At 40.0% G+C, this 235,708-nt stretch overlaps 12 protein-coding genes across 21 annotated transcripts in view; 4 read left to right on the top strand and 8 right to left on the bottom strand.

Annotated features, from left to right (window-relative positions):
* Positions 1-4,375: 4,375 nt before the first annotated feature.
* Positions 4,376-5,314, bottom strand: LOC145466315 (trace amine-associated receptor 7e-like). Its single transcript, XM_081450018.1, has one exon. The coding sequence runs from the start codon at positions 5,312-5,314 to the stop codon at positions 4,376-4,378; it is 939 nt and encodes a 312-aa protein (XP_081306144.1).
* A 5,158-nt stretch (positions 5,315-10,472) lies between these two features.
* Positions 10,473-58,621, top strand: LOC145466696 (uncharacterized). The gene is made up of 76 exons (XM_081450407.1): positions 10,473-10,793; positions 11,930-12,079; positions 12,892-12,975; positions 13,245-13,376; positions 14,624-14,697; positions 15,595-15,706; positions 16,287-16,625; positions 17,120-17,365; positions 17,634-17,696; positions 17,859-17,921; positions 18,878-19,036; positions 19,573-19,656; positions 21,013-21,075; positions 21,454-21,516; positions 21,949-22,023; positions 22,107-22,190; positions 22,415-22,477; positions 22,937-23,020; positions 23,289-23,372; positions 23,502-23,576; positions 23,670-23,753; positions 24,253-24,315; positions 24,408-24,491; positions 24,810-24,893; positions 24,996-25,079; positions 25,582-25,665; positions 26,206-26,301; positions 28,862-28,945; positions 30,743-30,826; positions 31,051-31,134; positions 31,370-31,558; positions 31,844-31,906; positions 32,347-32,421; positions 32,766-32,849; positions 33,281-33,364; positions 33,667-33,729; positions 34,082-34,186; positions 34,581-34,643; positions 35,036-35,119; positions 36,536-36,619; positions 37,097-37,159; positions 38,029-38,112; positions 38,208-38,291; positions 38,768-38,851; positions 39,331-39,405; positions 40,095-40,178; positions 40,280-40,363; positions 40,557-40,640; positions 40,725-40,808; positions 41,034-41,117; positions 41,432-41,515; positions 43,876-43,959; positions 44,657-44,740; positions 44,853-44,936; positions 45,023-45,106; positions 45,720-45,803; positions 45,897-45,980; positions 46,558-46,641; positions 46,724-46,807; positions 46,967-47,050; positions 47,332-47,415; positions 47,632-47,799; positions 48,297-48,359; positions 48,464-48,573; positions 48,664-48,696; positions 48,936-48,977; positions 49,071-49,132; positions 49,619-49,650; positions 51,521-51,591; positions 52,447-52,549; positions 53,282-53,350; positions 53,608-53,715; positions 53,857-53,918; positions 56,469-56,493; positions 57,211-57,303; positions 57,897-58,621. Exons 1-76 carry the CDS (start codon positions 10,623-10,625, stop codon positions 57,981-57,983), a joined length of 6,855 nt encoding a protein of 2,284 aa, XP_081306533.1. The 5' UTR covers positions 10,473-10,622; the 3' UTR covers positions 57,984-58,621.
* LOC145466697 (proline-rich transmembrane protein 4-like) lies at positions 41,524-43,868 on the bottom strand. Its single transcript, XM_081450408.1, has one exon. The coding sequence runs from the start codon at positions 42,884-42,886 to the stop codon at positions 41,918-41,920; it is 969 nt and encodes a 322-aa protein (XP_081306534.1). The 5' UTR covers positions 42,887-43,868; the 3' UTR covers positions 41,524-41,917.
* Positions 58,622-60,335: 1,714 nt separating the features above from the next.
* LOC145465392 (ranBP-type and C3HC4-type zinc finger-containing protein 1-like) lies at positions 60,336-81,471 on the top strand. Its single transcript, XM_081449173.1, has 11 exons — positions 60,336-60,635; positions 65,541-65,709; positions 66,676-66,843; positions 67,981-68,137; positions 70,086-70,179; positions 70,978-71,715; positions 76,079-76,260; positions 76,781-76,892; positions 78,328-78,606; positions 79,446-79,589; positions 81,046-81,471. The coding sequence occupies exons 1-11, from the start codon at positions 60,432-60,434 to the stop codon at positions 81,124-81,126; spliced, it is 2,328 nt and encodes a 775-aa protein (XP_081305299.1). The 5' UTR covers positions 60,336-60,431; the 3' UTR covers positions 81,127-81,471.
* Positions 81,472-83,625: 2,154 nt separating this feature from the next.
* On the bottom strand, positions 83,626-96,103 carry LOC145465393 (translin-associated factor X-interacting protein 1-like). Its single transcript, XM_081449174.1, has 19 exons — positions 95,922-96,103; positions 95,156-95,288; positions 93,702-93,923; positions 93,242-93,376; positions 92,620-92,689; positions 92,256-92,313; positions 91,704-91,740; positions 91,168-91,223; positions 90,807-90,926; positions 90,174-90,285; positions 89,771-89,832; positions 89,519-89,608; positions 88,919-89,096; positions 88,244-88,372; positions 87,946-88,116; positions 86,816-86,905; positions 86,273-86,416; positions 85,024-85,130; positions 83,626-84,171 (listed from the first exon to the last, which is right to left on the bottom strand). The coding sequence occupies exons 1-19, from the start codon at positions 95,951-95,953 to the stop codon at positions 83,970-83,972; spliced, it is 2,148 nt and encodes a 715-aa protein (XP_081305300.1). The 5' UTR covers positions 95,954-96,103; the 3' UTR covers positions 83,626-83,969.
* A 445-nt stretch (positions 96,104-96,548) lies between these two features.
* Positions 96,549-102,228, top strand: LOC145465396 (glutathione S-transferase theta-2B-like). Its single transcript, XM_081449177.1, has 4 exons — positions 96,549-96,936; positions 97,817-97,947; positions 98,989-99,108; positions 99,585-102,228. The coding sequence occupies exons 1-4, from the start codon at positions 96,844-96,846 to the stop codon at positions 99,952-99,954; spliced, it is 714 nt and encodes a 237-aa protein (XP_081305303.1). The 5' UTR covers positions 96,549-96,843; the 3' UTR covers positions 99,955-102,228.
* A 2,865-nt stretch (positions 102,229-105,093) lies between these two features.
* LOC145465389 (CD109 antigen-like) lies at positions 105,094-134,474 on the bottom strand. Of its 2 annotated transcripts, none has more exons than XM_081449168.1 (38): positions 134,356-134,474; positions 134,005-134,123; positions 131,973-132,136; positions 131,813-131,838; positions 131,543-131,708; positions 131,287-131,339; positions 130,941-130,958; positions 130,707-130,758; positions 130,490-130,566; positions 129,768-129,807; positions 129,167-129,251; positions 127,491-127,590; positions 125,423-125,686; positions 124,890-125,084; positions 123,531-123,641; positions 122,796-122,858; positions 121,823-122,017; positions 120,877-121,035; positions 120,314-120,445; positions 119,128-119,227; positions 117,912-118,026; positions 116,527-116,644; positions 115,868-115,981; positions 115,031-115,291; positions 114,585-114,639; positions 113,680-113,763; positions 112,772-112,948; positions 112,197-112,278; positions 111,877-112,039; positions 111,413-111,487; positions 110,797-110,974; positions 110,103-110,317; positions 109,353-109,511; positions 108,461-108,523; positions 107,400-107,600; positions 107,179-107,253; positions 106,675-106,780; positions 105,094-106,103 (listed from the first exon to the last, which is right to left on the bottom strand). In XM_081449168.1, exons 2-38 carry the CDS (start codon positions 134,064-134,066, stop codon positions 105,901-105,903), a joined length of 4,506 nt encoding a protein of 1,501 aa, XP_081305294.1. In that variant the 5' UTR covers positions 134,067-134,123; positions 134,356-134,474; the 3' UTR covers positions 105,094-105,900. The 2 variants fall into 2 exon arrangements, with proteins under 2 accessions (XP_081305294.1, XP_081305295.1); XM_081449169.1 differs by lacking the exon at positions 134,356-134,474 and adding an exon at positions 134,215-134,303.
* Positions 134,475-140,879: 6,405 nt separating this feature from the next.
* LOC145466062 (uncharacterized) lies at positions 140,880-159,869 on the top strand. Of its 3 annotated transcripts, XM_081449841.1 has the most exons (20): positions 140,880-143,011; positions 143,180-143,270; positions 144,766-144,811; positions 145,600-145,749; positions 149,235-149,417; positions 149,865-149,988; positions 150,708-150,883; positions 152,030-152,272; positions 153,062-153,166; positions 154,427-154,681; positions 154,878-155,087; positions 155,423-155,527; positions 155,857-155,964; positions 156,072-156,196; positions 156,436-157,003; positions 157,541-157,684; positions 158,254-158,337; positions 158,427-158,585; positions 158,966-159,063; positions 159,525-159,869. In XM_081449841.1, the coding sequence occupies exons 4-20, from the start codon at positions 145,602-145,604 to the stop codon at positions 159,663-159,665; spliced, it is 2,976 nt and encodes a 991-aa protein (XP_081305967.1). In that variant the 5' UTR covers positions 140,880-143,011; positions 143,180-143,270; positions 144,766-144,811; positions 145,600-145,601; the 3' UTR covers positions 159,666-159,869. The 3 variants fall into 3 exon arrangements, with proteins under 3 accessions (XP_081305967.1, XP_081305968.1, XP_081305966.1); XM_081449842.1 differs by lacking the exon at positions 143,180-143,270 and having other exon boundaries at positions 144,769-144,811; XM_081449840.1 differs by having other exon boundaries at positions 140,880-143,270.
* LOC145466396 (uncharacterized) lies at positions 146,462-148,403 on the bottom strand. The gene has a single exon (XM_081450111.1). It carries the CDS (start codon positions 148,361-148,363, stop codon positions 147,791-147,793), a length of 573 nt encoding a protein of 190 aa, XP_081306237.1. The 5' UTR covers positions 148,364-148,403; the 3' UTR covers positions 146,462-147,790.
* LOC145466065 (homocysteine-responsive endoplasmic reticulum-resident ubiquitin-like domain member 2 protein) lies at positions 156,602-172,454 on the bottom strand. 2 transcript variants are annotated; one of them, XR_014041805.1, is made up of 9 exons: positions 172,136-172,454; positions 171,966-172,043; positions 169,464-169,547; positions 168,990-169,135; positions 168,325-168,483; positions 164,204-164,589; positions 163,435-163,511; positions 161,608-162,159; positions 156,602-156,688 (listed from the first exon to the last, which is right to left on the bottom strand). XR_014041805.1 is itself a non-coding variant. In XM_081449847.1 (8 exons), the coding sequence occupies exons 1-8, from the start codon at positions 172,280-172,282 to the stop codon at positions 161,956-161,958; spliced, it is 1,281 nt and encodes a 426-aa protein (XP_081305973.1). In that variant the 5' UTR covers positions 172,283-172,454; the 3' UTR covers positions 160,584-161,955. The 2 variants fall into 2 exon arrangements, 1 of the variants encoding a protein (XP_081305973.1); XM_081449847.1 differs by lacking the exon at positions 156,602-156,688 and having other exon boundaries at positions 160,584-162,159.
* Positions 172,455-175,646: 3,192 nt separating this feature from the next.
* On the bottom strand, positions 175,647-207,641 carry LOC145466064 (uncharacterized). 4 transcript variants are annotated; one of them, XM_081449843.1, is made up of 23 exons: positions 202,897-207,641; positions 192,319-192,409; positions 190,713-190,913; positions 190,069-190,192; positions 188,824-189,002; positions 188,400-188,615; positions 187,747-187,872; positions 187,512-187,652; positions 186,632-186,769; positions 186,045-186,173; positions 184,407-184,538; positions 183,781-183,957; positions 183,070-183,201; positions 182,352-182,495; positions 181,832-181,966; positions 181,204-181,347; positions 181,024-181,056; positions 180,292-180,417; positions 179,257-179,340; positions 178,445-178,603; positions 178,029-178,126; positions 177,765-177,909; positions 175,647-176,666 (listed from the first exon to the last, which is right to left on the bottom strand). In XM_081449843.1, exons 1-23 carry the CDS (start codon positions 202,900-202,902, stop codon positions 176,620-176,622), a joined length of 2,907 nt encoding a protein of 968 aa, XP_081305969.1. In that variant the 5' UTR covers positions 202,903-207,641; the 3' UTR covers positions 175,647-176,619. The 4 variants fall into 4 exon arrangements, with proteins under 4 accessions (XP_081305969.1, XP_081305971.1, XP_081305970.1 ...); XM_081449845.1 differs by having other exon boundaries at positions 207,195-207,641; XM_081449844.1 differs by lacking the exon at positions 202,897-207,641 and adding an exon at positions 194,125-195,805.
* A 12,959-nt stretch (positions 207,642-220,600) lies between these two features.
* Positions 220,601-235,708, bottom strand: part of LOC145465388 (uncharacterized) — a 31,325-nt gene continuing 16,217 nt past the window's right edge. For 2 of the 3 annotated variants that reach the window (XM_081449166.1, XM_081449165.1), the window contains 8 exons: positions 235,317-235,634; positions 232,361-232,696; positions 228,556-228,876; positions 226,329-226,643; positions 225,478-225,792; positions 224,444-224,767; positions 223,901-224,221; positions 220,601-223,052 (listed from right to left, as the gene is read on the bottom strand). In XM_081449166.1, coding sequence (XP_081305292.1) covers positions 222,673-223,052; positions 223,901-224,221; positions 224,444-224,767; positions 225,478-225,792; positions 226,329-226,643; positions 228,556-228,876; positions 232,361-232,696; positions 235,317-235,634 — 2,630 coding nt within the window. In that variant the 3' untranslated portion in view covers positions 220,601-222,672. The remainder of the gene's footprint in view (positions 223,053-223,900; positions 224,222-224,443; positions 224,768-225,477; positions 225,793-226,328; positions 226,644-228,555; positions 228,877-232,360; positions 232,697-235,316; positions 235,635-235,708) is intronic. The other variant, XM_081449167.1, reaches the window with a different exon arrangement.

Genomic DNA, 235,708 nt, shown 5'->3' with positions numbered 1-235,708 from the left:
GAAAGTGAATGTCCCGTGACGTTTTTGGAGGTGGCTGTGTCTTACCATTTTCACTCTTGATAGCAGTTGCCATTACAAGTGCACAGTGCAGTGCAGGGCAAGTTTGCCTTAGTACATTTGCAGAGTCCCCGGCATGCAGTCTTGCAACCACATTTGATGAGCGCGTTACAAGCTTTTGATGCTTCAGGTAGGGTAGACTAGGTCGGTATCCAACCATCCGAAGGTAGATGCCATCCCCAGTCTGCTGCACTTGGAAGTTCTTGGATAGGATCTAGTGTTCGCCCCCAGACATGACCGGCTTGAAATGTTGCCCTCTTGACATGTTGTTCCAGGGCCGCTTGGGTTGGCGGAATACTTTCTATGCTTTTGGTGCCTTTAGAAAACATGGACTGCCGTGTATGGTTGACATCCTGATGAAGACTTGTTCGGCTATACATTAAAACCACGAAGCGTTCCAGCACTAGGAATTGCTGCTCGGAGAGCATTGTCTGTGGCAATGATAGAGCACAAAAAACTTCATTTGCCTCAGGATAGCACTTCCATGCTTAAAATGCGGTCTTCTTACCCTTTCCAAAAAATTATGACACCGTATCGCATCCGGTAAGTGCATGGAAGAACGTGTGCCTTGCTTGGGGCTGTTCTCCAGGTAACGATCCCACACCAAATCGATTCTCTTTACGTTCTGTGCGCGATAGTTGACGATGTATGGGAGAAAGACAGTTTCTGCGTACTCCGTAAAGGTCTTGCACTTACCAGGTGGAAGCATGTTCAAAATAGCTGCACCGTCTAAGACAACTGCATCAACCGAAGGACGCTCAAACGTTGTGCTGACTTCAGCACACGTGATAAGCTCCGATTTCTGCTCTGTACTCATCTTTCCATGACATGAAAGTGCAGGCGCACTTGAACTATTTTCGTGTTTGAAAATTCTTCAAGGTTTCCCTCTCTTGCTTGGCAAGCAATATACAAACTGGAAAAGAGTGGGCAGTCACTCTTGAGAGTACGTATACGTGATTGGCGTTTCTCAGGGGTGCCAAGCAAAGGTAGGGTGCATCGTTGTGTAGCATCTGTAATGGGTTTGGACCGCTTATTAAGCCGTTCCTCTACATATTTGTCATACATTGACTGTCCTTTCATCTTGGCTAGTGATGAAACAGCTTCCACGACACATTTAGCCACGATTTCCTTAGTGTCCAATGCAAGAAGATCGGCACTGTCTTCACAGAATGGGTTCCCCATTTGCTCAATTACACTGATCAGGCTTTTAACGTCTTTAGCAAAAGCTTTCTGAACAGATGGGACTTGTTCATAGTGATGAGTGCCACCACCCTCAAATTCTCTCACTGCCCTTGCTATTTCGGGTCCTGCTACCATCCATTGTCGAAGGGCCGCGGGACTTTCTGCTAGCCCTACTGCTCCACCGTCCCCTTTAATCATCTCGTTCTCCTGTTCGTGGTTGCGGTCTAGAGAAATCTTCGAGAGGAGATGCTTGGATTTCTGCACAACGAACTTCCCTCGTTCGAATTTAGCGTATACTGATGGGTGCCTCTCCTTCAGGTTGACAAGATCTCTGATGTGGATTGGAAGCCGTCTTGAATAGTTTACTAATTCGAGAGCAAACATCCGGGGAACAAGCTTTCCGAGAATCTGTACATACAAGGAAAAGTTGCCTTCTCCAATAGACCTGACAAATTCTAGCGCCAATAGTTCCAATTCAAGCGCGGTTGACCAGAAAAGGAACTGGGGATGTGCTTCACATTGCTTCCGCACCCAAGTACTAAGATCATCAGGTTCCCAGTGATTGTCACCGATGCTGGCCTTGTAAGTTCGTAGCTGTAAGATAAACAGTGTGCATGCACTCACTTAATGTACATAGCCAGACCTGGTTGGACCATTGCTTTACTGTGTGCATTTTCTTCGAAGATGGGTAACAGTGACGTTATAGCAGTAGGTGAGAGAGCTTCGCTTTGCAAGGAGGCAAAGTGAGCCGACCACGACAGACATTCTTTCTCTTCCAGCTTTTCCTTGTCTAGTGGCTCGTTGACCTTGTTGAGCCACTGGTACTCGCATTTCATGTTTTCAGTGACGACATCTGACTGCGGTTTGTTAGCAGTACACCCCCCTGGAACAAAATAATCTTTCCTCGGTTCTGTCTCCATATAAGGCTGAATACCAGTTTAGGCCTCTGTTAGGTTTGACACGGTCTTCCTTTTTGGTAGGTCAGCATTTATTGTCCTGTCCTGTCCTGTCCTGTCCTGTCCTGTCCTGTCCTGTCCTGTCCTGTCCTGTCCTGTCCTGTCCTGTCCTGTCCTGTCATGTCCTGTCCTGTCCTGTCCTGTCATGTCCTGTCCTGTCCTGTCATGTCATGTCCTGTCCTGTCCTGTCCTGTCCTGTCCTGTCCTGTCCTGTCCTGTCTTGTCTTGTCTTGTCTTGTCTTGTCTTGTCTTGTCTTGTCATATACTGCGCAGTTCCTTGCAAACTAATTAAAGATTAGCAAAAGTTTACCTCGCTCGCAGCTACCAAAACCTAAAATTTCGGTCGAAGTCAAATGGAAAGATCCGTTTCTGTTCCTTCCAACCGGAATATTTGGGATCACCTCTGGAGGTGATCCACTTATTTCGGTGGGATTATTCCGACCGAAATCCGCTGTTCCATTTTTTCACCTCTGTAGGGAATTCGGAAAGGGGATAAAAATATGGCAAGAGCCATTCCTCTTGGTTGGCCCGGTTTGATCGGAAAATGTCGTTCCATTTTCCTCGGGTATTCCCACTGGTCTCTGGCCGGTCGGTTTGGCATCCCGCATGTAATAAACACCATATTCGGACATTATGCCCTTTTTCGGATTTTTTGGCGGGAATCTTTCGGGGCTCGTAAAACGAGCCTCGCGGCTCGCGGCTCGCGGCTCGAGGCTTATTTCGGTGCAGGAGCCACGGAAGAAGTCAGCTGGGCTTGACTGATCAATTTGGGTTGTCAAAAAAGCAGGGAAAAAAAGCAGCAGCTTTTCTGTTACTAACCTTTATTCCATTCATAAAACTTTGGAAAGTTGTCGCTAAACACTGCGTTGAATCACTTCGCCAAGCACATGAAGTTTGGACTACTTGCACAGTCGTACAGCCTTTTACTTTCGTGATGACCGATTCCACCTACGAATCCCTGCATTTCCCCGTTAGAATACCTTTGAGTTAATTAATATGCTTTTTGCCTTTCACCGATAACCTTTTCCTTTCCTTTCTTAAAACGTTCTTAGCGTGAAATTTTTTCGTCGCTTTGCTGTGATTTCGTCGTCCGGCGCGGAGTCTGTGCTTTCATTCTTGAGTCGTGGTGATTGGTTTGTCGCGTCATCTCATGAATTTGATGAGAATAAGTAACTTGACCACGAAAGTACAATAAATTTTCCTCTCATTGACAGACTTTTCCATAGTTATTTCATAAAAGCGATAGACCACTCTTTCTATGGGTTTACCGGCGCAATAAACCACTTGGGATGTTGGGAGAACACTCGAAAAGCTTGTAAATTACAAACTTTTCTCGTGTTCTCCCAACATTCCGCGTGGTTTATTGCGCCAGTAAACCCGTAGAAAGAGTGGTCTATTGCTTAAATAAAACATAGAAAAAGCTTGTTTTATTGTTTTTGGCACAAAGCAAATGAAGAAGCCTAAGCCGTGTATTACACTGTGACAAAACACTCCGAACGTTTGAGAACACTCGAGAAATACAGAAAACACGAACCGTAGGCGAGTGTTTTCTACATTTCCCTCGTATTCTCAAATGCCCGTCGTAATTTATCACAGTGTAATACACGGCTAAGGCTTCTTTATTTGTTAAACAATGATAGGACAAAGTACAAGTTCATTATAAAAACAGCGACCGAGAAAATAAAACCGGCAGCAAATATATCAAGATATGTTTTCATTCTATCGCATGCCAATGCAAGTAACAAGGCGAATTACAGTGCGGCTTATGGGAAAGAGCTGGTTTCTTTAAAAGAAAACACTACGAATTAAACTGCTTAGGTCAAGGCTTTATTCAGAAGAAAGGGTTTGAATACGTATGTCGTAAATTGTCAGGTTATAAGAAGATTTATGTAATAGCTGAATATAACGTACAAAAAGCAAATCACAGACAGCCTTTTCGGCCTTCAAATTAATTTGTCTTTTCTCAGCAATCCTAATGGAATCATTTTTTCAGTCATAAATGTAATAAAAAACAAAACTTTATCAGTAATGTTTCTTCTCTTATATTGCCACTATATATTTCTGTTTAGCCCAAAACTTTACATTTCCTTTCTGTGGATAAACTTAGAACCTTGACTGACAAGTGTGAGAGATTGAAGAAGATGAAACTCGTCGGAGTAAAACACGACCGCACAGGACCATCAATTTATGCATTTTACTACTTTCCAGACGCAGCGGCGGATTTTTCTGCTTCGCGCGTAGTACACCAAAGGATTTATGCTTGAGTTGAGGAAAGCGAGGGTTGCCAAAAACGGTTTCACAGCTTCCAGAAACGCAAGATCCTTGCTGGCGTACAAACAAAGCACGACAATGACCGCTGGGACATAACTCAGGAAAATAACGCCAACCATTAGCAGGGCTGTCTTGGTGCTTTGGAAATCTTGTTGAGTCGGATGGTCGTTGCTGACATTCATCTGTGCTCGTATTTGCCTTTGATGTCGCCTTGCGATCTTCGTCATCTTGGAATAGCAAAGAATTGTTATGATTACTAACAGCACGGGAGGAATGGCGGAGAACGCTCTGGCGGAGGTTTTCAGGATGGTGACTCCAGGAAGAAAAGGGAGAGCTTGGACTGTAGCAAAAGCCAGCGAAAGCACCCAGGAAGCGCTAATGGCTAGAACGACTCTTTCTTTAGTAACGATGTCTTGATATCGCAGAGAATACGCGATGCAAATGTACCTGTCCATGGTTATCAAGCAGATGTTCAAACAGGAAGAAAATAGCAAGCCGTAGACCGAGTAGCTTGCGAAGAATTTGAGAGAGTTGTTTGTTGATAGTAAACAATCTCCAAGTAACAAGCCGATATGTCTGGCGGTTAAAAACGGTTGTACCATAAGCCCGATAAGCAGGTCGGAAACTGCTTGCGATGCAAGGAGAAGGTTGCCTGGTATCTTACGGAGCTGGGGAAATTTGATAACGGCCACGAGAAGTAAAGCGCTTCCTCCAACAGATGTTACGGGCAAGAAACCATCAACAACGCAATTAAGGACTGCCAGAGGAAAAAAGAACCTCCTCAAATGCGGTGTCGTGTAGAATTTGTTTATGATGTCAAATTGACAGGTTAAATCAGTCTTGTTCATGATGATTAACTGGGATAAACACTTCAGGCCTTTTTTGGATAAATCTGGACGAAATTATTGCCATGTAGGCTTTTTGTTGTTGAATATATTAACACGGTTTCCGCTCCAACCACTTCACAAGATCTTGATTTGAAATGGTTTGGACATAAGATAATAAGCCGAGTTGGACTGATTGGTCGATAACTCACCAATGAAGTCAACATTTGGAAATAACTCGATTAAAATTGAATAACGGTGAACTCAAAATTGACTGATGAACAAAAATGATCAAAAAGGCTAATTGGTCGGTTTTCTAGCATGTGTGAATCAATTGCCACTTCACACGGCAGGTGAAGATTTATCGGAAGCCGTGAACTGTAAAAGTAACGAGGAACACAGTTTAGCGCAAATGCCAAACAAGTCAAACAACACGTGCAACACAATACACAAAAGCGATATTAAATCTTCTTACGTTAAGGCTTGATCAAAGAAGGCTTTTTGCATTGTATTTCGTAAATTTTCAAGCTTTAAGACTGAAAACAGTGTCATCGTGCCGAATGTCCTAAAATGCTATTCCCTTATTTGAAACTGATGTCGTTTACATGTTTCGGGAAGCATTTTCGTTACGTAAAGGGTTACTAACAAACTCATCTATAATGAACAGCAGAAAATTTAGCACAAAAACTATTTAGCAGTTAATGTTTCCGCTCATTCTTGTATCTTGGCTGTGCTGCTATATAAAAGATGAAATAAAAGGAGATTAATTTGTCAACACTTAGGAAAATCGCGCTTGGCCACAGGTGGTCTTGCGTTGACTTTGTCATGAGTTGCTCATGTCAGAAACTAATTCAAGAAAAAGCTTGGGCCATCGATTTGCGGAGATATGATCAGACATTTATTCTGAAAATCGGCCTTCGTCACTGGATATTGTTTAAATGTCTGTTAATCTAAAATATTGGAAAAAAATCCCTAAAATGCTACTTTCTCTCGCACACAATCAGATCAATGTGCATCAAAGGAACAAGTGAATCCACTGTAGGTAAGGATTCATCGGTTTCTTTGATGCGCCTTTATCCGAGTTACCTTGGATCGTTGATGCTGATCCAGATCATCGCAAATGAACACATACTTATTATCAGCATTGTGCTGTCAAGCAGACTGACTGACTGACTGACTGACGGACTGACTGATTGCCTGACTAACTGATATTTGATCTTGTAATCACATTCTCAAAATCGCGCACGCAGTTTCAGTCGATAAATTTATGGCAAAAAAGCCACATTTAATCAATATTATTGCTTCTTGTGGATTGCATGTCATGTGTTCAGGTACGAGTTTCACTTGCACTTATTCCTAGGCTATGCTTTCAATCCCCAGATAAGCATATAAGATTGAGTATTTCTCAACTAAGTGATGAAAAGAAATCCGTGGCTTTGCATTGTTGAGCTTAGTTCTGCGGCTGACCTGTAAATGTAGACCTGTAAATGTAGACCAACCTCGTTCCCACGCTTTCTTCTGCCTCCACTTGTCAAACGACAAGTGTAGACAGAGGAGAGATAGCCTGGGAAGGAGGCTGTCTTTTTCCCTGTACTGGGAGGCGCCGGAACACTCTTGCAAAAATAATGAGAGTTTTGGAATTGCAAGAAGACCCTAAACGGTGTTTAAAGTTGGTTTTGTTGTGGTTACCCGATTTCATTTTTACCTCCAAAAGGGGTATTAAATTGGCTTTTAAGTTTCGAGTAATTCCAGGACGTTCGTGTTAATTGTTTGTGCGCTTTCTTACTGCGCGCGAAAATTCACACGCCACGTCATGCATCGATCGCACGCCAAGTAATAAAATGAACAATAATAGGACAGATTTCCATTGTTATAGTTATGCCTGGATTTAACGATCTTGGACGGCCTTTCTTTTGATGGATCATTTTCTCTACCGATTTTCTACCGTAAGCGAAAAAATGAAGAAAATGTATCGATTAGAAGTTTGAATTTTTTGCAAAATACACCATCGAATTCCTTTCCGTGTTTTAGCTCTCCGTTTATGTGTGAGGCGGTTTGAAATGCCTCTTGAAGGGTTAAGTTTTTTGAAAACGTTGGCAATATTTGGAATAATTTACGCAACAGACCACTTCTACAAAATATGAGTAAGATCGTTTGCCTCCGTTGAGTCACCTTCGATATTTTTAAGAGTGTGTCCATGAGAAAACCAGACAGGAGGTGATACATCTAAAATCACCGATTTCGCTCAAACTTGGTACACATGTTGGGTTTGGTGAGTAAATGACTACGGCAAAAACTTAGCTCAAAATATTTTATTCTCTTCAAGTTAGGGGGACCCCCTTCAAAAATGGCCGTTTGTCACTAATTTATGCATATTTAATTAGCTGTCTTTCATTTAGTATTTCTACAACACGAAAGGCCATGTGAGAATGAAATCCACTGGATGGTGTTCTATTGTTATGGATATTCATTTGAACGAGGCAATTTGATTTCTCTCCGTGGCTCCATCTTAAGTAAGGTACATATTTCGTAGAGTTGTGGATATAGCCTTTAATTGATGGCAAATATCTGCACTAGGCAACAGTAAATACACATTATTCCAGCATGAATTGTGAGAGCAATCACTAAAGTTCTCAAAAAAGCTATAAGATGTTTGGGGGTTTCAACACGATTTCTGTGCTGGCATACTGTATACATAGGACTTTACGAGTTTTTGCCATTTCATAACCATCCACTTAAACACAAAAGCCATTTTTTCTGTCTTAAATCGAAATCAACAAGAAATATCTACCCAATTATTTTCCTAGCAATTTCCAGTATAAATTCGGCGAAAAGAAGCACTTGAGACATTTCTTTCAAATATTTTCAGAACTACATTTTGTGGCATCCTCACGGATATCGATAAACCGATTCGCCGGTACCCATTTATACACCTGGGTGGAGAGAGGCACTATGAGAGTAAAGTGTCTTGCCCAACAGCAAAACACAAATGTCCCCGGCTAGGGCTCGAACATAGACCGCTCGATCCGGAGACGAACGCACTAACCATGAGGCCACAGCGCCTCCAGGTGAGATGAACATATAACCCTACGCCATATATGTAAGCTTTACGCCCCGTCTACTCTATACGCCGGAGAACTTTGAAAACGGCGTTTTCACTCTGGAAACGTAGCAATTATTTTCCTTCCACTGCACTACACCGGAGAATTTAAAAACGCAACAATCACCGGTCATTTTGGATTTGTGTTTGCGGAAAACCTGGGCAGGGAAATCCCATCAGTGATTCTCGTGTCTTCATCGTTTTCGAACAGCTCTGTTTTCGAAATGTTTTCCTTCCACACTAAAACGCAAAGCCGCCGTTTTCAAATACCTCCGATCTGAAGAGCGTTTTTGAAAAGTTCCGTTTTCGTGACGGATTAGTGTGGGCGGTAGGCCTAACCATAGAAATAAAGCTGAGTTTTCAAATTTCTCCGGCGCAATGTGGACGGGGTAGGGCTTTCTGCAAGTTGCTCGAGATTCACAAAAAGTTACCCGAAATTCCTGAAAAAGTTGCTCAAACGTTGCTCAAAAAAAGTCAAAGGTTGCTTTTTGTAACGAAAGTTGCTCAAACGTTTCTCCAAAAAAAAGAAAAAACAAGAAAAAAATTGTTACTCTCTTCCTTTCTTTGGTCTGATACAAAAGTACAACAAAAGTAAGATTTCTAAGCATTTTTGGGCAATTTTGCGGCTTAACCAGCGTTGCTAAATAACTTTGTCCTCAAAAACAGCAAAATTAAAAATGTATGAGTAAAGACTATGTATCAAAATTAATATTATTCTTGTAAAAGCTCTTCACCTGAGACACTCGAGTCAGTCGCGAGTGAATCTTCGTCCGCCATTTTGAATTTTAAAAAAAAAAAAAGCGCTGACCTAGCAGGCCGGCTGCACGCATCTTGCACCCATGATCAGCCCCAGGGGGAGGGGTATCTGGCTTCTTTTTCAGAGGAAATTAATAAATTGTCAACTGAAATATTGTGAAATATGGAAGCAAGGCCACGTTAAGAACTAAAAGCTGCTCCGATTTCTCAGAATTGATAGAAAACTAGAAATTGCTTAGAATGCAAAAAAGTTGCTCGAAACTAACAAAGTTGCTAGACTGTCTAACATTAGCAGAAAACCTGAGAGAATGACATTTTCAATCAATCGATCAAGTTTATTTCCATTTCGGTTAATACATGTTACATTAAGTCGGTAAGACAAATACAATGGAATCCCGATTTTTCGAACCTCCAAGGGAAACGAAAATTGGTTCGAAAAATCGGATAGTTCGAGAAATCGGGGGTAAAATTACAGCGTTGACTGAACAGGGGTAACACGTTTGGTTCGAGTTATCGGGAGGTTCGAAAAACCGAGGGCTCGAGGAATCGGGATTCTACTGTATGAATGAATGGCGGAAGACAAAGAGAAACCTTTACAGGCTTTAACAATGTAGTCCCCCTATAAATGACCTTAACAACAAAATATCAAATTAATTTGGCGAAAATTACTCTGATAGTTAAAACTGTTTAATCTTTGACTAAGTACTTATAGATATATATCCTCTAGAGTTCACAACCCCTGTGGCCGAGTCGAGAATTCGAGAAATCCCTTAATAGCTATGTAGCTACCTGGGGTATCTTTCATCCAGTTGCCATGGTGACTCCATCTTGTCCTCCATGCAGGCTGCCACTGGCAAACAAATTTCAGAAAAAAAAAGCATATTTAAAAAAGCTGACCTTTCAGCGCAGAAACAATGCATTCGCTCTTCTCTTGACCTCTTAAACCGCTAGATAAATTGGATTTTCCACTGTTGTTTAAAATGGGTCTTAAAATATTATACAGATTGACTTTGTTTTGTGCGATGATATATGCGCCCATTTTTAAGACTTGTCTAATTCACAGCTAATTACGGAGTACGAAACAAGATAATCCTGAACACAAAATATCCTATTCTGTTCTGGAAAATGATTATGATCACTTTTCCATCGGCATGAAAAGGAACAATTATTGCACAGCGTTGCCTTTTGTTCGCGCCATTTTGGCTTCTAATTGACTTTAACAATGAGGCATCCTTATTTGGAGAAGCCAATAACAATAGTTGTAACAATTCCACCAATCAGTGCACCAGCACGCGCGCGTCGTTTTCCCAAGCGTTCGGTTGTTGTGTTACAGCTTTGTATTGGCGTTTTAGGGTGATTTTTGACATGGAAAGAAAGGAATAAGAGCAAGCAATTTTAAAAGATCACTCGGCCTAGCTCACAGCTGGGAGTCGATCGACTTGATCACCAGAAAGCAGAGGTTAAAAATCACGTCTGATGAGTACCAAGAAGAAAGATCTGGGAGAGAGTTTTCTGCACGGTGGAGAACTACTCGGAGACGAGGACGAGGATAGCGACAGTTTGCTGGCGGACGAGTTAAGAGGGATGTACCGGAATAGACTCAAAGACATGGAAGAAGTGGAAGAGAAAAGAGAAGAAGCTCACCGGGTAAGATCTATGGGATTTTTTTCCCACCGACCTCGTCAGATTGTAAACAGTGACTTACTAAATATTCGATCTCTCACCGTAAAATTTAAAATGTTCGAACACGAAAATCGAAATTGTTTCACGCCAGCTGATAAGCAGTGTTCGATCGGAAGATAAAAAAATCTAAATTTTTCAGAACTGATAGCTAATTAAGATATGTAGTGCTGTTGAAGAGCTTTTTTTAAAGAATCAAATCGCGCTTAGGCCGTTAGCCATATTTCAGAAGCCACATGAAATGCAAGAGGCCAGCGGTCAGAAATATTAGACCCGCGAGGCTGGCACCGGGCGAAAACGGGCCGGCAGAACGCGGGGATATATTTCTACGCTCCCTGGACGACGTCTACCATCGTAAAAGTTCTTTAAAATTTCAAGAAACGGAATCAATTTTGTCGTTGGTGGTAAAACAGTTGAACGTGTTGAAAACTACAGTTTTGTTTACATTGGACGGCGTTTTAGTCACCGAGGCATGTTATAGCCGTGGTGCATTGACATAAATGAAGCTTATCAGATACACTTTAAAATTTTAGAGTTATGGATTCGGACGTGAGTAGTATTTGATACTGATCTCCAAAGCATATGGTCATCTTTTGTCTCTTGAAATTACTTTTTATTCTTTCCCTGTTCTATTTTCGTGAAAGGAAATTGTTTGCTCAAGTGAAGTTTTTACCTGCAAATCTGCAAATGCTTAGTTTGTTTGCAAAGAAGCATTGTGTGAGCTTAAAGCTTGATTGTGATCCTTGTAAAAATTATAAGCTACATGTACAATGTATTAATACTGTGTACAGATTTTTAATTCCAAATCAAAACATAACACTCATGTCTAGGACTTAGTCTATTGCAGAGTTAGCAGCAGATGGTGAACTTTAATGTATTCAAGGCTAGCCGACAACTTCTTGCCATCAAGGAAGTTTGCTATTGATTTCAGTCAATGATTAATTAGTGATTGAGCCTGTTAAAACTGTCTGTTTCCAATCCCCCTACCAGAAAAAAAAGGCATTTGGTTTAACAGAGTTGATAGTTAAGATTTCTTAAAGGAATAATAATTATTGAAAAAAATTTAAAGTGAAGATTGAAATTTTTTGTTGTTTGTCTTGCAGCATCAGCTCCAATCCTTGCAGTCCTTTGTGAATGAACTGAGTGATCAAAATGAGATCCTGGTTCAAACTGTTGAGGAGCTGGAGCGAGAAGCTAACGACAGAGTTGCCCTTGTGGAGAGCAAACTTCAAAAAACGACGCTGACTCTCAAGGTAAATAAAAAGTGTTTCATCCTTCCAAGATATATAGATGCATTAAATTTGACCTGTTAATTTCTGTTAGTACCAGCTGATGATGGACCTCTGCAGAAATCCATGTACAGTCTGTAGTGGCTTGATCCAGTTGGTTGTTGTTTGTGAGAAACAGAAACTTGTAATGAGCAACAAACTGACGGTTCTCTATACTGCAGCCTGATTTTTGACCTACCAATGAGGAACCAAAATTTATTCGAAAAATCAGGAAGTCCAAACAGTCGACGGTAAAATTCTCCTAATTTTTTGAATTTTGAATTTCGGCTGATAATTAAGAGGGGTGCTTAATCGAAGGGGGCGCTTATTTGAAGGGAGGTGCTAATTCAAGGATTTACGGTATGGTGTTAATCAAGAAAATTGGCCCATTAACTTTGTATGGTTGAGCCTCTATTGAAGTGGCTAACTTCTGTATAAAGGCCAGGGTCTGTATGTTTTTGTTGCAACTGGACACCAATCCAAAATACTCAAAACCTTGCTACAATGGCCACATCTAGATCAGGGGCGGATCTAGGGGGAGGGTGCAGGGGGTACATGTATGCACCTACCCCCTCTGAGATGAAGCCTTATTCTTTGTATATGCTTTAAAAATTTGTTTACCTCACCAGTCAATTACATGTACACTGTACGCCATTCCTTAGTGGTACACCCCTTGCCAAGAAAAATCCTGGATCTGCCCCTGTAGATCTCTCCAACATCTACTCGATTCTGTCCTAAGGGTGGCCCTTGTGGAGAGGTTCAAGTTGTCACTGAACTTTTTACTATAAATTTTCCAGGACTACTCAGCAAGGGCAACTGATCTGGATCTTCAAGTTGAAAAGCTGAGCAAAGAAAAGAAAGATTATGTGGAAGAGATTAAGGTGAGCTTCTATTTTATCTTGTAAAGGTCACTGAAAGTTGGGGCATGTTAATTAATACATCAATTACTTTGAATTGGTGGTGTCCTCTGATAGAGTCAGGCCTGAGAAGATTCCAGTTATGTATTGTACGACAGCAGTACCAAATGTTAAACTGTCATAGTTTTTCAGTGCTCATGACTTGCTGTTCTTTACATGTAGAGCGTTGTTTAATAAACATCAAATGAACTAGTACATACCATACATAAATGTTTTCTTCTGTGTTATTATAGGCTTTGAAAGAAGAGCTTAACATAACAACCCAACAACTGGCACAATTTGAGGCTCGTCAAGGAGACTTAGACTATGACATTGACAACTTGGTTAACTTGATTGGCACTGCTAGAGCAACAGGAAAATGGGAGGTGAGAATTGGGTTTTGTCTGATTCAATTTTATTAGGTGTGCTTTCCCTGCATGAGTTTGAAATCCAAGCTTTGATCACCTTGTAAATGATTGTCATGTTTCTGCTTTTATCAGCCATGTTTACTTAGTAACATACAGCTGTACCGTAAATCCTCAAATTAGTGCCTGGGCGCTTATTTCAAATTTAGGAGAAGACGGGGGGGGGGGGGGGGGGCTTATTTCATTTTTTCCCAAATTGTGGCCTGACATCATCTGTGCATAAACACCAACATAAGCTGTTTATTGACATAAAAAGCTGATCCTAAAATTTAAATTGCTGCACCGTTAGTACTTAATGTGTTCACTTAACGTGTTCACTAAATGAGTTCACTAACTGAAACGATGTACAAATCTAATACTACATGACAAAAACTATACATCCTTTGTTGTCTCATCACTCATTCACAAAATGGGGGGAGGGAAGGGGGTGCTTATTCGAGGGGGGCACTTATTTTAAATTTCAACCGATAGGAGGGGCGCTTATCCTAAGGGGGCACTTATTTGAGGGGGGGGGGTGTGCTAATTCAAGGATTTATGGTATGTGTCTTATGGTGTTTAAGAATTCCTAATGACAATCTTCAAGGATCTTTGAAAAAATTTGCCAAAATCTTGAAGGACTTTTCAAAGATCTTTGCAAGAATCATGGATGAAATTGATGTCTCATTCACAATAATTCATCATCTTTTGTGATATTTGGCTCGTCTTTTGAGATTTTTTAATGCCCCCAAGAATCCTACGACGCATCACCTTTTTCAATCCACCCAAAAGCTCTGAAATGAGCTATTGTACTATTAATGGAACCCCTTTCACTTGACCACCTGTAGCTGAGGGGGGACATATTTTTAGTGGTCATTCTGATCAGCTACAGTATGCACTTCTCAATAACACCAAAATTGGCTGTACACTGAGTCCAATTTGGCTCCCCAAGGAATGTTTTTCATCCTGTTATTTCCAAATTGGACAAGCATCAGTAGGCCTCTTACTTATTATAAAATTAATTATGTTGTGTACATTGTACAGAACTGTCCAAATTGCGTGAATCTTAATTTGGACAGTTTGCAAAATTAACAAATTTTTGACTGTTTGTGCACTTTGTTTGGAATCTTGGGCTGGTGAATAATATAGTTAAATAAAAGAAGTTCATTATGAATATTTCAATAGTAAATGCTAACTAAATTAACGTTGATTTCTGGCTGGTTTCAATTTAGTTGGCTGGGTTAGGTTTGAGGACCGTGTCACTTGACGCCATTTTGGGAGCACATGCTGCAGCGTCAAAGGAATTGTGAGTATATTTAAAAAGAAACCTTATAGCTCACAGATAAAATTATTCAAAATCTATTTTATAAGCTCTTTGAACATTTGTATATTTTTTTCCCAGACCTATAATTCTCTTTTAATTAAGATATTAAACAAATCTGTCTGATTGGTTTTAATAGTTTGATCCAGTTGCATGGCAATAGATCTCTTAGAAGACTATAAGGTGGTTAGAAAAAGTCATCATCATCATTCCTTAATTACCCCTGGGGGCCCTGGGGAGCATATATGTAGGACATGACAACCAGAGCCCCCCTAGAATGTTCACAGCCTCTCTATTTTTTCAACGCATGCGGAATAAAAAGCAAGGGAAGGGTGTGCAAAGCACACAGGAGAGGGGGCTGGGCAGTGAGCGAAGCAAGCCTAATTCTTCTCAGTCCCCACCCCGTACCCCGTCAAGTCTTCCGTTTTGCAGTGACATTGAGTTCTCTCACAATTCTACCTACGCATTTAACATTCAATAAAAAATACCAGAAAAGAAAGAACTGTGAACAGTGTAGTATCCCCTCCCCCCCACCACGCATGGTTCTAATTGCTAAATTAAATGCCTTTGGTCTCCGCACCTCCCCTCAGGAGAAGCCCACTTGTTCAAATTCCTGTAGCATGGACAACTTCAACTTGTTCTTGGGCTTCTCTACTTTCCTCCTAGCTTCCATGTGGGTGGTAGTCCAAGGCTTGTCTTTTCCAAGTTGTTGCTTTGTTTTCTAAGAGTATGGCTAATCAAGTGCCATTCCTTCTTCTTACTGGTGTTATTATAATAGCTTCTTTTTCAGAACAAGGTAGGATTGTTTATGAAATATTACACATTAATTAATTTGTTGAACAGGATTAGTCACTCATTAGTCATATTTTTTTGTCCTTACAGGAGAGAAGGAGAGAAAAGACTCACAGATCACATTGGCGAGCTTAAAAAGCAATTGGCTGCCAGAGATCAAATGATTCAAAGATTGCAAAAAGATCTGAAGGGAAAGGACCAGGTACATCATCCCCACTCCATTTTCTTTGTTCGTCACCGAATGAAAAATACCAAATGAAAAAAATTCTGGGCTGTTCGCAGTGTAGAAGAGAATAACGTGAATCACTAGTTGCATGTAGTCCCACAATTGCCATTAACTGGTCTCTCTCTCTCTCGTTAGCCTTCTCAATTCAAGGCTTTTTAAATTCTAGATATGTGCAGTGATGCACACGGGTCCTTAGAAGTCACGTGATAACAACTAGAGCGCTTATTGGTATTTAACCGGTTGAAGTTGATGAAAGTTAACTTGCCGCCGTAGCGAGCTGATGAAGCTGACGTTTTGAGCGTAGGCTAGCGTGCAAGTACATGTAGGCTCTTCACGTTGCAGCTGAAAGAAGAAGAGTCTTCTCACAGCCTAAGCATAGGTTAGAATCACTTGCCTACCGATGCAGACCATCAATTTCTTTAAAAACTAACACCTTTGTTCATTAGTAACAAACAGGTTGTATCGAAGTCCTGATCTGCAGTGATTTATAATCACATACCTGAGCAAAAATTTAATAATAGGATAAGACTGTATGTACTTTAACTCCTTGTCTCAGAGCAATCACCAACTTGTGGACACCAATGCTCATGGCAACGAGAAGATCGGTTCATTTGCTGGCGATGCCAAATCATTTGATACTTATACAGAGGAGTGCTCGGGCAGCATGACCCACAAGGATGTTCTTATCAGAAAACTGAAGAACGACTTAGAGCACTCGCGAAAACAGCAGCAAGACACGGCCAGGGAATTACGAGAGTGTGAGCTTTCTATTGTGCGGCTTCAGGGACAGATGGGCAAGTTACAGGACGAACAGTCGCTGAAGCGGTCAGACGTGGCAGCTAAAGATCACACTATGAGAGTCATGGAGCAACAGCACTTGGACAGCAAAGTACAGGTCAGTATTTGGGAAAATGTCGCGGGAACGAATTGTGCCTAGCTTAGTATAGGTAATCGTATGAATGCAAGTGCATTAAGGATCGGATTTACATTACGACTGATATTTGAAAATTCTCTCAAAAATGCGCGAGCCTTTAGGCGAGTGAAATTTTGAGAGAGTTTTTAAATATCACGAGTAGTGCAAAATCCTTTATTGCCCGAGCTTTCAGACGATAACTCATGTATTATACGACCGCAGTGCAGTGCTCTCAGCCAATCATAATGAAGTTATTTTCTCAGTCATATAATAACTACTATAGTCGCTCCCTGAACGCAGTAAAATGCGAAAAAAAAAACCCATTGCTTTCGAGACGGTTTGAAATTTCCTTTAGGTGTGGATTCGCATACTTTTTTGTTTCTCAAGAATCAGAAGTAATCAGCGGAAAAAAAACGTCTGGGGACTATTTCCAAAGCGATAAAAAGTAAAGCCATTTTCTCTCATGGTTTATGCAGGTTGCAAGACTTCAAGAGGAAAATCGCGAGCTGAAGACCAAAGTCCGGTCGTTAAAAGACTCCGAGGGAGGTATCCCACTGGATCTGTCACGAGAATTCGAACAGAGAGTAAAGCGGTTGGAAGCTGAACTGGAAGTAGCTGAAGATCAAAGACGTAAAGCCGCTCAGGAAGTGGTGAAACTACAGAGTCAACTGAGCGAGAGTCAACACGCTGCCAGAGGACACAAAGAAGTACTAGTTAGCGAGGTTAGTTTCAGGGTGCCTTTTTGGTGGCGGTGAAGTAAAAGTGACGAACGTTGTATTTACCGTGGACACGGCCGCAAATAATAATCAATATTTAAAATCGGAAAGTCTGGGACTAATCACATGTTCGGGTAACTGTCGTTATTCCGAACGCATCACGAAAGTCTTGGCGATGCTTTCCGAAGCCTGTTGGCACATTGCAAGGCTTTCAAATTTCTAATTGTTTGCGGGGTGCAAATATCTTAGATTCAACTTTGTTTCTTTGTTTCAGCTGAGTTCCAGGGATTCTGAGCTTGACAGTGTAAAGGACCGATATAATGCTGCGCTAAAGGATGTAGGTGCCTCTTTTGGTCTTGGGTTTGGATTTGCTTGTTGGTGTTGTTTTTTATCAATACCTGCATGCGCCAAGCGAAGAGCATTACATTTGATTTGCTTTTTTCCCCGTAAAACGCGTGAGCATTTTCATCGCTAACAAAATGATATACTTTGATTTCAGATCCATCAATATGAAAAGGAGATTCGCGACCTTAAATCAGAACAAAATAACTGCACTTACGAGGTAACGTTACTGACCTTACACGTAGTCACTTCTTCGCGTCTGCTGTATATAACACACTGTGTATGCGTCCAGTTTTAGAGAACTTAACATTTTCTAAGCTGGATATAGTAATTTTCGTCTATTGGTTTCTTGGTTCTGCTATCATGAAACTGAAAAACGAGTTCTATGAGAGCCAATTTGTAACCGAACGAGCAGCGGGATTTAGTCCCCATCCGCACTTCGCCGGAGAAATTTGAAAACGCAGCTTTATTTCTCCGATTACGCCTACCATCCACACTAATCCGTCACGAAAACGGAGCTTTTCGAAAACGCTCTTCAAACCGGAGGAATTTGAAATTGCTGCTTGGCGTTTTAGCGCGGAGGAAAACATTTTTGAAAACGGAGCTTTTCGAAAACGATGGCGTCACGATTTCCCTGCCCGAGTTTTGCTCAAACGCAAATCCAAAATGGCCGGTGATTGTTACGTTTTCAAATTTCTCCGGCGTAGTGAGGACGGGGCCTCATAAGTACCAATCAGAGCATGGTACAAGCAGGGTACCAGCTCCAAGCGCGGGGAAACATGAACAGTAATCTGTGCGAAGCCTGGTGCCAAGCGCTGGAAGCGTAGTATCATTTAACCGGTGTTAGCGCGGGAAAAGTCGCGATTTTATAATTCGCGATTCAGTTTGGTTTTCAGTTCATTGGCCAATAGTACTCATTCTAATTGGTCGAGAGCCACTGAACTGAGCAAATAAATTTGTTCAGGACGCATTGAAATAGTGCATAGTTTTTCGAAGACTAGCCGACTTGTCATTCCCTTAGTGTGTAAATAATTGAAAAAAATAAATAGATAAATAACAGCCTGGCATTGTAAATTTGCACCGGTCACAACATCAAGACCTCTTGAAGTAACTATACTGTAGTGGTGAAAGCAACGCTTTTTAAAATGACGCACTTGTTCTTTTTTTCCCCTCAAGCTGGAGAAAAATAAAATTCACATTCAGCAACTCGAAGGAGATGTTGTGAAGTGTCGTGAGCAGGTGTCCCGTTCGGAAGAGGAATGTCGAGCGGCGCAGAGAGAGTTAAAACGACTACAGATGGCTTCTAATGACCAGCGAGATGCATTAGCAAACGAGGTAAGTTTGTGTCAAAAAATAAAACGCGACTGCAAAAAGTGAATCCTTGAAGAGTTTAGTTCAAAATTCTTTTGAAGTTAAAGAAATTTTACTGTGACTTCTCGTTTGGATTCCCTAAAGACTTCCTAATGATCTAACTTCACCCGCGGAAACATTTTTAATTTCTTCTAATAGCACTGCAGTACTTGTCATCCCTCTGGGGTCCCAATTGTTAATACCCACTTCACGTCTCCCTGCAACGAGTTTTTGCCCTTTTCCAGAATGATAGAATCTTCCGCCATTAAAGTAGGGGCAAATTGTACATATGAACGACGAAAATAATGACGAAGAGAGAAAAAAAAACGTCATGTTCTATGAGGTTTGAATACAACTAAAAACGTCCGTCTTCGGTATTACTTTCCCTTATTTTAACGGAAGTTACATATAGTTTAACATTTTTTTTTTTTCTGGCGGCTTCCGGCAATCATGCAGATTTGAAATAAAAGCGCGACAATGTAACACTGACCAACACTCATTCAGTGTCTTTTTTCCTTTAGGTTGCTGAGCGCCATGATGTCATTTTAATGTTGAAGACGGAACTGTCGACTCTGGACGATAAACACAGAGAAGCAGTCGCCCAGGTATCAAACTGTCTTCGGCTTCTTGTTCAGCGAACCCTTAGAAGACTCATTCCGCACTGTTGTTTACTCTGTGGTCGCGCCGACTTCTTTGGTACTTTTTTGAAGCACTTTCCCCAGTTTGTAGCGTCTTGGTTGTTACTTTTCTTCAAACAAACAAACAAACAAACAAACAAACTATCAAACAAGCAAAAAAATGAAGTGTTTGCTGTTTGCACAGCATTCGGGTAAGGAGCCCGCGCTTGTCGGGCCCCGAACTCTTTTCGGGGAGGAACACGACCGGACCCGAGAGAGCGACGGAAATCGAGCTTAGCCTTTAAGGGGAAGGAAACTCTTCGGACTCGGCGCAATCTTTTCCATGAAAGCATGTTTAGCAGGCATATCGATTTAAACTCAAGTGGTTTATAATTCCAAATTTTATTCAACAACGGTAGCTTTATCAATTAAATAGTCTCCTGTTTCTTTTTCCCATTTAATAAGCCATTTTCTTTTTCCTATGAAATTTCCGTGATCCGTAAATCAATATCCTCGAAATGGGACAGATAATCAAAACAAAGTGCTTCTGATGAAGACAGTACAGTGAGATTGTATACTCGACTTATCGCAGTTATAAATCCTCCTGTTTTGTTTTTGCACGCAAAATAACCGCAACTCGTTTTCAAAGTCTGCATGGGCGTGTAATCTTAAACAATAGCGCTATTGTTCAGCAAGCAATTCATTGTATTAAAGAGTCCTGACACGCTTGAGGGCCATCTGTGAAGTCTGCATAATTTTATTGCGGTTATGCACAAAGTTAGCGTCCCTTGCCTACGGAGCATAGTTAGTCGAAGGCTTGCTGGATTTTGGCTTCCTTTTCTCCAGCACTTAGCTACACCCTGTTTCAAAGTTGTGAAAGACTTAGGTTAACTTCATATTTAAGGATCCAAGAATAGTAATCGAGGTAATGTAGTTTGAAACTTAACGTATGTTTATTTGGACAATAGTTTTCTCTGACCTCGCGACTCTGTGAAGTCCCAATATAATTGTAAACAAACTTTTCTTTCGAGAGATATTTCGATAAAGAATCCTTTATTCTATTTCTACAGTTATCGTTGATAAGTTTTGCCGTTAATCCTGGGGTTGATGTATTTACTTTTCGTCTGCTAAGCTGTCTGGTGTCTTTATTATATTCCAAACTTGTATCGCGAAGTATGAGTTGTGAAGAAGCCATTGCGAAACAGATGGTGTTTGAAGTATGTCTTAGTTTGTATTGGTGATGTGGTTTTACTGTTTTCGATTCTGTTTTCATCCCTAGATGTAAAAAATAGGACCTACAAGTAATAGACGATTCTTAACTAAGGTTGAATTTGTTCTCTGCAGCTTTCTCATCGGAATAATGTGATTCAGAAACTTCGGAACCAGAACAAAGAGATGACCGACACGGTAAGATTTCATAGCGTGATTTTTATGAGGCTTTCATTCTTAGTGAAAACGCTGTGCTTGACTAGATATCCCGAAATACCAACATAACATTGGATGAAATCAATCGTTCGTTTTATCCAGTGTTTTTGCTGTCATTTATTTCGTGTCAAAAGGATTATATTTATATCAACATGGTTTGACGCTCTCTCATTCTTATTTCTTTGTGTCAATGGTATTGCTTCTGCTGTTTGCTGGTCATTTTCGATATTGCGATGTCTATTTGAAAATCACTATAGCAATAAAATGTAAAATTTGCTATTACCGCGGCGTTATGTCGTAATTTAGTTGCCGCACGCATGTTCTAAGCTTTGTTTCATTTTCACGAATGTGTATTTGCAGATCGAAGAGTACAGCCGCAAGCAAGCGGAGCTCGAAAGCAAACTGAACGTCGCTAACAAGAGGGTATGTGATTTGAAACTTAAATGAGGGTCGTTCAGGTATATCTAAACAAAACACTGCGCCAGGCGTATGGAATTACAGAAGCGGAACTAAACAGGGCTAGGGTGAATGAGTGCACATTTCGAGTGAAGTAGGGTGGGGTGGGTGGGGTATTCGTGGAGTTTGTACTTTTTTAAACGTTTTGCGCCTATATAGAGAAGGGCAACGGTTGATGAAAGAGTTTTTGCAAAAACGCGTCTACCATAGCTTGATGTTGATTAGAATGAGAGGCCCGAGGAGATGCCCATCTGAAGGAGTCCATAATTTGAACTGAGTCGAATTTAGATGGTATGGTTAGGTGAAGCAATTCCCTGTTATACTATAGCTGGTAGGTTGGTATAGGGCTTTTAATGGTTTTGATGCTTAATGGCGTCATTCGTACTTTTTTTTTTATAGCTTTCGGACTTGGAAGGCCGCTTGGAGAGGAACCAGTTAAGCAGCTTGGAAAAGTCTGACCATCTCGGCAAAATGGTAAATGATTGTTTTAAACAGTGAAGTTTTCTTTGTGGTATGATTACCGCAGTGCATCACAATTGGTTATTTTTTTATCACAGGTTGAAGATAAAGATGTAGAGTTGCGGGAACTAAAGTCGGCCCTTGCAAACCTTAAAGATCATCACGATCAAGCCCAATCTAAGGTTTGAATTACAAATATTTTCATCCATGTTTGTTCCATAGTGAGCGCGCCATGTGCCGCGCAATGTTGAATCTCACGGTGAGAAAAGGTCCTGTGCTCTTCCCGGGTCTCGCTCGTTTTAATATTCAAGATGGCGGCCGGACCATCTATGAGAATGTCGACTGTGTTGATTGACGCTGTGATTCATTCCCGCATTCTGAATTGTTTCTTGTTGTCTATTCAAAGGTCTCCCACCGAGAGGAAGCTTTACAGAGACTTCAAGCTCAACAGAAGGATTTCGTAGAAGAGGTATTACAGTTTACTTTTGTTAACACACTTAAATACGAGAAGCCATACATCATAGGACACGCAACAGTCATGGTTTGATTTTGTAGACTGAACGATACCCGGCAAATGTTTAGAATCATTAGTAAGTGAGGACAAAAACGAGGACTGGAATGGTTGTAATATGACCACACTTCCATCACAAAGCTAGGTACAGTTGCAAGAAATTGGTTCAATATGGATGATTAGTTTTCAGTTCCAAACTTTTCGTGTCTTTTATCACAAAATCGAATTGAAGTAAAATTGGCCATGGATTCTTTTGAAAACTTGCGTTAAACATCTTTTAGTGTTAGGGATTTCTCTTACGAAATGCACGGTCTGAAATTAAGTAGTTTCATAAATGGAGGAAAGATGAACATTCCAGACAAGTCCAGTTCTCATGTAAAATAATATTGATTGCATTGCTTGTCTTCTTCATGTCAGGTGTCTCGACGGGAGAAAGCCATTCAAAAGCTTGAATTGGAGCTTCTCACAGCGCAAGAAAACCATCGAAGAGCACTTGATGATGTAAGAACGTTTGAACATAAAACATTGCCGTATATTGTTATTCTGACTAAAAATATAGCGGACCCGAAAAGCGTTTTGTTTCGAAAGAGTTAATCAGTTATGCGGGGCTCAAGAAGACAAACCAACAAACAAACTAACAAGAAAAGGCGATAATTCGTTTTTATTTCTGTACTTGTGTTTATTAGAAGTATCAGAATAAAAATGTTGTGTCTGAAAACTCAGACTTTTCTCTCGTAGTGCTCGATTTTATTTCCTTTAATTTGTTCAGATTACTAGACGTGACGAGACCATTCAGCAGCTGGAGGGAGACCTGGACACCAGCAGAAAGCAGCTCAAGGATGCGATCGAAGAGGTGAATAGAATTTTTCTGACTCCATGTTTGTATTGACGAAGGGACCTGGGCCCGTTTAATGTTTGGGAAATGTTTATCACTTGACAAACGTAGTAATCTTTAAACTCCTTGTCCAATTTTCTCTTGCAGAAAGGAAGACTCGAAGCTAAAATTCAAGCATACAAGATCTCTACACAGAGCGAACAAGACGTACTGGCAGAAGAGGTATTGTTATTGGTTTAGCACGCTGTTTTCATGGCTCAAATTTCATTTCAGGCTTGGCTTGTTAATTGACAATATTATTTGTTATACTTGCAGGTCGGCAAACGAGAAGAAGCCATTCACAAGCTTAAGATCGAGAAGTTAGCTCTGCAGGAACAACAACAAAAGGCTGAAGATAATGTAAGTGTGCCATTCTTGCTTGCCTCGTTTTGATCGGCAGCTAACCTCTCTTTAATGCTAATTTATTGCCAAGAAGACAGATGAGGAAAACGAAGAAATTCATCACCAGATAGAGGGTTTTTCATCTGCCACTTTGGGGTCCGCTTTGGGATCCACTTTGGGGTGTAAAGCCTGGCCAAAAGTCCTTGGGACACCTGACAAAATGGCAACTGGTGACGCATTGATTTAAAATGGGAAGCCATTAGTCAATTTTTCGAGCCCCCCTTCCCCAAAGCAATGTTGAAATAGTGGGCCGGTCTACTTAACATGAATCAACATCAACACTGTGTTGGGGGTGGGAAGGGGGAGGTGGACAGAAAAACCATATGTTGGCAAGTGTATTACCAGGTCTGCGGCAGTTATTCCCTTTTGTAAAGGAGCCAATTTTCATGCACACCAACTAATTTAATTGTAGTTTTGATAAGTTGTAACTGAAGAAAGTCTTTTTTGTTTGTTTTAGGTCCGAGAGCACGAGCGAGCGGTAGAGAGACTTCGGCAACAGTATGAAGACTGTCTACAAGATGTAAGAATGACATGTTGATCATTTGACGCCTGGGATTGTGAGAACAACTTGCTGGTCGTCATATTTTCTAAACATTTTCACTTTATCTGCAGATGCAGCAAAGGAATACTGCTGTGGTTGACATGGAAGCAAAACTAAACGATATGAAATCCAAGTCCGATGAATACACTGATAAGGTGTACTCTTGCTTTTGACTTTTTTCCTGTTATTCCAGTTTGTTTACGTCTTTGTTTTGACTCCTGTAAGATAGCTTGTATACATCCACCACTCCCCTAAGAAATCAGTTTTTTGAGGGGTTGGAGCGGATGTGTACAGGCTAACGTAAGACGTCACAAAATGTAACATTTCGCAACTACTTACATGAAGTAAATTCAAAAATGTATGTCAACCGCCATTATGGATGCGAAGCTTTATGCTTCTTTCTTCTGTCATAAACTGTATCAGTAAAAGTAGGTACGATGCAAAGAAGTAACTTGCGCACTACTATTTTACAGCTAGAGCATTACGAAGACACCATACGGGAACTTAACTTCAAAATGACGTCACTTCAAGGTGATCGGGATCAGAAGGAACACGAGGTAAGTCTCTTTCCCAGGCCTTTTGAACGCAGTCGTCATATTTAATCCAGACCTTTAGCTCCAACACAAAGTTCAAATGTGTGTCCATTACTTTCTGTGTAGGCTGAAATGAAAGAGGATACCATTCAGCATCTGGCGTCGGAAATGGATGAGTTACAGGAGCAACACAGAGATGTGTTGGCCAAGGTACGATTTTCCATGGATTTGCGAGTGTTTTCTTTTGTTTTCCTTTTGTTTTGTGAAAATATTCTTAGCAAGGCGCAGTCCAAAACCAATTTGATATCTTCTATTCAAATTATACATACATACTTACATGCAAACAACTTTATTTGAGTGTTCTGCCAAATATGGGCACTGAAAAACTTTCAGAAATACTACGATTATCAGTTGAGTAAGGCGCGACGAAAGTTAGATGACCAGGTTTTAACGTTCAACTTGTGTTGTTGTCCCGTGCAACTGGCTCCGTTTCCAGTGGCAACTTTTCGGCCTTTGACGTCATTGGCAGCAAAGCGCGCGAAATTGCAGGCGACGATATTGTTACTATTGGAAACGAACAAAGTTGCCCGTGGCAACGCCGTAGATTTAAGTCCAAAACTCATCACCAAAGCACTGCTGCGCCTTACTCAACTGATAATCGTGGCAGCTGAGCTTACTAACTAACACAAATCTGATACAACTTTCTATTCAGATGTCCAAGAGGGACGAAATGATCGACCGCTTGAAAGCTGAAACATCTTATTTAAAAGATCAACAAAGAGACAAAGAACGAGAGGTAATAACTTTGTTATTTTGGTACTCAGCGGGATATTGAACTGTTGAATATAATACATAATTCTACTGCGAATATTTATGGGCAGGTAGAAGGCGATGGTTGAAGCCTCGAGAAGCCCTATCTTAATCAATGAATCAATCTCAATGTCGTGCAATTTCCTGGCCTAATGTAAACAACTAAATAAATAAAATAGTAAATTGCAATATTTAGAGAGAAGCCACATCAGCCTTAACTGGTTTTCATGCGGGCTCTATCCTGGTCGAATTGGAATTTGGAGATGTTGGTTTTTGTTGAGGGAGGAAAACCAAAGCGCCCGGAGAAAACCCCCCGGGGCAAGGCGAGAGCCAACAACAAGCTCAACCCACATACAGCACCGGGCCGAAATCGAACTCCGGGCAGCGTCAGTGGGAGGCGAGCGCTCTCACCACTGCGCCATCCATGCTCCCCGAAAAACTACTTATAGCCAGTAAGTCAGTGGATAAGATAGTCCGTCAATCCAGCATTCAACTGATCAAGGGATTTTGTTCTTCGCTTTCTTAGATCTCTCAGCAGCTGGACGTGATTGGCCGCCTAGAACGAGACCTGAACGAAAGTAGCCGAGATCTGGAGAACTTGAGACAAAAAGCAGCTGAGGATGTGAGTGCTGACGGGGAAACCTTGCTAAACAACAACAACAATGATGATAATAACGATACCAACAACAATGTTAATAACACTGACGCTTATTTATTTCAGGACTAGAACCTTTTAACTCGCCTACGCACAAACGTCTTTGAGTATCTAAGTCTAAGAACAAATGTCGTTCAAATTTGTATCTTATTTCGCTTGTCATTATTTGTTTCAAATCTTTTAACATGCAATTCGCGCGTACAGCGTTCATTTTTGTTTATATCGCGGTCGTTTATAGCTTTAGCTAAAACATATTTCCTGCCAAAGTTTGGTATTTCATTTTGTAGTTTTTAAAGCTAGACGCTCCCAGCCTTAACCAAGGCTCCATTTTTATACATTTATATTTCAAATGGCTCGGCGATATCATAGAAATATGAACTATTTGTACTTGTACGAGCTTTGGCTTATTTTTCAAAGAAATCTTGACGCATTTTTTAGAAGGAAAAGCTGCCGTTTTTGCTCATTCAAGACCATCTTTCAACTTAAGCTTTAGGCTTAATTCATATTTCTCCTTGATTAAAAAAAAAAAAAAAAAGAAAAAAAGAACTTTGAAAACAATTAAAGCCAATTTAGTTTATCGATGAGGTTACTACGCAGGACCAAATATTGATTGTATTTGATATAATTGACAGAATTCCAAATTATTATTAGTGGTGATTTAAAAGAGAGAAATAAATTATATAATTAATATATGGTGATTACGGTTTATATTGTCAGTCTGACAGTTCGAGAAAATCAATGTCGAAATGTGAGATTATAAGATATTTTTCTATCGATTTCTTACATGTAATAAATATATATTTAGCAGAAGGTCTCTAGATTGGTTGTTGTTTTCAGAATGACAACATTGTTAGACCATTTTTTCTGCTTTAGTCGAAAACTGATTATCGAAAGTCTACTTTCGCTTTTGCTGAAAGATATGGTCTTGAATGTTGCCATGGTAACTAACTGCTTTAAGTTTGTACGGCCAATTTAGCGGCAGAACGACACGACAACGTTTTCTCACCGAAAAAAAGAAAAACCTCTAATGATCAAAGAAGAAAAATTAATTAAATCCTTTAATTTTGGAATCCCCTTAATGCAATGCATTGAGCTAAAAAGGCGGAAGAGGAGAATTGTACAGAATGATGGATTTTCAGCCAACTCTTTCTCTTTGTTGCGCCACATATGGGTTGAAAACTTCATCTCATTAACAGTTCGATGAGACCGAGAGCTGCAGTCAAGAAGTTCGAGCGTAACTTATTCATTTGATTGGCTGCCCTTTGTTGTATCCTCGGTGACTGCTCAAAAACTTGTCTCTTCGACTGCGAGACACGGACTTTATAGCCTGCAATGCAGGCGTATTTTGGCGAGCGAGTGCATTTTGATCAAGCGAGTGCGCCATCTACTCGATAACGGTCTAATTCCGCTAATTCGTGAACACGCGGAAAACGCCTGTACTGCAGGCTACGGACTTTAGCGATCGATCGATAATACACTCCTGTTTATCTAATCACATCGCGAGTTTACCAAATATTAGCCCACGAGTTTTCATCTTATCCACGGATCTGTGCACACTACGTGCATATTAATCCGTCGCGCAAAAAAAGAGCTTTTCGTAAACGCCCTTCAGACCGGAGGAATTTGAAAGCGCCAGCCGTGCCTTGTAGTGTGGACGAAAAACAATTTTAAAACGGAGCTTTTCGAAAACGGTGACATCATGATAATCTCAGTGTGATTTCCCTGCGAGAGGTTTCCTAAATCCAAAATGACCGGTGATTACTGCGTTTTCAAACTTCTCCGGCGTAGTGTGAACGGAGACATTTGATGAGTTTTCAGAGTGAAAACGCCGTTTTCAAATTACTCCGGCTTAGTGTGGACGGGCCCTGAATCGACCCTTTCGTTCGTATACAAATTCTGCATGTGAACATGAAGCAAGTCGTTCACAAACAAATCTGGAGACAACGAGTGGCTTTTGCAAAAAAATGCCGTATACTGGGTAATTAGGGAGCTTAAGAAAACCACGACGGCAACGGCAACGGCAACGTCGCTAAACAAAAGGTTTAATGAGCAGAACAATGGCTGTGCACGTGCGTTATAATTCTTGGTACATTTCTTTGCCGTCCTCTGTAAAACAACAACGTGAAATGACCGAATTCTGCGTTGTCTGGAGGACGTGAACCACGACGGCTAATTTTTAAATTTTTATTTCAAATTAATCGATGTGTCGTAGATTCAGTTTCGTGATAGCTTTGACAGTGATAAACAAATTAAATGACTTTAGAGTACCACGAGATTCGTAGGTAACATATAAAGGAATTTTTTAATCGACGTTGTCCTCGACGTCGCCGTCGTGGTTTCTTAAGCTCCCTGATGTCGCGCTGCTATCGTATGCCGATTTTCTCTGATTCATTATTCGTGTTAAGTTTCTTAGCAGACTGTTGGAAAACTGCCATGATTTGTATCCTGCCCATTTTTCATCCCATTATCATGCGAAGAAACACAGAAAATGTTCCTTCCTCTATAACCGGGATTGTTATGTTTGTAGGTGGCGATTAGAGATAAAAGAATTGAACAACTGGAAGCAGAATTCACCGACACTCAACAACAATACACAGAGTGCTACGACGAGGTAATATCTATCAAGCTGTTATTTATAGCCAAGTAAACTTCATTGCTTACTTATGTAACTTGCATGCCTGTCTGCTTAAGTTGTATTCCTTGTGTAGGTTTACTAATTGTTCAAAGTTCACCTGCGCGTGCCTAGTTTCGCGCGCGCAACGCTTACAAACCGTGACGTCTAATGGCTTTCTGGGTGACGTTTCAATGACTTTAGAATCAAACACAAGTATGGATTTATTGTCAGTAAGCCAAGTGGAAGAAAAAAAGCTACACATGGCGGCAGTTAGCAATCTTGCGAGACATCACCGTGCTTTGGTATAGTTACAGATTCGTTTCTTTTCATGTCAACTCCATCGATTAGTTTTTGATGGATTTTAATTAACATTATGTGAAATAGCTTGAACTTCGGTTTCCAGCGATTTTGTTTTGGTAGTTTTCTTGATCTGAAGGCGATAAACATTTTGTTTCGGCTACCGAAGTAAAATCTATCCTGACAACTATTTCTTTCGTTTTTTTTTAGTACAAAAACATCTCGAGTATAGGGAAAATTCGTCTTTCAGTGAAACAATATTGCAACAGTTTGTTTGATTGCGCTATGTCAGCGCCTTAGCTTTCAACTGTCTAACTCCTTCAATTCATTTTTAAGGGGAAAATCATTACTTGTGTTTTTTGTCAACAGTTTGTAAGTTTTTTTTTCGTAAGTTTTCGAGGACAGATGGCTGAAAATAAAACTGATAGCGGTTAATGCAGCCAGCTATATGTATATTTTGCTCAATGTAAATTAACAATTTTTTTCCATAATATTGGCAGAAACTGACAAATTTCTAAATTAGGTATAGCGTCGACAATTTTATCGCACCTGTATAGAAAAAAATGAATCTTTATCGACTAAACAGTTTATTTACTTATAAGAAATGTAACACAAGCGAAAGAAGCGCCAGGGCAGATATTAAAATGAATTTTAAATAGATTCATTTTGACAATGTTGAGTAAATGCTTTTTGCAATTGTTCGTTAGCTATTGACTCCCAACCAGTAATGAATATTCAGCATTATTTAATATTCATCCGTCAAAACATATGGAAGAGCACTTTGAGCTTGGAGTGTGGGATATCTATTTTTGCACGATAAGTCGTGATATCGCAAATATTTGGAGTTCGGTTGCCACGGCGTGTGTGACAAGCAGCTGGCGAAAGCGCTGTCTTCCACTTTTTCAATTGGTATGATAAAAGAGATAGTAGTTTCCTACTTTCGTCGTTTGTTTTCTGACAGGGTCGCACTGATCAATTACTTCCTCATTTTCGATTAATTTTGGATTTAGATCATAGAAAAATCGATTCATGTATTGTTTTAATTTAAAATAATAATGAATTGTAACAAAAACTAAGAATTACTAAACACTGTTTCTTACGACGTAATCTTGAAACACAGTTTAAATTGAAAAGCTTCCACGGCGTGACGTTTTACGTAGTTTTCACATGCAAATTCAGCTTTGTTTCATCGTGGTTCCGAAAACAGAACGAGAAAACTTGAACAGTGATTCTTGTTAATAAGGAAAGAACATTGAATTGAAAGTGAAAAGCTCCCAAAATTCAGTTGAATTATATTCAGATTCAGTTTTTGAATTTATATATAAACAATCATCCTTCGACCACAAAGATTTCTTTGTACATCCACAAAAATATGGCTGCATTTGCTTTTGCAGGCACAAATGGTGTTATAAATTCGCTTAATTAAACCAGCCAATGGTACGTTAGTATAAAGCTTATACCTGACATGACAACTTTATGCCTGTTATTTCATCTCAGCTTGTTCGCCAGGAGGGGCTTATGGCAAAGTTACGCGATGAAATAACTTCATTGCAAGATGACGTTTCCAAGTCAACCGATCAGGTATTACAGAAAAATCTGCGAAGTTTCTTGCCTTGTTTAAGTGTTATTTAATCAAGTAATAATTTGCTTTAGATTCCTGTTTGTGGGACGCACAATAGGTCATTATACATAATTGTTAGCCCGCGTGCTAGATTTCAAATTGATTTGTGTTCGATCGAGTCCGGCTGGGTCCTTCTTCAAGGTATGCCTGGCTGAAATGATTATTATTCGATTATTTTTTGTAGGTGGCGGATTCTGAAGAAGCTATTCGCAACCTGGAAATGGAGCTAGCCATGTCACAGGAAAAACATCGCACGTGTACACAAGAGGTACAACATGCTCAACAGCGTTTTATTTTAACCCGCCAGAAACAAGTTCGCATCAAATTCCGACATTTTGAAGAAAGTGCAACGTGGCGCAAAATAAAGAGGAAATCTGAATCCAAATCTTATTCCTAAAATGTTCGCTGTCTGTGATATAGACTTCAGATGCCTGGAGAAAAGCTGTTTGTTAGTGCTACTAGAAGTTACTTAGGATGGGACCTGTTTTCTCGTCTACACCTAGGTTGCCAAACGAGACGAGACGATTCTGAGCCTGCAGTCTGAACTGGACGCCACTCAACAGGAGTACGAGACATGTAGCAGTGAACTGTCAGAGCGAGAGCAAGAAGTGTCAGAGCTGAAAGGAAAACTCAGCAAAGTAGAAGTAGAACTAAAAGGGGTCAAAGCACAAAGCGAAAGTGACGAAAATAAGGTACGCTTACCCAAGGGGACACAGTCATTGTTATTTATTATGGTTGAAAAAAGCTTATAACTGTATTGCGATCACAGTAGACCCACAGGACATCCAACAATAATGGCCGGATTTGATTTTGTACAATAATATTCGACAGATGACAGAAGCCCATTAGGAGTGGCGACGGCCAACGATGGCCAGAGTGGAAACGGACTACTATATCAAAAAGCCCTTCAAAATACGTGCCAATTACAACGAAACTTTGTTTACGAATATAATAACTTCGGAATTTTTCTTTTACAGATCGCAAGTGATGATAAAGAAATACAACAGCTGAAGACCGACAAAGCTCGGCTAATGCACGAGGTAGGTTTTGTGCTGGTTACTTGTCGTTGTTTTTAGTCCGTCATGTTGACTTGCTGAAGATACTTTGCGATTTTAAAGTTTGCTTCAGTTTTTCGTTTAATAGTTGCTGTTTTCAATGACCACAGAATCGTTTTTAATTTTTTTTATCGCATCCTTTCAGAAGCAAAACCAGAAATACTCGTTATCGAAATTTGACTTATCACCAGTCACGTATCTTTTTTGCGAGTTTTGATTGCTTACTGTGTTTTATGTTTGCCTTTGAAGCCGTCGCTTCTTGGTTTGCTTTCATTGTTCTTTTATGGCGGTCATTCAGTGCCTCTTGTTATATTTCGAGCTTTAGCCGTGCTATGCTTTGTGCGAATAATGATAAGTGGAATGGCGATCTCGTCTTCACATTATTAGAACCTCTGTTTATAGCTTCTGTTTTCATGTTTGTTTAGGTTCAAAGGCTGATGCAGACTGTGGAACATTTAGAAGGCACCATGACAGATTCAGAAGAGGGACATTCATCAGAGGTAAATCTGTTTTCACCTTGCATTAAACTGGGGACGGACTGGGAGACAAGTGCCGTTTTTGCCATATTTCTGAATGGTATTACCCGATCAGAAACACGAAAGAACCCCGAATGTTGTGCCGTCATAATGAAGGGTACCCAGGCTTGTGTAACCATCGGACAGTCGATCGTAGATCCGATTTCGACCGAGAAACATTCATTCGGTTCGACTGAAACCGATACTATTGCTGCTTTTAAAAACCCTTAGAGATACCAAGATTTTCCTCGCTAGCCTGACATTGTTTCGTTTCGTCAATTTTGTAAACACTGACGATTTAGCTTTGTCCTGTCGTTATTTGCTCGCAGCTTAAACGGCTAAATGCAGAGATCGAGACGCTGGGAGCCAACCTCACTGAAGTCATGCAGAAGGAAAACGACACCGCTAACCAAGTAAGTTCTTATTTTATCTCTGTACATGAGTCAGAAGTGAAAACTAAATAAAAAAAAACTCAAATTAATGAAAAGCAATATCGGCCTTCTCCCTGGAAGAGATGACAACACTGTTTAAAGCTCATACGTTAGGTCTCTGTAGTGTGAGAGTAGGCTCTCTGCCACTGATCGGATGGTCGGATTCTCTTTTTAATCGATTGTGCAAAACAAGCCCCTAAGCCGGAGTGGCTCGTTTCGCGGCTTTGCCCCTCGCTTCTCATCACAAATAAAACGTCGCTTGCACACTGCCTAAAGGCAAAATTTGTTAGAGAACGAAACCACTTTCGTTGAAAAGCTGCACTAACCGAGCAATGTAAGCGTGAAGGTGACCTCTCTACATATCAACTGTTTTTATGCTCTCAGATGCTTATGTGAGAATTTTTCAATTTTAGCTTCAAGATGAACGCGAGAAAAATAATAAGTTGTCCCGTGAGCTACAACAACATCAAAAACTGAACGAGGAATCACTTCAAGAGGTAAGACTATAAAATAATTCTGCGTTCTTGGGCCAGACACTTTGTTCTCACAGTCGCCTTCTGCCCAGTAATATAATAAATGCTAGCGAAGTTTTGAGAAAGCAGAACAACTGTCGGTTGTTAACGTCCGAAGGATTGAGTTTACCGTAGAGAACAGTTTTCACTCTCGTCCATGGCTTTGTCCTTTTGCAATCTTCTTGTCCCGTCGTATTGCTTGTCTTGCAGCCTTTTATTTGTTTACGTGCGTACACACTAATTCAAGGAACTTGCCCTAACAAATTAAGCACCCTTTCATTTCACAGATTGAGCGTTGTGAGCAAACTATCCGACGGCAAGAACAAGATTTGACAGAGACAAGAAATCAGGCAAGTTATCGACAGATATTATTATTTTGAATAAACATCTTTTCCTTACACAGCACCACACCCCACAAGAGCAATATTGATAGAGAAATATTGATTTTCAGCCTAACATTTGAATGATCGTGTTCTATTGGGATCAACTGTTGCAACCGCAACCGGTTTAGGCTGATATCTAAATAGAACACTTTTTCAACCGTTTCATCCTGGTTTGAGGCCGGTTGAAAGAGTTGATCAATCAAACTAACTGAAAACGGTTTATCCCCAATAGAACACGAAAAACCCCAACCAACCCAGCTAACCAGAAGCGGTTAATCCCAATAGAACACGACCTAACTGTCTTACGTTAACATCTTAGGCGTCAAGTTTGAAAGACAAGCTTAAAGAATTGGAGTCACACAGTCACCAACTCCAGAAAAGCATCAGCTACTATAAAAGCCAGTTTAATCAAAGTGTTACACAGGTAAGACGTTTGTCACATCTCGTGTTACTTTCCACGTCATCGCTGAATGTTGGTCGTTTATCGCATACTCAATCTACTCAATCTGGGGTTTGAGTTGTCAATTCTCTTGACTTTCATTATCATCTGCTACTCGATATAAGCTTTCCTAAAAGTTTTATTATGTCACCAGGGAGAGCAATGGGCGGTTACAATGTATGTCTTTTCAAACACTTGATAGGATGGGAGGAGGGGGAGGGGGGAGGGAGGGGGCTTGCTTCTAAATACATAAAAAAGAAATGGAGTGGACTCTTACACTGTAATTTTAAGGGTGATTGACTTTCCAGAAAGGTGAAAGAAAAAGAAAGGAGTGGGGCTTGAACGAGTTTTTACAGAACGTTGTTGCATTTGTTGTTAGGTCAATCGATGCGAAGCGACGATCAAGAATCTTGACAGAACTTTGAAAGAGGCTCTAGAACAGGTGAGACAAATAGGTTCAGTCTGTTAACGTGTGGCTACTTTTGTTCAGTTTCAAGCTCAGTATCAGGATTTACGTTCTCTCAACTGTTTGCGTTACATCTTTATAATGTGGTTCTGAGAATTTCTTGATCAACCAATTCTAAAATTCATTACCTGACGATTTTGTTTGTTTTCATTAACTTTTGGTCTGACAGTGTGTTGATTTTGTATGAAGATAATATATAGGTCTATCATTTTTGTGAAAAACGAAAAACAGGTCATTTTTTGCCACTGCTATTCCCAAAGACATCGTTCTTGCTGTTCAATCGTTCACCGTTTCGCGAACTGAGTTAAAAAGAGTTTTGTGGATTTCTCCGTTAATCTTCCACTGTTTAATGGGTCTTTTATTGGTAGGCGGTAAAACGAGAAGAAGAAATCAACCAACAGTCTCAAGAACTCGCTAACTTGAGGCAAAGCTTCGCCAGTGAAAGTGAAAAGGTGAGCAAAGAGATGATTTCAAACTTTTCGAGGTGATCGTTGCTGCCCAGTAATTTGACTTTTAATACATCGATTTTCACTTGAGTATCGGAAGCAGTTCACATTTGTTTATAGCTACTACGCTTAGCGATTGGTTTAAAAATCTCGGGCCACTTTGTCGACCAATCAGATGTAAAACCAAAATTAATCGTGACGCGCTCGCACAGGTCTTCCCGCGCTTTGCATCGGCTACATAATTTCTTCGTGTTATGATCGGCTTTCTGCTTTGTCTGTCTCCTTTGTGACTGGCTCGAGTGACAGCTTTGGTTTTGGTTTAACGACACTCAATCAAAACCGTTCTTCCTATTAGTCATGCGTGGTAAACTATAAACTTCCTCATCCTCCAACTTTAAGGAGGTGAGTGATTCAAGTGATAACCGAAACAGGAGTTAAAAAAATCTATGAACAGAAATACAGGATTTCGGTTCTCCTTTTCTTTCTTTCTTTTCTTTTCTTTTTTTTTTTTTTTTTGTTCTTTCAAGGGATCCTGGGTCCCTGATTTCTTTTTCTGAAATCGAATTGAAGTTTTTCACATTTCTGTAAAATCTTTGTAAACCGTACTAGACAAATATCTTTGTATTTCTCACCTTTGTTTACCACTGGGCACTTTTATCGTTTTTCCTCGAACACTTTTACAATGTAATTTGTTGTTAAAATTCGCAAACTTTAATTTCAAATTTTCTGTTTTTCCATGTTTTCGCGGAAACGCGGCTTTGTGAAAGGAACAAAAAAGAAACCGAAAAAATATACACTGTAACTATAGGTCACGTGTTCACAATGAAAACACTTTTTTAAAATCTTGCTGATGCCTTGAGCTATAAAGAAATTTAATATCTGTTTCGCGTAATGGCCTAAAATCAACGTTTTTGTTTAGATTCGAATTTCCTTTGTCAACAAAAGCCATTCAAGGGACTGTCTTGTGTCCTGTTTTAGTAATTACGTGTCGATATTTTCGTTTGATTTGATTTCACCTGTTGCTTGCCGGCAGATTTAATTAACATGTACACATTCGGTGTTGCTTCTGGTATAAATTTATCATACGTACTTGGGCTATTTGACTGTCGTGTTGGTTAAATCTCGAGCCTCCGTAACATTTGGTGTATTTTGCAAGGAAAAAAAAATCTTCTTCTGAATTTTGACAAACTAAGAGGGAAATTTAGAGGTAGTTATTGACGATATATATGCATAAAGCTCAGTGAGAATGATTTACATTATATATTATTTTATTTATTCTGTAGCGTTTTGTATGGTGCGGTTTTCAGTCCCTAATAATGTGAACGTTCTGTTCAGGACCATATTAAAGTTCTCTTGCTTACTTGTCCTAAATATCTGTGATAGAATCTGTTATATATATATTTTATTTTTTGCCTTTTCTAGGCTCAAAAACAAAGCAACGCAATGGAAGAACTTGACAGAGAACTTCGTCTAGCACAAGATGCCTGCCAAAGATTGAAAAGCCAGGTATCTGTATCTTTGTGTTGTCAAAAGAATTTCTAACTAAGAACAACTTTAGTTATGGTCGTTTTATGTTACGCGCAGCGATCACATCTGCAAAGTCCGCACGAGCTATTGTTAAAGTTTCTCAAAGCGTTCTTATTCATGTTTTATTATTTCATTCTGATTTTCTTTGTTCCCTTCTCTTTCCATGAAACCAAAACACTTTTAACAGTCTTGCTTTTGCTGTTCAAATAAATCGCGAAATTGGTTGAAATTTTGAGAGATGTACGAATTTTGTTTTATGCGTGAAAAAAAAAAAGAAAATAAAATGAAAATAATAGATAAACCCTAGAAGCGAAAGAATGTGGAATAAAATGGCTTGCTTATTAGAGAGCCCTTACAATCAGCTGCTGAACCATAGATTGAAAGAAATCGATTATTATTATTATTATTATTGTTTCAAGGTTTTGTTTGAGTCTCACTTGATATTTTGAATTTCAGGTTTCCCATTGCGAAGACAATATTCACAATTTGAAGCAGAAACTCTCGGACAAACAGAAAGAGGTGAGAACGGTTTTTCGTTATCAAGTTGTTAGTGATCGAATTTAAGTCATTATTTACTGTAAAGCATCGCAGTTCAAACTAACAAAGGCCAAAATTCCAGACGTGAATTGAGGCAGTGCACTGTTAATTGGAATGTTCACAATATGAATATTCTTCTAATGATTCCAGGAGTTAAGGCTAACAATCTTGTGCCCAGTAAATCCGAGCCTTTAATTTTGAACTGCTGTTGTTTCTTTAAGCACCTCCTTTTCATCTCACCTCTATGTCACTATAAATATAACGACTAAGGAGAAATATGTATACATTTAAGTATACACATTCCTCCTTAGTCGTATTATTTATAGTGACATAGAGGTGAGATGAAAAGGAGGTGCTTAAACCTTTTATCAAAGCGATATTTTAAGCTTTATTTATCCGGTTAGGCCTACCGTCCACACTAAACCGTCACGAAAACGGAGCTTTTCGAAAACGCTCTTCAAACCGGAGGAATTTCAGAACGCTGGCTTTGCGTTTTCGTGTGAACGGAAAACATTTTGAAGTCGGGGCTTTTCGAAAACGATGACGTCACGATAATCACGTGATTTCCATGACCGAGTTTTCCTCAAACACAAATCCATAATCACCGGTGATTGTTCCGTTTTCAAATTCCTCCAGTGTAGTGTGGACGGAAAACATTTGACGCGTTTTCAGAGTAAAGCCTCCGTTTTAAAATTCCTCCGGCGTATTGTGGAAGAAGCCTAAGTGCTCATAATTTACATGAAGAAGCCTCTCTAGTTATACAACTAGAAGTGTTGATAAAGGAAGCAACAATATGTTAATGTGATTTAAGATGTCAATTTACGGCTGTATACATTGATTTTATTTTCCAGGGGTCTATTCAAGAAGAGAGAGCCCGGCATCTTCAGGAAGATTTGAACGCTTCGCGAGAGAAGTACGAAAAATCTCAGGAAGAGGTACAGTCGGTCATGAAGGTTATTTTTGCCTTTCCTTCATTGCGATCCTTATTATTTATTGGCTGTAATATTAATTCTAATTTCAACCTTTATAGATTGCAGAGAAAGAAGAGAAAATCCGAAGTTTACAAAACGCGATTCTGGCCGAGAAGGAACAACACGCTCAAAGAGTTCAACAGGTGTGAATCCTTTAATCGTAATGCAATTATCATGTCATAGAACTATTTCACTCACGTGGCCAGCAGTCATGCAAATGTATTGGAGCAAAAGAAAGTGTTTACATAAGAAAAGAGTTCAACTCCCTCGGGATTGGTGTGGTAAACCAACATGGCCGTCGTTTCATTGTTTTGGAACACCAATATGGCTGCCATGACGTTATGCGAAAACGCTCTGTTCATTTTCGCCCATCCACACGTAAGGGCAAATCGCTACGAAAATGCCGCGACTGCTGACCATAACTTCATCCTCACGGATGCAAAAAAAAAAAATTTCTCCATTGCGCTAAAACGTTGTCTCTAGAAAACACTGCGCTTTTTAATGCTTTTTCGAGGACCTTCCCTTTTGGAGTTTCTAATTTTTCAGTGGTCACACCTTTCATCTTTTCAGTGAGGACTGAATGAAGTCTTTCGCTTTAACTTTTGCCTCACATTTCAAGGTTACATATTATGAAGAGCGAATGCTGGAAGTGGAAGACGAGTTGGGTAGAGTGAAAGAAGACAGACGACAGGCATCCATACAGGTGAAAATTTCTTTTACCACTACGGTATTCCTTCTCGTCTAGCTCGCTCTTTTTCTTTCGCTACAGTGTGTAAGTTATTCAGTTTTCCCTTTAATCTTTCTTCATGCGGTTTCCCGCTCATTCAAGACATGCGCTCTAGGGCACTTCTATGATCGATCTTTCTAAAGACATTTTGTGTTTACTTTGCGCAGTTTTCCGTTATCTGCGTCAGGATTGACTCATAGACTACTCTAATATAGTTTGGCCAATCAGAGCGATAGTGTGATCTTTATAGCCAATCATATTCACTGCCAAAACCAGCCGTGACATGGTTTACGTGATTTTTTCCGCGCTTACTATCGGTAACATCTTGAGTTATGCTACTTGCGAATGTAGTGATTATTTGGATGGTTGCTTTTATAGTAATCGCCATAATACTCATTATGATCGCAAATTGAACTCAATAAGACAAAAAATGGGGCCGTTTCATTGAATCCCAGGTTACCCGTAGTGAACAACTCAGCCAGCAGCTACAGAAAGAACTGACCAACGTGAAACAGAAGAACAAGAATGAGGTATGACCAACAAATGCCCCCATTTTGTGTGACGGTTCTACTAAGAGGAAAGAAATTAATTTTAAGAATTCCGATTCTTTTCTTAGGTCGTGCTCTGTTGAGATCAACCGTTTCAACAGCAACCGGTGTGGGTTGATAAGGTTAAGAAACACACTTCCAACCGTTTTCGGTTAAAATGCGGTGACTCCTGGGAATAGCCCTTACGCGAGCTACGATCACACAACATAATCACGCAAATGCTTTTTCAACCGTTTCAACCTGGTTTGAGGCCGGCTAAAAAAGTTCACCAACCAAACCAACCCGAAAACGGTTTTTCCCCGATAGAACACGAAAAATCCTACCCAACCAGAAACGGTTGATCCCACTGGGACAGGAGTCTCCAATCACAAAAATAATGGGGACGCCTTATAAGCACGCACTCTGTTGCTTAGCAACTTCTGTTAGGAGAATTCCCCGCTCAATCACTTATTGAAGAATTTCAAGATATTAATGATGGTCTTTATTAATAATGCAGTTCAAAACATCCGTTTGAATTATTAAATTAAGTTACAAAGAAAAAGGAAGTTTTGACCTCTCTGCAGCTGCACTTTGCAGTCTTAGGATCAGTTTTGTAAGGACTAAAATTATAGATGGTTTTGTAACTTGAATGATACTAGAAATAAATTATTTTTGAAATATATTTTTTTAAGATGGCGAAAAAGGAAGAAATAGTTCGGCGACTGGAAGGCGATTTATCAAGCCTGCAAGAAACAGTCAAAAGCTACGCTGAGGAGGTTAGAGAGTTTAGTTTACATTAACTCCCGAAGTGAAGCAAACATATCAGTGTTTTCTATTGTTTTCCGAAAGTAATTGACATTGCTCTATTTGTTTCCAGGTCGCTCAGTTGAATGGCAAGCTCACGGCCACGCAGACAACCCTTACAACACGTGATCAGGAACTCAGAGAAAAAGACAACGAGGTAGACATTTAAATCAAGACCTCAAACATTAACTGATATTTACATTAACTGATTTCCTTTCCATTTTTTTCCTGGATGTTAAAAAACGCGGAATGATACGCTCGATTCGGGGAGGAGCGCGGGCTGGTTTCCCGAACAGCGGCTGGAAATCGAGCCTAGCGGAATGACTGATGCCATTTTACTTGTTTTTTAGATCTACACTTACGAACAGACAACAGCTGAAATGAACGAGCAACTTACTACCATCCAGACGAACTGTAACCACTTGGAAGAAGAGGTACATGACAAATGAAAAACGTGCAGTTAAATGCCTGATGCCCAATTTTATTTTTATTTTCATAATTTTTTTCTTTAATTTCAGGGCTCTAAGCTGCGCGCTAGAGTTATTCAATTAGAAGAAGAATTGTCAAATACCCGACAACAGCACAGAGACGCCGCGCAAGAGGTAAATAACAAATTTATTTCCCTTGTGTTCCCATCTCCTAGATTTCGGATACGTCGATTTAAGAAATGACCTGTTCGTATGATTCATGCACTACACGCAATAGTTTTTTTCACAAGGAAAATCAAATGAGCAATTGTTGCGAAGTTAAGAAATACCTTTTTTGTACTCATTGCTGCGGAATCCTAAGATGTTGTTTCCTCATAAACTCCCAATTTGCTTCTTCAGCTCGCACGCTGTGAGGAGAGACTGGGTCTAGTGGAGCAGAGTTTGTCTTCAACTCAAGACCAGCTGAGTGCCAGAGTGTCAGAGGTGAGGAGAAATTTGATTGGTTCTTTCATTGACAAGCGTTTATGAAAGGCTTTTTGACAGGCTTACAGTCAGTGTCAAAACCAAACTGGCAAGAAATTTTTTATGCTTTCTGGGTTCTTTATAATTATCATTTTTGTATCGGAAAAAAGGCCAGAAACATTTTCTGAAATAAGTTTTAATTCTCTCCGAAAGGAATTTTTGTGTTTCAAGGGTGACTGGAAAATGAAAGATTTGTTAAGATTAGTAAATATTATTTAGTCTTTTCAGAGCAGATTATCATAGCTTTGATTGTATATATATTTCCTGTAATTCAGGTTGTGAGATTGGAGAAAGCTAATCGCAGATTGCAGCTGGAACTGAAGAGCACTAATGAACAACAAGAAGTGCAAAATCGACAGGTATAAGCATTTTAACTTCCACTCTTGGTAGTTGCAATTATCTTCTTTTTATTTTGTGCACGGAGTTCCAGGCACCAATGAAACCACTAAAGTAACTTTTTGAAATATACAGTGAGGCAGAAAGACATGCTTACGTCAAGTATAGGCCGGCTTAATCACTCTTTCCCCCCGTCTCTGGAGGTCTCAAAAATGATCCAATGTGTGACAAAAGCTGAAAAACCTGTGACCCGTTTAGCCTATGGAATTTAAAATTAGGCATCGCCATAACTGAGCTTTTTTATTTGTAGCTGCCAAACCTTGTCCATAATTTACGGTGTTTCGCGACCGTTTCTGCCCGGTTGCTTTGCCAATGCAGCACATCAGTTTCTGAAAAACACTTCTTCTGTGATTTGGCTCAGCTGCCTATTGAACTCTTGCCACTTGTTCAGCCAAACAAATGTCCGGAGCAGTGTTATTACTGCTTTTTCGATTATTCAAACCGATGAAGAAGATAAACGCGCACATTAGTGATTCTAGAGTTCTCAATGAAGACTGTATCGCAAACCAGGGCCAGCTTTTGACGTAACCAATGTCAGCGAAAACGCCGTATTCTCCGATAGCCGTGTACAGCGACAGGGAAAACTTGATCACTCCAAACCAAGATGCTGAGCACATCAGAACAAATAACCTCCTGAGTCGTGTGGCGTCCCGGTCTAACGCTCGGTTGAAGAACATTTCACCAAGCGAGGATTTCAAATTACGCCACATCCTAATTCCAGCAACTAAATATCCAATTGAAACTGTTAACCCCCAAATCGCGAATGAAACGTGACAAATGAAGATCATTACTTTTGCTTGAGGATGGAACCACACCACTAAATCAGACATTATTAAGTAGAAGATATTTGCTAGAGTTATTGACATCAAGCACGGTAAGTTTTTGAGGCGGGCAGGGCCCAGTGAGATCTTGGTAGTTTCCAAGAAAATTAGAAGCATGATACTGAAGCTTGATGTGATGCAAGCTGTGGATGTTCCCCAAGAAATAATGCAGACGAGAAGCTGTAAATCTGTGGTGTCCTTACTGGAGGCATAAGGGTCCCAGAAAAGGATCAGTGCTCGAAAAAATCCTGCGGTAAGCAAAGCGATGTTCATTACAGCTAAATGAACTCTATGCTTGGAAAAGGTGGTTTTGCGGGAGTAGATGAGGTAAAACAGTGCGAACAATGCGATTAGGACAAAGATGGTTCCGAAACCATAGATGTGAACTTCCCACAGCCAGTTCCATTCTTTGATGGCTTCTAGCCAGTTTGGCGAAGGTTCGGCCCAGCTACGAAGCGACGAATCGCCAGTGTAATTAGGTGAAAGTGTTTCTTTCTTAACGCTTGTGTTCATCTTTTAGGGCGCACGGAATTGCGTTGCTGTTTGCTCTCGTTCGTCTCAAAATCACACTACCCTTAGAAGCTCTTAATTAAAAGGTTTTCAAAGTTTTTCCAGCTGCGCCTCAAGTAAACACTTTTTTGGGGGTTTTAAACCAACAGATGAATTAATGTCAAATTATGCGTCTGACTGTTTTCTAAACATCTATAGCAATTAACATTTTATAAGTTCTGCTTTGATGTACGTGACGCTATTGGCTAAGATCCATGCCATGTGAAATTTGTCAGGTGTCGTGCCGCAATTAAAGCAATCAATTCAAAAAGTAATTTTCACTCGTAGCAGGCTTTCTTATTCTATTATTATTATTAAGATTTAAGCTAACTGGTGTTCCTGGGCCGGCTGTTGTTTGGCCAATCTGGTCACAGGTGAAAAAAAAATCGCCCCTTTCGTTTTTCGTATCCAAAATGTTGCTTGAGTAATAAAATGTATTTTCATTGTATACAGTTATTTTCCATGATAAAAAAGCGACAATAAAAATATATAGAAGATTAACTCCGTCAAGGTTGTCAGAACTGGCATTTCCGTTCCGATTTCGAAAAGAGATAAATAGCAAGTTCTCATTAGAATATAAAAAAGCAGAAAAAAAATAAACATTGTCTGGTTAAAACGATTTAACTTTCCGGCGAGGTTCCGACACAAGGACCCAAAACTGTCAAATTTTCGACGGATATTAATGTAATCTTTGAAAAATGCATGCAGCCAGGCAGTCAAAAGCTCAGGTAAATGTTAAGCAACGTTTTGTATTCATGCTCCTTTGTCGTGATCAGAGGAGGCAAGAATAAAATCACATGACGCATCATGACTCACGGTGACTTCATTTCTTTCTCGAGGGAGGATGAGAGAGGACCTGGGAACGAGGTTGATCACTCCTCTGGTACATGATATAACTTGTGCTAAATACGTGACTGTGATTGGTTGACACCTTGTCTCTCAATTTGTATTAGATTGGAGAGCTGGACGGATATCTGGAGCAGCTTAAGGCTGACTTACGAGTGGCCCAGCAAAGACACCAGGCAGCTGTAGAGGAGGTGAGTCAAACTACACTATGAACATTAGCAAATGGCCCAGCTTTCCACGTGTCTCTCCGTAGCTCATCGGTTAGAGCATGTAACTGGTGTCTGGGTGGATTTTCTTTGTCAAACTCTTTCGACACGCCGGACATTTCATGTATCATATGTAGATATTTTATTATTAAAACTCCAACGTTTGGTGCATGAGCGTCAGGAAGCAGTCGCTTCAAACTGGGTCATCGGCTAGGGCCAGTGCCTGATGTCTGGGAGGATTTTCTTTGTCAAACCCGTTCGACATGCCGGACATTTCATCTATCATATGTAAATATTGTATTCTTAAAACGCCAAAGTTGCGTGCATGAACGCCAGGAAACAGTTGCTTCAAACTGTCGTAAATGAAAAATAAAAAATGTCCCATCAAAGAATGACAAACGTTTTTCAATTTCGTATCCTCCACCGTGAGTCATCCTAACTTCTTGGTGGTTCTTGTCATTTGTTGAATACTGTTCCACTAGATTGCGCTCTTACGATATAGGTTTATTTCTGAGCTTCTAGAACGGTATTTCATTTATGTTATGCTCTTGTTCAACTGCAGCATCAGTAGAAGTGATTATGAGCTGTTTTGTTACCAACCGCTTTCGATTGTATCTCTTCTTAACAAACTCGTACTTGCATTCTATTACCTTTGTTATTTTCTTTTGCTTTGTAATTTTAGGCGGCCGCGTACGAGGATAAAGCGAGGAGACTGGAAATAGATTTGGAGACTGCACAGAAGGAAAACCAAGTTATTAGCGAACAGGTAAGCGAAGTCTGGCTCTGAGATAATCTATGAATGAAATTGTAAAGCGGTTTTTTAACAATGACCATCTTTAGTAATTTGATCTTATCATGAGCTTTTTTCTTTGCTTTAGTTTAACGAGCAACTGGAAAGCGCACGGGAACTGGAAACGCAACAAGCGCAGCTCAGAGGACAAATACAAGAAGCACAAAAACACGTGAGAAACACGCGATTTGCTTAGTATTTTATGTTTGTCTAAGCACAAAAACAGTTTGTTAAACCAATTTGTTGTTGTTTTTTTAGATCCGTCATTGTCAAAATGTGATGGAAGAGCAAGAACACAAGATCTCCTCCTACATCGAACAACAAGAGGAATTTAAATCCACGGTCAGTAGCTTTGTGTGTTGTAGACTGTTTAGTGCGCCGAAATTGTCTTTGTTGTATAAACGAGTGCGGGTTTCTTCAAGCTCGCTTAATTAATTACAACCACCCTCAATCTATTAGTGCGTCTAACATGGCATACTACAAGACAAGACACAAAAAATGCCTTGACGAGGGATTTTGAGACTTGATTTTCTTCTTTTAAATGTTTTTTGCTGTGAAAATTTTTTACGCGTTACTTTTCCGGTTTTTACGCCTATCGGCTAAATGTTTGGTCCGTTTTACAACTAACGATTCACCCCATTAAGATCCTCCATTTAGTTAGATATTTCAACAGCTGCGGAAAGCCCGTGTTTTTCTTTTAAGACGCTTATTTTCATCGAGGGGCACACTGAAATACCATCGTCTGGGAAAAGCTCAGCTAGTTTCGTATCATAGCTTTCTTCCCTGTATAATTCGGTGTATATATTTACCGTTTACGTGCCAGATATTCTTCAGGGTTGTGTGGGAAGTAGTGATACTCTTGGTAGAATTCTGCTATGGAATCGGGGTTAATTTATGTTGACTAAGCAATAGCTTGTTTTTATTCGTGTGTGATTTTTTTTTTTTTTTTTTTCAGATTCGGGATAAAGAAAAGTCAAATGGTCAGCTGCGAGAGGAGCTTGGCGGAGTATTGGAAAAGAACAAGAATATCATGGAGGAGGTAGACAACAGAAAACACTTACCATATTCCGTATGCTTCTCATCTAGTTTTAGTCTGGTTATGTACCTTAATCGCGCATGTTTTATTTTTCAGATCGCAGCACGAGATGCCGACATCCGGGTCCTGAGAACTGACCTGAGCTCGGCACAGAAGAAAATTAAGAACCATACAAACGAGGTATTGGCGTGTTCTGTGCTAACATTCAGCAGATTACACTGCATATTGGACAAGTTTTGTTTTTCCGTCTGAGAGTGGAAGTCTCGTCTATGCCTGCAGTTTTCAGCAATGTAGTCGTTAAGGAACATGGCCTATATCGACAGGGAAATTCTGACTTGGCTGCTGTCGCCTCGTGCAAAAAAGCAAAAACGCTTTGGGTTCTTGTCCTTACCACTGAATTTGCTAGAATAGCAAATGACAGACCGAACTGTAATGGAAATTGACACAAACACCCCTTAAGTTAATAACGCTGTAAGACAAAGGACCATTTCACAGCTTTTCGTTTTGAAAAAAGATTTATGAAGAAGATAATCTAGTCTTATACGATGTGGTAAAATTTTAATTTATTACCAGCAACCAAACTTTTCTCCGCTGTTGGAGCAAGTCGTTGTTTTTGTGTAAAGGTGGCCCCAGCGACTAATTCAGTATAAGATGAGTTTGTTCAAAGGAAAAAAACGCTTTTCCCCGGCTTAACACCGACACGTGGTCTCTCTACAGTTCTAAGTACAAACATATTTTCCGCTTTTGTATCGTTTAGGTGAAACGCTACGAGGAAACCCTTCATCAGTTTCAGAAAGACTTCGAACGAGCACAAGATAATCACAGAAATTCAACTCTACAGGTAAATGATTTTTCTTGCCATTGCTCTTGAGCTGTGTCCCGTACTATAGCTGATCATTCCAATGCTTTCCGTTCCCTTGCAGATTGGAAACCTCGATAAAAATGTGCAGAACCTAAAAGTACAGTTAGCTGGTGCCCATGGCAACCACAAAGAAGCAATGGATCAGGTAAATTGTTAGATACAAAAGAGCGGTTCACCAGACACCCGTTTAATAGTTGCAAATCGCTGTGTAGTCTGGCGTCCTGGTTTCATCGTGTACTCTCTCGTTCGTTCATAGTTTGTATGGCGTTTTCTGGGTTACAATTTCACTATTTGTCATTTTTAGCTGGCGCAACGTTCCAAGAGCTTAGCAAATACCAAAATGGAGTTAGCGACAACAAAACAACAGAACCATGCCATGGAAGAGCAGGTACGTGTGCTTTACTACTTGAAGTTAGAAAAAAAAAACTATTCTGTAACATACACTTGTGTTTTGTTTCCAGTTCTAGTCAGTAAAATAACAATCATGTCGAAGAGACCTATAGCTAGAGACTCGTCAAATATAGCATTACACGGACAATTTACAATGATATCATGATTGAACACTAAACAGTGTAATAAGGATCCCATGTGCTTAGTTACTCATTTTCACTAAGCTATTCGCAACTTGTATCATGTGTACAACTTTCTTGTAAACTTTTGTTTCCAAAGATCTTAGGATTGGAGGAGAAAGTCAGAAAGTTAAAGACCGACTTGAAAAGAGCTCAGGACAAAAATAAATATTCTGATGGAGAGGTACGTTTGTGTATTGTTTAAGGCTGCCTGGGTGCCTGCAGACCTGACTGGCTGTCCGACTGTCTGACTCTCTGATTGTCCGACTGCCCGACTGTGTGACTGTCCGATTGTCTGTCTAACTGACTGCCTGACTGACTAGATGACCAACTGCTTGCGTGTTTGCTTGTTTGATTGATTGCTTTATTTATTTGTCCTCAACTTTATTTTAATTTGCAGATCCAACAATATTCCAGAAGTATCGAAGAACTAAAAAGTCAACTAGGCGTGTCTCAAGAAAAGCTTCAAAAACAAAGTCAAGAAGCCGCAAGAAGAGACGAACAACTAGTCGTGCTTAAAGTTGAGCTTGCGACATTACAGGAAAAACATCGGCTTATACAAGATGAGGTAACACAACGGTTTCTGGTCAGTATGCATGGCCACAACTAGGGCGACAACCAATTGGAGACGTTGAAAAGCGCGGGAAACGTCACGCAGGCTACAGATGAATTTTGTTTGGTTTTGAACCTGATTGGCTGTGCGGATGTAGTCATTTTCTGATTGGTTAGAGATTAATGATAAGGGTGCAAAAAATCATTGTATGCCAAATGCTTCATCTGAAAACTGCCTTGTTGATAATCTAAGTTGCAATAGATGAGAATTGTTGTTTTCAACGTCGGCAGTGCTAAACACGATTCACTTGGTGACTTTTTTTTCACAGCATTTTTACCTCGTAATGTAATCCCTAATTTTCAGGGTAAGCCTTAATATGCCAAAAAAAATTTCCTTCCCAAAGTCTACAGGCATCATTTGTAAACTATGCTTCGCAGGTTATCTATGTATTTTCCTTCCTTTACAGAGAAATCAGTCGCTGATATATAAACGACCATTCTTTTGTTTTTCAGAATGAAAAACTGAAGCAAGAATTTATCATTTCACGGCAACAACATCAAAGTTGCTTGGAAGAGGTACGTTCAAAAAAGTTGAGAAATATGTTAATCAGCTTGTGACAAAACCTACTTAAACCTGTCGTAGTTGCTTGTTTTATCTCATTATCGCCAATGATTTTTAGGTCCAGACCCTTCGCGTATCTCTTGAGGACGCGCGGGCAAATGGCGATCGACTGCATAGAGAGAGCGAACTTGTGGTTGAAAATGTGAACAGCTGGGTGAAAGAACAGAAGTGAGTTTTACAGCATGATTATACACTTTGACTGAATCGTAATCAAACTGTAGTCTATTTGCTAATTATTTCTTCTCTCATTTCCCCCAGGCAAGGAAACGAAAGGCTTGCAGGAAGATTACGGTAAGTCAATTAAGACAAGTGTTAAACATCATGTATTTTCCAAAAATAATTAGCGAGGTTGTACTGTCATTGCAAAACGATGCACCAGCTCGTGACTATGTAAGAGAGTGACCGAACGACTCAATGATTGATAGATAGATCGAACGATTGACTGATTAAATGAGTGAGTGACTGACTGACTGACTGACTGACAGATTGATTGATTGATTTAATTGTTTGATTGACTGATTTTTTTGCAGAGAGCAAGAGGGACGAATTTCATCTCTTCAGTCTGAAAAAGAGTACGTCCTTCTTCCACTATATCCACTAATGTCATTATGACAATGTGTTTTCGTCATTTGCCAGATGAAAAGATGTCTCCTTTTCTTTTTTAGACGCCTCACTGAGTCAACAGACACACTGAAGAAGGAGAATGCTATTATTAAAAGCGAGTTAGGTGAGTGGAAATGGCAGCTCCTGTAACGTACAAAGTAATTTTACGGTTGTCTAGCACGTCAATTTTTCTTTAGGAGATACGATCCAATGTTGGACTTCAGAACGAGAAGTCTGGGTTCTAGCGCTCGTCGGGACATTGTGTAGTGTTCTTGATCAAGACCTGACTTTAATTTCACAGCACCTCTCTTCACCCTGAAGTGGAGTATAAATGGTTACCTACTAATTGTTACGTGGAACGTGAGAAAATGCTGGGAGGAAATAACATTTCTTCCGGGGGGAGCAGCAATTCTCCCAGTCATTTACAATACGGAAATCGCAGAGTTAAAATCAAATACCCCGGGTATTCGCCTTCAATTTGAAGACACCCAGCGAAAACGTAAGATCATCAACTAACAGCGAAGAGGTTAAAAACATTTATCAGACCTGAAGGAACAGCAATTTATTAGATGCATTAGATGATGTTTTATTTTACTGCATTATGTTACAGAGGAGAGAAGAATGGAAAGTGAACGACTAAAGGTTAGTTTTTCATTCGCTTCTTGACCTATATTTTGTGTATTTCGGTTAATTTGCGAGAGAGGTTTTCTCCTTTTATTCGACACTATAACAACAACAACAACAAACAAACAAACAAACAAACAAACAAACAAACAAAACTCAACCAAAAAACTGACTGGTTACACAAGTTTGTCTTAAGCGTTTTTTGTTTTTTTGTTTTTTTGTTTTTTTGTTTTTTTCATTACATAATTATGTACTGATAGACCGCAAGCTAGGTTTCTCATTTTCCTCTCAAACTGTCGGCGTAAAATATTGATAAAGATACTATCTAATTTTAATTTGTGGTTCAAAGTTTTTTCCTAACTAATTGCAGTATGCTACAATCGATTTTATCAAATGCTAGTTTGGTCTTGTGTTCGAATAGGTTGTCGCTCTTTAAAACGTCGTTTGCAAATTAAACTTTAAGTTATTGATGCTCTCAGTTATTCAGGTTTGCTTACTTGTTGACCGCTTTTTTCGTGTATCTATTCCCGAAAACGGAAAATTATCGCTAGGTTAGGAAATGTTTTAAAATTTTCATTGTCAAGGAAACTGCCATAGAAAAAGCTCAAGAAACAGGAGGCGTTCTTCGGCAAGTTCGGATTGCAAAAAGGCGGCTCGTAATCACGGATGGAGATAAGAGCAAAAAAGCCCCAATTAAATGAGTTTGTCGGCTGTAATTATCTACAAATAAATGACTTCTTCATCGTGTAATGGAAATCTAGTGGTGGATTTCCGTTTGATACAGAAGAGATGTTATAAGCTAAATTCCACCTGCACTTTTTAGGGGGGATTCATTAATGCGGCCTAAATCATGTCATAAATCAAACAAAGATACCATTAATAATGAATCGATTTAGAACAACTGAAATATCAATTCTTTTTGTGTAGTTATCTTTGCTTTTGTTGATCCGTGACAAAGAGGATCTTTTAATGATCATAAATAACAAAATACACGGAAACTTCTCATATTAGACTCATTTGGACGCACAAAGAAACAGGTCGAAAGAGACTCTGCGACAACAAAGACGCTAAACTATGGTTTCTCCCAAAATCGATCTTTGTCACGGCCTTTGAAAGTAATTTCGTAAATAAGCGAAGAAAATTTTAGTAGTTTTGACCGCTTTTTTCGTGTATCTATTCCAGAAAACTGAAAATTATCGCTAGTTTAGGAAATTTCAAGTTTTAACTATTTCTCTACCAAGAAAACTGCTCGAGAAACAGAAGGCGTTCTTCGGCAAGTTTGGATTGCAAAATGGCGGCTTCACGTGACGTCGACTCGGTTTACAGTGGAGACAGTTCAGTTCTTCTTTGCATTGGTGAACCATTTCTCGGTTCTTTGACAAACTTGGACGGCTTTGGAAAGATCCGCGGTGGATGTACAAACCCTCTTCACAATTGCTCTTGCTATGTTCGCTTCGAGCATCAACTCAGCTTTGCTTGTCTGAATTGTCAAGGGCTATGCCCTGCATTTTCTCACGTGAGCTAAATAATTGCGTTTAAGTCACCTCTCTTTCGGAAAACAACAACGACAACAACAAGAACAACTTAGAAACTTTCCTTAAGGTTTGTTCAAACAACTCTGATAAGTTTTACAACAGAGAATCAGAAATGTTAAAGTATACCGCTCCTTTTAAACTATTTAGTTTTCCTTTCCTTGCTACGTGCAAGTCGAAGCACTTGTCCTGTTTTTTTCCCTTGCGATAGAATGAAAATTTACATTACGTCCGCAATTCCAATACCCTAAGAAGTGCGGTGTTGTTTTAGTTGCAGAGACAGCAAAGGCAGAAAGACAGTCGAGGTGAAAAAATGAAGCATTTAATATGATATCTTTGTCATCTTAACCCAACAGGCCTTGCAGTCACATTCGGCTCAGCAACAAGTGCTTCTTCATCAACTTCGCAACCGTCTTCAAGAATACGAGTGAGTATCAACTAGCAACCAGTCAATACTCTGATTATATACTGATCCGTCGCTTATAGCATACCGTGATAAATGTGTTTACCGCATCACGTCTTAGATGCGCCCTGCTTTAAAGAACATTCCTTTCACCAATATGGTCATTAGAGTTAGAAGATTGCTTGCCTTAGAAATTTCAGGTGTTTAAAGGATCTTTCGTAGTGTGGCTTACATTAATTTTGTTTTTATCGGTCATTCTTCCTCACAGACTAAGAAATTGTTTTTTAGGATCACGGTAGATGTTTTCGTATGAGCAATAAGCTTACATGTAACCACTCAAATGTTGCGGAACAAAAACGTCTTTTTCGACCGTCGTGATTATTTTGGAATAAAAAGGAAATTACTACCATATGACAAACGAATTTGTTCGCAGCTCTAAGATGTGTCATTCTCGAGCCCTCTGAATGATTTTAACAGCTGTAGTGCTGAATCCTCCGTAGAAAAAAAGATGGCGGCTGTTACCGCAATACGTTGCGAACCAAACACAGTCGATTCTGCAACATTTGTCCCTGCGCCAGTGACTTTGTGTGAGCTAGGTTTGAAGATTTTAGAATTTCTTTTGTACGTTTTTATCAGCGTTGTTAGGGTTTTTGCGCTGCAAATTATGATTAAATGTACCAGTCGCCATCTTTTTCCCCTTGAAGATTGAATCATTGGACTTAGTAGGTCAGTAATATCGCGAGCTATCGCGTTTGTATACTGAACAAACAAATCACAACTGATTTGGCCCTTTGATAAAGTTTTACTCTAGGGTTTCATGAGTTAGTTCTTCTGATTTCTCATCAACTTTCTCTCGGTTATCTTTTTTTTTCTTTATAGGAACGACCAAAATACAGAAGCCATGAGTAAAGCTCACGCCATAGAAGATCTTCATGGTCGATTAAAGGCTAACGTAGAAAGTATTCAACAACTTAACCAGCAGGTGAGTAATAGAAACCCGGCGCTTGTAGCAATGTTCTGAGCCTTTCATATCCAGCCCAGACGTCTCCCTTGTCAGGGCCGGGCGAGGCGGGGGGGCGGGGGGGGGGGGGGGGGAGTGGGGCCGTAGTGGGATACCAATATACCCGTTTTCCCACGTGAGTTACCAATATATATACCTACAAATTGTAAAACGTGTGGTATTAAATATGTAATAGTATCTTATACTTCTAATTCATGTTTATGTACCGAATACGGTTACAAAAATATTCAGGAATAACTCCATACATTCCTGAATTCTAAGAAAGAGTACCACCTAAATTAAAACGGCTCCGGTTATCATACACCCAAAACCCCTGGCCGGGCTTGTCTTGTCTTTGGTTATGATTTGCAATTAAGCGTTTCGTGTAATCGCTTGTATCGCATATGAACTTTTTTGAACAACGCCATTGCTTTTAGGCTGATTCTTCAACGAATTTCGTTGGTAAATAGTTGTTCGCTTTGGTTTTGCTTTCCAATAAATTAATTGATTGGTTGTCAGTGAACTTACGCAACTTTTCCCGCGCTTGCCACCGGCAATATGTTTTCCCGCGCTTGCCACCGATTACTTGTTTTCCCGCGCTTACTTGTTTACTTGTTTCGCTGCCCTGCGGCTGGTTGCAGGTTTTGCTTTTAGTTTAATTCTATTTATCTTTTACAGTCTTTGACGTTTACGTTTACTTTTCCATATTTACAGCTAAACTCGTTAAACAAAGAAAATCTACGACAAAGACATATCATTGATAGAGAAGCAGCAGCTAGAAAGGTTATTGCATTGCTTATTGATTTTTCCAGTGAACGAGAAAAATATTTTTGTGGAAGGACATTATTTGTTTATTATTTTAATCGAGAAAAAATCCATTAATTTTCGTTTTTACGTCGCTATTGTTGACGCATTCCTGTTGGATAGGTGCCGATGGCCACAGTTTTTAACGTTTTTAATTGACTGTCCTGCTAGTTTGTAGTTTTCTTCCATCTGAGTAATGAATGCCTTCAGCAAAACAATTTCTTTTTTCTCTCCAGAGTCTGCAACTTCAACTAGAATCACGTGATCAAACCATCATGGCGTTGAAGGCTCAAGTCGAGTCTTATAAATTCGCCGAGGTACCACACAGAGATACCGACAACATAGTAAGTGGCTAGTCACATGACCTGACTTCCACGTGCTATCCACGTGATCAGTAGCAAAAGGTGTACAAACTCAACACATTTTGCAGGCTCTTAATTATAGTGTAACGCGTTTTAATTTCATTTATAAATTTTTTTTTTCAGATGGATGCTTATGGTTTGAACGGGTTGAATGATTCTGCGTACTCTTCGCTGGACAAAGGACTGTAGGTGTAAAATCTCTGTGTTACTCATTCTCTGTTTCTTTTCTGTGATTCAAACCTTTTGAACTTAAAGGGCCCTAGTCAGCCACACCTTTGTTTTTGTTTACATGTGCGAGTTTGGCTTTCATATTTTATTCGGAGCATGTCGAAACGAAAGAAATCACTGTGAAAGTACTAAGGGACCGTTCATTTTTTATGAGGGAGGGGGGGCTGGTGGGATTTGGGAAGCACCATTTAAAAATCGCATGACCCCCCCTCAGCTTACCAATTTTTTCACATGGCCCCCCCTTATAGCGGTCATTTTTTGGGATGACCCTCCCCCCAAAAAGAAATTGAACAAACAATATTTAGATTTCAACTTTTTTAATATTTCTCTATTATCCCCCTACTTCACGTTATTGTGCTCACTATGAAGACAACATTTACAATCTCTATACGACAGAGAGCTGTTGTTTAAAAAACAAATCAAAAGAAAGAGAAGTCAATTTCGGATCTCCTAGTTATGGCTCGCCCTGAGCGTGTGGCATTTGGTCTCTCATTGGCATCTTCCTCATCTGAATTGATGAATGCAAGAATGACGTCACTTGAATCGTCTTCTCCCCCAGAGTCAATGGCATCACTGTCATACTCATCATTGTCACTTTCATCCGTTTCACTGCTGTCAGCACTTGCCCTGTTGTCATTTTGTGTCAATGTCCTGGTATTTCTCAGTGTTGGTTGGCCAGCTCTGAGAGGACTCTTCTGCTGCAAGCATGAATGTCTTACAATTGCCTTTACTTTCTCACTCTTGCTGCTTTTCAGATGCTGCTTCAGCCCGTGGTGGTTTGAGTACTTGTTTAGTTCTGGAACACGTAGTTTTTTAAGCTTGGTTAGATCTTCGCACAACTCAGTCCAAGGATAATCCTCCTCCCTACTTAACTTTGCCTTTTCTTCTGCTCTCTTTTTCCTTTTAAATTCCAGCACTTCAAGATGCTGAAGATAATCCACCACAAACTTCGATTTGACAATAAACTTATCTGCAAATAGAGCAACGCTCTCTGGGTCAGATAAAACCAGCCTGCCACTTCCATGCTCTTTCTTCTTTATATTGTTAATCCAATCGGGGAAAGAGCGCATTACTACATGAACATCATGAAAGAGGCTCATTCCAAAATGCGCAATAATGGCGAAAGCGACGAGTCGTTTAAGAAAAGGTTTACAGCTGAACGATCCAGGCAGTTTGACATCTTACATGCAAAAGAAGCAATTTTTCTAGGTGCGGATGGCTGTTCAGAAAGGGCGAGTGAGTTTTCCATGCAAGGGTACCAGTTGAAGCCCAGTGATGGAAGAAAACTGAACTTCTCCATCAAAGAGCACAGAGCAATGGTGGAAAAGTTGAATGCCATATTGAAAGATGTAAAGGAACACGATTCCACACTCTTTCAGTCCAATGGGCTTGCTTTAAAGCAGGGCGAAGAATTTGCCCACAGTTTTAATGTAAAACAGATCAAATGTACAGAAGCTAAGTTGACGAAGGTAACGCAGGACATGGAAGCACTAGAAAATAAGAAGAGCAATTATAACAGCATATTCAAAGGCATACTCAAACAGCACATCAACTAAAGGAGAAGGAAAAAAGAAAACCGCAGAAAGTCAAATGAAAGAAAGAGGAAGCGGACTGAAAACAACGTCCAACGAGTTTATGGAATCTGTGTTGGAAACCCGCTAGGATATGATCTTCCACAATGCCTTGTGTACCCTCCTAGAACGGCCGTCCCGGAAGAGTGTCTTAAAGTTGAGGATGTTGCCGCGTCGATATTTAGAAGAGATGGGCCATACATCGCACAGCTCTTGGAAGGGAATTATTTCACCAATGCTGCAAGAAGCAGAATCACCACCAACCTTGAGCGGGAAGTCAGAGATTATGTTTACACCTTCATGTACCCTGAAGAGTACACTCTGACGGAAAGCATTCCTGCTTCTTGCAGCATTGGTGAAAGAGACTCCCATAGCAGCACAAACGGCGACGAAGAACTCGACGACAGCGAAGATGAAGATGAGTGCCAGTGAAAGTTGCATTCGAAAATAACAGTGTTAAATACTTCTTTTCAGTAGCTACAAATGCTTTTTGTCGCCAAACGCTTTTTTAAAGCAGAAGGAAAGTTTGTAATAAATTTATATCCTGCCTTCTATGTTTATTCTATAGCAATTTTTTTGATATTCAAACATTATGCCATTTTAAAGTTTTACTAAAATATTTCACGTGACCCCCCCTTTTCCCCTTATTTTTTTGGGATGGCCCACCCTCGAAAGCCATTTTTTTTCGCATGCCCCCCCCCCCAAATCCCACCAGCCCCCCCTACATTATAAAAAATGAACGGTCCCTAAGGATAATTAAACATACTTTCAGATACGACTTACAGTAAAGCAATAAGATTTCGCTTCACCATGCAACATCAATAATTTCGACGGTATCGAAAATGGCTGAGGCTGACTAGGGTCCTTTAAATGTTTGAACGATTTCCAATTTTCGCTGGGTAGGTAAGCTCATGTTTAAATTTTTCTTTCTTTCAGCCAAAAGTCCGGTCAGAAAGATAAAGTAAGTGTTATGATAGTTATTACGATAAGTTCAAGTAATCTTTGCTGAAGCTTCTGCCATAGTTAATAGAGGGGAATGATTATGAAACCCGACAAACTTCTTTGTTGTATGTTTTTAGCCATGACCGTGCAAAAAACACAATAGCTGTTTGCTTCTGACCGAGAAACTAACCGATAGAAACGTTTTGGTTACGTAATTCATGCATAGCAAAGCAATAGATTGTGCACAGTTGTGGACCTTCCAGCAGAAATCTTGGCATCTTTGTTTGCTCCTTTGATGTTTGCTGATGTTTGCTGGGCTTCATAACCATTCCCCTCTACTAACTGTGCTTCTACAGAGTGAATAATACAGCAGGCTAATAAGATCTAGAGCGCTTGTCATTTGTATGAGGAAAAAGTTTCCGTTTTTTGTAAATTAAAAGATATAGAAAAGCGGCAGCTAGAAAGATGATTGCAATAAAACAGTTCCTACCGTGAGAAAGTCTTTGGAAAAGCAGGCATTTATACTTCCTGAATATCGTCTTTCTTTCCGCTTCACCGGGGCCGCCAAAACAGTGATCGCCATTTGTTTTGACTATTTTAAATCTGATAATGAATCACTGCTTCACGCAGGGTAGAAATAGTCACATGAAGTATTGTCTCGGTCTAATATCACTCTTATTCAATCTCCTGCTTGTTACAAAGTGTTGTTATAAGAAGCGCGTTCTTTTCTTTTTAGGTCAGGTCCATCATGAGGAAGGAAATAGATAAAGCAGGTGTAAAGGATCCTCAAGTTCTGGACAAGTCTTATTGGATCAAAAGAGTTGGTGAGGTATGCTAGTGAGAATTTACTATCATCTATCTCGCTGCCCACTTCTTCATTTGACTTCTTACTTTTCATTGTCTACTTACCACTTTTCCCAACCTGGTTTGACGTCTCTGTTCCAACGGTTTACATACCAATTGTTGGAATGAGTTCTCATTTCCTACTCCTTGCTATGACTTCTCACATCGTACTTGTCACCTCCTACTATTGCTATCATTTTCGTCGCTTTCCATTCCCCGCTTTCTTCTTGCAACGAGTCAGCTCTTCCTACCTCCCACTTCACGCTATTGGTTCTTACATCGCTCTCCTCGCTTGCAACTTTTCAAGATTTCCCATTTCGTACTTTCCACTTCCTAACTTCCTTGAGTTTCCTCTTCCCACTTCTCACCTTCCACTTTTCACTTCCTGTTTATAACTATGACTTCTCGTTTCCCACTAGTTGATTAGACTTGCACTTTCTACTTCGCACTTCGCATTTCCCTCCGGGCTTAAACGTATACCACGCGAGTCGCGCGAAGGCGCCGAATGATTGGGACCTTTTCAATAAAATAACAGTGTGCCATTTTAATATGTCTTTCTTGCTTTCTTTCTTTTTTTAGCTGTCAATTCAACTACAGCAAAGCAGCGAGTACTGGGCCCAAAAAGTACGAGATTTAACAGCACAGATTAATAATGAAGAAGCATAACTTGAACAGCTTCAAAGGCCTTGGGAAAAGATTAATTAGACTGGATTGTTTCAATTTCTTCTGACATAAACTGTATTATGGCTTTCGCTTTCTGGGTATGATAACATATTACGAATTAGGGACAAAAAATTATATCTCTAGTTAGGAATTGCGAACAATTATGTAGGGATAAGATATTGATTTTAGAATTACCTTCATTGAAAAGCTGACCTGGAAGTACTTTAACATTAATTCGCCAGAGCAAAAATTAGCTACCTCTCACCTTAATTACGCTAAGCTTATACGTTCAGTCTTTGAAATATCAAGATCAATTCTTTTTTGGAAACGTTAAGTCAGACAGTGTTTATTTTTATGAAGACAATTTTTCAGTTGGTTTTCCACAGCCATATTTTTAACATATACAAAATAATATATTTCATTGTTAACTGCTAGGTGAATATGAAAGTCTCTCTTGTGAAGAGAACGTAAAGCTGTATAAGCTCTGATATACATGACATGAGAAATATTATATATTATTGTTTTTTTCCGTAATTTTAAAGAATTATGTTTTATTTATTGACAAATAAGTTTTTATTTCATTCGTATAAAGAAATGTAGAAATTGTCAATAAATGTTCTACATGCCGCCAGACATCGTAATATTTTATGTTGTTTTTCTGCTACCAGACTTCTATATCATCCCTCTTCCTAATTTTAAATGGTTTACTTGTAAATGATGTTGTGAATATTTCGGTGAACAATGCGGGGCTTTGGAGAAGGAAGAAGGAAGACAGTGCTAACGAAGAAGGAAGTCATACTATATGCGTGTTCATTGCTTTTTTTTTTACATTTATTTCCAAACAATTACGACACAATGAAGTCAGTTTGTCCGCTTCTAAGGGAAAAGTTGCAAGACGACGGCGCTATAAGGCCAATGCTGAGGGTCGAGAAGGGGAAATCCCTTTGTTTTCCGTCGGGTTAGGTTTTAATTACACAGCGTAACAGTGCCGGTCTTAGCAAATGACTTTTTGTCTGAAAGGAAAAAGAAAGCATAGAAATCCAAAATTCTCACTAGCATGAAGTAGGATACGGGGAAACATTGGGAATTTTTTTTTTTACGGGAAATGGGCATGTCCTTATAATGAAGTCAGTCTATATTTCATAAGACAACATTTGAATGTAAGTTGATATACAAGTTTCAGTAAAAATATAGAAAAAAAAATGTTTGAAACGGATACTCTATATTCTGACTTGTTAACTTCGTACGCAATCGGCCAATTTATTTTTTAAGAAATCGTCAAAAGCACTCGTATACTGTATACTCTTATACCGTGGGAAGTTCTGCAGAATAAGTGCCTGATGGAAAACGTTTCCGATTTGTTTTTAATTAAAAGTTGTTTCCACCCACAAAATAAGCTGTGTTCTTCCTCTACACCTGGTAAATAAAAACAGACGGAAATTTTGTTAAGATCGATTAATCGCACTCATGTATAAAGCTCTATAAGCTCGTGCTATTTAAAGTAGGGTATCAGTAAACTGTGAATCCGTTTTCTGTTGTTTTGTTGTTGGTGTTGTTGTTGTTGTTGTTGTTTTCTTTTTCTTTTTCTTTTTTAGAGCCTGAGAAAGTTTGTTAATCATCGCACACTATCGCACACTATTTACAGTCAAAAAACAACTTGACGAAAGATGGTTTACAATGATATAGGAAAAATAAATACAGATAGAAATTAACTAGCGGGTCAGCTTGAATCTTGATCTTCCCACGTGGTCTTAGAATACAGGAAAGGGAGGAAGCAAATTACAAAAGTGTTAATTTAGACCAAATTCGTCAAATTCGTCCAAAAGATAACACTTAGCTACCTTAGCTTCATCCCGGCTGTCATATAACGATACTGCTAACTGATTCATTCTCTTCGGGAAAGAGGCCTCCTAGTACGGCAAGTGTTCTCTCTATTGTGGGCAAAAGTTGATAAATGATGGCCACTGTAACATGACAATGATAATCATTCTTCCCGCCTATCGATAGATCATCGACGGTAGAGACGAGCTGCCGGCTTCAGTCGAGCGTGACGCAAGAGACGGAACGTTTATTGCTTGGGATTGATTCCACGCTCGATGGACTAGGAATAAAGAGGTCATCGCTTGTCCTGTTTGGTAGATAGTTGGTTGATTGCCTTTAGCCAATCATCTCCGTCTGTTTATATCTCCTGTCAAGTCACCTGTCTGTGACCAGTTGCCTTTTTGCTGACGAAGGGAACGCTGTTACTGGTAACGAGGCCAAGGTTTATTTGTGTACTCAACCGCTACTTAACTAGTTTTAGACCCAGTTTTATTGAGTGACTCACAGTCACGTGACGTTTGCTTTATGATGATGCATGCTTTCAGTTTCGATTTCGATTTTCGATAGACTTCCGCTCAGCTCCGAGTACTGTTTTTCAACTTGTACTTAATTCAATGTCTTCTCAGTCAGATGGCTCAGTCACTGATAGCTTTGCATTCTGAAACGGTGTTCGCAGAATGCCGGGCGTTTGTGTTTTTTTACGACATTCAGCTAAACCGATGGTCCGAAGTTGCGGAACCGAACATCTACTCCCGAATCCAGTTGCTTTGTAGTCGACCATCAGGAAGTACAGGAGTGTACAGACTATTAGGAAGGCTAGAAACTACAGGAATGGTAAGATCTATGGTGAACTGATTAATTGGGCACATAGTGTCTAGCTTAATCAGTCTGAATTTATTCCACATTGAATGAAGAGAATCGACCAACTGCCAAAAATATCAGAGCCTATGAATGGACTCTGTTATTCATGGTGTAGCTGCAACGTGCTCCTTCATGAGTTGTGTTGTTGGTTTACTCTTTTCGGAGCAACTACACAATACAGGGCCACTTTTAATTTGAAGGTGCATTTATTTAATGGCTCGTTTGGCTCGGCAGTGGATGAAAATCTAAAAATACGTTAAGTCCTAGGTCTATATATTTAGTGGCTCGTTTGGCTCTTGGTTGTTGAGCAACAACATAATACAGGGCCACTTTTGAGGGTACATTTATTTAGTGGCTCGTTTGGCTCTGCAGTGAATGAAAGAACGAGGAACAATCTATACACGCGTTAAATCCCAGGTCCATATATGTAGCGGCTCGTTTGGATTGGCAGTGAATGAGTACGTGTAGCCAGTTTTGTTCTGTTAACAAAGGAGCAATTGAGCCAAACGAGCTGGCTCGTTTGGTGGATGGTTAAAAGTGGCCCTGTAGTCTGTAGTTTGGCCCTTTTGGTTCATTGCTGTTGAGGGTAACTTTTTGATGAAACAAGCCTAAACTTGATAACGTCTTTCTCGTGAATTAGTACTTAGTAAGCATTTTAAGTAAGCATTTTTATCACACCCAATTCTCCTTGGTTTTCCTTGGAGGTTTTAAAAAGTGAGATTTCACTTTATGAAACAGTTTCTTTAACTCTTGGGATCCACTGTGCCTGGTTTTCCTAGGGGGTGGGGGATTTTAAGGTGGATGCAACCCATGGATAGCATTATCCAACCTTTGAACAAGGAGAGCAAGAATTTCACTGCATAGAACCAAATCACATACTGGGCTCCAAGTTGAACTGGTATGGGTAGTGTAGTGTAATAGTTGTTTTAAATGATAGCTATAGTGGTGACATTATTGGCCATTTTATACTTGAGACACACTATCCATCTGGATCTCTAGTACAAAGATGGGCACCAGAAATATTATGCATCAAGACGAATTGCGGTCGTTTTGCCAACGAGTCGTTTCGCCAACGACTCGTTCGCCAACGTCTTAGGTCGATTCACCAATGTCCTAAGTCGTTTCGCCAACGTCCTACCGGTCAATTCGCCAACGTCATATATCCAGTACTAATGAAAAAAAAAAGCTGCTTATTGATGTTTGGAATGCAATCCTGATCCTTGGGTGATCCTTGGGTCAAGAAATTTTAAGTCACTGCCAGTTTTGCTTGACTGTCTGCAGATCAATTTGCATGTTTCTGATAGTTTCACAAGCCGGCTCATGGGTGCTACATCGCGGTAATTTTCACGGTGAAAATTGACTGTTGAATACCAAAGTCCGATGGCTTCCAAAAGTTTGATGGCTTCCAATTCGCGGATAATGCATTACGATGTAAATTAACATTATATCTTTTCCTTCTTCAAAAGCAAACAGAGTTTGTTTTCATTTTCCAGCCTTATAATCGAGTTAGAAATGAGATGGAATGTCAAGTAAATAACAACAGCAATTTTATTACAGTATATAGTATCAAATATTTACAAGCACAAAAATCCTATGAAACCTATTTACAAAACCTGACTGAAACCTATATTTATCTGAAACCAATTAATTTATCCTATTTACAGAGAAGTTCTAGTTTGCACGAGCTGGTCCGTTAAGTCGAGAACAAGTCTTGAGTAGTTGGGCGGCAGTCTTTTCGTTGTTCACGTACTTTTCCCTGCAGCTTGCAAATAGCTTAGCCTGGATATTCCTAGTGACACTACGCTGAATTTGTTTAAGTTTATTGTCTGATACAAGTCTGATTGTCACGGCTGTAAGTTTTGCCTCCCTATCAAGCAACTCGATTAATAAATACAACGGCAAACTGCATTGTTCCCCCGCTCGGCGATTGAGTGCGTTATGCCAACCTTCAAGATCATTATTGGTCCGGATCGGCTTGGTTTTGTCAATACTGTCGTCGTAAATAATGAGGTGCTCTTGCATGGAAAATAACTCTAGGTAAGGGAATGAAATAAATGACAACACACAAGTGAAGGTAAACTTTTATTTAGACGTTGGCGAATTGACCGGTAGGACGTTGGAGAAGCCACTTAGGACGTTGGCGAATCGACCTAAGATGTTGGCGAACAAGACGTTGGCGAAACGACTCGTTGGCAAAACGACTGGATACCATCAAGACAACCATCTTAAACAATGTACTACGAAGGGTAGTTTGTCTGGAGGTTTTTAATGCTTCTTGTGCCTGTCTTTGAACTAGGGACCCGTAACCAGATAAACTCCAATTGTTTGCCCACGTTCGTCTAGACGAATAATGCGTCTCAAGTATAAAAACTGCCATTTTGTTATTGTATTACTATTTTAATTCATGTTAGCTCAAAGTAGGTAAGTTCTTTTAAGTTCAGGCATGGTAGATCTTGACTAACAATCTACATCTTGATTAACAGTCCTCAATCCATTTTGTTTTTATTACCTCTGAAGTGCTTTTTTGCCTGAGTAAACTATTATCTTGAGTTTTGCCTCAATTTGAACCATGTCGTACTTAATATACAGTACTGTGATCATCCTCAGTCATCATCATCATCATCATCATCATCAAACTTTTCAAATGTGTCAGTAACAGCTAGTCAAGGAGAAACACCCATATTCTAATTGGGGACACTTAAAATATATATAATTAAAAGCCTACTAAGAAGCTTCATGATATCTATCAATATTTAACTATTGTTCAGTTCCAGAAAATATCCATAGTCCCCCCACAGAAGGATTGGAAATATTTCCTGGGGGATGGGGGGTTCTGTAACACCAAAAAATTTAAAGAAATGTATGAAGCTCAATCAGAATTTCCAGAGGGGTGGGGGGACTTAGAAAAATTCCCTTCCGTGGGGGAGGTATGGAAATTTTCTTGAACTACACATTACAACTACTATTAAAATCTAGTTTTAAAAAACCTTAAAAACTAGTCAGAAAGATTTATCCGCATGTTATGAGGGGCAGAAAGAATGCAATTTGAGCAATTGCCATCATGTACCAACACATTTAAATCAAAAATTCATTTAGTTTGTGACATAATTCCTTTTGTTTGTCATTTGATTATTCTCTCAAACTTTGTTCAATCCTACTCGTCAGGTAGACCTGTATAGGCAAGTATAAGTATGTTAAATAATGTCTGTTTCATTTGAAATGGTTGGAGAAGTTAGAAATGGCTTTAACTTGTAGCATGAAACAACTATGGGTATTGCTACTCCATACAGGTGTTATGTTTGTCTATTGCAGGTTACGTTGTAGAATATTGTAAAGTTACATTTAACACTGTGCTGGCACCGTGTGACCCATTTATGCTGTGTACTGGTTAGACAAGGGTACTGTGAGAGTAAAGTGTCTAACTGAAGTCTGTATGTGCAAATGCACAAAATAAGCCAGACTTACCACAAGTTGACCTCATGAGTTTCTGGATAAAATAGTTAAGTTAGTAAAGTGAGCTGTGAGGTTTTAGGCCACGAAGCAGCGTTGTGAAGATTGTGAAACAGCCGAGCGAGCAACGAAGTCGTTTTGTCTGGCAGGTAATGAATAAACAAGATGAAGGACTTTTCTGAAAGTCTATAAATTCGTAAGACTGAGTTTCTGAGTTTCTTGATAGGGCATTAATTTAGGCATTGAGTTAAATCACGATGAAGTAATTGGCATGATGGTGCTAGCCCGGCTGCTCAAATAGTGCAAAGTTTTTTCTGGATTGTTTTATCTGCCCAACAAAAACAGTCTTGTGTAAAATAATCTTTTTTAGAGCAGCAGAAGCCAGCTGTTTCAATCAGATCTGTCGCAAACGTTTTTTGTGCATTGGCATGATATGCATGTTCAGATCTTGTATCTTCTCAATGTTTCTCACTCACAAAATGACTGATGTAACTTGTGAACATCTGTCCTTGATGATGAAACATAGTTTACAATAATTATAGTGTTGAGTTAACATTTGTGCTAAATTAATGTTGATTTAAGTGTTGGTCTGTTTATAAAGGGACAGTAACTCTAATTAATCCAGTAGTTTTGATGCTTTGGTCCAATTTTGACTTTTCATAATAATAATAACTGTATAATTCATTTGCATGGGCAGCCATAACATTCAGTTAAGGAACACTAAATACTGTATGCAAATCAAGATATTGTAGTTAAGTTGACTGTAAATGCAGTTCAGACATTTCTCCATTTCTTGGCCAAGTCCAAAGCTTCTTGGAGATGGCAATGGAAATGAGAGTCTGAAATAAAGTGAGATTGAACAATCTTGTTCAGTAGGTGATTTGATTTACAGAGTAGCTTTATTTCGTAAAGAAATATTTTGATATCGGAAGGGAGGTTATGGTTGAATGAGTTTTGAACATTAAATTAACATTTGAAATTTGAAACAAAGCAGTCTGTAATGATGCATAGCAAAGGCTTCTTGAGGGACTCGGGAATGCCAACAAACCAAATGTGTGGCAGCGATGCATGGATGTTGTACATAATGATTGCATTGCATTCAATAACATTTACAGAAAGTGCTTATTAATGTGTGGTGTTTTTGAGAAACGTTTCGGGAAAACCCCCCTCATCAGTCGCAAATGTTAAGCTTTAGATCAAAATAAACATTTTTTTGCACAGTTGTCTTCATCTAACGCTTAACATTTACAACTGATAAAGGGTTTTTTCCAAAACATCTCTTTAAAACACAGCACATAAGCACTTTTTGTAAATTCTTATCAAATGCAATTCAATTCAAAGTGCTGTGCACAGCAAAAATTTATTTCTATTCTTAATAAAGATTGCATGTTTGTTGTCAATGGAATTTTGCCTATGTTTCACTTTCAGGTAACGATAAGCATACAGTTATCTGACAGTATAGCATACTTGGTGACTAATGCCACCTGGCACCAAATCCGTGTGCAAGGTGGATTGATCTATGGCCTGCGTGTTAGCCCTGAATCTGATGGCATGAAATTCTCTGTCATTATCCAGAACACTGTGCGGTCTCTTCAAGGTAATCATCACTATTAAGAGTATTATTATTCCAAAGGTCAGTACACTGTGTTAAAGATGTTGTGACATTCCAGTACAGGTTTTTGATTGTTGGGTTACATTGACTGACAAATATTCAAGTGTCTATATGGCCAACAGGGTTTTATAGTTTTGATATGTCTATAATGTGTTAAAAGATATTCTAAAAAAAAAAATTGGATTCTGATGCTTTTTCACCTTTAAAATAAATAGTCAAGAGCTTTAAAGTTCCTGCTTCAGCTGTGCCCAATGAAGTTGACCACTAGTCAGTGCACAAAAATGTTTTCTTTCCTGAATGGGTCATGACGCCATGTCAGGAAGTGCCAAATCCTGCTAGTTTATGTCACTGTTGTTTTAGTAATGGTGAAGTTTTGAACAGCTTTTAGCAAAAACAAACAGAAGTTGGTGAAGTACTGATGTCATCAAGCAAGCCAAATAAAAACACAAAGCTTTGACGCATTCCTGAAGTGATGTCATGCATCACCGATCTTTCATTATGCCGTCAACTTTAGAAGCTTGGTTTTAGGTCAAAGCTCGGTTTAATTAAGGTCAAAAATTTAAGCATGAGAATCAATTGAAAATGTTTCTTTAAGAGAACTTTTTAACATGTTATAGAGATACCAAAAGCTCAAAAATACCCTGTTGGCCATTTAGGCACTTGAAGCAGTATGGCTAACTGTTTAGAGCACTCTGACAGTGTACTACCAAATGTTTGTACCTAATGGCATTTCTTTGGTACATGCTCTGACAGCACATCAGGTGAGTTTGGTTGAGCCATGGTTAATATTTAGGCAAGATACATTGAGCCAAACCACAGAAAGTTAATGTTTTGAAGTTTGAAGGCTTTTTCTGTTGTTTTGATTCAGCAAACAGCTATCTTCTGCAAATATTGCTATGATTTAGTATTTAGTTAATCGCCCATAGACTAACCTGTTCTGTCCTTCTTTAGGTACCAGGAACCTACCGCAAAACCATGTGGGAAATTGGGGTGCGGCCCCAGAGGCCCCACCAACAGGTCAAGCATCTGCATCTCCCGTTGGAACACCAAGAACCTCTGATCCTCCATCTCAAGATGGAGGAAGTGCACAGAGAAGGAGAGAGTATGATTCAAAGATTGGTAAGTGCATGTACCCAGTAGGGGTGGACTGATGGCCACCAGAGCGCTCTGGTGGCCAGAAGGGCTACCAAGTGGAGCACCATACTCATAGGAACCCCTGAATTGCTTTTCTCACATAGTCATCATGGCAAGTGGTTTAAACTACTCTTGGGCTCATACGCATGATGACGATGATGCCGCTGCTGTCGCACAACATGGCAGCCTTACTCCAGCTGCAGTGTACATGTAATAGATTGGCTGAGACATGCAAGTTTGGTTTACAATGTACAACTTTGATATTGGAAATCAATGTTATTGTCAATTTACATCTGTCAAAACGTCTTATCTGCTGACCAGTAGCACATGGCAATATCACAGGCTCAAGTTTAGAGCTCATCGAGATCACTTTTTTTTTTAAGTTGACTACTGCCCAGGTACTGGTTTAGGTCAGATTGCAGGCTCAAGCCACGTTAACTTATTGTTATCAGGGTTGGATTGTTTGGAAGCTGATTAACACTAAACTGGGATTAAAAGTTTACTGAAATAAAAATTCTTGTATAAAAATGTTTTTTCTGATCACTACTTATGTTTTGTGTTGTTTGAGATTCTTCAAACTCAAAACAGAAGGGCAAACAATATTATAAACAGAAAACCTCACCGCAAAGTTACCAAACTCAAATCAAAATTCTCACTTATCCTGGGTTAGCTTAATCAGACTTTGAACAACCCAGCCCAGAAGCTCCACTCTTAGGCTTGGCTGAACTATATGTTATGTATAAAGTGTGTGTGGTGGGTGGGTAGAGGAGGGGGGGGCGTTAAAAATTGGCTAGACTGCAGGTTTGCTGGTTGTCTTTGAAGAGTGGATAGTGCTGTTGGTGTGGTGTGGTACTTTCTTCAGCTAATGAAAGGAGAGCAATTGTATTTATCATTCTCTTCAAGTGGGCAGAGTTGGGTTGATGAGATGTACTTTCAACTGCCTTTTTCATGGTCCTAAATGGAAGGAGAGGGAGAAGAAGGGGTAGTTTTGGAACTCATGTTTAGAAGAGATGAAGGGATACACTGGAGAGGCAAAATACGTGTATGTGTACCGTTAAATCTGTACTGCTAACGCCAGGATTTTAACCTTGATTGACTGATATTTGTACGAACCTGTTTTAGATGCTATTTGCTTAACTCTGAGTGAAGCCATAAGGACCGGGAATCAAGAAGGAGCCGCTGAACTTGTAAAGCAAGTGACAGTTCAGAAGCTTTCTCTCAGTATTAAACTCAAGAACCCAGTCTTTGTGACAATGGACTCTGGACTTGACTCAATTAAGTAAGAAAGCATCTGGTTATTGTTGTTATTATGAACGGGGAAGTTCATCATCATTTTGACCTTTGTTCCATCCTAGATAATTTATTTCATCTGAATTGTTTTCTCTGTAATTCCAGAGATTAAGACGAAATCTGGTAGGAAATCAAGCAGTTTTAGTTTTAAGTGGATAAAAATCTTGTACCAGAACAATCCATTTTACAGTTTCTAAAAGCTTAAGATATAAATGATTGCCTGAAATAACACCAAATACAATTTCCCGTGGAAACATGAAAAAATATATTTCAAAGTTCAGAGAAATTGTGCAAACACAGGTAAAATTTCATCATCAGTGTCATTTCACCAGTACTTTCAAGTGTTTTACATGAAATTCAAAATTTATGTTCGACATTTAGTGTCGCTAGAAATGATTTCTTTTCAGAAGATATTTGAAACAGTCGCACAGAAGTTTGCAATATGATACAAATGATCTTGGTATAAAGTTTTTGTCCACTTGTTAGTCGAACTTCTGGTGGATTCCTTCTTAAATCAATATGACCACATAAAATTTAGTGGTCTAGCTTGCCACTGTTCTCCTTATTCCTCTGTAGTTAGAGCGTATGCCTGGTGTGGATTAGATCATGTGATTGTTTCCTGAAGTTTTTTCATTTTTTTTTTTCATTGTCCCATGTGCATGGCAAGTGAATTTATATGTTCACCTTTTTCTTAAGTGAGAAGATCATGAACTACATGCATGTAACGAGAAATTGTTATGAATTTTGTTTCTACTTACACTTATCCACTGGCTTCTGAGTTTCTTGTCAGTTCTCGCCTTGCTCAGAGGATATTTCCCAGGTTATCCGGTTTTCTCCCTCCACTAAAACCAACGCTTCTAAATTCCTTAGAGGCCTTAGAGACTCCAGGGGGAAAATGTAGCATCGAACTGGCCTCTAGGGAGTCGCGAAACGTGTCTCGCGAGACGAGAGTCGCGTCTCTCGAACAAGACGAGAAACGTGTCTCATTGGGTGTCAACCGGTGTTTCACGGTTTTGAGTAACTTTTACAAGAGAGCTTAAGCAGTGACAACGGCGACGGCTGAAAAAAAAAAAGAATTTATATTTTACCTATGAATTTCGCAATTATCTAGAACTGTTCTGTACACCAAGCTTTCTAAAACCTTGCTCAAGCTAAAGATGTAACGCCAGCGATCAATTCCAGATGAAACGACGAAACATTAGCCGTCGTACGTTCTTCAAAATACGCAAAACTTGGCCATTTCACGTTGTTATTTTGCAGAGGACGTCACGAAATGTACATAGAGGATGTTACACGGTGGCGAGAAGATATGAATTTTATGTTCGAGTGGCAAGAACAATATCTTACGAGTGAGCGCAGCGAAAGAGTGAGATAATGTTCTTGCCAAGAGAGCATAAAATTCATATCTTCGAGCTAACGTGTAATGTTCTTTTAATTATATAGACATACTGATGACGGCGTTTTTGACGATTTTTCGAAGATTTCCTACCACTTTCCGAAGATTTCCGAAGATTTTCCAAAACTTGTTCGAAGGTCACACGAACGTTGGCGAACATTTTCCGAAGATTTCCGAAGATTACCGTAGATTGCCGAAGACTTCCGAGGAAGACCCGAAGATGTTTCGATGACACACCAACGAATTTAAGTACAGTTTAAGAGACAAACTTGATATCAGTGAAATCATCGATATCTTCACTAGTGAGGATGTGGAAAATACGCCGCTCGAGTCCCGGATGTGGTTTCGTATGAAATTTACGAGTGGTGTATTTTCCAGTAAAACACTCGCGTCTATATAATAAAAAGACTTATAACCCACGTGCATAGCAATTGTTTTTCTCATTAAACCTTTTGTTTGGCGACATTTTCGTTGCCGTTGCCGTTGCTCGTGTAGATAAAAGTATTAAAAACGGACCCTCACGGTGCTCTTTGTTTTGTAGTATACGAGTAGTGGTTGAAGATAAAGAATCTTCTGGAGGTGCATTCAGTATGAAAGTCTCACCAACAGCTACAATAGAGAGACTGCAACAGGAGGTAATATGTCAGGAAATCCCTATTCTCTCACAATGGACCTTTTTGACATCTTGCGTTATCAACAATTTTTCGTATTTTTCTTTCAAACAAAAACACACCTCCATGGATAAATAATCATGCCGATTTCTGTAAATATGCGTAGTTTACTGAAAATTTCTTACAAACTCATGAAAATATGGGACCCCAAACGTGCCAGTCTTTAGACAGAAATGTATGCCTTGGGGCAAGCGTTTTCCCTGATAATAATTGGAAAATGTAAGTCCCGTATTTCCATGACTTTGCAACGGATTCTTTTAAAACTTAGCATAGTTACTAAATTCGGCATGATAACTCGAGTGTTGAGGGAATTTTTTGTTTGAATGAAGAAGATTGGAAAAGTGTCAAAAAAGGTCAAAAAGGTCCATTAATGCTCAACAGCAAAATGTAATCGATAGTAAAATACTCTTTTTGGAATTCATCAGACGGAGCTTCTAGGCGAGAAAAAGATTTTTTTGAAAAAAAAAAAAGTTTTCTAATCTTTTGAAAGCCAATTATTCGTTAACATGCTTTGATTTCTCGCCCAATCAAGTTATGTCCAAAATTTCATAACGAAATGAAAGCATCGCATTGTAACAGTTTTATAAGTCATCCTCGGGGTGACGAATCTTGAAATATGAATCTGCCTTCATTCGTTCAAGGAATTACCCCTTCAAGTACCAAGCGTTACAGCGCAGTAGGCGATATCTTGACCATTGTTAATTCTGGACGGTACAACCGATCACTGACCTCCTAACCAAGCTAATTGCATGCCTTCTTTAGGTGTTTGACAGATATGGCTTCCCAGTCCAAGTGCAGAAGTGGATTGTGGGCAAAAAAATACCCAGGTCCCAGGATACCTTGCAAGATTTAAATGTGAGACAGTCTGGGCACACTGTGTTCTTGTATCTCTTATCTGGTAAAACGGTTGGATTGCGAAAGTCCGATGCGGAACGACTTGGACGCGGGAATTCCGCATCCTCGTCCGTGCCCACAAGCTTACCAGTGAGCGCTGCAAGTAGCGCCGCGGCTTCGACCCAGATGAGACGCGCCACGAGTACTCCCTCCCTGCCAGTCCAAGGAGAGCGTTCCACACTGTCCGGTAGCAGGACGGAGCCATTACCAACGGTGCGCCACAGTCCACCCATTCCACTCCAAAACCCGGAACCTGCCACCATGCCTGTCACCGTGCCTGCCGCCATGACTATAGACCAGGTACGCAACATGTTAAGTCAACATTATGGCAGTCAGGGGGATGCGGCCAATCATTCCGACCGTCCTCAAGAGGAGGCGTTTGTGAACAATTTAGAAATCGCTCAACAGCCGACTGAGGAGGACGGGCATCCTTTGGGATGGACTTGTCCCACGTGCACGTTCATTAATCAGCCAACAAGACCCGGCTGTGAAATGTGTAGTTCGGACAGGCCGTCTGATTATGTTGTACCTGATGGAACAAGGTTGGACGAGAGAGAAAGGAGTAGGATTGCTGCCGAGGAGAGATCAGAGGCGCTTTTTCAGCAGGTATGTACTCTTCGCACGAAACCTTCGCTGAGTTCATCCATTGCTTCGCATTTCTCTTTGCTTTAGTACATGTACTTACGTTTGTAGATTTGGCTTATTCCACTAAAGAAACTAACGCCTGCCTTCGTGATTAAGCTTTGAGCTTTGAAGGTTTTAAAAATTAGTTTTTAAAAATAATGTTAATAAATGTAGCGCTTTTACGTAGCAGATGTGGATAGAGTAAAAGAACAGTAAGGCATTTAGTATTTCTTTCAGTTTGACCTTTTAGTTTAAACCACTCTGAATCCCACAGAGGCGAAAGCTCTGTTCCTCGTACTCATTCATCTACTCGTGCCACGATGTGAAGACACCTTATTTCAAAACATTCAGCGATGTATATTTTACAAATGGCATAAGCCCCGTTCACTGGCGTATTATCTGCTCTATGTCATCAGTTCGGGCTCATTTTTTTTCCTTTTATTTTATTTATTTAAATATTTATTTGTTTGTTTATTTATTTATTTATTTATTTGTTTGTTTATTTATTTATTTATTTATTTGGCCTTTAGACTTAAAATACACACTGTAAATCGATATATTCATTGTCATCGATATACCATATTGTACGAAGTGAACGCGATTTGAAGGGAAATTACTTCCCGAATGATAAACAAAATTGACGCGAAAGAGGTGCTAAAATTTTAAAATAATGGAAATAAACGCCACGTATTACTCAAAGGAACATTTTTTTTAAGAGAAGAGGAAAAAGTAATGTTAAGTGTGAAAATCCGGAATTCAAACAATGTTCGTAGACTATAAATTACCCGTAAACGAAGGGGTTAAGCGAAGTCATCTGGCCTCGTCGAACGTTCTTCACAGTGTCCATGATGGGGGCGGAATTGCACCCTGATAAAATAAAATAAAACAAAATAGAGTAAAAATTAGTTAATTAAATAAATAAATAAATGAATAAATAAATAAATAAATAAATAAATAAATAAATAAATAAATAAATAAATAAAGCGGCGGAATTGCACCCTAACAAAATAAACATAAATAAATGAAGTGGCGGAATTGCATCCTGATGAAATAAATGAATCAATCAATAAATCAATAAATGTTTTTTCCTTTTTCCCCTCCAACCCATTTATGCAATTCTTTCATGAGCTTAGCATGGCACACGTCGAGAACTTGGGGCGAAAATGGAGGAAATTAAGGGCGCAGAAAGTAACGCTCCGCTGAATCACTGACGCTGAAATTAACGTCAACAAAAATTATTACAACTTATTATAAGGCTTGTGTTTGTAGCCGATAGAACGCGCGCTCTGATTTGCCCATTGCAGGGCATTATTCTCCCGTACTGCCCACGGGCCGATTACGGGCCCCCAAAACCAAACCAAAAAGCCATACAATAAACAACTTATTAACCTCGAACGTTCAGTCTTGACGGGAAAGTCTCAAACCTCGGCCTTGCCGTTTTGACCTCGCTATCGCTCGGTCAATAAGGCCTCGGTTTGAGATTTTCCCGTAAAGACCTCACTCTCGGTTAATAAGTAGTTATTAATGTACGGCTAATCTTTACAATTCGCGTTAATTTCATGAAGCGTTAAGATAATCCATTTCAAATCTTTACTGTCACGTAATGACTACCACCTCCCTGTGTTTGAATGTTTTATCACACTCTACGTATGCAGGTTGTTGAGTGTCTTCCAGTTCCATCGATATAGTAGGAGTAGTGACTGAGACAGTAGTTTTACCTTCAGTTGATATTTTTGTACGTCAGTAGGTCGGAGAGGTTTAGGGTGTGGGTTAGGCAAGAAGGATTGATCAGTGTGAATTGTGACTTTGTGCTATGGATCTGATCGGCGATCTAAAGCCATCGGCCCCTCATAATTATCGCAAATAAACTGTGGAAATAAAATAGTCAAAAAGGCAAGAACTGGAATCGTTTGCTGTTTGCAAGGTCTATAAAAGCGCCCGTCAAGCTAAACCAAAAAAACAAACGTTGTACTCAAAAGTATCTTGACTTGCATTACACTACACGATCTTGGCCCGAATTTCCACAAAATCTGGAACTGTGCCTCTAGAAATGTAAAAAACTGACCTTTTGATTGGCACATGAATGGAATGCTACTGAAGTTTGCCTAAAACACAGAATATGTTTGCGCAAAAGTTTCAGGGAGTGAGCTTTTCAAGGATCTTCGTACGTGGTCACTTTGATTCCGTAACCTTGCCATTGCGTCTTGTTCTCTTAGCTACGAATGTTGTGTCCCTCTGCACGTGTCGCTTGCCCTCTTTTAATGCTGTTCTTTTTTTTTTTTCGCCTCAGATGTTTTGTTTGGCAATGTTTCTAATCTTGTTTTCCGCCTTTTCCTTAGGGTGAGGAAAGGCTACTGAGCACCGAATTGCAACGATTTCTCCTGGCCGAAAATGACGATTGAAGGCGAAACACCTAACCAACGTTTAAACTACCATACGCTCCAGTTCTTGCCTTGATGAAACCAATAAGGGGTTCAGAAAGGACTTCGGCTGTGCCTTGACGTAGTTGCATAATTAAATTAAGCTTCGTTTAACCCAGACTTGAAGTAGGTTTCCCAAGTAGAGTCTAAGCTTTGATGTACTCTCTGCGAGTATTTTAAGGGTACTTCATTTAAGCTCTTTACCGATTGTTCGTCGTAGCTTGCAGTTCGTTTCCTTCTGTTAGGTTGGTCTCGTTATCTGCCTTTTTCACAGTGGCCCGTGGGTTAAATGTCCACGAAGCACAGGGTTATTTCTAGACAGATAGTTTGTGATTAAGGAGGTTTTTGTCGCAAATGAACTCTTCATTTGGCCCATTGCAAATGTAAATATCAAATATATATCATTTTAATTTCTTTTTATTGAGATATGTGAAATAATATACGAACAACTTAGCTGAAGCAATTAACTTTTATTGTCGCTCTTTATGGTAGCAGTAGCTGACGACCGGGAGAAACTGGGAATAAGCATAAGAGCACTATTATGACTGTTTGTAGGGGAATCTTAGTTGTGGCGTAAACCTTAGCACTTCAGTCCGAACGTGCTTCATGTACAGAGATTTAAACTGTAGTTTAATAAAGGAATGGCACGATTAGCTGTCCATAGAAATTTGGGTCCAATGTCTTAAATGCTCTTTGTGTGAAGCGAGTTGAAAAAGCGAAACGTTTGACCGATTTCTAAGTTTCACCAGCTCTTCAAATGTTTCGAATTTACATGTGGCGTAGTGGATTTTCTGCTTATGAGGCAAAAGGTAAACAGTGACGCTAGTAAATACTCGCACTAAATTAGTTCTTATGTTTTAAAAGAAAAAGATGCCTGGCAACTCAGTCCACTGAGTGAATTCTGTACCAAGTCCCACAAGAGACTTGCACTGAAGAAAGAGCCTAGTTACTGTACATCACGAGGACGTGGTCCATAAGCAATTGCAACAAACGTCCGTCCCAGTGATGGGATTTAGATCTTCATTAATAGCTAAGCTGTATGCTGCGAGGTCAAGGAGTAGCTGAACACTACAATAAGTAGAGCTTCCACAGGATCTGCGATAACGGCGCAATAGCCACGTTCCCACTGCCGAGTGTCTCTTCCTCTCGTCCTCAACAGCGAGAAAGAGCGGGAAAAAGAGAGGCCCTGGGAACGAGGTTACAGGCACATGCAATTTTTTTTCACTAAAAGCTGCTTTCGAAATTGATCTTAACGATGGCTGGAGAAAAGTCCAACGGTCGTAGCAATCATATGGAAACTTACTATCCAGCGGTTGTAGCCATCTTTGCTACAACGGTTGATGGGATAGGATCTAGTTGTATCTTAACGATGGTAGCGGTCATATGGCGGAAACCGCTGATCGAAAGGATCGCTCAACTTTTTCTGTAGTGATCGTAACGATCATATAGAACCAGCAGCCTTGAAGCGGTGCTTAGAGAAGGTTAACACCGTACTTGAGCTGGTTCGGAAAGTAAATAGAGGCTGAATGTAGCGACTTTAAGTGTAACTTTCCCCTCATTTGACTGTTGATTTCCCAACCGTTAGTTATTTCTTCGTTTGTCATTTAATATTTTCAATGCTCTAATTTTTACTTTGATAATGCCGCGTTCTCCAAAACGCGCAGAACTTAGTCATTTCACGGTGCTGTTGTTCAGAGGACGGCGAAGAAATGTACAAAGATTTTAAACCCACGTGCATAGCTATTCTACTTATTTAACCTTTTATTTAGTGGCGTTCGCGTTGCCGTCGTGGTTTGCTTAAGTTTTTGAGTACATTAAGAACAAACGAGAGAGAAACCTGGTGTATGATCTGGAAGTTGTAATTTAACGAGAATCTCTTACAATTATACGTTATCACAATTGGAGTTTTGTTGTCTTTGATGAAGGCTGAGCGGATGAGACAACAGGAAGAGGAGGTTGCTAGGGAACGAAACTTTGTCACTCTTCTCCAGACCGCCCAACAAAGCCTCATTCCCAACCAGGAAGAGTTTGACTGTGGCATTTGCTTTGTTCCAGTGGAGCCTGGAGATGGAGTGATACTCAGGGAATGTCTACACAGGTTCTGCAGGTCAGCGATCAAGAGTTTTTTTAATGTAACGCTTGTTAATACACCTTTACAAGGCAGTCAGAGTTTGTCACTCTATGACCTACAGGAAATGATTGGGTAGAATGGAGTGTATGTAATACTGTGTATCACAAAAGAGGAAGCTTGCTGGCCTTAAGACAGTGAAGAAACAACGAGCGCAAAAACCGTTCCGTTGATGTTGTTTTGTTTCCCTTGCTTTGTTTCCACCATTTGCGTATTTTGTTGCTCTCCCAAGAGCCACACACACAATTCTCTGATTTCCTGTAAGGATTTGACTGACGTTCAAAACGCTAGCGCCTTCAATCTAATGGAGCATTCAATTGCCTTTTTCCAGTTCAAAGTTTAGCTGGGAGTTTACAGACCAGCAGTGTGGACTGGTTGCTGTTTTTGTTATGGTTTTTAATTGTTGTTGTTGCAGTTGTTAATTGTCGTTGTCTTTGTTGCTGTTGCTGTAGAGGCAAGCAATGAACCCTGTCTATTTTCCTCTTGTATTCTCCTGTAGGGATTGTCTTACTGAGCACATTCGCCTGGCAACAGATCCTGAAGTCCAGTGTCCTCATCAGGAAGATGATTACGCCTGTCACGCAACTATCACCGGCCAAGAAATTCAAGCGGTGAGTACACTGTAACTTGAAATTTCGAACAAAAGGCTATTTACAGCTGTAAGCGGGCGATGTGGTTACGCAACTTTTCACCCCTAAAAACTTCTTAGAGCTTTTCAAGTTGATCAAGCATCCTTTATTATTCTGAGGAATTGCTTCTTTCAAAACAGTTACAGTTTGACAGATGCCATCTAAACTGAGCTTGTTGCTTTTGAGTAAATTTGGTAGTTTTTAGTTTTGGTAGTATCGAATGTGCATAATTAAGGGTGTGAAAACTACAAATTTGAAAGTAACCCACTCTGGAAGCAAAATATCGTATTTAACTCACATTTTCCCAGACAGGATGTTATAAAGTGTATTTACCTATCGAAGTCTTAAATAGCCCCCAGCTTGAATCTCCCTGACTGTAGCGCTGCAGGCGCAGATCTAGGATAAATGGTGACTGATTTTCGAAAGAACGAGTGCCTTCTAGAGGGATCCAGGGTCATGCTCCCTTAAGAAATGTTCTGAATTTTTTTTTCTCCCTAAAGTAACCTTTTTTGGTTTCTAAGTAATTCTGAATTCGTGGAAACCGGTGTGGACCCGCGCCTGCGCTGCATATACGATTTTCCTTTGTTGATTAGGCTATCCCCTTTCTTTTCTCTGTTTAGCGTCGTCCGACCGACCTAGATTTTAACGTTTTCCAAAAATAATAAAAAAAAAAAGGTTACGCAGAAGGCAATGAAGGCAATGAAGGCAATGACACATTATTTTAAATAATTGTCACTTTAATCTGAAACATAAGCAATTTTCTGCCTTACAGATTTTTAGTTTTTTTCCCTGTTCTCGTTTGATTTTAACAACGACGTCGATTTTTCCTTCCTCCATTGCCGCCATGTTGGCTTTGTAACCACACCTTGTTGTTTCCAGGCTCCACGGATAATATGCTGAGGTACCGGGCATCCTAGCTCCAGACTCCTTTTCCAATTTTATTTTTCCCCTTTCCGACCGACCGACCGACCGACCCAAAATCAGAAAACGCGTTCGACAATAAACGAAGAAAAGGGGGGGATGGCCTTACTGCAATAAATGTACACATATGATGTTACAATTCCATGGGGGGAGGTCATCTGTCAATGAGAATCTTGTCATAATTGAAAAGACAAGGTTCTCTTCTTAAGGACCATATATAGTGTTCCGTACTTCTCTTTCTCTTTACTTGTTTAACTGCAAAAGCTGTCAGGGTAACTGAACTCCTCAAAACAGCAGCTAAAAAAAAAAAAATTTAAAGGGTTGAATGTCAGAATGTATTAGAAAATGTCGCTATTTCCGCGCGGAAAAAAAAAAACAAAACGTTTCTTGACGCCGACCTGAAACCTTTTCAGTGATGTCAAAAAGTTAGTGAATTGTAGTACAGTAGAGAAAGATACTTCTTCAAAAAGTTTCAAACTCTTTTTTTTTTTTTCAGCTATTGTCTCCTCAAGATTTCGACAAGTTCTTGAACCGAAGCCTCGCCACGGCGGAAAGTCAAGCTGCGAACAGCTTTCATTGTAAAACTCCAAACTGTCAGGGGTGGTGTGTGTACGAGGACAATGTCAACACTTTCTACTGTCCTGTGTGTAAACAACCGAACTGTTTGACATGTAAAGCTATCCATGCCGACATGAACTGCAAAGAGTATCAAGATGATCTCAAAAGAAGAGCACAAAATGACGAGGCAGCGAGGCAAACACAACAGTTTCTTGAGGTAAACAACAAACAGAAAGGGATTGTAGAGTGGCGTGGAGGCGTGGTGGCCTCATAGTGTGTGCGTTAGTCTGCGGATCGAGCGGTCCGGTTTCGAGCCCTGGCCGGGGACATTGTGTTGGGTTCTTGGGCAAGACACTTTACTCTTACAGTGCCTCTCTCTACCCAGGTGTACAAATGGGTACCGGCGAATTTAATGCTGGGGGTAAGCCTGCGATGGACTAGCATCTCATTCAGGGGGAAGTAGAAATGCTCCTAGTCGTTTCATGCTACAGAAACCGGAGATAAGTGCCGGCCTGATGCGCCATTTGGTTCGTATGCAGACTTTGCCTTTACTGTAGAGTGGCGGGAGATTTGCTTTAACGAATCGTGCTTGCAACGGTTAATAAACGTCAAATGATAGAAAAAACAATATCACAAACTTTCCAACCTCGGGTAATTTCCTTTTTTGACAATGTCACGTCATAGAGGAGCTAGGTATAAGGGGGGATCATTGTACTTTTTAGGGGTGTTGAGCAATTTTTCTGAGGGATGATTTTTTCAGGATTAGGTCGTACAACAATATAGTTTTCGATTTGCACGTCTTTTGCGTGGCTCGCTTACGCGAATGTTTTTCGTCTCTTCGTCTCGACCAGGATTTTTTTTTGTTAATTACCCAATCGCCCTCCCAGTCGAAAATTGTCTATCCCTAAACAAAGTGAGATGGTCGAAAAGAAAAAAGTCACGTTGCCTCTTTTGACTCCCTGACAAGAATTTATTCCCGACTGTGGATACGTGAACTGACCAGTAACAACGATTGTCAGCAGAAATCTTCTGACAATTTGCGACATTGTTTTCCAGGGCATGGTGAGAGGAGGAGAGGCAATGCACTGTCCACAGTGTGAGATCATTCTACTCAAGAAAGACGGCTGTGATTGGATGAAGTGTAGCATGTGTAGAACAGAGATTTGTTGGGCCACCAGAGGTCCCAGATGGGGACCTGCAGTAAGTCACCTGTCCACTTCTTCCCTATAAATATTTAAGTAATAAATAAAACACGAAAAACAAGAGAGACCGTGTGTTATCACATCTCCAAACACCTAGTTAAGAGTTCGAAATATGACGCGCAGCGGAGTGTATTAATTTGACGCACTTCGAGGTGCTTGGAAATGCGATAAACCCCGTCTTAAGTGTTTGATATATCCTCTCGATCCAAACTAAAAGTAAGGAAAAACGGAGAAATAAAGTCGTAAAAATGTCTGCTGATTAGGGTCAGATTTCCAAACACCTTCACGGTCATGATATCCTTTGTTTAAACGTGATGAACTATTAAATTAATGAGTTCTAAGAATAAGATAGGACGGCGTACGAAAAGTACTAGGGACCTTAAGCACCGACGACGACGAGCCCAGAGGACGACGACCGGAAGTAAAATTTCCCCTTACCGCGCTACTGCGCATGCTAGACTCGTCGTCCACGTAAAGCTTAGGACGTCAAAACGTCAGGTTTGCCGTCCTGAGCGAACGTGAGTAAGTATTAATCTATTAACGCTGTGTTTCAGGCAGAGAATGTATATCAAACTATTGAAATGAAAGTTGGTTATTTATTTAATCTCTTAGCTTTGTATCAACTAGATTTTACGGCGAGTTTGGTATAAAAATCGTTGGTAATAACCTTATTTTGTCGGCGATTTGTCCGTTGTTGAATTTGCTTGTCAGCGAAACTACGAAGTTAAATGAATTCAGAAATTGAAAAATGACTCTGTATTTCGTTTCTTCTGGTTCCTATCTACATGTAGGCTTTCGCTTATGTTTTTAGGATAGAATTTTATACCGTGAAGGTCGTTTTAGATTATATCGGGCGAAAATTCGGCATCATTCATCTCTTCAAGTGAAAACCTGTTATGTTCTTCGTATGAGAAATCGGGATTTTTCGACATCAATTCCTCACGTAGGACTGAAAATGTGTTGTCATCGATACTACCGTTTTCGTAGCTCAAGAGAAACAGGTCTTGGAGCTCGCGAAAGGAAGACATGACAAAATTTTTCGATGGTTTTAGGTCCATGTTTACAAGAACTCAGCTCTGTTTACATGTACTCGCACTTGGTTTTCACGCCGTGAACGACGTCCTCGACCCAGTCTTACAACAATTTTACTCGTCGTCGTCGTCCCATTCGTCGTCGGTGCTTAAGGTCCCTACTATTAACTCGATTGACCAACGTCGCTAACACACATGCTGTTGTTGGACGAGGAATTTGAGTAAAATAGCGAGATATTAAAGCCTATCGAAGTTAATTATTTACACCGTTCCTCAGTTAATCCGTCGTTGTGTACCTCTCGCTTGATGCTCTTTCATTGTAGATTAACCACTATAAATTATTTTTCTGTTGAAAGAAAGTGTCCATCTTGAGGGTTTACGTGCATTTAGACAGGGATTTGATAGTTTTCTTGTTATTTTCAGGGTACTGGAGACATCTCAGGGGGGTGCAGGTGCCGCGTTGGAGGCAAAAGGTGCCATCCAAGATGTAAAAACTGTCACTAGTAAGGAGAGCTCCATACAACGAGAAATTAGGGATAATGGCCGGACCCGGCACTTGAGACAGAGGAAGGCACGGTTTTTAAACCAGTGATAAACAGAAGTTATAATCACTTGAAACTAGAGATGAATGTATGATGTAATGAGGGTATTTACTTTAAGTGTTCAGAGGACTTATTGTGTGACGAAAAAAAAATGTGCCCATTTGCAAGTTATATCATATTTTTCAGGTTAACTATTTCATTTGATCAATACTCGTTTGTTACTTTTTGCAGTGCTTAGTTTTCAGCAGGGAATACCATTAGGGTTTTAAAGAGAAGTTGCCTTTACAATAAAAACTCTTTCTCGGCTTGGCTTTGCAAAGATTTCAGAAGCTGCAGACACGCTCGTTAATGATAGCCTTTGAGGGAAAGTCATACCCTGCCAGAGCACATGCGGTGCAAGGTCTGATCCGTAGACTGGATCAAAAAAGACGTTCTTATCGTTACACTAACAAAAAGATAAATTTATTCCATATTTAGCAAGGCTGGACTTAGCCGAGTAATCATCCTTAGCTTCTTGCACCGCAGCTCCCCAAGGCCAAAGGGGCACAAGAGTGGAGCACCAGACCTCTGGTAAGCCCACCGAGCTCCGAAAACCTAATTGGTTTCTCCGTGCATAAGACCGTACGGGTGGGCGGTTTGAGTACATTATAACATCCCGGACTCGAGGCGACTTTCGAGACTTGAGAAATTTTTGTCTCCCGGTGTAGGAATAATTTGATTTCTTCGTTTGAAATAGTTCTACGTTTGCATTTTGCTTCTACTTTCCAATTTTTTTTTTTTAATGTTTTGGGCTCTAATTAACCAGAATAGAAACGCTTCGAGTCTGGTTAAAAATAATAAATAATCCCAACAAATTATAGACAATAAAATTGATAAAAGAGCAGTGACACTCCGCTTCTCTGCCTTAGTAGCAGCAGAGGAAACCTCTGGGACCAAGGTAGAGCTCCGCGTCTATACAGGTCTCTTTTCCCTTTTATTATCCCTGTAGGTCTAGCAGGGTCCAATCCGTTAGATAACATATCAGTTATAACAGGAACACATATTTTTACGAGGATCTAACTTAATTGGTTGGACAGAAATTGTATCTACTCATTAATTAAAGTTGTCTAATTGATGACGTTCCCAGTATGTTATTCTATTTACACCCGGGGAATGTACACGTGATAAGAATACAGTTTAAGTGGCAATAAATAATTTGTCATAAAGTAACACCCCACTGCTAAATAAACCTAAATTATTATATGGCTTTGGCTTGTGGCCGATATAACGCGCGCTCTGATTGGTTAATTGTCACTGAATTGTAGGCATTATTCTCCCGTAATGCCCACGGGCCGATTACGGATTATGCAAATTAGAAGAGCCCGGTTCTGAAAATTCAAGCGCATTGAAGCGATGAAAGCCGATTAAAATCAGTACGAGAATATCAGTAGCTAAAAGTTTAGAGATATTTCTTTAATAAAATTTATATAGATGACTTACCAGTCGGTAACCTTGGCGGGCACTAGTGAAAAACAATCAAAGTTTGCCTAGTCTTAAGTAAAGCTAAAATCGCTAAGTAAAAAACACCATCGGCAGATCTGCCATGCATCCTGAGCAGAACACCATAAAGAAACTTATAAGTTATCATCTTAGTCACAGCAATTACCGAAGTATTGAACTCCGTCAAAGTTCTCGTCAAATAGATTCCCTCGCTTTGACACAAGCAAGTGTAAATCAGCTTCCAGGATCATCAGATGTAAACAATCGGGCGGTTTCTGTCAGTAGCAGTGTTTCTGATAACTGCAGACGTTCACAAGGCTTGAAATGTTCATCCATAAATCCCAGAATGAAGAAGGCGAAGATATGTTGTCGAAAGCGAATGCGAAGATCGAGTTAAGCTTATTTTGAGAAGTGCATTCTGAAGCATTAGTATTTTCTTTCACCGAAAGACGGTTGGTTTGGACAATTTTGAAGCACTTGCTGTCTTTTCTATATGCGTTGACGTTTCGCCCCAAAAGTCGGAAAAACTTCCCCATCAACTTGTGGTACCACGATAGTAAAATACGTTTTTGAGACTGTGACAGTGACTTTTCCGTAAAGAAATGAGTGTTTTTAACGGAATACGTAATACAGTGGTGAAATTCACTGACTGTGTAGTTTTGCCCTAGGTTTGAGACGATGAATGAATCAGTAAACGCGCGCATCGCCGGATGTAAATTGCGACTTCCACTCGAATGATTTTTCTCTTTATTGATGAGCCATATAATAAACAACTTAATAACCTCGACCGTTCGGTCGTTACGGGAAAATCTCAAACCTCGGCCTACCGTATTGACCTCGCTATCGCTCGGTCAATACGGCAAGACCTCAGTTTGAGAATTTCCCGTAACGACCTCACTCTCGGTTATTAAGTAGTTATTAATCCTTTTTTCCTGGCGTGAAAAATACAGATGATGATGATGATAACGATGTCAGATGACGATAACGATGTTGAATCTTTTATTCAGTTAATAACATAGTTATTAATTTTTACCAATATATACACATTTAATATTTCAACAGTGACATTGTAAAAGTAACACCTCCATAAAAGGAAAGGCTATTTGTCTTGAAAAAAAAAAAACTTTTCTTCGCTCCTCGCGCCACTCGAGTTCTAGTTGCAAACTCTAATCTATTTAGTTATTACGTTCCGGCGATAAATTAACTGCGCTGCTTTGTGGTTTACCATCTAGGGATATTTCCCAGTTGTGAGAAAATGAAAGGAATGGACAATTAAATTGTTGTAACAAAATAAATTCTCTTTAAAATCAACCAATCAGTGCCACTTTATTTCGGTTTGGCGCCCAGTCTTCTAACACTTCCACTCTGCAATCTCTTGATTAAAAGCGTTGTCTCAATTTTGGTCCCAGTCTCTGGCTGATCACCTGCAGGGTTAAACGCTCGCCCCAGGTATTTCTCAACCACCTCGGCCGGAGCTTCTGGATCAACAGACTGAATGGCTTGCCGGACATCATCCACCGACACTTCACTAGAAATAACGGGGAAAAAAAAGAGAAACAGACGTAAACGCGTCTGGAATAATTTTGAAAAAAATATAACTTGACGACAACTTTCTTAGGCGCCGTCCACATTACAACAAGGGACCTTACGAATATACGACAGCGACGCCTGTTTAAAAGTGTGTTTATATTTACTATGGAATTTCGCATTAACTAAGATCTTTTCAGTGTGTTTGTCGGTATTACAACTCTGCTCCCCCCCGCCCCGACCCCGACCTGAATATGCTACGAATGCGTTCAGTTCCAAATAGAAATACAAAAAATCAGCCGTAGTGGGTCCCGTTGTCAAAAAAAACTTGGAAATTGGTCATTTCACGTTGTTGATTTGCAGAGGACGGCAAAGAAATGCACCAAGAATTATATCGCGCGTGCACAGCCATTGTTCTGCTCATTAAACCTTCTGATTGGTGACGTTCTCGTTACCGTTGCCGTCCTGTTTTGCGCAAGATATACATTGAAATTTGAAAACGCAGCTTGATTTCTACTGTTAGGCCCATCGTCCACACTAATCCGTCACGAAAACGGAGCTTTTCGAAAACGCTCTTCAAACCGGAGAAATTTGAAAACGCCGGCTTTTCGTTTTTGTCTGGACAGAAAACATTTTGAAAACGGAGCTTTTCGAAACCGATGACATCACGACAATCACGTGATTTTCCTGACCGAGTTTTCCTCAGACACAAATCCAAAATGACCGGTGATTGTTGCGCTTTCAAATTTCTCCGGCGTAGTGCGGGGAGGTCTTACATGTAATGACATTTTAGCGACGAATCGCATTAAAATTTAAGAAAAAGAGCCAATTTGTAGCTCTTGTCGCGTCTTACCTGCTGCCTCCCAGGGCATTCTCTATATCTTTTATGTACATCGCCTTCTCTAACTTTTCTTGCTCTCGAATCTTGTCCACGAAAGGACCAGATCGTCCCTCTTCGTCCTTATACAGCAAAGAGAAACAACAAGAATTAGATGCGTGCATGGCGTTTCCACAAAGGTAATCAATGAATGCACGCGAGAATACTTAAAAACAGATGTACATCTGGGTTGAGCGTTAATTTTATCCATTTGGAGCGGAAAAATGAATAATGAATAATTCAATCAATCAATCGACCGACCGATCCGCCAATTAATCAATCTATCAATCAATCAAAGGCTCAAGCCAATCAAAGGCTCAAGCCAATTAGTAGACAAGACCAGACTGCTTTGAAGATGATTTCCAGTCCGTACTGCGCACTCTCGAGAGTTTGTTTACGCTTTGTTTCACGAAAGACATCACAAAATGTAAACATTTCGCAACTGCTTACATGAAGTAAATTCAAGGTTTCATGTCATTACCGGTACCACCGTTATGGATACAAAGCTTTGTGCTTCGTTCTTTCTCATATCACATGATGAAACAACTTCGCAGCTGTAAAAATCAATGAAGCTGTCAGAAGAAGAATTTGAAAGGCCTCAAAGATAAGGTATGTGGTTCGTAATGAATAACATTGATTCGCATTCCATCGAGTGAGACTTATATTATGTTTGTAAACATTAGGGTGCTGAGATTGCGCAGTACTGACTGGAAATCATCTTTGTCATCTTTAAAGTAGAAAAACCCGTTCCCTGTGACGTTTTCTGACTTTCCAAACAAAGCTAACGGAATTTTGGAGTATATCTTTAAATAGAAATCAGCGTGTTTACTGAAGAAAATAAGTAATTAACAGTATGTAACAAAAGCTAATGTTCACACTTCACACTACAGCAAGAACAATTAGTAGAAGGAAGGCATTAGACACTCCTCTGGCCCAGTCCCCCACCTGGGGGCAAGGAACTGAAGAAGGCAAATTTAAAGCCAGTCAAAGTCCTACAAATGCAGCACAGCAAAGTAGCGTAACCTTAAGCGCCTCATCTGTCAAGATATGACGGTGATCCAGTTGAGGTTAACATCACCTGAAACACGTTCATATCATACCGTTCATACCGACACTGAAGCACTGGTTCGAGAAAGCTCTGGTGTTTTAATCGCTCAAATTCACACAACGAATGAACTAGCCCACAAAACGTGAAAGAGACGGGTCTGTATGTTTTTTTCCTTACCTCAGTAAACAAGTTTTTGTATTGAACGCTTTCTCCTGGAGCTTCCTGTTCACAAGCTTTCATTAAAGCCTCTATTGTCTCGTCGTCTTTCAACGGGAAGAACGACCGTAAACACTGCTCTAAGTCTGCTCGGGACAGCGTACCCTGAAAGAAGACGGCATTGATCAGTTTGAATTTTCTCTTTACCATCCCATACCTGATTCAAGTAAGTTGGTGATAAGAATAAAGGACTCGATCATTCAAGAAGAAATTCTCTCATTTGAGGGCAAAGGCTTAATGTAACGCCGAATTCTCCTAAGCAAAGTATACACAAAATGCATGGAAGGGGTACGGAGAATCTTGATGCTGAACGCAATATAATATAATCGCGAAGTTATGGGTCTGATTTCCTACGCAGGTGAAGAGAATTCTCTTTTCCTCATGTGGTCCCCATTTCCGTGTAACAAGGGATAAAGCCAAAGCCAAGAAGAAAACAAGAAAGCTTCCCAACTTTATCCTCTACAAGCTACACGTAACACACGACAAATGCACAGCATTGATTACCTGATTTCCCGCTGCCAGATCGACTTTAGTAAAAGCGTTGTAAAGTTTCTCCAGCATTACTAATTGATCATGATGAACGGCTTCATCTACCTGCAGAACGAATAAGAAACTGCAATTAGCTCAATGTTGAGCTTCTCAAAGTCAGTCGCATTGCAATGAGGGCTCTAAATGCACAGTATTTATCAAAGTCATGTCTGAGGTCTGTCTGTAATCGAGTCTGGTGGCCCATAAGGCCGGCACTTATCTCTAAGGGTATTTCTATTCCCCATTCTTTGACTGCTTTGATGCCAGTCCACCCCACCCCCCCCCCCCCACCTTTCAACCACCCTAAGATAAAATTCCCTGCGACATATTTATACACCTGAGTTGAGAGAGGCAATTTCAGAGCGTCTTTTTTTTTCCCACATTTTTATTTCCATTATTAAATACAAGGTGTAGTGCTATTATTAAGTGTCAATAACATAATAACAAGCGATAATAATATAATTATTTGATCTATAGTGTAACAGATCATAATTTAGTATCAATAAATAATTTCCATCTGGCCTGAAATTTCCTCTGCGTGTTGTTTTTTTAAGGCTATGTACTTTTCAGTCTTATATTTCATATTAATCATGTCTTTAAAAGTAGTAATATTTGGGCTGAGACTTCAGCAATTTCAGAGTTAAGGGTGTCGAGTTTCCGCTTTGATTCCAGCCAGGGATCCAATCCAGACACTATGATCCTATGCAGAGTCCAGCCCAAACTGCGACTCAGCTCCCATTTGTCTTACCAGTCGTCGTCGTCGTCTTCGGCAGTCGTTCGTCTCGGGAGACGATGGTGTAGCGCTATGTCGATGCGGAGCATCGTCTCGAGTGGCTATAGAGTCCCACTCTGGAGTGGCAGTCTCTGTTGCAAATAACGCAGACGAAGGAGGATGGTGCTGCAATTGAGGCTGCCCTGGTCTTCCTTCTGGTTCTCTTCAAGGCCTGCTGGTCATTTCTGGTATTCTCAGCCCTCCCGACTCCTCAAGATACTGCATGTCGCCAGGCCACTCTGATGTCAGCTACTTCTTCATTGTCTTACCAGTAAGATCAGCATAAAATGGCGAACTTACAAGGGAACGTCAAAATTAAAATGTCCACACCTACCTCTTTCTGTAGTATGCCATAGAAGAGCCCTATCCTTGGATCGTGTGAGTATCGTCCGCATGCATCGTACAGGTTGTATCCCCACTCTATGATCATGTTCTCGACACCAAACCGCCGCTGAAGATACTGGTACAGGAACTCGCCCAAGTCATCACGCTCGCCGTCAGGTTTCTGCAGCACCAAGAAGCATCAATTGGAAATATGTCAGACATACATTAAGATAAACATCAAGTGTAAAGCGTGGCATGTACAGATACAATTTGTCAGCAAACGAATGGGCTTGTATAATCTCGCGTACCTCGGCATCATGAGCAGCTTTCTCTTGCCAGATATCTTTAATAAGCAGGGAAGTGTCTCTTTTTCCAAGCCGTCTGTTACGAACTTGTCCTTCGTATCGTAAGAACTTAGGCACTTCTGGACCCGTACCCTGTTGGAGGAAAAAACAATCGAAAAGATTAAGTTTAAAAACGTAAACAATCTCGACACTAACTGAAAAAATATTTCAAACAAATTCATCGACAACAACATTTACTTTCAGGTCCGAAATTTAAAATAAAAAAACCCAGCGTTTCTCTATAACTTTCGAAAGTTATCTGACTGAATGTAGCCCGCAACTGACGCAATAACGCCGCGCAAAATGGGCGCTCAGACAATTAAGCAATCTTATTGGCTAAAACATACATGGCACGAAAGTGGTCAAAACACCAGGTCCCAGTTGTTCAAAGGGTGGATAACGCTATCCACCAGATAAATCACCATCCAGTGAATAGGGCAGTTTGTTTCGTCAACACTTAACCAATGGACAGAGATTTCTCAATTGGATAGCGTTACCCAATGAAACTTGGAACAACTGGGGCCTGGAGGTCACTTACTCAGCCTGGATTTGAAGAGGCCTGTAAAAAAAACACGTCCTATAACACTAGTTTCCCCTTCATCACTATTATATTCGCAGTATTTTCAATATACAAATTACCTGTCCCGTGAAGTACTCGGCGCCAGTATTCACTCCAGCCTGTATGATAGCTATGTCTTGTCCTGTCATCTCCGCTAATAAAATATCAACAAGCTCATCACTGCTTCTGTCCTGTGACAACTCGTTCCAGCGATCTGTTCCACCTTCAACATACTGGCCACACTTCTCCCAGTGAGGTCTGAAAACATCAACAAGGACAGAATAATGAACACGAGAGACAGTCGCTGGGCATTGTTACTTATGAGCGAAACTGTGACCTGATTACATTTATGGTAATACAGTTATATATTATGTCGAATTATTCTCGCATTTTTACTGGTTCTTGCTTATGATCTATTGTATAGATGACGTCATTAACATTTTTTTGTTTCTCCATTACATGTGGTAAGAATATCAGTGACACACTCGGCTGTCGCCTCGTGTGGCACTTATGTTCTTATCACAAAATGATAACGTGCAAACGTGTCCCCAATTAATTTCTCAAGCTAAATACCATTTTAAATAACGTCTTTCATTCATTCATTATCACATTTGACGTCATTGAAGAAGATTAACAACGCTGCACATAGAAATCAAGAACACAAGCACAGTTTGTCTGACCTTGGCGTGGCGCTTCTTCTCATCTGTTCACAGTCTTGTGCGTATTGGTCTCTTTGATCCACAACTTTCTTGTGTACTTCGAGAATGGCACTATAAAGAAGAAAAATAAGTTGGCACAGTTCTCTTCTACGGCCCCTCAGAAGTGGGGGAAGGCGGAGGGGGCGGTAGGGGGCATTCCTACACGGTATGTATGTAACGTCCGGATTCTCTCCCCAACAAAGATTCAAAGGTAAGCGCTTTTTAAGTACTTACTTGTGTTCTTGCATGAGTTTTTGATTATCCACAGTGAAAGTCTCCATATCTTTTTGTAATTTCTGTCAAATAAAGAGCAGAATTCTTTAGTGTTTCAAATAAATTGGTAGTCAGCTAATCAGTATGTCGGCGACACTACTACACTTCAATACGGGAGCGAGATTTCCTTGAAGGATTTTCACGTAAGAGCAGTAAACCATGGCACTATCCTCCTTGATAACCGTCTTTTTTGAAAAGCTTGCATGACAGATTTTGAACAAGGATCTGATCAATTTAAATGAAATATCATTCACTTCATGTAATTATACATACATGTGGAAACTTGTCAAGGAAAATATATTTAAGACATGAAAAACTGCTCATGTAAATAGTCTTTACAGATAAGAAATGGAGGACTGCTTACATTAAACTGAGCTTCGAGTCTTTCAAAGTCTCTTCTTGGTACAACATCACCATAATCAGCTTCCATTTCAGCCAGCTTTTGATTCTTAGCGTCCAGGTCTTCACGCGCTTTCCTGAAACAAGGAAACAATTACAATGTCAATACAACAAAAAGGCAAGTCTGCATTACAGTACTTCTCCACCTCCCAAAGTAACCGTGAAATTTGATTGGTCAACCCGTGGGAAACCAGTGAAATGATATCAAAAATCAGTCTCAAGCTCGTTCATAATTCATCAAGTTAAAACAAAGAAAATCACTGCCGTGAAGGAGGTTTGGATACCCGGTCTTAATTAGCATAGATTTTGACGATTTTACTTCTCCGTTAACTCCTTAGTTTTTATTTCGATTGAGAAGAAATATCAAACAATCGAGACAGTGTTTCATCGGCTATCCAAACACCTCGAATTTCGTCAAAAATACTCCGCTGCGCGTCGTATTTTCAACTCTTTTCTCGGTGTTTGGATATCCCGATGAAACATTGTCTCTCGTGTTTGATATAATTATTACGTCAAAACCTCATCGAGCACACAAGCTCACGCTTGCTGTATGGAGCAGTCGGTGCTGCTGACTTGTAATGAAATGTTTATCACTCACTTTAGCGCCAGTTTCAGGAACGTAACATCTTCTTTTCCTTCTCCTTCTTCTTCTGCGTTCGGTTTTTTCGCGTCCTCCTGCTGGTACTTCAATTCATTTATGTCCGCTATCAACATCTTCCTACAAAAAAAGGTCTTACACTGTATATTTGTATCTGTATTGTGTGATTCATTTAAAAGTATCTTGTAACATTACGTTGAACATTACATTTTACTGCAAAGTAAGCGTTTTTGATGTGTTAAATAGATTTACACAAGTTTTTACAAAAAACGTTGACCGTAAATAAAGTTCCATTTGGACTTCAGATATTGAATTTTAAAAACAATGTCTATTAATCCAGACTCAGAATCGCATTACTTACCTCGCATCACACTCGTTTCTGTATCTCAGGTACTCGGCAGCTAGTTCTTCTTGGAGCTGCAAGGTGAACATTAAAACTATAAGTTAAGTTACTTCTCTGATATACACACGCCGAGTAATACTCTGCTACAAACTTTCATTCACTCTCATTTGGCCTAAAATTTCCATGTGCTTTTGTCTTCCCCATAAGTCCTCGTCGAATTTAAACCTGCTCTTTTCTTTTCTAAAGAATCATCGAAAATTTTCTCTCATGTGGCTTTCCCCACTAAGAGAACACTCTCATCCAACACTCACCCGTCAACTCTGAGTGACTGTTGGTTTTGTTTAACTACACACTGTAGCACGTAACTTATTTTACCACCAATACTGTTTACAGTAGTGATCCCGGCAAAGGCTGTATTCTTACTCTCCGCAGAATTAATTATTTTTCACACCGACCTAGTGTTCAACGTATTTTACTGTGTTCCAGCCACTCCTTGGTAAGACAATGAGGACACAGGTTGACCTGAATGACCTTATTAGTTACAGCTATTGTACCTTTTCTACTTGAACTTGAAGGGACACTTGCTCCTCTCTAAAACAAAAATTAATTCAAAGGATTTGATAAATGTATTCTACTTGTATCTCCAATACTGATCAGATCTGGACTTGACTAACACCGTGCATCATATTCTAAGGTCCTAGGAATTCAACCAACAAATGGCTACACATTGAAAAATATTTCCCATTACACACGTTGTGTACAATTCTAAGCCAAGTACCTAAACTACATGTACCCTAAAAATTAATGCCCTCCACCCCCCCAGATTTAATGCTTTTGTTGAGGGCTTTGAAGCCATCAAGAAAATCAATAAATTTGGGGTGTTAAGACATGTCAAGACATTCAATAGCATTCACATTGGGACTTAAGCAACACCGATTACAGGACAGGAGAGGGTAAGGGAAGAATACACTTTAATTAATGTGAATTGATGACAGTTTTGTTCAAGATTGTACCAGCAGTAATCTGTGGCATGTAATTTTACATGTTTTATAACTTACACATGTAGGCACTCAGCACATTTAAAAAATTCCATGGTACATTTTTACCTTAGTTTTGAGATTATGTTTTGCAGTCTTTGATTTTCTTTCTTCATATCTAGCATATCTGAAGGTTAAAAAGGGACAATTAGTTAATTCTGGGAGGAAAGGCCACATTAACTAATTTATTAACTAAAGGTAAATTTATGTTTATCAGTAGCTTCAAGGAAACAACAATTATTGCACATGGAAAATTGTGTAAAATATAACCTACTACTAAACTGTGCCATGCGTTACATGTAGACATGTGGGCCAAGCTGGCTAAAATAAGGTGATATGCTTCAAGATTGGTTTTGTTATTTAACAAATTATGTCAATGAATCATATATTTTTTTTCATTCTCTTACTAGACAGCCCTATTTATATGTTGTACCTGATTTTTCTTCTTGTTTAACGGCTAACAGCTTCTTCTCACATTGTTCAGATACTGTGACTAACATGCTCTAAAAAGAAAAAACATTATAATAATACATTTACCTTTTTATTTGCTAACTGTTCCACAATTTACTAATTCTGAGATGATTCTTGTGATCAGATGTGTAGATCTCCAAATTATATGTAATACTACTTTCCCCAGGATACAGTATTGTAGACAATTTTTCTTCTAGATTTTCTAGATAGGCTTTAAAAAGCATTCACACAAAACGAATGCCACTACTTTATGTCTGGTAAGAGATTGCAATGTAGTTGTTTATCAATAAATAGCAGACATATACACATATACTTATCTTTCCAGTTTCATCAAGGGCCGGGCACTCGCCAAATTGCCCAGCTGTGACAGCAATTTTACCAGGCTGGTTTGACCATCTAGCAGAAAGTTTTTCTTATAAAGAAGTTCAGTTCTAATAGTATTGGCCGCCTGTGAAAACCAGTTGCCCTCCTTCTGAAAACAGTAATGAAACCCCTGATCTTCTGAAGACTAATCTGGCTAAGATTACTTAATAACAGCTGTAAATGACTCTAAGGGACATTTCACAAAATAATTTCATAAATACCTTTAAAGGCTCCAGTTCTCTGATCTTTTCTCGTTGATGAACCAGCATCATCTCATACTCATGTTTTATTGCTGACAGCAGAGGCTTGTAAGTTTTAAAGTCCTCTATCAAGTATTCAAATACTTCCCTAAAGGCCTGAGAAGGAAGAAAGAGAAATAAGAATAAATTTTAAATAACACACAAATTTTGAGTAGAACCTCCCATATTTTTACAACTTGTTCATTGAGCTATCGTCAATGTACATGTACACGTGGTATCTGAAAAGTGCGAATGCTGGGGGGGGGGAGCTTATCGCTAAAATAGAATAATGATTGTAAAAAGGAAGAACTGTGTTGGCTAAAACACTATAGTTTAAGCACCTTCTCAGTATTCTCTCTCTCCCAACAGAGGTTGAACTTTTCAGTTTCCCAGTACTTTTAAAAAATTATGCCAACCCTACAAATCTCAGAGTAAATCGCACCTGCAATCTTTTTTCACTTGGAACCATCTCAGCACAATCCAAGGAGCGTAGTTCTTTTTGCAAGAAAGCCTCCAGTTGTTCCAGAAACTTGGGCTTATGGACTCCCTTTGGCATGAACTCATTTGACTGTTTGGCAGCACCTGGGTTGAGATCTGGGGCACTGGGCCCAAGGGCATGTGCTGGCCATGTGTCCAAGGTACCTGCCCTTGTGTCAATGTAAGGCTACAGACACGGATAAAAGAAAAATGAATGAGAAACTTCAATCACTATTTTGAGATTTTGTTAAGATCACAGGACATGTTGATTAGATTTAAACAAATGTGGTGCATTTGCCTAATGATTTGTACATGTATGAGCTCTGCATAGTCTGTACATGCATCCTGGCATTCACAAAAAAACCACTTTACTCCTACATCTAGCAACAAGCACAAGACTACATGTAGTATCCTACATAGGATAGACCGCAAACAGTCTCTCTTTTCTCAAAAATCATCAAGCAAGCGATCTAGCGTGACTGTGACCGCAAATGTGCGTGTGGCAATGTTGCAGACCACTAGTGATGCAGGCATCGGAAGATGAGTGAAAAGAGACACTGCAATGGTTTCATACAACATTTTGGATGCCCAGCACTCTGGTGACGGAGTAATTCTATTGGTCGGTCTACAAAGTTATGATGCACATCTGTTAGTAACCTTTATAAGTGAAATGCAGCGTACAACAAATTCTGGTATAATGTTTGTCTCCTACGGTGCGACTCCTGTAGTTAACAATAATTATTCAACGAAGTGGAGGTAAATATCCATCACTTTCACCGACACTGAGGTGAATAATTGTTTTAGTATTATACCACACAAGCTGAATAATTAGCGGACCAAAACGTTATTTTATGTGTGACAAGCGGTCAGAAATTTTAAATTCTCTCATGCCGGCTGCTCGGGGGTGAATAGTACTTGTTGATCACCTCCAAGTTAACCAATCAGAGTGCGTTAAAAGCACTATTCACCTGTGTGGTATATACTAATTCATGATATTGCAGTCTCTCTTTTCACTCGTCTTTCCGACACCTGCACTACTAGCGGCTCATGTCATGCTCATGATCACGCCAAGATGCTTACTTGATGATTTTTGAGAAAAATAGAGACTGCTCGCAGTCTATACCTAAGAAGACTGTAGCTACGGGTAGCAACAACATCTCTCACTTCAAACTCCCTAATCAAACATGAGTGAAGCACAAACAATGTTGAACCATCTGACTAATCTCTGATTTCTTAAACTAGAACAGACCTGAACCTTTCTTTCTTTCTTCTGAAGAGATTCATTCCTCAATTAGCACAAAAATTCAAGCCCAATCCCCCTTGGAACCCCAAAGAGCTCTTTGATGTCAATGGAGTGGTTTACAAGCCAGAGGGAAAAAAATGCTGAGTGTAGAAAATTGCACAATCTCATGTACTTACCTGCAATACAGCAGCAGATGGAAGAGCATACTTCTGAGTTCCAGATGTACTAGTCAGACTGTAACTTGGACCACTTAGACCAGTGTACTGCTTTAGAGCTTTGGTGTTCGTCTGAGGATAGGTTGTCAAGGAGCTTCAAGGAAGTAAAATAAAGCATCGAGTGAGGTCGATTTAATTGATAGGTCACACTGGACACAAATGTGAGGTAAAATGGAGCACATTCATTGAATTTCCCAAAGGATGTTCAGACGGCCCAAAGTACGTCTTGTCTTGTTAGGGGACAGTGCAAAGAGGTCGGTACAGCACAGACCGAGCGGCCAATATTCTCCCAAATATTCTCTCAACTATGCAAAATCATATAGCTTGGGTTGTACACATGTACGTGTAATCGTGCAATGTTGGGTCGAAGATTTTAAACCCCAGCATGATACATTCAACACGGGATTTCACAAGGGCATAATGCCCTTTCTTGGATTGTGCATTTGGTCGTAAGCCGCGCTGAAAACCTTATAATCTCTTGGTAGAGATCTTACAACTTTTCAGCACCAGCTCAGATGTATGCTCATAGATCCAGTTTGTAAGAAAAAGGTAATCAGACTCCCTTAAACTATTTCGAGTGAAGTTGTCATTTTCATGATTCTCGTCTGACACTTGTTCGGTTCGGCAACCATAAACTTGCGATGAGTATTTTTGAAACTTTCCGCGTTAATTGAAGCGAAAACTGGAGTTTGATCGCAGTTTACAACTAGGACATATGTATACTTACGGTGGCAGTGGAGGGAGCTTTGTGTGAGACATAGCCCTGTTGTTATAAAACTTGATTCACTGTTATTTTTGTCTGGTCAACTTGCAATCTCTTCGGCCATTTTACTTTGTTGACTTGGTAACCGTTGGGATAAAGAAAACTAGTACCCAAGCTTCACGCGCTATAATTAGTTATTCGTTTCTAATCTCTATATTCCAGAAGCTGAGGGAATATATTTTAGCAGCTGAAATGACTCAGTTCTTGAGGGAAAAAAAAAAACTATTTTCACTTAGAAAATATACCTACTGCTTGTTCTCTATATGGAGGTTTAAACATACGGAGGGTTAAATTTAAAATGTACCAGAAGAATCTCTTTTTTCCTTGCAACCGTATAAGCTACTAAAACAAACCCCTTCCCCCAAAGAAAACTAGTAGAATTCCTTCGTTATTTAAAAAGTTATATCGGACGAAAGTTTTTTTTGTTATATCCTGCGTGTGCCCTAAAGGCCAGGTGGATGAAATTATTCAATTTCTGTCATAATAGACATTACTCATGAATCCATAATTTTTATGTTCAACGTCATCTAACTTCGAAACTTTTGAATGGTCCAGTTATACGTGCCTAATGGAATCTGATCTTTTGAACATGTTGAATTAACGAAACTTTTTAAATCGTTTTCTTCCCCTACATAGCTTTTGAAAAGGAATTTCGGATGTATTTAATCAGTAAAAAGAAACTTCCAAACTGACAGCTTGCTCCATCAATTATTCAAATGGCGCGAGAAATGGTGCATAGAAAATGTGGCGTGTATTTGAAATGCACTCTTAAACAACTTCCGTTTTTGCTCACCACTTTCCTTCGGTGCGGAAATAGAACTATACCATCTACAGGTCTCGATGAAATATTTTCCCAGTTAGCAGGCGCGGGGCTATGAAGTGAGCGATGTCGGCCAAACCTGACTCAAAAACACCAATGAAACTGTATGTTGTGCGAGTTTCGCCATGCTGTCGAGTTGTTTGGTTATACGCACTACAGGTAAGGAATTCTAAATTAAATAATGTTTGACTCTTTTGCGGCTCTAGCTTTACAATTCATAGGAAAATCATTAACATTTTTACCACAAAGAAAGAAAAACAAACTGAAGCTAAATATCAAAATGACTTGTGCACACTAACGTGAGTTAATCTAAACCATTCGTATGCTTGCTTGTGTTCTTAAGAGACACGCGGTTGTTTTGAAGACATTTTTATTCACAAGTCCCTAACAGTACTTATAGACTTCTGCCTTATTTCGTGCGTTTGTTGTTCGGCCCCTAGATACATACCAAACAGCTGAATTCAGGCTCTAATTAAGATTATCTCGGTAAGGACCTTGCCGACTAGATAGAAGTTTTCGGTAGAATGTTTTATGATTTATCGATACCGGCTTTCGCTTATAATCCGCCTTGTCACATGGTATTATCAATACATACAATGTATTTGTCAGTGCAGTGGCAATACGCTTTCGATTTATTTTACTGAAGAATGCCAAAGCCGCTAACGGAACTTGCACTATTCATCTACAGTGTACGGGTTTCCGTATGCCAATTATAGTTACCTCAAATACATATTTAAATTTCACAGCAATCCATTCACGGTTCACTTATACGGGTGGCATGATGAAGATAATTAACACGAAGACCAAAAAAATGAGCAATTTCTCTTTACAATTAATCATACTTTGTGAATGATCTCAGATTGAAGGCTCTGTTTTACTTTCCAAACTGCAAACTGGCAAAATTTCAACAGATCAAGACAGTGCACATGTTCTCTCACATCACTCCATTCAGATTCTCGTAATTTTTCACTTCTTTGTTTTCATTGTTTGCGAGTGGGTAATTACACTCATCGATCTTTTTGTTTTCGCGTTTATTCAGCACAACATACCTTGCGAATTGACGGACGTCAATGTTTTCAACGGAGAACACCGTGAGCCAAAGTTCGTGGCGATGAATCCACACGAAGAAGTTCCGATATTAGCCGACGGCAGCACGACAATTTTTGGAGGGTTTGTTTCCTATTATTGCTAATTTTCAAGGGTAACTAACTGATGGTAGTCTTGTGCAACTAACTTGCATACTTGTTTTCCAATAATTGATTTCACAGTTGTTTCACCCCTAGTCCTTCTGTTCAGTTTACTGTAAGAGCCAAATCGTTAATTGCAACTAAAAATAGGGTATTTAACTGAAACGAAGTGAGTTCTGCCGTCTGTTTAACGGCTCTCCTATCGATGGATAACATGTCTAAGAAAACAAGGTTCTTGTATTTTCGTCCAAACCTCTTGATCACGATTTACAGTAAAATTTAAAACGTTCTCTGGTTAAAAGTATTTTAAAACACAAGCTTTCGATTGCCTAAACTTCAGCCTTCAACGGGTAAAATGATGAAAGAGGCGCTAAAAATTCTTAACCACATTGTAATAAAAATAATACAATAGAATACAATTATGGAAATAAACTTTAAAATTTTGGTAAAAAGAATGGTGTATTGTCTTGGAAGTGGACAAGAGTTATTATTGCCTGTATTAAGGGGGCGTCATGGCTTGCCAAGATTGAAAATGTAATAGGATGTATAAAAGAATTGTTAAAGTTAATGTCATTATATGTTCTTTTTTCCTCGTAACAAAAATTTAGCTCTTGAGTTTTATTTCCATAATTTCATTCTATTGTATTCTTTTTATCTTACTTATTTATTTTCTTTTACAAGAAACGTAAAATTATATGCAAACAGTGTAAACCAGAAAAAATTTTGCACAGTGCGAAAAGGCCTTGGTACTAGTTTAGCGGTACTGCATGTGTTTTGCGGGTCATGTTCGCGTAAGAGACGATAACGGGAGACAAAGATGAACTATCTATCTTTTTTTTTTAAATTTCAATTTCATCCTCTTCAACAAGATCGTGTGCTCTCTGCACATGGTTCAACTAAGTTATAAGCAGAAAGTGAATGTTAATGGTGGATAGACAAGGTTTCTTAGTTATTTCAAAAGGAGCTCAAAATTAGTTTTATACATTGGTTCATGGAAGGTATTTGTGTTCATTTTTCTCGTAAGGTTGGCGATACTACGCTACTTATCTCAGAAGTACACGAACTTTGCTGGCTGGGGAAAGACACTGGAGGATCGATACAGAGTACATTCTGTTTTGGACTGGGCAAGCTCCAAGTTACTCAAGTAAGAATCTTTCCTTCTTGACTAGAAAAAAAACGGCAGTTTTTACAATTAGCGAATTTTTGTTAATGTAAGGTTTGAACAGCGCTGACGAGAGAAAGATAGGAAAGGTATTGAATTGGTAGTACGCTCCCTGGCGCGGCATGGCTTGGATACGAGCTGTCCCAGAAGACATCAGTGAGCACAAGCTGAGCTTGAGTAGCCATCTTAGAGGTGAAACACACCTAAATTGTTGGCTTGCAGAAACCGCTGGACTTAACTCTGTGTTCCTTGAAATAAATATAATCCGAGACTGTTCTTTTTTGACATACCTTACCATTTTTACATGGGTACGTAAGGTTCCTCTGAAATAGTAATTTAAAGAAAACAAAATCAAAAAATTCGGAACCGCTTTGAATTAACCTATAGCCTCACAAATTAATCCTAACAATGACCTCACCTGTTACACATATTAATCATACGTTCTTTGTTTTACACAGTGTAGTGGGTTTCAAATACGTATACCCTCAGTTGCTGGAAAGATATCACCTTTCGAGCGAAGCTGGCACTGAGGAGTTAATAGAGAAAGGTCTGGCGCAAGCGAGTGAACTGTTAGAAGCCATAGAGAGTCTCTATCTCGGCGAGAATCCCTTCCTGTGTGGTGCTGAATTAACAGTGGCCGACAGTTATGTAGCCACTATCTTGTGTCAGGCTGAGTGTGTCGAATTCGACTTTAAACTATGGCCCAAGCTCACCGAGTGGCTGGTGAGGGTCAAAGGTCAAGAGCGTTGGAGTGAGGTGCATTCAACACACAACGACTTTGCCAAGAAGCTTGAAAAAGTTGCGTCCATCGATTATGAATCGTCGTGACAAGCAAATGGAATAAGTAGATAATAAGATCCTAAACGATTTTGATTTTATGTATTAATGGTTTTTTTAAAAAAATTAAAAGACTCGTGAGGTAGTAAAATATCGATAAATGCCCTGGTAGATATATAGGTCTACAACCCAAAGATTATTCAACGGTAAGAAACATCTCGCGTTCGGCTTGATGTCCGGGCCCGGATATATTGAGTTACGGCGCTTTTCATTTCTTTTTCGCCGGTAACAAGCCGATAAAACCTTAATCCTCTGAATTATAACATCGGGAAAAATGAGGAACGAAAAACAATATGAATGGAAGCCCAAGAAAGGAGAAGAACTAGCGAGAGTCTTGCGATCGCTTTCACGTGCACAACCTTTGGGTAAGAGGCCTAACTGGTCTGAGCGACAACACCCGTCAAAATTCTTAAAAGCTAAGAACTGTACGACTCTTGACGTGTATTTAAAATGAATAAAATAAAATAAAGTGAAATAAAATAAGAAAAGAAAGAAATGGACTCTTGAAATAGCGATTAGTTATTTTATGTTCATTAGAGACAAGCTTTATGGAAGGAATATTTCAGTAAATTAGATCTCTAACAAGAGAGGCCCTGTTTGGTCACAAGAACGCTATTCCTACCCAACTACCTGAAACATAGACGAGAAAAATTTCACAGTTGCATTTTCTTTTGCCACATTTATTTATTTATTTATTTAGTTTACAAATAGCAGAACTAGTAGAAAGCAAGTAATACATTTAGTAACACGGTACTTGTTTTGACATGAACCTTTTTTTGCCAGTATTTACATATATAAACAAAGAGAGTCTCATTTTATACACTGTTATGTTGTATTACAAACTTGAAAGGAATATAAATTTTGAGTCTTACAATTAAGCGAAATGAATTATTTCTAGCAAAAAAGTATTTTTCATAAAAGTACACATGCAGCAAAGTTAATCTGTCAAGTCTTTATACCGCAGCTAGCTTTAATTTGTTCAGTTTCGATTTGGCAATATATTTCGCAGTATGTCCATGATAGCGTGTCGAATGTGCCTCATTTTCCAGCAGTAAACTACAGGATTAAGAGATGAATTAAAAAGCATCAGGCTCCCTAAGTAAAGCGATAGACCATTTAAAGCGTTACTTGGTGCAACGAATTTACCAACAACAGAGGTGCAATACTCTGGCAAACAACAAACCAAAAACGCAAGATAAACGTAGAAAGTACTGATGGTAGATTTTTTTTGCCTCACAAAATTTGCCATTTTGCCATTCACTTCTTCTTGTTGTACTTGCAGAGCTTGAATTTGATTTGTGTGGCGTCGTGCAGTGAAATATATTCTGCAATATACAAGTGTGGTACACACGAAGCAAATGCCGAATATAATTGCGAAAACTGTGTCAGCAACATGTCCAACATCCTTCGCGATTCGCAAAGCGATTATTAATGGGAAAAATGTGCTCAACACCCATATTGAGATCACCACAGCAACAACACGCTTGTGAGTTACAAACTCCTGATATCTGAGGTGAAGATGTATAGCCAAGAATCTGTCGACACTTATGGCCACAACACTAAAGAACGACGCATTAACAAACAAAGGAGCGATGATGTGAAGCGAAGTGATGGTGAAATAAGTAGGATTGGCCATCCAAGCGATATGCAAAGGTTGAACCAGTAAACCAACACCAAGATCAGAAACAGCAAGACTCAGGAGCAATGTTTTTAAAGGCTTTGGTAACGACGAAGTTTTTCTCATGGCATGGATTGTTAAAATGTTCAACGCGATGGCTGTGCAGGACGAGAAAGCGTTGAACATACAATTAACGATGTACGAAGAGTAGAGCGGGTCTTTAGCTTCTCTCATTGTATAGCCTGCACTTCAAGAAAGAGCACTGAACGATGTTACGGTGAACATGTACCGAGTTGTGCACGAGAAAGTTTGATGTTTAGTAAAGCTGGTTTAAAATGTTTTACTCTGATTGCTTCCTGTCTACGAATGATGAATACGTCTACCAATGAAGCTACCATCTGGTTTTAGGTTGAAATGAATCTCCAAAAATTGACATTATTAAATGTTGATAAGTTAGGTTTTATTTATTTTCTCATTAGCAAAGCCCGAAAAACGAAAATAACGAGCGAAATATTAAATAATGGGGTTTGTTTTTGACGTTCAAATGACAAAAAGTTGAGACTCTTATTTCTCGGTTTATTTGAAAATGAGAGTTCGAAAAAAAAAAAATGTTGAATTTCGGCTGTAATTTGCATAACAATGAAATCGCTTTCCCTAAAAGGGTTCATTATTAACCGAGATTTATTTTGTAGAACCTTATTTGAGTCTCATTGCTCCTTAAGGAACAACTTCACAGAAAAAAGTTTTACAAAAGAATAGAGAGCTTTCCAGTACACTCCTCACGAATTTTTCAGCAAATTAACTTCGGAAAAAAGTTGTATTATTGCACTCGAATCTTGATGTAAAACTCTTACTGCAACGCAAACTATACGTACTTTAATCTACGTTCATGAGCTATTAACTGATAAAATATGCTCTTCATCCTCAAGCTGTGTGTTCACAAGTAAAGTAGAAATCCGTTGTAATCGATATCTCGAACCGGTTATAAAATATCAACTACTTGTATCATTGACAATTATCGTTCGATGCAGTTTTTCATCCTTTTCATTGGCCGAGAGCCCACCACGTGACTTGCAAATAACTGAGGACAAATAATGATCTGTTCGTGCGTAGTATCATCTAAATGTGTGACCACGCTCTTGTGTGAAAAATGGCAGATCGCTTTCCTGAGCTGTCAGAGAGTGGTTTAAATATGAAACAAACAAACAAAAAAAAAACAAAAAAAATAGTGATCAAAGGAAAACAATTATTGAACTCGGTTATCGCAAAATATCGTGATTTGTCAGTGTCTCGTACATCAATTATTAGCCTCAGCCACTGACAAATCACAATTTCTTGCTCAACATTGTCCAATAATTGTTAATTATCCACAATGCACTTGAAGATAGAGATAACACGTTAGTCTTTTTAAAATCACGTTTATGGATCAAAAACGTAGTCGAGGTCCATAAGTACTCCTAAAAAGACGACGCTACTATTCAGCAACGTTGACCGAACAAGTATATAAGTTTGGTCAATAAAGGATTTATGTGGCCATTTTTCTAGCGACACAGTGAGTAATCCCGAGCTATGCAAGATATCCCAGTTGGCCTGCTGAGGTAACCAATCACAGCGCACGATTTGGCATGCTTGCCCGCTCGTTTTCAGAGTGAAACCTCCGTTTTCAAATTCTTCCGGGGTGATGTGGCCGGGACCTTAAAATATCTAAAATTCCCTGAAAATACTTTAATATGAAATGAGTCTGTTTATTCGAGAAACAATTAACGAATGGCAACCTAAACATATCATATTTAGCATTAAAGAAGAAATCATCCTTGTTTTACATAATTTAAATTGCTGTGAATAAAACCACGCTGAGTTGATATACGTTTTGTCTTTTGTCGCTTTCCCCGGGAGTGAACTCACTGTTTTCAGATTCCATTGATCGTGTGAACCATACTAAAAAAATTTCATTGTTCCACTATCGATGCAATGTGGGATAATTCATCTGCTTTTGATCAATCAGAAACGAGTGTTTCTGAGCAGCAATTTTCTGAGAATATCGAGAATCGAAAGACACTCACGAAAAATCGATTTTTTTCTTTTATCCTGCCAAAACAGCCCCTTGGGTGGACGTATTTGAGCAAAAATACATGTAGTTTAAAGTTACGATTTATTTTAAGGATGATATTGAGTCCGTACTGCACAGTTTCAGCGCCCTAATATTTATAAACATTATAAATCTCACTCGGTGGAATGCGAATCGATGTTATTCGTTACGAACCACATACCTTATCTTTGAGGCCTTTCAAATTCTTTTTCCAACAGCTTCATTGATTTTTACAGCTGCGAAGTTGTTTCATCAAGTGATATGAGAAAGAACGAAGGATAAAGGTTCGACCACTTCGCATCCATAATGGCGTTTGATTTGAAACTTTGAATTTCTTCATGAAAGTAGTTGCGAAATGTTTCCATTTTGTGATGCTTAAATGAGACAAAACAAAAAATGCAAAGAAACTCTCAAGAGTGCGCAGTACGGACCGGAAATCATCTTTAAGGGAGAAATTTTAAACAGTTTAAAAGTCAGATATCCGCTTTGAAAGTTCGAATTCTCACCTTTGTTTGAAAAAATACAGCCAGAGCACTAGCTTAAAGCGATCATATAAAAACGAAACTTAGATACATTAGATGTGTTTTACCTCATCAGTCAGCTCCAACAACCGAACTGTTATTGGACTGTAACGACAATCTTCGACAAAATAAATGGAACATCTGGACCACCCCTCCCCCCATTTCAATGATACCAAAATGGCGCGTTTTTGCTCCTTCGCGCATTCCTCATTGCTCGGGGGGCGGGGTGGGGGGATGGGGGATAATTGTTCCGTTTTATTCTGTCCAAGATTGTAGCTTGCAACTGAGGGTTCGTTTCTTTAAGAAAATCCAAGATTGGATTCTTGAATCCGAAAGAATCCGAAAACGGATTTTGCGTTTCTTTACTAAACAGATCAATCCAAGGTCTCTCGGATCATGGTGCGTCAAAGGAACCGAAGAATCCATCACTACCTCCACCACGGATTTAAAAATCCAATCTTGGATTTTCTTAAAGAAACGCATCCTGAGGCTCTCTTTTTAATATTCCCCCGCATAAGCCTCCATTGCAAGCTAGTTCCAGTCCAATACCGAGAATAGGAATATGGTCTATTACCTCCGACAATCCATTTTAAAGCGATAGAGGAAATTCAGGGGGAGTTTTCACTGTTCTGGCCGCGGTTGTTCGAAGGCTGAATGAAGCTATCCACCGGATAAATCGTTATCCAGTGGATAAGTGTTAACAAAACAAACCACGCTTTCCACTGGATAGTGATTTATCCGGTGGATAGCGTTATCCACCTTTTGAACAACCCCGGCCAGATGCAGACTGCGTGCAGTCTCTCTTTTGCTCGTTACTTCCCGATGATTTTGGAGAGAAAGAGAGACGGCTCGCAGTCTGATCACGTGGTCGACAAGGTAACAAAAAGTGTCCAAGTAAAGAATGAGGTGCAATAGGTTTATTTCATGAATATACATTGACAGGTGGACACGCTAGTTATTCCATCACAGTTTTACTTGAGGAATGCATAACTTTCAAATACTATCTACAATTTATACAATCTATTTCTACCTGCAACGCTAAATAGTTACGTACCTATATACTTAATTACGTCTAAAACGTGAAAAATTAGTAAAATACGTTTGTACATCATTTCTCCTTTAAAAGTAGTTGCGGTGTTTTGGCCTCTACTTTATGCGGAGCGCGCGTCGTAGCGGCGAGGGCGAAATCGCGCGGCGAAGCCGCGAGACGAGAAAGTGCTCTCATGGTGGGGCCTTTATAATGAATCATTGAGTATTCTGACTAGTTTTTGTTACCTTTTGTTGTGTGCTGTATTATGTTAAAAAAAGAAAAACTTTATATTTCAAGAATAAGAACCTGTATTGAGGTGAAGGGCGCTTAACTGGGAAATTTTAGCCAAACAGGTTCTTAAATGTCAGGTTCTTATAGGCGGGTTTTTACTGTAAAGTTATTCATAAAATGCTGAGTAATATGCGACCCACCAGGACGAGTCAGAGTACAAAGGAAGAGTGAAAAATATAAAAATTCTTCAGTTTAAAGAGTCTAACAAGACAGCTTCACCAAATCCAGATTATGCCTCATCGTACGCGGTAACAGTTAGATTTGTGCTCGTTTAGTGTGTTACATACACTTTGCTGCGTGGAACGGGATTATAAAATGTAAAAGAATATTAAAAAGGTGAATATACTTGAGGGTTACAATGGTCGAATCCCTCGCTTGCTCAAAAACCTCACTTCAATGCAGCGAACAACAGCAGCGACAGTAGCGCCATTCCCCCGCTGCCAATTGCAGCCATCAGTCCTGGTGCCGAGCTCTTGTCCTCTTCATCGTCAGGCTCGTCTCTTACTTCGCAGTTGACACAATCGGTGCAGACACGGCAGACTCCCTGATCTTTAAGAGAGTCCACAGCATACAGGGCATCGGCACGATTCTCTGAAACAAAGGACAAAAACACGATCAGTAAGTTAAACGGGAAACGTCAAAAATGAAACATTTTGCCAATTAGTTTTCCCGCAAGTTATAAAGGATAACTTAAATTTTGACCAAACATATTACGTGTGGGAAGCTCTACCCCCAATATTTACCACTGACTTGGATGATGTAAGGCTTTAAATGCTCTATTTTGCAAATCTTCGAGAAACAACCCATTAAGTTTTGCCCAACGAGAAAAGCAGGATCCCTACGACAACTACCAATTCGCTATATGAGATGCGTCTGCAGGGAATCATAGTTGTATTCAGCATCTAGGACTGGATATTTGTTTTAATGAAAACAACTACTATGATTCCCTGCAGGCGCATCTCATGAAGGGAACTGGTCATTGCACTTCACACAGTCGTTTTTCGTGTCACTCCAGATATTCACGTGACATTACCGATTCCAGGCTGACTTTTCAGAGCCAACAAACAAACTATCACTAGTTCCGTCTAGCTGCAGCATTTTCCAGACCTTTTCAGCCTCCGGAAAATGCTACAGCAATTAATGCCGAGTCAGCATAGTTTACCTGGTTCGTAGTAACTGTAAACAGACGCCGAGGAAGGCTGAGGTTTGCCTACGTCATACGCACGTTGAAACGTCACTGTGACGCAGACCATTTTAGATGCTGGGATCTGAAAACCACAGAGATCTTTCGTCAACGACACCCTCTGGGCGGCAAAGAGGAGATGGCGAGGGGAAGTGGATTCAGAAATTATAAGAACCAACGCATTTTCAAATCTGCTACCATTTTACAGAACATTGACTAGGCAAGGTTGACTTTCACAAAATGGTTCTACATAGCTTGAAAAACGGTTACCCAAGACGGGAGCAATAGTTTTCGTCGACAGTCTTCTTACCCGGGCCCGGATTTGTAATTAAACTATAACAGGATACCCTCCCCCACCCCCAAGGGATTTTCTTGCGTTTGCTCAATAGCAGTTAACTGGTACCCAATTGTTCAGTGGATGCACAAGGCTAAACAGCGGATAAATCTCCGTAAAACGTATACGGTTGTTGGATATAAAATTACCTCATCAAAGTAGAAAAGCACTTTGCGATCTGGGGACTCCACACGCTTGAGCTTCAGAGATGAATCTGACATGATCTGATTGAGGAGAAAATAAGTGGAATCGATTAACATCAGACTTTTGCCTGACATGTCACCAGTCACGCAAACAGAACGACTACTACATATTTATTTTCAGGCGACAAAATAAATCAGAGTAAATTTAATTTTTTGCTCATAGTTACCTTGTCGACTGTGTCCCAGTCCAGTTCGAATCCGGAGGGTATCCCGACATCCATTACGGCCATGCCCGAGTTCTGGTTTCCGTCAGTCCACTGCGAGCAGGCTTTGACCTCGATCTCATACTCAGTTTCCCGGATGACTTCCAACAGGAAATCGAATGAACTGTCCTCAGGGGCTTTGTCCACGTTGTAGGTGACACCGATCTGGAGTGAAATAATAAATCAAACGATACCTTAAACAGTCGGGTCTTAAGGATGGCACACTATTGCCAAACAGCAGCTGTTATTGTGTAGGGCTAGGGGCAGTGTTTCTGTTGTTTGTTCTATTGTCCCCTCAAAGGGTATCAAGCCATTCATTGTGAGACCTTACGAGAACTGCTACCCGACACTTGCCAAATGGCCTAGAGTGGAGGGCTAGCGCGACTTCCACACTAACGGGGATTTATGTAGGCTCAATTTCCGCCGCTCTCTCGTGTCCGGTCTACGTTCCTCCCCTTCGGAGGAGGAGCGTGGGCTCCTTTCCCGAACAGCGGCTGGTAATCGAGCCTAGGGCTTATGTGGCTTTGGGAAGAGAGCATAGATAAAAGATCTTGGCGGTAAGCCACAGACTGAAAACTCGGAGAAAAATATAGCTTAGTTAAACAACGAGTGATGGCCTGGGCCGAGAGTAGCCGCGCGTGAGCTTTTGGGACTATTTAGAGAGGCGCAATGAACAAATTTCGCACAACTCTGTGAGGATCGCTAAATGCGATGCTCATTTCACTTTTTATCACATGTCGAATGTCAACTCACGGCCTTGTAATTAATTAAACCTGAGTTCGCCACCGTTCCTTCCCGTGTGATTCGCAAATAATCCCATAGGCACCCGAGCGGTTACTGACGGCCTAGACTATCACTCCTTTTCCAAATGAGCTATTTAGAAAACAACAATCAACTCCCGTGCCCTTTCGGCTACACGAGCAAATTTGGGATGTTTCATATTTGGTCTCTACATTAGATGCTAATAGTAGTTGGGACGTTCGACTGTGTAAACGTCTAATTTCTTCAGGTATGTTTTACCTTACCTGTAACATTCCTATCCCACGCCCGTTTGCCGTTACATCCAGGGAACCAGCCACATTTGGTATCTGTTAACAAACAAAAAGCATGTTGATACCAAAATATTCGAGTACTGATAAGTATTAGTAACAACAATAGAAGGTAAAGGACAGAGAGAGAGTTGCTAATCTACAATATCGGCATTTACCTTATCCCTAGGGTAATCCCGCCTAAGTTATTTTTAGTTCACTTCCGTTTTCGGAAATCCCAGGAGGATCTAAAAGTAGCTAATCCTGTGACGCGCATTTCGTTCACGTGGACAGCTCAAGCGGCTTTACAAGAATTTTCATCTTCCACGAAAAAATCCACGCAACGCGCGTGTAACAGTATCCGCGGGGGGACTGGATACCGTCTATAAATAATTTGAGTGAGATTAGCTTGGGTCCAATGGGCGATTGCCTGTCTTGCACTTTATACTCTCTTGTAGTTACTCAATACTCAAACTTATTAATCAAAATCCGATTTCCGCATTTCACAGAAACTCTGGAGAGTGTTTTCAAATGACAAACACTTCTGCGTGGGAAGGTTTAACATTTGAATGACACACAGTAGGATTTTATCCACAGATCAAAACGTCAGAGCCACCTTGCAGAGCGTTCTAAAATGTACCACATGACTGTAGTGCTCAATAGCTCTTATTTGAATGGTCGCACACTAGGGTTTTATTCACAGATCATAAAGTTAGAGCAATTTTACAGAGCGTAGTAAACAGTACCACATGAAAATCACTGCATAATACCTTTCATTTGAATGGTCACACACACTACCAGTTTGATACACTAGTGGTTGATTCAACGTTGGACTGTAAGAGCGAAAGGGTAAAAAATGCTCATCAAACTGGGAGAAATCAGTTATTACCTCCACTAACTGCAGCACCATGGAGTTTTGTTGATTGACAGTTACTGTTTTTCTGAAGTTTGGATCCACACTGGACATCAGCTGAACAGTGAAGTCAATATCCGGGGTATAAATCAGCTCGGCGAACTCCGAGAGGGCCTGGAGGCCAATCACGGTATCCTGAGAAATTAGAATATGCATCTATCACAAACTGCAACCAATTATTATACAGAGAAAATGACCAAGACCACAAGTGCCAATATAGAGAAAAGTAAATAAGAAGCACACTCCTGAAAACCTGTGATCAAAGACAATTGCAGAAAGCAAGTTCTCTGCGCCAAGGGTGGGAAATCATCTAAACGATGATAGGCGCGGCAAAACATGGAATCAGTGAGTTGCAAGGGAAGCGACTAGCTGGCGCAGGAAAACATGTTACCAACGGCAAGCGAGGAAAACTGGTAACCAGTCAAAAACGCGGGAAAACGTATGGCAGGTGGTCAGCTGGGGATAACATGTTATGGATGGAGACGCCGACGAATCAGGTTACCAATGGAAGAGCGGGAAACTTAGGGTAACTGCATGGTCAGAAGCGCGCGAAAACATTTTAACCTAGTGACAACCACGGGAAAACACGTAGCAAGTGGCATGAACTAAAATAGTCGACAATCTTTTCGATTTCTGTCTTTACTGACTTAATGATCCAAAAATCACAAGCAAACACAATTACTCAGGAACAAATACCTGAAAAGCCCGTTATATAATCGACAATACCTGAGTCGAAGAGTAACCTCCCAGTGAGTTTCTCTGCTGCGATAACCAGCGTGATATTGCCAACCCAACACTGATGTCCTTGTTAAGCGAGAAAGCCAACAGAGCATAGGCAGTGATTTCAATATCAGCGGAGCGCGGCCGGTAATATGGCCGCCACCAGGGATTGTCGTTCGGTTTGCTAACTTCTTGCTTTTCTTGCCAGTACATCAGACCATCTGAAACGTTGAGTAGAATACCAAGAAAAATGTAACTCTGATAACGCAACCCATGCGAAACAAGTGACAGAAAGATGATTAAATTTGATAAAAATGATGTTTGTTGAGAGCGGCCAGAATGTAAGCTCAAACCTGCATATAGAACAATACCAGTAACTAACGCTAAAACGACAATTCTTTTCCCAAATGCTTCTCAGCAAGTCACTAAATTCATTTAAAGCATGCCAAAGAAAAACAGCCAATAAGAATACAAGAGGGCAGTTGCACAGTCGACGGTATTACACTCAACCTTCCCATCGTGCGCTGCGGGTATGTCGCATCGATGGCGTTGGTCACTTTATTGTCTAGGAGGAGGTATAAGTACTAATGCAACGCTTTCGAGTGGGTATACCATGGAATATCCAACGACTCGGAGTCACATATTTTCTCGGGATTATTTAATACTCTGTTCTAAAATACTCTCATTCCGTTAGCCTCACCTTTTTCAGTTGCCAATTTACGCAGTTCAGCAAGGGCTTTCACTTTCTTCGCACTTCCAACCAATGACAAAGCGTAGGCAGTGATAGCTAATGTGTAAGCGTCTTTCATGTCACTTGACATCGCATCAACCTTGTTTGCCAGGAAATTTACGGCGCCATTCTTGGCATTAATAACGGCCTACAATGCAAAAGATTTGACCATGTAAAAAAAGAGAAAGAACGCGCTGCTTTCGCTGTACAGTTGCTGCGCAGCGACGCTTCCGTTGCGTGAGATGACCGACCACGCATGAACCTTTATTACCGTTTCTTTCAGTTTTAGAGCACTTTCCTGCCACATTAGCCTGCTGTCGCTTCTCCCCGCTCAAATTTTTTCGATGGAGACAAGCGACAGCCGGAAATACGTCTGCGTTCGCAGGCTACTGCCACGCCAGCTGCCCTCCATTTGTTAATTAATATATCACAGCACGAATTTGGTTATGTTAAAAAATAAATAAATAAATAGGGTATTTATGCATCGCTGTGAAAAGAAAATTTATTACTTGTGACACATTCCCTCCTTCTTCTTCGCCTAGTTTCGCCCCCGCTCACCCCACTCTCCAGTTCTGTCACAGCTTACCTGAGACTTAGAGTTCGCTTCTGCCAAAGCGATGAGTACAAACGCAGTGAGAGAAATCACGCCTTTCTGACCACCCTGAAAAACCAAAACAGTCAAATAGAAGGTTACTTCACCGACAAAAGTGTACAAACTTCCATTGCCATGGCCAGTTTCCGTATGAAGGACTAATTCAATGTACATCAAGAAAATAAAGCCTGTGGAGCCAACATGAGACATGAAAATAAATACATCCTTTCTATCGGGTGAATTAAAGTAAGGGACGAAAGGGTATATTCAATTTCTTTCACAGCCAGGAGAGATATTGTTCCTGAAATTTGTGGTAAATGTAACATAACATTTACCTTCATTAACTTCTTAAATTCATGATCTACTTAAATAAGTGAAGCTATAGTACAATACGGGAAGGAGATTGTGACAACTCCTACAACCAATGGAGGAGAAACTCGCCACAGTAAGAAACGTACCTTGAGCACACTGCTATGAACTGCGCCAACTTTTCGGAAGGATCCATCTCTGTCTGTATGACGGGCCATCCATTCAAGACTGTCTTCTAATAACTTGTCGTCTATGTATTCAGGGATAAACGCACGGGCTTGTGCAAATGATTTTGTAACAAATGCAGTCAGCCTGTCAACAGACAAGAAACGTAACCACACTAAGAAGGTAGAAGACTTCAAAGTGGACGAACAACCCAGAAACATTTTTACAACGTTATCCCTGTTTTAGATTTGCCAGTCTCAACTTTGGCGCTGTGTGTCCCCGAAAAACGCAGTTGAGTTCTTACCATGTGCTTCCTGACGGATCGCGTTCACCAAAAGCGCTGTAAGAACCATCCTTGTGTCTGTAAGTCTGTTCCCTTTGATATCCTGTGAAGGGATTAAGATAGTCCTTGAGAAAACAGAGCAAAACAACCTAGGGTGGCAGCCACATATTCAAACAACCCCGACTTGTCACTGATATTCTACACAGGTGCCTACACTACTTTTGAAGGCGATTAGCTATACAGAATTCTACCCCGCGCAGAATGACCGAGAATGGAATAATTTTCGTATTAACCTCACATTACGCAGTCTAAAAGTGTTTCATTCACTGGCCCTTCCCCAACTTCACAGGACGGCACGACTATCACCAGCCTTGAAGGAAGAAAGACAATCGTGGAGGGAAACAAAGTTGACAGTAAGAAAGACAATCGTGGAGGCAAACAAAGTTGACAGTAGGGACAAAAATGATGGCTTTTTCACCAACGGTTCAACTCGAAAAAGCGTCCCTGTTGCTCACATTGGCGGGTGCCTGTTCGTTTCCGAACTCATAGGAGACAATACGAGCCTTAGAATCATGGAGAAACTTCTTATCACTGACCTGATATCATGTAATTTTTGGCTTTACTCTGGAGTTTTTGTGTCAGCTGGTTAACAGTCTTCAAGTATTTCATGACGTAGATGTTGGGAGCGAAGTTTACCATGTTCTGCTCCCCGCAGCCATAAGGCATGCGCACTAGATGATCCAGATTGTTTATGGACGAACCAAGAATGTCACCTAGATAGCAAGACAAAAGTATCCAACACAACTAACTAGGCTGTGGTGAAAACGTTACGTGGTGAGCGATGGTTAAAGGAGTTCAGTCACGGTATTTTGAGTTATTAAAAGCTGGATCATTCGATAATGCAATTCAAGAGTTTTCATTGACTTAGCCGTTATGGTATATGAGCCATTATACTATGCTCCACAAATATGGTAAGCGCGCATCTTGTTTGGAACGTTTTCATCTTTATTTTACTTTAGTTTTCAATATTTTAAGGGCGTTTTTGACGAAACAGTTATTCCACTCGGGCTTATTCATGAGATGATCAAAGCCAACAAGGCGCTACGCACCTCGTTGGTTATCTACCATCTCATATCCAACGCGCGTTCGTGGAATCATTTGTTAGTTATTTGGTCACGTACAAACTTTAAATTGAAGGAAACCTGAAAATAATAGCTCACTAAGATAGAACAACACTAAAGAGATAATAATAAACCATAAAGAAACAAGGTTGGTTAAGGATTGACACGGATCACAAACGACGAATTTGAAACATTTAGGTTAAACTTTTCAAGATGCGCAAATCGTAACACAGTTCCTGTAAGTTTGTTCATGAGTATGCCAGAACTTTTGAACGAGTCACAGATCGTCTAACATCTGCAAAAATACGATTCGTAAAAGCAATCCATGGATTGAGCTCAAGAATGCTTCTGCATTAACGAGAATAAACTGAAATCAAACCTACCCATGATAGAAACCGTCGCTCTCGCAGATCCCTTGACAGTGTTCGGTGGTACACTGAGGTCCAGCGTACGTGACAGGCGTGACGCTGCAATAGAGTCACGTAACGGTTAGTCACAGTAACAACTGACCAAGAGTCATGGCTAGTTCAGTGACTAGATTAGCCAAGGTTGTAGAACAAAAAGCATATAGCTAAGTTCTGGCTCATCAGTTAAACTGCAGAAAGTTTCTTTTCATTTCTAGCTAATCATCTACGTTTACGGTTTTACCTTTTGACACAATGGTGTTGTAACCATACATCCCATACAAGACTTTCGTCAAGATTCAGTTATTTACAAACACGATCTGCGTAAGCCGAAGTAGCGTTTACAAGTACTAATTCTATTCATTGATCATTTCACAGGGATAGGAACGGTTTGGCGACTTGGACAGCCAACGAAAAGCACACGACAGCATCCCTCGGTGCTGAAACAAGAACCGCCTCCACTACGACCTTAACAACGATTTCTGGGGTTAGAGAACAAGACCTTAGTGCGCCTAGGAAGGGTAGCACGGCCGTAGCTTGTAACAGGCAAACCGAGGCACGTACCTCAGTCATTTTTATCTTTTTTCTCTTGTTTATAGTCATCGTAAACACCCTAAACTATCTAGGAAGAGAATTTAACTATGCACATTGCCCCAGCCATAATTTTTTCATAGACATTACCTCAGTCATACAGATAGTAACACATAATGTGCTATGGGAAAAGAAACAAATCAGTGGAAACGTTAGAAAGAGCCAGGCAAAGCCATTTTCTTGCTAGTTCGATTTGTCCACCGCCCCGCCCTTAATGAAACCTCTGCAATGCACGAAAATCGACACTGAAATTGGATAAGGTACAGACAAAAGCCAGAAATATTTTTACTTACTTGAATTAAGATCCAACAACATACTGATGGAGTATTCCTGTGGCACTCCCTCGGCCTGGAAAATAAAATACAATAAATACAATTTTGTAAGTATCTTAAATTTTAGGACACAAGATCGTGACAAAATTTCCTTTCCAACAACAACATAAATAACTGAACGTTGACCGATAGCGTGACCGCAATGGTGCACTCAACCAATCACATCGTGAACTGAGCAAAAACACAAGACCGCTGGCGAGCAAAACATTGTTCTTAAACCGGAACCTCCTTTACATCCGCACTCGTCATCATTGCTAATAGATTTCACAATCTTTTTTCTTTATGGACTTTCTAAATGACAATGCCAAATGTTTCAAAAGTTGCAGTGACTGTTTACGCAGCGAATATCAGTGTCCATCTTATTTATGCCAAAAAAACCCACTCCATCCCAACTTCTCAATATTTACCTCCACCAGCAATTTTCGTCTAACAGCGTCTGCGTTGGTCTTGGACTGAGCCCGCACTTCAATTGGCACGAGGCCTAACTTTCTAGGAACCACTGGAAAAGACACAGCTTTGCCTTCACCGGCTTTCACGGTCACCTCGACTTTGAGGTCCATCGCTTTGTCCACGTAATCCTTGTTTAGGGAAGTCTCGCCTCTGAGGCCGAGTGTGTTGACTTCGTCGATGATGGCCCAGTCCTGAGAGCCTTTCAGTGTTATAGTTACCTGAGTCAGGAAGAAACAAGATAGCTTGCTTATTGACAGAATGATTTCACAGAGCCTCGACTGGCTTTGAAGCCTGGTCCACCGTTCGCTTTTAAAGTCCTGGACAAACAGACTCCCAAGTGGACGGAAGTTGAAAACTTGGGTCTACTCGCGACTCCGTTCGGCCAGGCCTTGCGTGCCCTCGCGTTGACTTGCGATGCCTTGCGCTCACTTTGGTCGAAATCAAATTTGCACGCAAGTCGACGCAAGTTTTTCACCGTCTGACCACCCATCCCAAGTCAACGCAAGTTGAGTGACGTCCAGTCGCTGTTATAGCAACCTGTTAGCCGATGAAATACAGGATTTTGGCCACGCGGGGAAAAGCGCGTAGCCTTGGAATGTTTTTCTTTTGCGACTTGCATGTACTTGCGTGGAAACATGGCCACCCAACGCAAATCTCCACTCAGGTTCAACTTGCAGCTTCTTGCGACTACTTGCGAGTCCATTTGGCCAGGGCTTTAAATAGTTTGTAGTGTGTGAACTGTGGACCAACTATCGGAACACAACTATCGGTATATGTTCACAAATCCTACTTACCAGTTGCGGCTCCGGCTCGTAATTGAAGACTGTCACTTGAAGAGCGACCTCTTCACCACGAACAACAGAGTAAGGAAGATTGAGTGACACAAAGAACGACTGGAACACTTGCACCTGAAGGCCAGCAAAATCACAGATTTATAATTGAGATCGATTTTTAGAACTAATTTTAAAGACTTAAAAGGTTGAGTTATAAAACGGAGAGGAAGACATTTGGCAGAGAAGGTAGCATGGTAGAAGGACCCTTATTGCAAATGAGGAGGGTTGTAACTGTGGCACTTTCGGAAACGTCCCTGACTGTGAGAGGAAGTAAATTTCTGAGTTGCAAGAACACTCGATTTAGCCGTAAAGAGGAATGAAGGGGCAGAGCTAAAAAGCATATGGAGTGGAGGGTATGGAAAGCTAGGGGTATGAGAAAATGTCTTCTTACGTCGGTATCAATAACTTTTTTCTCGTGTTTATTTCCCTGTTGGAAACTTTGTTATTTGAAACACTATCTGCGATTTGAGTATTTGGAACAGTGAGTCTGTAATAAGTCCAAAACAAAGCAAACGAAAGTACAAACAAAAAATTAAGGGGCCTTGTTATTTCTAGCCTACGCAGTGTATTTGACAGCTACCCCACAGTCCAACTGTTAACACACGCCAGACAAAGGGTACCTGAGGTTTAAGTTCTCCAACACCCAGTCCTGTGGAGTTTGACACAGCAAAAGCACTGGCTACCCAAGTGGTCAGTGTATCAGGGACGGCCCTCTGAAATTCAACATCACCTGTCGAACTAAGAACAAACTATACATTTCAGCGTCGTCACTAAAAGGCTTGTACACTTAACGCCTGATATAAAGAACGTAATTAACAATTAAAAAGACCCTAAGAATAGACAAAAAAATATACAATAAAATATTAAATACGACTGATAATTTAAACCTACAAATTAAATAAAACACCTCACTGCAACGACAAAACAAATTCTGTTTTACAGGACGCTGGGTCACTTCTCTGGTACAACCCCGCCATAACTGAAACTCTACAAATACGCTTGTCCGAGAGATTAAGTTCGAATCCCTCCAACCTCCTCCCCTTTCCTACTTTAAAGAACCCATGTCATGACAATGGGCATGCACGACTTTCATTGACACTGGAAGGCCCACTGCAAGGTCTTTTAACCAATAGAATTGAACGACTCAGTGCCACGTCGAGATACACTGTAAGTAATTATTTGGCGTTTTTTCCTGCAGCTATAACATAACTATTGTCTTTAGACACATCATTGTCCCCCCTTTGACCCTTTGAACAAGCCCCTTCGAAACCTTTCCCTCCAGAACGTCAAACTTCTTTCCGATCTTCACACAAAACTAGTAAATATGGTGTACAAACTCTCTACAAACGAAGCATTATCTCGTCAAAACGGTTACTATAACTTTCTCAGTTTTCACGAGATTGATGGAAAAGAACAAACCTCGAACCCCGAGTCTTCATTCCCCTTGAACAGCGGTCAGGAAGCGCGCGACTCTGGATCGTTCTGATTTCCATTGTTTTTATAACCAATCAAAAGCGAGCTTGATACAGAATTCTCGAGAGTCTCTCGTTTCGTCAAGCTTGCGCAGTACGGAACGAAGACTCGAGGAACAAGATTTTCCTCAAACATCAAATCGCTGCACTTTCGCAGAGGAATTACAATGGGCTGTTTTATATCAAGCATTGTAATATATCATATATTTTAACTCGCACACGATTGGTCTAAATGCGTCACGTGATTGAATATGCCCCAGCTAAAACTGGGGAATATCCGAGTGACATTCCCCAATTTTCAAAACTGGACGTGTTCCAAAAAAATATTTGAAGGATAATACACACAATAGCCTCCAATGGACGCGATTTGTCCTTGGACATTATCTGTCCCTAGAAGCTCACAGTTTTCCTCGAACTTCAGTCTCGGCAAACTGTTCGCTTCTCGGAACAGATAATGTCCGCGGACAAATATGCGAGCATATTTTCGCGCCAAATGGTGGCTATTGTTTATTTAGCTTTACTGGCAAACATACCTAGTATCGTAGTCTAACCAGATCCATGTTTCAGGAAATAAACTTCTGACACGCTTTACCTCAGCAAGTTTTGGGATTCCACTGCTTTCTTTGGATGAAACTTGGACATCTGCGTCTTATGGTGAAAAACAACCAATAAAACCATTAATGTCACACCAATCAAGTCCTAGCTAATCAAAGTGGCTATGAGCCACTCAACTTGGAAAATGGATCGCCCGTAAACAGTGACAATTTTGATGCCACTGACTTGAGGTTTTAATCCGTAGGTTAAGTTAAAGTTAAAGCCCACTGGCATTGTTAAGAAACAGTGCAAAACGCAACGGTAAGAGAATAACCGAGGAGATGTAACACTGTTGAAAACATTCAGGAAGGACAATCAAAAAGAAAGTACCGCTTCTTGTCCGATCGCCAAAGCGAGTAATGATTCTCATTTTCATTCCTCTCATGTTTTTTTTCGTTCTTTATTTTCCCAGCCAGTATCAGTGATTTTGTCCCTCTCTTCGTTACCTTTTCTTTTCTCTTTTCTCATCTCAGAAATTTAAAAAAAAAATGCGTATCCCTACAATTGCCCTGCGTTAGACACCCCTGGCTAAAGGAAACCTGGTCCACAAAAAACACCTTTTGCTAAACTGTCATGGCTGAGCTCTGTGAAGTGGCCGAGGCTGCAGAAAATGCAAAGGGACTGCTGCTGCCTTATGTCCCGCAGGGTCGGGCAACAAGAGGATTCAGTTAGTAACGTTCGAATCACTTTTTGAGATTGAAAAATCTAATCTGGTCTGACTGTCATTAGAGGTATTTTCCTCCGCTTGATAGAATCTAATATGATCCGGAAATGAACACACACAAGTGAAAATTTCATATCGATTTTTTCTCCTCACTTCGTTATAGCTTGGCCCTCTATAAGAATGAAACTTCTTTTCTTGTTAAAGCACAATCTAAACGTCAAAGGACTTGTGCAAAGTCTGAGCTGTATGGCTACGGAGGATCCACCAAGTTAAAAAAAAAAGAACATTTTTGCAGTTTAGGCAGTCGAAAACATCTGTTTTAGTTGTAAAATATTTTTAGTCAAAGAACGTTTCAAATTTTACTATTAAGGATAGGACCCACCATGAAGATGAAATTAAACTGAGTATTATAAATGACACCCGTTGCCAAATAAACAATGACAATCTTATGTACATGTCTCGTTAGCCTTCATACATTCATTTAACCTCACCAAAAAGCGCGAATTCCATGACTGGCCTTGCGTTTAGCAGAAAATTACGCGAATGTCTTCCTGGCAAATTGTAGTTAGTTATCACAATGAGACCAGAGTTCTGTCAAGTAAATAATGTAAGAAAAATGAGTCAAACAATTAAAAACACCCTTGAGATTGATAGGAGGATCGATCGACTGTCGGATCGATCCTAAATAAGATCCTTAGTTCGATTACCAACTGCTGTTCGGGAAATGAGTCCGTGCCCCTCCCCGAAGCCTCCTCTCGGGGAAGAACGTAGACCAGACTCAAGAATGCGGCGAAAATCGAGCTTACTGTTAATTCAATCCTAGTCTGCAGAACAGGCGGATTAGCAAAGCACACCGCAAAACGTGATACACGAGCGGTGGCGCTCCGTGCTCGTGTATCGCGTTTCGCCCTCTGCCCCACTAATCCGCCTGTTCTGCAGACTAGTTCGATCCTCGACAATCCTAAATGAAATCAGACCTAATTATGATCTCTGATGTAATTAACAGTTGGGTTATAAATTGCTTCAGTAGAATTATGACTTAAATTTCTCCAAATGATGATTTTTAATATTTCCCAACGCGTAAGTAGTAACATTTAACTTCACACTTTGCGCGCAGTCTGAATCTTCAATTGAAACTTACAGCTGTGTACGACAGCTTGTCAGTTCGTTGAGCAAAGTTTCAGGTTTTTAAGTAGCGTTAATGCTGCATGTCCTTCTGGTAGTCATCTCAGAAATTTACTTATCTAGTAAGTTCTAAATATTGCTCCGAAACTTTGTAGAAACGAGAAAACGTCGCCACTTTGTAAACAAACTGCAGCAACTGCACACTAATATTTATTACAATAATTAGATTATGAGCTCGAGATTTCCGAGGTGATAGTTGATGAGGTCGAAGGCCAAATCAACTATCACCTCATAGAAATCGAGAGGTAATAATCTCATTGTTTTTACAGAATTCTAACTGAATTTCCTTCAAGTAACGATTTCGTTCACGTATATATGACCGGAATTTCATTTTTTAAGGAAATGCGTTCCGTTGCACCAAGTGAGCCACCCACTTTGATTTTACGACTCCGAAATGCCTAAAAGTCACTCCAAGAGATGAAAAAAGTAGAAGAGTACATAAAAGACTGGCATTCCCCTGAATTTTCACCCTGTTTAACGTACTTCCATTACCTCAAAGATGTCAGCCGCAATGCCTCCTGCGGTTGGAAATGGCATAATTGAACGGCGACTCCGCTGAAAGCCCCACTCCCAAAATGGGTACCACACTTCAGCAGAATCGTAACTTTGAAGGTCTCCGAGAACCTGTAAAAATCACTTCCAACATTATGTCTAGAATTATGGAGAGAAATCTGAACGACCACACTTAAAGGTTCATGTTTGCAAAATTATGCGTAACTGTAACATGTTTCAGCTTATTGTTTTTGTAGCCTTTCCTTGGATCTCTTGCCACTGCATTAGATGAGGAATACGTTTCCACAAGTATTTTGGCCAGATCTAAAGAGTGTTTTTGCTTAGTGGTTTTTGGTGTCCAGCGTAGGACAGGCTCTAGTTGTTATCAGTTAGAACCAATGGTTGTAATTTGCAAGGATACAGATTATCTTACGTGACGGAATTACGAATACATAGTCTACATCAGATGACTGACTGACGCATCCTCAATAAACTATTCACATTAAATGTCCCGAGTCAGTGTAGTCAGAATTGAGGGTAAAGTCTGGAATGTAGCAGATTACCTTGGTGACAGAGAGATCAGTATCTTCTTTCATTAGAAGCACACTCTTATCAACTGCGCGGAAGGCCATAAACGACCCTGGTGCCGCTTTGCCTTTGATGGTCACGGTGTCGCCAGGAGAGACTGTATTTTTGTTGTTGGTGTCAATGGTCAATGAGACCTGAAAAAAAATTTACTACGGTAAGACTGTGTATACCGTAACGCCTTCCTCAATGACTCAGTCCTATAAAAGACCAGGGCCACAGCCAAAACAGATATGACTGAGGTAATGTTATTTGTTTGTTTCTTTATTTATTTGCGAGAAGTGTGTTTTACTTTCCCCCTTTGAAAACAACAACAACAACAACAACAACAACAACAACAACAACTGCCTCGCAAAGTGGAGGTTGGGTGCCTGAGACAACCAGGAGCTTCCACTATTGGCAGCCAGCTCGTAGATGGAGACCCCTCCCATGGCTGGCAAATCCTGGCAACCCGTTGCAGCCATGAGCCCCCACGCAGGAAAGAGAAAACAAGTACCCGTCACATAGATAAAACAGTGGAAAGAGAAGGGAGGGACAGGGGAGGTGAAACAACCTCTGAGCAGGGTTCCCGCGCTTGAAACTCAGATGCTCGAGGAAAGCGCTGACAATTTAAAACTACTTGAATGCCTTGTGGCCCAAGAACACGTGGAATCTTGGCGCACGCGCAGGTCTAAACGCTGCTGGCCGTAAAGGCAAGACTTGCGCTCCTTATTATTAACTCCATTAAATTGCAATTACATAACTGCAAGAATAGAAATGACTGAGGCAAGTGCCTCGGTTTGCCGGTTACCTGCTATGGCCATGAAGACACATCTATGATTTAACGTGTTTAATTTCATATATATTATTGGCTTTTCCGATGCGCTTACTCTGTCACCTACAGCTGTACGTAACGTGAACTACAAACCACTTGAAGATCCTTACTTGATTTTGAAAAGGGTCGTCTATTTTAACATTCAGAGTGTCCACCACAATCTCGCCATCTTTCTTCATGCAGTAGACCAGCAGGCGTGCAGTAGGAGCCATGCCTGGTTTGGATTGGATATTAAATGAAGTCTTGGTGGAACCGGGTGATACAACAGGCGTACCTGTTTCTACTGCCATTCCACGTGCCAACACCTAATTGCACAAACAAAAAAAACAAACAAACGAACAAAGCACTCAGTACTAATTTTTGACATTCCTCAGCCATTGCTGGTTTTTTCAAAGCTTGGCCAATTCAAAGCCATGTACATTTGGCTGAGATGAACAACAGTGGCACCCTGATTAAAAAGTCTTGTTAGCCTTGCCACCTAGATTTGAACACCTGATCTCTGACTTTGCAATCCACCTTCATCTCCACTAGGCCATGCAAGCAGTCATTGCACATTTCCTCAAATGCTGGTGTAATAAGTTATTGGTACCAAATCCCCCTTCCCCTTTGACACAAATTAACCTACATTCCCGGTTGAAATCATTCTGACCTAAGGAACAAATTGTCAGGTACATGCAAACAGCAACTTTTGCAGTTACGTTACACACATGTATGTGCTGAGCTGGGTAATTTTGCGATGGAATATGATCTTACCCAGTGGAAAATAAAAACTTATATGAGAAGAGAAGAGTAGTTTACTGTGACACAGGTATATTCAGGGAAAGAATTCTGAGTTTTCCAGTTACCATGTACATGTACCAGGTTTGATATCTCATTAGCGGAAATGAGCAAAAACCTCCTATGATGTCTTTGCAGCCTCATATTTTGATATCTCATTTATATTGGCTGCTTCATGCAGCAAAATTAAGTGACAGTTTCATTAGGGCTACATGGTTTGTGAATAGGTCTACCACATGTTGTGCCTTTTGTGACTTATGCATTCAGCTCAGACTGGAATGGCTCTATCTAAAACAATGAGCATACCATGTATTTTAACTCTGAGAGTGTGAAAGTGGCTTCCACATCCAAAGCAATGTTCTCACCAGCCTAAAATAAGAGATACCTATATCAGTTTCAAATAAAAAATATTAATCCCATTCAGCCCATCCACCTGTCTGTCCGTCTGTCAGTCCATAATTACATCAGAGTATCAGTGAGTCTGTCAGTTGGTCAAGTTATTCAGTAATTCATTTAGTCACTCAGTCCATCCATCTGTCTGTCTTTTTGTCCTTCTGTCTGTCCATCTATCAGTCAGTCAATCAGTCAGCCAGTCAGTCAGTTAGTCAATTGATTCTGTCTGTCAGTCATACAAGGAGTTCCTTAGTCCATTCCTCCGTCCATCCATCCATCAGTCAGTCAGTCAGTCAGTCAGTCAGTCAGTCAGTCAGTCAGTCAGTCAGTCAGTCAGTCAGTAAGTAATCCAGTCTGTGAGTCAGTAAGCCAATCTGTTTGTCCACCTGGCCATTCATCAGTCAGTACTTGCTTAATTAGTTTGTGTATTAAATCAATCTGTAGGTCAATGTCAGTGACTCAGGAGTCAGCAGGTCATGCAATCGGTAAAATATGTCAGGCTAAATGTCAGACAGCAAATCAGTAGATCCATGGACCAGCTGTGTCACTCCTGAAAGGTTGAAAACCTACCACCAGCTCATGCACGTACACTGTATATACATGTATTACCAAGTATAATGCCTTAAGGATTAACTAATCAATAATAACCTTCACTGAAGGTGTGGGAGTTGATAACTGCATGAATGAGTTGCTCGGAGAAGATGATTTGGATGCTGACAAAGATGCTTTTACTGTCTTCAGACCCTCTGAATATTCTGCCTGTGGAATAACCAGAAATAACTGCTGATGAAATCTAAACGTTATCTAATTTCAAGGACAATCAACCGGTTTGACTAAATAAATAACAAAAACGTTTTCCAACAAAACTACTATTTCACATTAATAAAAATTCTGGACCATTGGTAGAAATAACAGTCAGTCTGACCACACTTAGGAAACTGTCAGACTAATTTTACACTACAATTGACCCAACAAGACCATGCACAAAACGACAGCACTTTTAGTCTTGAAGATCTTGTTTGTAGACTATGATTGCTTTAAACAATCATGCTCAAAATCATAAATCAAACAGATCCATGGTTTGCTTTGCTTTAATGTACTAACCTTTGCAGACTGGCATAAAATGCAAAAAAAAAAAACATCTGCTTCGAATATCATTCCCTAATACATGTACATTACTATGACACTATTTACTACATGTATGCCCACAGATTGAGTTATTGAATTATTTGTGAATGAAAATTCCATATCAATAGACCTCTTTAGCTGGACAGTTTGTTGCCCCATTACAGACCATGTGATGATACTCTTGACAGGGCTGTCATTAAAGGATAACCCATATAACACATGTTATGGCTGAGTACGCTAGATTTTCTCTTGATGTTGCACGTGAAATTGCCTGTTGTTGATAAAATTCACCCATAAAGTAACAAATTTGCTATGGGCATGGAGAACAAGGCATTACAGGTGACTAAAAGCATAATCACATCCCTGCTTGAGAAGTCTTGCTTTCAAATCTTCAAATGGTCCTGTGTAACTATTGAATGAACAATTTTAAGATGGATAACAGAACAATTCTCTAGAGAATATCACGTGGTCTGAAATAAGAAAACAAACTGCCCAAGCTCAAGGGGTATATTAACATAAATGTGTGGCTAAAATTTATTGGTAAAAGTGTCCAGGCAAAAAAAAAATTATTAATAAAGATTTGAAAGAATCACTGCCAAACATCCTGCTACATCTTAAAAAAAAGTCTCTTGTAAAATAATAAAACAACCTGTAAATTGCTACTGCAGATTGGTCCAAATAAACCTTTACAGGTAGATAAATGTTTTAACACTTGAGTCAATGATGTAGTATCACATTGTATATGTATAGTTGAATTAATCTGGTCAAATCGTACACATTTCTTGGCCTTACTCAATGTTTATGTTATGGACAACATGATTGCATAATGTGATCCCAGCTAAGAGGATTAAAACATAGAAGACAGTTTCTGAAACAAACCTGTAAACTTAATGAGTAATCTGCTGATGAAGGGATGTTTCTTGTGATAATGATGCCTCCGTCATCAAAATGAGGTAAGACTTCTTCACTGCCTTTATCGCTCCAGTCGTACTTTGTTGTAATTCTGACCTTACCCTGTAGTTTTTGCAGTTTATCTGGACTGACTGGTTCACCATCAGGCTGGACAACTTGAAGCTAGAAAAGAAGTATTTATTTCAAATAAATTTAATACGTACTCTGATCACTATTTTTCGTAATGCAAGATTTGTCTGTGATGTAGCTGCAACTGTGGAGTGTCCCCAATTAACAATATGTATGTATGTATGTATATGCAATCCAACAAAATTATTTGAATTTTCTGCACCATGATAAATAATTTATTGGTCTTGTGATGTATTCCAAACTAATGAATGCCTATGATGACATGACATGCAATGAAATACATGTTCAAAAATTATTGACACCATTAATTAGTCAGAATATTTTCATTGATGACACTGATGTTTGATGGCCTGGACTAAGATCCAACTTACCAAAGCCTTGAAAGGTAATCCTGGTTTGAAGTTTTGAGGATTGAATTCTGCAAATTTCAACTTAACATCCATCTCATAAAAAGAAACGCTTCCTTGACTGCTAGCTACTTTGCCTGTGAGGTCCTCATGAAAGGTTGCATTGACCATCAGTGTGTAGCCATATTTATAAAGGATGCTTGCATCACTAACATACTGAAAAGAGTCTTTAAATAGCTGAAGAATAAAGGTCTTTCCAAAGGAAAATGAGCCACTGCCATCGACAACCTGAAAAAATATACCAACTTCAGCCGCACTTTCTAGTTAACATAGAGTACACTGTCTGCCTGCTTCATTTAGCCACCAACAAGCACTTCCCATGAGGAACGCTTCTTGCTGGTTACACAAAGTCCTTCCAGTGAAATCAGTTTGGTAACACACATTTTGCTCTACACTGATGTAAACAGAAAAGAGTGTCAGGTATTCACCTATGAAGTAACCGAAGGAAACTAAAAGTAGAAATAAGGTGATGGTGAGACGGTGTGTTCAAAAGCCTTTCCAGAATCACTATAGCAATTATTATAAGTCATTTTGTTCAAACTTTTATGAAATTACTGACTGCAAATCAACAAGATCTCTGCTTTATTTAAATCGATTTTCTCCTGAAAAGTGGCCATCCCCAAGAAAGCCAGATGGCCACCTGGCTAAAAGTCTGGTTCACACCAGCTATATGTAGAAAGTAACCAAAAGGATTCTTGCTACATGTACATTGTAGACTTTATGTACAGTGTAAGTAAGTTAAGTAAAGTAAGCAACCTTTATTAATGTGGTCTAATACACTTACAGGTGGCTCATATTTTAAGTACATGTATTGCCATTTCCAGGTATAATGTCACAAACAAAACAATGAAACAGAAACAAAAACATTAAGATATTCGATGGCAATGGAGAACACCGCTGATTGATTGATTGTAGCTGATTGAAAATGAAATAATGCAGTGATACTTTTGTGACAAACTGAGAAAAAAAAAATGTTACATGTTATGTCATGAATCAAATACCAATACAAAAGAGTATGCTCAGGCTTGCTTTACAGTCATGATGATGGCAGTATAACTAACAGACCAGCCATCTTTGCACTTCTGTTATTCGCAATGGGTTGGCTCAGTTGAGCACCTGTGGAAGAGGAGTGCAAGAGAGAGAAAGGGAAGGGGGGGAGGGAGGGGAGAGGGAGGGGGAGAGGGAGGGGTAGGGGTTCAACTATTATGGGATAAAAATTTTGAGCTCATACATGTATGATGTATATGTACATCAGCACACTCCTCTATGGTAGCGAGTCCTGGACAACGTATGCAGCACAAGAAAAATGCCTGAATGTGTGCTGTGCTGCTTGCGGCGCATCCTCTCCATCTCCTGGCAGGACAGCATTACGAACAGTGCTGTCTTAGAGAGAGCAGGCATCCCCTCTGTATACACCCTTCTTCGCCAGAGACGTCTGCGGTGGATTGGCCATGTACATCGAATGGATGAGGGCCGCATTCCCAAGCAACTCTTGTACGGAGAACTAGTACAAGGAAAAAGCCTGGTAGGACAACCGAAGCTCCGTTTCAAGGACATGGCGAAGAGGGACATGCAGGCCATTGGTCTTCTGATCGATTCGTGGGAGACTCTTGCCAGTGCCAGGAGTGCGTGGAAAACAAATTGCACCGAAGCCCTACGAGAGGGAGAAAAGCTTCTGCACATCACAGTGGATACCAGGAGAGAACGTCAGAAGGCCAGTGCCCTTGCTCCACCCACTGATTCCACTTATGTCTGTGGTTCTTGTCACCGCATCTGTCGATCATGAATCGGACTCCAAAGCCATCTCAGAAAATGTTTAAGGAAATGTACAATTACTAACACACACTAAAATTATGGACTAGATTGTCCGATAATGCCAGTACATACAATACATACATGTAATTTATTGTTAAAATTTGACCTTTACAAGCTTATTTTCATACATATTGAAATATCCGTAGCAATAATCTAGAGCATGTACAAAAAAATGTGCTGATCCATAGGAGTTAAAGAAACAATTAGGAATACTTACAAGAATGTCTTTAGCGAGAGAAAGTTTCTTTTCCCACCCATGCGTATTAAAATAAATCTGAACATTTGCTCTTCCTCTAGCTCCCTTGCCATATGTGTACCTTCAAGAATAAGAAAGATAAAAAATTAGAAAAAAACAATTTAAGGCACAAAAATGTAAATAAGTGGACACCTTGTCATGTTCCTGATGTTGTTTCTGATTGGTCAACTCAAGATAATCCCTGCAAATTTTTGAGGATTTCTTTTAAGCAATGTAGGAGTGGAGGGAGGGAGGGGGGGAGGGGGGCATCTATTATGAATAATATATTTAGTATTATTTTTTAAAAACTGGATCATTGGATAATGCAATTCAAAAGTTTTCATTGGTTTAGCCATCACGGTACATGTACGTGTGTATATGAACCATGATAACCCATCGAATATTTTTCACCCATGTGCAATTGGTTAAAATTGGGGAATATCCAAGTGATATTCCTCAATTTTCAAAACTGCACATGTTGTGAAAAACATTTGAAGGATATTAAACACAACAGTCTCCATTTGGCACAAAAATATGCTCGCATATTTGTCCTTGGGCATATTAATATCTGTTCCTCAAAGATCACAGTTTTCGAAAACTGTTCGCTTCTGAGAGCAGGTAATGGTCACAGACAAATATCCAAGCATATTTCTGCGGCAAATGGAGGCTATTTTTTAACTATACCATGCTCTACAAATATTGGTAAACATACGCCTGATCTTTTGGGGGTGTTTTTATTTTTATTTTATTTTGTCAATAATTATTTTGGGGGCATTTTCAAAAAAAAAATTATCCCACTCATGCTTGTTGGATATGAGATGTTTATGAGAATGGCTACCTACATGTACCATCTCACATTCACAGTGCATTTGTGGAATAATATGGTTCAATATTCAATCAGACAAGAATATAATTAATAATTATTCACCAAAGGCGAAATGAACATTGGTGAATATTCACCAATGTTCACTGAGCCTGAGAAAAATGATTGTTTTAGTATAATTTTCAGAGGTGAATATCAAGGACTACAAAATAACAGACTAAAACATAAAAACACAGACGCAATTGTTCCTGTGCATACACGCATGCAGCCGTGGTTTTAAACATAAAATACTTAAGCTTACTTGTACATCGATTGTCAATCAATTTACTCATCGAGTTTGGCAGTAAAACAAACGAGAGAAACACTATGAAAAATAAATTCATCCGGTACCTTTGTTTTACTGTTGTTGACTTCATTCACAGTTGTCATCATCAAGTATAAATGAGTAGCTTTAGTTTGAAGAAAAATAAATTTCAGTCAATCGATCCGACCTGCTGGCCATCGACGCAACCACTGCATTTACGATTCTTAAAAGCCTTGAATACGAGTTCTTGAGAAGATTTTTGGTCCAAGGGTGACAGCAGTCATTTTGAAAATTCTCCGTCCTCTCAAATATCCTGGACTTGGAGTGATGTCTTTCGAATAAATGAAAACTTCATTCAGCAACCGTCCACCATGTTGCAGAAATGGCAAAGATAGCGAGCTTAGTAACCAAGCTCTAGCGGGGTGAATATAGCGTCATATGATGAGCTTTTCAACCAATCAGAGTGTCCAATTCTTATATTCACCTCTAGGAATTATACTAATGTTCAATATTATCAAGAAAAAGACTTACTTGACATCAACAGAACCATGGAGTTTACTCTCTTTTTCAATTACATAAGCTGGAAGCTTGACTTTCACTTCAAATTTGGGAAGAACTGCCAGAGGAGATATTATTACAGAATTTGTAAGCATTTAATACCCATCAAATTTCACCTGTCCAGTGGCAGAACTCATGTGTAAGTCTGTGTCAGGTTAGTAGTCCATAACAGCCCCACTTAATGTATCATGGTTTTCATAGAATGAAGCAACCAGGAGTATTTCTACTCCCCCTGGATGGATCATACTAATCCATTTCAGGGTCACCTACCAGCATTAAATTCGCTGGCATGGTACAGCTTGTGCAAGGAAAACCAATTTTCAGGCTTAACGGTTGGGTAAGCAGTAATTTATTCATGCTAGTGCTTGAAAAGTGAGGCAAAACTAATCTGCAGTACTGAAATATTTAAGTTTGATTCATTTGATGAAATAATGGACAGGTAATTAAGCTCCCCTGGACAAAAAAACTCTCACTGATATACTGTGCATATATGTAAACATGTATATGCATGCGTCCAGTCATAATTATTTTTTTAATTAATAATTACAGACTATTATTTAACAGATGTACCAACCATAAGGCTTAACTTCAATGATTTGCTCTGCTTTCTGATCCTAATGAAAAAAAAGCAACCAATATTACAGTGGAATCCCGATTTCTTTGACCCTATTTTTTGGAGCCTCCTGACGAACCAGAAGTCTTTCTGCTCCTCAGTGGAACACTGTAATTTTGCAACCGGTTTCTCAAACTATCCAATTTTTCGAACCAATTTTAGTACTTCCTTGGAGGTTCAAAAAATAAGAACTCCACTGGACATGTAATTTTATCAGTTTACACAAGGAAGACCACATCACAGTAATGCAGTATTGGCATACTTGTAATAAAAGTAGTTGGAAAAACATTAGGGTAGAGGAGAGTCAATTTGAATGTATGACCACTGTAATACCAGTGCAGTGCTCTGCCAACTGAGGTGTCAAGTAAACTGTGAACCAGCCAAAGTTTGTAACACTGCACATAAAGAAATGTAATATAACCATAGAATATAAAGACAATATCAAATATTTATCTATATATCACACTGTAAAATTACCGGTATTTGAGCTGCAGGTGAAAGATTTTTATTGATTGAAATAACATAAGACCAAGTTGTGGTTATACTTGTAAATTAATAATATTACACCACATTTGCAAAAATAAAGCTTTAGCCTGAAAAAAATTTGGGCTTCAGAAAGCATTGAATGCATGGGATCAGTTCAGCTTACTGAGTATGGCATGTGGATGTACCAATTTCCTCACCTCTGCTGCTGTCACAGAAATTTTCCAATCTCCCTCAACTGGTTGCGTAGAAAGAAGAAATTCTCTCTTAACCACACCTAACAAAAGATTTACCCAAGTCATTAATTACTTACACCAGTCCTACATTACAAATAATACCATTGGAATCCTGAAATTGTAAGTGGGCTTTGGCAGCACATGCAGAGAACAATGAAACCAAGGACATTCATGTACAAACCTGATGGGCTGTCAAGATCGACCCAGTGTGCCATTTTGTTTCCATTGGGATCCTGAATAGTCAGTGAACAATAATTACTAATGCATTAAGTTTAAATAAAATATGAAACATTAAAACAATCACCAGAAAACAACTACATGTTAATAAATAAATTCACACAAAACCAACTTAAAGATCTGTTTACCAACTGAAGTCAATTCATTAGATCCTATACATGTATGTCATTTCACTTACCAATATGTCCACTGTCAACTGATTGGGAAAAAAGAGCACAAGTGAAAATTAATAATTAAATTAATGATAAGTGATACATTTTGCAACCATTACTGACTTAATTTTAATTAGTGTTTGCAAGAGGTACAATATTTCATTTACTACTTTAATAACTTGCCTCAACTTGTTTTTAAATATTTTAAACTTAAAAGTTATGTTACCGCTATATCTTTTTAACAAACAACTTGTCCACATCGTCATTTAGCAACAAATGAAACATTTACAGGTAAGACACATTATGCAGGACAGTGCAATGATAAGCTAAAGAACAATGAAAAGAAAATGCAATTCAATTTGTATCTCTCACATTGCCAGTGTAAACTCTCAGATCTGGATGGACTCCAAAGATTCGCATCAGAACTAAAATAAAAAAAAGACACATGCACAAATTACATTGTTGCTCTGCTAACTGATCATTTATAACAAAAATCATATACATGTATCTATAAAAATTACTGTGAGTACAATTTTCCTTTCTGCCAGATAGAGTCCAGCAGAATCTCGTACAGCATATAATTTTCATGTTGGGATTCAGAATTTTCTGTATCCCATTCAGTTCTTACCATTCTGCCCTGGCTTGTAAATAGCTTTATCAGTTTGTATGTAGATTGTGAAACCCTTCTCCATAAAACGAATATATCTCATTTCAGAGAATTTAGCACCTCCAGTGCCATTTACAGACAACTGATAATAATTGTAAATGGAAATAGAAGCCATGCCATGAGGAATCTGGGGAAAAACAATATTGATGTTTAAAATTTAAAAAAAAAAAAACTTTAAGCAAAACTTGAGAAAACTGATCACATATAAACTGTACAGCACTAGCCAAATACCTGTAATGTTAATTCTCTTGGGGATCCTGTCAAAAAAAAGTCAAGTAAAGAGATAAATTTTATAGACTGAGTGTATTATTTTTTAAAGTTAAAACTTTATGACTGTGTACTGCATGACAAATTTAAAAAAAAATCAATCAAAGAGATTACCATAGCTTACCTTTGTTAAATATGCCACTTCCACTCACAATCAAACGTTTCTGCTTGTTATCCATAATACCACATGTGATATCCACTGGGCTAGTAACAGCATCACTTAATGCCACACGTATCTTCAAAGGTTGCCCCGGTCTGAAGACACTGGGAGCGGTAATGAAGTATGTGCTGCAAATGAAATAGCAATGTCATATACCTCTAGAGTCCAGGCCTACACCAACAATGTAGGATTATGTCAGAAGTCAGGATCAAGTTTCTTCATAACCGAATTGCGAGGTGTTTTAATATAAGTATTTATTATTAAGTTTGTTTGTTTCCTCTCAGGCTCAGTAATATTCCTTTCCCGCTGTTCCTTCCTGATATATCAACTAGTGTAGTGGCGGATCTAGGGCAGCCCCCCCCCCCCCCCCCCTATTTTGGGTCAAAAAAAGAAAATTGCAGAAGGAAGAAAAGCTGGCAGGACAAGCAAAAAAAATAAACTGCCCCCCGTTCCCCCTAGCTCAAGGTCTGGATCCGCCACTGTAGTGTTAAAACTAACTGAGGAAAGGGCCAAGGGTGTATAGCAAAGGGAGGGAGGTCTGGGACAAGCTAAGGCATTTGCTACTTTAGGCACTTACAAGCATGCTGGACTGTGGGTTCAAGCCCTGGCTGGGGTCACTGCATTGCGTTCTTGGACAAGTCACATTACTTACACAGTGCCTTCCCCCCTCCCCTTGTTGTATAAATGGGTACTGGCAAATTAAATGCCGAAGAGTAACCCTGCAATGGACTAACATTGAGACCAGCAGCCCTCACCTTACCTTATCCACCCTCCCTCTGACAGCATTTTATTAAAAGTCTACATATCCAATCCTGGGGGGGGGGGGGGGAGGGTACTTTATAAATCTTCTGGGAAGGGGTATGCCATATGCCCCTGGGGGAGGTACTTTGGGAATTTCTGGGTGGGGATGTGCCACTGGGACCCTGGAACCCTTAGCCTATACCAGAGATAGTTTAGCTGAATTTTGCTAACCCATGCTAGAGTAAACTACCCAAATCCACCAATCTATCAACACTGTTGAGGCTGATTTGCGTAAATTTAAACTTGCCGATTTAATTTTTTGTATATTTTTGAGTGGCAATTCCTGGTTTCCTTACTCTAGATAAAATCCTCAACCAACCAGTCAGTTTTGTGAAAAATGATACCCTATTCTAGACCCAAACGCTCTGATTTATATACCCTATCCTAGAGTAAACTGCTCGAAAACCATACCCTTCACAGCGGCACATACCTATATAGCCCATATATGGCGGTGCCCCCCCCCCCCCCCCCCCCGGGCATATGCCACTGGGACACTGAAACCATTACCCTATACCAGACCATGATCAAACTGATTTGGCAACCCTATTGTAGACTATAGGCATCAAAAACCCTTACCCTATCCCAGACTAGCAATTTCTATCACTATCGTAGTTCAACATATAAGCTAACTATAAAACCAATATCTTAAAAGTCACTTCCAAGTTTCCTTTTCCATTCTAGAACCCTAGACAAAGAATCCTGTTGCAGACTTAAATTATTTATACACTGGCCACTTTTCCGTTAAATTATACCCTATTCTAGATCAAAACTGTCCGACTGATTTCTGTCTGACTGATTAATCTTTAGCGTGGATAAATTAAGTCTTGATTTGATTTGATTTCTATACCCTAATCCCATCTGGACTAAACTGCCTGAAAACCCTACCCTTCACAGCGGCACATACCGTCCATATAGCTTGAGCTTATTTATATATGGGAGAACAGGTGATTTTAATCATCGATGTAAGCTTACATGTAAATGTAGTTTGCCGAAATTGTAGCTTGCTTGCCCGGGATCTCGAATATGCAAATGAGGAGGTAGCTACAGCTCATTCGAGTAAAATCGAACGTACTGCACCCTGGATAACGGGGTCTTTTATTTCCAATCAGAATGACCCAAATTAAAGTCGTATTATATCACAGTTAATGTTTAAAATGTGTATTAAGCTTCATGTCACTTTCTTTCTAAAGCTTACTTGTTTATTTCCCCTGCGGTTAAGGTTATACACGCACTGCAAATCGCGATGAAGACAAACATGGCTGCAGGAAGTTTATCAGATACGCGTACGGCCAGGTTGATAACAACGATTTGAGCCTGTGAACAAAAGAAAAAGGTTTGAGTCATACAAGATCTACAACTTGAAAAAACAATATTTTGTTCTGATAATGTTTTGGGTACAGTGTACCGTAGTTCAGTACAGTTCGATGACAGTTTGCTCCTGCAGACACCAAATTAAAACCAGAATAACCGATCGAACAGACGAAATTTGACATCGAATACAACTTAACGCTTCAAAGCTGCAGCATAACATGGAATCGAGTCTCACCAATGTTTGGTCAGCCTTCTAGACAGTAACGAAATGAGATGAGCCGAAATCCCAAAATCAGCTGCATCAAAAACACACCATCGCTCGTCGATCGAGAAAAATAAGGGCTTGAATGTACAATGGCGCCAACTCATGACGTCACTACAAGGCGCAATTTTAATTTTGTCACCTCAGCGGGGGCTAGGAAAAACCCGGTTTTCTTGAGTATTTTTTCAGTAAATTTATTTTCATGAATTTTATATAAATTTTAGAACCGTTAGTATCACCGACAAAGGAAAGCGTGAACTTCATGAAAATTCCCTTACTACTTTCGAAAAACGGCATAGTAAAAGATCTGAAGACGGTACAAATTCAGTTTTGCGAGCTATACCATTAGCGACGGAGTCTTGAGAATGTGCGAAAATAAGCACATTCCCAGTTTCGATCAACCCTAAGCGTGCGCGTGGGCGTATGTATGTTATACTAAAATTTTAGCTGCTAGCACCGTAAGCAAAGACCAATTAAAAGATGTTTTGTTTAAAGGAAAATTCTCTGAAAAACACTCGATTATTTACTAAATTGGAGTGCGAACAGTGTCCAAAAAATACAGTAGAAAGGTTTCGGTAATTGCATGGCGTTTTCATGACATGGTGTTAATGAAATTCGCTTTGTCTAAAATTCTTCCTGAAGATTTGCCATTTATCAACAAGAGTAATTTCGTGTTGTCTGAATTTGGTATTTACCGGCTGAACAAAATGCACTCTCGGCAACAACAACAACAACAACCTTTATTTACACACGATTTAGTTTAAGCAATGGGCTTGCTTGTGAGGTCGTGTTTACACTCTAAAATTTGTTTCTCAGTCGCCTGACTTTAGATCAGCCTCAGTCATTTCATAATGACAATATTTCTATTTTAGTTTTGCATATATATAATCATTTCATATCGGTGGCAGGATGAGGAAGGAAAAGGAAACCTCTTATACAATACATTCTGAGCTAGTTTGAGCTGAGTAGGTTCCAATTTATAATCTGTCGATCTCAGATCTCTTGACATGGAAGAGCAACCCTCTTCAGCCGTCTCGCCAAGAACGCCAGATCAGCCCGGGCTAATAGCATCAGGGGTTGAAAGGGGAATAGTGAATAGTGAATACTGGCTTGATATTAAAAGAAATATAGAAAATTTGCTCAAAATATTTTTGTGGTGGGACTGATTGACAATTGCGGTAACTGTAGCTTCGTTAGTCCAGGAAGTGCCCTTGTTTTGCAGCTTTCATCTCTGTTTGCGAGTGACTAGAAGTTTGAAACTTGACAAAATTAAACTGAAAGTCTGAAAGCTCTTTCCGCGACGGAAACTTCGAACACACACAATTTTCAAACATGCGCCACACAAAACATATCACCAGGAAACCAGTCCACATTTTGGTAAGACTATACCTGATATGTAATTCTCTTCTTTTTTCGCCTTTCTCAGTTATTCAGATATGTACACATTTCAATTGAGTTAAGGTTTCTATTTTAGCTGCCAATGCATGATGCAGAATCTTTTTTCCATTCCTGTGATGTTGAAATTCAGGTTTTTCGTGCAAAGCTAGTTTGTTTCAGTCTTAGATGATGAACTGTTCGGAGCAGTTTCTACAGTAAAGTTGGCATTCTACCCTGTATCCTCTAATGGGGCAGAATACTTAATTATAAGAACACCTAGAATTGGAAAAATTCCCAGAATGAAGTACTTTTACTCGCAGCCTGGATAAGATTTCTCCAAAGCTTAATTGAGTCGCATGCAGATGATAATTTTTCTTATGTGGCGAATAAGCGCTTAAATCTAAATCTTCCAAAGGGGATCTGGTGCCGGGAGGGGGGGAGGGGGGGGGGGGGTGTCGTAATCTCAGTTATCAGTCAGTATTCTTTGGGCGATTTCTCACGCCGATCAGCTAAAAGTTAAAATTTTAGCCCATGTACCAACACTACTAGTAAATTTTGCAGATCTCGTATCTCAAGCTCTGTCCACCCTACGCCTGAGAAATTTCAAAACGGCGTTTTCACTCTGAAAACGCGTCAAATGTCTTGAGTTTAAACCAAGCTGGGGAAATTTTAAAACTCAACAATCACCGGTCATTTTGAATTAGTGTTTGACGAAAACTCGGGCGGGGAAATCACGTGATTATCGTAACGTGAATTTCGAAAAGCTCGATCCATTTTCAAAATGTTTTCCTTCTACACTAGAACGCAAAGCCGGCGTTTTTAAATTCTTCCGGTTCGAAGACCGTTTTCGAAAAGCTCCAATTTCATGACGGATTAGTGTGGACGGTAGGCAAACCGTAGAAATAAAGCTTCTTTTTCAAATTTCTCCGACGTAGTGTGGACGGGTCGTCAGGTATGATAAACGTATCTTCCGACTAGTCGTTCGTCAGCTGCAAAATTTGTCCATCAGATCCTCTACAGGGTGGCAAAGGTGGGGCAATCACGCACCACGCTGAATTTTTCTCTTAAATCACGCATCACGGAGAATTTTTTCCACCAATCACTCGTCACATAAAAAGAAGTAAGTACCTCGCCGATGTTACTTTCTCGACCCTGAAAGCGTCGTTAAAAGAAGAACTTTGCCGATTCAAAAACAAAAATGCATCGGCAAATATGTGACCTCTCACCCGAAAACGTTTTTTACGGTATCCGTTCGAACGGCTGAATGCACGGCAAGTGAACTAGGCGAACAGGCTCCCAGCGAGGACGAAAAAGAATCCGGCGGAAGTGGAAAAAAAATCCGGCCTGTAGGTATATGTTGGGAATTAATACGATGAAAGCAGTGTAAGTATATGTGGGGGATTACTGAGATGCAGGCTATGTAGGTACATGTGGGGGATAAATTAAATGAGGTGTAGGCTGTGTAGGTATATGAGGGGGATTAATGAGATGTACGCTGTGTAGGTATATGTGGGGGCTTAATGAGATGTAGGCTGTGTGGATATATTTGGGGGATTAATGAGATGTAAACCGTGTAGGTATATGTGGGTGATTAATGAGATGCAGGCTGTGTAGGTACATGTGGGGGATAAATTAAATGAGATGTAGGCTGTGTAGGTATATTTGGGGGATTAATGAGATGTAGGCTGTGTGGATATATTTGGGGGATTAATGAGATTTAAGCCGTGTAGGTATATGTGGGTGATTAATGAGATGTACGGCTGTGTGGATATATTTGGGGGATTAATGAGATGTAAGCCGTGTAGGTATATGTGGCTGATTAATGAGATGCAGGCTGTGTAGGTACATGTGGGGGATAAACTAAATGAGATGTAGGCTGTGTAGGTATATTTGGGGGATTAATGTGATGTAGGCTGTGTAGGTATATTTGGGGGATTAATGAGATGTAAGCCGTGTAGGTATATGTGGGGGATTAATGAGATGTAGGCTGTGTAGGTATATTTGGGGGATTAATGAGATGTAAGCCGTGTAGGTATATGTGGGGGATTAATGAGATGTAAGCTGTGTAGGTATATTTGGGGGATTAATGAGATGTAAGCTGTGTAGATATATGTGGGGGATTAATGAGATGTAAGGTGTGTAGGTATATTTGGGGGATTAATGACATGTAGGCTGTGTAGGTATATGTGGGGGATTAATGAGATGTAGGCAGTGTAGGTATATGTGGGGGATTAATGACATGTAGGCTGTGTAGGTATATGTGGGAGATTAATGAGATGTAGGTTGTGAGGGGATATTGTAGAGATGGTTGAGGAAGAATGATTATATATCCAGGAGGTATTATTTTATGAGAGATGTGTATATTGCGGTGGAGTTAAATAGCCGCCCAACCATCCGGGTGGTGTCGCACTTATAAAGCGAAAGAACAAAAGGCTTGGCTGTAAGCCAATGAGAAAACACTGACGTCATAGTCAAACTGGACAAACGAGTTTCTGACTCCGGCTGGATTTGATTATTCAAAATGGCGGACATTTCAATGTTATAATATGCTAATTTGCCAAACATTCTTTATGTGCACGCATATGTTCTGTAACGGCTTTGTAATTTATGCTCTACATACAGTTATATATTGAAATACGCGTTCGCCTTGTGTATCTTGAGTTACAGTAGCCTGTGACGTTCGTTTAAGGTTCTCTCTGCCATCTAATATTACATGAGCGAAAGGGTAGTTCAAATTCGTCGACAACGTCCACCGTCTGCGAATGCCTACGAGCGAAAACAACTTCGGTGCCTCGCCGCCTAAAGCATCACAATTTTCAATGTTATTCCACCAGATATCATTGTCTCCGCAACACTTAGATTTGAGGTCAATTAAGTGGCGAGATCCCCGAGAACTGGAAGCTACGGAAAGAAAAATACTGTAATAATTACTTGGTGTGGAGCGAGAAAGCCCCGAGTGTCAACTCGCCATGTTCAAGGAAGTTATTGACGACGATGGCCTTTAAGCGCTCAAAGTCTTAAGCTATACTGAAGAAGAAGATATGCAAACGATTGCCGTGCATGTAGTAATGGGAAGATGAAAAGGTATTGCATCGGCCAAGTAACGTAAACGAGATTGTTTCAGCAGGAGGGAAAAACTTCCCACCAAAACGCTCGACAACTTAATCGCTGAATTAAAGGGAACCTTTGCAAAGAGCTGCAATTTATGTGATTTTTTACGGTGTTTACACGATACTCTCATCTGCGTTCGATTGGTCTTGAAATAAAACATGAGCAAAGCATTAGGCAGCTACTTGGGATGACAGACCCCAATCGTTAAACAAGTGTATCGACCTTCCAGCATCCGAGATGCAATGATGACGGCGAAGCCGAGGACAACGCCTTGTAGAACTGAATTTGTCCAGGATGCCTATGGCTCTAAAGCCTCGGTCAGGCTAAATATGTAATGACAGCGTTCAATTCTAAATGGAAATACGAAGAATTAGCAGTTCGACTCCTCGTTCGCTTTCGCGGTCATTTTGCGTTTGTTGTTTTGCAGAGGACGGCTATGAAATGTACAAAGGTTTACTGAACTCACTTGTACAGCCTTAGTTTTGCTCATTGAACCTTTTTGTCTGGTGGTGTTCATTGACGTCGTGGTTTGCTCCAGAATCCGTCTACACTACACCGGAGGAATTTAAAAACTCATGCAGCTTTTTTTCTACGGCGGGTTAGGCCTACGGTCCAGAGTAATCCGTCACGAATTCGAAAACGGAACTTTTTGTAAACGCTCCTCAAACTGGAGGAATTTGAAAACGCCGGCTTTGAGTTTTCGTGTGGATGGAAAACATTTTAAAACGGACCTTTTCGAACACGATAGGATCAGGAGAACCACGTGATTTCCCTGGCCGAGATTTCTTCAAACAAAAATATAAAACTACCGGTGATTGTTGTGTTTTAAATTCCTCCGGTGTAGTGTGGACGACCGGGCCTAAGCTTCCTAGGGTTCGTAATGAAGTCAACAATCGGACGGCGTTCTTCAATGACTCCAAAGAGAAAAAATCGCACCATAAATAAACACGATAAACAAAATAAATCTTTAGGAGTGGAACTCTTTAAGAACCTCGGTCAAGTTCAATATTCGTTATATGTTATTAGCATTATCACGAAGGCTGACCCGGTGGCTAAATAAAGTTTTACTTTATTTACTTTCACTGTCGGATTTATCAGAAGGAACCTGGAACACATTTTAGAAAAACTCTGACTTGTCCATTAGAAAGAGACATCTGTGTGGCATTCACATACCCAAAAGGGAATTCATAACATCCAGATCTTGAGGACACAATTTATTATCGAATACCAGGGTATGTGATTCGCATACCTAAAAGGAAATTCATGACATCCAGATCTTGGATATACAATTTATTATCGAATACTAGGGTATGTGATTCGCATACCTAAAAGGAAATTCATGACATCCAGATCTAAGGTGTACTACGATAAGCCGCTCGTTTTGTTAAACATTTTTATTATATTTCCCTATGACACAATCGGGAGCCTCTTCGCAGGCTAAGTTGGCAGGGATCCTGTATACGAATTAACATGTGTTATCGTTTCAGCCTTTCTGGACGAAATTCGTTCAGACCCTTTATATTATATGATAACCGGATTCACCTATGGTGTGTCACATGCTCTTGGTCTGATGCAGTGCCAAAAATGATAGGTCGACAAAATGGCCAAAAAGGAAGGTGAAGAATGATCATCGCAGTAAATTTTCCTATTTAAGCAACTGGAAAGAAGAAGCCTGAAAAAATCAGAGCTTCAACGGGATTCGAACCCGTGACCTCCAATTGCTTAAATTGGAAAATTTACTGCGATGATCATTCTTCACTTTCATCTACAACCGCAGTTCATATATGAATTATTTCATATAAACTTCACATCATTTCACTCCTCACGGGAAGATATGAACTCAACTAATTGACCTCGCTCCCAATGTGTGGCTTCATAGCTCAGTTGGTAGAGCATCGCACCGGTATCCCGGAGATCACGGGTTCGAATCCCGTTGAAGCGCTGATTTTTTCAGGCTTCTTCTTTCCAATTGCTTAAATTGGAAAATTTACTGCGATGATCATTCTTCACTTTCATCTACAACTACAGTTCAAATATGAATTATTTCATATATACTTCACATCACAATGGACAAAAACAACACTGAAGCTCTTAGTCCTTGTGCAAAGTTTAACTATTTTCAATTGACTTATTCCTATAATTTGTATCACAATTGTTTGGACCTATAGTACCATGTGATCCACGAAAATCAAAGACATCAGAGGTCAAGAAAAGGACGAAAAAGACCAGAAAATGGTGTCACGTCTGCCACGATTTGATGATCTTCTTTAAGACTCTATTTACTATTTACTTTGAATGAATACTATCCTCCTAGTTCAACGAACGTTCACTTGTCACGGAAATCTAATTGGCAAATCGGGCATCGCGTACTTGTAAAATAGCAAATCACGCAACTCCGTTATGATATCCTGTCCCGCGTCACGCTGCTAATTGGCCTCAATCACGCATCACGCTGCTAATTTTGGGGCGATCACGCGTCACGCAAAAACCCTTGGCCACCCTCCTCTTAGTCAAACGGCATTAGCAGTGTTAGACACCTTTCTTTCTGAGGAGCTTAATTTTCATTTACTAACAACAGTGCAAACTTCCTTTCTCTGCCAGCGCTTTTAGCAGGAATCAATATTTACAGGCTTCAGGTCTTAACCCACTATTCGGACCGCGCTCTTTTTGATCTTCTATGACCGGCAGAGGGCTGGGTGGAATACGCCACGTAACTTCATCAATACAGCTGTTTCGACAAATATTTTGACAAAAGCTTAAATAAAAGCTTACACAACAATGCTGCTTGGCATCATGAGTAGTAATAGCCAAGTTTAGCGTTGCTTGGTCGTTCATGGCCGTGTTTCAGCAAGAGGGAAGATTGCAGGAGAAAGGGTAGATACACGTCTTCGTACTTCATTCAGTCCTATGGGGCGGAAAGCCCTAGAGCTTCAATCTACCTGCGTAGCCATCTTTTCCGTTTCCTTTCAGGCAAGCGGGAGTCGCGCGAGGGCACGGGGACAGAGGTAACAAAAAAAATTAGTAGCAGGGGGGAGGGCTCCATGCGTTCGCGCGACTTCCCCTTGGCTCTCTCCCGCTAAGATGAAACGGAAAAGACTGCTACGTAGGCTTCAGCCACAATGTAGCTTCAATAAAGCTACCGCGAACCAACATTACCCATAATTTAATTTTCGATATTGTGACGCACGCTTTGTGTATCTATTTCAGCAATGATGACAAAAACGTGAGACGATGACGTCGTCACGGGGTAATTACGTCATAACATCCAAACAGCCTCCATCTTGTACCTGCCATGTTGGACGTTGCCATGCCTATTTCAATTGTTTAAGAGCAATTAAGATGCACCTCATGAGACATACTTGGTTCAGTTTTGATTTGATCATAATAAACAGAGATGTCTAGAGTACGGTCGACATCTCTCTAATACCTGTTAACAACTTCCCCTGCGGCCTGGCAGAAAAAAAAAAAGGATCCCAATTGGGGGTAATATACTTTCAGGAATTTACTTTGTAGCCTGTCCTAAAAGCAAGACTGAACGAACCAGCAGGCTACCCAGGCGGAGGGCCAAAGGGGAACGTTTTCTTCTTGTCTCCGTTTGACGACGGGATAACGGGAGACGGGTAACATTTTGCGCTATATAGTCAGACTCAAAATACCGTGTCAATGTCTCGTTGTTGGTATTTTGGTTTACAATAGAGCTGTCACTGTCACCCCAGGGGGGAGTCACCCTGGCCTGAGGAACAGGCAGTTTATCAGGCCAGGGCATAGTTCCGCCGCGCGCCCCGCTAAACCGCCTGTTTTGGAGCTGCCAACCTGCGTTGCAGGCGCAAACGAAAGGCCCTTTTTTCCATCCCTTATAATTATCTCCCTCACCTTCTCTCTTGGTTCCCTTGTTCACGCCTATTACGTAAACGCTGGCTATGTACCATGTCAAGTAAGGTATCAGATTTCGTGACGTGCGTTTCGCTCCCACAGTCAGTCACGACTTCACATTAAGCGCCTATCCTCCTCTTGCGCAGAGGTTTACTCCTTGCACGCATAGTAACTTAAGCGCTGTTTGAATTCTATGCTTTAGCTAAGCAGAGAGAACGACTTTTACCTACTGAGATCATTCGCGTCAGAATTGTCCAGGAAATACAAGGTACGTGACTCTGCTTTGGCTCGGAGGAAAAGCGCTTCGACAAGCTTAGTCTTCATCGGCAAAACGCAAGATTAGCGTCCTCTTTGCAACACTAGGCCATTCAGTTTCAGTGTGATCTTGTCAGGAAATATTTCTCTGACAGTAATTTCATGCTTGATTCTCATTCAGGACATTGGGCGCTATCCGCAATGTTTGCCGGCTTTCAGTCCTAAATATCAGACGGCAAAGGCCACAGAAGTTATCCATACGTTGTATCGTTGTAAGTGCAAAGGAACAACATTTGTTATTGCAATTTGACGGGGAATAGACTAGGCATAAGAGATTTGATTTGTTATGTTTTCATGTCGTAATATGAGCGTCACACCACGAGAGGAGAGCATAAAAAGGCACTGACACCGGATATCCGGTTCTATAATATTTCCCGGGAAATATTGCAGATGGCTTTAGGTCCTTTAGAGCACGCCTGAAATAACAGATTTAGATAACGTAAACTTGACCCGTGGACAACTGAACAGACTGTAAAGCCTCCTACGTACCGGAATCAATAAGCAATGAGAAGCGACTTGAAGAGTTACTGATTTTCTCAGCGGTATTGAATGCTCTGAAATAAAATAGCGGCTTATGGTTTGCACCCGGTTTGAAGGCCTGTCAACAATCATCTTACGATGACATAGTTTTAGTCTTCAGTCTTTCACCCCTGGGCGCATGCTCAAGCTACAACGTTTATCATTCAGTTTTATTGTTTATAAAACAATCGGAAGCTCACAGTTGATCCTTGCGGGAAATTTGCCTTGAAAACTTTATCGGTCAGTCGCGAAAACTTTGAATGATATAGGTGAGAGTTCTCATCAGAATTCCTTTCGTACTTTCCGACTCCACGCATCAGATTTTGTTCGCTCTTGAAAACTGAAAGTGCGTGTACAAGTACCTGGTTCTAATAATTCTACAAAGAAAACTTTCATTCTCATTCGTAAAAATGTAAATAGAAAAGTAGATAACAGTGTTATGTCCTTACAACTGGAGGGCACCCCCCTTTCAACTTAGTTTCTCTTTATCAAAACTAAATCATTTGTAATCGATTTACAGCAGACCACCTACACCACGGAGCCTGATGTAGTTTTGATTGTATCACCATGTACAGTCTGTGACCATGCCGGTTGTCCTCCAGGTCGTGACGAATGTAATTTTCCTTACTTCTTCAAGTTAGCGGGCATTTCTGACCTCTAGTCTGAAGTTCAATCGAAACCGTAAATTTCCAAGTCCGGGGGCGCACCATTTCGGATGTGACACACACTGCTTTCCTCAGACGTGACGCAAAAGTTGAAATCGCCACCCGTCCTCCCACAAGTCAAGTTCAGAAACTCAAGGTCCTCAAGGAAAGCGCCAACAAATAAAGACCAAAAATATGACACATTTGCTTTGTTTTCTGAAAGGAAAGAGTGCTGGGTACCGCATAGTTTTATTAAATACATTTTCCTTTATCTGAATGTTAGAAATATCGGTGAATAGAGCCGGAGAGCCGGATTAGTAGAGAGTGACTCACAAGGGAGTGGGTTTCCCATCAATGTCACAAAATTTACTTGGACGGAAACTATGTTGTACCGCCATTCAAGGTCATCATGTTCCCATGTAATTGATTTTTCCCTTGTTACCAATTTTGGAAAAAGGATTAGATGTTCATATCTATTAAAATGTGACATTTTCCAAAGTTCTCGATCATACAAAGTTAAGTGTATACCTTCGTTATCTTTTAGCAGAAGACGTTACAGAAATACGCGTGACCTGCATTTGACAGAACAGGTATGGGGACGTTTGTATTAATTTGTCATTATTTTACGTTATTGAATTGATAGATAATTTCTTTATCTAAACACAACGGCTTTCTGGAAGTTAAGCACAATTTTCTCGGCTATCGTAGTCAAGTTTATTGGCTGGCGATCGAGACAAAACCTTGTCGGGAATTTAAATATGTTGTTGTTCATATAGGATAATATTTGATATATATGATATGCACGATGTCGAAAACTAGGTATTTTATATGGAAGCGATTCGTTTCTTTGGCTACCGCGGTTATGATTTGATTCATAAAAACGAAAGCCAAACAGAAAAGCCCAGGAACACGGACCATTATTTCAAATGCTCATGTTTCAACAAGCTCTTGTGAAAAGAGGTTGCGTAACTCAGACACTGCATGTAGTACTTTGTTTTCGAACCAACGTGCAAAGCTAAAAGCGCAAATTCTATCGTTTCTAATCCATAAGGTTTTATTTGATTTATTAATGTTGTATGATAGTTAACGAAACTGTGATGGTTTTCTCGCTGCTTTGCCAATCAAAACCCGTGTTAGTCTTGTGGGGAGGGGTGGGGGCGGAGACCCAAGGCAGCTAAGTGAAGTGCTCGATAATTTTATTTCACGTGCAGCCATTAGCCCTTTGATTGGCTAAAATATGTTTGGGAAACCATCACAAAACGTTAGCCAGTGACAACAGGCAAGCGCCTTTCGCTGTAAATTAATCAAGCAAGTGCCAGAATTCAACATGTGTCTTTCGTTACAAATTTGAGTGATTTTACCTTCGCGTTCTTTCCAGGAATGCCTTCCCAGCTGTGGGCCGCCCTGCTCTTGTGCCTGGTTTCCAGTCCTTGGGTGATCACCTCCGGATTACCCAACATTCCTAATCCTAATGGCAAGGCAGCGTTTAGCCAGATTCTTCAAGCCAACATGGAGATAGAGCGCGACTGTAAGTATTCATTCATCGAATTAAGATCATTGCAAATCAAAATAACAAGTTTATACCTAGATAGGAGAGCTTTTAGCGTGCTAGCAATCCCTTCCGCCCACACCGCTGACTCAGCATAACACAATAACCTTATAACGGTCTTGTATTCTGGGATGTACATGCCCTGCCAGCGGCCGCGAAGCCGACAGTCAGCTGTATTGTGTTATGGGTAAAGAACGTAGTTAGTAACTGAAGACGTGTTATTCTGCTGCAAGTTAGTCACATACTGTCTTCATAAGAAACCACTTAAAATCATGGTTTGATACTCCTCCTCCCCACCCCCTCCCCCGTTAATCTTAAGTAAATGCTCAGGCTTTCTTTTCCTGCATTTTACATACTCAAATCAGACAGGTTGCTAGGCATAATATCTTCTAAATAACATTGGATCTGATCTTGCAACAATTTGGCGCGCGACTGTTTCAAATCTGCGCTTTAAGCCTGCGCGCGCGCTTTCTGGTGGCAGGAAAGCATGAAATTATAGCTTTCTCTCATCTATAACCGAAAATTGTTGGCTTTGTTCAAGTAATTTTTGTATTGGGTACACGTATATAATGACAAATACACCTTGATATGAGGCAATTTGTTGAAAATTTCCGGATACTTACTGGACTAAAAAAAAAAAAACGCGTGAAGTCTCTTTTTAGGAACGCAATGAATCAAACAGCATCTGCGATTTCAACGTCACAAAGTTCTTTCTTATTGACGTAATCACACGAAACTCGACGACGCACTTGGAGTGCTAGGCTGGGAATGAACGAGAGGGTAACTGAATACGCGCCGTCATTTAAAAATAGTCATGGCTCATTTCAGGAATGGTGCTACTACTAAACTTTCGAAGATCACTCTGCTTTATTGCTTTTTCGGTGCAACAGTTCGCATTTCCCTTAATTCTACCGTTGTGTATTCCATATTAACGAGAAGTAAACATGTAAAATAGTGTTCGAACGAATTAGGTGGCAAAATTAATGTTACATTTTGTCACACGTTTTAATTTCTTTTGCTTTTCTCTGAGCCATTTACGATCGGACAAGGTCCGAATTTAAACAACTCGCTGCAGATCTGAAGGTGCCACACATAACTATTGGACACCGTATTGAGTCTCTTATCCCGACCCAGTACTTCGGCACATAGTGAAATTATTGTATTTACCTTGTTAATCTGCATACAGATTTGCTCCAGAAGTCGACAGTTCTGATTTGCTTCACATAAAAATTCTCAAGAAGGAACCCGGCATATTTAATTTGTACACAGGGGTGGCTTTTTGATTGTTCTGAAATACAAAAGCGCACGGACATGCGGGATGCGATAATTTGGCGCGGAAAAAAAAAATCAATCTAGGCCTATTTATCTCTCTTTCTGTATGTACCATCAATTGTTCTGCAAAAATGAATAAATAAATAAATAAATAATAAATAAATGAATAAATAAATAATAATACATCGTGTAACGCTTTTGAGATTTCAACTGCAAGAATCCAGGTAAACTTTCACAACAACGCCCAACTGAATTAAAAAGAAAACAGTACAAACAAACAAACAAACAAGTACGAAAAATGTCAAAGATGTTCCTATACCAAACTACGCCGGAGGAATTTAAAAACGGAGACTTCACTCTGAATAAGCATCAAATGTTTTCCGTCCGCACTACATTTTGGATTTGTGTTTGAGGAAAACTCGGGAAGGGAATCACAAGATTATCGTAACGTCATCGCTTTTGAAAAGCTTTGCTCTCAAAATGTTTTTCGTCCGCACTAAAACAGTTTAAGGAGCGTTTTCGAAGAGCTCCATTTTCGTGACGGGTTAGAATGGACGCTAGGCCTAGCCGGGAAATAAAGGTCCGTTATCAAATTCTCCCGGCGTAGTGCCGACGGGGCCTTAATGGTACTCGCAAAGAAGAGTTGAAACGAATTATTCACGCAGTGAGCATAAACTTCAATTAGTTTTATTCCTCACAAAGATCATTCAGTAATTAAAGATCAATAAAATGTTTCTGTTTTACGAAACTAGTTAAGTCCAACACAAGTGTTCTGGTGCCTTTCCCAATCTGCCGCCTGACAATTTTCATCACAATATCGGGTAACTTTGCAAGCTTCGCAGAAACACAACCATTCGCTTTCTTTGCCACAAGACGCGCATCTGGGAGCCCATGTCAAAACTAAGTCTGGATTTTCAGATATCTCCTTGAGTTGGGATTCACTACAAGAGCTGAGTTTGACAATGGTATCATTCCTAGTTTTTGTTATGATCTCTTGTAGTTCCTTGCTATTCTTAAGCTTTTCTTCGCGAGTAAGAGCTTTCAGGTTTTCGTCCTTCTCGCGTTTGACTTCCTCAAGGCATTTTCGCGCATATCTGGTAATGTCGGTGAAAAGTTCTTCAGTGTTACTTCTCTCCCTTTTACTTGACTTAAGCATTTCCCCTTGTTCAGCCTTGAATTTCTTTCGCAGTTCCCTTCTCTCCTTGGTTACTGACATTTCAGCCTGTTTTTCGACACTTTCATGAAACGAAGTTTGAAGCTGTGCAATATTTTCCATCAGTCGCCCTAGCAATCCTTGAATTCTGCTTATGCCTTCTGCCATAGTCTTCTCAAATTTAACAATAGTTGTCGCTTTTATCACAGAGAGTATCTCTTTACTCGTTTGACAGCTTTGAACTGTATTTGTGCTTGACTTGTTTTCCAGCGCGTGCAAAAATTATGTCACAAACGCTTGCCTTTGTTGTACACGAAAATGGCGACATCACAACCGAATGTTTTGCGCGCGCGTTTTTTTTTTATATTTCCATGACGCACGGATCAGTTGTTAACCAAAAGAAGTTAGAAAAAATTAAAGTTAGCGCAATACTTCGTGCCTATTATAATTTTTCCCATGTTATATAGTTCTGAAAAATTTGGTGGAACAACAAGTGGGCATCCCCTTTTGAGGACAAATCGATAACATTTTTCCATATTTAAACCCTTAAGATAAAAAGGAACCACGAGCCGCAGGTAAGTGATTTCAGTCATTGCAAATTTTTGACGTTTTACGGGTTATTTCCACAATCTATAAGAGCGCAGACCATGGAAAATGTGGAGGCCTTGTTGTTGTTTCCTTTTACGATCGATAACACTGAATATTTTCCCCCGAATTAAAAGAAAACTGCATACGCCATATCGAAGCATCATTGTATTTTCTGGGCTTCCTCTACTTCTTCTTCTTTAGTTTTTTTCTTCTTTGTTTCTTTTAAAAAGGCACCCCTAAATAGTCCAACAGATACAAGTGGTAGATTTTCAGCCAAGTCATAATGCTAAATAAACAACAACAACTTTATTTGTACTCATACCTAAAATTAAAATTCTCAATCTTCTCGCTTTAACCCACTCGGGAAAATTTCCCTCGTGCTTGCATATCATCACGCTTTGTAAACTTGCGTGCTATTTCCAGTTTCTTAAAATTCCACATCGTATTGCAGTCTTCTCCAGTCCACCCCTGCCGGATAATGTGTTTGAAGGAGATATCGAGTTAACTCATGAGCAATTGATGAATATCGATATTTATGGTGACATTAGAGGCAATGTCAGCAGAGCAGCAGGTAGTAACAGCCGTATCCGATGGCCTAACGCAATCATACCCTACGAGATTGACTGCAGTTTACGTAAGTAGTGATGTTCTTTACTGGATGGTAATTGGTTGTGATTTATTTTAGAGACATGTACAAATTTGGAATTGAATTTTTTAAAATATGGTAGCTGAAAGCTGCGGAGGGCGCGGTATCTTTTGGCGGGAAATAACTGAAAAATCTGACGGACGCGGCACATTTTGGAGGAAAACAGATGAAATCCTGAAGTTGCGGACGGCGCGGACGTAAATTTTGGCGGGAAATAACTGGAGCCTGTGACGGACGCGGCGCACTGTGGCGCGAAACAACTGATAATTGTGACAGCATGCTTGCGTACTTTAGCGGGGACAAAAATTAAAATATTAAGAATTGAAGAGTATTGCGCATATTGAAAAGCAGTCTGGATTAAGATGTCTGTCTTAAGTTTATTTTAGTTTCTACTGCTCTATGTGCCTTAAATTTTTTTCTACTCCCTTCAAACAGAGAATATGCCTGAGGCATTGAATGCCATACAGTCAGCCATGAAGGAGTGGGAAAGCAAAACGTGCATCAGGTTTGTGAAGAGGACATCTCAACGAGATTACTTGTGGTTTTTCCGACAAAAAGGGTAAGTAATGCAAATGGGATTAGCGCAGGTTTATATATACAGTCAAACCACCCCTAACGAACACTTTCGTCGTGGGTTGAGTCACATGCCAACACTATTTTTTCAACCGTCATGAACGAACACCTCTACTAAGGTATCAGCTTATGTGCATCCGCTTTTGGGAAGGTCGACTTTATTAGGAACGTCGTTGATACCTTCAAGGGTCACTTACAGTGTAAGATAAGGTAAAGTCTGCATGTGAGCCAAGTGGCCCATCAGGCCGGAGCTTATCCCGGTTTCTGTAACATGAAGCGACTAGGAGTATTTCTACTCTCCCCTGGATGGGATGCTAGTCCATCGCAGGGTTACCCCAGCATTAAGTTCGCCGGTACCGATGTATACACCTGGGTGGAGAGAGGCACTGTGAGAGTTAAGTGTCTCGCCGAAGAACACAACGCAATGTCCCCGGCCAGGGCTCGAACCCGGACCGCTCGATCCGGAGACGAGCGCACTAACCATGAGGTCATCGCGCCTCCCACCACTTACAGTGTAGCTTAGACAAATCACAGCTTAAAAAGAAACTTGCATGCATGCACTCGATCGACGTTGACCTTAAAAATACCTTGAACACTCAACGAACGAGCACTCACATGCCGCCTACATCTAAGTTAGTATTGCCCTAGCATGTCTTATATGAAATGGGAGGTACACTGCTTAATCAAAATAATTCCTTCTTTCAGCTGCTGGTGCAATGTCGGTCGCATCGGTGGAAAGACTTCACTGTCCGTTGGATTCGGTTGCGAATACAAACACGTGATGGTGCATGAGATTGGTCACGCGGTTGGCTTCTGGCATGAGCAAAGTCGTCCTGACAGGGATAGTTACGTCCAGGTGCTGAAGCAGAACATACTGCCAGGTACGTGCGCTTACTTGATTGTTGCTGTTTATAAAATAAATGAGATACTACGCTCGCTCTCAATGGTCGATAGGTGTGTTAAGATGAGAGCATGTGAACGCAGTTGTGGCATTTTAGATTCTCGCGTATTTTTGAGAAATATTTCATAAAAGCAATAGAGCACTTTTTCCGTCCTTATTTAGCCTCATTTAAACTATTGGGAAGTTGGAAGAATTCTTGAAAGTTATGCAAACCCTCGACTACATTTTGGGTTTCCATAACTGTCTCAAATTCTCCCGACCCCCGTCGTGTTTAGACGAGGCTATGTCAACACACTAAAAGTACATTGTTGCTTATAAAATATAAAGAATAGCATATGTCTTAGTATTAACCAAACGCGAGGGCCGTAACGGAAGGACATCGCCCCAGGGTTTTGACAATAAGGATTATGTGAAGCGATATTCCTCCACTCAGACGGTCCCGGCGAGCAAGCTAGGTTTAGAAGAGAACTATCACAATACTTTTAAGATTCAAAAAAGAGCTGGAGAAACGTCATCTAGCTATTATCGAGTATAGAGTATCCTTGTTGACGGATATTATAGTATTGATGATATTAGAGTATTCTTCGTGGCTTATTTTTCATGCTCGAGAGTTAAAAATGCTGTCGCACCTAAGGCCGTTTACCTCGGGTTTCGCCTCTACGTCTTTGACAGAGATCATGGCCATGTAGCCACATAATTTCGAAGGCCCCTCGAATTACAGAGACTGGTATATTTTAAGTAATACACTAAAGAGCGGATAAACATTGCTCTCACCAGGAAATACTGTATTATCTTTTCTCTTGATCGGAACCGTAGCCCGCCAGGCTCTGGATCGAGGGGAGCTGGGTTCGAGTCATTGTGTCATTGTATTGAACATGGATGTCGTATTGTGTTCTTGGGCAGGACACTTTACTCTCAGACCCATTTATGCGCCCACGTGGAGAGAGAACCACATGGGTGCACAGATGGGTACCGACCAATTTAATACTGGGAGTTAACCCTGCAATATAGACTAGCATCCAGCGGAAGTAAAAATTCTCCTTGTCGCCACATGCTACAGTAACGGGCATGCGCTACGGCAGCGTGGATATGTTCAGAGGTTGACTAGACTTTTCTCTCGTTCAAGGTTTCGACAGCGCATTTGCCAAGTATGGACGAGATCAAATCGACTCACTTGGTTTACCTTATGACTACGGCTCCATCATGCACTATCCGTTTAACGCCTTCTCTAAGAATGGCCAGCCAACTCTACGAGCGCTCCATCCTTTGAATGGGAAAACGCCTTACAAGGCCCTTAGCGCACTGGATGCTGAGCAAACCAACAAGATGTACGGTTGTGCCGCAAAGAAAAGAAAGCGAAGACAGACTGGTAAATATATCGGTGTTTTTTTTTTTCCTTATTTGCAACTTCGGATCTCAGAAAAGGAAACTGACAGAGGCATTTTTTTCTTGGTTTATTTTGACATCATTGTGTTTACTGATTGTGCTAACATCCCAGTCCGTCCATTATAATAATTCTGTAATGAAAGGGCTAACACCTGAAGGTAGAACGAGGCCTTATAGCACGAGCTGAGAGAGCAATAGAAACCATGCCCCTGTGGAGCCAATGAAATCAGAAGCTCATTGCAGTTGCTGCTGCAGTAACTGGCAATTTCTTAGCACGTGATTACAGTTTGGTAGCTCCCAAGTCGCTATTTATGTAATGATTTGGTCGAGGAATGATTGGATGCTAAAACGCAAGGTGAGCGGAGACCGTGAGAATAGACGAAGGAACGAAACGACTGGATACGACTTTCAAAAAAAAAAAATGTTCAAATGTTGTTGTTAATAGTGGTCAATGCGCTTAGCTGCACATAGCTAGTTCAAAGGCATGCCACTTAAACTGAATGAAACAAATATATCAAGTAAACATGATATGCTTACAAATCCCAACTAGCGGGGACAGACCATATGTTATGAACAAGCTTCGCCAAGTGGTTGAACTAGGTTTTACCGAGAAACAACTCCAGCTAAGTGGTCAGAGCGGGACTGGAACCCGCGACCTCCGGATTTGAAGTCCGCTGCCCTAACCACTCTGCTAGGCTCCTCAAAAGGACGCGGCAGCTTTAATTTTGGAACTATATGCCACTAACTCTTTCCGTGTTTTGCATTCCAACAGTATGCGTAGATTACAACCGGTATTGTTCTTCTTGGGCTCGAAGACAACAATGCAGGTTAAATCCAGCCTACATGAACGTCTATTGCAAGAGAAGTTGTGGACTGTGTAAGTAGGGCAAGTAGATTCCATGTTACCGTGCGTCTGTTCAGTAATAGATCTCAGATGACGTCAAAATGTGGTAAGAACTAAAAGGTGGTACACAAGGCAATAGCCGAGTGTGTCACTGATATTTTTACCACATTTTGATGTCATCTGTGATCGGTTACTAAACAGACGCCCGGCAAACATGGAATATACTTGTTTTATATAACAGAGGAACAAAAACAGAAATGATAATGACGTCATACATGCGTTTGTCCTCCAATAGATTATAGGTGAGAACCAATCAAAATGCGAGAATAATTTGACTTATTATAAGAATCGATACCAGAAGCATGCAAGACCTCGCGAAGGTCCAAGGGGTGGGATAAATTTTATTGAAAGGGAGGGTATGAATAAGGGTCTGGGGTACATCGACGGTCTGTTTGTAGAACCATCTTTCGGTTTTGATTATTTATCTGTAAATTAAAATGATGATACTATACCCCAAGAGGACTCAAGCCAAGCCGTCAAAGTGAACTGCGATTCTATAACATTTTTTAACATTTTTTCCTTGATCACGGAAGACGATATTATTTTGCACCGCGCGCCATTGCCAAAAAGACATGAGAAAAGAAATAAAATTAATACAAAAATTTGCATCCAACCAAATCTTGAAGGGGCAAAAATTAGAAGACGTCGTACGCTTGGACATCCCATCCCCACAGATTTTCGAGTAATTATTATTCACAAAAGAAGAATGATGTAATATATAGAGGATATTACACGGTGGCTCGAAGATATGAATTTTATGTTCGAGTGGCAAGAACAATATCTCACGAGTGAGCGAAGCGAATGAGTGAGATATTGTTCTTGCCACGAGAACATAAAATTCATATCTTCGAGCCAACGTGTAATGTTCTTTTTATTATATGGAGAAACCAATTCAACAAAAGCAAAAGGCGGGAATCGTGACGTCATTGAACGATACGACACTCACAAAGGTGACATACGGAAAATACGCCACTCGGGTCCCGGATGAATTGGCGTATGGAGTCTACGAGTGGTTTAGTTCCCAGTAAAACACTCTTCTCCATATAATAAAATATAAAAATGTTTGGCAAACAAGGTCCATTATTTTTGTTCTCCGTTTCGTTTCGCTTCTTGCTTGACCAATTATGGGACGAGAGGGTCTTCTCAAAGTCTGTGGAATGGACTTAACCTTACTTCTGTCGCTATGAATGCGTACGTCAAGATCAGTTGACAATTTTTGTTTTCCCTTAACAGGTGGTACTCAGGCATGCATTGATAGGGACTATCGTTGCTATACGTGGGCTAGATATGGTTATTGTCGTACCAACATGTACACAAGGAGAAATTGTCAGAAGAGTTGTCGGCTATGTCCCAGGCCACCCACCGTCAAACCGAAACCACCGACTGTAAGACCCAAGCCCCCGACCGTCAAACCGAAGCCACCGACAGTTGGACCCAAGCCACCGACCGTGAGGCCTAAGCCGTCAACAAGCAAACCGGTTGTTCCGAGTAAGGGAAAGTTTTATTTTGTCACCGTTACCCCCCGTTCTCTAATTAAGTTCCGCTACCACCCTCTTTCCAAGAACAACACTTTTTACAACCTGTTAACCATCGCATCCTCTTGTCATTTTTATTGTTAACAAAACTAAGCTAGTATGTTGAGATATTATTCGCTCTGATAAATGTGTAAATGATTCATTCACAGATCAAAACTGCGGTGTAAGACATTATGGATCGTCCGGTCGTGTAGTCAATGGTAAGACTGCTGATAAGAACAGTTGGCCATGGCAGGCTCGGATGACACTTAATGGCGCTCACAAGTGCGGGGGCTCTTTGGTTGCACCTCGTTGGGTACTCACTGCCGCGCACTGCGTGAAAGGGAGCTCCTATAACCCAGGTTATCGTGTTACTTTAGGTAAGCTACTCTTTTATTTCATCAAGACAGAAACGTCGACACACTACGATTATCGGTTGAGTAGGGCGCGACGGTGCTTTGGTGACGAAGTTTTGGACTTAAAATTACGGTGTTGCCACGGGCAACTTTCCTCGTTTCCTATGGTAAAAATATCGTGGCCTGCAATTTCGCGCGCTTTGTTGCCAATGACATCAATGGGCAACAAGTTGCCACTAGAAACGGAGCCAGTTGTCCACGACAACAACGCAAGTTGAATGTTAAAACCTGGTCACCAAACTTTCCATAGTCCCTAAAACTTAGTTTACTTGTTTCAAACTCTCCTTTTTTATTTTCAGGTGAGCACGATATTCGGAGACGCGAAGGCAGCGAGCAGTATTTCTCTGTGAAGAGAATTATTGTTCATCCCTATTACCAACGAGCAACAACGAACAATGATATGGGTGAGTAAGACTGAGTGTTAAAATGGTGCTATAAGCACCTTAATTTATTTTTTCAGTTCTGCAGTCGTCCTAGATGGACTGGTCACACAATTTGACCGGTTAAACTTATGTCGCAGATTTTATCATCTTTAGTCCTTGCTACATCGATACCTTCACGCAATAAATGAAGACGAGAGCTGATAAATACTATATTTTGAGCCCTATAAATCACATGGAAAAATGGGTAGAACACAATGGGAAAGTCATTTGCAAATTCGCGCACAGTTTACTGCGACGGTTTGTTGAAACAAAGTACTTTTTTATCATCATGTCGTTCTTTGCTCTTCCAGCTTTACTGGAGTTGGATCGTCCGGCAACACTTAACAAGGCCGTGGCTCTTGTTTGCCTTCCAAAACAGGGACAGAGTGTCTCCGCTGGACAATACTGCACAATTACTGGTGAGCGCGTCAGATTCAATCACATTTCACATGTAAGTGCTGGAGACTCATTGTTAAAATTTGTCTGGTTGTCTAATTTGTCTCGTTTGCGGCTCGTTTCCTCACAGGGTGGGGTAGGACAGGGTACAATCGTCCTGGCGCTTCAGTCCTTCAAGAGGCTAGCCTTCCAGTGGCACAGCAAGACAAGTGTAGGACTTATATGCGATACTGGGGCACAGTGACCAGTAAAATGGTACGCGGTAAAATGCTTTGACATTCCATGCATGTCATGTCTATGGTACTAGCTCTAAGGTGGCAAATCCACCAATTAAAATCAGAATCCTATTGTCACTTGTTTTCATCTCTTATTAGAATATTAGTTAATCTGAATCTGAGTTCAATTTGATATAATCAGCTCTGCCTGTGACATAGCAAGCAGTCAGTAATCATTCCATTTCGCTCTAAGACGTTGTTTTTGGTTTTACCTCTCAGATCTGTGGTGGTTTTGGTGGCTCAAGTACAGTCAGTGGTTGCTTCGGTGATTCAGGTGGTCCATTTGTTTGTCAGCAAAGCAGAGGAAAATATGTGATCCATGGTGTCGTCAGTTGGGGAACTCGAACCTGCAGCGCAGGTCGTAACGAATACACTGTCTTCGCTCGCGTCAGCGAATTTGAATCCTGGATTCGAAAATACATTGGACAAGGTCCGGTGACACCTCCCCGGACCCCTCCTCCACCGCAGACACCTCCTCCTCCCCAAACGCCTCCTCCCCCAAACACACCACCTCCTCCCCAGACTCCATCCCCGCCAAACACACCTCCTCCTCCCGAGACTCCGTCTCCACCGAACACATCACCTCCACCCCAGACTCCACCCCCGCCAAACACAACACCTCCTCAGACTCCGTCTCCACCGAACACACCACCTCCTCCCCAGACTTCAGCACCGCCAAACACACCGCCTCGTCCTCCCGCTTCTTCAACAACGATCCCAGTAACGGTTAAACCGCCAGTAACTATCAAGCCGCGCCCACCCGTCATCAAGCCGGAAAAACCTACCGGTAAAATCATTAACTGAGCATGTTTAGCCATAGAGTATGTTGAGAGGTAGCTAGTGTGGGAGTGAGATCAGAGTAATGAAGAAACGGGAACTTGTGTCGCGCGTGTCGTACCAACAAAACCTTTTTTGTTATAAAATGTTTGAAGTACCCCGTGTTGTTTTGTCGGACGTTATGTGACGCGCTAACACAGCCAATGGAACGGTGGACAGCAGATCGAGCGCTGGGTCCGGGCTCGAGTCCTTACGAATACTTGGGTCATTATTGTGTTGAGTGTGTTCTTGAGGTAGACACTTTGCTCCGACAGTCCCTCTCTTCCCCTTCAGGAGTATAAAGTAGTAGCTGCGATCGAGGCTGAATCAGTTGCATCTCATCCAGAGCGAGTAGCAATATTCCTCGCGTTATGCGTTAGGAAAATTAGAAAAAATTCAGGCTGTGTAGGACAACTTTCCAGAGAACTACTCAATTAATTAAGCTTCTATGAAATAGCGCCTTCATTTTAACGTGCTGATTTCATTCCGCTTTTCGTCTTTTTCCCAGGCATGAAGTGCGAGGACCGCCATCCAAACTGTCCTGACTTTGCCGCAGCAGGTCAGTGTTCAGCTAATCCAGGCTGGATGGAAGAAAACTGCAAGAAGAGCTGCGGATCCAAACGATGCGACAAACAGCCTGTCAGGCCCGTAGGTTAGTTGAGCCGGGTGGAATGTTTGCTTTATGTTGAAATTCCTCTTTCTTGGAATGTTACTGAAGAGGAATAAGTTCTTACGTTAGTAATTATTGGTTTTATGGCCGCACATGAATTCGTCCAACTGGAACTCCATGTTGTCTTTCAGGGAATCATTTCAAATCTGGCTCTCTTCTGGCATTTTGATGTGGTTTTTTTTTTACAATTTCTTCGCTAATCGAAGAACTTTAAAGCCGTTATAATCCGCCGTGATATTTGATTTGCTGAAAGAAGTGTTCGAAAGGGAAGTGTAGCATCTTTTGTGAGCTTATAATCAAGTTTGTCGTTATGTTGCAGCTAGTAGTCTGGGGGGTGGGGGAGGGGAGAAATAGTGTTTCTGTAATTTGTTTGTTCTATTATTCTCTCAAAGGGTATCGAGCCATTCATGAGAGACCTTGTGCGATCTTACAACCGACCTTTTGGAAACTATCAGAATTAAAATGTTGGAAAAAAAAAAGCCTTATTTCAACGCTATAGCTGAATTTATTATCATCTTCTGCTAATTATTTCGTTTTTTTTCCTCCTGCAGCTCCTTGCTCCAGTCCCCTTGGAGTAGGTTGGGGCTTTAAGCTACCCGACAGCGCGTTCTCGGCATCCTCGATCCTCGACGTTGGTAAGAAAATTGCTGTATCATTTTCCAAGTGCATGTTTCCCTTTGTCTTCCTTTCCTTCTCATTTACTGACTACGTTGCTCGGCTCCAGGTGGCGGATGGGATAGCGGAGCTCGCAATGCAAGACTGTATTTTACAGACGAATTTGAAGCCAAACGCGTCGGGGCCTGGTGCGCAGCGACTCCGAAAAACCAGTGGCTGCAGGTTGACTTAGGAAATGAAAAATACATTACTGCTGTTGCGACGCAAGGTAATCGGTTTATTATTAACTTTGGATTATTAAAATGCAATGCGCTTTCTATCTATGACCTTCTTAGACCACGTGTAGTACCCCTTTCACTTATTCCGTCGTGCGTGACGCGGAAGAAAAGCGCGAGAAAACAAATGGCCTTGCGAAATCTTTTCGCGCGCTTCATTTTTTCTCGAGGTTTTCTTTGACGTCACGCACTACGGACTAAGTAAAAGAGGGACTACTTGTTGTCGAAGACCTTTTTGAAAGCGAAATAATTTCTCGGACCTGTTTGCTCCCTTTGTATGAACCAGTTGACTAAAATGACTCAGTCTTTAAAAGCTCTCATCAAACTTTTTAGTTCTGTGATTTAAAATGTATGTTCTCTTCAAATACCATAGGTCGGCATAAGTACTATGAGCATGTCAAAACATACAAGCTTGCTTTCAGTCAGGACGGAATCACGTGGAGTTTCGTCAAGATAAGTGGAGAAGACAAGGTGAGAAATTAAGGTTTATTTTCTCCCACTCTCAACATATGGCGGGGGTTTAAAGGCCACTTTCAAGTAACTATTTGAACAACAAAGTTTCACATTGGGCCTTTTCTCGAAAAGTTAGCGGATGCCGTCCCCGCTATTCGGTCATATAAACATTCACCAATCATTTGAACGCGCCACCGAAAGCGAGACGCACAAACGAGGGCAAAATGAGGGACAGCTGAGGAGAGCACCCTTTCGCGGTTCTGATTGGTCAACAAAGATCGAAAACTACCAGTTACTTTGAAACAGCGATGATTGTTTCCTCAGAAAACAACTATTTTCTGTCTTTTGTGGGGGGTGGAAGGGGGGGGGGGAAGGCACAGACATGTACATTTTTTCAATATTTAGGGTTAGTGTCTGAAGACAATCAAACATTATCAATAGTAATCTTTTCACTGATTTTCTTCTCTTTCAATTTGCAGATTTTCGACGGCAATTGTGACCACTTTACACCTGTCGTGAACATTTTGGAACATGGCATGACTGCAAGATACGTTAGATTTTATCCTGTGAGTTACAACTACGTCTGCATGAGGGTTGAGGTGTACGGCTGCGATTCATGATTGCCTTGGCTTTAACCAGCAAATAACAGTTACCAAACAACGCCATCTTTTTTTTTTTTTAACAGTTTTAATATTTTGGATATCCTTTCTAACACGAAAATAAAAGTGTGCGTCTTTTTGCACTTTTTTGGTTATTTTTTCTTCTTCAATTTCTGTGCGAGATGGGTTTGCGATCCCTTGTGTACCATTTTTAAGACGATGCAAGCACGATTCCCGATCCCCGGGTTACTTCATGGAAGGTGTGGGGTCCCAAACGCAAGTGAAAAGACCAAGATATCCTTTATTTTCAACCTTACAGAGGAACCTGTTGAAGCGTAGTTCAGTTTTTTTGTTCGCCTTGAAAAATCATCCCCGCTTCTTCGTGGGAGTCACTCTTCCCGCGGGAAGGAAGGAGGTGAGGTTGGACTGTTAAGCGATGCACTTCGTTCCGAGTTGCCTTTTGCCTCTGCGTCAAAACGAGTCTTCGTCCAAAACTATTCATATGGAAATGCGTTCCCCTGTAGTTTCTTTTTTCGTGCAAATCAAACTCAATTTCATATGAAAAGTTTTGCACGGACTCGTGTTGAAACAGAAGCACAAGGTAACTCAGAAATAGCCTACAGGTATTGTTAAATGAAACAAATTGCTAAATCACCAAACTTGTTTGGGTGGAACGGCTTTCAACGAGCCAACTTTTTGGTGAACGACCGAATTCCTCAGAAATAAATCAATCCCAAGAAGACCACACCCAAGTCTCCCTCCCAAATCCCCTGGCTTTATTTTTCTCCTCTTTTGACGAAATAGACTCGCCTCAAGTAGAAGTAGAAATACTCCTAGTCGCTTCATGCTGCGGAAACCGGGATAAGCACCGGCCAAATGGGCCACTTGGCTCGTATGCAGACTTAACCTTACATGTACCTTACCAAAGCCAATGCTACATAAACCAGAACAAAATAACAGAAAGACAGGAGTCGAGAGTCATAAAAAGTTTATTTTTCTTGCCTTTCGAGGCAGGTAACTCATACTACTTTATTAAAATCTACATAGATTAAGTTACATTTTCCTTCATATTTACACAATTATTTTCTTCCCGCCCTTCTGTACAACACTGTACGTGTACGTACATATCTATACATTACAGCTATTTCATGGTCTCTGGTGGAATAAAACTCCTAATCAGAACCAACGCAATCATCAAATACAGCACAACGAAAAGTATACTTCTTCCCTACAAAATACTTCTACAAAACCAAGCAGTTACAGCAATTCTCGACAATTTATTAATCTGCGCCTCCCATTGGTCACTGCTGCATGCTACATTTACGTGCACAAACAAATCAAAGTGTTGCACATGTAAATTAACTCTAGATTCACTTCACCTCTGGTAGTGTTAGTGTAAACATTGCCCTTAGTTAGAGATATTGTAACTCTTCAAAAGAGGAACATTCAATAATTTTGATGTAATCTCTTCTATGAATGACAAGCCACCCTTTAAAAATTACTACATAAGTGACGATCTGTTTTAATATATATATCTTTTATCACCTATCACCAAACACTTTATTCAAACAGGAGAGTACCAGCAATGAGCACTAGAGGTCTAGTTTTTTTTTTAAATTTTCAACATTAAATTATCCCGTAGTAAATTAAAGGGAAAAAAAAAACAGAGCAGAGAAAAATTAAAATCTTTATACATTGCATATCTCATCATGACCTTGGCAACTTTTCAGTCATCTTCATCAAAACGATAGATGGAGCAGCAGCTAATAGGACATAAACTGAGTTGATAGAAACATACACTGTACATGTACATGTGAATGTTTGCTTTGCTGGTAACAAGCGATCTGAAATGAGAATATCTCAAACTTGTATTGTAACAGCATAATTTCCAGGGAAAAAAAACCTTCAATGCAGGTAAGCCAGCCACCTTCCATGACTGACAAGTGACAATCCATCTTGTCACCATTTACTCATACACAGCGCGGCGATAGTATGTCTGTGGCATTGATTTAGCCAACTGTACATTAGGCCTAGACAACTATGCTAAAGAACGATATTTTACTATAACAGAAATTACATTCATGTCCATTTTAGCATCAATATTGGTATTATTTATGCTACAAGTGTATAAAAATATCTTTTACTTTTTGTTTGGTGTTTATGCAACTTAGATAATTACCCATAAATTTTAAGGCCTACACTGTACCATAAGCTGAATTTTAGTTTTTCAGCATCCAGCACATAGAATTCCATAAATAATCCACAAAGGCTACACCAGTAGAATAATTCTCACAAAAAGTTCCTTGATGTATTAATTTTGAACACCAGGCCCATTTGGAAATAGTGACGTGAAAAACGAGGTGACAAAGTTGTAAGCTACAGTTGTGGCCGATGGTCCCGGGGGTGGAGTGGGTGGGGTAGGTGGTTCTGTAGAATCATTGGTGTCATTCTGCTCGCTGTCTTCGGTGTTGTGTCCTGCATTATCAGTTACATCTTCTTGAGGTCTATTTAGATCCTGAATATGAAATAAGCAAAATCAAATGTAAGTACAATAACTTGGTTGGAAAGCCCATGAACACTCAGGGCTGTGCTCTAGAGGCGTCCAGGTGCCACAAGGCGACTAACTTTTGCCTTTGGGCGACTGGAAAGACTTACTTTTTTTAATATAAGCTTAAAGGAGCTCAGTCACGGTTTGCGCATATTGAAAAGTTTAGCCTCAATTTTTCAAATTCGTCGTTTGTAATCCGTGTTAACCTTCTCCATCCTTAGCCATCCTTGTTCCTTTATGGTTTATCATTATCTCTTTGGTGTTTTTCCACCTTATTAAGGTAATTCCTCTGAAATAAAAGTGACAATAGATTTTTGTTCAAACTTTGTCCACTGAATATTTGTCATATGATAACTTCAATTTTGAAATAAAAAAGGGGGTTGCCCATGCTCATTAAGGAGCAGTGAGGCATTGAAAATGCCCCATTTTGGCATTATTTAATGCTTATTATAAAAATGCATTCTCAGTAATTGTAAAATCTTTGTGAGCCCAGACTCATAACAAAACAAATTAAACTACAGTCAATACATTGTGTCAGACACAAATAAACATTTTAAGTTCGATTCAGACAGAAAGCTAAATCCTTGATTAAAAATTTGAACCAAATTTCTTGACGTGGTTACCGACTGCAAAATAGAAAAGACCACAGTGTGTCTGCTATTTTTCTTATTTATTCAATTTTCAGCAATAGAAATTAGATCAGTCTCCTCATGTGAAGCTTATGATTAGTTGATTACAATGACTGGAAAAAAAATTGGGGTGCCCATGCTTGTTGGTGAGCTAGAGCCATTTTTCAACTGAAAGAGCTCAATATCAAGGCAAATCCGTCATGTTTTCAATATGCGCGTGCATGAGCGCGCGCTAATGATGCCATAAATTATGCGCAGTAAGGATGCACAATGCAAATGTGAGGAATGACCTTAAACTGTTATTTTCAGGTTTCCTACCATTTATAGGTAATTTTGTGTGTGGCCAAAATAACTCAAAATACCACGACTGAGCTCCTTTAACTGCTAGGGATCCAAAGTTTCATGGTTAAGACACTCCTTGTAATTTTTCTTAAACCACAGCCTTTCTTGATAAATGCTCACAAAATATGCCCTCACTTTTATGATCAACAAATCACCATAATGTACATGAACATCTACTAAAAGCAATAGTCACAAAGACATTAGCACACGAACATTCAGGTTAAGCATAAAGCAGTTTTGTTTATATTAGTACAGAAAAACTGAGACATACATTCTGTTCCTGTCTCTGTTCTTCTTGCTGTGGTTCTGGTGGGGGTGCTGGTGGTGGAATTTCTTGACGATTGTTTCCTGGAGATACAATAAGGAAAAGATTGATTTGAATATGTGTAATTCTTGCACAATGTAAAATAGTACAGTGTTACATTTTGTACATATAACATCATATTGTTTTAATTTGCTAAAGTAACAGACAAAATATATGTATGCCCAAGAAAATAGCATTTCTTCCAAGGCGTAGGATAAGTACTGATGTTTGTCAATAAATGCTGCTAAATCAATTTGGATACACTTGTTTCCAAGATTCATTGTACAATAAAATGTATATTTAGAAAGGTGTAGTTAAACTTTGACTTTCAAGTCTTTTTTGTGGGTTAAACAGATCTGCTTTAAAAAAAAATGTTCACTGACTTCGACATAGCTGGTTCAATCTGCTAACTAGAGATTTGTCGTTGTTGGTATGTTTCAGAAGATTATAAGTAAATTCTTCACAACTAATCATCATGATAATAATAAAATGTAAAATGAGTTCTAACTTAATAATTATTATTGTTTTGTAAACTACTGTTTAAGTTAGAACTCATTTTACATCCCACTTTCTAAGTATACATGGCATTCTTTTAAGGATTAAGGAATCACCCACACATAATATTTACATATACAGTGTACAGCAGGAAGTCAAATTGTATACAGAGTCTGCTAACATATACATGAATGAATATTGCTCTCAGATTAATGCCACATCAAAGTTTGCTAAGGCTCACCTCCATTTCTTCTGAAGATCTGTAGAATCCCAGATTGGTACAAGTAGATCAAAACAAATGTAACAATCAACACCAAGAAACGACTCGTCGATGAGTAAAACCAAAATATGCTCAACAAGATTCCTATTCGGCAAAGTGTGTAAATCTTATCCAACCAATCACGATTAGGGTTCTCTTCATCCTCCTCTTCATCAAAAAGAGGTCCTGCATTGGCATTGGCTTGAACATTCTCATTCACTTGTGGCTGGGGTGCCTGTGGTTGCTCAGCAGCCTGTTGTGGAGGAGTCTGTGGTACATTTTGAGGTGGTGGCGCCATAAATGGGGCTTGAGGTGCAGGAAAATGTCCTGCCTGTGGGAGCCACGGGTAGGGCATTTGCAGATGTCCACTGTAGACAGAAAGGCATGTTAATCAGCTAAATTATACAAAATGTGAAAGCATACAACCTGAACATATATAGATTTAGCCAAGCCTAAAAGCAGAGTTCCTAATTGAAGGCTTTCGTGCAAACATAGGCACGCAAGGCGTGCAAGAGTTATTTTTTTTGTGAACTATAAGTCTCGGAGATAGGCACATTCATGGAACTGTTTACAGTAATGATTTGGTTGATTTGACAAGTTTTTTTGGTTGCGATGTACAGCAAGAAAGAAACTGGGAGTTTATGATGTACATAAGATGTTACATCGGTAATGGTAAGATAACTAAATAGTAAGCCATAAAATGTTTGACTGAACAAATTACAGTAATCTGACACGTCTCCAGATTAATGTAGATACCATCTTATTTTCTAACAGGCAATTTTATTCGTTCTTTGATACAACCCACACTGTGATTGGTCTGACACGCGCACATGCATAACTCCCTCACTCACCGATCACGTAGCCCTTCCCCCCGGGGGGGGGGGGGGGAACTCCCTTATATGGGCTATATAGGTCTGTGCGGCCCCGAAGGGTATGGTTTTTCAGCCGTTTTGGTCATAAATAGGGTATCGATTTTAGCTGATTTTGGCCATTTTGGTCATAAATAGGGTACGGTTTTTGCACTCTAGCCTTGATATGGGTATGCTTTAAGAAGAAGCCACTTTTTCATCGTTATCGAAAAGAAAATCAACAAAAGCCCTTCACAAATTTATACGTTTACGGTAATTTAACATTGGTTTGAACTAGGGAGCTAATTATAACGCAGTTCTGAAACAGGGTTTTGATTTGAGGGTAAGGTCGTAAATAGGGTTTCGAATTTTTGGTCAGGTCATAAATAGGGTGAGGAATATCGCAGATTTTGGTCATAAATAGGGTAAGGGTTTTGGGAAGTGGACCGCACACCCCCAACCAATTTTTCTGGGAGTACCCCCTCGGGAGCCCTTCCAGCCCCCAAGAGGAATTTTTGCTCAAAAATACTCAAGTTAAGAGAACTTTTCGCATTTTATACGAATAGTAAGTTTACTCTTTTTACACAACACAACGCAACAACACTACTTCACCGAAAATTTAAAGAAAGAGAAAAAGACCTCTCTGACACGTTGAAAGTCTGATTTAATTAAATTGCACTTTAACTTGGTGCCACACAGTCTTCAAAGAACATTTGAACAGTTTTCATACTTTTTACCTTTAAAAATATCGGACTGAAAAGAATGTCATAAAATGCTCATCAAATAAAAATATTAAACTGCTACTGCAGAGACGTAAAAACACTCTAGAAAGGAAAGCCTCTTTTTTGTTTAATATCCTGGGAACAATAGCCGATAACTTGTAAGCTCTAATTGAATTTACTCCCATATGAAAAACAAAAGTGTCGAGTTACCATTTGTAACTAAAAATGGCAAACATCTCGTGGGAACAAGTGGCGACGATTCGTCAGCTCTAATTGAATTTACTACCTTGTGAAAAACAAGAGTGTCAAATTACACTTTGTAACTAAAAAATAAAAATATCTCGTCATATTTGCATGCAATAAGAACAAAACAATCGTTACCTGCACTTACTATTGTAAACGTTAGAGCTGCTTCGAATCTAAATAGTCTCGTCTCCTCTAAAACATGTCCTAAGAACTAAAAGCGACGATTCGTGACCTCTAATTGAATTAACTCCTTGTGAAAAACAAAAGTATCAAGTTACCCTTTGTAATTAAAAATAAAAATATCTCGTGCCATTTGCCTACTACTCATGAACTGCTTCAAAACTCAAGACTCATCTCGTTCATAACTAGCCACCATTTCACTGAAAATTATGCACTCTAAAACAGCCCAATGTACGTATGTAACCGTCACACTCTCCTCCAAACCGGACTAAAAATCACAAACCGACAACATACACGTCACTCTTTATTTTTCAATTACCAAAGTCCTTGTGTTTATACTTACCTTGTATTTCTCACGTACCATTTACCTTTACAACAAGAAATTTGATTGGCTGTTCATAGTAGATCCAATCTGATTGGTGTGACATACATACATCTCTCACTCACTCACTCACTCACTCACCCATTGACCCGTCCATAACATACCCGACGCGCCGACTAAGAGGTATTTTTTTTTACAAAAAAATAACTCAAAAAGGGCGTATGTACCATTTTGCATCGATTTTTATTTTTTGCAGGATTGAGCTAATTTTTGGCAGACTGACTTGTTTTGACATGAAAAGCATCATTGCGTAATTGTTTTTGTTGATTTGCGCTTCATTTTCGAGAAATAACGTATCCAAAAAACTCAGTTTTCCAAGGGTATCTTTTGGAGATCTTTTGTTGAGAGAAAAACAAAACCTTTGTTTTGCTAAACGATGAAGTTACCGAAGGATGGTATTTGCCGCTAGTTTTATTATTTATATAATTACGCAATTCTCTTACTGTTGCTTCGTTAGCACAAACGGATAAGGCGCTGAACGGGCCGCATCCGAGTTTGCTTTGTTGTGACACCAGTTTGATGCAAGGTTGGTCGATTTTTTTTCCGGTCTATTTCTCTACTTGTTTCAAAAATCAAAATATCTATTTTAAAAAAATCATGCTGTCCAAGCTGCTAAATGTAACCGTTTAAGTTCGTGCTGCGTCAAAATCCACCTTCGAAGGATTCACTCCAAAAGATGCTGCTCGGAAAACTGAGTTTTTTTGCATACGTTATTTCTCGAAAACAAAGTGCAAATCAACAAAAACAGTGACACAACGATGCTTTTCGTGTCAAAACAAGTCAGTCTGCCAAAAATTAGCTCGATCCTGCAAAAAATAAAAATCGACCCAAAATGGTACATACCCCTTTTTGCACAAAAGCCTTCCATTGTAATAACTACATTTAAACATAAAGGAACAAGAGGATTTGTTTTTCTTGGAAAAATGATCGATTGTGGGCATGTAATTGTTCAGCTTGTGGTTTTGCTGTTTTTTTGCCTGTTACATTTTAACAAACTATACCCAAGAAGCAAAACCAAAATTGTAGAAATTACATATGCCATATATCAGGGATTTTCCAAGAGACAATTGTGCAAGGAATATGTCAGAAGAAAAGTCAACAATGTGCCAGGGGTTAATTTGCACCAAAATTTTGCCTCTGCATGTACTCCTTCCTTCTCCAGCAGAGTAATAACCTGACTTGAGCCTGCGATCCAATTGAAAAACAAGTCCCAGGTCAGCGTCAAATTAAAAAAAAAAACATGTGACCTCGATGAGCTCTAAACCTGAGCACACAATGTGGTCATGTGATACTGGTCAGCGGATGGTTTGTTTTGACAGCTGTCAATTAACCATGACATGGATGCCCAAAATCAAATATGTACATGTAGCTATGGTAATTGGTGCTACTCTCTTATTTTTCAAGTTATTGGTGCATGGACATACATGTACGTACGTTTGTACGACAGTCACATGAAAACCAAAATTTTTTAGATCGATGGGTTACCAAATTTTCTAAGGTATGGGGCTCCACTCAAGCACCTTTGGTGTGCAGGAGCTCTGCTACAAAGCCAAAACCAAAAGCTACCGCAATTGCAGTAAACTGTCAAGTTCCAACATGTGCACAGTTACAGTGTGCTTGACTTCGAATATATAGAGCAATCAGAGTTTTGACATGATCAAACCATTTTCTTTCCTACAGGAAATTACTGGGTTAAAAGCCTTGCCTAAAACACAAGTCACTTACTAATTGGGTGGCATGTACATGTTTGGTTGAGGTATTCTTCCGGCTGCCATCTGCTGAGCAAACATTTGTTGCATCCAGTAGGGAGGTGGTACAAATGGTGGCATAACATAGCCATGTCCTTGGGCTGGAAGGTTATAACCGGCATTCGCCATCTGCTGGCTACAACAAAAGAATGTTTTGATAAAAGTTCACATATACATTTTGCTTAATTAAAGATGGAGTTACTGGTTGTGTCCAAGCCATATTTTGTAATACTGCCAATGCATGTGGCTCTCAAAGTATTGGCGTACATGTAGATATACATTTAACTCAGTTGGCAAGGCACAGTAATGTACTGATCAGTAGTGAAGAGGGCATGGGTTAAAACTTCATTAAAACCATGCACTTTTTAATGGCTTCTTTACACTGAACTCAGGGCAGGAAAAAAAAAAGAAATTGAAATCTATTTGCCCAGTGGGCTAGTAAGTTTCAGCTTTCAGTTGCCCCCACTAATATGCAGCCTACTTGCCATCCTGGCAGCCAGTATGGCAATCAGAGTACATGTACACCTGTATGCTTGGATCCCTAACTAATCCATGCTTTCAACTCAATGTTTAATTACACGTACATGTAATATTGCCGTCTTAAGTTTTGGAATAGCTTCTGACTGGAAATTAGTCACTTACTGGTACATATTGTACTGTGGATAGGTAGGTGTATTTGCCCCTCTGTATCGCAATCCATCAGTGGTTGTTTGTGGTGTAACAGGTGTGGTGGGCGCTGTTTCGGTAGTTGTAGCACCACTGCTTGTTGTAGGAGTACTGGTCCCCTTCTGAAAATAAAATAATAACAAGCTATAAATAAATATCGTCAGTCTTCACAGTGTAGCACACTTACAAGCCAGTGACACCTTCACTGGGATTGTGGTTGGCTGGACAACAATGTGCAGAGGATGACTGCAATAAATTTGCCTTGCAAAAGCTTCTCCAATAATTGATGTGGTGTAAACAATTACACGTTCAATCTCCACTTACCTCTTTTAGAATTTCACCATATCTCAGTTCATTAATATCAAGGTTACAAGGTATCCAAAATCAATGATAAAAGTGACACAACAATCAACAAAAGTGTTACAAATTTTATATGGTGACATAATTTACCGTTGCCTGTGAATCACTCGTTGATTTGGCTTCTATCTTCATTGGACACACAAGATGTACAGTGTGATGTTTTCCATCTTCGTGCTGTTGATAGTTCAAACAACAAAATTTTAAGTACACGAAAACTGTACCTTTTTGGCATGTAATGATATTGTTGTCATGCAACTTTTGAAAGATATATATGATGTCTTATCTAGATCTTCATTTTTTCCCCTGGGGAGGTAAGGAAACCACTTATAATTATAATTCAACAGCTAACCAAAAGTGTGCTTAGAACAATGACAAAATGTTTCTCGCAAAGCCAAGTGCCTGAATTATAGGGCTGCAACGATACAATTTCTCACAATACGATACCTATCTCGATACAAGTGCCACGATACGATACACGATATGATACATGTACATCATTACATACAACTGACAGGTGATGTAATCTTGTTCTTACTTAACTGTTTTGACATCATTATTTCCATTTATAACAAACCATGAACGGATGAACCATGTGTTTTGTCCGTGAGTGCATAAGACTGTGTCATCAGACAACTAATTGGAACTGCCCATGCTTTTGTGCCGCCATCTTGAAAGATAAATGACCGGAAGCAAGCAAAGCAGTACAAAGCAAAGATGGACCTTTTTACCCCTTCCCCTGGTACCTTTGTTTAATAAATTGCTCTAAAAGGGCTTGAACTTGTTGAAGACAGCTATTTCTGAATGGTGAATTTTTTATTCACGAACAATGATAATATCATAATATCACGATATCTTGTTGTAATATTGATATTCGTATCATGACAAAAAATATCGCGATTCACCAATGCATCAGTGTATATGTACATGTGTCATTGCAGCACTTCTGAATTATGCAATAAACTTGAGAAAGATATGTGTACATACAAGTAGACCTCTCTTCATGCAATAATTTGAAATAATTCAGAAAATTGTGACAAATTTTGTTGTGATAAAAACTGTCTGAAAAATAAGAATAATATTAAAACTTCACCTTTTGTAATGCTTGTGACAATGCTTCATACTGTAGGACTACACTGCACAATACATGTACAGAGGTGGTGGAGAATTTTGAAACATGCAGGGTGGAGGGGGAGGGGGTCCTCCTCATTAAGCCAAGTGCATACTTCTACTCCTATTTTCCAAAATCAGTATGTCTTTTGTGTTGTTCATTTGCACAAACAAACTCCTTTGCAATATCTACAGAGTTCAATGTGTGTGTAATAGGCTAAACATGCATGACAATGCAGGAGAAGGCAGTTGTTTGGATCATCCTGCTTCATGGTGCTTCTTAGGTTTTTTTAATCTTTGGAAGTCGCCGATGCCACAGGTAAGGTCAGATACAATCTTCACAGTTTATGGACCTCTCCTAGTAGCATTTTGGTGACAGGAGTTTTGCTGAGAACTTCATAAATGGTTCTTACATGTATATTTGTAACCTGACGTACATCGGGCAGATCACAAAACAGAATATTGTGTCAAACCAATTTTATGCTGTGCTAGCCATATTTTCTGCACCAAAACGTGGGGGGAGGGGGGGGGGGGACTCCCCAAATTTTCGTTTGGGAGGACTGCCCCCTTGCTCTGCCGCCTATGATATAATAAACAACTTAAGGCAACTTGAGTTTGTGCAAAGCAAAATGGTCCAAAAGGTACATCACAGAATGTATTCGACTTGTATTTTCCTTTACTTGTGTGTCAGGGATGCACTTAATCATGAAATGCCAGGCATTTTAGTGATAATTACATACTAACAAATCTAATAATAACATTATTGGTAATTTGAATAAGGCAGTCCTTTACATAAGCCTTTCCTGGGATTCCTTGTCTTAAGGCTTATACATTGATATTTTGTAAGTATATTCATAAATGGCAAAAAAATAAGGCGAACAAACAAATACTTTAGAAGACAATTTTTTAACCCTCTGATCAAAATACTGAAAGTGAGCTTAACAATTTATGCATTTGTTCAACTTGAATAGAAATCAGTTCTGTTCAATTTCAACAGCTGTATTTTTCCACTCAAGGATTAGACCGCCCACAGTTCTTGCTGCGATTTCGATGTGTACAATGTATCTCGATACCAATCTGCTTAAAGGAACCTTCACTTATAATTGGGAAGCAGCAAGAACCCGTGTCGCGGTAAAGAAGAGAGAAAACATTTTGCACCAAATAAGCAACAAAACAAGTAAATACCTGACGTGTTTACATGAATGCTCGAACATGTTGGAAAAAAATCACAAATATTTATTGGGTAACTCGCGTCATGGGTAGTCATTTAATTTTTCATTCTTCGGCGGGGACAAAAACCCCTTGAATTAGGATTTCAATATAACGTGGAAATGAAAGTAACAATTAACTTATTCCCAGCTTAAACTTAACCGAAATCAGGCAAATGAAGGAACTAAAATAACTACAGTGGCTTTTACTACCTCGTGAATTGAAAACTATTCGTATCCCTACTCTCGATACAGCGCGTAAATTCAAGCTGCTTACCTCGCGAAACACATCTTTCAGGATTAAATTATCGTTCAGTAGCTGCCCTGAATAAATGATTCTCTGATGCTGGCTTTCCTGGAAACAGAAGCAAGTCACAATCAGTATAAAGTTCACCTGTTTACACATAAAGAACCTCCAAACGCCGTAAACGGAAGTCAAATCTTTACCGGTTTGGTTGGATAAACGCTCGATAGATGCCGTTTCAGTTGTTCCACTGACCACTCTAAAGCACAGTCTATCCTTAAATCGTCCACCTTTTGGTTAGGAGTCTTCACAACTAAAGTAACAGGCGAATCAAAGACTAAACTAGCCATAACGTTGCTTCAAGTCGTTCCTCCTTCAGCGCTGTCGGGTGAGCTGGCCTTGTTCAACAACAATTTTGTCACGTGATGTCGTGGCACGGACTGGTTGGCCATCTATTCCCATGATTCGTCACGAGAACCGTTTGTTACGTAGCCTTTCCGTCTCGTGAACGTCATCTCCCGTCATGCAATGCACCCCTCAAAATTACCAGATCCCTCACAGTTCTTACAGATAACCATTCTCGTTGCAAAGCGGCACAAAACTTGAACCCAAGGAACTAACGTCTGCAAAAGCCATAGCACCATGGCATCCTTATTTGACTACATAGCGTTCCCGGTATGGTACCAATGAACTCGTTGCGAAGCTAAGGAAGACGCCTGCCTTATAGTTACTTATTTTCGCGGGAACTTTAAAATTTCGCGCAATCGGAACGTGTAAAAATCAAAATGGCAGTCTCCACACACTTTGCCATAGTCGTTGTCAAGCGGTATCTCGCGCCTTTATGTACAGCGGTTGCTGAGAATTACTCATCCGGGAAGGTCGAAACGTCATTTAAGCTTCAAACCCCACAGTGTTGCGGATGGGGTGCGATGTTAAGGCCTAACTGGTGGGTCCCAACGGCTTACAATCAATTGCTTGGATCAGAATTATCCATGGCATTGCATAGCGATTGAATGTTTTTTTTTTACGCGCTATCGAACGGGTCTTTTATAGCGGTACGGCAAAGATAGCCGGCGGAGAAGATACCTTACATTCACGATGATCAACACATTGCCGATATAAACCAATTGATTGCCGCAGTACAAGCGTGCTTTTCTTGAGTTTCCTAGTATGAAATACTACAATGAAAAACCATTCAGTCTTCCTTAATAAAATTGAGAAAGAACGCGTTGTTCTCTCTTTCCGTGGAACGGTTATCTGTTGTTGTGTTGAACTAGCCAAGTTGAGCTGTGATTGGTTTAAAATGCTCTCGCTCGTGCGTGACCCACTAGTTAGAACAAACATGACATACTCTCAACAAACGAAACTGAGAGTTTCCTGCATATAATCTTTGAAAAGTTCAAACCAGTGATAAAGCCTCGGTGGTAATAAAAGTCAACATTTACTTCCAGTTTTAAAAAATTGCAAATTTATTTATTTTTTAAGCCTAACTAAGGTTAACATGGACATGTAAATAGTTGCCACGTTTTCCTGTCGTACGAATGATTAATAAAATACGAAAGCGTTAAAGAACTGAATTGCAAAAATAGATAAGAAACATACCACATGTATATAATAACAACCCTAAAATTGACGTCCTATGTTATTTCCTGCTTTCTTAACCAATTATATAACATTTGATATCATTGTGTCATGATAATATCATGTCCCGATATCGTCTCAAGCACATACTACTTATCACCCGGTGTATATCGTGCAGATCAAATGCACATCATGGAAGGTAGAATTGAATAACGTACCCGCTACAAGTTTGGTAACAATGAAAATAATAACGTTAAAAATGGGTAGTTTTGCATAAAACCAAGCCATATAAAATGTACCCCATTATGCAATAATAACTACATTCTCTCAAAAAATTATCTTTAACTCGTAACTATATGTGACTTACTCCGCGAACGGATATGCCATGTTCTAAATCTTTTATGGCCAAGCTTGTTTCGCCAACACTCTCTCACTCATCCTCATCGGGCCCATGAGGACTCTTGAGGCCGTCTTGTTTTGTCAAGATGGCTAAAGATTGGTCTGATCCCTTTTTTGCATAAATACGTAAAAGCACGTTGTTGCATGCAAAGTAAGAGAGGCTCGGGACCTTTTCAGTTAAGATCACCTGTATGCCCCAAAATAAAATTTCAATTCGTAACCAGTGAAAATACTAACCAGGTCACGATACAATACGGCTTGTAAACTGAAAAAAATCGCTTTGGTATATGTTGCTAGATTGGCAAGAAGCCTTGCCTGAATTTCAGCCGTCTCCTTGAGTCAAAAGTAGACGCCTGAAATGCTAAAAGAAGCCTTGCCTTGCAAAAATATTACAAGCAGGAGATGTGTGCCGCCAGCGGTTACAATTGTTGGAACTCGACAAGAACATAATTAAGATAAGTATTAATGAAATATACTGCAATTTACAGTACTTAAAACTCATGTTTGGTCGCAAATAATGACTGAAGACTTCTTACTGCGGTTGCTTATTATGAAAAGTAATTTTAACCAACTGTTAACTTCTTTTTAAACTATAAATTAAATATACCAATTCAAAAATGCCACAAATTAACGTTATGTAAACATACAGGATACCTTAGACTTATCAGCAATGAGGTTTAATAGGATGTCATAGTGAAACAACTGATTCATCGCCGCAGAGTCTAGGGGGGGTCGCCATATTAACTTGTTCCCCACTTCACGTCATCTGGACGTTTAACGCAGACCGCACCCTTCCCCTTCCTTATCGTCAACTTAGAATTTTGCGGCCTCCAGAGATGCTACATACCAGAGACTACAGGTTAAGCAACTAACATGCTGGCACGTTTCAAACTCCTCAGTCACCCACTGGCCAGCTCCTTTTTCGTGACGGATTAGGTTGGACGGTAGGTCCAACCGTAGAAATAAAGCTGCGTTCTCAAATTTTTCCAATGTAATGTCAACGCTGCCTAACGCGTACTCTTATTGATTGATTTATGGTCACGAGGCAATGGTCAAATATAAATGTCACCCGCTGCCCCACTAGTATAGTATAGCAAGAAGTCACTTTGACCTGGGGGTAATTAATACTTAACACTAACACCAGCTATACAACAAAACACTTAATTACTGGTCCCTTAGGAAACAATAAGTTTTGTTTTTCCTGGAATCTCGGTGTTTCCCTCGACTTCGCGGTCTCTGGAAACATTGAGATTCTCGGAAAAAAAAACTAACAATTTCCTTCGCGACCAGTGATTAGTATAGGTAATCACATGATTTCGAGTGCAATTTGCACGAGTAAATTTTTCAAAGGCTAACCAAATTGCACGAGCCCGAAGGACGAATGCAATTTGTACAGGTAAGAAATCATAGTCTAATGATACAGGATAAAACCACAGCTAAGTTCTGGATAGTCACATAAAGCTTACAGTATTTCCTAACATATTGTTCAAATATCAATTATTTTAATTTAACACAAATAACTAGTATTTATTTAACTACGCGTTCACACCCTGGCCGAGTTGTTCAAAACCCGATTAAGTTATCCCAGGATTAGCGAGAATTTTGATTTAAGTTTTGTTACCTTTCGGTATGTTTGCCAATTTATATATTGTTTGTCCTTCTGTTTTGAGTTTGAAAAATCTCAAACTCCACAAAACATAAGTAGTGATAAACATTTTTATTCAGGAAAAATTAATACTTCTATTAACTTTTAATCGTGGGTTTAATATAGCGTTAACCGGTTTTCGAACAACTCGGCCCTGGTGATGAATAGCTGAATAGTCCCTTTTTCACGGATCACTGCTTGACATACTAGCCGCTATTTTAAACACCAACAGGGGAACTATACTTATTTTCGTAGTGAATCCGTCACCCGAAGTTTTTTTTTTCTGTCTGCGCTACACACAGAGAACACATGCAAATCTGTTTTTAAATAAACACAAATACGAGGCACGTGGAACGTTTTTCTTGTATGATATGAAACACGTTTAATAATGTGGTATAAAGCAAAGAAACAGCACGTTAAAATGCTACGTCTGTATTTGAATCAGGTCTATACTAAGTGAAAAAATCTTAGTGTTGCGATTAAGACTCTCTTTTAAGCCTCGTTTTCACTAGCGACGCAAGCACAAGCGCAGGTACAATAATTCTTATTTCACCGTGAAAACGGCCTTGAGGCAGGCATAAGCACAAGCGTAAGAATAAGCTCAAGGATCCAAATTTTTCCTTTTTCTTTTGCTTGCGCTCATACTTGCGTTTGGGATGCAACAACTGAAAATGAAATATCGCTTAGGCATAACACAAGCACAAGAATGTTTACCACACGTGGTTACGTTTGGCCAATGAAAGCACTGGATCCAGAGTACCTTGCGCCTAAAAAGTTTGGAATGTTCTGATGATTTTGCTTGTGCTTGTGTTTGCGTCGAATTTCGTTTTCACTTGGGTATCCCTATTGCTTGCGTTTGTGCTTGCGCTTGTGCTTGCGTCGCTAGTGAAAACCAGACTTTAGTGACTGCGTGACAGATACTTAGAGCTGCGCCTTTTTCCCGCCATTTTCCCCGCGCCCGCAAAATCGGCAGTCAGCGGCCGAAGCATTTCCACAGCGCGTGCGAACTACTTGCTCTATCGAATGTATGAGTTCCAGGTCGATGATGTCGTCTGCCGGTCATCAGAGTAATCCACATACGGGAGGTGGTGCTTTCTTCTTTTCATAACCTATTAAGAAGATGGTGAATAGTGAAATATTTGCAAGGGAGAGTTTTTGCTCACTTCATTTCTAAGTCCAGGAAAATCAAAGGTAAAATATCTTCCATGTGTAGAGAAGTACAAGCTGAAGGCGCATGGAAACTGCAAAATCATTCATAAGGTCTACATCCGAGCCAAGTGGCCCATCAAGCCAGAGCTTATCCAGGTTTCTGTAGCGTGAAACGACTGGGGTATTTCTACTCCCCCACCCCCCTGGATGGGATGCTGGTTACTCCCAGCATTAAGTTCACCGGTATCCATTTATACACCTGGGTGGAGAGAGACACTATGAGAGAAAGTGTCTTGCCCAAGAACAATGAACACGATGTCCCCGACCAGGACTCGAACGCGGACCGCTCGATCCTGAGACGAGCGCACTAACCATGAGGCCACAGCGCCTCCACACAAAATACATTACTATTACATGAGTGAGACATACCCTAAGATCAGTAACTATTTTTTTTTCTTTTAAGAAAGAACAATTATTACAGTTTAATGACGTTAGTTTTTTTCCATTTAAAAAATTAATTTTACAAAATCAGTCAATCACGATGCTACATTAACAGACAGTATATTTTCTAACGGTTGGAACGTATTCTGTTTCCGCTATTGACCAATTTCGATATATTAAAATTCTAACATAGCGCCGAGGTTTAGGGGAATAAACAATTAATAAATTGATCAATCAATTACTCCCCAAATAGGAATTTCCAGTGGCACATCCCACGGAGAGACTCCTCGTCCACGGCCTCCAGATCGAATTGGAAATTTAAAATGTTGGTTTTTGAGGAAGAAGGAAAACCGGAGAACCCGCAGAGAAAGGACGAGAAACAACAAACTAACTCGACCCTCTTATGACACCCTCTTATGACGCATCGGTGGGAAGCGAGCCCTCTAACCACTGCGCCATCCCTGCTCCCCAAAAAGAAATCAACAACAAAAGAAATTACTTTGAGGTCAAGGCAACAACAAGAAAAAGCTTTTGTTTCAGACCCCTTGCAGCGGCCCCGTGTCTCTTAACTCATGAAGTCGTGTCAATGATTGCCAGCATTTCTCTGTGGACCTTACCTTTGTGCCTGCTACATCCATACACCTCTACTCTCATACAAATGTTGTTATACGTTCTGGGATAAAACCGGACAAACCTGGCCTGGATTGGCCTAATCAACCTATTGACCACTGGGGTAAAGTTATCGCAGTTCCCCGGTAAAACCTGAGAAGAGAAATGAGACAAAAAACGATTCCGATAAGTGATGCGTAATGAATTAGCTGGAGTGGTTAAAGTCCCGTTCAATTCAAATCAAGGTAAATCAATGAATATCAACAGCTTACCCTAATCCTGCCGTTCTCTTTGTATCGATTCCACCTTTGTCCATCTTTACTAAAAGCTAGTTCATATGACTTTACATGCTCATAATATTTATCACGTCCTACCGAAAAGAAAAAAAAAATTACATCATGTAATTAATTCAGCACTATCATCGAATTTACCTATAAAGATTTGCCTTCATTGCAGTAAAATAGGTTTTAACTTGACTTCTTAAGGGGAGCAGGGATGGCGCAGTGGTGAGAGCGCACGCTTCCCTTCAATGTGGCTTGGGTTCGATTCCGCCCTGGTGCCATATGTGGGTCGACTTTGTTGTTGGTTGTCGCTTCCTCATAAAAAACAAAACATCTCCAAATTCCAATTCAAACAGTATAGATAAGAGGACCCACATGAAAACGAGGTAAGGCCCTATCTATCTTACCTTGTGTGGCAACAGCTGTAACGAACTTGATTTTCCCAAGATCCACTTGGAGCCACTGTTCTTTCTTTTTATTTCTTGCGCACCAGCAGCCGGTTCTCTTCCTAATGCGATCGTCCTGTTTATACAGTCGACCGTTGTAAGCACCGAAGTCCCACGAACCTGGAATAGAAGCAATCAGCAAGCTAAGTGACATTGATATGAAACCGTAGAGATCCGCAAACTAATTTTACAGTATACCCCCGGTATTGGATAGCAGTCACTCTTACAGACAGGTATGATGTCTGCGAATTCCTCGTAGAAGCTGGAGGAGGAGGGAGTGGCTGGGGTGAGGGAGGATGGAGAAAGGTCTCATGATTTTGATTGGTTTTTACTTATGATTTACTTGAGGACTGACGCATGGATGACGTCATTATCATTTATATAAAACAGATTCCTTGTTGTCGTGCGTCTGTTCAGTAATAGAAGACGTCAATCGAAGGGTTTGGAAAATGGATCGTCAGGTCAAGAGGTGTCGTGCTGCCTAGCGACTTCTGGGACAAGAACCTGAAAAACACTAACACCAAATACTAATACCAAATACTGTTCTAATGAGATTCCAAGGAAAATTTCAAGCAATTCCGTTCTGGTATGGGTATTTTGAGTTAAATGTTGTTGTAATTTGAACCTTAAGATTTACGTCACTTATAACACCAAGGAATTGCCTTCAATTGTTCATGTCGCGCTACACCTAAGAGAAGCATTGCATTGCTACGCCTGGAAGGGACTCCACCATTACAAGTCTAGAGAAGCGTCATCTGATTTTCCATACTGACCTGAAAAGAAGCTGGAAGATGCATTAAAGGCGCTGTCCGGCAGCGTGAAGTTCCATCCCGCACCCAGAGGCTGAGAACAGGTTCCTATGTGGCACATAAAAAAAAAAATTAAACAAGAAATTCAATCTAAAGTACCTTTCTGCTTGCTAATGCCGTTTTGCGGCCTCCTTCACGCCTTTATCATTCAGTTTCATTCTTAAATCACTTGTGATGACCAGTAAATAATCAAACAATCAATCAATCAATCAGTTAATCAATCCATCAAAGGAATCAGTCATTCAATCAATCGATCAATGATATTGATGAATCAATCAGTCAGTCAATCAGTTAGTCAATCAATAATCAATCATTCTATTAATCAACCAACTAACTGATCAATCAATTAATCAATCACTCAGTCCGTGAGTCAATCAATCAATCAATCAATTAATACATGAACCAGTCAATCAGTCAGTCAATCAATCAATCAATTAATCAAGCAGTCAGTCAGTCAGTCAGGCAGGCAGTTAGTCCGTGAGTCAGTCAGTCAGCCTGTTAGTTAGTCAGTCAGTCAGTCAGTCAGTCAGACATTTAGTCAGTCAGTCTGTGTGCCAGTCAGTCCGTAAGTCAGTCCGTCAGTCGTTCAGTCAGTCAGTCAGTCCATGAGTCAGTCAGTCAGTCAGTCCGTCCTTCCTTCAGTCAGTCAGTCAGTCAGTCAGTCCGTCCGTCCGTCCGTCCGTCCGTCAGTCAGTCAGTCAGTCAGTCGGCCAGTCAATCAATCAATCAATCGTGGCTCGCTTCTGACGTGTAACATCAAAGCGGTAGTTTGGACAGCACAGGAATATGCTGTACGTTTTTGGCTCGAAGATATAGATATAGAGACTTCAGAAATCATATCAGTGTAGAATTAACTGTTTGTGATCACTTCCTTAATTGTATTTGGATAGAAGGATTACTTGGCTGATTGATATCCCATAGAATAAACAAATGTTGACTACAAATACTAGTTATGTCAGGTTTACACTGTAGACGGACAAGTCTGTGTCAGGTTCTCACCCGCGGGTCTAACAGGTTCCTCATCACATCCTAAGGCTAAACAAGTCCTGATGCATCGATTTCTCCATCTAGTCGAACAGTGTCCTTGCTCAAGCCACTTTTTACAAGCCTCCTTACACTTAATACCTACAATGAATAGTAAAGAGGAAAAGTCATCAAGTCATTCCGCGCGAGGTCATTTTTACAAAGAGTAGTGCAGGTTAGTGGCTAAGACGTCTAGGGTTACCACAGACCAAAGCAAGACGTGGGGCACAAGGGGCTCAACGTGGAGAAACCAGGCTACAGTCCTCCAAATATATGAATTATAAAGGAAGTTTTCATACAGGTTACTGAACGCAGCAAAGAGCCTCACATCTGGGCTATACTGGAATTGCCTAAAACCATTAACAATTTATCAGGTTTAAACATAGGAAATCATCACCGTGATGGTATTTGAATTTCTGCTTTTCATTAGCATAGTTTTTTACGAGTTTTAGTTTCGATTAAGAAGACATATCAAACACTCAAGACAGTGTTTGACCAAATTTCGAAATACCTCGAAATTCGTCAAAAAATATTCCGCTGCGCTTCTTAATTTCATCTCTCTCCTCGGTGTTTGGAAATGTGGTCAAACACGGTCTTTCGTGTTTGATAGATTGGATCTAAAAAGTAAGCTCTCCACGAACATTCTTGGACAACCTGACTTAAGGTCTTGAGTCTAGAACTTTTGAAAAACCCGTACAATTTACTTACCCTTCGGCTCAGCTGGTACAACTTTGACCGGTTCTGCACGGAAGAAAATTAACGAAAAGCATGAGGAATCTCTTTTATTTACTTAGTTTCCATTACTGTTCAATAGCTCAAATAACTTTCCCATCCTCATAACGTTAAAGTAACTGTTCAATGGTTTTCAACTAACCACTTTTGTCTAACCTTTTGGACATGAATTACAAGCATGTTGACATTTGTCAATCATGATTTCAGGTCTCCTCTGACAGAACCCAAGTCCTGCCCAGTGTTCACAGTTAGCGTCATCCCCCTTGTTCTTACAGGGCTCCACCGATTTATTCTCCTCCTCTGGAATCAAAAAGAACAAAATTCCACGCTTTAGAACCGAAGAAAAAAAAAACTCAGTTGTTCGGTGTTAATTGGCCGTTCCCGAGTTGCCTTTTGCCTCGGTGACAAAACGAGTCTTCAGTTCGTTTTCCACGCGGAATCGTTTTGAAACAGAGGCACAAAGTAACTCGGAAATGGCCTATTAAATGAATGAAATAACGATTTTCCAATGAAACCGTTATGTAAGATCGGCGGAAAAGTGACGCGCGCCAATTTGGGAACTATCGGCTTGAAGTTCGTAAAGGTAAAAATTACTTTTGCGGAAATTTTCGAAAACTGAACGTTTCGAGAACAAAGATTTTGTCAAATGAAAAAGCCAAACAATAAAAAAGTAACAAGGGTAAATACGTTTATAGGGAGAATTAACTTGAAAAATTCGAGCCAGGCTAAAGTTTCCACAGCACTGTTCCAAACTATACGATCACCTGACTACGTTTACATGTACCTGGGTAGCAGGCTTCACAGCTGAGTGGGCATTTCTTGTACATGTAATTGGAATAAATATCACAGTAACCACTGTCGCTCCATTTGGGACAGTTTTTGTGCTTATCAAAGCATGGCGACTTTTGACGTGGTGTATCTGTGAAAAGGCGAGCAAAACGTTGTCACGGGAGACAGCAAACTTTAAAGAAAAGTTACGGAAAGTCAAGAAATGGGCTGAAATTTTTAAAAGTGATAAACGATAACTTACAAACTTCCGAAAAGTTAGCTGATAATTAATTCCACCCTCCCACTTGAGTATCAGTGAATATTAGCCTGCAATGCAGGCGTGTTTTGGCGAGCGAACGCATTTTAATTAAGGGAGTGCCATCTTGGATTCAAACCCGGAAGAAGCTTGGGGAGAGACGAAAAGGCGTCCCAGGTAGTGGGAGTCAGGCTGAATCTACTCGATCGCGAGCTAATATCGTTAATTCGTGAACACACGGAAAACGCTTGCACTGCAGGCTAAGTCAATATCTGCTTACTTATCTCGTATATTCCAGTTGAGTCGCAGAGGTTACAGCTCCGTTCGCAGTGTTTTATCATAAACAATGCTTTGATGTGACAATCACCGCGAGCAGCCCAGTATTTGCAATACCTGTGTTTGTCTGTACATGGTGTAGGCATTGCTAGTGTATTCAAAAAGGAAAAAAAACCGAGGATTAAATAAAAAATATACCAGAAGAATTTTCGTCAATCGGTAACAATTTCAAATTTTCAAAAATCAAGGATGTCTCGACGAACACACGAAGCATGCCCATAAATGAACGCGATTTTAAGCCCTAACTGGTCGAGGATAAATTTAGTTAAAAAAATATTATGATAGTAAGACTTCATCGTTGCTTGGCAGTCGGCTCCTAGCGCAGTTGATCAAATCAAAGCTGTAAAATAATACAAAAACTCACTAAAATAAATAATCCTAAGTGTTCCTTATTTTGATACGTACTTTCTCGCCCCATGCTTCCAGGAATGTGAGAGAACCAGTGAAACGTGAAGAAAAGAAAGAAACGAAAACAAAAACAAAAACAAAACAAAAAAAGCACGTGAGTTGAGTTTTTCTTGGTTCTTGACTTCGCTTGAATGATTTTTCCGGTTCCGTTCCTTAATCTCATTTCCAGATCTTATTCTTCGAAAGTGAGATAGCGGCTGGGAACGAGATTAACTACACCTCTCTTCTCGCGATTTTCAGAGGACAGGACTCACCTATTCTTCTGCGGCATAGGTTACAAGTTCTCTTACAGTTGAATGCCATGTACGTTTTCCTGTCCTCTAATTCACAGTATCCTCGAGCTTTAAGATCTTCACACAAGATGTCATTGTCTAAACATTTCTCAGCTAAAATGAAAATAAACAAACAACGTAACATTAATCATCATCGTCATCATCATCATCATCATCATCACCGTCGTCGTCGTCGTCATCATCATAAAAAGAATCGGAAATTAAGTCACGTCCCTAATAAATACGGTCTCTAGGCTTTCTAATACTAAGGATCAGAGCCACATGGTTTATCACACGACCGGTGTCAGATCTTAACCCCGTTTTCGTAATGCGAAGCTTTCGGGAACATGGCTACTCCCCTTAGATGGGACGCTAGTCCCACAAAGGTTACTCCATATGACCAGTCGGCACTTTCAGAGTTCCTACTTGTTCGCTGGGGACATTTATCCTCCCGGGTGGATAGAGAGTCCTGGGTATTGACCAACAGAACACAAACACAATGACCCTGGCCGGGGCCGCGACGTTAAACGTCAAGTAGAAATGCAAAAAAGAAAGTTAAAAAGAAAGATTGGTCGCGACTACTCAGACATAGACCCTGGATAGAAATACGGTTTATGTACTTAACCACCTGTGTACGAAATAAATACTCCAAAGAATATGAATGGACACAAAATGTGAGCCTACATGACGTACTTAAGTAATCTGGATCAATGGAGGCACACAAGTTACAGCTACTCCTGCAGTACTCGCGCATAAAACGTTCTTTACTGTTGGAAGAACAGTAACCAAGTCTGGACCAGCCATGACAGGCTTTGAAAGTATTCACACAGGGAGACAACCTCTGTTTAACTACGGCGTTTTCAATTTTTCCTAGAAAAAAGATTCAGGAAATAAATTAGCATGAATGAACCGCACACTTTCCAATACTCAGACCGAGTGGAGAAGAAATTGTAAGGGTGAGGGGGAGAGGGTGGGGTAGAGTGCACGAGGCAGGCTACTTTAACATAAAGTGACAGAGATTTTCGTCACTTACTTTGAACAACATCCCTAAAATTCCATTTGTTGGGGCGTGGTTCCAAGAACATAAATTAGTCATTTCCTGGTAATGGCAGCATTTTGCAACTTACTTTCCATGACATATACTGGCAGTACGTAGTAACTATGAAATTACAAATTTAATGGAACACTCTAAAGTGTGCTAAAACACCATTTTCGAATTCAGCGACCCGTGAGGTCTAGGAACAACCCCGCCAGTAGAAAACAGAGAGTTCCCCTTTCCCAGGCAAACAGCAAGCCTCCTTAAAAAAAAAGTTGCTTACTGCAGAAGTTGCATGTCAAAGCGCAATTATTTCTCATTGACAACCGTTCATCAGGATTGGTTGACTCGCAGTATCCTTCTTCTTTAAGCCTCGGGCAGCGAGACTTTTCACGGTCCTTGCAATCGTGGGTTTCTGAAATAAAAATTGAGAAGATTGAGAGAGTTATCGGCAGTGAAACATTCTTTACCATATCAGTACGATGAAAACAAACTCATCGACTAGCTAGGGGATATATTGCCTTCATGATCAGCATCACAAATTCTCGGAACTAACATAAACAAAATGCCTGCAAGATGTAAGAGGCTATTGTTTTTCGAATATGTAGCTGAATATGTTCAACGGTAGCGCCTATCAACTTACTTGTACTTTTGTATCAAAATAATAATATTTCGCTGTCCAGCTAATATTTAAGTCAGTTAACTTCCGAGACGTGTTGCTTTTCCACTTTTTCTGGTTTAACCGCTTCGATTAATTAGGCCCCGTCCACACTTTCCCGGGGAACTTTGAAAACGCAAAAATCATCAGTGACTTTGGATTTCTGTTTGAGAAAAACTCGGTCAGGAAAATCACGTGATTATCGTGACGTCATCGTTTTCGAAAAGCTCCGTTTTCAAAATGTTTTTCGTCCACACTAAGACGCAAAGCCAGCGTTTTCAAATTCCTCTGGTTTGAAGAGCGTTTTCGAGAAGCCCCGTTTTCGTGACGGATTAGTGTAGACCGGCGGTAGGGCAAACCGTAGAAATAATGCCGCGTTTTTACAAATTTCTTCGGCGTAATGTGGAGGGGGCCTAAACAGTATAAACTCACTTCTTGCCACTGAAGATTACAAAACAGCACAGAATTAGCGCCAAGGAAACTTTAAATTCAATTTCATAAGTGTTCAACACTTATGAAATTAAATTCAACTAATAGTTACCCATCAATAGTGCTGTCTTTCGCAGCAAGTTGCAGAGCTATTCCTGATTTCAAAGAAACTGCTGTGTTACGAGCAAGTGGAAAATCCTAACATTTCGATCGCTGGCCTTTCATCTGAAATCCACGACGGCGGTGTATTACACATTGAAAACACTATTTCTTTTCTGATTGGCCGAAAGCATAGAGTGAATTTTCGAAATCAGTGTCTGTGAAGTCATCTAGCTGCAGATTATACAATAATCATGTCAAGGGTACTCAAGGTCACGGGTAATCATGTCATGTATGACCTCGGTGCATGTCATGTCAAGTTCGCGCGCTTTGTGTTGCTTGCTGTCAGTGAAGAAACAAAAACACGACTTCCATTTTTTTTTTGTTCAATGTATAATAAAACAATTATTAGATTCGGTTTTTGTGATATCCAGAATAATCAAGGTCTCGGTAAGGGTAATCAGCCTCAGCCTTCGGCTTCGGCTGATAACTCTTACCTCGACCTTGATTATTCCGGATGGTACAAAAAGCTCATCCAATAATTGTTTATAATTGACTTTTAAGCCTTTTTTGTTACTATCACTACTCGTTAAACCTAGCCGGGAAAGTACCGCTGAAGGACTTTCGAACAGCCAGAAGCAGCCACTAAGAGTTAATTCTGAAATCCTCCCGACGAATACACCGCTAGAACACAAGGGGAATTTGTCCTCTGAATTAGTCAGACCAGCAACTTACCAGCGACGCAAAACGCACAACTCCTCCTACACGCCCGCATCATGATATTCTTGTATTTTTCGTGAGTGCAGTATTTCCATCTCGCCCAAGCACGACAACGTGGATCGCGATCCATGCATCTGTCTTCATCTAACAATTGATAAAATTTGTTTGTTAACATCAGTTGTATGTTGACTCCTACAGACTACGTCGGTGCACCGTGCTCTTCGCGCGAAAATCAGGAAGAAAGAAGGGGCAAGGGTTTTAACACTCTGCCATTTTGAATTTCATAATAGATAAAAATAACTAAAATAGTAAAGGTTACTCCAATCAAGTCTTTTTTATTCATTAAAAAACGAAACTTCAAATTTTTTTAAAAAACATGCTTATCAAAATCTGGTTGCCATGGAAACATCAAATTCTTTGACCAATGACAGTCATACCAAATCGTTCCCAGATATTTTAGGGAAAATCACCAATTTTGGCGTTCATTGCTTTAGTTAAAGTTGGCGAGACCCTCAAAAGCTCCCCCCACCCCCCCCCCCCTCCCCCGTCCCCGCCATTATCGGAAGAGGGGCAAAACAGAAACCAAATACAAGAAAACTTACTACAAACACGGCAGCTTTTCTTGCATTTGACGTGCATAAAGTCCGGCCGACTCTCACAGAAGCCGCTTTTAGCCCAGAATGCGCAAGCGTGCTTGGTATCTATACATTCTTCCACAGACACTTTTTTAGTCTCAGCTTCTGTCAAAAGAGAAAAAAAAAGGTTGCACAGGTAATATTATATAAGATGAAAAGAAAACATTATTTCTAAAGTGACAGAATCATATTCAAACTCTTATCGTACACGTAATTAACCGCTGAACCTAAAATCTACAATCATTGACAAAAGTTTTGGGACAAATTTGCACTTTTAGTGTTTTTGGGCACACGCCAGACGCGAATACAACTTCACCGGCCTACCCTCGCCCCCCACACCCCATAAAAAAACTACTACCTGCAATTTCTTCTGATTTTCAACATTGTATTGGGTGGGGAGAGGGAAGAGCAACGCGTTTTTAAAAGGAAAGCAGCGCTTTTTTCAAACTTCAGTGGTAAAACAGATAATTCGTTAAATTACATAAGTGTCCTTAGGACTTTCGCGCAAGATTGTAGCTAGCTATTAAACTTCACCTCTGTTTTTATTTTTTACTTGTTCAGAATTTGGGGGTTAATCAAAAACAAAACTCCAAGTTATTGTTATCTGTACTATTGTGGGATGGGATAACCCGTCGATCACTCTCTGGAATAAAGCAAGTCACAATCGTTTGAATATTAGCACAAGAAAAATCGAAAGTGAAGAATGATCATCGCAGTAAATTTCACTTTCATCTACAACCAAAGTTCAAATATGAATTATTTCATATTTACTTCACATCATAAGAAAAATCATTTCTCACTTCCTTTGCATTGTGCGATGTGTCACGCCTGGTCACATAAAGCTTACCTATGTTACACGCGTTACAGCTTAGTTTGCAGTCCTTCAGCATAAAGTCACGACGCGTCTTACAGAAACCTTTCTTGGCCCAATAGGGACAAGCCTTACTCAAATCTTTGCAGTTTGGATCTTGGTTCTTTTTGCTCGCCACTGAGGATATTATAGAAAAACATGTGTCAACCTTTGATCATAATCATTTAAAAATAATTAACTCCCTCTCTAATCCATAGTCACATCTATTTACCTTTTTCTGAAAGGGAACTGGGTCCTCTAATGGTTACCAAGTCCCCAGTCTCAGATTTCGTCACGGCTCGTCTTGTAGGCTTAATTGCTTGGATATTCGAAGTATTTGCAGAAGATCGATTCTTACCTAGAGAAAAATATCGCGGATGTCATTCGAAAATCAAAGATAAAAAATCTTTACTACTGAATCCCTTTATTTTCTTTAGAAACTATTAAAATGCCTTTGTCTTTTTTGCCACACCTCCATCTAGTAACACCACTGAAAACTCATGTTTGAGATTGATAATTCGACTTAAACAACTTGAAATATGAAGGAGTAATGGTATTTCCCGGTGATGGGATTCAAGACTATCGTAGTTTATCCCAGAATTTTTTCAAGTTGCCCTTTCAATTGCCCGCTCCCATTTCCTCTCCTGCCTAAAAGGACTGGAAAGGGCACTAGGAGTGTAAAGTGCCTTGAACAGCACAAACACCTCCGACAGAGCTCAAACCGAGCCCAACCTCGTTCCCAGGGTCTTCTCCTTCCCGCCCCTTGGAACGAGGTTGTAATCGAACCCAGACGTCTCGATCTGGAGTCCAGTCACCGCGCCTCCTGTAGTCACCCAGGGATCCAGCTGACAAAGAATTAAGAGAGAAAAGCTTGGAAGGTCGTACCATCACAATTGTACATCCTTTTGACCTGAAGAGCGTCAATCTTGGAAATCTTCCTATAGGGGCGGGCCCGAACATTCTTTCGGGGTACTATTGTTTTTTTTCTTGATGATCGAGAGAAGGCGTTCAATTTGTAATGCATGATGCTGGAATAATCGTACGGCGTGTTCAAAGAATCGACGGCTTGCCATGTTTGTTTGAGAAAGGCGTGCTCCCAACCTGGAGAAACACAGAGAAAAAAGAACATTGGCGTCGAGTGATTGTAATTTGTTTATGAGCGCAACTGTCCTTGCATAAAGAAAGAAAAACCAAACAAACAAGCAAACAACAACAACAACAACAACAAACAGACACAATGAGACACCGGAAAATGTTTTGCTGTTTCTTTTCTGTCACGCGCTGAAAATTAATTATTTTTTTAACTGACCTCTGTTGATGTTTTTCCAAATTATCTTCACGTATTGGTCTCTGTCGGGTCTGCTCTGTTCGTGCCAGAATCCAATCACGTGACCTATCTCATGCACCATCACGTGATGATACTCACACCCGGATCCAACAGATACTTCCCTGCGTTCATGGCGCGCTTTTCCCACTGTACTGTAACAACTGGAATCAGGGAAGTATAGAGAAATGTAAAAAGGATACTGCTCAGCTCATGCGATACTGCGACTAAAACTCTAGCCCTTAGAGTAACGCTATTCACGGGATAACGCGCTATGCAGAGGATAAATGTTGACAAAACAAACTACCCGATACGCTGGATAGTGAATTGTGCCGAGGATGGCGTTATACATCTTTGGGGTAAGGGAGGTTTTTGAAAGAGTAGCTAGTTCCTTTGTTCTTATAGGGGAGGTTATTTCGAGATGACCGTTGATATAGGTAATCAAATGATTTCGAGTGCAAATTGGAATGAATAACGACAAGTAAATTTAAAGGAAACTGCACGAGGGCGAGTGCAATTTGTAGTCTTATTCATCCCAAATTACACGTAAAAAATCATTTGATTACTTGTTAATAATATACATGCAATTTTATCTCAACTTTCTACACTCAATGTCAACTTTTTGCTCTTAATTTCAACTTTGTGCACTCAATTTCGACTTTGCGCACTGCTTATTTTGGATTAAAATAATTGACGTGCTCTCCTCCAATCAGCATGCTGTAGTGTTTGCCTGTATGCTATTAACTAGGAAACAGCAGCTTTAGACAGAAATCGCTTTTTTGCGCGCATCCCCTAAATCCTTATCACAAGGAGAAAAGGCAATTTTCTTAGCAAACCACTTTTAAGTGTATTTGTCAACTGATGAACAAAAGATGAAAATTAGCCAAATTTGTCTCAGAGCGCGCGTTCAGAATTTACATATCTGGATAGCACGCTCCTTCGCATAAAGAAATACTGAGGGTCTTCAAGGGGTTTGAAGAACAACGGAACATGATCATATATTTCAAGGGAACGAGATTAATTTGAGTGATAGCTCTTTGACAAAAAATAGATAGGGCACAAACGAGGAAAAGAGATCAACGGAACATGCTATCCCCCCTCCCCACCCCCTCCCCATGAGAGGTCCTCTATACTTTGTAGAAATAGCGCTGTCATGATATGATAAAACAGATAACATATTTCAAGATGAAAAGAAGACAAAATTTAACACTAAAAAGAAAAAGTTCTTACTGAGATCCCCTGAAAAAAGTGACATAGTCCTTTTCGTTCGTTCTTTCCACGAACTTGAGGCACGTTTTAGATTCCCAGTCATCCATAGCCAGTCGAACAATACTCTGAAGTTCAGGCATATTTTCTGCAAAACAGGAAAACATGCAGAGAGTGAGCAATAAAGTAACGCGATCACAGAAAAATGGAGAGAAAATTAACATTAATATTTAAGACCCAAATTCCCAGTATGTCTGTGATCTTAGCAAGTCATGAGGACGACTTCGAGAAAGTCATTAAAGCTAATACTAGTAAGCATATCTTCTGTGATTGCGCAAAGGAAAGTACCGCATTAATTTCACCACTGTTTGACCAAAAAGGATCAAATCTCCATGATATTATCCCTTTAAATCATTGGCCTTTGTTACCATCACATTCGCACAGAGAGAAAGGTTCTTAAAAACTCACGTACGTTGTGAAATTGTTCAAGGGGATTTGTCACGACCTGGACATGCGCAGTCGGTTGATGAATTTCTGTGTTCTCAGCCCGATTTCACAAATGGCGGCCATATTGAATGAATCGGGTTCAGCTCAATCTTTTTAAATAATAACAACTTATTTGGAACTTTTTCCAAGTGAAACGCGTTCGCGTTGAGGAGCTAACTTACTCATACTGCAGTCGAACACATAAGGAATGACTCCTCCCTCCCACAGTAGGGTTTTCTCTCGGGTAGCGGCCGGCGGTTTTCGCTGGTGTACGAAGTCATCTGCGCCGACCGGTACATCGAGCAGAGCTTTTTGGTGATCAGTTAGTTTAATGTCTCCATACAACCAGAAGTCTGGCATGGTCCTGGGGCTGGAGTCTTCCTCTATTCAAACATACAATTAAAATGAAATTCGTTTTTATTCAGGCATAACTATTTACTACTCATTTTTATAGGGTAGCGTCATGGACAGTTAGTGGATTGGCGCTATATCAATGTAGTTAGCAGTGTCAAGTATAACATAACGACAATAATAATTTTATTCATATAGCACCATTGCCACGTTCATGGCATCCTACAAAGAAACAGGGCACTTTCATGATGAAACTGACTATAGCACAAGTAGGCTTGGATCTTTCGACGGACAGCTTATATTGAAAACATTTTCTTTTGTCGTCCGCCTTGATCTTCCTCATAGTTTATCGCGCTCATTTTACTTCTTTTCATGTTCATCATTGTATTGAACTTTAGAAAAATGACCCAGAAGATCTTGACAGCTCCTTTGACGTCGATAAACTTAACGTTCCTGAAACCGGCCAGTGTAAAACCCAGACCGCAGACAACTTAAAAATGCAGATTGACAGCCAGGCTGCAGAATACAGACTGTTTAAAATTTAAAACAAAAAAAAAGTCTGTATATGTCATGTTATTTCCATTATCGAGTGCTGACCGTAAACAGGATTATTTCGGCTAATCGAAGCGAAAGTCTGCCCTAGTACTCCGATTAGCCTGAATATCACTCAGGTTATCGTAAATAACGCACCAGTTGACCTGATTACGGTTAGCTCTCAATGATGGAAATGGTAACACAATTCAGTTAAAAAGTCTACGGTCTACAGTCTGCATTTTATTCATGGTCCGCTGTTTCCAATCTGCAGTCCGCAGTCTGCGTTCTATGAGTCTTCTATACTGACGGGTTCTGGAACCAATTAGTCAGATTAGTAGTGACTCTCGGAAAGTGAAGCTTCTCCTCTCCCCACCTTCGTGAGCAGCGGCATGTTCTATGACAAGAGAGTAGTTTCGGCTCCTACAGGACCCCCACAGAGCGCTGCATCAACTTCTAAGAATCTCACGCAAAGTTCGTTAACCCGGGAATTGAGGTTTTATAAACACAGCAAAATAGCGCTCTAAATCTTGTACCATGGTTGTGAGCCGTCCAAGCGTTGAATTGAATGACGCTACAACAAGATGCATCTCGATATTCCTGGCTACGAAACTATCTTGCATCGCGTGTTTTAACACAATGCCCGAAAATATGATGGTCAAACGTTAAGAGTATATCTGACTTTGAATAACTCCGACAAGGCAGCCCCCATCAAAATTTTGGAATCCCTAAGTTAAATTGTGTAGTTTCACCATTTCACAGACTCTCTTATGGATTAACTTCCTAGCAACGCTCTTGAACTCGGGCTGCACGCAACTTAAGTTAACTAAAGACCAGGTGTTGATCTGTGTCGCAGAGTAACAGTCCTATAGATAAAAATTTAGCAAATCTCAGTTTGTTAGTTACCTTCGTCGTCATTGTTGCTTGGTAATTGAGCAGATGATAGAGAAGCGCTCGACACCAGCAGAATCCAGGAAATATGAAGTTGCATTTTACCCTACAAGCAGACACATTAATTAATAAATACACGCGCTTACGTGAATAGTTTAGCAGGCATAATTTGTAATCTCCATCATTCATCATCCAAATAAAGATAAATGCATCATTCTTGTCTGAAGCCAAACTTGATGCTCACCTAGTGACACTGCTTTTAATAATTCAACTAACAACAATCATTTGATTACAAACTAAGATAAAGAAAGAGAAAGACCCCCTTCAAGCCGCTACTAAATGTCTTTCAGAAAATGCAAACATTTACACCTTTCTTTTTAAACAAGCGTTATGCCTTGAGAGATTTTGCATGAAGAGTTATGATCGGTGATCTTGTACGACGACAGATAAGTTTAATAACAAGTTTAGACTGAGAACCGATCAGTTTGTCAGCGAGGTTGACATTCACTGAATAAAATCGTGCATTGTCTCTGCTTGCCGCCCGCTTTTCAAGGTCCCCACAGTTAATAGTTACAAAACAAACAGGTTTAAACAGATTCATATTCCAAGGAGAATCGTAATAAAACCGCAGCTGAAAGCCCATTACCTGACAAGCGCCTTCAGCGTTCCATTTAACATTCATGAAATTGGCTCGTTCTGCATACTTAGTTGAACCGTTTTGGCTTGCAAACAATTCTTCGCCTTTTTATTGCAACTTTAATTTCAAGAAAAGCGAAACGAAATAAATTACTGACTGTCAAAGTCATTTATCACTTTTTCAGCCATCAATTCTAACCTTGCCGACACGCAAAGCAAAATCGTTGTAAAAGATTAAAGTTGTAATCAAAGTATATTACTTTCATTACTTTTGGCTCCGTTATCGCCAACTTTCAATTCTTAGCATAGCGCAAGACTCATATCTTGAGCAGTTCGGTATGGCATAATTTCAATCTATTCCACAGTTTTGTTCCACAATGTCTCGGCCAATTCAATTTATTATCCATTTGTGAATTCTTCGACGGATTGCTTTGAATAGTTCTATTGTTATTCAAAAAACAGTAACTGCATTGTGTTGACCGTTGAGCTATTAATGATTAAAAAGTTAAAAGGTCAATAATTAGCTCATTAAAATAGTTTTTAATCTTCGCCTCAGATAATCGACCTTGTTCCATTAAGGTATCAGTAAGGGGAAAATTTGCAATTTTGCATAATTTTACTTTTTTAAGCGGTTGGATAAATCTTAAAGTAATCTTTTAGATAAAAAAAACTCCACGAAAAAATCTTATATCTGCCGCTAGTTATTGCGCGAGAAAGATTGTTTTGCATATTAATTACTTAATTGAGAGTTGACAAGTTCTGTCAAATAAATTAATTATCGAGGCAAGAAGTCACATGACATCAAGATCATGCTGAGTTGACACGCGATTCGCGCGCCATAATCAGTGCCGGATGTCTTCGAAGAAGACAGAGCGATCTTGCCTGTTTTCATCGGCTAAAGGAAAGCCGAAGAAGGCGAAAAACACTTTCAACAAAGAGTGGGCCGCTAAATTAGCGGAAAGCGGCAAAGGGTTCGTTTTACAATCAAGAAAAATTGCTGGATGAACGCGACAACGATCGCGATCACGAAGCCAGCGAGCAAGCCGAAATGAGCACAAGCCGCGCTAAAATACTGTTGCAAGAAACTGTCGAAGCAGAGGAGATTGACGAAGAGAAGTGGACGAAATTGAAAGGCAGATCGATTGTACAAAATTAGAATCAGCAGTGCAACATTTTTTTTCTTACCCAGCTATTGTCATTTCTTCCAGTATCTTTGCCTTTGCATTAACATCAGTCGATGTAGTCCCGTTTACGGCGTCCTCTCCAGCGTTTCCCTTTGTGCGCTTGCATTTTCTCGGGAACCTTCTACGGGCCTTCGGCATGTTAACAGTGACATGGTCATAATTTTGAAGATTAGTCAACCGATACGTAAAATTTCGAACGCTAATATAGTAAATCAAAAGATAATTTCACGTTTACTAACTTTGGAATTCTGACTTCACACATGAAAAAGCGGTTTATTCACTGGTGAATAATTTACCGCGCGCCGTCGCGGAAATTTGTACCTGTTCCATGTTAACTGTCACAGTCCTATTGTTATACAGAAAGTTGATTCCTCTGCGGTGTCTCCCTTGGTGTGATAATCTCGTAACACTTGGATGCCGCCGAATTTTATTTTTTCCCTGTTTCTCGAAAGTAAAAAATAAGCGAGTTGTACGTGCATTTCGAGTTCCAGGTCGGCAGCCCTTGGACCAAATTGGCTGAAATTCGGAGAGAATGTTGTCAGAACGAACGCCGACAAAACCGTGTCTGCGAATTCTGATTACTCTCTTCATTAAAAAGTTATGCCTTTTTTTCGCGGGCAGTCCTATTTTTTTGCTTTTTCTAACTTTGTCCTCTTGTAAAATAATAACAAACGCATGTGCCAAAAATCTGAGACACGGTTTTTGAGGTCAATGTGTGAAGAAATGGATGCCATGTTAATCGTTTTCTCCGACCTAAATTTAGCGGGCGTATACCTCGATTTATGGGTTCGTGAAGCTTTGTAAATATATTCACATTTTCGAAACACGGCAAATTTTTACCGTTTTAAACAGGTCAGGTCATAATCTGTAGTTATTAAGCTTCCAGTAAATATACGGTTTATATGGGTTTTTGTTAAAGCCACGAACGCTAGAGCGGACCGCGCGCGGATGGTCAAATGGGTTATACTGATACCTTAACGTCTTTGACTCTGAGATACCTCAGTAAAACTATGCACAATATGAATGGTGAAAATTACAGACCTGATAGCTAGGATATCACATTTATTGACCGCTACTGATCGCTACTCAAACGTTCAAGCTTAGGTGTATTAATAAGAACAGGCTTATGGTAACATACAAAAAACCACCTTCAGATCAACGCGAATGGTTCTTAGTGGACGTTAGTCCATCGCTGGTCCCACTCCCAAAGCATTTTCTCCATGTTCCATCAACAGCTTCCCAATGCCTTTTAAATACACTTGGGATGACGCGAGCGGGTACTCCCTTATTTGGGCTATGTAGGTATATGCGAGGCCCCAAATGGTATGGTTTTTGAGGGGTTTTGGTCTGTAAAAAGTATAGATTTCGACCATTTTGATCTGAAATAGAGTAAATTTTTCACTCTGGCTTGGCATTGGGTATTTTGTTTACAAGGAACTATTTTTTTCTGCATCAACATTAGCAAATTTGTAGCCCTTCTCAACTGTTTACGCAAGTGGGAGCCAATTCTGGTTAGAGCTGCGTATTAATTTTAGAGGTCTGATATGGGATGTCGTTTTTTCGCGCAGGTCTGAAATAGGGTGTGGACAATTACAGATTTTGGTCTGAAAAATAAAAGGGTACAGGTTTCAAGGTTCGGCCCGCACACCCCCACTAAAAACTTTGAGGAGTACCCTTGCCCCCCCCCCCCCCCCTCGCCCCGCCCGGGAAGCGAACTACTATAACAGAAAATGTAAGTGTCCTGCCAAATGAGCAAAATAACACGAGGACTCCGGAAATCTTGACGACCGAGAAAATAGAAAGCACACACACGAAGCCGTGTCATTTGAAGTTGATCTTTATGGCTTCGTAAATAAGGTTTGTGTTTTAAAGATAAGGAACATAATTAATCAACACATCACATGCATCTACTTGATTGCTCGATTTTGAGGACAACGGGAAAAATTGATGGCCCTCCACATTCAGTCCCTTCCAAATCCTCCTTGCTCACTTTTAAGCCCGACTAATTTTTAGGAGTTTGCTTAGGGTGGGGTGATATCATTTCGTACCCGATCGGATTAGAAACCCCTAGCTGTTTTGTGTTTTGTTTTACATCGAGTACAGTGTTCTATTCATGGCATAGATTTCATGACGGCATTTAAGATGTGTTATAAACGTTTTGACAAAGAGGTTTTGTAGTTCACGGTCTTTTTCCTGTCCTTGTGATGATCAACTTACCGGGCAAAATTGTGTATATTTATATATTGTTATTTGATACCTCGAAACTTTGTGGAATGTATAATTAACAGTTGTTCCCACCAAGTCTAAGCCTAATAGCAATTCTTTCAGTTCATAAAGGTAGATTATGTTTTTTAAGGTTAATTTAGTCATGTTACTCACAAAGATCAAAGGTTTTCGTTCCAGTTAAGTCTGTCATTTGCTCACCGTGGTGCAGTCATTGAAAGGTTGCGTTGGAAACGTTGTAAAAGGTTATAAAACTACAAAAAGAAACCGGATTAGTTTCAACATACCGAGGGTAATTATATCGTTCTGTCCTAATGCGCCTTCGTTCTCCCCTATCTTGGCCACCGTTATTCCACGGTGGTTAACCATCACCTTTTGGCGATTTTCACCATTAGCCTAAACTATTGTTTTAAAACTGACTTTTTTCGTTGGTAGTTCCAAAAACTAGTGAGTTTGAATTGCCATACCAATGCCACTGGCCGAGTCCGATCGATGTAGCTGTCAAAAGCAGTTGCTGAAGAACTGCCTCAATTTACTCTGCGTGTCCCACGCAGCTTTTAAAGCAGGTATTCTATAGATGCTTTTTTTGTCAACGAAGACTGTACGTTGGCACATCATTTCAGTGGTCTAGAAGGCTGTTAAGATAAACAAAGCCATGAAAGAAAACTATGTTAATACTTTAATCAGCTAAAGGGCCTGTTGTTTGAAAAAGGTAACGTCTGCATGCGAGCCAAGTGACCCATCAGGCCGGAGCTTATCCCGGTTTCTGTAGCATGAAGCGACTAGGAGTATTTCTACTCCCCACTGGATGGGATGCTAGTCCATCGCAGGGTTATCCCCAGCATTAAGTTCGCCGGTACCCCTTTATACACCTGGGTGGAGAGAGGCACTGTGAGAGTAAAGTGTCTTGCCCAAGAACACAACACAATGTCCCCGGCCAGGGCTCGAACCCGGACCGCTCAATCCGGAGACGAGCGCACTAACCATGAGGCCACCGCGCCGTTGTTTGAAACTTGCATATATATTTTTTAAAATTAACCTCGCCATACGGGAAAAAAAAAAAAAAACGGCCAAACAAAACTACAAAAACTGTTGCGTGCGGCGCCCATAATTCGAACTCCAATTTCTATGCCGCCAATTTATTAAGTGTGTTCAGCTGAAAAAATAGACTTTATAAACTTGATTTGCCAAAACTTTGGCAGTAACCGCAACTGGCTTTCAGGGAATAAATGCTATCAGTGAGCTTAAGCGCAAATGGGAAACCTAATTATCCAAACAGTCTGGCATGCACTGAATAAGAGTTGATCACACAGCTTCGTGTCTTAATATAATAGTGGAGTTTAATTTGAAAGACGACAGCTGATATGAAAGACGTGAACATTATTGAGAGATCAATTCCTCCACTGACGATTTCTTTGTTAGGAAAATGACACAAACAAACAAACAAACAAGCAAATGAATGCTCATTGAATGGAGCCAATTGAAAGCCATTTAACAGTTAGCAATAAAAATTCCATTTTCTTTTTATTGGATTGGTACATGATAACTAGTGATTTTTTATTTTGCTTCAGGACGCAGGTCATTCCATTTGATATTTCCGAATAAAAACAGTATCCGGAAAGTGCCGGCAAGGCTCCGTGATCTGCTTTAATAAGGTTCAGAAATGTTTTCCCTTGCAAGGGTTCCACAAGGAACAGATATGGAGTAACCGCGATCCCATGATGATTGCAATGTGATGATGTTGAAGAACTCAAACAGTGGCGGCAAGTCCTTACGTACAGTTGAGATATGCGACGTTTAGGGTTAGTTCAACAACTCTCCACTACGTGTGTCCTCTAAGACAAAATGACCTCCGATGACTTATAAGCAGAAAAAGCAAGCAAATCTTTCTTTCACTTATGATACCGTGAGAAAATACGACCGACTCACGCAAACAAGATCATTGCGCGAAAAGAAGTTTTCCGAGTAGGGCACTCGAAGAAAGCCAAATCCCTATTGTTTTCATCAGTTTTCATCATTTGTTTTTCGCTCAAGCAGGATAATGTAAATTACCAGAATTTTGTCCGTAGGTGATCTTAGTTGACGTCAGAGAAAATAAGAATTTACTTCCGATAACTTGTAACCTTTAAATCCCGATCAGCATTAAGGTTCCTAACAATTTAGTAATGAAATACCAGCACATACACATAATAACGATCAACAGCATTTAAGAAGGTCATCAAAGAGAAATTGTCTTGTTTTAAACAAATTTTACCAGTTAGTCCCATAAGAAATAAATGGGCATCACTGGGGTGCGGTTGAGTCTTTTTTCCGTCACATAGACTGAGGAGTAAGGTCATGATTAAGGCAAAGATGACAAACCGCCAAGCAGTTGAGGTCTGCAATGTTTTCAGTACACATTTATGGTGTGTCTTTCCACTCTGTAAATAATCATGACAGTTGATTTTAAGACAGGTTCGTGAGCAAGAGAATGCCATTAAAAAAAAGTGTGACAGAGTCCCGGTAAAATAAACAAAATCCACTCGGATACTTTTAAATCTGGGATTAGCGAACTGCATGCAAGTTTTGTTGTCTCACCACACATTCTTCTTACATAGCATCGAGGGTCGGCCGAATACAATTGTACTCTCTATGTGTCTCATAGTTAACTGATATCATAGAAAACACAGAGCTGTTTTGCAAATAAATTCCGAAACGGATGCACCGTTTGAACATTTTTACTGAGTAACTACGTTGCGGAGATTTGCTCTTGGTGAAAACGGTTCAAAGACGTCTGTGATTTAAGACCTATCTATACATACAAACCTACCGTATGCAGATAGCATGTCCGACAAGCTTGATATCTCGTAAAACCTTAAGACCTACCTGAAGCTAGGCACGCAATATATATTGTAGTTTTATGATCCTTGACGATCTTTCAGTTTAAAGTACCAAATCCCTGGGGTTCAATACGCATTAAAGCATTTAAGTTTAAAGAGTGGTCAAAATCCCCCAAAATCTGTTAGCCTGCTAGATCAAATTTTCATTACAGACATTAAAAGTGCAAATCGATAACTGAATTTGGCAGTTTTCTTCTTCGCGTGCATAGTTGAGTGTCAGTCAGAGAGAGTTTCCCCTGGCCTTCTTAAATTTTACTCCTATTTTTCCGAATTCAAAGAAACAAAAAATCAATCGTGCCTCACGGAAAGCTTGGTATATCCGTTACCAAAGTTAAGCCGGCGGATTTTATCTTTAAAACCGCGTTAACCCGCAGTAGCAAAACAACGCATCCGTCAAATCTATAATAGCGAAACCTCTAAATATGGAGCTAATTTTCTTCGGTTTACGTTGATGTCCTCATAAAATAAAACCAAGAGCTATGACTGATGCTTCAAAGCTTCTTCAGTCCACTCTCTTCTGAGAGGTTTTCTTTCCGTTGTTTTATCTTTCAAGAGAGCCTGTTAACCCTTTGAATACCAGACTTTCGCCAAAAAATACCGTTTTTAACCGTTTAGTCAGGTTTTTTGGCTGCCATGACGCTAAATAAGCCTAAGTTTTGCTAAGAAAGCTTTTTTTACCAAAAGGAGGGATTATTTCGAGGATTAGGTACAAAATTGCGCAATATTTCAGTTCCAAGCATACGCATAAGGCAAAATTTGTACTTTTTTTTTGCCATCAACTGTTCTCAATTTTGTTTGTTGCCCCTTTCCTTTCTTTTTTTCCCGGCCCTTTTACTCTGGCTACCTTTTGCGTTGCATGTTCTTTCTGGCTGCCGTGAAAAGTTGGATGTTAATTACGGGCGAAGCCTAGAATAGACCTTGATCAATCATAGGCGTATTGGACCATTTTACCACCGTTTTTGCACCGAAACTGATAACGTTTTCGATTTGCGACGTCGGAATGTCGTCGATATCTAAACCTGACCATTGTAGGGAAAGGCCTAGCCTAGTACTACTATCTGCTTATAAAGAATATCTGATGACATTTAAATTGATGACGTCACAAGTGGTACAAAGAGCACGACCATTAATTACGCATATTAATTACGCGTAATTGGGGCTCAAAAGGTTAACAAACCAATCAGAGAACAATCGTGGAACCCGATTAGCTAATTAATAAACAGACAAAATATGTAGTCGCCAAAAAAAAAAATCATTGCAATTATTACTAGTAGACAGGATCGGAAAATATTCCATCTTTGTTGGAAGCCGCCTGAACGAGAGTTTTTGGTTAGTCTATTCAAGGACTTTCGATGGTACTGGTTGAAACCTTGATTGAGTAATTTTGAGTAATGTTCCCGTAGTTTTCATCCAGCCAGTGTATTATTTTCACTAATTTATTTCATCTGGTAGCGATGTAAAGCAAATCCTGACATGGTTTTTCTGTTGTCCGAAGACAAGTTTCCAGTTTAGAAAGTTTCTATAAATGGGCAAAAACTCAACTCTTCATTTTATAAACCAAACATAACATACAGATATCGTTGTTATTTGGTAGTCTAACTTCGCCAGCTTTACTTTTGTTTAGCATTTCATGTGTTCGGATACACACAAAAACACTATCTAGCAAAAACAATCATGAAGTTTAACTGTTACAGGTTAAATCTTATTCTTTATCTACCTGCTATCGTTGTAAAGATAAAACAGACGAACAAGGTTATCGATGAAGGTGAGACTCGTGTTATAACTATGATAAATGTGATCTTTAGCCGATTGTTTGCATTTGTATAGCATTTCGCAAATATCTATACACAGGTACAAATAAAACGTAGCAAAAATAAAAAAAAAGTAAGTAACAGTTTTACAGTAAGTCAAATTTTATTTTCGATCCACTTTAATTTCTTGTCACGTTGAGGGTAGACGTCGAGGGCAGGAAAACTTTCTCGATCATGTACAGTTATTAAGTACGATAAATTTGATCTACAGCCAATTATGCTCTGAAACTGTATTTCAAGACCTTTTTAATCTTATGATTTCAGTTTGGAGTTTCCTTGCCTACTACTAAAAGTATAACGTTACGACGGGTTAAATCCAACCTGAAGTTTCCGGTACTCAGCTCAGCATGTTTATTTACGAAAATGTTTGAAAACCGCCCCCCGGTAGCGAGAAGCAATCGAAGATAAACTGAGTGCAAACCCTTGTACCTGACATCGGTGGATATTAAAGCGCAGTTAGCAGATGTAGTAATTTAGTTCTGAGGAATGCACTTGCAATGAGTCATTGAGTTTGTACATTTCCGGACATAGGTGGAGAGAAACTGTTTCGCGGTCGGAGGCTCATGTTTACAAAAGAAATGTGACAGATGAAGATTAGCCTTGAATAGGTTTACTTTTCCACTACATAATTCTTACATATCCACAAACGCATACCGGTGTAGAACTGACAAAGGTGTATTAAGAAAAATGAGATGAGCCAGCCATGTCACCGGCAAATATAGACTCGGCCTTGATTTGACCTCTACAATTTAGGGGACCGTATGCAATATGTTACTACGAAAACCTCAAAAAATATATTTCATTGCTAGCCCTAAAATTCGCATGATCGCGTTATATTAGTCTTTGAACCAGTTTGCGACTCGTTTCGGCATCTCGTGACTGCATTCGTTGGAAATATCCGTAAAATGCTGAAGCAGGTGACAAAATTGCACAGAGGTAATCGATAAGGCTCACGGCTGGGCGCAAGAATGAAAGAGACCCTTGATGCATCTATTCAAGCCAAGAAATCTTGCATTTCTAAATGTTTTTCGATTATTTTTACAAAACGTTGAGCAAACATAATTCTTGAAAACAGTGACCCAGTTGAAACGAGTACATGTGACAAGCTCAGCTCAAAAATTTCCTAGTTTCAGAGATTTGTTTTTCTCGTAAAATTGAAGAGCACCCGACTTCGACCAGTCGACAACCTTTGAATTGGATTGCAAGGAAAAAACAACGCGTCTGGAATTCTAATATTGCACCCTTAATACGTTTATACAATCCAATCAGTTCAATCAGCCAAGTGAAAGAAGATTGTACGATCTCCAAGATGGATGTTTACTAAATTCTATATATTATGCCCTTGAGGACACCGGCTAGCTTTATAAACAGTCTGCCAGTCGGATTCTTTTCATTGTTCTCCAAGTTCTTCGTCTCAGTTCCGTTTACAGTTACTGTTTATAACTTTAAGTGGTGTGTCATCTGTTTTGTGTAAGAAAACCAGGCGAAATTTTGGCGCCATAGATGCGGAACGCACTTAGGGGGAATCTCCAACATCACGAAAGAAACGCCGTTTTCGCAGCGCAGTAGCGCCTTCATTTGAGATTGCAGAAGCAATCTGTCATTAAAGAAAAAAAAAATGACTTAGTCTTCATTGAGAACAATCTTCGCAGAACTTTTGCAAACCTTAACACAAAACCAGTCAGTGTTATTTGGTTTCAATTTAACACCGCGCGTTTGCTTGAGTATAAGGGCGAAATTCGCAAATTTGAGCGCGAAAATCAATTTATATACTTGTCTTGAGCACGCGCATGTCAGTACAGTGCCAGAGTTCTCCTATAACCCCAAAAAAATGCGGCATATAAATATTACGCAACTTACCAACATATGCAAGATTCAAACGTTGTAGCTGCTCATCTCTCGGGGATTTGCCAGCGCACCGATGATCGATCATTAATATAATGTTTATTCGTCGCTGAAAAACAATCTTTCTAATGCATCAGGTTGGGTTAAAGGTTAAACCGCGAGCGAAGACCAAGTCTTTGGTTTCAAACGGATTACCTCTCTTTCTTTTGCATGTAATCTCCAGTTGACACGCTTAAACCACGCTAAGCCAGACATTTTCTCCAGAACGATGACATAACGTTGAAACACAAGAACGAAAATTCGACATCTCCCATCTTTCAGTAATATTTGGATGAACGTCAAAAACAGACACTCGATGTCGCCGCATTCAAAGACCAGCCAGATATTTTGTCGGGTTGTTATCAAAGTAATGCTAAAATCTGCTTTTCTTTAAAAATACGGCAACTTAGCTTCTTCCATTGGTAAAAAAAAAAAAACGAGATTACCGAAAAGCATCTGCAATACGTTAAAAGTTGTGGTTTTCGTCGCGGAATCTTGTTCACAGATTCACACAAAAATTGACAACTGACGATCACACACTCAACATGGTCTCTCAAGTGCCGATTATTCAAGACAAGAGGGCGCGAACAAAGGAAGAAAATCCTAACATGACAAAAATGGATGCGATCCAACTCTATCGCAAATAATGTGGTCAAGGTTTGACATTCCTGAAAATTTTATTTATTTATTTATTTTTTTCTAATCCGGCGAGCTAAGCATGACCATTCGCTGTTTTCTACGTTAACCGGCCGGCCTTTCAGTTGAGAATTAGATGGTTTTTATCCTTGAAGAAGTCAGACTAAGAAGTTAAGCGGTGTTTAATGTCGATATTTGTTCCGAAAGGGCTAAAAAAAGATTGTCGTTCTTTATTTATCTAGTTAGAGAAAGTGAAAGACGATGATAAGGACGAATTTAAAAGAATTATTTTGTTTGTGTTTGGTTCCTTCCCCTAAAAGGAAGCAAAAACGTTCATTTGAAAACTTCTTCCTTGGACCCAGGCCAAAAAGTCCAAAAATGCTATCCAGTGCAAAAATAACAGGGGCAGGGGGAGTTAGGCAACTTTCGATTTCCTCTGCTCGCTCGAGTCCGGTCTACGTTCCTCCCCGAGAAGAGTTCGGGAGAGAAGTGCGGGCTCCCTTCCTTCCAAATATAAATCAAGTAAACGTGTGAGCGTGACCGCGAGGGTGACTCGTCACTCGCACGTCACGCTCACAGTCACACTCGTACCGTCTCCCTTGTTTTGCGTTCTTCCCCACGGATTTTAGAGGAAAAGAGATTGCTCGCAGTCTATTTTAACGGAAAACCACCTTTTGTTTTTTAAACAAATAGCGGACGTATACCGCGCCACATGACTGATGATAGCCTGTGAACAGGCTCCGGCTGGACGGGTCTGACCGCGCTTGGAATGGCCTAGAAGGGATTGGCTGAGAGTGTCTTCTATCTTCTTTCTTTTCGCTCTCTCGTTTCACCATCCTCGATCGACTAGGGAGCCTGTTCATAGGCTAGACTGATGAAGAACTCGTTAAATTAAACTTGGTGTAAAGCGTCAGGAACTTTCTGGTTAGCACATGGTTAATCGTGATCTTGCCGAAATCATATTCTTTCATGCTATTCCGACTCAACAGCTTGTGGCTTCCTATAATTTGTTGACGAATAAAGAATTTTCAAGCACGTATTGAGAGCCACGTGCCAACTAAGTGGTGCGATTTCCACCAGACGTCCAGCTCTTCCATGCAAGCCCGTGATCACGCAAAGCCGTGTATTTATTTTTCCAATTCATTGAAGTGTCGGTCAAGCTGACAAGTACTGAAAATTACCAACAAGTAGGTATTTCCTCAGCATATCTACAAATGTACCACCATATTTTCAAAAATTTTCAAAACTTAGAGCTGGGGCCCGTTTCTCGAAAGCCCCGGAAACTTTTCGGGCCCGTAAAGCCATTTTTAATTTCTCTGTATCTAAAAACGCAGAGGTGCACGGGCCTGAAACTTCTTGTATGAAAATAAAATGGCGCTGTAATCATGAGGTTTGAGAATTTGCTACGGCTTTGCGGGTGCGAACGGGCCCCTGACCAGAAGAAAATTGTCCACAAAGCGAAAGAGAATAAACGTGAGAATATGTCCGCGAGTACTTCGACGATGGAACCCATCACCATACGAAAAACATGATTCCACCGGTTCGATCATGTTTTTGAGATTTGGAATTTTCTCGCTTCAGTATTTGCGGTTCTCACTTATTGCGGATTATAGCACTTGAAATCTCAAACTATTTTAAGGTAATCCAACTAATCACGTACTTGCTGAATGGCCTTACTAAGCTGTTAACTTGAAGGAAACAAAACCAGTGACTAAACTACCGTTAATTTCTCAGTCATGAGGGATTGGAACACTTTTGATTCCAAGAACTAATCATGAGTATGTTTTGTCGATCGGTCGTAACCATTCTTGCATTCTAATTTTTTCCTCTCTCTTTTTTTTTTATTACATTTCGACCCTATTTTCCAGCGGGAGGACAGTAAGTAATTAGTTCTTAAGTGTTTTTCCACTTAGAAAACTATTATATCTTGTCGGGCTTTCTTCAATCTAAAGTAATTTTGACTATCAGCAGTCAAAACATAGTTCTTTTAAGAAAAACCTTTGGTGCAAACGAATTAACCTTCTTGTCTCGTTACCAATAAAATAGTTGGGGCACTTGCCTTTAGGTTAACCTGGATAGGTTTTATCTCCGATCCGTGTTTTTTTTTCTAGTGTGTCCCGACCGTTTAACGTCGCCCTCGACGATGTTAGAGAAAAGAATAGATCTGTAAACAGAATACGCTTCTTCCTCGAAAATTTCAATGCCTTGCATAGTTCAGTTTGCTAAAACAGGTTTATGTGGATTATGTGCGAAAATCGGGGCCCAGATTTTAATTGGACAGCTTTTCCGCTTCTCTCAAGCACGTTTCAATGTATTGCATTTCAGAAAACAGTTGGAAAATACTGTTGAAAGACGTTATTTGTACAACGTCAACTTGGGCAATGCACTTGCTTTGTTTTGTCTGCATTAGATTCTTTTCATGAAAAAGGCGGGAAAAGTCACAGGCACGTATCACCATCAGCGTATGACGTCATCGACGTGACCTAATCATGCACGTGTCACACTGATCAGTCTGCCAGCTGATGCACCACTACCTCGGCCCAGTCCCAGAATCGCTAACAATTCTGAAAACGGTACAGCATGGAACAGCTGCAGACGAAAATGCAATTTTGAAAATGGAAGGTAAATTGCTATTTGCCTGGAGACACTGCAATGTCGACGCGTTGTGTGACAGAATGCTAGCGAAGTTGTACGTGAGTAATTCAAAAACTTTACACCCCGTGTCGTGACCTTGACCTACTGTCAACAGCCGGTTGAATGTGCGTGTTAAAATAAGAAGAGATTACGAAGACGAAAGTACTATCAGAGGAGAGCCGTCTGTTTTTAGTCAACAACGGAAAATCAATGTTGAAACAGGTATTAGCATTGTAATGTTGGCGCAAATCATTTCCTGTTCACGAAACACCAATTTCTAACAACAAATCAACAATATCTCTCGGCGTACATTTCGAATCGCATGCAATTTTCATTGTCGTACAGTGCGCTAATTATAACCCTCCATCATGTCGATAATTAACTTAAGATCACGCGCTGGTGGCGTCAAAAAACAAATAATAAACATGCATAGCTCTGTGTGGAGAAAAGAAAAAGTGTGCACTCCACAAGATCGAGAACGCGCGATTAGAAAGATGAACAAACCCTGAAGAAGACTTCAAACGCACAAATCGACTCGGCTGTGAATTTTCCGATAACGTCACAATTTACTTACGTAACTGTGCTCAGTTACCTGAGTGGTTGAAGACAAAAGATTCCATAATTACCCTGCATGTTTGTCATTGAGATTAAATTTATAAATAAAAGTTTTACATTAGAGACTGCTTACAGCGTACAAGACCGACAAGAGGTTGTGTCACAGGCTTTACGCAGCGAAATGCGCGGTTTTGGCGAATCCCTCTCCCTTACAGAAACAAACGTAGCTGAACGTGATAGATATCTAAGATAAATTTACTGCAAGCAGACTGCAGCTTCTTCGTCGTCTTCGATACGAGAAACAAAGCATGTGTCCTACAGGGCCGCAAATGATTAGAGACTGAGTTGATTAGTAAGTTGTAAACCACGTGCCGACAAAAAAAAAAAGCGATGTGTACAAAATCCCACCTCAATTATAGATTGAATGTATCATAACAAAGCTTCTTTACCTTTCAAATGCTTCAAGCCCTTACGTAGCTCCAAAAGCTCAGATAGTCATCAAGGACTTCAACATCCGTCAGTTGCTTTGCTCCAACTGTTTCGCAGTAGTTTGGTTAAATCACAAATGCCTGTGGCTTTATAACCGAGTTAAGGTGCATCTCTTGAGCGCTGGATTTGATTAGTGTCCAAAAATCACCAACTTGAACATAACACTTCCGTTTCCGCGCAGTGGATCTTATTTCCGGTCTATCTTCGACTCAGTGAGTGATTTAATATAATGTGAGGATATCGCTAGCTGGATCATGTGCTGAGCTAGAAACTAGCTAGAAATTGAAACTACTCTCCTGACGCGATCGAGACGATTCTAGCCCGTCTGTAGATTAAAATTGTTGATTGTACGGACGATTCTTTAACACGTCTTCAAAGGTTTCTTTGTTAACTTACACAAAACACCTTTTTCTCTCTTGGCAGTCATTGGAAAATCCGGGGGGGGGGTGGAGGGAAGAGGGCGCTAGGAATTTCTGGTGAGGGCTTGCCCCCTTGTTCGTAAGCAAAAGACCAGGACATTTCAAAGCTGGCGTCAAGATCTGCATTCCCTCAGTATAGTACTATATTTAAGACCTAACCTGGCGAGGTTTCCACCCTCAAAAACTGAATTATCGGCCTTTATCAAATGGAATAGAGAATTTATTTTGTTTGAAAGCTATTTCCCCCGTTAAGATATCACCCCCGTTGGATATCAAAAAAAGTAATTTTATGCGCCATTTCAAACTAAGAAACTGAACCATCGCGAAATAGGCATTTTGCATTTGTATTTGTGCTTTGTATTTTCGTCGCGCTAATTGTCGCAATTGTCAGTTAAATAGTAGTTTGAAAATACAAATACAGGAGAAAGAAAGAAACTCTGGTGCTTGCTCCAATTTGTGGGCGGCTATATATAAAATGCGAAAATGGCTCTTGGTACGGGAGTGCTTGCTAGTAACTGTTTTACTTCTGAGCTCAAATAATTAAAAAACCGTATTTGAGCTCTCTGGCGCACAAATACCTTTAATACCTTTAGTACCCACGGAGCAAATGTGAGGATAAACAAGCATTGCCTCGACCTAAATCAAATCGATAGCCTATGGTTTGACCCTCATTTCCCGTTTTTATACCGCATTACTCACAATTTTGGATAGCGGGAATTTCACCTACCCGCTGTGCTTCGTACACGAAAAATTGTCCCGAGGGCACAAGCATACTGAGGCGTGTTTTAGGTCAGGAGCTATGAGTGTTAGCGAGAGAGTCACGAGAATTTCAACGAAAGACGTGCTTGACGTTATTACTATTTTCGACTGGTGAATTTTGTATTCTTTCGAGTGCTTATTGCATCTGTGGAACATTGCCAACACTGAGTTGATTTGTCGTTTGTGGTCAAAAGAAAACGATCCATTCCCAGGTTTTACCAGCTGAGAGTTTAGAGCGATGACACTATTTGCCCTTCGTAGGCCAGTTACAACTTTAAAAGGCTTGTTCACAGTCAAACTGGAATGGTCTGGAATATTGACAAATTGTAACCAAACTTGAACCAAATTGGATCAACATCAAGCAAGTTTATCCGTCTTTCAGCCGAGTTATCAATTAAAGCCTGACGAATGTCTAAAAGCCACAAACCACTTGAGCTAAAAATAATGTCGATCTCGGTTTCATTGTGTTAGTTCTGACCTTAACGTGCACCTAACCCCAAAAATTTTTTTTCGCTAGAACGAATCTGCTAATTATTTGAAATAGTTCTACAAAAAAATTTTTGGATTCCGTTAAATCCTCGATTTTCTGTGCCACGACGAAATCTCGAAAATAGCTCCAAAACACCGCCATTTTGTTTCACGACCGAGTTTGAGGAGAATGGGTCCAGCGGCTCTTGTGACGTCTACCCAGGAAGGTTGGATATCTCATTTCCTCTCATCTCCTTCAGGATGGTGCAATACACATTCGAAAAGTGCGCAGAAACGCCTTTCAAAGGTGCTATCGGCTGTTGCAGCAATATTCCAGATTTAAAGAAAGGTATACTGTACAATTTACTGGCGATGATCGGCTAATGGTGCAATAAAGACGTAAACGATGGTTGATTTTGTCGAACCGAAACAAGCGAACTGAATCTGTGAGAACCATTGAAGAACTCTCACTGGAATTTGTTCTGCAGACTTTCGAACGCTGTTTTCATAAATTTTCTGCTTAAAGCTAACCAGCAATTTGTAGAAATACCACCGACAACCTATATCTTCCAATCCCGCAGTATTTATAACATAACCGGCAAAGTTGTGTGATCCGGTCATGATCAAGAAGCGTTATACTGATACGTAAATAGATCGCAACTGTACGCCGCTAACCAACACTTATTTCTCTTTCGATTTAGATGAAAGTCGAAGATTAATCCTCTAGAATTACATGATAACAAAATTGTTAGACTCACAGAGTTTTTCGAAGGTTTGGAAATCAGCAGTGTGACAAAGATTCTGTGCAATAGCGTCGAAAATATGACCGCGTAACATTATCTGCGGACCGCTTAGGGAACACATCCTTTTCGCTTATCCGACGAATTTCACTGCAAACTTTGAGGACAATTTATATTGGTTATTTGGAGTTACGACTTAAAACGTGTGACAATGTGAAATCGGTAATTGTATGAAATGTTTCCTTCCGCCTTGCTTCCCGCAGCTTCAAAAATACAGGTCCAAACAATACGATTTTCAATCGATCGAAGCCAATGTTTTGGAGGTCATCAAGTCTCGAAAACTGCAACACGTACGTCGCTCTTATAAACATGAAGCATTCAACTGAAAGTAAAACACAAACTGGATTTAACAGAACCTTGACAAAATACATTCTCGGTAAGGACAAATGTAAACGGGCTATAAACACGCGTGGGAATCTTATGTTTAGTTGACGAAATTACCATCCAAAGCAGTCCTTGAGTTTTCTTTCCTGCTGTTCGTTTGCCTGCTCCTCCACTTCGTATCTAGCTTTCCATTCCTAATATACAAGCAGCTCGTCCGCAAAGACGTCTTCCCCGTCGTCGCTTGAAATATTGCAAATTGTTCTCAAAGCTCTAAGCAGTGAGTTCACAGTTGTCGAACGTGCTCGATCGAAGTTTATTTCGGAGCCTTCCGAATCGAAACTTAACTCTGACTCCAGTGACGAAAAAGAAATGATTCTGAGACAAAACTTGGACGTTTTAGTCCCAAAATACATCGGAACGATTAGTTTTGCATTCTATTTTCTCGAGCAAATACAGTGAGGCGCTATTGTGTTTGGTTCCTGGGTAGACGTCATCAGGTACCGCCGCCCCAGACTCCCTAAAACGCGGTCGTGAAACACTTAATCGCGACTTTGAAAGGGCATAGAAAATCGAGGATTCAACCAAATTCAAAAATTTCTTCGCCCAAATGCTTCAAATAAAGTCTAGATTTGTTTTAGCGAAAAAAAATTTTGGGGTTAGGTGCACTTTAATGAGCTCTTTTGGTATCTCTTGTAGTTGATCAGGGTATTACATTAAATCGTTACCGAGTCGCGATAATACTCAAAATCCTCGCCAGATTGGCGCTGTAGATTTGGATGCTAAATTAAAGCCGGTTTGCGTTCCACCGTCTTTACTGAGAAGGATGGCTCTAGTAAAAATTGGCAGCGGACGGACAGAAACTCTAAAGCTAGTGTCAGTAAATTACAACCTAATTTTGGTGAAATGCAAACCTTTTTTTTCTGTGCCCCTTTATTTTACTGCGATGACCTGCACTTAAGGCAGATCCGGATGGCCCACTTATCAGTTATCAGTTAGTAGTTGTCTACCTCTTCTTCCAAGAACTATCCGCGCCTGGCTGATTAAAACGCGCGAGCTTGATAGGTACCGTTAGCACGAGCCAGTTTCAGTTTCGGTTTAGCATTGTTTTGCCACGCGCGCAGGCGATCGAGCAAGACGACGCGAGAGGGGCCAAATAAAAACAGAGCCGGAAACCCCAAATTCTCACGTGCCAGTGCGACACATCGAGCTTCTCAGGAAGCTATTAATTAACATCTACGTGGAACATGCATTTTAAATGAAATGAATGATGACTGACGATCTGCTATATTATGTGTTAAAAAAAACCCTAGGCCGTGTTGTTCGGGAGCTGGTTATACGGCTAACCCAGGATTAAAAGTCAACTGAAATATTCGTTATTCCTGCATAAAAAATGTTTTTCACTGCATACTGAGTTTTGTTTAGTTTGAGATCACCCCAGCTCAAAACTGTAGGACAAACAATATAAACAGGAAACCCCACCAAAAAGTGACAAAATGAAACTGAAATCTAAACTAACAACCCGACCCTGTCGTTTAAGTTTAGGACGATGAAGCTCAATCCTGTTCCCACTTTGTCTATATTCTGCTGCATGGTACGAGGAAGTAAGTAGAAGTCGAGAGAGAGAGAGAAAGAGAGAGAGAGAGAGAGAGAGAGAGAGAGAGAGAGAACAGAAAAACAATTAATTGATATTGCGGCTTATTTCTGTTTAAAAATTTGGCATTTAAAACTGCAGTGGTAAGCGCAAAAGCCACATTAACGGAAACGGATGAAATTTTCAATAGTAATTATTTTAAGAGGAGACACATTGACACTGACACTGGGCTATGCTATCCATTGACACTGGGCTATGTTATAAAACGACTACTTGTTCAATCCGACGCAATCAATGTCCCTTTAAATGTGGCGCACTTAAGAACCCACATTTAGATGACTCCTCATTTTCTCTTGATGACTCTGTCTATACTGTTAAAATAAAATTTATACTGTCGATCCTGCATAATGCGGCTCTTTCTCTAATCCGCTGGTAGGAGGAGAGCAGAAAAAAAAACATTCTTTTTTGGGGTATTTGGCAATAAAACTGCTATGATGAAACACTAAAATTCTATCACCGGAAACGATTACAATACCCCTAATGATTTTCTCCAACATACAATGGAAACATTTGGGCTACAAAAACAATCCTATAACGCCGTGAAGTCATAATTGAGGTTATACCCTGACAGGCATTTAAAGTTTTTAATGCTAGCTGAGCGAACATCAGCACTGAGTTCTTGTGAAATCAAATCAAGAGGGTGGGCATTCTTTAATTAATTTGCATCTGCTAGAAAACAAAATTATAACGATTGAGAACTGTATAACTCGCTTACTCCTGGGAAACATCTAGTAGGCAGTTCAAAATTTTATCCTTATTAGCTACAAATTGGCTTTCTTCCCAAGCAAAAACAAGCGGAAACGGTTGTTCAGAAGGAAGTTGATTCGGTTTTGTTTCCAAACCAAGAAAAAACGTGGGCATAACCGCCAAGTTTTAATTTATTTCCATATTTCATTGTTTCTGCTACCGTCGTGCCCCATGACGGACACTGATTACATTTATGCAATCACTTCCCGGTTCCGTTCGCGTGCCTTCGCTGGAAATCATTGATCGTTACTGCGATAAGTATGAATGAGCGAAGAGAAAGATAAGAGGGACCTTACACCATTGCGGAAGGAGGAATGGTAGATCAACCCAACTGTAGCTCTGAGATAGGGAAGGAGGGCGCAATCAACGACTACCTCTTTATCAATTGTTACTTTGTGCAAAGAATATTAAGCGAACAGAGTATAAATGAAGAAGTGGCATCTGAGCCGCTGAATTCTCATAAGAGGTTGTAAGAGAAATGTCCATGATTGACTCGACGACAAACAGTCCGTTAGTACTGCAAGTGCTTTCCGTTCGTGACAAATCGAGCGAAGACTCAAAATGCTTGTTTGCCTCGTTAAAATCAGGAAAACACCGAAATTACCAAGCTCATTATGACTTGAAAAGAACCTAAAAAGGATCAATTAGCAATTTTTTTCAAGATTTAAGTAGACTATAAATCATGAAACTGACCAACGAGCGCACTTAAAAAAAAAAAAAAAACCTGGCAAAAAGAAGCCAAAACTATGCACTGTCTGACATTATACCTTTTGTTTAGCTTCGCTCCCGTTAGAGTTGCCGTTCTCGTCGTGGTATAAGGGAGCCTAAGGCTGGTTCTCATATAACCGCCCCGATCTTTTAAATCACCGCCGTTACTTCATTGAAAACCTGGTACGATCGGGGCGATTATACCAGAGCATTACTCAGACGATCGTTAATGCCGGTAGCGATTGGTGCGATCGCGATGGCTTGGATTGTCCGTGCTCTATCCGGATGCTTGGTCGCAGACCCGGGCGATCATGAAGGATTTTATGCTACTTTCTCGCCGGGAAATGATCCAAGCGATCCAAACTGCCCCATGGTGTGTCAATATTATCCCAGAACTCAACACGGCCTCACAACCAACATGGCCGCCAAAACACCAGAATTTAATCAGGCTTTGTCCATGGAAGAAGTGCAAAACTACGAGTGTATACACCGTATTCACAAATGACGACCCTCTTGGGGCGAGCGAGCGGTCAAACGCGAAAACGAGGCGTTGTAGGATAAAAATTACAGATGATAGGAGAAGTGACTGAGTTAACATGTCTGTTTTGCTTTGTGAGGATGAAATTCCTGGCTCATCTCTAGCTGGCAGAAACCCAGCAGAGCTAAAAACTGGACAGTTACGGTTTGGGCTCAAATGCTGAAACGATCCAGCAAAAGGACTGCGGACAAAACCTCAACTTGTTAAGCGGTAAGCACTTGAATTATTCCAGCGATCGAACGAGCGCTTGGATGTTTATACTTTTTACAAGCACGTGACGCGTGATGCGTGAAATAACAATAAGATTTCCGTAATGAGTAAACGTTCTTTGAACTAGAAGGATAGCATTCATTCAAAGTAAATAGTTAATAGTCTTAAAAAAAGATCGATCAAATCGTGGCAGACGTGACATCTTTTTCTGGTCTTTTTCGTCCTCAGTTTTCTTGACGGTCTGACCATTGACTTCTTTAAGAGCCTAGGAAGCTTAGGCCCGATCTTCCACACCACCGGAGAAATTTAAAAACGCAACAGTCATCGGTCGTTTTATATTTTTGCTTGAGGAAATCTCGGCCAGAGAAATCACGTGTTTCTCCTGATCGTATCGTGCTCGAAAAGGTCCGTTTTAAGATGTTTTCTGTCCACACGAAAGCCCAAAGCCGGCGTTTTCAAATTCCTCCGGTTTGAAGAGCGTTTTCGAAAAGCTCCGTTTTCGTGACGGATTACTCTGGACCGTAGGCCTAACCGTAGAAATAAAGCTGTATGCGTTTTTAAATTCCTCCGGTGTTGTGTGGACGGAGTCTCGAACAAGCCACGACGTCGATGAGCATCAAATGCACCAAACAAAAAGGTTTAATGAGCAAAACAAAGGCTCTACAAGTGTCTTCAGTAAACCTTTGTACATTTTATAGCCGTCCTCTACAAAACAACAACGCAAAATGACCGCGAACGAGAACGATGAGTCGAACTGCTAATGTTTCGTATTTCCATTTAGAATTAAACGCTGTCATTACATATTTAGCCTGACCGAGGTTTGAGGGCCATAGGCATCCTGGACAAATTCAATTTTACTAGGCGTTGTCCTCAGCATTGTTAAGATCCCTATGCATGTCGATACCCTTGTTTAAGGACTGGCGTCTGTCATCCTAAGTAACTGCCGCGTGCTTTGCTCATGTTTTATCCAAAGACTAGTCGAACGCAGATCGTGTGAAAACCGTCAAAAATCACATAAATTGCAGTTCCTTGCCAAGGTTCTTTTTATTTCAGCGATTAAGTTGTCGAGCGTTTCGGTAGGAAGATTTTCCCTCTTGCTGAAACAATCTCGTTTACGTTACTTCGCCGACGCAGTACCTTTTCATCTTCCCCATTATTACACGGTAATCATTTGCATCTTCTTCTTCAGTATAGCTTAAGACTATGATTACTTCAAGGCCATCGTCATCAATAACGTCCTTGAACATGGCGGGTTGATACCCGGGGCTTTCCGCTCCAAATCAAGTAATTATTACAGTATTTCTCTTTCCATAGCTCCCAGTTCTCGGGGATCTCGCTACTTAATTGACCTCAAATCTAAATGTTGCGGAGACAATGATATCTGGTGGAATAACATTGACAACTGTGGCGCTTTAGGCGGCGAGGCACCCAAAGTTGTTTTCGCTCGTAGGCATTCGTAGACGGTACACGTTGTCGACCTAATTTGAACTACCCTTTCGCTTATTAGATGGCAGAGAGAACCTTAAACGAACGTCATCAATCAACGCTTAATCTGGCTACTGAAACTCAAGATAAACAAGGTGAACGCGTATTTAAATATATAGCTGTATGTACTGCATAAATTACAAAGCCGTTACAGAACATAAGCGTGCATATAAAGAATGTTTGTCAAATTAGCATATTATAGCCTTAAATTAAGGTATCTCCGCCATTTTGAATAATCAAATCCAGTCGGAGTCAAAAATTCGTTTGTCTTGTTTGGCTATGACGTCAATGCTTTCTCATTGGCTCACAGCCAAGCCTTTTGTTCTTTCGCTTTATAAGTGCGACACCACCCGGATGGTTGGGCGGCCAGTTAACTCCATCGCAATTTACGCATCTCTCTTAATCTCTCTTAAAACAATGCCTCCTGGATATCTAATCGAATATTCTTTCTCAACCATCCCCGTAAATTTCTCCCCAATATCCCCTCACAGCCCGCATTTCATTAATCCCCTATATGTACCTACACAGCCCACTTCTCATTAGTCTCCCACGCTCTCTCACACTGCCTACATCTTCTTCAGACCCCCACGTATACCTACACAGCCTACATCTGATTAATCCCCCACATATACCTACACAGCCTACATCTCATTAATCTCCTACATATATTAATACAGCCTACATCTCATTAAGCCCCCACATATAGCTACAGAGCCTACATCTCATTAATCTCCCACATAAGCTACATAGCCCACATCTCGTTAATCCCGCACATATACCTACACAGCCTACATCTCATTAATCCCCCACATATACCTACACAGCTTACATCTCATTAATCTCCCACATATACCACACAGCAATACATCTCATTAATCCCCCACATATACCTACACAACCTTCATCTCATTAATCTCCTACATATACCAACTCAGCCTACATCTTGTCACATAGATCTACACAGCTTTCATCGTATTTATTCCCAACATATACCTATACAGCAATACATCTCATTAATCCCCTACATATACCTAAACAGTGTACATCTCATTTATCCCCCACACATACTCACACAGCTCTCATTGTATTAATTCCCAACATATACCTACACAGCCCACCTCTCATGAATCTCTAACATTTACCTTCACAGGTTGCATTTCATTAAATCGTTTCTAGAGTCATTACTCATTATATTCAGTGGTTATCAACTCACGTAGAACCAAGCTAAGTGGTATGAAGATATCTTGGAACAAGCAAATTGACTATCGCTATTCAAATTATCCGTTAACTTGTAGCCTAGGAACAGGCTCCCTGTTGGGTTGATGGGTTAGTGCGAGCTAGCCCTAGTCTAGGGCGAGCGGAGAGATCGAGACCCGAGAGCGGAATGGTGACGAGGGGGAGCGCAATTCCCGGAATTACCGATTTATGCGCGCGCTCGCTTACGTTGCTAAGGAGGTAAAATTTCACTTCCGGTTACTTAGGTCGGCCTGAGCGCGGAAAATAAAAACAACTCAATAACTTCCAAATACGCTTACATTTTAGATGTTTTTCTTTGTGTTTCACAAAATGCAAAGCAAAAAAAGTACAAGGAAAGACAAAATAAGAGAAGGACAGAAAAACAAGAGCAATAGAAAGAGAAAAACTAACTCCTTGTGGCTTTGTTTGAACTTACCGAAGTACGTTGGTAGTGTAAATTGCGCACGCGCTGATAGGGTAACTTCCAATATATCGGGCGCACTTCCGGTTTCTTTAATTGCTAAAGGAAGCGCCGATTTTCATTAAATCCAGCCTTTTTCGACGAAATTCGATTAAAGCCAACGTTGGAAACATAGCTATACATTCGGTTTTCGAAATCATGCTTTTTCCAGAAAATTACGAATTTTTAAATATTTTGAAATTCTCTCAAAATATGACTTTTTAGAAATGAAACAAAATCTATGCATAGCGTACTGAGGATTTAAATTAAAATATTAAATCAATGAAAAAAAATCGCGATAGTAATTTACCTGGGAGCCTTTGCATTTTTTCAGAGTTAGTCACATGACCATTGGCGTGGCCTGATGACGTCATCACTAGTGTTACTGATCATGAAAAAGTTAAAACACATTAAATAACTCTGAACTAACTAAAAATTATGGGGTTATATGAGAATAAATTTTCCTTAGCAACAGTTCGAAAAGATCAGTTAAGAGGCCCTTTTTTCGTTCCCCCCCCCCCCTCATATGTTTTTTTCCGCCCTCGCTGGGAGCCTGTTCGCAGGCTGGTTCACTTGCTGTGCGTTCAGCCGTTCGAATGGATACCGTGAGGAACGTTTTCGCGTGAGAGGTCACAATTGTTTGCCGATGTATTTTTGTGGTTGAATCGGCAAAGTTCTTCTTTTAGCGACGCTTTTGAGGTCGAGAAAGTAATATTGGCGATGTACTTACTTCTTTTTACGTCACGCGTAATTGGTGAAAAAAATTATCCGTGCTGCTTGATTTAATAGGAAAATTCAGCGTGATGCGTGATTGGTACCCCACCTTTGCCACCCTCATGGCGGCCTGCAATGACGTGCATATTGCCGCTTATGAAGAAGCTGATGGCACGATAAAAAGCAATATTTTTACTTGAGAGTTGAAAGTGATTCGCATATGGTCTGGCTTTGCATCTCTACGCAGTGCAATAGCTCTTATTGCAGTTGAGCCTGCGGTCATATGTTTCTTCGTTTAAAGAGGGATACAAACGAGGCGAACGGGTCAATACAAAGCAAAATTGACCCTTTCGCCTCGTTTGCACGTCCAACCGCTGTAATAACAACTATTGACTTAGCCGAAACAACCCGCACCACATTGTCATCCAATCAGAAAAGAAATCAAACCCAATCATGACTCTACCGAGTTGCCTACCTGGCTAGCTCAAAAGACCACCACAAACAGCATAATATCAAGCCAAGGTTTGATAATTATTCGATCTAAAAGAAATACATTTATAATTCGCAGTCAGAACAAACACAAATAAATCTTTATCTCGAAGCTAAATTCAGAAAACTTGAATTTCAACTTACTTCTGTGGTGGGTAGTTACAACAGTCGCACTTTACAGGTTAGCACTGAGTCTTTAACAGATTCTCCAGGTGAGCGGGTTTAACAAACAGATTCTCCAGATAAGCGGGTTTAACAGACAGACTAAAATAACTTCTTTCTCACTTCGATTCTACTGAAAAACTGGTTTGAAACACAATAACCTAACGCCTTTAAATCAATGTATATAATTTATGTCAATCACGATTCTTGTCAACAAATAAATCTGTCAATTAAGAGGCAACGCCTACTTGATCAACGGAACATTATTGGTCCACTCGATTGTCTGTGTCAGTCCTTTTTGATTGGACAGAATAATTACTTTAGTGTTTGGTTTTACTGCATTCAGTTAAAAACTGCTGTTATATGTCTCGGTGTTTTAAGAATATTTCCTTCGTAACATATGTCATCAGGAGCCATAATCGGGGACGGAGACCGTAAGCGCGCGCTGTTCCAAGTATTGGGGTTGTCCCCATGATATGGGACAATAATTCTATTTTTAGAACAAATTGCGCCATCACCTGCGGCACATGCGCGTGCATGCTGCGAGGATTTTTGCGGATGTCGCGCGGGGGAAATGGCGTCCGAAATTCCCGAAATGTTTCATGTTTTTGACCCACAACTGAACGCGTTTACGTCTGTTGGAATTTTGCTTAAGTATTTTCGTCGTAAGCTGCTCCAGTTTGAGTGAAGTAAGACAGTGTCGAATTTAGGTATGTTCCGCTTTAAGCTTATATATATCGCTGACCAAGTTGTGTTCCGACGGATGCTTCTTTTACATGAGCTGTACATTACTCCACTTTAAATTTCACATATGTTGAAGATTAACAGCTTTTCCATTACACATCAAAAAACTATCTGGATATATTTAGATATAGCAGAGCTTCAGGACTTCATAGTTTCATAGCTCCTCTTGCCACACGCTTGCGAGGAATTTGTCAGTCTATCGCGACCGAAAAGTAAAACACCATAATTGCTAGTTTGAGTTTCGCTTGAATTGTAAGCAAGGCTTGATGTTTCATCGAGGCTTAATAACTTTACGTCCGTAGATACTGCTCAGTTTTATTCGTGTACAAATCCAGTAAATTCTCTGTTGTCGATGAATGAGAGCGCCCGCCGATGCGTGTTTTGTACAGTCAGTAAACATGACAAATTGTACTTCCGCCGCACTTTCGTGTGAAAGCGTACATCGAACTCAAACAATAGCTCTATAGTTTTTAAATATGTTTAAGATTGATAAATGTTTGAGAACATATTAAAAGCTAAGCTGAAAATATGTGAATAAAGCAGAAACAATCAGCAAAGTTACGATGACGCTTTCTTTAATCAACTTGGAATAACGATTTCGATTTTGTTGATCGAGTTATCAAAACTCCTTGTCTATTTTCATTTTCGCAATGTAAAACTTCACTATGCTTATGTTGAAGAAACACACATGATGTTAGTAGCCTTTTTTGCATTCGTGAAATTTGTTGCAGCATCTCAGCACAAAAGATAACGAAAGAAATCTTTGTCAAGATTTGTTGACAATTGAAAACACCGACTCGGACTTGAAAGTGCACGAGCTGCACTATGCAAATGAGCTAATTGTACGCGTCAGACTTTCCTTTCAAAAACCTTTGCAAACTCACCAAACAAGCAGAGACAATAAGAAACCATCAAAACAGGTTTTGGTTATGATTAAACATTGTCTGAGAAACTCACAATTTAACTCGATACCAGAGTAGAGAGTTTTCTTGCTATATTCTTAAGCATACGCGTAAGCTTACAACTAGCGTGAGCAGATCTTATTATTCATTCCCAGCGCGAGATTGAAGTCTTGTTTTCGACCCTGAAAAACCCACCTTTTCCGTTAGCTCAGAGCATAAAACTACATATAAGCGCCCTGGTTCGTATTCCCTGCCTTATTCCCTGCCATCGCTGTGAAAAATACGCAAGACAATCTCTCAACTCTCACCATTTGATCACGCAACGTGACAACATCCACGCGAGAGCCCCTGACATGTGCGTGAATCCGCGCGGAAATATGACGTCAGGATGGCGCAATTTGTTCTAAAAATAGAAAAATTGTCCCATATCATAGGTGCCCGCGAATCCCGAGACTTACGGTCTCCGTCCCCGATTATGGCTCCTGATGTCATCTATCTTCAAGTCTATAAAACCAAAACTTAAAACTAAAACTCAAACACAGAAAGGCTAACGGACAAAATTAATCAGAAATATTTTGAGAAAAGTGTTCGCGTTCACCAACCTTAATGTTTCCACAGACACCGTATGTGGCAAGTATTTTTTAGTTAATTAATTCGGGTGATGTTTCCGAACTCTTACGTCCTGCTCGGATACAGTGCTAATGCTTAGAATGGACAGGTAAAGATGGGCAAGAGAGACCGCTGACACAAAGCAATCCCTCTCAAGTTATTGTTTAACAGGATACCCAGTTCTTCCGCGAAGAATTTTACCACGCACGTTGCGTGTATGGTTTCATGGACTTAAATCTCTATTTACAGTCGGTCAGTGTCAAACGAAGATCCACCGCGGACTGCAGACTGCAAACTGTAAACCGGGCGTAAAATGCAGACTGCAGATCAGGAGGTAAAATGCAGACCTGCAGACATTTTTAACTGAATCGTGCTGCCGTTTCTATCATTGAGAGCTAACCAAAACCAGGCAAAGCGGAGCGTTATTCAGGCTAACCAGAGCGATATTCAATCTAACCAGAGTACAGACTTTCTCCACGATTAGCCTGAATAACCTTGTTTACGGTTAGCACTTGCAAATGGAAATAGAACGATGAATAGACTTATACATGTAAAGTCTTTAGTCTGCAGTCTGCATTTTACCCCGACTCTGCATTTTACCCCCAGTTTGTGGTCTGCAGTCCGCACTGCGCTTTTTTCACTGACCGTATTTACAGTACTCTGGTGTTATGATGAGGCTTGGAGAGGATTTAAATCCGCCATCAGACCCTGTTTCGGAAATAGCCATTACTTTTGACACGGAGCTTACTCACATGGACAGCCTATGCGGTTTTACACATATAGTAACGTGTGGGCAAATTAAGCAATGTTGAGAGACTCAATTCAGGACTCGACAAGTTTATATTGCTCCGTATCACATCAAGTTTGACCGTTTTATTTGCTTACGAATTCCTTTAATCATAAAATATATGTTGAAGATACCTTCAAGTTCCTACTTTTTTTTAAGCACAAATGATTATTCCGTCATAAGGATTAGTAGCTACCAGCTGTAAGCTACTTTGAACAATGGATATACACCTGATTGCAACAACGTTGTGATAGAAAAAGTGAATTATTCTCTCGTGCTCTAAGGTATAAAGGCAAGTAGTGGAGTTTTCTTTCTCATGCAACAGTTTCTCTAAGACCGTGATACTGAAAGAACAGCGGCATGTTTTCAAAATGGCCAGATTCAAGATATGGTGTGTAAATCACTACCTGAATAGAAATTGCAATCCGTAGTTTCTTCTCGTGACGTTGAATGTTGTTTCTTCATTGAAACTGAATTCAGTTCTCGCAGAGCAGTACGTTTCTTTAAACAGCACCCTTCACAGGTCTCAGGGAAATATCAGTTTTCTCCGTGAATTTTTTCTTTAACGCGAGGGTCTTACTGAGGTGGTGTCTTCTTAATGTTAAATTTTCCCTAAGGTGAACAGAAATCTTAGAAATTAATTACCGTTCTTTCAAAAAGTGGAAAATTAATTTTCATTCCTCAAAAAAGTTAAACATTTATATTGATTACTGTAAAACATATCTAAGGTCTTAGGACCCTTCCGGGATGGAATTGCAATCAAGTGTAAACACACTGAAATACGTTTCTTTGTATGGACTTCAGTAAAAGGATCCAAATTCTGTCAGCATCCACAGGTTACAAATTCATTCTGTGAAAAAGAAGCAAAGTGTTAAGTTAGTGATGTTAATTTCACGGAACCTACCCATAAGGATCAAAGACGACCGTTGTATTTTCCGAATCTAGATGTAGTAGCCTTTCTTGATCACTTTTTTTTAGATTGGAAATTTCCGGGGGGGGTATACTGAGCTGTCAATCCTAATAAAGTATGAATGTTTCCTATTCCTGGAGTTGCATGAAAAGGACAAAGAATGCGGAAGAAAGGAAAATGTATGGGTTATTGACCAATTGTGAGGACATTTCTGGATATGTATATGTCCTCACCTCAGTCCCGTAGAATAATTTCAGTAGAGACTGAATCACTGTCGAGGGAAGGGGTTGGATCGAGGAGGACCAAGCCCTCTGCTTTAGGATTCAAGGGATCTCCGTTTGATATCACAAAAAATGAATTTACCTTTTCTTTCAGGGAAACGATAAACTTGATTGGCCCAGGGTCCTCCTTTACCATCGCTTTTACAATCTTTTGATTCACCGTATTTGTTGTATGTTTCATGAGCGCTGGCACTGGTAACACAAAAACCGCCATCTTGAATTCCAAACATCTTGTACCCTTTTAGCTTTGCAAATACAGCGCATTTTTGGATTGCTTGTTGTCGTGTTTTGTAATCATAGAATAATAGAGATACACTTGGAAAATAGCGATGAAATCCCTCCACGCTCTCAATAGCTCGTTCACTTGAGTCTTTGAAGCATCCAACAGACTCATACTCCATATATGGTAGCAGGACTGCAAGACAGAAAACAAATCAGCCATTAATTTGCAGTGTGCATTATCTCCGGCATATAAATCATTAAGGGCAATTTAAATAATGATCGTATCTATAACAACAATATTTTTCGATTTGTGACGTAATTGGCTCGAGGTCACGTGGGTGTTCAATTACAGGTATCCTATTACAACTTTTTAACTGGATACCTGAAATTGAATACCTATTCCATTCACGCGTCAATTACATGAACTTTAATTGCTTCCTTCTTAATGTTTCCTACAGTGTTTAAAACCTATGGAAAGCGCTACTGACTTTTTCGCAAGTTCACAAAATTTGTTATAGATACAATTAATCAATGATTGGACCTCGTGTGATAGAATTCAGGGAGTGTGATTACTCCCTGAATTTTACTCCACCCGGCCCAATTACTATTACTAATCAAAACAATTTTACGCCAACTCGTGATATTTATGCTTAACAAATAGTTTCCAGAATTCTTGGTCGATCATCTCCCATCAGCTTTTTAAAATCGACTTTATGTTTCAATTTATTGGTTTGACCGCACGTGGTTAAATGTTATTCTTCACCGTTCAACATCGCAACTTGATAAACAGTGATGAATTATTCTGTCTTAATATATTCCATCTTAATAAATTTAATTTTTCTATTGTCCATGCCAAGATGACATGGAAACGTCATTCCATTGTTTGGGTTGTTTTTACTAAAAAAAAAAAAAAAAAAAATGTAAAATTCAATCTTATAGCAGATTTTTTTCCCCTGATTTAATTCAACAATTGCGTAGCTTTTCACTCGATATGTTCAAATAGTTATTCATGCTTATTCAAAATACAACCATCTATCATACCATCAACGCTGTCATAATCATAATTATACACTCTGTGGATATCTTTCATTGCTGAGCAGCCATTCTCGCCGTGGCCAAACCTGGCAAAATTCTTTGCAGTATCGGCGCCACTGGAGCACTGCCCGTTGGGCATAACAACATACACTTTATGTTCCCGCTTCTTGGCTGCAAGAGCACACTTCCTTACGGCATCTCGTCTTGTAGTGTGGTCGCCATCTAGCACAGGGTCCTGTCCTTCTAGGCTAGGGATGGCACGAGCTTGTGAGTCATGGAAACATCCAAGCCTTCGCAAATCATAATATGAAAATGGCGAAAGAATGTCTGTGAATGACAAAAAAACAAGAGAAGTATTATTAACTGTTGTAAAAAGAAATATCCCTGGGATGTTTTTTGCTTCCCCACGATGATGACAATAAGTCGAAGACTTTCGGTATTATTTATTTCTTATTTAAAACAAACCTCTAAGAAGTAAAGATGATGAATTACAAAAAATCAGCAGGTCAGCTGTCAGTTTACAAGTTTACAATATCCTTGTCACTGTACCTTCCATGGTTCCTGTCAGATTGTAAACCTGATTAGCCCCGGCTCCTCCTTTTCCGTCATTCTTACAATCCTGTGATTTACCGTACTTGCCATACACCTTGTGTGCGTTGGGGCTACCAACACACATGCCGCCATCTTGAATTGCAAACATTTTATATCCCCGTGTCAAGGCTGCCACAGCGCACTTTTGAATAGCCTGATTTCTCTGTGGATAGCTGTCTTTGAGAAGAACGTCTCTTCTTTCCATGGATGGAATAGCTCTTACACCATTGTCTTTGTCTTTGTAACAGCCAAGTGATTCGTACTTAACAGAGGACAGAAAATCTGAAGACAAGGGTATTGACGTCGTATTAGTACAGATTAGCTCGCATATATAAATTCATGCCATAACGAAACTGAAGCAGTGCATTATTAAAACCGAAAGGTTTTTTTCCATTCGACCAAAAATTCCAGCTTGAATTTTTTCTCGGAAATTTCCAGTCGCGAATTGAACAGCGGTTTCAACATTTTCCGAAAAAGAGGACAACCTCGCAAGTTCCAAAGTGTCGAAAATATCTTAAGAGAATCTCTGTTCCATTTGATTTCCACCCTGGAATTTCTGGAATGTTTGGTTGAGCGGTTCGCATTTCAAAAATTAAACAGTTTTCTGATATTCCGGAAACTTTCTAAGCAACTTTTCAAATCATTTTCCAACTGTTTCCAAAGTTGTGGATTTTTTTTGACCGAGTGGAAAGCGTCCGAATTATGTGTGTATGTGTTTTTCGTCTCTTTCTTACATCTAATCAGTCATGTTTTGTATGAACAACTTAAGTATATTGCTGTTTACAATCCTATAGAAACGCGCGGACGATGATTTGTTCCTTTTCAAAGCTGTTTAAGTTAATCCTTAGTTTGGATAGTGGCCAAATTAACAAAAAATTTGGACAGCTCTGTGTACAATATAGTAGACAGGTGATATGACTATATTCCCAGACCAATTTGAAAGTAATCAAATTCAAAGAATTTCCATGTAGCTAGTCCTATGAATAATCTACCTTCTATCCATGTTAAAGCGTGCACTTCAGTGGCCCAAGGTCCTCCTTTTCCATCACTTTTGCAATCGTGGGAGACGCCATATTTGTTAAAGTCTCTCAGCGTGGGACTACCAACACACATACCCCCATTTTGAATACCCACAATTGGATATCCACGACCTTTTCCGACAAGAATGCATTTCCTAAGAGCATCTTTTCTTGTGGTATAGTTGCCGTCAAGAAAGTGATCTTTCCTTTCTAGGATTTCCATGGCTCGCACAGGTAGGTCTTTGTAACATCCCCGACGAATTCCAGATTCAGTGCGATCTGTTAGAGCTGTAATGCGAAATATATTAGAGCAACGAATGCTGGGAGCAGCGAACACGTACTTCTACCCCTCCCTGGATGGGATGCTAGTCCATCACAAGGTAACTAATTTTCGTGCGCTAACGGACCCACAGACTGAAATTTGTCCCCTTAAAGAGTCTCCGATACCAGGATGTGTTGGCTAAAATTGTACGCAATTAGCTAAACGAGAAGCTAAATCAGTTCTTGTCAGTCTCAAGGTTAAATCTTTTGAATTCACAGACGAGTATGTTTTTATCCAAATTCAATAAAATAGCAACTTTTTTCACACTACGCCAAAATATCATTGTCTTACACGAGCTTTAGCACACTGTTCTTCCAATGGTGTGGCTTGGACAGTCTTTTGTAAATCTACATTCAGCTAGGAAATCCACTTCTAACATACCTTTTGTTTAATATAGTAACAGGCATGTCCTTGTACGTTGTTTCCGTACTTGAAAAGGCAAGAACTCTAGAATCGCTGAACACAAAATTATATAGTCGTAGTTGTTCCATACCATACGTACCTTCAATCCCAAAAGTAAGGTAAACATGAGACGCTTTTGATGCACCTTTTCCATCGCTTTTACAATCCTGTGAGATTCCATACTTGTTGAACGCTGGGTCTCTAGTGCTACTAACAAGACATTTTCCGCCATCTTGAATGGCGAAAACGTCTTTTTGTGTCTTCATGGCTGACAGTGCGCACTTCTCAATTGCATCTGTTCTGAGTTTGTAATTACCGTCAAGAACATCTTTTCCTTCCAGAGAAGCCAGCCCGCTGTTCTGAGGTTTGTATTTGTAACATCCAAGTGATTTGTACTCAATCGCAGAATAGAGATCTACAAGGCATGCATTAATAATGTAATTGAGATAAATTGGTTACCAAATACTTGATGGTTCAGCTTTCTGGTGTATATATTTTTTTTATTACTGCCGCTATATTTTACTACTACCTTAAAAATAATGGTCTACTCAGGAGCAATTCCTTCCAAATATGTTTTATTGCAAATAATAAGCTGCTCATACGTAATAGACCACATTTGCACTCTCGGTACTGGACTGGAACTAGCTTGCGATAGAGGCTCATGCGCGGGAATAATTATCATTAAAAAGAGATTAATGTCATTTGCATTTGAAAAGACTCCTCGCATTAGCCTCAGTCGTACGCTAGTTCCAGTCCAATACCGGGAATACGAAGAGGGCCTATAGATCGTTTTCACGTGACGTCATCACTTTCTAAAATCCAAAACGAAAGAGCCACTAAAGTTTTTGTCCTCATCAGGCACAAGAGGCGGTATATTTATATCTGTTTACAATTTTACAGCTCAATAGCGTGCTTCGTTTGGAATCCAGAGCATTTTGAATTTCAGGGTTATGGAGGTGCGTGACACAAGGCTATGATCGAGTTTGTCGAAAAATATATACTTATCCCATGATTTTGAGCCTTTTCAGAAGTTAAAGCATTAGGAAAAGTGCTTATGTAAATGCTTGTTTGATCAGTACTGATAATCAGTCGCCTAGATAGCCAAAGTAAGTTCCAGATGTTTACACTATTTTCCGGCCGCCATATTGGTGTACCGGGCTCTGTAAATATCGGCGAAACATTTCGACGAATATCTGAAGTTTGGGGAAACGCACAGAACTAAAACTTGGAGAAGTGGCTTATTTAGATATCTTCTATAACATCATAATTTCATAGCTTTTTCCACTGGATGGTTTTCGATTTATTTTTTTATCGCGTGACAGTGAAAACGATCTATTGAAAGCACGCTCTTGTATGAGACGCGGCACATTGCTGCCCTGGGCTCTGAAAAGAAACTTGGTGATATAAAGACAAAACAATTATTGAGCACCGTTATCGAATGATATCGTGATTTGTTAGTGTCTCGAAGATCAATTATTTGCCACTGAAAATTCAGCCTGTACAGGTTTATTGAGCCAAAAAGGATTCCTGCCGAGGGGCAAAATTAAAGTTGCTATAGTTGCCAGAGGTGAGAGTACCCCTTGACCTGTTGACGATGAAAACTTTAAAATTACACGGGAAATCTTGGATTCTTAGTTCAGTTCACTCTATTCGAAAAAAATTAGAAATTTCAATCAAGTTACTAAATTTTAAAAACCTTTCTAAGAAATTCAAAACCACGTTAAACTGATTGTTAAATAAAGTGACTCGATCTGACTACAGTTAAACCTGTATTAAGCGGACACCATCTATTAAGTGGACACCAGCTTGAGTCCGAAAATTTCCATCCCACATTTACTGTAAAATAAACCTGCATTCAGCGGACACCTCTTTTAAGCGGAAGCGAACACCAAAATTAATGAGCGGACACTTCAAGGGCTTTTTGCTTCTACAAGCTCAGCTCCGCGATGTCGTTTTATAGCTAAGTAGGTTATTCCAGATGGATGCATTGACTGAATGGACATTTTGCTATGAGCAGTATTACACTGAATTACACCGTGTTACCAAAGGATTAATAACTAACTATTATTGCACAGTTTATTTGAATCTTTTTAGAGCGGACACCCTGTATTAAGGGGACACTAGTGGATGCCCCAAAGGTGTCCGCTCAATATAGGTTTCAATTAACTTCATTATATAATCTTAGAGCTTTCTTTGTTCTTTTTTTTCTTTTTTTGCTTAGTTTATCTTTAAAGAAAATTGACCCTGTTTTATGTGCCCTGCTCCTCTTCATTGTTCAATAGCTTTCATCTATTTTTATAAATAAAAAATAAACAAAGTGGTCATACCCTTGATTCCTCCAATAACGTAAACATAATTTGCTTCTTTCCCTCCTCTTCCATCGCTTTTGCACCGACTTGACGAGCCATATGCCTGAAAGGTCATGTGCGCAGTGGAACTACTTAAGCACATGCCACCATCTTGAAGAGCAAACACTTTGTTCCCGCGTTGCTTAGCTACAAATGCACACTTTTCTATTGCATCGGTTCTCCCTTTGTAGTTCGCTCCATCCAGACGCGGGTCTTGTCCCTCTAGCCTAGGGATAGCCGGATAATCCTCTAAGTCACGGTAACATCCGATTGATGTGATGTTAACGGCGTCAAAAGAATCTGAAACAATAAAGACGTGTTAGAAACTTTCAGGGGCGTAGCGCGCAATTTTCATGGATTGCGCAACGAAATGAAAGTCAATCGAGCGCCGAAGGCGCGAGTCGCCTAGTGGTTTGGGGGATGCAATGAATGCTGAAGGATGTACTGCCTGAATGCTGAATCCTGATCGTTCAATTCAAATTTCATGCACGCACCTGGCGAATACAAGATTTCCCTCCCCTTAAAAAATATATGTATGTATATCTTTTAGAGGCTCGGAAAATATATGCTAATTCCCCCGTTACGCAGGGAACAGTATCGTCAATCAAAACATGAATAAATAAACATTGAATATTGGGATCATGGGACCATGGGACCTCCAGTTGACCGTGGGATCTCCAGTCAGTGCGGTCATCGCAGTGCTTGTAATGCAAGAAGTTGAGGAGAAAGCATTAGAAACTTCGCCCATCAAACCAAAATGGTGGCGCCACTACGTCGACGATTCCAACGCGTGCATCAAGAGAGACGATTAATAACAACATTCAGTTTACAGCGGAGATGCCTACAACAACCCTGGGCAAGAAGAGCATAGCCTTCTTGGACACCAACAACGCTGTGAATGAAGACGGAAGATCGAGGTGGGTGTATACCGCAAGGCCACACATACGAGCAAGCATTTAGATTTCCATTCACACAGCCCAGTGAAAAGCAAAAGAGCTGTTAATAAGACCTGATTGGACCGTGCTAAATGCTTCCATCAACAACTGCGCAAAGACAGAGCGAGGAGCGACGTGTTATCAACGACCTAAAAGCTAATGGCTAACCTGGAAACTTCATTAAATCGGTCGATCGACCAAAAAACACACAACCAAAGCTTCGGGAGAACCAAAAAGCATAGGCGTCAATTCCATATGTTAAAGGGGTGTCGGAGCGAATTAGATGGATTTTCAACCGCGAAAACATCAAAGAGCTTTCAAACCACTTAAAACATTGGGTAATGTTTTCAAGAAACCTAAGGACCGACCGACAAAAGAACAGTTGAAAGGAATTGTGTACAAAGTGAGTTGCAGAGCATGTCCATTTACATATATTGGAGAGAGTAAAAGAAGTTGGAAGTCTCAGAGAGCTGAACACGTGCCTGGAACGAATGGGAATGTCGGCTCCGCGGTAAAACAGCATGCCGAAACCACTGACCACAACATACACCCTAATTATGCGAGCATTTTGGAAACAGGCGTGAGAAACAAGGACAAAAGGCTTTTTCTAGAGTCATTACATTCATTCCTGGACAAGAACTCTGTTAATGAAAGAGCACCCTTCCAAGGGTTAATGCATCACTGGCTTCCTCCCCAAGGGGCAACGAACAATAACGTCTAAGCTACATATTTGCATTCCGTGACTCTTGCAGAGTACATTTCTCTGAAGAAGACCGCAGAAGGCGGTCGAAAATTCAGGTATCCCCTATTCCCTCCAATAGACAACAAATCAAACCATAGTTAGTAACTTGTCACTTGTTAAATAGGGGAACTGACTGCTGCACTGGATAAGCAAGAACCGACTGATGCACGGGATAACGGACTGCAGCATTCTGCGAGCAACAGACCCCATTTGTATTTATTAAACCAAAAGATACATATATGAAATCAGACTAACAGAAGTCCAGATAACAATATAGTGCCTGCTGTCCGTAAGGAAAAACCCCCTTTTTAGAGGAAACCTGAACCCTCCCGAATGCAGAGCCATGCACTTAACAAATACCTGAGGGTGAGGGGTGACAAATCCAACAACTGTAAGAAAACAAAATAAATCAAAACGAAAACGATAAAAAATCTCGAAACGAAAGCAAGTTGGCAGCGACGTCAGCACAGAATGGCTCAACTCAGCAAAATCACGTCCTTATAGTACTTGCGTCACCATAGAAACTGTCAAAAACCGACGAACCGTGAAAACAACGATTTGCTGCTATTCTTCGAACCGCAGCAAGTAACAATTTTAACGCTTTTTTAGATCTGTTTCAAACTCCTTTTTTAGAGCGTTAATCATGGGCACAGAACGCTCCAACAGTTTTATTTAATATTGAATAACTTGTGTCGTTTACATGACAACCTTTACGATAACTGATAATAGGTTTAAAAGGGGAGCTTACAGACTGTCAAACCAGCTGATGTAAACCATTTAAAAAAAAACCATTAACGCCGATTATGTCTTAAAAATAGATATACATGTTATTTGCCTGCGGCCATGGGCAGCATTTTCATGACCTCAGTCACAGTTTTTCACTATACAGACCCACCCCAAGCGGGCAAATAACATTCTTTTCTCGCAGTAAATTGGCTTACAAGTGGTTTGTTTACGCAACTTTGTCACTGAATTGGTTTACGTGCCGTCTACAAACTGTCGTAAATTTTAACGAGCAAACGAGGGAGTAACTCATGATCACATACTAGACAAAGAAAGATGTCTTCAAGAAGAGATTTATTTCGAAATATCTTATGTTAGTTCAGGTGGCGGATCCAGACCGTGAGACAAGGGGTGTGTGTGTGTGGTGGGGGGGGGGGGGGGGCTTTTTTTGCTTGCCCTGCCGGCTTTTCTTCTTTCTGCGATTGTTTTTTTCGCCCAAAATAAGGGGGGATCCCGAGGCCCCTCCCCTATATCCGCCACTGAGTTGCATCTAGTTCACCAGTTAAGTCCTCCAAAATTGTTTTTCCGGTGTGAAATTTCTTGCAAAGTTCGAAATAGTACTACGAATACAATTTCTTTCAGTCGTTGCGAATCACTCGAGATCAGACTTTTTGAACGTAAATTGAGTAGCAGAAAGCGAGGAAATTCGTTAAGTGTATTCCACAGATACAGTCACGATCAGAATGGTAAACTGGACTGCAATCGACTTTTTGTTTGCTTAAAATTGTACGGCGAAAGAAACACAGGATAACGCGCCATTACAACCAACCAAAGTTTTTGAGACAACTTCAAAACACTCCATTGAATTTATTTACAATGACTTTTTTTAATCAGTTTTTTGACAACTGTAAATCCCGTCATTCACCTACCTTTCGAAAGAAGCTGAGATGAAAATCACGTGTGTTTGCCCATTTTTAAGAGTATCACAGAAATCATTAAAAATTTTAAGAGTTTATATGGTTTTGGGGGACGCTGTCTCAACATTAGAGACGTTTGCACAACCTCGTTCCCAGGGTCTCTCAAGCAGGGGGCGGTAAGATGACAGACTCTGGGAACGAGGTTGACGTTTGTATGGATTTTGAACCACTTTTCAAGGTCTATAACTTGGTCTCTGTTCACCCTAAAAGCATCAAACTTGGTCAAATGACTAATCTCCACGTGCTCTTTCATGTGGTTGTGTCAGTTTATCGATTGGTTAAAATTTGAAACTCGCCCCAGTTCTCTGCGCAATTTCAGAATGGCCTATAATTTAAGTGAGAAGGGTCGAGCCCTCTGCTTCAGTAGTTGTAAGATCCGCTCTTGTTATCACAAAACATGAATTTACCTTTTCTTCCCGGGAAACGATAAACTTGATTGGCCAAAAGTCCTCCTTTGCCATCGCTTTTACATTCTTGTGATTCACCGTATTTGTTGTATGTTTTATGAGCCGTGGAACTTGTAACACACATACCGCCATCTTGAATCCCAAACATCTTATACCCTTGTAGCATTGCAAATACAGCACAGTTTTGGATTGCTTGTTGTCTTGTTTTGTAATCATTGCTTAGTAGGGATGGACTTGGAAAATTGTGATGATTTTTTCCATCCACGCTCTCAATAGCTCGTTCATTTGAGTCTTTGAAGCATCCAACAGACTCGTACTCCATATATGGTAGCAGGACTGCAAGATAGAAAACAAATCAGCCATTAAAGCATCCAACAGACTCGCACTCCATATATGGTAGCAGGACTGCAAAACAGAAAACAAATCAGCCATTATTTTTCAGTGTGTATTATCTCCGGTCGACATAACAATAATTATGTACAATTTTACTACTAAAAAAGATGCGACTTAGACTCTGACTAATTTACTACCAGCCGACTACCAGCTAGCTTCATTGAAATATGTGTTTCATTATTAACTGAATGGAACGAGAAGCTCAAAGCAAGTCCCTGAAACGTATCATTTTCGGGTAAAAATAGATATTAGGAAACACCATTTAGACGAAATATGCCTCTAAATGGGATACAAGTTTGAATTTATGGCTTGCTTGATTTTATACAACTGACAACTTTTGAATGACTAAGGAACCTCTTAGGAAATGAAGATGACCAGAAGTGGTTAAAATATACGCGGAAGACAGATAGATTTGATAATGTGCACTCGGGTTATTTTCAGTTAGTTTGCATCAAGCGTTTGATACCACTAAACGGAGGTAAGAACATATTTGGAATTTCGTAGCACAAATTTTGCTGCTCAAAGTGCAAAATTGTTGGTCCCCCATCTTCAATCAGCTTATTAAAATCGATTTTTTTTTTTCAATCTAATGTTTTGAGCACACGTCATGAAAGTCCTCACTGCTGAACATGGACTTAATAATGATGAATTATTTAATTAATACACGGGTTTCCAACTTTATTGTCCATGTAGAAAGTCATTTCAAAATTATACACTTTATTGTTAGCCCCTATTGCTGAGCACTCAGTCTCGCCGTGGCCAAACTTGGCAAAATTCTTTGCAGTATCAGCGTCACTGGAGCACTGCCCGTCGGACATAACAACATACACTTTATGTTCGCGCTTCTTGGCTACAATAACACTGCTAAGAAACCAAGGACTAAATTTTTTGAGGTGGATAGAATCATCGAAAAGAGGGAAACCGCGTATCTGGGTGTAGAATATTATCATAATGTGACTATTTGCATTGATGATTTCGATTTCACCGAATTTAGCTTCTCCTATGCGGCTGTGAAAATGTTACTTTCAAACTAGTTTTTAACTGTTCTCGCCACGTTAAGTTGTCTGACATGGCAATGAAGGTGGAATAAATTTTCGCTCAAAAATTTCAAAATATCCCGCTAAAAATGATAATGACTGCTGGTCGAAATGCCCGGTTTTGGGCTCATTCAGTGGCAGTAAGCAATAATGAAGCTTAAAAGAAGGACAATTTCGTGAAGTATAAATACCACTGGTCGTAAGCATGGAATGGCGGTGAAACCACAGACAAATATCTTTTCAACCATGGGTTTTGAAGGATAATAAGATCCCAAACGGCAGAGATATCGCATTTGGAAGACAGTTGATTTATGGACTTTAGCGAGGACCACGGTGAGATCAAATTAATTTTTGCTTAGCTTTCAAATGCATGGAACAATTAATCATCGAAATAAACACAGAGAACTGTAAAACGTAAGTAGGTTATTTCAACCTATGTTTTTTCAGGCTTGCCCTCGCATTTTTCGACCGCATTCAACTTGCCGAAAGTTGCTGTTTATAACCTTGTTTGGCGTTTTGAGTTTTGAGTCACAAAAATTTAAAATGTTTATGCCTTGCACATTTTCACGCCGCAACTGTTCGTAAAAACGGTTCACAAGTAATCATAAAATTTATAGAAGTTACTTTGATTTTTGTACGATATGTTTTAAAAATAATGTATATAAACAAGTCTACTCTATGCAACCCATAATTTTTAACTGTGCTTATTTCACAAGAGACATTTCGTGAAATAATTCAATCGTCCCACGTTTTCTTGATAACTTTTGCGTGCTTTTCTACGCCGGTTCGATGATCCTTACGACATAATACGCGCGGGCTCATGTAGATGGCGCTAATTTCTAGCGATGCCACCGACAAATCAGCCTGTACAGGTTTGTGACGAGTTGGTAATGAGTGACGTGCCACCAAGGGGCAAAAAATTAGTTGCTACAGTTACCAGAGGTGAGAGTACCCCCTGACCTGTTAACGATAAAAACTTGAAAATTACTCGGAAAATCTATTCATTGTGGCTCATTTTTGTCTTTTCGAAAAACAATTATATTGAAAATTTTGACAAAATAACTAAATTTTAAAAATTGTTTTAAACATTCTGTCTATGGGGTTCAGGACCACGTTAAAAGGAGGTTCTGACTACCCCATTATAATATCTTAAAATTAAACTTGTTTAGCTTTCTTACGCTTTGTCAATTAGACAAAAAGTTCATATAACATTTAACACGCTGCAGTTGATGACAAGGGATAAGTTTTTATCGAACATTCTTTATAAGTTTGTCTGTTGCATGATCGAACAGATACTATGCCAAAAATAAGATAAAATCAGTTATTTAGAAACCTATATTTACGTCATTCTCTTATAAAAAACAGAAAGGCTATTTAGCTCGCTGTTACTAAAGACAGCTCCGCGGCCTCTTGATATCGTACTGTCTTGAAAGAAAATTGTCGCTGTTCTATGTGGCCCTCCTCCCCTACATTGTTTAATGGGTTTCATTTATTTTTATAAATAAAAAATAACAAATTGGTCATACCCTTGATTCCTCCAATAACATAAACCTGATTAGCTTCTTTCCCTCCCCTTCCATCGCTTTTGCACTGACTTGACCTGCCATATGTCTGAAAGGTCTTATGCATGGTGGAACTACTTAAGCACATGCCGCCATCTTGAAGAGCAAACACTTTGTACCCGCGTTGCTCAGCTACAGATGCACACTTTTCTATTGCATCTTTTCTCCGTTTGTAGTTCGCTTTATCCAGATGCGGGTCTTGTCCATATAGGCTAGGGATCGCCCGTGATGACCAGGCGTGGAAACATCCAATTGATGTGAAGTTAACGGAGTCAGAAGAATCTGAAACAATAAGGATGTATTAGGAACTGTCGGGGCCGTAGGGTGCATTTTTCATGGAGTACCGAGGCATCGAA

This window comes from Orbicella franksi, chromosome 13 (assembly GCF_964199315.1).
Source record: "Orbicella franksi chromosome 13, jaOrbFran1.1, whole genome shotgun sequence".
Classification (NCBI taxonomy): domain Eukaryota; kingdom Metazoa; phylum Cnidaria; class Anthozoa; order Scleractinia; family Merulinidae; genus Orbicella; species Orbicella franksi.
The sequence above is the reverse complement of the archived record's forward strand: the minus strand, read 5'-3'. Positions and strand labels throughout refer to the sequence as shown.

Bases quoted from the DNA above. Each gene is read 5' to 3' on its own strand.
- LOC145466396 (XM_081450111.1), bottom strand. From the start codon at position 148,363: ATGGCAGAAGGCATAAGCAGAATTCAAGGATTGCTAGGGCGACTGATG.
- LOC145465393 (XM_081449174.1), bottom strand. From the start codon at position 95,953: ATGTCTCACACAAAGCTCCCTCCACTGCCACC. The intron at 93,924-95,155 runs GTAAGTACATGA...CCGTGTCTGTAG, and splicing joins CATCTGCTGCTGTATTGCAG to CCTTACATTGACACAAGGGC. The intron at 89,833-90,173 runs GTAAGCAGTCCT...TTTATTTGACAG, and splicing joins GACTCGAAGCTCAGTTTAAT to AAATTACAAAAAGATATGGA.
- LOC145465389 (XM_081449168.1), bottom strand. From the start codon at position 134,066: ATGTTTGTCTTCATCGCGATTTGCAGTGCGTGTATAACCTTAACCGCA. The intron at 123,642-124,889 runs GTTTGTTTCAGA...GTTATTCCACAG, and splicing joins ATTACTCATTAAGTTTACAG to GCAGAATATTCAGAGGGTCT. The intron at 120,446-120,876 runs GTAATCTGCTAC...TGATTTTTACAG, and splicing joins CTGATCTCTCTGTCACCAAG to GTTCTCGGAGACCTTCAAAG.
- LOC145466696 (XM_081450407.1), top strand. From the start codon at position 10,623: ATGAGTACCAAGAAGAAAGATCTGGGAGAGAGTTTTCTGCACGGTGGA. The intron at 25,666-26,205 runs GTAATAACTTTG...TCGCTTTCTTAG, and splicing joins AAAGAGACAAAGAACGAGAG to ATCTCTCAGCAGCTGGACGT. The intron at 38,113-38,207 runs GTACAGTCGGTC...CAACCTTTATAG, and splicing joins ACGAAAAATCTCAGGAAGAG to ATTGCAGAGAAAGAAGAGAA.
- LOC145466062 (XM_081449842.1), top strand. From the start codon at position 145,602: ATGCCTTCCCAGCTGTGGGCCGCCCTGCTCTTGTGCCTGGTTTCCAGT. The intron at 149,418-149,864 runs GTAAGTAGTGAT...CCCTTCAAACAG, and splicing joins CGAGATTGACTGCAGTTTAC to AGAATATGCCTGAGGCATTG. The intron at 155,088-155,422 runs GTAAGCTACTCT...TTTTATTTTCAG, and splicing joins AGGTTATCGTGTTACTTTAG to GTGAGCACGATATTCGGAGA.
- LOC145466697 (XM_081450408.1), bottom strand. From the start codon at position 42,886: ATGAACACAAGCGTTAAGAAAGAAACACTTTCACCTAATTACACTGGC.
- LOC145465396 (XM_081449177.1), top strand. From the start codon at position 96,844: ATGTCGGCCAAACCTGACTCAAAAACACCAATGAAACTGTATGTTGTG. The intron at 96,937-97,816 runs GTAAGGAATTCT...GCGTTTATTCAG, and splicing joins TTTGGTTATACGCACTACAG to CACAACATACCTTGCGAATT. The intron at 99,109-99,584 runs GTAAGAATCTTT...TGTTTTACACAG, and splicing joins GCAAGCTCCAAGTTACTCAA to TGTAGTGGGTTTCAAATACG.
- LOC145466064 (XM_081449843.1), bottom strand. The intron at 189,003-190,068 runs GTAAGAACTTTT...CCCTGATTCCAG, and splicing joins ACTTTTTTCAGGGGATCTCA to TTGTTACAGTACAGTGGGAA. The intron at 186,770-187,511 runs GTAAGCTTTATG...CTCTTTTGACAG, and splicing joins CTGTAACGCGTGTAACATAG to AAGCTGAGACTAAAAAAGTG.
- LOC145466065 (XM_081449847.1), bottom strand. From the start codon at position 172,282: ATGGCTAGTTTAGTCTTTGATTCGCCTGTTACTTTAGTTGTGAAGACT. The intron at 172,044-172,135 runs GTAAAGATTTGA...TTCTGTTTCCAG, and splicing joins GCGTTTATCCAACCAAACCG to GAAAGCCAGCATCAGAGAAT. The intron at 163,512-164,203 runs GTGAGCCTTAGC...TTGTATCTCCAG, and splicing joins GATCTTCAGAAGAAATGGAG to GAAACAATCGTCAAGAAATT.
- LOC145466315 (XM_081450018.1), bottom strand. From the start codon at position 5,314: ATGAACAAGACTGATTTAACCTGTCAATTTGACATCATAAACAAATTC.
- LOC145465392 (XM_081449173.1), top strand. From the start codon at position 60,432: ATGGCTCAGTCACTGATAGCTTTGCATTCTGAAACGGTGTTCGCAGAA. The intron at 70,180-70,977 runs GTAATATGTCAG...TGCCTTCTTTAG, and splicing joins TAGAGAGACTGCAACAGGAG to GTGTTTGACAGATATGGCTT. The intron at 78,607-79,445 runs GTAAACAACAAA...ATTGTTTTCCAG, and splicing joins AAACACAACAGTTTCTTGAG to GGCATGGTGAGAGGAGGAGA.